The following is a 239879-nucleotide window of genomic DNA, read 5'->3' on the forward strand; positions in this document are numbered from 1 at the left end:
AAATTAACAATTTATAGCTTTTGAGAAAATGGTAATTTTCTCCTCACATACATTCAGATATTAGAATAAAAAAGAATAACACAAATAATAATACTACGAATAACAATAACAAGCTACGATTGCATATACCGGCAACCGAAAGTGATCAACCCAGTTTTCCGGTTTGGTCACGTGACGTTCGACATATACCGTATGCTCATCATTCTTAAAGGCACGGTGTGCTCAGATTGGACAGCTATCCAGTGCGTTGTGATTGGCCGAATACCTCAAGCATATGACACGCTCCTTACCATTTTTGAAGATTTGCTACCAATGCAATACTGACAGAATTTAATATCGTCTTTACTGTGCACCAATCTGATCCAGAAAATGCAGATGACAAGCTGATCGATCAACTTTTCCAGCGCTGCTTGAGTAGAACGTAACAGGTTGGTAAGGTAAGGAATGTAAAATGACAAACAAGCATTACTTTACACGGCTAAAAACGCGTGTTTGAGTCACGGTTTGAATCATCAGTAGCAAATTCTTTAAATATGAAAACATAGGCAACGGGTGGGACTATGATCATTTCGTGTCCACTTCAACTTGCTGCATAAGTAAACTGTTGCCTACAATTCTTGCGTTCATTGTAGCCCAAGAAAATAGATTTTTAGTCGGAGACGATAACTGTGTGCTAACACACATTGAGACACCAAAGGAAATGTAAAATCATGAATCTGATAATAGTGGCTCTTTAAGTTAAAAAAAAATGGTGCCTAGATCTTGATTGCAACACAATTCCCCAAGCAACACATGTTCACACAAACGGCCTCTACCTCAATCAACCCGTGGATGCTTGTTAAACGTGAGCTCTATTCTCAAAGTGGGATGAAATCAATTGAGCGCTTTTGCGCGGTCGCATCCCGAGCTTCTGGTCCAGATGGAGGCATTGTTCTCACGGAGTGCAGGGCCAAGCAAGGTGCCAGCCTGATGCATTCAGCCGCAGACTCCCCTCTGCTCTGACACGCACTCAGCCAAATGAATATCCTCAATAGTGGCCAGGCACAATAGCTCAGTGGTCCGTGCTTTGATCCATTGTGGCAAAGGGCCATTCATAACACGAGGTTCAGAAGAATACTGTAAAGCGAGGCATTACACACTTGACGCATAAAGGATTAATGTTCTCTACATGGCATGTGCTGATTTCAAAGACTATTATTGGTTTATTGTTTTACAGTACCATTGGGGGTATTGTCATCTTTTTTGAGTAACTGCTCAAGGTTACACTTACCAGAATGTCAGTGTTGGTTGTTAATATTGATTCTGACACTTGAATCGTTTGATAAATGGATTTAATCATTTTGAATGTGCACAATGACAATGCTTTTGTCAAAGAGACGTTTTTGCCCTTGTAAATGAGTTTGGTTCTTTTTAGGGTTTTTTCGTCTCACCCAGACTGCAAATATCACTGTGTGAAAGAGAGATTACAGTTAAGGATGGTGAATTACTTGAAATGCCACACCTGTTAAAGGGATAGTTCATCCAAAAATGAAAATTCTGTAATTTATTCACTGTTATGTTGTTACAAACCTATAGAAATGTCTTTGTTCTTATGAACACGAAGATAGATATTTTATGGAATGCTTGTACCGTAACCAAAACCATTTTTTACCTTTTGAAAAGCACCCCCACTCTAGCCTTAACCATAAAAAGAACTACTTTCACAAAAATGGTTGTTTTTACTAAACCATTTAGAGTATACGCTTAACTATGGTATCATTAGAGAGAAGTCACTTTAAGCTTCATTTTCCAGGGTTTTTTTTAGTTAAAAATTAAAAAAGTTAGAGAGGCTGAAGTCCTTTGGAATAAAACTTTTTTTGCATAACATCTTTTTATTACTAAAAAACCTAATGATAAATGTGTGTGAAACCTAGAAATTAAATGATCCTTAAGCCACAAGTGAAACAAAGAAGTTATGTTTCACATTTGAGGTCAATAGGCCCAAAAATGAGGTTCTTTCAAGGGTTTTTGTAAGACTAGTGCCTTTTCTAAGTGCCAGTCAGCCCCAAAATAAAAGTATTTTGTTTACGTGCATACACGTTCGTTCTTTTTATTATTTATCCTTATGTTAGAAATAAAACGTCACCCAAAGATCATTGGATTCATTATCTAATTGGCTACACGTTCTGTATAATCATTATTTTCCATGAAGTCATTGAAGGAACGAGCGAGTCAGATGACGTCACAATATTTGACAGCGCTGTTTGGATATTATGTATTATACTCCCGCCTACTTTTAGAAACAAAGTTTGACCGCAGGTTTATGTGTTTAGTGGAACCTAAAGTGTAATCTCATATACAGTGTCACGACGTAAATAGTCCTCAGATTGTATATTCTATTCATGTGAAATCTGATGTAAACAACAGACTATATATCTATATTTTATGGATTATACGCATTTGTGAGCAAAAATGGTCATTGGATGTATTCTATAAGATGGCTTTCATGGATTATTCACACATCTGAAACAGACTGGATTTGACTTCCAATCTTATCAACACAAAGGTAAAAAGTCTGGTTTATATTTAGCATTTTGTCATCTGATCACAAAATATTACATTTATGATGCTAGAGCATCTGTATCTCAAAATAGAGACCATAGATTGATGATAAACTCGTAGACTTTTTAAACGAGGTATAGTAATGTTAATATTATTAATGTTTGTGGACAGTAGGCTATATAGATATTATTAGCAGCATTAAAAAAAACTGACGTCATCCCGCCCACGGACTAGTGCGTGTCGAGAGGTTAAAGGGATAGTTCACCCAAAAATGAAAATTCTGTCATCATTCACTCACTCTCATGTTGTTACAGACCTGTATAAATTTCTTTGTTCTGATGAACACAAAGGAAGATATTTTGAGAAATGCTTGTAACCAAACCCTTTGTGGACCCCATTCACCTCCATAGTAGGAGAAAAAAATACTGTGGAAGTCAATGGGGTCCACAAACATTGTTGGTTACAAACATTTCTCAAAATATCTTCCTTTGTGTTCATCAGAACAAAGAAATGTAAATAGGTTTGTAACAACATGAGAGCAAGTAAATGATGACAGAATTTTCATTTTTGGGTGAATTATCCCTTTAAGCCCCATTTACTTCCATAGTATTCTATATTCCTATTATGGAAGTGAATGGGGCTCATAATCGGATTGGTTACAAACCTTCCTTAAAATATCTTCCTTCATGTTCATTAGAATAAAGAAATGTATATAGGTTTGTACCAACATGAGAGTGAGCAAATGATGACAGAATTTTCATTTTTGGGTGAACTATCCCTTTAAATTGTATAAAAAACTATTTTAAACAAAATGTCAGTTGTTTTCACATTGATTCAGTGTGTTAAAAATATGAACTTCCTTTTTCAAACACAAGCCAGTATAATGTTCAAGCCGCATTATATAGATTCATCAGTTAAAGCAATATAGAGTTAAATGTTTGTGCACAGCTGCGGTTAGTGTTTCTTGCCATTCATCATGATATTGTTGCAGCCAAAGTCGTTTATTATGGGATACTTAACTACCAAGTGCTCAGATTAGATTAATAGATGATATATCGTGCACAGAAAATTGCACCCACATTTGGTTTGTAGTGTTGTCTATTAAAAAGTGATGCTACAGTTCCCTCTAGTGGTTACACACAAATGAGCATCATAGTCAAAAGCCATCTGAACAGTTACAGCCTTGCCTACCATATATTTTAACAAATTAGCATATAAACACATGCTTTAGATGTCAGTTTTCTAAAAATACTATTGATCAAAGCAAGCAGAACTTCAACATTCACACATTTGGCAAACGCTTATATCCAAGCGCCTTAGTGCATTCATGTTATATAATTTATCAGTATGTGTGGGGATCAAACCCACAACCTTTGTGTTGCTAACAGGTACAGATGCTCCATTTCCCTTTATGTATGAATCCATAGAAATAAACCGTAAACATCCACAGTCTGAAAGGTTTGTCGTTTTTTAAAACACACTATTTGTTATATATAACTTTTATAATGGTTAATAATTTCAAACAGTGTTTTTGTCTGTTATAGTAATAAACAGTGAGGAAATATGTTAAAGGTCAGTCCATGGATAATAATACATATAATACTGTTAAGGCATCTTCCTTCATATAGTGTTTTTACCAATGGATTATTCTGAAAAGATTGCACAACTAAGCTTTTCGAGTGATTATATTCTTTAGTGGCTCTATTTTTGTGCTTGGAGCACATGCTCGGTTTCATAAATATTAATGTAGAAGTAAATTCAGTTCAGTCAGCAATTGTTCAGTCAAGCTTTGTCCCTTGAAAAACGAATTTCAAGTGATGGCCTTCTTATGAAAGCAATTCCAGGTTTTGTAATCCTCAGAGAGTCGGACATGAAATCCAGTAGATACCGTCACAAATCATTTTGGAAAATAATACAAAATCCTGTAGTGTGCTTCTCATATTAAGGTGTTTCAGAACTTTCCCAAAGTAGGAAGTGCGCTTGCTTTAATCAGCACAGCAGACAGGAGGTCACCTGGACCCGGTGAATGTGTGACAGCCCCTGGTGCCGTGTCCCCATGCTGGTGGCTCGAGTTTGCCGGAGTGGATACTTTACTTCTCATTATGGTAGATCTGGCTGCGCCACTAGGTGCCCCGGACATACTAGATTTGCTGTTTTCTGCAGTGTTGATGACTATTCCTGGGAGTGCCGCCCCCGCTGTGGGCATCGAGTCAAGAGGCGTGGGATAGCAACAACAACACAGCACGCGCACAAACGCAGCCCGCATCTCCCGGCTGGAGAGCGTGTATATGAGGGGGTTCAGGGCGGAGTTAAGAACGGCCAGGGCGATGAACCAGTCCGCCTGATACAGCACTGGGCACTGTTTTGGACCGCAGCCCACATCCAACAGCAGTAATAGGAAAAGCGGAGCCCAGCAAAGCACAAAAACCCCAAGTACAATCACCACCGTGCGTAGTAGGGCGAACGAGCGATCTGAAGGCCGGGAACTCACCCTCCGCCCGCTAGACGTCACCAGCAGGTAGATGCGCACGTACAGGACCACAATGGCTGCCAGCAGGGCCGTAAAGACGCTTATGCAAAAAGCTAAGTAGCTTTTGTCGTAGAGGGGGAGAACTGTAGAGCAGGTGTGCATTCGCCCCAAACAGTTCCAGCCTAGGCTGGGCAGGGCGCTCAGCAATATCGAAACGACCCAACAGGCAACCAACAAAGCTAGTAACCTTCCCCTTCCTGCGGCCTCGCACGGCCTTAAGCGAACCATCGTCATATGACGCTCGATCCCTATGGCGAGCAAGCTGAACGTCGAAGCACTGAGTGCCACAAACATGCTTCCCTCTCTCAGCAGCCACTGATACTCAGTCAGGAAAAAAGTGTTGCGGCCAGAGGTGAACATGTTGATCACGTACAGCACTCCAGCCAACAAGTCCGACAACGCCAGGTTGCCAATGAGAAAGTACATGCGGCTGTGGAAACGCTTGTTGCGCCACAGTGCCAGTAACACGGTTACATTCTCCAGCACTATCAGCACACAGACGAAAATTAGCAAGGCTTTTTTGCATATGCCCGTGCCTCTTGGTCTGCCCCACTTACCAGAGTGGTTGTAGTAGTTAACTATAATCTCATTCATTCCTGCCTCAAAGTCGCTATCCATTTTTTTCCCGTGTGCACTTCACCTTTCCAACAGCAGGTGGGGCCTATGAGCGTTTTCTGATGAGAGAGTGGCAAAGAGGATCCGTTGCTTCACGCATTATGGTTTTCTTTGAAGACCTACTGACACAAAAAAAAAACAGAAAGAAAATGTGTTAGCAAAAAGATCATAAAGCGGAAATCTGGTTTAGGTTTGTGAGGTTATGTTCAAATCATCAGTCTTTTTTTACTTTCAAATAAACCAAAGCCACTACTAGTGCATAAAAAAATTTTTATATATTGAAATGGGGGGGGGGGAATGAATACAAATCTAAAACGTATTTAAATAGTAAAATTTTTATCAATCAAAAAATGTATAAATTTGGAATTGCTAAATGAAATACCCAATTATGGTAACTAACTATAGTGTTTTTGGTTTATTTGAACTAAAACCCTACATAACAGTAAGACAATTTAACATTGTCTTACTATGGTAACCCTACTTTAACCATGATTTTTGTACTAGCACTATAAAAATACAAATAGTAATCAATCCACCTTGGTTTCAGCATACACTTGTCAACATTTGAAGTGGATCAAAAAAGTTAAACAAAGTTGTCCTAAGACAAGAACAGGTCTTGGGTATTGGTTTTAAGACAACTTGAAAGGTTTTGATCCATTTCAAATGTTGACTATAGTTGCTACATTTACTTTAATAAAAACATGTTTCATTTTCCCAAAGGTACCGTTTGCTAAATATTTACGTATTTCAACCTTATTTACAAATGATCTATACTTAACATCTGGCACGAGGACACAACAAAAAGTGTATTTTACCCCCGAGCCGACATAACATTGAGAAGTGTTATGACTTTTACTTGACTTATAATGGCATTAAGTTGTACTCTATGTTATCGTTCGGTCTTTTTTATAATCTATTAATCAAACAAACCGACTGCAACACAGCACGCTTAAATTATCATATTCTTATGTATGATAACTAAAGTTTTGAAAATGCCAAAAAGAAACAAAACGATTTGATAGGAAAACTAAAAACACACGATTTTAGTTTGGAGAAGTATTAGTAACGTGTTTTAGTCATTGTAGCCTACATCTCTAACTTACATGTCACTCTTAAAACGTTTGTGTTAAAACAACAAATTATTGGAACATTTTGTTTTGTTTTAACGCATCTTGTATTCTCCCTTTTATTTATTTGAACACAAAATCAACACATAATGTGCTACAATAAGACATGGGCTACTGTATTAAATTCCATAACAGAAAACAATGTGTAAAAAATTAAAACATCCTTTCTTAGAGTGCGTAAATTCCATGTTACACGAAATAGTTTTGCATAAACCATTATAAGCATCACATTTTTACATGTTTATAACTTTTCTGATATGTTACAAAGACTTACCGATTATTTCTCCAGAGAGATGCAGCTAACGTTACATCGTTGGTCACTGGTTTTCGCTCAGGGAAAAGTTGATAAAACTGCCAGCATGCTGATATATGATGAATATCCTTAATTTTGCCTTTCCCACGAACCTTGAAATCTTGCCTTTTTAATATTTCAACGTATAGTTTCAACTTAAAGTGCTGTCAGTGTATTTATAAAAAAACAATTCACCTGTTTGTCGTCTGTCTAATGCTAACTCTAAACGCGCGTGCCCTCATCTCTCCTCCTCACAGTCTGGGCGGGAACAGAACAGCGCTTGCTGTTTTTTTAAGCAACGGATCACCGTTTATAACCGTCTGTGTTTGAATTCACCTGAATTTAAATTCCTGTATTTGAGTTTGTTTAGAGCTCGCGCGCAGTCATGTTTCAGACAAACACGTGTGCAAGCATCCTCTGATGTTTGTGGGGTTTTGTTCCCTCACGGGTGTCATTATATCGACATGTACATGTACTGCGGGAAATTACCGGGACAAGTCACGCAGCAGAATGACATATATCATGTGTGTCATAATAATGGCATGTGACTTGGGACTAAAAGGTATGCTTTATAGCCTAATACATGTTTGTGTATGTGTGTTTGAGAGAGAGAGAGAGAGAGAGAGAGAGAGAGAGAGAGAGAGAGAGAGAGAGAGAGAGAGAGAGAGAGAGAGAGAGAGAGAGAGAGAGAGAGAGAGAGAGAGAGAGAGAGAGAGAGAGAGAGAGAAGCTCACACCACAGCTTAAGAAGCAGATGAAATGCAGATGTTACCGAGGGAAGACAGGCACCCATCAGCTGCTGCTAAATTCGTTTCCCCAGTTGCACACACTCAGAGAAACAAACTACAGACCAATCTGTACATTGCTTTTATTGTACCTTTCACATGCATTTGTTTAAATTATACATTGAAATATGTTTATATTTTAAAGTCAGTTTTATACTGTACAAAGTTATTGTATGTTGTTTTAAAGGGGACATTTCACACTTTTTTTAAATGTAAAATAAATCATTAATGTGTTCCCAGAGTACGTATGTGAAGTTCTAGGTCAAAATACCATATAGATCATTTATTATATAGCATGTTAAAATTACCACTTTGTAGGTGTGAGCAAAAATGCGCCGTTTTTGGGTGTGTCCTTTAAATGCACTAAATGCCAGGGCCGTGGTTGGACAGTGCACATTAAAGGGCGGTATTATCATAAGATGATCCCCTTCTGACATCACAAGGGGAGCCACATTTCAATTACCTGTTTTTTACATGCTTGCAGAGAATAGTTTACCAAAACTAAGTTACTGGGTTGATCTTTTTCACATTTTTAGGTTGATAGAAGCACTGGGGACCCAATTATAGCACTTAAACATGGAAAAAGTCAGATTTTCATGATATGTCCCCTTTAAGGTATCTGAATGCTATTAAAAGTTCATCTCAGGGTTGCCAGGTCTGCATAACAACACCAGCCCAATGGCCAATCAAAACTAGCCCAAAAATAGCCCATTGCCCTTAGGTCAGATGCCAAGACTCAAACTATGCCACATCCATACCTAAAATACACATTTTACAATCACTTTAATGCATTTCACACAATTTCTTCTTAAAAATCAATTATTATACACACAGTCTGATTTCATAAATAAGATCATCATGCATTATAGGGGACTTATCATGAAAATCTGAAAATTGTTTTCCACGTTAAAGTGCTGTAAATGGGTCCCCAGTGCTTCTATCAACCTAGAAAATGTGAAAAAGATTAAGATAGTTTTGGTAAAGCATTCTCTGTAAGCATGTGAAAAAAATAGGTCATCTCAATTTGGCTCCCCTGTGATGTCAGAAGGGGATAATAAAGCCCCTAAATCTGCACTATCCAGCCACGACACTGCCAGTTAGTGCAGAGAGCTCGTTTACATTTAAAAGTACACACCCAAAAACGGCACATTTTGCTCACACCTACAAAGTGGCAACTTTAACATGCTATAATAAATTACCTTTATGGTATTTTGAGCTTAAACTTCACATACCTACTCTGGAGACACCAAAGATTTATTTTACATCCTAAAAAAGTATTGTGAAATGATCCCATTAAGATGGATGGCAGATCATTCCACCTTAAACCTAACGACAGAATAACAACCCAGTAACAACAGTTTAAAAGTAGCCGATTTATTTTCCGGGAAAACTGTTAATATGGAAATGGGATGATTAATATGATTGTGCTAAAGAATTTGGGACATTCATCCCAATTTGACACTTGATAGTGTTTTGACCATTAAAAGGATAAATGAAGACCTAGAACTGGAAATATTGCCTAATGCTGTTTCTAAAAAATGTATCAATGTGCAAATAATTTTTTCATATGTTGATTATGTTGGGCAATATTATTTTAATTTAGGTTTTCACTTACTAAAAGTACTATGGTACAATAAGAAATATTTTAATTTTTCATTAAGACTGCATGCATGTAACACAAAGCCTCTCAATGGGCTATCCAAAAAACGCCCCAAAATATGCGACAGACTTTATTTATTGACTGAACACTGACCTCTTTTGATATTTTTCTTGAACGCAAGCCAAGGCCCACAACATTTGAGCTTACAACATTTCATATCCATTCTATGATCAAACATTGTTTTTCATCGTAAAATGGGAAATGCCATTTTTTTCCTCCTACTGGGCCAGCGGGTCATCACGCTCCCAGAGCCTCGCTTTACTGAAAACACACACACAAAAGCAAAAAACTTCTCTGAAATAACTTTCCATTCCACCCAATGATTAATAATGTAAAAAGTTTCTTGTGTAACTTAAGCGTAGCCTCTTTCTTGCACACCCCTCTTCCAATGCTGTTCTCCCATGCCGCATGCAAACCAGACTTCACATTCTCACAGTATTCCCGAAGGATGTCCAATTTAGCACTCCAGCCTGGGGATGGTGCATTGGCAAAGGAATGTTTGGGAAGGGGGAGGTTGCATGGACCACTATTACAAACTATTAAGAACATCACGGTTCTGATCTTCTTCACTCCACTCTGAAGTCCAATCAGATGGAAGATCTCAAATTGGGTGATGGTGAATGTAATGGCTACGTTTGAATGGAAATTATCATGGCACTTAGTTCCTTTGCACACTACACACTATTCCCATATTTCAACGAGTCCATTCAGCTGTGACTTGCTGTTTGATTGGTTGAGGTCATTAATACCAATAAAAACATCCAGAAGACATTGTTATGGTCTTTGTGATTATTACTTCAATGTTTTGTTTAACTTGGAGTTTGGGAAAATGAGTTTGTGTAGGCGTCCGAATGGCCCTTGTAATTTCCCTTCTAAGTAATCAGGCAGTCATTTCATGGGCATGTTTTAATAGCAACATGTGCCAGATTTATTGTGCATGCTTATGGGCACTGCTGTGAGTCAAGACTTCCTGACACCAAACACAGCGGTGAGTTGGCTGGTTTGGAATGTTAAGTTCAGTGGGAACTGAAGGGGTATGTGTTTATGAATGTAGGAAAAAGTGAAATCTCCTGGGCCTTCACCTTTATCCCCCGCCCATGCCTTCGTCCCTACTGCCCCATAGCCGCCACCCACCCCTTTGCGCTCAGACACCAAACATCTGGCTTTTGCTTATGTAGTAGCATACCGCATTTTAAGAGTTCCCATCAATAATGGCTTTCTTTTCCATCAGAAGCACATCCACATTAAAACATTACAGCCTGTTCTCACATTAACTTTCTCATGATCCTTGATGGCTCCAAGAAAAGGTTCCTACAAGAACATCTTAGCTGTGTTGTTGTTTACGTTTTAAAATACCCCCCAGGTTTTGTGATGATTTCTGAATGGATATGATAAGTTATCTTATCTGCTGTAAAGTTCAGGACATTCTACAACCCTAAATAGCTGTGAACACTACTGACGTTTGTTTTAGCATCTCCTAATTTTGAACTCATTATTTACATATACACTCCTGTGATGTTGGGGTTGGGGTAGTTTTTTTATTGTGGAGTTTGATTATTATTTCTTTTCTAATAATCATAAAAAAATGTATACGTTCAAAATGCTTTTTCAACTTAAATTTTTCACTTTTTTTCAGATTTTTAGGTGTTATTGATTGTAGTAAATTAATCAAATTTTTACGTTTTACAGTGTATAGCTTATTTTTCCTTTAAAGTACATGTCTTTAGTGTTCATTCTTGTCCACTGTTTTATGGATTTTCTGTAAAGCTGCTTTGCAGCAATGCAAAGTTTTTTAAACTAATTTGAAAAAAAAGTTATTGATGATTTATATAATCAGAATTTGCTTGTAATACTTTTAGACACGTGCTAAACTCCGGCCATTGAAAATAACTTCTGGAAAAAATGTGGATTGCTGTCATATAAACAACCATCATCTTTAAATCTCAGGACAGCAACACAGAAGTCTGGGAATGTATTCCTAATCCAAACTAATGCTAGAAGGTTATGACGTACAGTTGGGGAAATATGTATTGAACGTGTCAACAGTTTTAGTACATATATTTCCAATGAGGTTATTTACATTAAATTTTCACTAGGCATTAGAATTAACTCAATAGATTAACAAATATAAAGAATTCAAAACATTAAAGTCCATAAATAAAGTCATATGCAATGAAGTTGAATGACACAGGAAAAAAGTTTTGAACACGTTAGGAAAAACCCAGCTAATAAAAGAAGTGCTTCCTCGAAAGTTTCTAACGTTCCCAAAAATGTAAAGTGTCCAGTTTTTTTAACATTCTAAGAACGTTTCTGGGTTGTCTGAACATTAGAGGAATGTTACATTCTACCATTTTCAAGCGGTATAACACAATGTTTAAAACAAAAATGTTTTCTATATTTTATGCTTGTTATGTAAATAATAGAGAATGCATTGTATTCTTTTAAAACTGTTATAAAACATTATTTCGGAATTTTCTGTAAAAAATATTGCTGAAGAAAACACAATTCACTTATTAGGTTTTGATGGTAATGTTTTGTTTTTATTTTAATTCATTATTATGGTGATCAGTGCTTGTTTTATTTTGACTCTTGCCCCTTGACATTTTGCTTGCAGTTTTTTTCCTAGTTGCATAAACTTTGTGTCTATAAAACACATTTGTAATATTTATGTAAAGTAAGTGCAATTCTATGGTTGTTGGTAGATAATGGTAAATATCATCATCTAATTAATTGATTCTCACATATCAAAAGTTTCATGTCAAAATGAGATCCAGCCCTCTCACAGCAGTTTGTCATTAAGGATTTTTAGAAACTATGGACAAAAATTTACCGCTGTATATTAGGGACGCATAAACATCAAGATTTAGAGTATGAATCTCAACATTGGTGACAATTAAATTAAAAACTTCATAATGCAATGCATGCTAGGTATCAACAAATTACAAATCTCATCCAGGATTCCCAGCATGCACTGCGGCATAAATAATGAACTTTTAACTATTTTCTTTGTCACCACTGTTGAGATTCATACTCTGATTCTTGATATTTGTGTGTCCCAAAAACACAGTGGTTAATTTTTGTCCAAAGTTTAATGACAAACTGCTTGTGAGAGTACTGGATCTTATTAAACTTTTGATGAGTAAATCAATTAATTAGATGATGATCTTTGCAATTATATACAAACCACCACAGAATTGCACTTTACATTATTATAACAAATGTGTTTTATACACACAAAGTTAATGCAACCAGGAAAAAATAGCAAGCAAAATGTCAAGGGTCAAGAGTCCAACTAAAACAAACACTGATCACCATAATCGTGTTTTAAAATGAAACAAAACCTCATCATCTAAACCTTATAAGTGAATTGTGTTTTCTACACCAATATTTTTACTAAACAAAACAAAAAAAGAATAAAATGCAATGTTTCTCTATAATTTACATAACAAGCCAAAAAGTAAATATAGAAAACAGTTGTTTTAAACATTGTGTGAACATTAAAACATGACATTGTCATACGTTTGAAAATGGTAGAATGTTACACGTTTCTAATGTGTTTAAAAAACTGGACACTTATTAAGTTGGTGGAACGTTTTTGGGAATGTTGGGAACTTTCAAAGAAATGTTCTTAGAACTGTTTTCTGTTAGCTGGGAAGCTAGTCACCAAGGCTAGGAACCAGCTGAAATCCATAAGTATTTAGAAAGTAATTATATTTCCTATCTTTGCAAAATATAATCAGCTGGGTTAGTAAATTGATGAGCTATAAAAAGGCTTTTTGTTACCAAGGTGTCACACAAGAAACAACTCATGATGGGTAAAAGCAAATAGCACTCTCAAGATCTTTGCAACCTTGTTGTTGTGAAACATATCGATAGATAGAATCGAATACAGATGTATTTCAAAACTTCTGAATCTTCCTGTAAGCACCATTGGGCCATTATCCGCAAGTGAAAGCAATACTGTATCACTCCATCAGCAACTGGCCACGCACAAGAGCTCCTCGCAAGATTTCTGACCAGGGAGTCATAAGAATAGTCCAAGAGCCAAGGACCACTCGGAAAGTGCTTCAGAACGACTTGGAGGCAGCAGGTACCATTGTCACATAGAGAACAATAGGCAATACTCTTTACCGTCATGGCCTCTATTCACGCTCATCCCACAAGACTCCATTACTGACGAAAACGCATGTCGAACCTCATTTAAAGTTTGCTGCAACTCTTTTGGACAAGCGTATTAAATTATTCGGAGAATGTAGTCTGGTCAGATGAGAGCAAAACTTAACGTTTTGGCTGTCATGCTACACACCATGTTTGAAGAAGAAATGGCACTACACATCACCCTAAAATACCAACTACTATACCAACAGTGAAGTTTGGAGATTCTTATTTCATGTGAATAACCTCAATGGAAAATATGTACTGAAAATGTTGACGGGTTCAATACTTATTTCCCCCACTGTATATCTTACATTTCTTGACAAATTGCTAATTTATGTTTAGTTCAGTCCAAGTTAGAGGTCAAGTTTGGAAATAGGTTTATACTGCGGTCCTATGTTAAATCAGACCGCAAGTGTCCTTAAACATTAGACAGAACCATTTGTCTTTGCTGGCATTCAAGACATATACATTTTTGGCACCATATGTCCAAACAAAAGTAATTCTACTGTATGTATAGCAACAGTATGAGACAAGGTCAAAAATTATTCTCCCTCAAGATTGTTTTGAGTGTGTTTTACAGTATTTTCCATGTCTGCCCAGCTTTCACTGTTTTCCAGTCTTGACCTTCCACATCTTTTCACGTCTTTTTTAAACATCTGGACCAGTACGCCTTCAAACAGACCTCACAGCGAACTTCAGACAGAGCCTGAGAGTGTCTTCAGGAAGCGTAGGTCCGTTCAATCTTCTCAACACATCACCACGTCTTCATCTAATCTCAGTTAACAGTTTGTGCTTCTGTTTTAAGTCATGGTGGTATTTAAAAATATATTATTATTTCACTATTTTATGTTTTATTTTTTTGTCAGATAACTGGACTGAGTGTTGTACAGTGTCCATAAAAAGTATGTGAACAATAGACCAACACAATTTGCATAAGCTGACAACACACACATAATTCTAGTTTCTTTAATTATTTGACATAAGAAACTAGATTTATTTGTGTGTTATCAGCTTATGCACATTGTGTTTGTCTATTGTTGTGACCTAGATGAGGATCAAATCACATTTTATGGGAAATCACTGTAGAAAACCAGTTTATTATTAAGGGTTCACATACTTTTTCTTGCCACTGTATAGGACTCCACTGGGATCTATTTATTTGTAAAAACTGAACATATGGTTCAAACGTACAAAAGTACATACCTATTAAAAGCATGTCCCTGGACAGAATTGGCTTTTTCCATGCCCTCAAAACAGATCAAACCCCTATCTGTTAAACCATAACAACAGTCCTCTTAATCGTCGCTATTAGGATGTCAATGGTACATTGACAAAACCTAAGGCTTAGTGTATGAATAGATATATTTAGGGTTTGTTATATTATAAAACACTTTAGTGTATAAAATGTTTGGTTCTTTGAGCTTGCCGAAAGCCATACCCTTAAAAAAAACAACGTCACAAACTACACCAAAAATGCTGGGTTATTTTTAACCCAACGGTGGGTCAAAAAGGGACAAACTCAGTCAATGGGTTAAATTAACCCAGAAATTGTATATATTTGGGCCCAACAATGGATTAAAACAGTCCAGCATAAGAATTACAACCCAAAGGTTGCCTACAGAAAGAATAAAATTGATGTAAATCAGCCAACAGTCACTCTTTTTCCTAAAGGTTGTCTAACATAATAGGATAAAGATCTGCAGAGGTAGCACGTGCCTCGCTGACCTTTTCACCGTATCCGATTGAGCTATTGAACTGACCTTCCTAAAGCTCCATGACTGTGCCTCGCCATCTACAGTGCTTAAAACAACATTTCAGGCTGTATTACCCTCAATAATGACAAAATCCTGTTGCTACGTATGGCTGCCAAATAGTAAATCCTTATTAGCCAAATAAGGGTTCTTGTTCATTCAGAGTTGATGTAGTTCAGTGATATTTACTTTAAAAAAAAAAAAGGAAATAGCTGAAGGAACAATCTATACTAATAATAATGTAATTATGTCAGATTTTCCACATTTTATTTTTCCTTTAAACCATTTTGTTTCCTTTATGCCACAGATAGCCAAGCTATGTTGTTGATAACGAATTCTTGTTAAGGTTGTGTAACTCGTGTCTCACTGTTTGTGAATGATATGATATATGTTCATTGAGGAGAAATGTGACGCTTTTGAGCAATCATATTTTTAAGCAAACATGCATGGCAGCAACGTTGCCAACTTAATGATTCTGTCTCTAAAGTTAGTGACTTTAGCTCATTTTTTAAAGCGGCTAGCAACAGATCAGTGATTTTTTTGGATAGCTGTGTCGCCAGTACTGCCCGTACAAAAGTACTTGAAAAGAACTTAAATAACTTGAAAAGTTGCCAAGGACCAATTTTTATCCATATAAATAAGTACAAATATGATGTGATGACATCATTATTATGCTAATTGTGCTTGATGTCATCTACACTCTATACAAAATATATAAATATACAAAAGAAGTGGCAGCAAGTGACTTCTTTTTCGAGGATGCACGATGCGAAGCTCGTCACAACATGTATGTAAGCCCGTCATGTGTATGGCTCATCATTTCAAAATATGTGTTTGGCGTGTCATGTAAACTTATGTGCATCACGTGTGATATCAAAATACGAACCTGCAGACGCATCTAAAGGGATAATAATAAAACAGACGCTCGCGTTTGCCAGATACTCACTTAATCTCATGTGTAATCAGCAGTGTTGGGGGTAACGCATTACAAGTAACGCGCCTTACGTAAAAATATTATACTTTTCTGAAGTAATGAGTTAAGGAACGCATTACTTTATAAATGTACACATTAATATTTGAGTTACTTTTTAAAAAAGTAATGCAAGTTACTTTTAAGTTAAATTAATTCAATTTAAAAATTAAATAATGTACTGAATTAAACTGAACATTTTAACGTAGAATTATGCATTCATTGTGCACCTCAGCGGGAACAGTTTGAGTCAGAAACGGAGATGGCAGGCCACAGCTTGACATTTTTGTGATCATAAAAAACACCTGCAAGGCCTGAAAGACAGAAGTCAGTCAGCCAAGTAAGAAAAAGTAACTCAAAAGTACTTAAAAATAACGTAAGCATTACTTTCCATGAAAAGCAAGTAACGCAATTAGTTACTTTTTGAGGTGTAACTTAACATTTGAATTGCATTACCTTTAAAAATAACTTTCCCAAACACTGGTAATCAGAGTTTATGTTAAGTAAGTGTCTTACGAGTATTTTGTGAACACAAGCGTCTCTTTTATCATAAATCCTTTCATCGGTTGTGCACCAGGCTCGTATTTTGACAAGAGGCATGATGCACATGGTTCACATGACGCAACAAACACAAACAATATATTGGCAAAAGTTTTGGGACACATATTTTAAAATAACAAGCAACACACAAGACACTCCGAATATTTTACATATTTTAAATTCACACCCCTTGGAAGAGAAGTCACCGGCCGCCACTGTACAAAAGCTTTCATCGGGGCAGTGGCCTACCCTTTCTATACACTTTTGTACCTAAAGAGTGCATATTGGAGCCTTAAAGGTACATATTGATACCAAATGTATATATCTGTTCCTAAATGGTACATATTAGGACCTTTTAAACTGTCCCAGTGACAGCTTTTGTAACTTCGTTTAATTTCTAAGATTGTAGTGAGATTTAGCGAATCTTCAAACAGTTTTTTAGCTATAGCAATTATAGAAACTAGTTGGAAACCATGCCGGCACTCTTAAAAATTAAGGTGCTTCATGATGCCATAGAAGAACCATTTTCTGTCTAAATAGTTCTTTAAAGCAATAGTTCTAAAACTTTTTCAGCATGTGGCCCCCCTTGTATATGGTGCATCCTTTCGTGCCCCCCCAAAGAAAATTTATGACATAAAACATTGTAAAACTTAAAATGTGAATTCAACATAACATTAAATTATTCAGTGTAGTGCTGTTGGATATTATTATTATTATTATTAATAATTACACAGAATTTATGATAAATTAATTTATTTGATAAAAACCTGGGCCCCATGGCACCATCTCAGGGCTCCATGGGGCCACGGCCCCCAGTTTGATAACCACTGCTTTAAAGAATCTTTGACTAAATGTTTTTTTTTGTGGAACCAAAAAGGGTCTTCTATGGCATCACTGCGTTTATTTTAAAGAGTGTGGCAGACAATTAAAAACGAGTGAAAAACATTACTATGGAGGACAGAAATAAATAAATAAATAAATAAAGGCAGGAATAAATAACTAAATAAATAAATGCACAAATAAATAAATGTAGAAATACATAAATAAATAAATGCACAAATAAATACATTTAAACATATCAAAATAATTAAAAGAATAAATACATCAATGCAGAAATATATAAGTAATTAATTAAATGCAGAAATAAATGCAGACACAAATAAATAAATAAATATATTGTTTTGTATCAACTTTTAATTTTATTATTTTTGCACCACTACATTTATTTCTACATGTATTTATGTATTTGTACATGTGTTTATGTAATTTATATTTATTTATTTTTACAATTATTTATGCATTTCTACATTTATTTTTTCCATGTCCGTATGTTAATAAGGTAGGCGGTCTCAACCTCTCTCAATGCAGTTTTGGTTAAAAAGGATCGTTGTGGCTCCACCACTGCAGCTCGGCCCCTTGACTATATACATACAGTCCTTTTGGAGGACTTTGAAGAACTATTGCTTATTTAATTAATTGCTTATTTATTTCGGCCTTTCTGTATTTATTCATTTATTTATTTTTGTATTTCTACATTTATTTATTTATGCATTTCTGTATTTATTCATTTATTTTTTTGTATTTCTACATTTATTTATTTATTCATGCATTTAATTTATTCATTAATTAATTTATTTCTGTATTTTTACATTTATTTATTCATTTCTATATTTTTTCATTTATTTATTTATATACACTTAAGTCATTTTTTGTCCTCCATACATATAGACATACATTGTTAGAAAAACTAGACCTATTTCTTCAGATCAGATTATCACAGAAATTTTGAACATCTGTTTTAGACATCTCATACTTGGCAAAATATGATTGAGCCGATGCAACTTGTTGTTTTGAATAGATAATGAATGACAAAATAAATAAATTATAGCTTACAAATACGCCTATAATGGGGTGTTTCTACAGTCGCATGGGTTACCAAAATCTTTTTCAGAGTCTGTATAAATAATGTGTGTTCTTAAAATGGGTTGTATCCATTTGGTCGACATATTCCTAAACATCATTCCACATAGTACTTCTTCCATCACAAATATAAATAACACCCTTTTATTTAGCGTAAAATTCCTCCAAGTTTGTGATGTGTGACGAGTTAAAGCTGCATTAATTTTGCACTCATCTGTAACATTTCAAGCACAAGATAACAAAGTCTGGCTCGATGCCTTTCCCTACGGGTCTAGAATCAGCCTACGCATCCCAAGCTCATCTCGGATCAGCTTTGAGCTTTCTGACGAGCATCTGTGTGGCACGTTTTCTACCTACCGCCCATGTCAGCACCTGCACCACCTGTGTTTATACATTATCTCTGTATCGGACACATTGAGCCTGAGGATGTTGTTTAAAACACATGGGTTCTAACAGGACTACCTTTTGTCTTTTGTGGGTGGTCAGCGGGTGGACGGTGCACAATGTGCTTGAATGGGTGATTGGAACAATCTGTGGTGAGGTGAAGGTGTGGAGGTTTATTTGTTAAGATGCAGAAATGTCATGTGGTATTGGGAGGGTTCCTTACGAGAATGTGGTGTGAAAATAAACTTAGGGAAGGAACAAGACTGAGAAAGAAACACATTATCTCTTTAATGAGCTCATCCTTTCCTACGCATCTTCCCAAGAAACAGGCTGGATGAAAAGCAGTGCAAAAATTGCATGATGGGTAAAATAATTTTGAGAAACAGAAGACTAAGTCGAAAATGTATCTGCATTTGATATTGCAAAAATAAGGCATTAAAAATATCTTATTTTATCATTTTTCTCTTTTGGTGCTCTTTGGGAATCAATACCAAACCAAACATTCAAGTTTTTTCATTAGACTGACATTCCTGTGAACCCACTTTGGTCTATTACATCCTGAAATTGGTCTGTGATATTACAGCAAGTATTTTTAGCCGTTGGTCAGCACACCCATAAATGGTTAATGTTAAGGTGCCTCCAGGGAATGAATTTTATCAGCAATAACGTGCCTCATATCAAATCATGCTGTCTCAAGACTCGTTTATTCTCACGACATCCATTGCGTACAAGCTCTGAAGAATTGTTTTCTATGGACTGGAACCAAAAGATTATGAACAGAGCCCTCGAAGGAGGGTGACGGTCACGACGTTCTTTGCAAAGCTCGGCTGTCCTTGCTTCATTCGGAAAGTGTGAGGAAGCATGAATAGTTTTGCCTTAGGATAGTCATTATGTTTTTAGGATTATGTTTTGTTTAGGATACAGTCAATTTGCCAGTCAAATACTTCCACTCAAATATTTGTAGAGCCTTATTTTTTATAAGTAGTAGTGTAGAGTCATCCAACTTTGCAGTAACACAAATGGAATTATGGGAAATATTCAGCAACCAAAAATGTTAAAGGGGACATTTCACAAGACTTCTTTAAGATGTCAAATAACCTTTGGTGTCCCAGGAGTACATATGTGAAGCTCAAAATATCATATAGATAATTTATTATAGCATGTTAAAATTGCCACTTTGTAGGTGTGAGCAAAAATGTGCCGTTTTGGATGTGTCCTTTTAAATGCTAATGAGTTGATATATGCACTAAATCGCAGTGCCGTGGTTGGATAGTGCAGATTAAAGGAATATTCAATTTTCTTAAAAGAAAAATCCAGATAATTTACTCACCACCATGTCATCCAAAATGTTGATGTCTTTCTTTGTTCAGTCGAGAAGAAATTATGTTTTTTGAGGAAAACATTGTAGGATTTTTCTCATTTTAATGGACTTTAATAGAGCCCAACATTTAATACTTAACTCAACACTTAACAGTTTTTTTCAACGAGTTTCAAAGGACTATAAACGATCCCAAACGAGGCATAAGGGTCTTATCTAGCAAAACGATTGTCATTTTTGACAATAAAAATAACAAATATTTCAACTTCTCGTTTAAATCCGGTCGTGATGCGCCAACGTGACCCCACGCAATACGTCATGACGTCAAGAGGTCACAGAGGACGAACGCGAAACTCCACCCCAGTGTTTACAAGTGTGTTGAAAGAGGACCGTTCCTACGTTGTTGTATGTCAACTGATACTAATTAATTTCTTTGTGTCAGTTTATTGTTTACAATGGTCCGCAAATGTGCGTTTTATATATGTAACACGCGACCTCCCTACGTCACTACGCATTTACGTTAGACTACGCGCTGGACCGGATTTAGACGAGAAGTTGTGCTTTAAAAGTGTATATTTGTTATTTTTTGTTGTCAAAAATGACAATCGTTTTGCTAAGACCCTTATGCCTCGTTTGGGATCGTTTAGAGTCCTTTGAATCTCTACTGTTACATGTTGAGTTAAGTATTAAATGTTGGGCTCTATTAAAGTCCATTAAAATGAGAAAAATCCTGCAATGTTTTCCTCAAAAAACATAATTTCTTCTTGAATGAACAAAGAAAGACATCAACATTTTGAATGACATGGTGGTGAGTAAATTATCTGGATTTTCCTTTTAAGAAAATGGAATATTCCTTTAAGGGGCGGTATTATCCCATCCCTTCTGACATCACAAGAGGAGCCAAATTTCAGTGACCTATTTTTTCACATGTTTGCAGAGAATGGTTTACCAAAACTACTGGGTTGATCTTTTTCACACTTTCTAGGTTAATACAAGCACTGGGGACCCAATTATGCACTTAAACATGGAAAAAGTCAGATTTTCATGATATTTCCCCTTTAAATACAAATGTAGAGGTTTCTAAGATCGTGAGAAATGTAAATCCAGTGAAGTGCATTTACACATTTAACTGATGAAACGATCAAACACTGAATATTTTGCAGTTGGATTTTAATATGTTGCTTTTCAGGCAGTGCTCTGTATAAGACCTTCAACGTTGAAAATGACCGTTGAATGATTCCACGACACTTCAAGTAAATCAACAATGTTGTATAATGAGCAAACTCTGAGCAACTGAGTTCAGATCCCACACAAGTGAGAAATTGTGTCAGATATCTATGGCACTTGTGTACACGTTGGTCTTCTAGGAGAGCGTGAAAGCCCCGTGTGTCTGGGTGATTTAATGACACCACTCACCGCCCAAATTACCCTCAACACGCTGTGTACGTTTGGAAAAATAACACTTAAAACCGGCAACACTGAATCTCTTGTGTCACATCAAGAGCTGAATTTAACATTACATGGCTAAACCTATAAACATAGGCCTATTTTGTATGTTTAGCCCCCTCTCAGCACACTTATATTTTTTATTTTATCTCAGGAACATGAGACAATATAAGTGAACTACACTAAAAGAATATGAGAAGGGAAGGGGGATATTTAAAAAAAAAAAAGAGGGGATTGTAAACAGAGAGACTGCTGTAAAATTGTCCATTTTAATTGCTGCTTACTTTACTAAAACAATCTCTGGAAAGTTTACAATGAACTATGAAAAACCTATATAAAAATGGCAAATAAATGCCATCCTGATACATTTAAGTACGGTTATATGTAATTGTCAAATGAGGATGTGTTGTATAGTAGCCTATTACTGGTCACTACCACTACAGTGGGTCACTACCATGATGTTAGGATATTAGGATTCTGGAAAGGTCCGGTCGGTTGCCAGAACTTTGTCTCGCAGTTGTTATGGTGGAATTTCAAGATTTTAAACATAACGTGTGTAAGCCAATGGTGTGGTGGGCAGTGCTCCGCCATATGGTGACTTTTGGCAACCTGAGTTCAATCCCAGCTCAAGGTCCCTTGCTGATCCTGTACCCCTCTCTCCACCATGGACTTTCCTGTCCTCTTCTTACATACTGTCTATCAAAAAAAAAAAAAAAAAAATAATATATATATATATATATATATATATATATATATATATATATATATTAGGGCTGTCAAAAGATTGATCGCGATTAATCGCATCCAACATAAAAGTTTGTGTTTACATAGCATATGTGTGTGTACTGTGTATAAATATTATGTATATATAAATACACACACATTCATGTATATATTTAAGAAATATTTGCATTTAAATACTGTATATACATTTCTATAATTTATATTATATATAAATATAAATATTTTATATATAAATATAACAATTTTTTCTTAAATATATACATGATTGGGTGTGTTTTTATATATAAATAATAATTATACACAGTACACACACATATGTTTTGTAAACACAAACTTTTATTTTGGATGCGATTAATCGCGATTAATCTTTTGACAGCCCTAATATATATATATATGGGTGTGTCCTTTAAAATGCATATGAGCTGATCTGTGCACTGGGGGGGGGTATTATAATAAGATCCCCTTCTGACATCACAAAGGAAGCCAAATTTCAATGACCTAATGGTTTACCAAACTTACTGGGTTGTTCCTTTTCACATTTTCTAGGTTGACAGAAGCACTGGAGACCTACTTAAAAAGTTCAATTTTCATGATGTGACCCCTTTAAAACAGATCAGTTATGTCTGTAGCACAAGCGTTGTGTGGGTTTTATGAACTACATTTACATTTTGCATTTGGCAGACACTTTTATTCAAAGCTACTTATTGTGCATTACAAGTTAAATACAGTGTCAAAAATAGTCCACAAATTGTCCCAAGCTGTCACTTGGGCAATACACTTTGAAAAGGTACTAATATGTACCATTTAGTTTCATATGTGTATACATTGTACCAATACCTTTGCGGTACTAAAATGCACTTTTTGGTGCTAATATCGTAGGTACCACATATAAACTCTTAACAGGGTGAAAATGTGTACTTTTAGAAAGGGTACAGCCTCATTGACAGGTAGGAATCATTTTTTGACCATTTTCTGACTTTGCATTTTATCCGTATGTGTGTTCCTGGGATCAAACCCATGACCTTTGCTATGCTAACACAATGCACTACCAATAGCAATTTTTTTATAAAAAAAAAATATATTTAGCAGACCAGTTTAACTAAATAAATAAATATATTCAATATGTTTATCCTCCTAAGACCACACAAGTGGACATCACATTTTTGTTGTATGCATCATAATACTTAATTCTGTGTAACTGGAACCTGTTGTACACAAATGTGGACACTTACACTGCTTCATGTTCAAAGAAAAATATATTATGGTTATGCTATTTATTACAGTGCATTGAAAATGCGCTGTACTGTTCTTACTGGGCTTTTTATTATTATTATGTTGGCTTGAAAAAGCCAACATATTGTTATTGCTTTTAAACTTATTATGTTGGCTTGACAAAGCCAACATACTGTTCTTCGATCTAAGCTTATTAGTGGTGCTTGCATTTATGCAAAGCATCACTATTATTATTGCTCAAAGATATTATTATGTTGGCTTGACAAAGCCAACATACTGTTCTTCGATCTAAGCTTATTATTATTATTATTATTATTAGTGGTGCTTGCATTTATGCAAAGCATCACTATTACTATCTTGCATACTTATTAGTGGTGCTTGCATTTATGCAAAGCATCACTATTACTATCTTGCATACTTATTATTATTATTATTATTATTCTTCTTTTTCTGGACACTTTTTCGGCGCGTAACTCGTCCCGCACGCTTTGTCGTAGACCCATAAATTAGGGCTCAAATCGACCGGCTTATTGAGGAGAGGTGTGCTATGACTTTTATAAGCGATCGGGTGCAGGATTTCCGAAAGGGGGGCGAAAAACCACCCGAAAAATCCCATTGACTTAACATTGCGCCAAACTTTGACGAGTCATAGCTCCGCTCGAGGATTTTGTAGAAACATGTGGGTTACAACATTTGAAGAGGGTGGTAGGCTCTGTAAAAACATGGATCACAATGGGGTGTAAGTTGTACCCCTGGGGTGTAAGAGGTGCCCAAAAGTGCCCCAATGAAAAGTCAATGGGGCAAAATCCCATAGACTTACCATTGCAAAAATTTTGACGGGTCATAGGTCCGAGCCAGGATTTCATAGAAACATGTGGGTTACTAAATTTGAAGAGGGTGCTAGACTCTGTCAGGACGTCCCCCACAATGGGGTGTAAGGTTACCATAGCAACCATTTTGGGCACCCTAGCAACCTATACCATAGACTGCCATTATAAAATGCCCGGATGGATATCTTTGCACCACAGTGTCATAGAGACATGGGGGTGGGCTCATTTTACTCAGGCATCCAATCAGTCTCTCAGGATCCTTACAGACTTACTAAGCCACGCCCCTAGCAACCACTTTTGAGCACCCTAGCAACATAAAATACAAACAGTTATATCTCGCCATCAGAACATCGTAGAGACACGGGGGTTGGACCGTTTTACTTGTGACTAGGGGTGTAACAATTGGGCACATCATTGGCCACTCCCAAGCCACGCCCCTAGCAACCAAATTTGAGCACCCTAGCAACCGAATAATCAAAGCCTTATATCTCCGCATCAGAACATCGTAGAGACACGGGGTTTGGACCGTTTTACTTGTGACTCGGAGTGTAATCACTGGGCACATCGTTGGCCACTCCCAAGCCACGCCCCTAGCAACCAAATACAGTACCCTAGCAACAGAGTAAACAAAGCCTTATATCTCCGCATCAGAACATCGTAGAGACACGGGGGTTGGACCGTTTTACTTGTGACTCGGAGTGTAACCACTGGGCACATAATTGGCCACTCCCAAGCCACGCCCCTAGCAACCAAATACAGTACCCTAGCAACAGAGTAAACAAAGCCTTATATCTCCGCATCAAAACATCGTAGAGACACGGGGGTTGGACCGTTTTACTTGTGACGCGGAGTGTAATCACTGGGCACATAATTGGCCACTCCCAAGCCACGCCCCTAGCAACCAAATACAGTACCCTAGCAACAGAGTAAACAAAGCCTTATATCTCCGCATCAAAACATCGTAGAGACACGGGGGTTGGACCGTTTTACTTGTGACTCGGAGTGTAATCACTGGGCACATCATTGGCCACTCCCAAGCCACGCCCCTAGCAACCAAATACAGTACCCTAGCAACAGAGTAAACAAAGTCTTATATCTCCACATCAGAACATCGTAGAGACATGGGGGTTGGACCGTTTGACTCATGACTCGGAGGGTAATCACTAGTGGATGCCATTTTTTTCCCTAGCAACCAAATACAGTACCCTAGCAACAGAGTAAACAAAGCCTTATATCTCCGCATCAGAACATCGTAGAGACATGGGGTTTGGACCGTTTGACTCGTGACTCTGAGGGTAATCACTAGTGGATGCCATTTTTTCCCTAGCAACCAAATACAGTACCCTAGCAACAGAGTAAACAAAGCCTTATATCTCCGCATCAGAACATTGTAGAGACATGGGGTTTGGACCGTTTGACTCATGACTCAGAGGGTAATCACTAGTGGATGCCATTTTTTTCCCTAGCAACCAAATACAGTACCCTAGCAACAGAGTAAACAAAGCCTTATATCTCCGCATCAGAACATCGTAGAGACACGGGGTTTGGACCGTTTGACTCGTGACTCGGAGGGTAATCACTAGTGGATGCCATTTTTTTCCCTAGCAACCAAATACAGTACCCTAGCAACAGAGTAAACAAAGCCTTATATCTCCGCATCAGAACATCATAGAGACACGGGGTTTGGACCGTTTGACTCGTGACTCGGAGGGTAATCACTAGTGGATGCCATTTTTTTCCCTAGCAACCAAATACAGTACCCTAGCAACAGAGTAAACAAAGCCTTATATCTCCGCATCAGAACATCGTAGAGACACGGGGGTTGGATCGTTTGACTCGTGACTCGGAGGGTAATCACTAGTGGATGCCATTTTTTTCCTTAGCAACCAAATACAGTACCCTAGCAACAGAGTAAACAAAGCCTTATATCTCCGCATCAGAACATCGCAGAGACACGGGGGTTGGACCGTTTGACTCGTGACTCGGAGGGTAATCACTAGTGGATGCCAATTTTCTCCCTAGCAACCAAATACAGTACCCTAGCAACCGAATAAACAAAGCCTTATATCTTCGCATCAGAATATCGTAGAGACATGTGGGTTGAATTGTTTTACTTTTGGCTTGGAGTATAATCATATATTGTCCCCCGAAATTTGCCACGGCAAGCACCACTTCACATTTTCTTCAGGAAATGTACCTATCTAGTTATTATTATTATTCTTCTTTTTCTGGACACTTTTTCGGCGCGTAACTCGTCCCGCACGCTTTGTCGTAGACCCATAAATTAGGGCTCAAATCGACCGGCTTATTGAGGAGAGGTGTGCTATGACTTTTATAAGCGATCGGGTGCAGGATTTCCGAAAGGGGGGCGAAAAACCACCCGAAAAATCCCATTGACTTAACATTGCGCCAAACTTTGACGAGTCATAGCTCCGCTCGAGGATTTTGTAGAAACATGTGGGTTACAACATTTGAAGAGGGTGGTAGGCTCTGTAAAAACATGGATCACAATGGGGTGTAAGTTGTACCCCTGGGGTGTAAGAGGTGCCCAAAAGTGCCCCAATGAAAAGTCAATGGGGCAAAATCCCATAGACTTACCATTGCAAAAATTTTGACGGGTCATAGGTCCGAGCCAGGATTTCATAGAAACATGTGGGTTACTAAATTTGAAGAGGGTGCTAGACTCTGTCAGGACGTCCCCCACAATGGGGTGTAAGGTTACCATAGCAACCATTTTGGGCACCCTAGCAACCTATACCATAGACTGCCATTATAAAATGCCCGGATGGATATCTTTGCACCACAGTGTCATAGAGACATGGGGGTGGGCTCATTTTACTCAGGCATCCAATCAGTCTCTCAGGATCCTTACAGACTTACTAAGCCACGCCCCTAGCAACCACTTTTGAGCACCCTAGCAACATAAAATACAAACAGTTATATCTCGCCATCAGAACATCGTAGAGACACGGGGGTTGGACCGTTTTACTTGTGACTAGGGGTGTAACAATTGGGCACATCATTGGCCACTCCCAAGCCACGCCCCTAGCAACCAAATTTGAGCACCCTAGCAACCGAATAATCAAAGCCTTATATCTCCGCATCAGAACATCGTAGAGACACGGGGTTTGGACCGTTTTACTTGTGACTCGGAGTGTAATCACTGGGCACATCGTTGGCCACTCCCAAGCCACGCCCCTAGCAACCAAATACAGTACCCTAGCAACAGAGTAAACAAAGCCTTATATCTCCGCATCAGAACATCGTAGAGACACGGGGGTTGGACCGTTTTACTTGTGACTCGGAGTGTAACCACTGGGCACATAATTGGCCACTCCCAAGCCACGCCCCTAGCAACCAAATACAGTACCCTAGCAACAGAGTAAACAAAGCCTTATATCTCCGCATCAAAACATCGTAGAGACACGGGGGTTGGACCGTTTTACTTGTGACGCGGAGTGTAATCACTGGGCACATAATTGGCCACTCCCAAGCCACGCCCCTAGCAACCAAATACAGTACCCTAGCAACAGAGTAAACAAAGCCTTATATCTCCGCATCAAAACATCGTAGAGACACGGGGGTTGGACCGTTTTACTTGTGACTCGGAGTGTAATCACTGGGCACATCATTGGCCACTCCCAAGCCACGCCCCTAGCAACCAAATACAGTACCCTAGCAACAGAGTAAACAAAGTCTTATATCTCCACATCAGAACATCGTAGAGACATGGGGGTTGGACCGTTTGACTCATGACTCGGAGGGTAATCACTAGTGGATGCCATTTTTTTCCCTAGCAACCAAATACAGTACCCTAGCAACAGAGTAAACAAAGCCTTATATCTCCGCATCAGAACATCGTAGAGACATGGGGTTTGGACCGTTTGACTCGTGACTCTGAGGGTAATCACTAGTGGATGCCATTTTTTCCCTAGCAACCAAATACAGTACCCTAGCAACAGAGTAAACAAAGCCTTATATCTCCGCATCAGAACATTGTAGAGACATGGGGTTTGGACCGTTTGACTCATGACTCAGAGGGTAATCACTAGTGGATGCCATTTTTTTCCCTAGCAACCAAATACAGTACCCTAGCAACAGAGTAAACAAAGCCTTATATCTCCGCATCAGAACATCGTAGAGACACGGGGTTTGGACCGTTTGACTCGTGACTCGGAGGGTAATCACTAGTGGATGCCATTTTTTTCCCTAGCAACCAAATACAGTACCCTAGCAACAGAGTAAACAAAGCCTTATATCTCCGCATCAGAACATCATAGAGACACGGGGTTTGGACCGTTTGACTCGTGACTCGGAGGGTAATCACTAGTGGATGCCATTTTTTTCCCTAGCAACCAAATACAGTACCCTAGCAACAGAGTAAACAAAGCCTTATATCTCCGCATCAGAACATCGTAGAGACACGGGGGTTGGATCGTTTGACTCGTGACTCGGAGGGTAATCACTAGTGGATGCCATTTTTTTCCTTAGCAACCAAATACAGTACCCTAGCAACAGAGTAAACAAAGCCTTATATCTCCGCATCAGAACATCGCAGAGACACGGGGGTTGGACCGTTTGACTCGTGACTCGGAGGGTAATCACTAGTGGATGCCAATTTTCTCCCTAGCAACCAAATACAGTACCCTAGCAACCGAATAAACAAAGCCTTATATCTTCGCATCAGAATATCGTAGAGACATGTGGGTTGAATTGTTTTACTTTTGGCTTGGAGTATAATCATATATTGTCCCCCGAAATTTGCCACGGCAAGCACCACTTCACATTTTCTTCAGGAAATGTACCTATCTAGTTATTATTATTATTCTTCTTTTTCTGGACACTTTTTTGGCGCGTAACTCGTCCCGCACGCTTTGTCGTAGACCCATAAATTAGGGCTCAAATCGACCGGCTTATTGAGGAGAAGACTGCTATGACTTTTATAAGCGATCGGGTGCAGGATTTCCGAAAGGGGGGCGAAAAACCACCCGAAAAATCCCATTGACTTAACATTGCGCCCAACTTTGACGAGTCATAGCTCCGCTCGAGGATTTTGTAGAAACATGTGGGTTACAACATTTGAAGAGGGTGGTAGGCTCTGTAAGAACATGGATCACAATGGGGTGTAAGTTGTACCCCTGGGGTGTAAGAGGTGCCCAAAAGTGCCCCAATGAAAAGTCAATGGGGCAAAATCCCATAGACTTACCATTGCAAAAATTTTGACGGGTCATAGGTCCGAGCCAGGATTTCATAGAAACATGTGGGTTACTAAATTTGAAGAGGGTGCTAGACTCTGTCAGGACGTCCCCCACAATGGGGTGTAAGGTTACCATAGCAACCATTTTGGGCACCCTGGCAACCTATACCATAGACTGCCATTATAAAATGCCCGGATGGATATCTTTGCACCACAGTGTCATAGAGACATGGGGGTGGGCTCATTTTACTCAGGCATCCAATCAGTCTCTCAGGATTCTTACAGACTTACTAAGCCACGCCCCTAGCAACCACTTTTGAGCACCCTAGCAACATAAAATACAAACAGTTATATCTCGGCATCAGAACATCGTAGAGACACGGGGGTTGGACCGTTTTACTTGTGACTAGGGGTGTAACAATTGGGCACATCATTGGCCACTCCCAAGCCACGCCCCTAGCAACCAAATTTGAGCACCCTAGCAACCGAATAAACAAAGCCTTATATCTCCGCATCAGAACATCGTAGAGACACGGGGTTTGGACCGTTTTACTTGTGACTCGGAGTGTAATCACTGGGCACATAATTGGCCACTCCCAAGCCACGCCCCTAGCAACCAAATACAGTACCCTAGCAACAGAGTAAACAAAGCCTTATATCTCCGCATCAGAACATCGTAGAGACACGGGGGTTGGACCGTTTTACTTGTGACTCGGAGTGTAATCACTGGGCACATCATTGGCCACTCCCAAGCCACGCCCCTAGCAACCAAATACAGTACCCTAGCAACAGAGTAAACAAAGCCTTATATCTCCACATCAGAACATCGTAGAGACATGGGGGTTGGACCGTTTGACTCATGACTCGGAGGGTAATCACTAGTGGATGCCATTTTTTTCCCTAGCAACCAAATACAGTACCCTAGCAACAGAGTAAACAAAGCCTTATATCTCCGCATCAGAACATCGTAGAGACATGGGGTTTGGACCGTTTGACTCGTGACTCGGAGGGTAATCACTAGTGGATGCCATTTTTTTCCCTAGCAACCAAATACAGTACCCTAGCAACAGAGTAAACAAAGCCTTATATCTCCGCATCAGAACATCGTAGAGACACGGGGGTTGGACCGTTTGACTCATGACTCGGAGGGTAATCACTAGTGGATGCAATTTTTTTCCCTAGCAACCAAATACAGTACCCTAGCAACAGAGTAAACAAAGCCTTATATCTCCGCATCAGAACATCGTAGAGACACGGGGGTTGGACCGTTTGACTCGTGACTCGGAGGGTAATCACTAGTGGATGCCATTTTTTTCCCTAGCAACCAAATACAGTACCCTAGCAACAGAGTAAACAAAGCCTTATATCTCCGCATCAGAACATCGTAGAGACACAGGGTTTGGACCGTTTGACTCGTGACTCGGAGGGTAATCACTAGTGGATGCCATTTTTTCCCCTAGCAACCAAATACAGTACCCTAGCAACAGAGTAAACAAAGCCTTATATCTCCGCATCAGAACATCGTAGAGACACGGGAGTTGGATCGTTTTACTTTTGGCTTGGAGTATAATCATATATGATCTCCAGAATTTTGCCACTGCAAGCACCACTCACATTTTCTTCAGGAAATGTACCTATCTAGTTATTATTATTATGTTGGCTTGACAAAGCCAACATACTGTTGTTGTATCTAAGCTTATTATTATTATTATTATTATTCTTCTGGTACAAACTTTTTCTCACAGTAACTCCTCCTAGAGCTTTCAAGCTACACCCACAAAACTTTACAAAACTTTTAAGACTGGTACGTAGATTGTTGCTATGACTTTTCTAACTGATGGGACCTACCGAATTCCTAAACGGGGCGCTCAAACACCCCAAATTTTCCATTGACTTAACATTGCGACAAACTTTGACGGGTCATAGCTGCAAGCGAGAAATTTGTAGAAACTTGTGGGTTACCACATTTGAAGAGGCTGGCAGGCTCTGTAAGAACATACATCACAATGGGGTGTAAGCTGTACCCCTGGGGTGTAAGAGGCACCCAAATTTCCCCATTGACTTATAATGGGGCAGGAAACATGCCCATATAAGGGAATAAAAGTGTCCCAGATGGAATATCTTCACTTTAGAGTGTCGTAGAGACATGGGGGTTGGACCGTTTTACTTGTGGCTTGAAGGTTGATCATTATGGGATGCCATTTTTCTCCCTAGCAACCAAACTTAGTACCCTAGCAACGGAATAAACAAAGCCTTATATCTCCGCTTCAGAACATCATAGAGACACGGGGGTTGGACCGTTTTACTTGTGGCTTGAAGGTTGATTATTATGGGATGCCAATTTCCTCCCTAGCAACCAAACTTAGTACCCTAGCAACGGAATAAACAAAGCCTTATTTCTCCGCTTCAGAACATCTTAGAGACAAGGGGGTTGGACCGTTTTACTTGTGGCTTGAAAGTTGATCATTATGGGATGCCATTTTTCTCCCTAGCAACCAAACTTAGTACCCTAGCAACGGAATAAACAAAGCCTTATTTCTCCGCTTCAGAACATCTTAGAGACAAGGGGGTTGGACCGTTTTACTTGTGGCTTGAAGGTTGATTATTATGGGATGCCAATTTCCTCCCTAGCAACCAAACTTAGTACCCTAGCAACGGAATAAACAAAGCCTTATATCTCAGCATCAGAACATTGTAGAGACACTGGGGTTGGACCGTTTTACTTGTGGCTTTAAGTGTGATCATTATGGGATGCCAATTTTCTCCCTAGCAACCAAACTTAGTACCCTAGCAACGGAATAAACAAAGCCTTATATCTCCGCTTCAGAACATCATAGAGACACGGGGGTTGGACCGTTTCACTTGTGGCTTGAAGGTTGATCATTATGGGATGCCAATTTTCTCCCTAGCAACCAAACTTAGTACCCTAGCAACGGAATAAACAAAGCCTTATATCTCCGCTTCAGAACATCTTAGAGACACGGGGGTTTGACCGTTCTACTTGTGGCTTGAAGGTTGATCATTATGGGATGCCAATTTTCTCCCTAGCAACCAAACTTAGTACCCTAGCAACGGAATAAACAAAGCCTATTATCTCCGCTTCAGAACATCTTAGAGACACGGGGGTTTGACCGTTCTACTTGTGGCTTGAAGGTTGATCATTATGGGATGCCAATTTTCTCCCTAGCAACCAAACTTAGTACCCTAGCAACGGAATAAACAAAGCCTTATATCTCTGCTTCAGAACATCATAGAGACACGGGGGTTGGACCGTTTTACTTGTGGCTTGAAGGTTGATCATTATGGGATGCCAATTTTCTCCCTAGCAACCAAACTTAGTACCCTAGCAACGGAATAAACAAAGCCTTATATCTCCGCTTCAGAACATCATAGAGACACGGGGGTTGGACCGTTTTACTTGTGGCTTGAAGGTTGATCATTATGGGATGCCAATTTTCTCCCTAGCAACCAAACTTAGTACCCTAGCAACGGAATAAACAAAGCCTTATATCTCCACTTCAGAACATCATAGAGACACGGGGGTTGGACCGTTTTACTTGTGGCTTGAAGGTTGATCATTATGGGATGCCAATTTTCTCCCTAGCAACCAAACTTAGTACCCTAGCAACGGAATAAACAAAGCCTTATATCTCCGCTTCAGAACATCATAGAGACATGGGGGTTGGACCGTTTTACTTGTGGCTTGAAGGTTGATCATTATGGGATGCCAATTTTCTCCCTAGCAACCAAACTTAGTACCCTAGCAACGGAATAAATGTTAGCTTCATTCTAGCTTCATGCTAATCATGTTAGCTTCATGCTAGCTTCATGATAATCATGCTTGCATCATGCTAGCTTCATGATAATCATGTTAGCTTCATGTTAGCTTCATGCTAATCATGTTAGCTTCATGCTAGCTTCATACTGATCATGCTAACATCATGCTAGCTTCATGCTAATCATGCTAACTTCATGCTAATCATGCTAACAGCCAGATAGCCTACTAAAATAAACTTCTGTCAAACCATTTTAAATGTTCAGGCTACGCTTTTTCAAGCCAACATAAAGTTTGTCCTCAAACTTTAATATCTAGTTATTATTATTATTAGTGGTGCTTGCATTTATGCAAAGCATCACTATTACTATCTTGCATACTTATTATTATTATTATTATTATTCTTCTTTTTCTGGACACTTTTTCGGCGCGTAACTCGTCCCGCACGGTTTAACGTAGTCCCATGAAAGAGGGCTCAAATCGACCGGATTATTGAGGAGAGGTGTGCTATGACTTTTATAAGCGATCGGGTGCAGGATTTCTGAAAGGGGGGCGAAAAACCACCCGAAAAATCCCATTGACTTAACATTGCGCCCAACTTTGACGAGTCATAGCTCCTCTCAAGGATTTTGTTGAAACATGTGGGTTACAACTTTTGAAGAGGGTGGTAGGCTCTGTAAAAACATGGATTACAATGGGGTGTAAGTTGTACCCCTGGGGTGTAAGAGGTGCCCAAAAATGCCCAATGAAAAGTCAATGGGGCAAAATCCCATAGACTTACCATTGCAAAAATGTTTACGGGTTATAGGTACGAGTGAGGATTCCTTAGAAACATGTGGGTTACTAAATTTGAAGAGGGTGGTAGACTCTGTAAGAACATGGATCACAATGGGGTGTAAGTTGTACCCCTGGGGTGTAAGAGGCCCCCAAAATTTCCCATTGACTTATAATGGGGCAGGGAACACGCCCATATAAGGGAATAAAACCGTTCCAGATGGGATATCTTTGCTTTACAGTGTCGTAGAGATAAGTGGGTGGGCTCATTTTACTCGGGCATCCAATCAGTCTCTCAGGATCATCCCAGAGTTATTAAGCCACGCCCCTAGCAACAATTTTGGGCACCCTAGCAACATCTCCCATAGAGTGCCATTATAAAATGCCCAGATGGATATCTTTGCACCACAGTGTCATAGAGACATGGGGGTGGGCTCATTTTACTCAAGCATCCAATCAGTCTCTCAGGATCCTTAAAGACTTACTAAGCCACGCCCCTAGCAACCACTTTTGAGCACCCTAGCAACATAAAATTCAAACAGTTATATCTCGGCATCAGAACATCGTAGAGACACGGGGGTTGGACCGTTTTACTTGTGACTAGGCGTGTAACAATTGGGCACATCATTGGCCACTCCCAAGCCACGCCCCTAGCAACCAAATTTGAGCACCCTAGCAACTGAATAAACAAAGCCTTATATCTCCGCATCAGAACATCGTAGAGACACGGGGGTTGGACCGTTTTATTCGTGACTCGAAGGGTAATCACTAGTTAATGCCAAGAGGTGTTAAGCCACGCCCCTAGCAACCAAATATGAACACCCTAGCAACGGAATAAACAAAGCCTTATATCTCTGGATCCGAACATCATAGAGACATGGGGGTTGGGTGTTTGGGTCATGTTAGCTTCATGCTAGCTTCATGCTAGGTCATACTAGCTTCATGCTAGTTTCATGCTAGCTTTATGCTAATTTCATAATATATCTTGCTAACTTCATGCTAAATAATGTTAGCATCATGCTAGCTTCATGCTAATTTATGTTAGCATCATGCTAGCTTCATGCTAATTCATGTTAACATAATGCTAGCTTCATGCTTCTTCATTTTAGCATTGTGCTAGCTTCATGCTAATTCATGTTAGCTTCATGCTAGCTTTATGTTAATTCATGTTAGCATCATGCTAACTTCATGCTAATTCATGTTAGCTTCATGCTAATTCATGTTAGCATAATGGTAGCTTTATGCTAATTCATGCTAGCTTCATGCTAATTCATGTTACCATCATGCTAGCTTCATGCTAATTCATGTTAGCATCATGCTAGCTTCATGCTAATCATGTTAGCTTCATGTTAATCATGCTAGCTTCATGTTAGCATCATGTTAATCATGCTAGTTTCATGTTAATCATGCTAACATCATGTTAGCTTCATGCTAATCATGTTAGCTTCATGCTAATCATTCTAGCTTCATGCTAGCTTCATGCTAATCATGCTAGCATCATGCTAGCTTCATGCTAATCATGCTAGCATCATGCTAATCATGCTAGCATCATGCTAGCTTCATGCTAATCATGCTAGCATCATGCTAGCTTCATGCAAATCATGCTAGCTTCATGCTAGCTTCATGCTAATCATGCTACCATCATGTTAGCTTCATGATAATCATGCTAGCATCATGTTAGCTTCATGCTAATCATGTTAGCTTCATGCTAATCATGCTAGCTTCATGTTAGCATCATGCTAATCATGCTAGCTTCATGCTAATCATGCTAACATCATGCTAGCTTCATGCTAATCATACTAGCATCATGCTAGCTTCATGCTAATCATGTTAGCTTCATGCTAATAATGCTAACTTCATGTTAGCATCATGCTAGCATCATGCTAACTTCATGCTAATCATGCTAGCTTCATGCTAGCTTCATGCTAATCATGCTAGCTTCATGCTAGCATCATGCTAGCTTCATGCTAATCATGTTAGCATCATGCTAGCTTCATGCTAATCATGCTAGCTTCATGCTAGCTTCATGCTAATCATGGTAGCTTCATGCTAGCTTCATGTTAATCGTGGTAGCATCATGCAAATCATGCTAGCATCATGCTAGCTTCATGCTAACTTCATGCTAATCATGTTAGCATCATGCTAGCTTCCTGCTAGCTTCATGCTAATCATGCTAGCTTCATGTTAACTTCATGGTTATCATGCTAGCTTCATGCTAACTTCATGGTAATCATGCTAACTTCATGCTAACTTCATGCTAATCATGCTAGCTTCATGCTAATCATGCTCGCTTCATGCTAATCATGCTAGCTTCATTATCTCCGCATCAGAACATCGTAGAGACACGGGGGTTGGACCGTTTGACTCGTGACTCGGAGTGTAATCATTATGGGATGCCAATTTTTTCCCTAGCAACCAAATACGGTACCCTAGCAACAGAGTAAACAAAGCCTTATATCTCCGCATCAGAACATCGTAGAGACACGGGGGTTGGATCGTTTGACTCGTGACTCGGAGGGTAATCACTAGTGGATGCCATTTTTTTCCTTAGCAACCAAATACAGTACCCTAGCAACAGAGTAAACAAAGCCTTATATCTCCGCATCAGAACATCGTAGAGACACAGGGGTTGGACCGTTTGACTCATGACTCGGAGGGTAATCACTAGTGGATGCCATTTTTTCCCTAGCAACCAAATACAGTACCCTAGCAACAGAGTAAACAAACCCTTATATCTCCGCATCAGAACATCGTAGAGACACGGGGTTTGGACCGTTTGATTTGTGACTCGGAGTGTAATCACTAGTGGATGCCAATTTTGTCCCTAGCAACCAAATACAGTACCCTAGCAACCGAATAAACAAAGCCTTATATCTTCGCATTAGAATATCGTAGAGACATGTGGGTTGAATTGTTTTACTTTTGGCTTGGAGTATAATCATATATTGTCCCCCGAAATTTGCCACGGCAAGCACCACTTCACATTTTCTTCAGGAAATGTACCTATCTAGTTATTATTATTATTATTCTTCTTTTTCTGGACACTTTTTCGGCGCGTAACTCGTCCCGCACGGTTTAACGTAGTCCCATGAAAGAGGGCTCAAATCGACCGGATTATTGAGGAGAGGTGTGCTATGACTTTTATAAGCGATCGGGTGCAGGATTTCTGAAAGGGGGGCGAAAAACCACCCGAAAAATCCCATTGACTTAACATTGCGCCCAACTTTGACGAGTCATAGCTCCTCTCAAGGATTTTGTTGAAACATGTGGGTTACAACTTTTGAAGAGGGTGGTAGGCTCTGTAAAAACATGGATTACAATGGGGTGTAAGTTGTACCCCTGGGGTGTAAGAGGTGCCCAAAAATGCCCAATGAAAAGTCAATGGGGCAAAATCCCATAGACTTACCATTGCAAAAATGTTTACGGGTTATAGGTACGAGTGAGGATTCCTTAGAAACATGTGGGTTACTAAATTTGAAGAGGGTGGTAGACTCTGTAAGAACATGGATCACAATGGGGTGTAAGTTGTACCCCTGGGGTGTAAGAGGCCCCCAAAATTTCCCATTGACTTATAATGGGGCAGGGAACACGCCCATATAAGGGAATAAAACCGTTCCAGATGGGATATCTTTGCTTTACAGTGTCGTAGAGATAAGTGGGTGGGCTCATTTTACTCGGGCATCCAATCAGTCTCTCAGGATCATCCCAGAGTTATTAAGCCACGCCCCTAGCAACAATTTTGGGCACCCTAGCAACATCTCCCATAGAGTGCCATTATAAAATGCCCAGATGGATATCTTTGCACCACAGTGTCATAGAGACATGGGGGTGGGCTCATTTTACTCAAGCATCCAATCAGTCTCTCAGGATCCTTAAAGACTTACTAAGCCACGCCCCTAGCAACCACTTTTGAGCACCCTAGCAACATAAAATTCAAACAGTTATATCTCGGCATCAGAACATCGTAGAGACACGGGGGTTGGACCGTTTTACTTGTGACTAGGCGTGTAACAATTGGGCACATCATTGGCCACTCCCAAGCCACGCCCCTAGCAACCAAATTTGAGCACCCTAGCAACTGAATAAACAAAGCCTTATATCTCCGCATCAGAACATCGTAGAGACACGGGGGTTGGACCGTTTTATTCGTGACTCGAAGGGTAATCACTAGTTAATGCCAAGAGGTGTTAAGCCACGCCCCTAGCAACCAAATATGAACACCCTAGCAACGGAATAAACAAAGCCTTATATCTCTGGATCCGAACATCATAGAGACATGGGGGTTGGGTGTTTGGGTCATGTTAGCTTCATGCTAGCTTCATGCTAGGTCATACTAGCTTCATGCTAGTTTCATGCTAGCTTTATGCTAATTTCATAATATATCTTGCTAACTTCATGCTAAATAATGTTAGCATCATGCTAGCTTCATGCTAATTTATGTTAGCATCATGCTAGCTTCATGCTAATTCATGTTAACATAATGCTAGCTTCATGCTTCTTCATTTTAGCATTGTGCTAGCTTCATGCTAATTCATGTTAGCTTCATGCTAGCTTTATGTTAATTCATGTTAGCATCATGCTAACTTCATGCTAATTCATGTTAGCTTCATGCTAATTCATGTTAGCATAATGGTAGCTTTATGCTAATTCATGCTAGCTTCATGCTAATTCATGTTACCATCATGCTAGCTTCATGCTAATTCATGTTAGCATCATGCTAGCTTCATGCTAATCATGTTAGCTTCATGTTAATCATGCTAGCTTCATGTTAGCATCATGTTAATCATGCTAGTTTCATGTTAATCATGCTAACATCATGTTAGCTTCATGCTAATCATGTTAGCTTCATGCTAATCATTCTAGCTTCATGCTAGCTTCATGCTAATCATGCTAGCATCATGCTAGCTTCATGCTAATCATGCTAGCATCATGCTAATCATGCTAGCATCATGCTAGCTTCATGCTAATCATGCTAGCATCATGCTAGCTTCATGCAAATCATGCTAGCTTCATGCTAGCTTCATGCTAATCATGCTACCATCATGTTAGCTTCATGATAATCATGCTAGCATCATGTTAGCTTCATGCTAATCATGTTAGCTTCATGCTAATCATGCTAGCTTCATGTTAGCATCATGCTAATCATGCTAGCTTCATGCTAATCATGCTAACATCATGCTAGCTTCATGCTAATCATACTAGCATCATGCTAGCTTCATGCTAATCATGTTAGCTTCATGCTAATAATGCTAACTTCATGTTAGCATCATGCTAGCATCATGCTAACTTCATGCTAATCATGCTAGCTTCATGCTAGCTTCATGCTAATCATGCTAGCTTCATGCTAGCATCATGCTAGCTTCATGCTAATCATGTTAGCATCATGCTAGCTTCATGCTAATCATGCTAGCTTCATGCTAGCTTCATGCTAATCATGGTAGCTTCATGCTAGCTTCATGTTAATCGTGGTAGCATCATGCAAATCATGCTAGCATCATGCTAGCTTCATGCTAACTTCATGCTAATCATGTTAGCATCATGCTAGCTTCCTGCTAGCTTCATGCTAATCATGCTAGCTTCATGTTAACTTCATGGTTATCATGCTAGCTTCATGCTAACTTCATGGTAATCATGCTAACTTCATGCTAACTTCATGCTAATCATGCTAGCTTCATGCTAATCATGCTCGCTTCATGCTAATCATGCTAGCTTCATTATCTCCGCATCAGAACATCGTAGAGACACGGGGGTTGGACCGTTTGACTCGTGACTCGGAGTGTAATCATTATGGGATGCCAATTTTTTCCCTAGCAACCAAATACGGTACCCTAGCAACAGAGTAAACAAAGCCTTATATCTCCGCATCAGAACATCGTAGAGACACGGGGGTTGGATCGTTTGACTCGTGACTCGGAGGGTAATCACTAGTGGATGCCATTTTTTTCCTTAGCAACCAAATACAGTACCCTAGCAACAGAGTAAACAAAGCCTTATATCTCCGCATCAGAACATCGTAGAGACACAGGGGTTGGACCGTTTGACTCATGACTCGGAGGGTAATCACTAGTGGATGCCATTTTTTCCCTAGCAACCAAATACAGTACCCTAGCAACAGAGTAAACAAACCCTTATATCTCCGCATCAGAACATCGTAGAGACACGGGGTTTGGACCGTTTGATTTGTGACTCGGAGTGTAATCACTAGTGGATGCCAATTTTGTCCCTAGCAACCAAATACAGTACCCTAGCAACCGAATAAACAAAGCCTTATATCTTCGCATTAGAATATCGTAGAGACATGTGGGTTGAATTGTTTTACTTTTGGCTTGGAGTATAATCATATATTGTCCCCCGAAATTTGCCACGGCAAGCACCACTTCACATTTTCTTCAGGAAATGTACCTATCTAGTTATTATTATTATTATTCTTCTGGTACAAACTTTTTCTCACAGTAACTCCTCCTAGAGCTTTCAAGCTACACCCACAAAACTTTACAAAACTTTTAAGACTGGTACGTAGATTGTTGCTATGACTTTTCTAACTGATGGGACCTACCGAATTCCTAAACGGGGCGCTCAAACACCCCAAATTTTCCATTGACTTAACATTGCGACAAACTTTGACGGGTCATAGCTGCAAGCGAGAAATTTGTAGAAACTTGTGGGTTACCACATTTGAAGAGGCTGGCAGGCTCTGTAAGAACATACATCACATTGGGGTGTAAGTTTCACCCCTGGGGTGTAAGGGGCACCCAAATTTCCCCATTGACTTATAATGGGGCAGGGAACATGCCCATATAAGGGAATAAAAGCGTCCCAGATGGAATATCTTCACTTTAGAGTGTCGTAGAGACATGGGGGTGGGCTCAATTTAGTCAGGCATCCAATCAGTCTCTCAGGATCGCCCCATAGCTATTAAGCCACGCCCCTAGCAACCATTTTTGGGCACCCTAGCAACATATCCCATAGACTGCCATTATAAAATGCCCAGATGGATATCTTTGCAGCACAGTGTCACAGAGACATGGGGGTGGGCTCATTTTACTCAGGCATCCAATCAGTCTCGGAGGATTCTTATTGAGGTATTAAGCCACGCCCCTAGCAACCAAATATGAGCACCCTAGCAACATAATAAACAAAGCCTTATATCTCTGGATCCGAACATCATAGAGACATGGGGGTTGGGTCTTTTGGTCATGTTAGCCTTATGCTAGCTCCATGCTAAGTCATACTAGCTTCATGCTAGTTTCGTGCTAGCGTTATGCTAATTTCATAATAAATCTTGCTAACTTCATGCTAATCATGTTAGCATTATGCTAGCTTCATACTAATTCATGTTAGCATCGTGCTAACTTCATGCTAATTCATGTTAGCATCGTGCTAGCTTCATGGTAATTCATGTTAGCTTCGTGCTAGCTTCATGCTAATTCATGTTAGCATCGTGCTAGCTTCATGCTAATTCATGTTAGCATCGTGTTAGCTTCATGCTAATTCATGTTAGCATCGTGCTAGCTTCATGCTAATTCATGTTAGCATCGTGCTAGCTTCATGCTAATTCATGTTAGCTTTGTGCTAGCTTCATGCTAATTCATGTTAGCTTCGTGCTAGCTTCATGCTAATTCATGTTAGCTTCGTGCTAGCTTCATGCTAATTCATGTTAGCATCGTGCTAGCTTCATGCTAATTCATGTTAGCATCGTGCTAGCTTCATGCTAATTCATGTTAGCATCGTGCTAGCTTCATGCTAATTCATGTTAGCATTGTGCTAGCTTCATGCTAATTCATGTTATCGTCGTGCTAGCTTCATGCTAATTCATGTTATCGTCGTGCTAGCTTCATGCTAATTCATGTTATCGTCGTGCTAGCTTCATGCTAATTCATGTTAGCGTCGTGCTAGCTTCATGCTAATTCATGTTAGCGTCGTGCTAGCTTCATGCTAATTCATGTTAGCGTCGTGCTAGCTTCATGCTAATTCATGTTAGCGTCGTGCTAGCTTCATGCTAATTCATGTTAGCGTCGTGCTAGCTTCATGCTAATTCATGTTAGCGTCGTGCTAGCTTCATGCTAATTCATGTTAGCGTCGTGCTAGCTTCATGCTAATTCATGTTAGCATCATGCTAGCTTCATGCTAATTCATGTTAGCATCATGCTAGCTTCATGCTAATTCATGTTAGCATCATGCTAGCTTCATGCTAATTCATGTTAGCATCATGCTAGCTTCATGCTAATTCATGTTAGCATCATGCTAGCTTCATGCTAATTCATGTTAGCATCATGCTAGCTTCATGCTAATTCAGGTTAACATCATGCTAGCTTCATGCTAATTCAGGTTAACATCATGCTAGCTTCATGCTAATTCAGGTTAACATCATGCTAGCTTCATGCTAATTCATGTTAGCATCATGCTAGCTTCATGCTAATTCATGTTAGCATCATGCTAGCTTCATGCTTATTCATGTTAGCATCATGCTAGCTTCATGCTAATTCATGTTAGCATCATGCTAGCTTCATGCTTATTCATGTTAGCATCATGCTAGCTTCATGCTAATTCATGTTAGCATCATGCTAGCTTCATGCTAATTCATGTTAACATCATGCTAGCTTCATGCTAATTCATGTTAGCATCATGTTAGCTTCATGCTAATTCATGTTAGCATCATGCTAGCTTCATGCTAATTCATGTTAGCATCATGCTAGCTTCATGCTAATTCATGTTAGCATCATGCTAGCTTCATGCTAATTCATGTTAGCATCATGCTAGCTTCATGCTAATTCATGTTAGCATCATGCTAGCTTCATGCTAATTCATGTTAGCATCATGCTAGCTTCATGCTAATTCATGTTAACATCATGCTAGCTTCATGCTAATTCATGTTAGCATCATGCTAGCTTCATGCTAATTCATGTTAGCATCATGCTAGCTTCATGCTAATTCATGTTAGCTTCATGCTAATTCATGTTAGCATCATGCTAGTTTCATGCTAATTCATGTTAGCATCATGCTAACTTAGTGCTAAACATGCTAACATGGTAACTTTTGGTATCATGTTTACGGAAAGTTATAATACTAAACTAAACTTGTTTTAAATTTCTCTCAATCTGTTTTAAACGTTCAGGCTAGGCTTTGTCAAGCCAACATAAAGTTTGTCTTCAAACTTTTCTATCTAGTTATTATTATTCTTCTGGTACAAACTTTTTCTCACAGTAACTCCTCCTAGAGCTTTCAAGCTACACCCACAAAACTTTACAAAACTTTTAAGACTGGTACGTAGATTGTTGCTATGACTTTTCTAACTGATGGGACCTACCGAATTCCTAAACGGGGCGCTCAAACACCCCAAATTTTCCATTGACTTAACATTGCGACAAACTTTGACGGGTCATAGCTGCAAGCGAGAAATTTGTAGAAACTTGTGGGTTACCACATTTGAAGAGGCTGGCAGGCTCTGTAAGAACATACATCACATTGGGGTGTAAGTTTCACCCCTGGGGTGTAAGGGGCACCCAAATTTCCCCATTGACTTATAATGGGGCAGGGAACATGCCCATATAAGGGAATAAAAGCGTCCCAGATGAAATATCTTCACTTTAGAGTGTCGTAGAGACATGGGGGTTGGACCGTTTTACTTGTGGCTTGAAGGTTGATCATTATGGGATGCCAATTTTCTCCCTAGCAACCAAACTTAGTACCCTAGCAACGGAATAAACAAAGCCTTATATCTCCATTTCAGAACATCATAGAGACACGGGGGTTGGACCGTTTTACTTGTGGCTTGAAGGTTGATCATTATGGGATGCCAATTTTCTCCCTAGCAACCAAACTTAGTACCCTAGCAACGGAATAAACAAAGCCTTATATCTCCGCTTCAGAACATCATAGAGACATGGGGGTTGGACCGTTTTACTTGTGGCTTGAAGGTTGATCATTATGGGATGCCATTTTTCTCCCTAGCAACCAAACTTAGTACCCTAGCAACGGAATAAACAAAGCCTTATATCTCCGCTTCAGAACATCATAGAGACATGGGGGTTGGACCGTTTGACTTGTGGCTTGAAGTGTAATCATTATGGGATGCCAATTTTCTCCCTAGCAACCAAACTTAGTACCCTAGCAACGGAATAAACAAAGCCTTATTTCTCCGCTTCAGAACATCTTAGAGACACGGGGGTTGGACCGTTTTACTTGTGGCTTGAAGGTTGATCATTATGGGATGCCAATTTTCTCCCTAGCAACCAAACTTAGTACCCTAGCAACGGAATAAACAAAGCCTTATATCTCCGCTTCAGAACATCATAGAGACATGGGGGTTGGACCGTTTTACTTGTGGCTTGAAGGTTGATCATTATGGGATGCCAATTTTCTCCCTAGCAACCAAACTTAGTACCCTAGCAACGGAATAAACAAAGCCTTATATCTCCGCAGCAGAACATCATAGAGACACGGGGGTTGGACCGTTTTACTTGTGGCTTGAAGGTTGATCATTATGGGATGCCAATTTTCTCCCTAGCAACCAAACTTAGTACCCTAGCAACGGAATAAACAAAGCCTTATATCTCCGCTTCAGAACATCATAGAGACATGGGGGTTGGACCGTTTTACTTGTGGCTTGAAGGTTGATCATTATGGGATGCCATTTTTCTCCCTAGCAACCAAACTTAGTACCCTAGCAACGGAATAAACAAAGCCTTATATCTCCGCTTCAGAACATCATAGAGACATGGGGGTTGGACCGTTTGACTTGTGGCTTGAAGTGTAATCATTATGGGATGCCAATTTTCTCCCTAGCAACCAAACTTAGTACCCTAGCAACGGAATAAACGAAGCCTTATTTCTCCGCTTCAGAACATCTTAGAGACACGGGGTTGGACCGTTTTACTTGTGGCTTGAAGGTTGATCATTATGGGATGCCAATTTTCTCCCTAGCAACCAAACTTAGTACCCTAGCAACGGAATAAACAAAGCCTTATTTCTCTGCTTTAGAACATCTTAGAGACACGGGGGTTGGACCGTTTTACTTGTGGCTTGAAGGTTGATTATTATGGGATGCCAATTTCCTCCCTAGCAACCAAACTTAGTACCCTAGCAACGGAATAAACAAAGCCTTATATCTCTGCTTCAGAACATTTAGAGACACGGGGGTTGGACCGTTTTACTTGCGGCTTGAAGTGTGATCATTATGGGATGCCAATTTTCTCCCTAGCAACCAAACTAAGTACCCTAGCAACGGAATAAACAAAGCCTTATTTCTCCGCTTCAAAACATCTTAGAGACACGGGGGTTGGACCGTTTTACTTGTGGCTTGAAGGTTGATCATTATGGGATGCCAATTTTGTCCCTAGCAACCAAACTTAGTACCCTAGCAACGGAATAAACAAAGCCTTATATCTCCGCTTCAGAACATCATAGAGACACGGGGGTTGGACCGTTTTACTTGTGGCTTGAAGGTTGATCATTATGGGATGCCAATTTTCTCCCTAGCAACCAAACTTAGTACCCTAGCAACGGAATAAACAAAGCTTTATATCTCCGCATCAGAACATCATAGAGACACGGGGGTTGGACCGTTTTACTTGTGGCTTGAAGTGTAATCATTATGGGATGCCGATTTTCTCCCTAGCAACCAAACTTAGTACCCTAGCAACAGAACAAACAAAGCCTTACATCTCCGCATCAGAACATCATAGAGACATGGGGGTTGGACCGTTTTACTTGTGGCTTGAAGTGTAATCATTATGGGATGCCAATTTTCTGCCTAGCAACCAAACTTAGTACCCTAGCAGCGGAACAAACAAAGCCTTATATCTCCGCATCAGAACATCATAGAGACATGGGGGTTGGGTCTTTAAACATATTAGCTTTATGCTGACTTTATGCTAAATCATGTTAGCTTCATGCTAAATCAGGCTAGCTTTATGCTAAATTATGTTAGCTTTATTTTAAAAAGCTTCATACTTAAGCATACTAACAACAAGATAGCCTACTAAACCAAACTTCTGTCAAACTGTCTTAAACGTTCAGACCAGGCTTTGTCAAGCCAACATAAAGTTTGTCCTCAAACTTTAATATCTAGTTATTATTCTTCTTTTTCTGGACACTTTTTCGGCGCGTAACTCGTCCCGCACGCTTTGTCGTAGACCCATAAATTAGGGCTCAAATCGACCGGCTTATTGAGGAGAGGTGTGCTATGACTTTTATAAGCGATCGGGTGCAGGATTTCCGAAAGGGGGGCGAAAAACCACCCAAAAAATCCCATTGACTTAACATTGCGCCCAACTTTGACGAGTCATAGCTCCGCTCGAGGATTTTGTAGAAACATGTGGGTTACAACATTTGAAGAGGGTGGTAGGCTCTGTAAGAACATGGATCACAATGGGGTGTAAGTTGTACCCCTGGGGTGTAAGAGGTGCCCAAAAGTGCCCCAATGAAAAGTCAATGGGGCAAAATCCCATAGACTTACATTGCAAAAATTTTGACGGGTCATAGGTCCGAGCCAGGATTTCATAGAAACATGTGGGTTACTAAATTTGAAGAGGGTGCTAGACTCTGTCAGGACGTCCCCCACAATGGGGTGTAAGGTTACCATAGCAACCATTTTGGGCACCCTAGCAACCTATACCATAGACTGCCATTATAAAATGCCCGGATGGATATCTTTGCACCACAGTGTCATAGAGACATGGGGGTGGGCTCATTTTACTCAGGCATCCAATCAGTCTCTCAGGATCCTTACAGACTTACTAAGCCACGCCCCTAGCAACCACTTTTGAGCACCCTAGCAACATAAAATACAAACAGTTATATCTCGGCATCAGAACATCGTAGAGACACGGGGGTTGGACCGTTTTACTTGTGACTAGGGGTGTAACAATTGGGCACATCATTGGCCACTCCCAAGCCACGCCCCTAGCAACCAAATTTGAGCACCCTAGCAACCGAATAAACAAAGCCTTATATCTCCGCATCAGAACATCGTAGAGACACGGGGTTTGGACCGTTTTACTTGTGACTCGGAGTGTAATCACTGGGCACATAATTGGCCACTCCCAAGCCACGCCCCTAGCAACCAAATACAGTACCCTAGCAACAGAGTAAACAAAGCCTTATATCTCCGCATCAGAACATCGTAGAGACACGGGGGTTGGACCGTTTTACTTGTGACTCGGAGTGTAATCACTGGGCACATCATTGGCCACTCCCAAGCCACGCCCCTAGCAACCAAATACAGTACCTTAGCAACAGAGTAAACAAAGCCTTATATCTCCACATCAGAACATCGTAGAGACACGGGGGTTGGACCGTTTGACTCATGACTCGGAGGGTAATCACTAGTGGATGCAATTTTTTTCCCTAGCAACCAAATACAGTACCCTAGCAACAGAGTAAACAAAGCCTTATATCTCCGCATCAGAACATCGTAGAGACACGGGGGTTGGACCGTTTGACTCGTGACTCGGAGGGTAATCACTAGTGGATGCCATTTTTTTCCCTAGCAACCAAATACAGTACCCTAGCAACAGAGTAAACAAAGCCTTATATCTCCGCATCAGAACATCGTAGAGACACGGGGTTTGGACCGTTTGACTCGTGACTCGGAGGGTAATCACTAGTGGATGCCATTTTTTTCCCTAGCAACCAAATACAGTACCCTAGCAACAGAGTAAACAAAGCCTTATATCTCCGCATCAGAACATCGTAGAGACATGGGGGTTGGACCGTTTGACTCGTGACTCGGAGTGTAATCATTATGGGATGCCAATTTTTCCCTAGCAACCAAATACAGTACCCTAGCAACAGAGTAAACAAAGCCTTATATCTCCGCATCAGAACATCGTAGAGACATGGGGGTTGGACCGTTTGACTCGTGACTCAGAGTGTAATCATTATGGGATGCCAATTTTTTCCCTAGCAACCAAATATAGTACCCTAGCAACAGAGTAAACAAAGCCTTATATCTCAGCATCAGAACATCGTAGAGACACGGGGGTTGGACCGTTTGACTCGTTACTCAGATTGTAATCATTATGGGATGCCAATTTTTTCCCTAGCAACCAAATATAGTACCCTAGCAACAGAGTAAACAAAGCCTTATATCTCAGCATCAGAACATCGTAGAGACATGGGGGTTGGACCGTTTGACTCGTGACTCAGAGTGTAATCATTATGGGATGCCAATTTTTTCCCTAGCAACCAAATACAGTACCCTAGCAACAGGGTAAACAAAGCCTTATATCTCCGCATCAGAACATCGTAGAGACACGGGGGTTGGACCGTTTGACTCGTGACTCAGAGTGTAATCATTATGGGATGTCAAAATTTTCCCTAGCAACCAAATACAGTACCCTAGCAACCGAATAAACAAAGCCTTATATCTCTGCACCAGAACATCGTTGAGACACGGGGGTTGGACCGTATGACTCGTGACTCAGAGTGTAATCATTATGGGATGCCAAATTTTTCCCTAGCAACCAAATACAGTACCCTAGCAACCGGATAAACACAGCCTTATATCTCCACATCAGAACATCGTACAGACACGGGAGTTGGATCGTTTAACTTTTGGCTTGGAGTATAATCATATATGGTCCCCAGAATTTTGCCACGGCAAGCACCACTCACATTTTCTTCAGGAAATGTACCTATCTAGTTATTATTATTCTTCTGGTCCACACTTTTTCGAACTGTAACTCCTCCTAGAGCTTTCAAGCTACACACACAAAACTTTACAAAACTTTTAAGACTGGTACGTAGATTTATGCTATGACTTTTCTAACTGATGGGACCTACCGAATTCCTAAACGGGGCGCTCAAACACCCCAAAATTTCCATTGACTTAACATTACGACCAACTTTGACGGGTCATAGCTGCGAACGAGAAATTTGTAGAAACTTGTGGGTTATCACAGTTGAAGAGGCTGGTAGGCTGTGTAAGAACATACATCACATTGGGGTGTAAGCTGTACCCCTGGGGTGTAAGAGGCACCCAAATTTCCCCATTGACTTATAATGGGGCAGGAAACATGCCCATATAAGGGAATAAAAGTGTCCCAGATGGAATATCTTCATTTTAGAGTGTCGTAGAGACATGGGGGTGGGCTCATTTTACTCAGGCATCCAATCAGTCTCTCAAGATCGTCCCATAGCTATTAAGCCACGCCCCTAGCAACCATTTTTGGGCACCCTAGCAATTTATTCCATAGACTGCCATTATAAATTGCGCAGATGGATATCTTTGCAGCACAGTGTCGCAGAGACATGGGGGTGGGCTCATTTTACTCAGGCATCCAATCAGTCTCTGAGGATTCTTATCGAGGTATTAAGCCACGCCCCTAGCAACCAAATATGAGCACCCTAGCAACATAATAAACAAAGCCTTATATCTCTGGATCCGAACATCATAGAGGCATGGGGGTTGGGTCTTTTGGTCATGTTAGCCTTATGCTAGCTTCATGCTAAGTCATACTAGCTTCATGCTCGTTTCATGCTAGCTTTATGCTAATTTCATAATAAATCTTGCTAACTTCATGCTTATTCATGTTAGCATCATGCTAGCTTCATGCTAATTCATGTTAGCATCATGCTAGCTTCATGCTAATTCATGTTAGTATCATGCTAGCTTCATGCTAATTTATGTTAGCATCATGCTAGCTTTATGCTAATTCATGTTAGCATCATGCTAGATTCATGCTAATTCATGTTAGCATCATGCTAGCTTCATGCTAATTCATGTTAGCATCATGCTAGCTTCATGCTAATTAATGTTAGCATCATGCTAGCTTCATGCTTATTAATGTTAGCATCATGCTAGCTTCATGCAAATTAATGTTAACATTATGCTAGCTTCATGCTAATTAATGTTAACATCATGCTAGCTTCATGCTAATTAATGTTCGCATCATGCTAGCTTCATGTTAGCTTCATGCTAATTCATGTTAGCTTCATGCTAGCTTCATGCTAATTCATGTTAGCTTCATGCTAGCTTCATGCTAATTCATGTTAGCATCATGCTAGCTTCATGCTAATTCATGTTAGCATCATGCTAGCTTCATGCTAATTCATGTTAGCATCATGCTAGCTTCATGCTAATTCATGTTAGCATCATGCTAACTTCATGCTAATTCATGTTAGCATCATGCTAGCTTCATGCTAATTCATGTTAGCATCATGCTAGCTTCATGCTAATTCATGTTAGCATCATGCTAGCTTCATGCTAATTCATGTTAGCATCATGCTAGCTTCATGCTAATTCATGTAAGCTTCGTGCTAGCTTCATGTTAATTCATGTTAGCATCGTGCTAGCTTCATGCTAATTCATGTTAGCATCGTGCTAGCTTCATGCTAATTCATGTTAGCATCGTGCTAGCTTCATGCTAATTCATGTAAGCATCGTGCTAGCTTCATGCTAATTCATGTTACCGTCGTGCTAGCTTCATGCTAATTCATGTAACGTCGTGCTAGCTTCATGCTAATTCATGTTAGCGTCGTGCTAGCTTCATGCTAATTCATGTTAGCTTCGTGTTAATCATGCTAGCATCATGCTAGCTTCCTGCTAATCATGCTAGCATCATGCTAGCTTCATGCTAATTCATGTTAGCATCATGCTAGCTTCATGCTAATTCATGTTAGCATCATGCTAGCTTCATGCTAATTCATGTTAGCATCATGCTAGCTTCATGCTAATTCATGTTAGCATCATGCTAGCTTCATGCTTATTCATGTTAGCATCATGCTAGCTTCATGCTTATTCATGTTAGCATCATGCTAGCTTCATGCTAATTCATGTTAGCATCATGCTAGCTTCATGCTAATTCATGTTAGCATCATGCTAGCTTCATGCTAATTCATGTTAGCATCATGCTAGCTTCATGCTAATTCATGTTAGCATCATGCTAGCTTCATGCTAATTCATGTTAGCATCATGCTAGCTTCATGCTAATTCATGTTAGCATCATGCTAGCTTCATGCTAATTCATGTTAGCATCATGCTTGCTTCATGCTAATTCATGTTAGCATCATGCTAGCTTCATGCTAATTCATGTTAGCATCATGCTAGCTTCATGTTAATTCATGTTAGCATCATGTTAGCTTCATGTTAATTCATGTTAGCTTCATGCTAATTCAAGTTAGCATCATGCTAGCTTCATGCTAATTCATGTTAGCATCATGCTAGCTTCATGCTAATTCATGTTAGCTTCATGCTAATTCATGTTAGCATCATGTTAGCTTCATGCTAATTCATGTTAGCTTCATGCTAATTCATGTTAGCATCATGCTAGCTTCATGCTAATTCATGTTAACATCATGCTAGCTTCATGCAAATTCATGTTAGCATCATGCTAACTTAGTGCTAAACATGCTAACATGGTAACTTTTGGTATCATGTTTACGGAAAGTTATAATACTAAACTAAACTTGTTTTAAATTTCTCTCAATCTGTTTTAAACGTTCAGGCTAGGCTTTGTCAAGCCAACATAAAGTTTGTCTCCAAACTTTTCTATCTAGTTATTATTATTCTTTTTCTGAGACCAAAATTACGAACACTAACTCGTCCTAGAGCTTTCAAGCTACATGCACCAAATTTTCCACGGACCTTCAGACTGGTCTGACGGAGTGTGCTATATCTTTTCTAACTGATGGGACCTTCCGAATTCCTAAACGGGGGGCTCGAACACCCCAAAATTTCCATTGACTTAACATTGAGACAAATTTTGACGGGTCATAGCTGTGAGTGAGAAACTTGTAGAAACTTGTGGCTTACCACATTTAAGGAGGCTGACAGGCTGTGTAAGAACATACATCACAATGGGGTGTAAGCTGTACCCCTGGGGTGTAAGAGGCCCCCAAAATTTCCCATTGACTTATAATGGGGCAGGAAACATGCCCATATAAAGGAATAAAAGCGTCCCAGATGGAATATCTTCACTTTAGAGTGTCGTAGAGACACGGGGGTTGGACCGTTTTACTTGTGGCTTGAAGGTTGATCATTATGGGATGCCATTTTTCTCCCTAGCAACCAAACTTAGTACCCTAGCAACGGAATAAACAAAGCCTTATATCTCAGCATCAGAACATTGTAGAGACACGGGGGTTGGACCGTTTTACTTGTGGCTTGAAGGTTGATTATTATGGGATGCCAATTTTCTCCCTAGCAACCAAACTTAGTACCCTAGCAACGGAATAACAAAGCCTTATATCTCCGCTTCAGAACATCATAGAGACACGGGGGTTGGACCGTTTTACTTGTGGCTTGAAGGTTGATTATTATGGGATGCCAATTTCCTCCCTAGCAACCAAACTTAGTACCCTAGCAACGGAATAAACAAAGCCTTATATCTCCGCTTCAGAACATCATAGAGACATGGGGGTTGGACCGTTTTACTTGTGGCTTGAAGGTTGATCATTATGGGATGCCAATTTTCTCCCTAGCAACCAAACTTAGTACCCTAGCAACGGAATAAACAAAGCCTTATATCTCCGCTTCAGAACATCATAGAGACACGGGGGTTTGACCGTTTTACTTGTGGCTTGAAGGTTGATCATTATGGGATGCCAATTTTCTCCCTAGCAACCAAACTTAGTACCCTAGCAACGGAATAAACAAAGCCTTATATCTCCGCTTCAGAACATCATAGAGACACGGGGGTTGGACCGTTTTACTTGTGGCTTGAAGGTTGATCATTATGGGATGCCAATTTTCTTCCTAGCAACCAAACTTAGTACCCTAGCAACGGAATAAACAAAGCCTTATATCTCCGCTTCAGAACATCATAGAGACACGGGGGTTTGACCGTTTTACTTGTGGCTTGAAGGTTGATCATTATGGGATGCCAATTTTCTCCCTAGCAACCAAACTTAGTACCCTAGCAACGGAATAAACAAAGCCTTATATCTCCGCTTCAGAACATCATAGAGACACGGGGGTTGGACCGTTTTACTTATGGCTTGAAGGTTGATCATTATGGGATGCCAATTTTCTCCCTAGCAACCAAACTTAGTACCCTAGCAACGGAATAAACAAAGCCTTATATCTCCGCTTCAGAACATCATAGAGACATGGGGGTTGGACCGTTTTACTTGTGGCTTGAAGGTTGATCATTATGGGATGCCAATTTTCTCCCTAGCAACCAAACTTAGTACCCTAGCAACGGAATAAACAAAGCCTTATATCTCCGCTTCAGAACATCATAGAGACACGGGGGTTGGACCGTTTTACTTGTGGCTTGAAGGTTGATCATTATGGGATGCCAATTTTCTCCTTAGCAACCAAACTTAGTACCCTAGCAACGGAATAAATGTTAGCTTCATTCTAGCTTCATGCGAATCATGCTAGCATCATGCTAGCTTCATGCTAATCATGTTAGCTTCATGTTAGCTTCATGCTAATCATGTTAGCTTCATGCTAGCTTCATACTGATCATGCTAGCTTCATGCTAATCATGCTAACTTCATGCTAATCATGCTAACAGCCAGATAGCCTACTAAAACAAACTTCTGTCAAACCATTTTAAATGTTCAGGCTACGCTTTTTCAAGCCAACATAAAGTTTGTCCTCAAACTTTAATATCTAGTTATTATTATTATTCTTCCAACCAAATTTCCGCAATTAATACGGCTCGAACCGTTTAACTTAGAAACTTCATTCAAACTCTCAAACGTGCGGACTATTCGGGAATAGTGTGCTATGACTTTTATAAGCAATCGGGGGTACGGTCTACGCCCCAGGGGCGAAAAAGCAGCCGAAAAATCCCATAGACTTAACATTGCGACAAACTTTGACGAGTCGTAGCTCAGACCTAGGATTTCACAGAAACTTGTGACTTGCCACATTTGAAGAGGCTGGCAGGCTCTGTAAGAACATACCTCACAATGGGGTGTAAGTTGTACCCCTGGGGTGTAAGAGGTCCCCAAATTTCCCCATAGACTTATAATGGGGCAGGAATCATGCCCATATAAGGAACTAAAAACGTCCCAAATGGGATATCTTTGCAGCGCAGTGTCATAGAGACATGGGGGTGGGCTCATTTTACTCAGGCATCCAATCAGTCCTTTAGGATCCTTATTGAGCTATCAAGCCACGCCCCTAGCAACCATTTTGGGCACCCTAGCAACATCTCCCATAGACTGCCATTATAAAATGCCCAGATGGATATCTTTGCAGCACAGTGTCACAGAGACATGGGGGTGGGCTCATTTTACTCAGGCATCCAATCAGTCTCTCACCATCCTTATTGAGGTATTAAGCCACGCCCCTAGCAACCAAATATGAGCAGCCTAGCAACATAATAAACAAAGCCTTATATCTCTGGATCCGGACATCATAGAGACATGGGGGTCGGGTCTTTGGGTCATATTAGCTTCATGCTAGCTTCATGCTAAGTCATGCTAGCTTCGTGCTAGTTTCATGCTAGCTTTATGCTAATTTTATAATAAATCTTGCTAACTTAATGTTAAATCATGCTAGCTTCATGTTAAATCTTGTTAGCTTCATGCTAAAGCATGCTAGCTTCATGCTAATCATGCTAGCATCATCTTAATCATGCTAGCATCATGCTAATAATGCTAGGATCATGCTAATTTCATGCTAATTTCATGCTAACTTCATGGTAATCATGTTAGCATCATGCTAGCTTCATGCAAATTATGCTAGCTTCATGCTAATCATACTAGCATCGTGCTAGCTTCATGCTAATCATGCTAGCATCGTGCTAGCTTCATGCTAATCATGCTAACATCGTGCTAGCTTCATGCTAATCATGCCAGCATCGTGCTAGCTTCATGCTAGCATCATGCTAATCATGCTAGCATCATGCTAATCATGTTAGCATCATGCTAGCTTCATGCTAATCATCCTAGCATCATGCTAACTTCATGCTAATCATGTTAGCATCATGTTAGCTTCATGCTAATCATGCTAGCATCATGCTAGCTTCATGCTAATCATGCTAGCATCATGCTAGCTTCATGCTAATCATGCTAGCATCATGCTAGCTTCATGCTAGTCATGCTAGCTTTATGCTAGCTTCATGCTAATCATGCTAGCATCATGCTAACGTCATGCTAATCATGTTAGCTTCATGCTAGCTTCATGGTAATCATGTTAACATCATGCTAGCTTCATGCTAATCATGCTAGCATCATGCTAGCTTCATGCTAGTCATGCTAGCTTCATGCTAGCTTCATGGTAATCATGCTAGCATCATGTTAGCTTCATGCTAATCATGCTAGCATCGTGTTTATCATGATAACATTATGCTAGCTTCATGCTAATCATGCTAGCATCGTGCTAGCTTCATGTTAATCATGCTAGCAACGTGCTAGCTTCATGCTAATCATGCTAGCATTGTGCTAGCTTCATGCTAATCATGCTAACATCGTGCTAGCTTCATGCTAATCATGCTAGCATCGTGCTAGCTTCATGCTAATCATGCTAACATTGTGCTAGCTTCATGCTAATCATGCTAACATCGTGCTAGCTTCATGCTAATCATGCTAGCATCGTGCTAGCTTCATGCTAGCATCGTGCTAGCTTCATGCTAGCATCATGCTAGCTTCATGCTAGCATCATGCTAGCATCATGCTAATCATGCTAGCATCATTTTAGCTTCATGCTAATCATGCTAGCTTTATGCTACCTTCATGCTAATCATGCTAGCATCATGTTAGCTTCATGCTAGTCATGCTAGCATCATGCTAGCTTCATGCTAGTCATGCTAGCTTCATGCTAATCATGCTAGCATCATGCTAACGTCATGCTGAATCATGCTAATCATGCTAGCATCATATTTCATCATGATAACTTTTTTAAATCATGCTAGCTTCACACTAAAACATGTCAACAGCCAGGTAAACTACTAGACTAAATTTCTTTTACATTTCTGTCAATCAGCTTTTTGCATTTTCATGCACTGGTAATTCCTTGGGAATTGCATATCTAGTTGGTTCTTCCTATCTCCAAACAGCTGGAAGAAATCTAAAATGCAAGTCAAACCAAAGCTCGTGTTTTAGGAGATTAAATATTTTGTTTATGCATGTTTTTTCGTGTTTGCAAATGTATGACGGTAACCACGTTTGCATTAGTACACTACTGTACAGTAGCTTTCTGAACATATCTGCCAATAAAACTTCACACATTTACTCTCCGCGATAATCCTATCCTGTTTTTCAAGGGCTTAGACTCGGTGTTGGCGTTGTGAAAAGATACCCATGCTAAGTGAAATGGCATATGGGATCTGATCCTAAACATGGTAACTACCACTACAGGAAGTGCTTCAGCCCATTTGAGCCCCGCGGCGCTCTGAACCTAAACAGAATAGAGGTTTAAATCCATGTTAATCTAGATTGGAGGACGAGGTTTACTCTGGGAACTCACTGAGGCTATCTGGCCATCAGTGCTGGGTTTGTCCATGGCCTGCGCGCTGGCATAAACATCCTGTTTATACTGGGAGAGGGAATAAAGAGAGAGTAATGCATTCATCTTAGGAAAACAAAACCATTTCTTTTGTGTGCATGCTTTCTTAATAGAAGCCATAGATAAAAGAAAAGCAAAATGAGATCTCATTGAGATGGAAAAAAGGTATAACACAGTTTAAGATGTTTTAGATTTAGTCCGAGAGCTTGTTGACCCTTCATTGAAAATCTATGCTCGGTATACTTTCCATGTCCAGAAAGTTAATAAAAACATCATCAAAGTAGTCCATGTGACATCAGTGGGTCAAGTTAGAATGTGTTGAAGCATCGAAAATACATTTTGGTCCAAAAATAACAAAAATTACGACTTTATTCAGCATTGTCTTCTCTTCCGCATCTGTTGTGAAGCACATGCGCGAGACTAAAGTCACGTGACTGCAGTGACGCGGCTGACGCGTTATCCCCAGACATGTTTGCGAAGTTTTTTTTTTTTTTAACTTACACATGCGTTTCCCTCAGACTGTAAATGAAGCCAGGGTGCAGAAAAAACAAACAAAAAATTAAACAGCTGGGGCGCACAAATAACACGTCAGCCACGTCACTGCAGTCACGTGACTTTAATCTCACCCATGCGCTTCACATCAGACACAGAAAAGAAGACAATGCTGAATAAAGTCGTACTTTTGGTTATTTTTTGACCAAAATGTATTTTCGATGCTTTAACACATTCTAACTGACCCACTGATGTCACATGGACTACTTTGATGATGTTTTTATTACATTTCTGGACAGTATACCGTGCATAGATTTTCAATGAAAGGTCAACAAGCTCTCGGGCCTAAATCTAAAACATCTTAAACTGTGTTCTGAAGATAAACCGATGTATACAAGTTAGGAACGACATGAGGGTGGGTCATTAATGACATTATTGTCATTTTTGGGTGAACTATCCCTTTAAGTTTTTTTTTAAAGGACACATATTATGTCCATTTTCACAAGATGAAATCTAAGTCTCAGGTGTGCCTAGTATTTTTCTGTGACTGTTTAGCTCAGAATACCCCACAGATCATTTGTTATAGTATGTCAAAAATGCCCCTATATGGGTGGGAGCAAAAAGGCACTGTTTTCGTGTCTGTACCTTTAAATGCAAATGAGCTACAGCTCATCACTCCCTTACCAACAGTGCTTTCGGTTAAAAATAAATCTGATTTCTGTCAATACAGTCTGAGACAATAGTATCTTTAACCACATTACACTACCATGTGCTAACAAACTAAAGCTTCTGGGTAATATTATCCAGTCAGTTAGTGACCGTGAGCGGGGCTTTGTTTGTGTGATGTCACATTAACAAGATAATCAAAACTGCATATCTAATGAGACTGCTTTGGTTATTTGAGGATTAAAATAGAGGGAGATGGTGGATTTTTTTCATTGTACCTTTGCTGTGTTTCGATTTACCAGGATTTCAAAGTGTTGCATATGAGATTTCCATTATCAAGTTCACCCGAAATGAAAATTCTCTCATCATTTATTCTCTCATCGTTTCTTTATTCTGTTGAACATAAAAGAAGATATTTTGATAATTGATGGTAAGCACTTAGTTAGTTTATTGTGTGTAGATTCCTCCTACAGTATGCCAAATTTTTTGTTTTTATGTTTTATTTATCCTTAACAGAAACATTTCAGAGATTGCCGAATGCGTATACACATTAAAAACAGCGATTTGTCCGGCTTATTCACATGAGAAATACATAACGCACTGGCACAAGGTTTAAATCAGATGCTTACGCTTGAACTTGTGACATTCACATATTAGACCACAAAAACATGGACCACAAAGTTGTGTAGTTACAGTATGTCATATATGTTCCTTATTTATGTCATGGTTTAACAAAAATTTTAGTCATCATTTCCCTAAATGGTCAAGGAAGCAAACGACATGAGTCTGTTTCTGCCTAAATCTGTGATTTATTTGGAAATGCACATGTGCACACATGTGCTTCACAATCTCATAGAAGAACCAATTCTGGCTATATGGTTCCATAAAGAACCTTTAATATCCGAAAAAACTTTCTTTCTCAAATAAGGATCTTTGTAGTGAAAAAAGGTTAAAAAAAATGGTTATTCTAAAAACCTTTGACTGAATAGTCCTTCTTGAATGTGACGAGCCTTTTAAGCACCTTTATTTAGTAGATTGCTTCTTATACACACTGTAAAAATTCCTTGTTCACTTAAATTTCTAAGTTTAATTAGATTGAAATTAATTTCAACTTTCTTGACTAGTGAGGAGTTTCTATAAATGATAAAAAAAAAAGTTGAATAAGCTTAAGTTATTTCAACTTTATTTTTTATAATTTATAGCAACTCCCCACAAGAAAGGTGAAATTAATTGTAATTTCAACAATGTAAAAGTGCAACAATGAATTTTCACGGTGCATGCTTTTAAAGGTATAACTTATAATCTTACTTGTATAAGTCACAAATGGTTCTTGTGATGTCATTGTCTACATGTCTGTGGTCAGCATATTTCAGCACAATGATAGGAAATAGGAGATTGCTTGAGACTGTTGGGACAAGCGGTGCATTAAAACTAGTTGAAATCGGGGAAAAGGGGGCACATTTAACATTGGAAGTGTATACACTGTTTTCTATAATTGTCACTCTTAACTGAAAATATGATAATAAAAGGTATTCACCTGGTCATGTGATCTCAACATGACTGCCATCATGAGGATAGTTGCATAGGTTGTAATCTTTTTAGGTCACTGATATGATCTTTGTGAGTTTTATTAAACATACAGTATTAGGTGTAAAACCTTTTCAGTCACTTGACTTGCTTTTTGGTGATATTGCCCTCTTCTGGCAGTGCGATGGTGTCACAAACCACATGGAGAACCCTACTTGTCGTGTGTGGTAAAAACAAACACAATGCTGGAAAGCAATAAAGTTAAAACTCTGATAAAGTTGAAATAAAAACATTGTGAATACCACACCGATATTTTACCGTCAACTATAAAGATATGAAAAGGAACATTCTGTAATGAAATGCTTACAGTATCTGTAAGCTACAGTATTGCGACTGATTATGATGTCAAATCTGGACAGGAAATATTATTTATGTTTTTAAAGGCCCGACTCGTTTATTTAAACTATCAGCAATGCTATTTTAAACATTCCAGCCGAAATTATTTGCATATGAAGTTCGTCAAAATATGTGATTTCCGACATTTACTGGTAAAATATTTAACGGTTGTGGGAAGACATGCAGCTTTATGTCTTTATGTCTGGAACAAAGAGGATTAAGTAAAGAAATTCAATGGGATTACATACTGAAACCTAGAGATCCATTTATGTAAAACACACTTTTAAGATGGCAAAACTATATGGAAAATAGTAGCAGAAACATCAGTAAATAGTACAAATTACACTTGGGTCTCAGCAACACATTTTAAGCATCTCTGTGCTTGTTCATAGATGTTACACTCTTAAAAATAAAGGTTCTTCAAATGTTCCTCACAGCAATGCCATTGAAGAACCTTATTTGGTTCCTTAACTACTTCGTTCATTATTTTTATAATCTAAAGAACCATTTTTCATTATAAAGAAACATTTCTGGATGTTAAAGATTCTTTAAGGAACCATTCTGCCAAATGGTTTTGCATTACTCTAAGATTAACATTTGAGCATTTTAAGCCATGACATAAATAGTGGAGGACACATTCATATTGTGAGATAACATTGGCGTTGGCAAATCTACCCCATTACAAGACTTTTTAATCAGACATTTCAGTAATGGGAACAATCTGTAGCCTACTAATGCTTTCATAATTCACAACGGTTTCAGATGTTATCACAGTGATCTAATCATGATGAAAAACTAAACTAAAAAGTTTTCTAATTATCCAGGACATGTGAGGTAAATTAAACTAAATTAAAACCCAATGGATGAATATCTGCTTTTATTTGTAAGAAATGATCACTGGACTCAGAGCAGTACATGAATGTGGTTAATCCTCTATGGCCTGGTTCCCATGGCTTAGCTAAAGCCAGCACTAGGCCTTAGTTAAATTAAGGTGTTTATAAACATGCCTTTAAAAAAAGATTACACGTTTGTATCTTGAGACAAATCAATGGCACTGTCATATTTTAAGATCTGCTTTAAGGACTTTAAACCTTGTCTGTGAAACCGGGGGAATATCATTATTAGTTTATCCCTGCTTTAGGATCCAGCAGACAGTAGTGCCCTCTGGTGGCTATCAATACTCTGCACAGGAAATTATGATTTTTACAGTGGTTGTCTGCAGTCTTCATTAAAGAGCACCTATTGTCCAATTCACAATTTTACATTTCCTATGGTGTGTAAGTGTGTATTAGCAGGGGAGAGCGGGGGTGAAGGTAAAATTTTTCAGAAAAACTTAATTTTAAAAGCTAATGTTATAGACAGAGTTATAAAACGGTTAGTTCCAATCCTTGATTCTGATTGGTCAATAGCTCTGCTTTATTCACAATAAAACACGGCTAAGACCCTTCACCCAACGGTTCTATTTATCACTGTGCCCTTAGCAACACCCTTAGCAACCACATGTATCAGTTTGAGAACAGTTTGTTGTTTTTATTTGAGCTTTCATGCATTTTACACATTGGAATGTTGTTGTTTACGGTCAGGGACTATTTTTTCTAGCGGAAGAAATGCTTTTATTGATTTAACTTTATGAAAGTTGCACTAATATTTTTTTTTTACTTTAATATTGTGTGGTAACCGTTTTATAAAAGCAATAAGGTACTCGAGGCAAGTGTTGCATCGTGAATAATGGTGCGTTCCAGGCAGGTTTTTAAACCCGTGAGTTACGACTTCAAAACCACGACTCACGACCCTATGCGTTCCAGGCAGCCTGTAACTCGTGTTTTTACAACCTTCTACCGGTGAAAGTGCACTGGAACGGCAGTCAAACCCGTGACTTCCCACCCGTGAACTCGTACTAGATCGATCTACTCCCAGTTCAAAGTCGTGAGTCGTGGTTTTGAAGTCGTGAGTTACGGGTTACAGGTTGCCTGGAACGCAGCATAAGTAACAACTGAAGGGCGCTGTAAGGCACGACGCAAAGCCTCTCGTACCTTATTGTTTACATATATTTTTGCTGTGGTCAGTAACTCACAATTGTGGTCTATCAATACCAGGTGGAATTTTGAACAAATGTAAAACCACTTCTGTATAATTTCACTTAACATAATTTAAGTAGTGAATTGTTACTTTTGACCTTGACAGCAGGCACGAAAGTAACACACAAGTGGGTCAAAAGTAACACAACAAAACAAGATATATTTTTGTGTTACACTTGTTTGTATTAAATATACATGACTATGACCTCGTTAAAATGTAACTGCAAACATATTTTTTTAAATTTATCTTTGTAAAAAAAGAATGAAATTATATTTTATTTTCAAATGTTTCAGAAGCAGACAACAGTACAAACCTAAATTGTTTAGAATAAAAAAAATTCAACAATTTGAACATGAAAATGAAATTAAATCAAATTTGAATATAAAATTTAATGCAACAGTATTAGCAGCGGGACAAAAATAACAAGTGTCACTTTCGACCCGACAGGATCTCCTCACATTTAAACGTGATTTACTTTTATTTTGAAAAACTCTGAGAAGAGCAATAAATAGCCTGTAGATTGATCAGTATTGTTGCACAACATGTTATAAAAAAATTGAAAATTCACTGATCATGGTTGAAAACACTTTTCTGGATCTACGCGCGGAAAATGGTGAGTAAATAATGCGATATTTGTCAGATCTGTCTAGGGTTTGTGTGCTAAGATGATGTCATAGTTCGGTATGCAAATAATATCAGGGCTCGAAGAAAATCGCTTTGTAACTTTTGTCACACGCTACTTTCACCACATGTTAACGATATGCAAAAGGTACAAACCCCAAAGTAATCGTCTCCATAGGAAATCTCTTTTCTTGGACTACACTAAACACATGGATTGTAGGCAACAGTTTACTTCCTGGGATTGGTAATGTGGACAAGACATCATTATCATAATTCCTCCTGCTTTGACTCACAGCCTGTAAGTTAACTCCTGTCAGCATTGCATTGTGCACAAAATTTTTTAAACATATAAGGAGTGTCACATTTCCGGCTGACGTCAGAGGTATTCAGACCAATCACAACGTACAGATTAGCTGGCCAGTCAGGGACACAGTGCAGAGTTTTGTACAAAATCAGTGCGTTTCAGGAAGAGAGTGAAATCTGGAGCTACATAAATGTACAGTATATGGAAAATAATGTGTTTTTTATCCATAAACCACGCAAATACATTGTACTATCCCAAATACAACTAATAATGTTGTTTTTTAGCAATGAAATAGGTGCTCTTCAAATGTATTATAATGGACATTACTGTAAATACCAGGTAAAAAATAGTTTTTATTAATGATCAACACCAAAATGATTTTGATTTTAATTTCAATTAAAATATACATTTGTATTTTCAATATAGGTGGCTGTAACTGTTCTTCTTTGTTTAAAAGTTAATTCATTTTATTTATTTTATTTCTCAATGTCTTAGTGTCCACCTAAAGAAGGTCTGTAACTGAGTTTTTGCAGTACATGGGTCATTGGGTCCACATATCTAATTTCATTTACGTCTGCAATCGATGTGTTTATTCTCTTCTGGGCATGAATCAACAACTGCACATATACAGCAATCATTATACTGTAACTTCTCAGATTATCTCTTGCATGTGGTTTTGTGGCTTTGTTTTTCTTATATGTCCAGATCCTTTAGTCTAGCCTGAAATAACAAGCCTTTCATGTGTGTTAACAGACGTTACATGCTAAATTGTCTGCACAAGTTGCATAGATAAAAGCCATATAGTTCAAAAAGTCATAATGTTTTTTATTTTATTTTAAGCTGCTTTAGAAAGAGTGTCATAAACATGGTTTAATAATTGGGGAAATAAAATAAAATTGCTCCATATTTTATATATAATTTTAAAAGCATCGAGATAGTAAAGAAACTGTGGTCCCAAAATTTTTTCAGAGCTGAATATATTAGAATGAAAGCACCATGTATTGAAACACAACAAAGATCAGATCATATACATGATTGTCTATTAACTCTGTTATGTAAAAGAAAATGTATGAATCCTTAACCCTTCCACTACACATACTGAAGTCTCACTGAAGATGTGTGACTGTGAATTCCCGTTAACTTATATGTACAATGTACATAGTTCAATGTATGTACAATAAACATAGACATGGTTTAAGTTGTTAAAGCATACACATTTAGGTGTAGTTGTGTCTCATCTAAAATGAGACTGGGGAGATTAAAACATTTAAAATCTCTCTCCATGACCTTAATATTTTCTATTTCTAAGTCAAGTCAAAAAAGGCAGTGACATAAAAGATCTTTAGATCTGCTACATATCACCACCTATATTTTGCATTGAATCTAGGTAAAGATAACTATTTTTAACAGTTTCTTTCACCTTCATGGAAGACCTCTGTGGCTGTCATAGTCAGCACTTCTCACTTAGACCACATCCTCTGACAAACTGATGCACAGGTGCTTGCAAACTGATCTGAAAACTGTTATCTTCTTTCTGTAAGTCACTGTATAGGATTGGATTTAGCGCAGGAAAACCTCAGGGCAAAAAACTGACACATATGTACTGATACACATGATGAGTTTATCTGTGAGCAACACACTCACCACTCCCTCCAATCAATCTCTATATCAGATTAGCGGATCACATGGAGTCTAAATGCCATCTAATGTCGAAACAACACTTTGTCTGTGAGCATTCGTGAGTCATGCAGGAATTCATGCCTTTTATAGATATCTCTTGTCTTTTTCTGATGACAAATGTTACATAAAAAATACAGATTAAAATATTAGGTTAGTTTCTTTGTATGTAACCAAAAGTGGGCTTTGATTTTGGTTGCCAGGTCTTTGGATAACATACAAAGTGTGTTGCTGCCTTAAATGTTTATGTATCTGATTGTACAAAAAGTCATTGACGTATTATTTCAAATCTTGACTAGTGATGCGTTGCTGTACTGTAGAAAAACGTAAATAATGTAAAATTTTATTTTGGCATGATTTATTGATTACATAGTTTTAAGAGTGTACTTGCAAGTGTTTGGAAATAAATCTGCTATTGTTAAACTGTATTAAGCTTTATCATGTTGATGTGATCTTTAAAAACACTTGAGTGTTATTTTCATCTTCCACATGTTTTTTTTTTATTTATTTTAAGTAAAATAAAGAGCTTAAAAATCCAAATAAGCATTATTTGAAGAGTGCCTCGTATTCTTTACAATCTACATTAAAGTGTATTGAAAAGGGTAAAATGCATATATTTAACAAATAACAGACAAAATAAAAAAACAAATTTAAGTAACAAAACTATTCCATACACCTTAGTTTGGATAATTTGAAACATTTGTAATGTAGATTTTATACAAAAACAAAGTTTATACGTAAACACCAACTCCTGTAGAAGTAAACATCACATTAACCCCTCACATTTAACTTGCTAGAGCATCAAGCACTAACAATAATATATGAATGTAACTATCATCCAAGTTAGCTAGTTAGTTAGTTAAAGAATGTAGGTTCAATAGGAGTTCGTCCTACACAACATCCGGGCATTGCGCCGCTTGCGCAGAATCGGAATGGCGGAGGTAAGTAAGCTTCGGGTCTCGCGGGCACAAGAATATAACGATTATAAGATCCACGCGCTCCGGTATGCGATTAAACCGCGCGTCGCGTGCGAACGGACACGTTAGGATCCCGGCCGTCTAATCGACCGAGCCCGACGATGTCAGACAAACGCGGTCAACATTAAATAGGAAGTTAAAGTGTGGTCCACTCCTCAGTGTTTCGCCTGTCTCTCTCGGTCTCGAGCGTTTCATTCGCCCGATCGTGCGCCACGCGAAACAATAGCGTGAACCGTGGTGCTGATCCGCGTCCCAGGTGCGCGCCGGGCGGTTGTCAGTTCTGAAGTTTCACAAGCGAGTTGGAATACATGTCACAGATACTGTCAAGGGCTATTGGACTTCCCCAAAAACTGTTTCCTTCTCGCGCCGGTTCAGGCTGACGATGCAAATGTTCAGCACCGAGTCGCAGGAAAGCGCCCCGTGCACAATTGATGCCGCTTTATTCATTTACATTTAGCTGACGCTTTCGTCCAAAGCTAGTTGAAAATATGAGAGCTATTAACCATTTTGTCAACGGAGACAACAGTAAGCACAGTCTAAAAAACTAAACTTCATCAGTAAAGTAAAGCTCTTGAGTAAAGTCTCAAACTTTAGTAAAACTGCTCAGTAATGTTACATCTTTAGTTAAGTTCTTCAGTACAATAGCCAACTTCAGTAAAGTTGTTTAGTAAAGTCATAAACTTTATTAAAGTGCTTCAGTAAAGCCTCAGACTTTAGTAAAGCTGTTCAGTGAAGCATTAACTTTAGTAAAGTTCTTTAATGAAGTCTCAAACTTTAGTAAAGAGCTTCAGTAAAGCCTCAAACTTTAAAAAAGTGCTTCAGTAAAGTCTCAAACTTTAGTAAAACTCTTTAGTAAAGTCTCAAACTTTAGTAAATTGCTTCTATGAAGTCTCAAACTTTAGTAAAGTGCTTCAGTGAAGTCTCAAACTTTAGTAAAGTTCTTTAGTGAAGTCTCAAACTTTAGTAAAATGGTTCGGTAAAGCCTTAAACTTTTGTAAAGTGCTTCAGTAAAGTCTCAAACTTTAGTAAAATGGTTCGGTAAAGCCTTAAACTGTAGTAAAGTGTTTCAGTGAAGATTTAAACTTTAGTAAAGCTGTTCAGTTAAGCTGCAAACTTCACTAAAGCTCCTTAGTAAATTCTTGAAATTCAGTAATGTCGCAAAGTTCAAGAAAGCTCTTCAGTAAAGTTACAAACTTGTGTAAATTTTCTTTATAAAGTTACAAACTTCTGTAAAGCTCTTTAGTCCTGTTAAAGTGTTTTAGTAGTTGAGAAGAAGTTACAAATATGTTTTTTTGTGCGTTTGTGTTGTTTAAATACCGGTCGCCGTGATTTTACAAAGGAAGATCAACATTTTTTGTTGGTCCTGGATCAACGGTTTAGTAAAAGAAACTTACCCTTAACGCAAACCCTAACTATTTTTATTCTTGAAATTAGTGTGAAATAATAGTTTGAGAAGAATTTTTAAGAGCCCCTGACCCAATCCAAAACCTAAATCTAATCCTTCAATCTAAAGGATGTTGATCCAGGATCACATCCTACTTGGAGAAATCACGTTCGCCTTTAAATACTGTTGGCTTTTAGATCAGGTCCAGAAATGTTTTAATGTAGTGAATAATTGTGGAAATGATGTGTCATATAGCAATTATTTATATGAGGTTTGTTGTATAAGTGAAGTAGAATAAATGTTACTAGACAGGGCATAAAGGACTAACTGATGGCATGTGGCAAGTTTAAAAGATGCTTGGGCCAGTAAACAGTATTGTCGGGCCAGTGCTTCGCCCTCAGTAAGTAAAATTAATTTTCGCCTGTGGCCATTTGTCTGTTTGTATTCCTTATACAATCTCACCATCGAGACATATTTTAAGCATCGCAAATGTTAGCTTCTCAGAAATGTCATGAGGTTTCTCCTACCTTATTGGTTGTTGTGGACACTGTTGCATGTGTTGCTTTTTACGTCAGCTGGTAGAGCAAAGCGATGTTAAGATGGCGGCGGCGCCCTCTAATTATGAGGCCAAACCAAAACGTAATTATTTAACATCTTGGAAGCAGATATTTACTTGGGTAAAACATGACGAAAGAAATAATGCAATGTTTTGCACAGTTTGCCGTCAGTTTACAGGTAAAGCAGACAAGTCAGGAGCCTTTTTTGTTAGAACATGTCTGTTGTATATGTAAACAATTATATTTTTCTTTTAAATTATTATTTTTAAATATGTGACACTGAAATCTTGTTTTTGGTTGTACCAGTACTGCTAGATCACTTTGTATAGTATAGATGTAGTAATTTTTAATCTATCCCTTATAAATACGAACTATTGAATTCATAGTTTCCACCTAAACACTACTAGAGTTGTTTCGGCAAAAAAATTGTATCTTGGTATTAACCAACACTGTCATTAAAAATATATTTGAAACAAGATGACAGATAGTGTACAGTATTTTGATTTTTAAGTTTTATTTGGTGAAAAAAGCAAATTATATTTATTGACATAAAATCTTTTTTTTTAAAGGGGATTGTTATATAAGTGAATTAGACTGTATATAGGTGTAAATGGATCAAAATGTATTGTAATAGTTTTTTATTAATTTAAACTGTGTCCTTTAATCATTTACACAGTTACCATATTTATACCAGTTGTTTTTACTATTAAGTTAAGATAACTTGCTATTAGCTACTACTACTATCATCATTTGAGGGTATGTTTTTATAGGACAAACAAGGCAAATCATATTCAAATTGTGTCAAAAAGTATTTTTGTCTAAAAGAGGCTTGTCGTAAAAGTCAAGTAGAATGAATAGATTGTGTTTTGTAATGATAGTATGGAAAAAGGTAGTAATCTAGTAATCGTAGTATAGTTATTTGTAGTGATTTCTAGTAGTTTATTCTGATTTTACCGTACAGTTTGTAACTATGGTATTCTGGTGAAAACCTTACTTCATATACTGTATAACCTGAGAGGCTGAATAGACGGTTTTAGCAGTAACAACATAAACAAGTGGCTTTAGTGTTTTTCAACACGTAACTTCCGGTAAACTCCGCTATGAATAAATAACATCAAAGTACTGTAAACGTAGTTTATTTATATAAAACACATAGATTACAGAGAAAACTAAAAAAAACTAGAATTTTTTTTATTTTCGACAAGATATTCGTTCAAAAGTTCAGTTTAGCAACTAGTCAGACCATTAAAAAAACTGAAACCGGAAGTAAAGTTAGGACCAGACACGTATCGCATCACCGCACGTGCGTCTGATGAAACGTCTATAGGCGAAATTATGTTCAAAAAGGTCCCGAAGTCATTCCGCATCACTGAATCCATTGAATTACATAAATACAGGAGCAGCATAGAGCAGACTCTCGCGACTGTAGACGTTAATGGTTTTTCTTGGTTCATATAAAATCATTTTGACGTCTCAGTCGCACCTGACTATAAGTTCCAGGACCTTCCCAAACTATAAAAAGTGTGACTTATATCTGGAAAATACGGTATGAGTGCCAGTGCATTAGATATAGGCCTTAACTTTCTTAAAAATGCTTAATTTACTCTGTTTATTATTTAAAAAGTAATGTCATTGTTGATCCTTGATTTCATTCAAAAATATCATCTAATTTATTACAGTATTTTTAAGAATGGCTTGTTATATTTTACCGTAGCTGTGCGAATGGGCTCCAAAGAACAGCACCACAGTCGTGTAGACATTTTCCACCAGGGCTATGTGGTGCCACTGGAGGGTGTTCCCCGGGCATCCACATTCCTAGAGGGACAGGACAGGAGACTGGGGTCCTTTTGGAGGCAGCCGGCAAAGATGGCGACCCAGTCTCATACAGTGAGTGCAAACCCTCCTTACCACTTTGACCTGTTGGGTTGTTAGTGTATTCATAAGTTTAAAAAAAAATTATTTCTGTGATTATTTATTCACACTCATGATTCAAATGTGTACACTACATGTGACCCAGTCTGTGAAATTCCAATTCAATTTTAAGTTTTATTTAAATAAAATGATCCTGCAAAATGTAAAGAACGTTCTGTGAAAAATAACATTAATTTCTTTAATATTGAAAGAGTAAGGTCATGTCAAAGATTGATTTGAAAATTTAAAATAATTTCAAGTCAATGAGAGAAATCAAACTTTGATTCTATTCATATTATAATTATAGTATGAGACTTGAGCCTGGATTTCACAAGTTAAAACACATCCCATTTTGTTCTCAAGAACAAAAATGTTAAGGGTGTGTAAAAAATGAAATGTATTGCTGACCTGTTCACAGGGTGGTGAGATGCCCCTTGAACAATTGCTGGCACTTTATGGGTACAACCTGTCTGGTCCTGTCCTGAAGCAACAACAGGAACCCAACGAGCTGGCAGCCAGTCTGCCTGAAATGACACTGGACAAGGTGACTGTCAGCTTATTTATAAGATCCCTACACATAAGGCAGTAGTATTTAAGAATTTATACTGTGACCTGTTAGTCATAACATACAGTTAAAATATAATACAATAAACTAATATGTAGTACTGTATATACAATACAGTTTATGATCACCTGACTGAAATGTTTTACATGATCTTTAAATCTTTTGATCTGTAGGCAAAATGTTTTACATTAGTTTTGTAGACAAAAATGTAATTTTGCCATTGTGTTATTTCTTCCATTGTAAAACTAACTTTTGATTAAAAAAACGTTTGATTTGAAAAAGCAGCCAATAAGAATTTGAAAAGCACATCAGGGTGAAACCTCAAGAAGCTGCTTGATAAAATGATAAGACTATAATTCTGCAAGGGTGGCTACTTGCTAAATATGAATATTCTAAATAATATAAATCATATATTTTTTAACAAAATTAAAATGTCATAGTTTTGTTAAGTTTAATATTATTCAAAATATTAATAACGAATGAGTAAGTGACCCTAAACTTATGAACAGTAGTGTATTTAAAAATTATACATAATATATACATTATACAAATCTAAAAAATATATATATATACAATTACAGATTTTTTTTAGATTTTAGAATAAAAGTGTTATTCATTTTGACTATTAACTTCTTGTAGGTACAGATAGGTAAAGATCTCTTTTCAAGAGAGAAGGATGGGGATAAAAAACGTCCCTCTGCTGATGACCTCACACCCTCTGTCAAATCCCATGAATCTGACCTCTTACGATGTCACCTAAGAGGTATGACATCACACACAGTTACAATACCTCTTAAGCTGCATTTACATTGTAAGCAACTATGTTGCTGTGTGTCTCCAGTCTTTTTTATGAGTTTGTTAGCAGGCATTCCTAATTCTGGTTGTCCTAGAAATGGTTATGTTGTTGTAGGTTGCCAAGCTTTTACTGAACGATTTGTGACCTGGACCACGAAACCAAAAAAAAGTTAGATTTTCTTTTATGCCAAAAATCATTAGGATATTATGTGGAGATTAGGTTCCATTAAGATATTTTGTACATTTCCTACCGTAAATATCTTAAAAGTTTACTTTTTACCCTTTTGGAATCCATTCAGCTGATCTCCGGGTCTGGCGCTAGCACTTTTAGCATAGCTTAGCACAATCAATTGAATCTGATTAGACCATTAGCATCATGCTAAAAAATAACCAAAGAGTTTTTATATTTTTCCTATTTAAACTTGACTTCTCTGTAGTTACAATGGCCTTCATTTATCAAAAGTGCGTACACCAAATTTCCAGCGTACACCCAAAACCACGGTGACTTGGAGATTTATCAATATGGACATTGGCGTATGGCACGCTCAAATCCTACGCCAACTCAGGAGGTGGTGTAGGCACCTTTTAAATTAGTGCGGAAATGCGCAAATCTGTGTGACTTTACCAAAGCATTTGATTTGTATGCATATGTATTCCTTCAGTTGCGAGCCTGTGCGCTTTACCTGATGTTTCAGGGCAGAGCATGTGAACGAAGCGTAGCGGCAGTGTAGCATTGACTAATATTACCATCAGAGCGCAGAGCACCTTTCCGAAAATTCTGCTCCGTTCGATCAATACGCTCAGCACCGCTCGCTCAACCCAGAACGCCCTTTGATAATTTGTTCGAGAGTCTGTGAAAACATCAAGCAAGTTATGGAATTCAAGCCTTATACATAAATGTAAAGTAAAAATCAAAGTTAAGATTGAGCAGGGAGAAGAAATTGAAAGGGAGTACGGATAGACTCTAAGAGTAAGCAAATATTCATAACGGACACAAATTAACAATTCTTTTTCTTATTTAGTCTTAAGTATGGCAATAGATATAGAATTCGTTTCCCTATATTTAACAGTTTGTTCCTTGGAATGAATTAATATAATATTTTTTAATCACTATTACAATTATTATTACTTCAAATTATGAATTAGCCTAGTAAAGCATGTGGATGTCATGGAAACAAATTGTTCATTTGAATTATATCTGGAGCTCCGTATCTGGACCAAACTGGATCTAAGATATAGCTACAAACAGATGCAGAACAACACACTACAGAAGTTACTACACCATTTTAAAATATTATTTAAAAAAAAACTTAACCGAACCATTAAGCAGACATAGAATTTAGATGTAGGCAACAGTAAATAATAATACTAATAATAATGATAATAATAAATAATTCTTCTTCTAAATAACAATAAGCATCATTAATAATAAAAATAATAAGAAGAATAAGAAGAATACAAATTGTCTTGCAATTATTAATGTGTCTTAATCCCACTCTTTAAACTCCCAAATAAAATTTTTTTTGTTTCTATCCACTTCTCTTCTTTGCCGTCTTCCGCGTGTCCATGGCGTAAAATGAGGCCGTGGGGGAAGCGGAGACTTGAATTTATATGGGCGTGTTATTCTAGTGACGATCATTTTCAGCCGCGGGATTTATGAAGGGCAGGTATTGCGTACACCTGAATTTCAAAGGTACGCACAGATTTATAAATCAGGCGGTGAGAGAAGTGTAAGCATAATCTTAAATGAGGGCCATCGTGTACTAAGCCGACAGAAAATTAAAAGTTGCGATTTCCTAGGCAGATATGCTAGAAACTATATTCTAAAACTGGCGTAATAATCAAGGAATTTGCTGCTGTGACATGGCTACAGCAGGCATAGTGATATTACGCAGGGCCTGAAAATAGTCCCCTGCTATTGAAAGTAACCAAAGGGACATTTACTTTTCTGTCGGTCTTAGTACACGATGTAACTACAGAGAAGTCAAAATAGGAAAAAATATAAAAACTCTTTGGTTATTTTTTAGCGTGATGCTAATGGTCTAATCAGATTCAATGGCTTATGCTAAGCTATGCTAAAAGTGCTAGCGCCAGACCAGGAGATCAGCTGAATGAATTTCAAAACGGTTAGATTCAAATGTTTAACTCTAGGGGAAATGGAAAATGAGCATATTTTCAAAAAAAGTGTCCCTTTAATAGTAAACCCTGATTACACACGAGGATCTGGCAAACGCAAGCGTCTCTTTTATTATAAACCCTGACGCATCGGCATCAGTTACATATTTTGACATGACGTGTGATGCACAAAAGTTTACATGATGCGCCGAACACATATTTTGACATGATGAGGCACACACATGATGGGCTAAAAACATGTTTTCACAAATACATGCTTTGCATTGTGCACCCTCGAAAAAAGAAGTCACAGGCCGCCATTGCTCAGCTCAGAAGTGGATGTTTCTTGTTTTTTGATGTTTTTAAAATCTTACTTGATCTACATTTTTGTTTTAAATTTTAGAAGAATTTTAATGCGATCGTATCTATCTGTTCGAAGAATCACTTTATTTTCTTGTCCAGTCCGCATGGGTTAACTCTGTTCATTCTTTACCAGGTGATGACAAAGACAATTCAGTCAGCTCCTCAGAAGACGACTCAGAAAATTCTATCCACTCCAGTGATGGCCGCAAGGTAAAAAATATGTTTATTGCTGGGGTGCAATAAAACCAAACACTTAGGGCCCTTTTCCATTGCATTGTAACCCCACGGGTTGGATAGGGTCAGCTTACTTTTGGGGGGTTTCCACTGGGTACAGTACGTAGTACCCGATACTTTTTTTAGTAACACTCAGCTTAGCTGATACTAAAATGTGATGTGAAAACACTGAGGGAATCTGCACTACCAGCATTATCCTAAATGCAAGACGACTCAGACTTTACCTTCATACCTGCGCTGGCTCGAGCAAACCTGTTGTCATCTATGCTTTGTTGTAAGTTTCCAAACTCCACTATAGTGGTTAAAAACATCCATAGGCTGAAAATCAGGAACACCATACCAGTGTTTTCCTTGTGTGCATATATGTGGGGCATTTTTGCAACTTTTAGCCGAGCGTGTTGACTGATGCCACAGTGTTTTTACAGAAACTTTCATATGAGACCGAGGTAAACTCACCTAAAGGATAATTAGGAACACCTGTTAAATTTCTCATTAATGCAATTATCTAATAATACACCAATCAAATGGCAGTTGCTTCAATGCATTAAGTGGTGTGGTCCTGGTCAAGACAATCTCCTGAACTCCAAACTGAATGTCAGAATGGGAAAGAAAGGTGATTTAAACAATTTTGAGCGTGGCAATTTTGGTGCCAGGTCTGAGTATTTCACAATCTGCTCAGTTACTGGGATTTTCACGCACAACCATTTCTAGGGTTTACAAAGAATGGCGTGAAAAGGGAAAAAGATACAGTATGTGGCAGTCCTGTGGGGGAAAAGCCTTGTTGGTGCTAGAGGTCAGAGGAGAATGGGCCGACTGATTCAAGCTGATAGAAGAGCAACTTTGACTGAAATAACCACTCATTACAACCGAAGTATGCAGCAAAGCATTTGTGAATCCACAACAAGCACCCCACCGGGTACCACTCATCTCCACTACAAATAGGAAAAGAGGCTACATTTTGCAAAAGCTCACCAAAATTGGACAGTTGAAGACTGGAAAAATGTTGCCTCGTCTGATGAGTCTCGATTTCTGTTGAGACATTCAGATTTGGCGTAAACAGAATGAGAACATGGATCCATCATGCCTTGTTTCCACCGTGCAGGCTGCTGGTGGTGGTGTAATGGTGTGGGGGATGTTTTCTTGGCACACTTTAGGCCCCTTAGTGCCAATTGGGCATTGTTTAAATGCCACGGCCTACCTGAGCATTGTTTCTGACCATGTCCATCCCTTTATGACCACCAAGTATCCATCCTCTGATGGCTACTTCCAGCAGGATAATGCACCATGTCACAAAGCTCGAATAATTTCAAATTGGTTTCTTGAACATGACAATGAGTTCACTGTACTAAAATGGCCCCCACAGTCACCAGATCTCAACCCAATAGAGCATCTTTGGGATGTGGTGGAACGGGAGATTCATGCCCTGGATGTGCATCCCAAAAATCTCAATGATTAAAATCAAACTTTGATGCTCCTTATCTCATACAGACAGGGTCATGTGTGTATAAAATGTAGTGTGATTTGTAAATGACATTGTGCTGAATTGCTTGTAGTAATAATGCTTTTCTATGTTTTGGTTGTCAGGCCATCATGGTGGGCTCCCAGTATCAGGCTGTAATTCCTTCTCGTAATTCAAACACGTGTAATGAAAGAGGTGTGTTAGTGTTTCCTGCATCAATATTTGAATATATAGCGCCACAACACGAAAGATGTGAGCTTATGATTATTTTGATAAACTGGGAAAAATTATATTTGGTCAGTGAATTCACAACATACCTTTACAGTAAACAGATATGATAAGCATATAAATGTGAGCTTTGCTGTAATTAAATAATATATAAACACACACAAAATATACATTGGTCTTATGCCTGGTTTACTTCACTATGGCTGGCATTTTGTGCATCCACTTAGGACTCACACCTGTTCTGTTACTGTTATCAACAGCTTATGGGTACGAGGACCAGTTGTTGTGGACCCCCGATGTGTTGTCCAGTCCAGCTGTAGAGGAGTTCCTGATTGATGTTCAGAGAAGAGGGGGTGACAATGGAGCTACAAACACTTTAACCACAGGGGACACAGTTAAAGATAATGAACAGGTTAGGTTTAACAGCACACATTTCAGGGCTGTATTATTATTTTATACACTTGACTGTTCATGACTGACAGTTTATAGAGTATGATTTGTTCGTTTGAAATTATAGTGGTGTACAGTAAGGATGCATATTAAAGGAAAAAACACAGTTTTTCAATATTTTACTATGTTCTTACCTAAACTTCGACAAATTAATACATACCTATCTTTTTTTAATGCATGCACTTTTAATTTTTGTACAGCACTTCCTGAATGTATTAGCATTTAGCCTAGCCCCATTCATTCCTATGGCTCCAAACAGGGATGAATTTAGAAGCTACCAAACACTTCCATGTTTTCCCTATTTAAAGACTGTTACACGACTAAATATGGTGGCACAAAATAGAACTTTTGTTTGGAGTCATAGGAATGAATTGAGCTAGGCTATGCCAACACATTCAAGAAACACTGTACAAAGATTAAAAGTGCATGCATTGAAAAAAGATAGGTATGTATTTATTCATCTAAGCTGTGGTAAGAACATAGTAAAATATTGAAAAACTGTGGTATTTTCCTTTAAAGATTCTGCACTTGCATGCCATTAATCACAATAGCACATAGTTGACACTGATTATATTAACTAAATATTACATTGCCTTGCTTCCATTAAAACAAAAATGCTCGGTATAATAAAAATGTCTTAAATTTGGAAAATGAAATGCATTGCTGTTATTCAGTTAAAATATATGTATTTATTTGTTGTCCTTTTGAAGGCTCTGTATGAACTAGTGAAATGCCACTTCAATGCAGAAGAGGCACTTAGAAGATTTCGTTTTAATGTCAAGGTTTTCAGTGGTAAGTCATTTTGATAATCATTTTCTCTCTTACATTTCTATTTTGAAACATTGGTAACACTTCAGTTAATGCATTAACTAACATAAACTAACAATGCACTACACTTCTAGAGCATTTATTAATCTTAGTTCATGTGAATTTCAGCATTTACCAATAAATTTTTCAAATCAAAAGCTGCAACTGAATATAAACAATTATGTTGAAACTCTTTCCCCGCCAGCATTTTTTTTTAGTTGCCAGCCAGCGCCAGCATTTTTTATGATTTTTCACAAAAGTTTGATTCCTTCCAGAAAATGTTCTTTTTAAAATATATAACATACAATATATCAATTGAAAGTACAGACCCCCTGCTTTCAAACAAAAAAAGATTCATCCTATCTTCATTTGTTTTCTTTTTATCACTTCTCAAATGAAGAGTTTGGTTCTAAAACGCAATAAATCCATTTTGACAAATTTCGGTAAAAACGTGTTTTTTATACCAACAAAGTGACAAGAGAAAAACCACTTTTTTCTGTTACAAACTTTCACATAGCAACTTTAGGTTATAAAAACATAAAAAATTCAAATCCATAACTTGACTTTCAAAGATTTATTATAAAAACGAATGATTTTTTTCCACAAAATGCAATAAATCCATGACGTTTTTTTTTTTCAAAATTCTACAAATCTATTCAATCAATGTATAGATGTGCATTCATTTTTGCCATTTTATATTCATTTAGTTGAACAGTTGTACACACTGATTAAAAAAATTAATCAAAACACTTACTTTGTCATATTAGGAACACTGTCATTGCTGCGCGGTTATACTAAACGCCATCGCTTAAAGGCGGAGTCCACGATGTTTGAAAAACGGTTTGGAAAAGGAGACGGGCCGACTACCAAAACACACTTATAGCCAGTCAAATCAAATCAAATGCCGGGTTGCGTATGTGTGGGGCGGGTCTATCAACAGAAGGTCCAGATTCTATTGGGGTAGGGGCGTGTTTGTTTAGGCGATTTCAAATATCAACACTGGCTTTCAAACATCATGGACTCCGCCTTTAACATTTTTCACAGCGATAAGCTGTGATTCTCGTTGACTTTGAGTAAAATTATGGAAAGTTTTTCATAAGATCCCCTGGGATCAATGTGTTAGCACGAGAGAAGCTAGATGCCGTCGGAAGAACAAGCGATCGTCTCCCGAGTGCCTCTCGCGTAAATTATTAGATGTTGATGGCTTACGTTTCTTTCCCGTCACAGAAAACCACAGGTTTATCAATGCTATTAAAGTATTATTTCGATTTTGTTTATTTGTTTGTTGATCACGAAGTACATAGTTGATGAGGAAAACTAGGACTCTGTGTACTCAACGCGCCACCATTGTTTGTTTACATTGCGTGGAATGGTGCGCTGTAATTTGTGGAACGGATTTTTTGCAATCGGTTGAAAAGGGGGAGTGGCATTTATTGCGTTTTGGGAAAAAAGAGAGAAAAGATTACAGAATAACACGGCGGATATTGGATTTTGTGTAAAATGAAGAATTTTAACTTTTAAATACTGACCTGATATAATACTGATTTTGGCAGTAACTCAGTTTTTTTTCAAAAATGGCATTTATTGCGTTTTGGAACCAAACTCTTCAAATATAGGTTTAGGTAGGAGCAAAAAAGCTGAGGTAATTGCATTTTTGTATAGGACTTTTGATAGAGATCAGATTCATAACGATGATCAAAACATACACAGAGTTTTTACTGTTTTTAAAACTCTGGCTGCTTCAGTGTTTTGTAAGTTGGGTAGCGGATAATAGTGAAAATGTGAATTGCCGTGAAAACTTAACTGAATTGATGAGATAACTTTTCAATGGTGGAGAAAGAATTAAATATTGACATGTTAACTCTTTCCCCGCAAGCATTTTTTTTAAATTTGCAAGCCAGCGCCAGCATTTTTATGATGTTTACAAAAGTTTAATGCCTTCCAGAAAATGTTCTTTAAATATATAAACATACAATATATTTGCATAATAACTGTATATTAACTAATGTTAACAAATGCAACCTTATTGTAAAGTGTTACTGAAGCTTTTTAAACTTAGGCTACATTTACACAACAATTATGTGGGAAAAAATTGAAAATAAAAATTTCACGAACACACAACAATGTTGCGAAGACGAAAAAACCTGTATTGCACATGTCAGACCAGTAGATGACAATGTAACTTTGTAAAAAACACTTCTGTGCACATTCACTTTCTTCTACAGAGCGATAAATATCAACAATACATTTTACAAAGACTGCACAAGTATTGAGCAGTATTGTTAAGACAGAAGCTAAGGTGGGTTTATGACAAGTGACCCTGGATTATAAAGTGCCAAAAGTGTAACTGTTCGACAGCATAAGCACAGTCCTGTAGGTCAGTATTATTATTTTGGTTATACACATGCATGACTGAATTAACACATGGCGTCACCATTATCGAAGATTCACGTTATCATAGTTTACATGGAGATTACAAGGCGTCGTTTTCAAAAACTTGAATGTTGAAACGTGTCTTCAAAGTTTTTGTTGTGTAAACAAACAGCCAAACCAACAACTTTTCTGTTTATGGTTGAAAATGTTGTCTTGTAAACGGCCCACAAGTAGTCACAAAAAACATAGCGACTACTGCAAGGTATGCACAGTGATTCATTTTTCAACAATTTTCTAGAGGAACTCTGTGGCTGGAGTGAGGATGAGTGTCGTAACTTCGAACTTGGCTACCGTGTCCATGGGAAAAACTTTAACCTCATACAAGCCAACAAGGTGACCTTTTGATTTTGAATGAGGAACAGGTTTTCTCATAGCTATACAGCAATTTTGAATTGGGTGTAATTCTGATACTTTTGGCTCGGACATGTGAGATCTCTCTTATTTGCCCTGTCTTAGGTCCGCACACGCTCAGTAGGTGAGTGTGTAGAGTACTACTACATGTGGAAGAAATCAGAACGGCATGAGTATTTTACACAGCAGGCCACCAGGCTGGGTCGGAGAAAGTGCAATATGCCATCTGGGAACATGTGAGTAAACTACTTTTTCCTCACTGTGAACTCAACAAAGACTGAAGCAGTAGTTATAAAACAATGCAGATGGTAAACAAAGAGCTTTAAATACCTTTGTTGCCCTAATTAAAAAGATTCAGGGTACATTTGAACTTGTTGAAGATTGTATTTTCAGAGGTGGTGGCATCCAAAATTCAAAAATATTTTCTATGCAAAAGAAGACAAAGCTCACCAAAGTCAGGAAATGCATTTTTAGATTCACTTTAATTCAAATTTGCTTTTAAAAATTGAAGTGAATTTGGGTCCAAGGGTTTGATCTGATATATACAGTCCTCTTGTAGTTTTAAAATTCATTAAACTACTGAAATTATAGTGATCCGAGAATAGAGCCTTGTGGGACTCCATGGATTACAGTATCAGAAGGCCATTCCGTGCTAAATAAATCCAAAAGTTTATATTGACATTAGGCCTCCAAGAGACCTTATAGAGGAAATAGATGAACAGATGAGCTAGTTTATGACAGTACATCTCTGTTCATACATATATGAGAACAAGACGACATTGAAAGTGTGCATAATGTGAAACCACCGCTGTGCTTTAACACCTCCTACGAGGGCACGAGCAGTTTCTGCAAACAAAACACTGATTATACCTTGTCATTAATCTGTGCATGTAAGCGACATGTAAATGTACATTGAGGAAGTGGAAAAGAGAGTATTTTCATTCTCTTGGACCACAGTGTGTTTTCAGAACTGTACAGGGTCAAGCCAAGAATTTACAGACTAGCTCAGTGTTTATTCACTACATGTATGGTTTATTAACTTACACAGAGCCAGTTCTTAAATTGCATGCTTCAATATGATTGGCTGGCTTCTACATTATATTACACTACACTGATACAGCAGTTCTAGGCTTCACTTTGATGTTTGATATGTGCGTCTTAGAGAGGATGCAGAACCCGATGGAGATGTTGGTGAGGTGGAAGGTGCCAATCAAGGTTTGCCAAGTAGATCCATTCAGCTCCAACCTGCAGTCATGAATCTGGATAAACAAGGTACTTTACTGGGTTTTAATCACCTTTACTTGTTCATCTGACACCAGTAATTTCTGTAGTATTTGTGCATGTTTTACAAAAAATGCCTTTTCTTTTTTTCTGTTCTGGATGATAACTGCGATGTTATGGTTTGTTTCACTGTTGTTTTCCTCCATCTGCCAGCTATTGCCCATTGTATTTGTGTTCTTTTATGTTCCGTCCTCTTTCATTTGGTTGCTTGATCCAGAAGCGAGCCTGAATTGCACGGCTCAGTTTCAGGGTCGGCCTCGACGGAAACGCACACCGCGCTTCCTCTTAAAGCCCTGAGCTTCCTGAAGCCTAAAACTGACAGATACGCAGGTAAAACCAGAACTATAGATATTTGCTAAAATAATAAACAAAGCATTAGTGTATTGTATTGTATGGTTCCACAGATATTTGATTATATAAGATTTGCTTGACCACATCTTGTTTTTATTTGAAGGTTCTGAGCAGAACTCTTGGGAGATGGAACTATGTGGAGATTCTCTCTGTAGCCTACAGGTGGAGCAGGTGTTCGGCCATTTTATGCCTCCACTGCAAGTTCTTCGGACATCAGACAAAGATCGTCTAGGCATGGCCTCTCTGTCCACCCACCTTGACCTCCCCCTATTCCCTAGTAGCCACAACGTCCCTTTTTCCCAGCCAAACTCAGGGCTCTTCAAAGCAGGTATTTACCAGCTACATCTAGGGTCTTTCCTGAAGATGCCGGACCTACTTGCATGGAGTATGTTGCTTCCAGAAGACCTCAAATTTACTTTTCCCTACCCGTCACATCTCTTCGCACCTATCCAACACCATAACTCCTCCACACAGTGACTCATCTGTTCACCAAACATTCCAGTTAGAAGCAAATAACTTTATTGCAATGATAATGACAAGTGTTATGTACCGACACGTTACTTTGCTGTCTTTTTCTGCACACAAAAGTTGCTAACGAAGTTGTGCCCCGAAGACAAAGAAAATGGGAAAAAGAGGTTTTTGTTTGTCTACCACAACCTACAAGACTGAAGCACACTTTATTAATGTCTTTTATGGAGAAAAGGACAACTAAGATCCATGCCTAAATATCTTTCAATGTTGGCGTTATGGTGGTCTGAATTTAGATCACTGTCTAAACTTTAGAAGCGTGATTTACTACATGCTATGAAAATGTTTTTTATTTAAACTACCTTGTAAAGATGGCAGCCTTCATACCTATCCAAGACATTTTCAACAACTCCTATACATTTTTCTTTTCATGGCATGTAGTTCTTAAAAAAATTACCGACGCTAAAACTTTTTTGATAATATTAATCAACAAATGAACTACTAACACATTCGCTTTGTCTGATCGTTTTCCCAATACCCTCCATGGGACGTTAGCTTTCCCAATGTAGCTCCTCTTTGTGCAATAAAGAACTCAAGTTCCTCAGGGACTCCGATCGTTTCCCTCTCGGTCTGGTCCGTCAGTACTTTAGTACTAAGTGTTGAAGAGGGTTTATGAATGGTTTATCATTATATGCCTTGCCAACAATCCTGATTTGTCTGTGTTGCGACACTTTTAAATAACTCCATGAAGTTTCTCAGGTTTTGCGGACAGTTTGGAAACCTCTCCCTTTGTAAAGGGCCCAGAATCCTTCACCACCCAGAGAAACTGGCACCATCAAATCCATTTACTGTCACCAACAGGACTGTTATTCAGGAAAGAGGGCTTCACGTGTCATCCTCTTTATCACTTTGAATATTCATAAATGATTCATGTGTGTTGCTTTTAATCGGCTTTAAATTTGGTTTTTAGTTTACACGGCTCAGAAGATACAAAAGGGAGACACACACTGCCTTTGCTTACATGACTTGTATTATGTTTTTTAGCAATTTATATATTACTGCTCATGTTGATTTATTGTGCTTATTATATTTTGTAAATAAAAAAAGATCTCAGCAATATTATTTTTGGTTTATGCATTACCACTTTAGGATTTGTAGTGTTTTTCTGAAATGCTACTACACATAAAACGTAAATTTGAATGCTGTTCAAATGTTATTATTATAATACTATTTAAAAGTTAAGTGCCTAAACTTTACCTGCACAAGCAGCTTCACTATGGTAAGTGGCATCAGAATAAATGTTGTTTATAAATGTGGATTACACATCATCTTGCATCATAACATTTTGACAGAAGTCATATTTAGGTGAGACAATCAGCAGTCGTCATTTTTTTAAGGAAAGGAATATTTGAAATACCTGCATTTATTTAAAATCTATTTAAATTGTAATTTATAATAAATGCACTAATATTTTATGGAGGAAATAAATACATAAATGCAGAAATAAATAAATGCAGGAATACAGAAATAAATGTATAACACAAATGGTAAAAAAATAATACAATTAAAAGTTGATACTTTTGACAAAACAATATATTTATTTATTCATTATTTATTTAATTCCGCATTTAATAAATTACTTATTAATTTCTGCACTTATGTATCTATTTATTTATTTACACAAGTCATTTTTCATTCTCCATAATATTTTTCATAGCTGTGTAAAAATAGTTGCATTAATGCTGGTGCACTGCCACATTTTTCCACTGATAGAAATGCAGTTTTAATTTCAATGACTGGTGCTTCTGTTTTTTGAATAATATTTCAGTCTGTGGTTACCTTGAGTCTTATTGTGTTTTAGTCTCAGACATTTATGCATTTTGGTAGATGCTTTTATCCAAAGTTCTTACAGTGCATTACAAGTTATAAGTTTTATCAGTTTAGTGTCCACTGAAGATCAAACCCATGACCTTTGTATTTCTAATTCAATGCTCTATTAACTGAACTATAGGAACAATATGGTAACAGAAGAGCAGGTCTTACAATAAATGCTCTTATTTGTGGGGTTTAACTGTTGTTCACAATAGAATTGGTTTCAGATGCCAGTGTTTGTTCAGATGATGTAGTTGGCCTGTAGGATATTGATCGTTGGCAAGAAAACTTTAATAATAATAATGTATTATTAATAATTTTAACAACAATAATTATTATAATAATACATTATTATTTGTATTATTATCATTATCATTTATTATTGTTTTTTATATACATTTTTATTATTTATTATAATTATTATTATTATAAAAGAACTCTTTCCGAAATATATTTATGCTCTGATGTTTGCAAATATTTATTAAAGTTAACGAATTAGTTAGTTTTTATGCAACAGTGCAATGCAAACCTTCAAAGACAGTTGTGGAAAAAAACTAAAAACTAATGGAAATCCAACATTAGCAAAAGCGGGAGGAGAATTTGAATGTGAGTAAGCCTGCATATATTAACTTGTGTGTGTGTGTTGACTCAGAGGGTGTGAGGAGGACTAAGGTGAACTATTCTCCCACTGTAAGCTAAAAATAAACTTATACTGTCATCCTTAATAAATACAAACAGGTACAGTAAATGCATTGCTTGTGTTTAATCATTTGATCTCATAAAGTGTTACGTCCATTAAGATGACTTATATTTTTTACAAGCCATTAGAGCAAAGGATAAATATTGTCTTGGTTTGTTGACAAATTAAATCATTAGGTGCCACAAATGCATGTAATATTTATAAGGCTGTTTAGTGTTTTTTTTAAATGTTGTCTTTTAATTCAGATCAATCATTTCTTAAGATTTAATTCAGGCGTTGATTTTAAGTGATTTTGTCTATGCATCATTTTGTTCAATAAATCAAACACTGTTTTGTAAATAATCCTATTATTTTATTAATCTGTAACATTGTTTACACACAGCTGCCATTGATTTGTCCGCCAGGGGGCAGATGTATATACATATATTGAATACATCGAGATCTATCTATGAAATCCCTTAATATTTTAATTCCTATGTTTCGTCGGACGGTATATAACTTTATTGCATGCTGTGGGAGTAATGCTGTACAAAGCATTTCACTATATATCATTCATACTGTGTATGGTTATGTAAGTGACAAATAAAACAAAAACCTAAATATAGTTATAGGACAAATATAGTATTAAGCATTCAACAAGAAATGCACAATAATTGTACAAATAAATTATTGTTTTCAGATATTATAAAACATAAATGCGTGCGTCATTCCCAAGTGTAGTTCGCTGCATGCGCACCAGTTCAAAGTGCACACTGATTTTTGCCACGCAACGCGTCTGCGCAGACGCGTCCCACACACACAAACATAGACGAGCACTATCAGCTGAAGGTGCGGAGGCGGCGAGCGGGACACACTGGCGTGTTTTTTTTTAGGAAAGGAACCGACGCGCCTTCAAATACCAACCGGAGGAGTAAAAAACCCAACGTGTTTCACAGTAACAATATGCGCTCTTGCGGGGGATTATCATCAGCACACTTTGAAGTTTTAGAACTATAAAGTCGCGTACTTCACCCCGACACCTATGAAGTAAAGTGCGCATCCATACAGGGCAGGTAGTGAAGCGGAGCCGGAAGAACTCGCAATACTGGTTGCGTTAAGTTTGTTTGTCCTTTTCCCAAGTGGATTATCGTTGACATTCACAAATAAATGAAGTGACGTTCTAGTTGAAAACTTGCATACAGTTTGAAGAAATTATGACGGATTTGGGGAAAAGGAAACTCTTTGTCGTCGTGGACGTGTTGTGTGTTTTCGTAGGTAAGCGAGTTTACGTTTTTATGTATGTTTCAGTTCAGTAATTCACATCCATTCCCTATTTCACTTCTATTCTTTTATTCAATTGCTTTCAACTTTTTTTCTCTAAATTAATTTCTAATGTAAACATGTTCAGTCAAAGTATTAATTGTGAGTTTTTATTTTATATTTTCACGTTTTCTAAATATAATTTTTTATGTAACTTGGTTGCATAACACATATGTTAACTAAAATCAATTTTTAGCAGGTTAACATGTATGTGCCTTTGTAAGGAAGGGTGTTTAAAATGCTGTTACCTGTTATCTTATTGTAGTTCAGAGTCCTGTCGTGCAAGAGACAAATAATGCAAAGTAGCCTAGTTTTATGTGAAGTACAGCAATATCACACAGTACCAACTACGTTTAATGACGTGTTCATATAAATCAATATTATCTGATTTGATTTGAACTAGCTTAGATAGTTTTCCTAATTTCTTCAACGTTGCATAAAAACACGACCATGCAAACAGCTTTGGCAGTTGCTCTAACAACTTGACATTCCTCTCAAGAAATCTCTCTTAAGCATCTGTACTTGACATTTAATTTACATGTAGGCTAATATATGCACAGGATTACATTAAGCGTGCTTTTAATGTTTGTAATCATGTTAATTGTGTTTGTATAGTGCCTTGGAAAGTTTTCATATTCATAGATATATTTGGAGGTGTGTTTACTCATGTTGAAAAGAAGAAATGTTGCTTTTTTCCTAATTTCTTGTCCCCTTATTTTGCTGGATACATTCATGCGTTCAGGAAGTTGAATATTTGGTTATGGAAATGTGATCCAAGGCTGTCAGCATTTCCTGCAGTGTTTGGCAGCTTGTACAGCCTCAGAAATGATCCTCTTTTTGCATTTACGGCTTTATTCTTGGTTCTGCTTGCAGACCCATTGGAATACCAGCTTATAACCCTAAACTTTGTGTCTTGTCGTTGACCCTATGTGGAGACGTTGTGCTGCTGTGCTAATGTGATTGCAAAACATTGCTTCCTTTTGGAAGTGGTGTGTTTTTGCCTGTTTTCCTCAAACGCATGAGGTCACCCGGCTATGACGTGAGCAGGATGAAGTTGTTGACTGCACCTGCACCTTAAAGTCTCTAATGTTGTGTCTGTCCTCAAACGTTTGAGCATCAGGCTAAATCTTTCACCTTCAGGTTAGATGTTTATAATTGTGAAGGTAACTTCATGTTATGGACAGGGACAGACTGTGTCACTTTACAAAAGGCTGAGTTATTTTTTAAACCATATTGGGTAAATATTGGACACCGCTGTGTTAAAATTGACCCAATGCTGGTTGTTTATACCCAACTGCTGGGTTAGTATAACCCATGGTTGCATAACAACAACCCAACATCGAGTCATTTTTAACCCAGCATGTGTTCTGTCCAATATTTACCCAATATGGGTTAAAAATAACCCAGCCATTTTAAACCTGCATAGGTTCTTTAAACTAAACGTTTGGGGTTGTCCATAGATTTTTAAGGGGTTGTTCAGCTCAACATTATGTGTTGCTTACACTCTAAAAATGGCTGGGTTATTTTGGACCCATAATGGGTAAATATTGGACAGAACACATTCTGGGTTAATATTGACCCAAAGCTGTTTTATGCAACCATGTGTTATAATAACCCAGCAGTTGGGTTAAAACAACCCAGCATTGGATCAATTTTGGCGGTGTGTTCTGTACAATAATTACCCTTTATGGGTCAAAAATCCTGCCATTTTTAGAGTGAACCTTTTTAATTGGTACAAATTGTCTATATACATTCAAAAAAAGAAAATTAATTTGCATTTATTTAAAAAAAAAACTTTGTCAAGTTGGTTCCACATAGCTTTGTTAAGTAATCTCAACAAATAAAATGTAAGTTTTATTTACTAAAAAAGTTTGTGTAAAGTTGACAAAGACTCCTTAAATACAACGGTAATAACAACAAGAAAATATAAGTTGCATTTACTAAATCGATTGTGTACAATTGACAATGTTGCATTGACTAAAAAATCCTGGTAAAGTCAGTATAACATATAAATAATGTTATGTTGTATGAACTAAAGAAATCCTATATGTTGTCTTTATTATAGTCTATAGAATATGTGTTCCTGACTGTATAGGTCAATGGTAGAGTATTGCATTTGCAGCGCAAAAGGTCATGGGTTCAAACTAGGGGTGGACGGTATGGCCAAAAAAAATCACGAAAATGTTTTCCATAAGTCAATATAGATAATTATCATGATAAATGACACATTTTTATTCCTGTCAAACTTAAAGGCAGATTTTTTGCTCCTGAATGAAATCTGTAAAAACCAGTTAATTGTGGTTTTAAACTACTTTTTTCAGAACACGACAAATACAAATACTAAAATCTTGTTTTACATTTCAGTCATTTGTATAAAATGTAAATATATTTGTTATGAAATTAACATTTCTGGGACAGAAAGCAGCAGGCTACTGTCACTGTAAAACCCAAGACAGACTGCTTTAAGTTTAGTTTTAATATACTGATAAACATCCAGCTGTTTATGTTCACTTGAACAAGAAAGAAAACTTATTTCAGTGTTATACATATACAAGCTATACACGCTGATAAAAAGATGTCAAGAGCTTTGCATTGCTGTGGGAACCCACACCCGCACACTTAACAGTATATTCACTGCAGTGGTGGATCTGTTTTTCTCAGCTTTCCTTAATTTGTGAATGTCATGTAAATATATTTTTAAGCTGTGAATATGTGTGCGTGCTACGGTGCACAGATATATTGCCCGATGATGCTTGCTATGCTTCTCAATGAATTACGGTGAAATGCCGCTACATCCAAAAGCCAGAGGGCGCTCTCGTGCAGAAACTCAATATGCGCTGTAGACGAAGAACAATACACACGCAGCTATGACACGCAGCTCCAAGAAATGGCTTAAGCATATATTGCTGTTCTTCAAATCTTTTTTCATGATAATAAAAAATATGTATAATGATTATGTTTGACATGTGTTGCTTTTTCAAATGCATGTAATAAATGACTCAAACTAACAATGATTTCAGATCGATAAGGACTTGCTGATCAAAAGCCGTAGTACATGAAATAGCTGTGAATGATGTCGGCTGTGCGATTCAGAATAGTTATCGGCCACGCATTAGTTGTGTATAACGGCATTTATCGGTGCACTCATAGTGCGCGAAACCTGTTTGTGTGTCCAACATTACACAAAAGGAACATTTTTGGATTCAGTAATTCTGTCCGCGTTATCCGCGTTGCGGAAATCATAGGGCCCTATTAATGAATAACTTGCCTCATAACAGCCAGCAGCCATATAAACCTGTAGCTCAAGACAGCTTGCCCACTAAAGCTAAGTAAATTGGAGCCTGGTCATTACTTGGATGGGAGACCACATTGCGTAAATGTTATTGATCACTTATCAAACCGTCATTATCGGTTTAACGGAAAATTCAAAATCAGTCAATTTATCGTTATCGAATTATCGCCCTGCACTAGTTCGTACACAGGGAACACAAATACTGATAAAAATGTATAGCTTGTAATGCAATGTAAGTCGCTTAAGATGAAAGTGTCTGCCAAAAGCATAAATATAAATATTTAGTTTATGCTTTATCAATCATTTAACAAATACTACACCCAATTAAACTTGTTTTCAACTGTTTTCTGCTAAAACAGAAAAAAAATATTCATGTGTTAAAATAAGGGTATTTCTGAGAAGAAATAACTTCAACATGTCTTCTGGTAATAATGATAGACCTATTATATATTCTTTTGCATTACCCATAACCATATTTCATTGTGTGTGGGTTTTTGATTGGTCTACAAAGAAATTCAAACCAAAGTTTATATTCCTGTTAGGTTGCGACGTTAGCATTGCGGTAACGCCAAAGTTCTCCCAAGTGCAGGTGGAATAATTCCGCCATTGTAAAATAAATATCAGCCTCTCCGATTGCTTTAGTAACAACAAAAATTCCCCAAATCCGTTTGAGTTCAGCTACTGGAGAAATTCTGTAAGCGTTTCTGGCCGTGTATATCCTTTTCCCAGCCTTGCGTTTGACATTCAATCCGGTCCCCCACCCTCTGCTCTCTTTTTCCCCTGTCTAAGTAAACTTTCCCTCTGCACAAATCCAGTCTGGCTGTCGCTTTTGCTCAGTTTGTATTTTATTGCTCACTGCATGCTGGTAGAGTGGGCATTCTGTAAGATTTTACATACTTCTGGTTATACACAGACATGTGTCGGTTTTGAAAACTGAAATGCAGCTTGTGTACTGATACAGCCAAAACAAAGTTGCAGGATCAGCATTTATGCTTTTTAGTGAAAGTGGCATTGAGCTCTAAAACGATCCTCTGTGTTTATCACAAAGATGAGCTTTTGGCCCGAAACTAAAGGACTTTCTTTTGGTCTTTTTAATGAGTCAGGCATTCATATGGTTTCACGGTGGGATAATGACAGTGTTTCCATCGTTACAGACATCCTCAGTCATGAGATTTCATGTGATTTGTGCCAGACAAAGAAAGGATTGAGTCAAATGTGAATCTTTGAGTGATTCAGAGTTTTGTTTGTGGTGCTTAGTAGCCAGTAAACTTAAACCAGTAAAAAGCAGAACATACAGTTCTGCTCATGTATGAGGTAAAGTTTTTGAATTTTCTGTTTAACCCCACTTTGACCCCCCAAAATGTCCGTTAAATTGGCATAGAGCCTTCTATGTGAACACAAACACGTCCCGTAAATGTTCTAGGATCACTCCGTAAAGGGGCACTACATTGCCATAACATTTACGGAACATGTCCTGTGTGAACAAAAGGCAGAAACAATGCCGTAAGGGGATAATAAGCAAACATCAGACTCTGCGGAAAAAAAACTATCAAGTGCAGGACTTTAAATACCTCGGGTGTCTTTACAGGGTCTTTACACTATGTGCGTCCATGCACGCATAGATTCCGGAAATTCATTGGCAGTGTGAATGAACCAAAATCATACGATCCCTGGACAAATCCATATTTCTCTAGTAATTGTTTAAAGGAGAAGTTCACCAGAATGGCAGCATGTTGGTAAAGTTTAATTTCTTTGGTTCTCATCTCTTGTGATTATTTGTAATGAGACGCATAAGAAGAACCAATGAGATTCAACAATATTGAAGTGCCGCCATATTTGAACTTACAGTACAGGGTTTCCCGCAGCACTTTTCAGTTCGGGCGGCCCACCTAAGTTGGGATACCCTACCACCTTAACTAGGTCGTCCAAAAAAAATTCCACCAAACGCCACATGGCCGAAATGAGAGAAAGACATGGTCCATCACTGTCTGGAGGATAACTAGCCTGTTGATAAAACATTTAATTCATTACTAATCTAGTATGTGTTCATTTTCTGTCATAGTTTCTTCAAAATTGAGTTTTATTTGAGTGTTTTAAATAAAATATTTTCATCATGACGTGTACGCCCCGATCCTTTGATTGCCACGCCCCCGGGCCGCCCACCTGCACAACCCTACCACCTTAACTAACAAATTTTCTGCAGGAAACCCTGTACAGTAGTTACCATTCTGATCTCTGTTGGTGTACTTTTGTGAAATAAAGATCACTAAATAAGCTGTGATCTTATATGAACAGTTTTCTTTAACAAATGTATTGTTTCGCTTCAGACATTTATTTACCCATTTGGGAATTTTGTTTTACATTTAATGATTGACGAATGTGCTTTTTGGTGCTTTACTATGTTGACCCCCACATAAAATTGTAACATGATGCCATTGTATTGTATTGTTCGAATCCACTGTGACACACAGTGATGCAATCTGACCTCTGACATATACAGCAATTGTAAGTCGCTTTGGATAAAAGCGTCAGCTAAATGAATGTAAATGTGTTCAACTGAAAAAATTGGCATTTATAAAAATATAACATTTTAATATTCCTTAGGCTGGGTACACACCAAAAGATAATTGGGCTGATTTTGGGCCGATTTCCCCCCTTCCGACAATCCTAGCTATGTCCCGAATATCGCGATGGTTCTAGAGATTATTTTATCAGATTGTCCCTTCGTGTGAGGTGTGTTAAGAGTGTCCGAACCTGCTCGGAAGAACGTCGGAGCACGCTATTGAGATTATCATGTGAAACGAAACCATATCCAATCAGAAAGCGAGATGAGGGAAGATGGAAGCAGTCATGGCGCAGCACAAAGGCCGCTTCTCAATCCGTAGGTCGCATTTCCAGGCTGCATATACGTCATCAAGACTGTCTTATTTCAGAATATCAACAGTTATAAAATTGACTATTATTCCTAGTTCATCATATTTTGTTGTAATATACTTATGACTTCTGAATGTAATGCTCAGTTAACTTGAATAAACCAGGTTTCATGACGTATGCAGCCCGCATATGCGACCTCTGCAGGCTACAGCCTTCGGATTGAGAAACGGCCAGAGTGAAGATGATGTGGACAGCAGAGATTGAGGATCAGCTTGTTGATTTGTGGCAATGAATGTTTATGTTTATGTCTTGTAAAAAATCGAAATGTCTTCCTGCATCTTCCACAATGCTTATTCTGAAGTCTCGCGAGATGTTGTGGGATTTCCTGTGTTTAAAAATCTGTTGGTGTGTGGTGGTACCACACACTATAGGAGCAAAACGGTTAAATCTAGGATTTTTTATTCTCATGTTTGTGGTCTATCACAATTTTAAAATCTTCTAAGATGTAAAAAATCTTTTGGTGTGTACCCAGCCTTAAGTGCGTTATAGTTATGTCGTCTGTGGATCTTGTAACTATAATTTTATTAAAGTCGCCATGAAATGAAAGTAATAATTGCCTTATTTTCCACATGATGATGTATATACGAGTGAAACCAGCTTCTGAAATGGAGAATTGAGATATGTGCGATCTTCCTGTTGGTCACCTGACCTCCCAATATTCAACATCACAACATTCATAAAGTGACAAACATACCATTATCTGCATTATTATATACATTATTTTATTTTTTATTATGTCATTTTGTAATGGCAAATATATAAATATTTCAGATACCAAATACAAGAAATAATACAAGATATTTCAGATGATAATAATGTACACTCACCTAAAGGATTATTAGGAACACCTGTCCAATTTCTCATTAATGCAATGGTGTAATGGTGTGGGTGATGTTTTCTTGTCACACTTTAGGCCCCTTAGTGCCAATTGGGCATCGTTTAAATGCCACAGCCTACCTGAGCATTGTTTCTGACCATGTCCATCCCTTTATGACCACCATGTACCCATCCTCTGATGGCTACTTCCAGCAGGATAATGCACCATGTCACAAAGCTCGAATCATTTCAAATTGATTTCTTGAACATGACAATGAGTTCACTGTACAAAATGTTAGAGTAGAGCGAGAACACAAGGACGCAAGATCGCTGAAGAATGCATATTGAGACACAGACATAGTTTTGTCGCTTTTAAAAACATATTGCCACATATTTGGATTCAATCCCAAAAACTGTCTGTGAGACATGCATAAGAGGATTGTGCTAGCAAGGTAAAATTGCAGACTGCATGAACCCCTATTTATTATATTACAAGTCATGGTACAACTTGTTATGAAAGGTTTCGCGAGATGGCAGTTGCAACACCAACAAAATTGTTCACAAATTGGTCACATCACGAGACGATTAAGATAATAATGCTGTTACCCTTTATAGCAAAAAAAATATTTTAGGTAAAATACATTTGCTAAACGTGTCCTATAGCAGACAGACAGTAATCTTGTTTCCTACACAGTGTTATAAATTGTTCAGGAGTCTTAAGTCGCACGCTAGCATTAGCACGGGGAGGTGTGGGGCTGGGATGGATAGAAAAAGAAGTATGTTGAAAGCATAGAGGGAAAAGGAGGGCGTTCTGGTTTGAAGTAGGATTGCAGACTCTCCTGTCAAGGTTGTACGCTCAGCACATAGCTTCCAAATGAGTCAGATGGCCTTGCCAAACTACAGTCGAGGGTGTGCAGTCGAGACAGACCGCCCTGAAAACTCACACTTAAGGGGCGACAGGGTTGTATTTTTAAACCACTTACCACGGACCTCCTAAAAAAGCCACAAAACATCAAGAACTTTTAATTTTCTACCGGAGTGGGAACGTTGCAGTTGACCGTTATGGATTCGGCCCGTACAAGCCGTGTTTTGGTTGTTATTGAAATGAGGCCAGTTTGGATCAAGTCTGGTGTTAAAAGCCAAATGCTTTTGTTGACTTTCCCACAAACTAGCTTGGATTGTGGTAAAACCACAGCTGTCGATAAAAACAGAGGGTGTGTGATAATGAAAGGCAGCGAACCACTTTAGGGTGAAGGTTAAAGCTGGGAATAAGTAAACAGGCCATTCCCTTTACAGGCTGTGGTCTAGTCAAAACCAAAAGTTTGGAATTATCCTGCAAAAACTTTTAGGATCTCAATTATGAGATTAATTCATAAAACATGCTGACAAACAGTGGGGTAACTAAATATTTAATAGCAAGAAGGTGATCCAGAGTGCCACACAAGGTCTTCTGTGTAGAGACTGATTCAGGATTTTTTTTCTAACTGTAGGAGTTTTCAATGCCACATGTGAAAGAGAGTTATTATTGAAAATGTTCAATTTATCGCCTTATTTTGTTTGGCTGTAAAGCCCAGCATGCAATAGAAAGTGACAAAAAAAATAGCATTTTGTTCATTGTTGGAACAAACTTTTTCAAGTTTAATCAACTTTCTTTTTTTTTCTTTTTTTTATATTTTTATTTAATGGTTTTTCTGGTTGGAACATCAAACAACACATAGTAATAGTGATTTTATAAAATAACCGTTCCACATTGTTAATACCCCAGTAAAACCCTCCCTAACATCACCCATCTACGGCCTCCAGCAAAACAAAAGAGAAGACAGGAGAGAAAAAAACACAACACAAAAAAGGGTATAATAATAATATAGATAAATAAATACATTACATAAAATATTGACGTCTTAAAACATTCCCAGAATAAATAAACAAATCTTCTTAATCAACTTTCTTGACTAGTAAGAAGTTGCAAAAAATTATGAAAAATAAAGTTGAAATAACTTAAGCTAATTTAACTTTATTTATAATCCATAGAAACTCCTCACTAGTCAAGAAAGTTTAAGTTAATTGTAATTTCAAATTGATTAAACTTAAAAATTTAAGTCTGAAAAGTCATTTTTAGTGTAGATGCCTCCTGGAAAAAGTATTTAGCGGAAAAGCTACCCTAACAGCTAAGCTACTGTTTTTACTGTTACATTTTTGTTAGTTCCCAACACTAAATCTAACTAGTACATCATTACGTCAAACTTGTGGTGAAGGCTTAATATGTGAATGAAACTGGCGCATTTGTTGAGTAATGCCTCTGGCTTTCCTCTAATGGTTTTGGGAGAGCTTGACTATTTCAAACTCTGAACGTTTACTTAGATTGCCATCCAATTATTCCACATACCGTAACTGCACATCAGTTTAGACTAAATAAAGCAACACTTCATTTCAGCCCTTTGTATTTATAGCGTTCGTGAAGGAGGAGAAAGATGTGCCAAACATAAAGGAAAGCGTAAATAAAGAGGCGGAGACTGCAGGAGTGGTGGGCTTTTCAGCAGCGTTCAATTCCAACATTTGTTTGTTGTTTTGCATGGAATACTTTAACTTACTATGTAGCCTACTATATACTGTGCAGTATGCACTTGACCTAATAAAAAATAGTGAGGTCATCAATGTTGCATATCTCTGTTACTACATGTGCAGTTGCGAAATAAAGTTAAGTAATACATTTTTCACCCTGGAAAAAGAGGATCAGGCTATGTGGATTGCATCATGGGATATGCTGTAGCATAAGGCACGATTTAACATAATGTTATGTCATCTGAGTATACAGACATTGTGCATACAGTGATTATTATACATAGTAGACACCTCAGAAATAGTACAACCTTTAAGTATGCTATTCGAGACAACTGATATGTTGCTGTTATCTTTACATATTAAAATGGCTTTGCATTTAAATATGCTTTAGGACTTCATGATTATGCTTTAAACAGTTACAGTAGATTGCTTGTACTCACATAGCAGGAAGAAAAACAGCGTATAGACTCGTAAAAAATAGAGTCCCTTAATCTTTAACAGGAAATTTCACTTCCTGTACCTTCAAATGGAAGAATTTTCACTCTGGGTTCATAGTTGAAGAATGACTTCTGGCAGCTGTCAAGGTTCAATTTCTCATAAACGTAACCCTAATATTTCAACGTGTTGGGTGTGAATTGTGACTTTCTCGATGTGTCGCTTGCATCTAACGCCTATTTCCCTGCAGTCCTGTGTTGCCACCATGCTCACACCTGCCAAGTGAGGCTTTGAACTGAATCTCTTTGAAGCTCTGCCATGTTCACTATTTTTATGTAGCTCACGCTGCCTAAATTCCCGAAAGTACACAATCACAGTTCACAGGAGTAATATTTATACATTTAACTGATGAGAGTTTTATATTTTGGACTTAGTGTTGCTTGTTATCTTGATTTAGTTTAACAGTTCCTATTTTCTATAGAAATGTTGAGCAGTCTTTTTCTTTTTAGTCTTATCTGTCTTAGTTTTTCAGCAATGTGGTTCAAGAGTTAAACAAAAGTCTGGAGAGGAAAAGAAAAAATAAAGCACAGTTTTATTGGGGATTTATGTTTATATGTTTGGAGTGTATTGATCTTGCAAAAGGACAGTGCATCCAAACTCTGCTTCAGATCTTAATTCCTTGATCCTTGAATGTCAATTGGATGATAAAACTCATTGTTTGGGGTTCTTTGTCAACAATGACCTCTATATAAGTCCTGTTAGGTTTTGCTTGCGTGTTAACGAACAGACGTGCACGGTCGAACACACAGCCTTGCAAAGCATCGTTTATTTGACTCGTACATGTACGCAGACTTTCGACACTTGCGCATTGCGATAAAATGCAATGCATCTCCTGGGCAACATACTACATTCTCCTGTATGCGCATGCACACCTATGCATACAGTGTAAAAATTGCTTCACACGCACTGTTCGTGGATACCTGTTCCATACGGTTTGAAAGAATATCCAACTGGAATTGGATTTAAAGCTAAGTTACAACCCGCATCTCCGACGTGAGGAGAGGAAATTAACGCTAACAGGCCAGCATCTCTACTCTCTTAAAAAACTGAGGCGATGAAAACAGCTATGCAAATAAAAAGTGATCTGAAACATGACAATAACATCCAGTGTTTAGATCTGAGGTGCAGATATTATAAACCTGACTGCGGGTAATGGCGCATAAGTTACTCACAGATGCGGTCGGTGTCACACTGGCTGCGTGGCGTGAGCATGGCTTTCCTGTTGCGTGTCAGTTGTGTGGCGGCTGCATCGCGTTTTCTCTGTCTTTACACACCAGAACCATGCCTGACGCAGAGATGGCGCACTGCTGCTGCTGTAGGTGACATAGAGGGAGGCCGCCGACAGACCAGGCATAAATATAAAGCCTACTGATAAAGGACACCATCAACAGTATTGACGGCAAAATAGACTATGTTTTACAGTTGCAATATTTCAAAATCGATTTATTAGATCAATGTAGTGATTTTTATCAATTTTTTTATTTATAAATTATATTTATATTAGTTATATTATGATTTTTGATGAATTTGAAACCATCGGCATATCGGCAATAGCACGAGAAAGGTTAATTAACTGCATAAAGAAATCCATTATATGTAAAAAAAATAAATAAATGAGTTAATGTTGTTAATAAAATAAATGCTGTAGCAAAAACCACCTTTGAAGGTTGTCATGCTGTCTTATTATATTTGTTTTAGCTTAATTTGTGCCTCTCTTATTAGGTTGGTGAGTTGAATGTTAATTAGATCAAATCCATGTTCAGTAAAAATAATTTGATGCAGAAATAAACTAGCTAATAGACCAACTGTATAGTATTGTATACAAGTGTTTAATATCGGCATCGGTATCGGCCAGAAGTTGTCTGTTTAAATCGGTATCGCCCCCCCCCCAAAAAATCTGTGCATCCCTAATATATATCTGAATTTCTGTCAACCTATAGACTTCAGACATCAAAATGTCATTAATTAATATGTATTTGTGTACAAAATGACATATAAACACATTTTCCTATTCTATTTTGCCTGGAAACGCTTCCAACACGCTTGCATGTGGTGTGAAAAATATTATTATTTAAACAATTTTTTACCATTATTAGTGTAAGTTAAGTTACTTCCCTGTGGTGTTTGGAATTATAATTTTTTATATGTTTTGGATGAAATATAGGCCTAGATAGAAGACTGATCTTTCTTTTACAATGATTCACAATGACATTTAAATCACACTATGTATAATTGTTTAAATGAATGAATGCATGTTTCTACTTCAAAGTTTGTCATCATGCATCAACACCGTCCAGACCACATTGTGTGGAAACACAGTGTCATTTCACACATTCATTGTACTGTTGTTTTGCAACACAAAGACCTCTTCTTCTTAAGATCCTTTTATGACTCTTCTTTATGACTCTATTGTCATGAATACAAACCCAGATAACTACAACAACAAAAAAACTCAAAACAATGTTTTATGAGTTCTGTCCATGATTTTTTACGTGTTTTTTGTACATTTATCTTAAAAGTGAAATTTAGTAAGATAAGAAAATTAAAGAATTTATTTCTATGCTTGTGTGTTTTGTTTGTTGGTTGTTTTATAGCTTTGATTTATAATCTTGTATGGAAGGTGGTTTATAGTGGTGGACTGATTTTTTTTATTGCGATGCCGATATTAAGAAAGCAGTATGGTCAATTGGCCGATATGAGGCAGATATATAGCACACATGTAATTATAGTAAATGAGAGACGAATAAGTGAACCTAAATACACAATTGTTATGCATAATATTTATAAATATATTTTTAAAGTAAGACATAATTTATGTGAATCTGAAATCCAACGGTACTGTTTAAAGAGTTTCAAATTATTAATATTACCTTTTAACTTGCAGTGAGACATTTATCTCATAGAGATTGACTATGGGCTTGTTATGTGTACATTTAAGTAACCCTTATTGACAATACACTTACAGTGTACAATACAAAAACAGGAACAAATGGTCCCAAACTGTCACTGGGGCAGTGCCCTTTTAATGGGTCCTAAATTAGTATACATTCACCAAATGTATACATATCTTGGCGTAAAAGGTACATATTAGGAGGACTTTTAGGTACAGATTTGTATACATTTGGTACTTATATGACCTCTTTAGGTGCAAATGTGTACTACTTGAAAGGATACTGCCACCAGTGTACTGAAGAATAAGCCATTTGTCAAGCTTTTAACACATTATGTGTAATTTCAAGTTCAACACATCATGTGTAATTGTGTGTTACATTTGTGTTAAAATAGAACACAAGTTGTGTTAAAAGTAACACAAAATGTGTTGTTTCATCAATAATAACACAGAGATGGGTGGATTCTGGGACAACGCATTTAGTGTGTTGTCCCAGAATCAACACTAATGTGTTGTTTTAACACATCCGTTCTAAAAGTGTAAAAGCAACCCCTCATATTAAGAACAGAGTTAAATTTGTGATAACTTGCCCAACGAGATATGTCCTCTTGTACAACATTACACTGCAGTAGTATAAATAAATAGAAATTGAGCAATGCTGCAGTTGTGTGGGATGTTGGGCATCCATTTTAAGTTTTCTTTTGGCTTCTTGAGAACCCAAATTTAAAATTTAACCATTTTTGTCATGTATTCAAATTTAACCTGTTGGACTAGATGGGTTTGTACATTTACGCATTTGGCAGATGCTTTACATTTCATCATCATTATGTGTGTGATCCCTGGGATCAAACCCATGACTCTTCCGTAACACATGATCTACCAAGTGAGCTACAGGATCATGTTCTAAAAAATAAATTTTAGCAGGAAAACTATGCGGGATTATTACAACACAAGCTTCTCCCACTTTATCAAAACCAAGTGGAATTATAGGAAATGCAAACGTTCTCAGGTTTACACGGTCGATGAGTGATTTTCTGACGTTTCCGAATATCCCAAGGACATTTCCAGTCATTAAACGAATATGCATCTACAACCACATCAGTCCATCCACTAAGAAGTGACGGCAAGGATGTCTGGGCTGTGGGTGTGTACTGGCATATTTGTGATATGGCTCACAACGTGTTTTGGGTTAAGATTGTGCGGTCAGATTATTTACTCCTGGCTGTGGGACAAATCTATTTCCACGTGACTCACTAATACAGCTTCCACGACTGAATTCAGATTAAAATCTTTGATGGTCTGCCAGGTTTAGCTAAAAATAGCGTCTGGATTTCATGGAAACGCCTTTTTTGTCTAAGTGGAAGTTAATTGCAACATGATACATTTTCATACCTTTTAGACAGTGTTTATTTTTCGTCTAGGGAAGTGTTTGATTTTGGCTGAATTTTACGTTTTCTTTCAAACATAAATCCCAGCAGTGAAGAATGATGTTGCTTAAAATATTAATGAACTTAGTGTATTTTTTTTATTAACATTACTTATGTAAACATTTACAGTAAAAGATACAATCATTATATAATTATTTTATCCAAAAAAATACATTTGTTTCTATTACTTGGAATATGTTATCTTCTTTCTCTTGATATAATTCGTCATTAGACAATACATTTATTTATATTTGTTTTTTATCTCTTTCCTATAGCTTCTCTGCCCTTCACCATCATGAACATTGTGTCTCAGCCATACGAGCGAGGCATCTACTGCCAGGATGAGAGCATCGGTTACCCCAAACGGCAAGACACTATCACGCACGTAACACTGGCTGCGGTTACCATCACCTGTACTGTGATCATTGTAAGTCATCCATCATTGCTCCCATGATGTCACATGAAGGGTCACGCGGTGACCCTCAACAAAGTCTTCCTTCTTGTCTTTGCACAGCAGAGGGTTTTATTATGCGCAGCACCGCTGAACAATGAGGGACTTTGAAAATCTGGGATTTAGGATTCCCAAAGAAGTCCTTTTTGGGAATGCAACATTATGGATGTAAAATTGGTTGTGAATAGCAATTTTTATAGATTTTAAAGCAGTAAACCACTCTGTTAATGTTAATGTACTTAACAACACCTTCTACCATATTGAAATATGCTGAAACGCATGGTCGGTCTTGCTTTTACGTATCCTTGACCAACTCTAATAATGTCAATATGGGGGTTTCCTGGACAGGGCTTATCCTAGTTCCAGACTAAAATGCATGTTTAAACTCTTCTTCATTTTGTACTACTTTAAGATATGTCGGTGCCATTGTTTTGTCTCAAAATGCCCACCAGTATTGTTTTTTGTAAAGTATGTTTGTAAAAACTACTTAAATGTCATAATATAACCAAGGCCTAGTCCTGGATTAATCTAAACCCTGTCCGGGAAACCGTCTCTAAAAAGTCTTGTTTTCTTATTAAATGTTAAATAAAACTCCATCACAAAGACAAACAATACATTTTTCTCTATTTGTTTCCCTATTAGATATCATCAGGTGAGGCGTACCTGGTGTACAGTAAAAAAGTTTCATCCAACTCTACCTTTAATCAGTACGTCGCAGCCATCTATAAGGTGCTGGGCACCTTCCTGTTCGGCGGAGCTGTAAGCCAATCACTGACAGACATGGCCAAGTACACAATTGGGCGACCACGGCCAAACTTTTTGGCAGTGTGTGCTCCCAAAGTCTGCAAAGGGTACGTGGCAACAATCAACTGCACTGGCGACGCTCGGGATGTCACTGAAGCCAGGTATGTTTTTAAAAACATTGTAAAAAACTCTGATGCACTCTTCAATATGGTACCACCTAGCAAAGCTTTATGTATACATTATATATACATTTGTGTGTTTTAGGTTATCCTTTTACTCAGGGCACTCCTCTTTTGGGATGTACTGTATGCTGTTTTTAGCGGTGAGTGGTACAATCAAGTTTTGTTGGGGTCGGGGGCTGTCTGTTTGCTAAACCTGTTTGAAAGACTTTAAGACTTAGCTATAACTAAATTATATAAATTCAGTCAAGACAGGTTTTACATCATTCCTACAGAATGGTTTCCTGATGGGCTAAAAGCAAACTTCTCGGAGTAATGGGGTTTATTATAAACATACAGTAATATACATAGCGTAAGTCATACATAAGAGTCTTCTGAGATAATCTAAACTTTATTTTCCATCATAATTTTTTTCCATACATGTGTCCCACTCTTAAAATGTACAAAATTGTATTTAGATTCCTGTAATGAAATTCTGCTTTTCATTTACAAAGTATTTTTTAGAGTCTTCGTTTTCATTGAATCCAGTTATAAAGTTAAGATAATAAGACCAGCATGGACATCAGTCAGTGTTTGGGTGGGCTTTAATTAGAGCTGCGCCTGCGATTTTCTTGAGTGTCTCATCAGTAAAGCCGGTTCTGTGATAAGTAGTAAATCGCCATCACCTGGTTTCAGATGGAGCGGCATTTACGACACAGAGCTGTATTTCACCAAGAAGCTAGGCAAAATCACGTTTATATTCGAAGACGATCTTCCATGATTAAGAATATGATTTTGCCTAGCTTTCGGTGAAATACGGCTCTGTTTAGTAATTGCCGCTCCATCTGAAAGCATGTGATAGCGGTTTATTACTAATCACTGAACCGGCTTTACTGATAAGACATGCATGTGAATCAGATACGAAACCAGCTCTAGCAATAATATTTGTGCCAGTTTAATATTAACATTACAATTGGTCCTTAGTTCCAGGCTAGGTCATTGAGTTCATAAAAGAGTCCCTAAAATATAATATTTAATAAATATAATAGGGACAATCCACTTTTTTTGAAAATATGCTCATTTTCAGGCTCCTCTAGAGTTAAACATTTAAGTTTTACAGTTTTGGAAAAAAGGTGCCAAACTCACACCTGCACATCTGGATTTGCAATAAGGCTGTGATGACAGCATTTTAGATATCCATTACACACATTTTCAATGCTTAATCTAAAAGGGACACTCCACTTTTTTTGAAAATATGCTCATTTTCCAGCTCCCCTAGAGTTAAACATCTGAGTTTTACCGTTTTGGAATCCATTCAGCCGATGTTTGGCGGTACCACTTTTAGCATAGCTTAGCATAATCCATTGAATCTGATTAGACCATTTAGCATTGCGCTCAAAAATGAGCGAAGAGTTTCGATATTTTTCCAGTTTAATCTGGACTCTTCTGTAGTTACATCATGTACTAAGATCAACAGAAAATTAAAAGTTGCGATTTTCTATGCAGATATGGCAAGGAACTATACTCTCATTCCGGTGTAATAATCAAGAACAGGGACGTGCACAGGAATTTTGAGGGGCAGTTGCTCTGACCTAAAAAAAGGGCACCCTCCCAAAAAAACCTCACGGGCTATATTAAGGACTGAGAATAACAGGGTCTTTATTAAAATATATATACACAAAGAAGTAAAACACTGAAATGCAGCACTCAATCACTTTAGCTACTAATAATAGTAACACAGAAATAGTCCCTACATCAATATCCCTATCAATATCCCTATCAAGTCACTGATAGGTTTCTCCAAATGTAATGACTAAAAATGCGTTTGTCTGAAAAATTATTTACATATGCATCTCGTACAGCTTGGGGGTGAGTAAATCATGGGTTAAATATAATTTTTGGCCAAACGATAGAATCACGCACATCCAAATTAAATATGGGTGCCGGATCAAATAAATATATAACTAACAAAAGAGAAAGATCCGCACACCAAGAAGCTCCCTTTTACATTGGAGTGACGTTTCGGGTCTCTACGACCCTTCGGCTGAGGAAGGGTCGTAGAGACCCTAAACGTCACTCCAATAAATAATGTGAAAGGGAGCTTCTTGGTGTGCGGATCTTTCTCTTATGTTACTTTAATATCATTTTTGGCTGAACTATCCCTTTAACCATTTTGAATAATTTTAGACAAAACTGTATTTTCTTATGTTGTGAATCTCATGTCACGTGTGTGTTGTGAGAAGCATTTACATCATACAGTAGGCTACAGTATACAGCGAATCAGACGTCAATCATCGATAGATTTTCTTCAATCTGTGCTACAGTGTTTCTGTAGGTTGCACGCGTTTAACTGGGTCTGACGACGAAAAGGTGCGCGTATATAATGCGGGAACATGTGTGAAGTGTTGCTTTCAGTTGAAAAATTAGTAAATTAGTATTCACGTCATCCAACATTCTTTATTTTTTGTGAGTTTCTACATTGGCTACAAGTAAAACTGAATCAGACGATTCAGTTTTTGCAGCGATCTGAACAATTCATTCAAACTGATTCGCGAACAAATTTAAAACGTTAGGCCAATTTGCTTTGTTAAGAATTAACTTAAAAGACTCATTTATTTGCAATACTTTGTAAGGAATCAACTCAAACGAGTTATTAATTTGCGAATGTCCTAGAAACACTAGACGGCAATTTAAAAATAAAATACAAATTTCGTAATTAATTAAAATACAGGAACGAAGGAACGCTGCCCAGTGTAACGAAGTAAAAGTACGCAACGCGAGGCAAGAAGGGCATATGGGCAGTTGCCCGGGCAACCTGAGCAACCCCCTGTGCACGTCCCGGATCAAGAACTTTGCTGCCGTAACATGGCTGCAGCAGGTGCGATAATAATATGCACTGCCCGGAAATAGTCCCCTTTGTCACCTCTAATAGCTGGGGACTATTTTCTGGCACTGCGTAATATCATTCTGTCGGTTTTAGCACACAATGTAACTACAGAAGAGTCAAGTTTTAAATGGGAAAAATATTGAAACTCTTTGGTTATTTTTGAGCACAATGCTAAATGGTCTAATCAGATTCAATTAATTATGCTAAGCTATGCTAAAAGTGGTACCGCCAGACCCGAAGATCAGCTGAATGGATTCCAAAACGGTAAAACTCAGATGTTTACCTCTAGGGGAGCTGGAAAATGAGCATATTTTCAAAAAAAGTGGAGTGTCCCTTTAAGATTAAGCATTGAAAAGTTTAATGTTTAATAGTTATCCCAAATGTTGTCATTAAATGTGCTTGTTGTCAATCCAACTGTGCATCATTCCTGCGTCTAAAATTGCATACTGTGACAGTAGGTACTGAATTAGATGAAGTACCTACTCATCAACCGTTAAAACAGTAGGTACTATAGTATGAATATGGATAGTATGAATTTGGACATATTACATCCGCCATGTGACAGATAAGTTAGTCGTTAACTGGAATGACGTTAAACAAGCGCAATTTAATCACAAGGGACAGCTGTTTAATATATTTGCATTTGAATAGAGCCGCGATAGTGCTTACATTTTTTTTTTTAATAAAACAAAGCCTCTCCTTTTTCTTTATTGGATGACTCCTCTCCTAGGGGCTCACGGGATAGTAAAGTGTCCATCAAATGAACACTTGGGAATCTTGCCGGAAGTAGTAGGTCGCCTAATGTTTTTCAAATACTACAATTTGGACATATTACTCGCCTCGCTTACTGCTTTTCACCTACTATATATTATGCAAGTAGGCCGTTTCAAACGCAGCATGTTCCCCCCAAAATGCTAAATCCTACTTTACAACCTATTTGAAATAAAAGCAAAATTCCTTTTTTTATATATACTGTATTATAATTGTAAAGGTTTGAGGCATAATTATAAGGCATTTGTTCGATATTTTGGGTGTGCATATGAAACCCCTCCATGTCGTTTAATGTTTTGGTTTTGTGCACATTTATGCATGGCAACATTACAAACAAAACTTTATAGATATCATCTTCCTCTCTCTCTTGCAGTTTTACGTTCAGGCGAGACTGAACGCAAAATGGGCCCGTCTCCTCAGACCCACCATCCAGTTCTTCCTGGTGGCCTTTGCTGTGTACGTAGGATACACCCGCGTGTCCGATTATAAACACCACTGGAGCGACGTACTAGTTGGACTCCTCCAGGGAGCGCTCATCGCTATTCTTACAGTAAGTTGAACCTTTATCTCCTGTGTACTTGATCTATTTGTGTGTTTTTGGGACTCACACCCAACACTAGCATCATTTTCTACCAGAAACACTGGTATGAATGTTTGAAACATATCATTGGAATGTGATTCACACTCTTAATGGTCTCTATCTCTTGCAGGTGAGATATGTATCAGATTTTTTCAAGGTTCGCCCTTTACCACAATGCTCAAGTACAGAGATAGCCGAAAGAGAGGCTTTAGAGAGGAAACCCAGCCTACATATGGGAGAGGGGGAGCACAATAACCATTACAACTATTCTGGACCCGTGTGAGTGAATGGGGCCGAATACCCGCACTACAGCTCCCATAAACCACTGGACTGACGGAAGGGGGCGGAGCAAGACTGCACATGCTCACAAATACTCCTGCAGCACCAGCCTCCTTGAAAAGAAACCTTTGGCGTCTCTTTCATTCCTTTTTGTGTGAGAGAAAGACTTTATATAAATATATTTAATCAATTTATTTCAATCAAAATGATTTGCAGAGGATTCCAGATGTTGGGGGACCAAATCAAGTTTTTTAGGTTTGTACCGTATGCTGGACCAGGTTTTATATGAACTTATATATGACGCATGAATCTTCTTTCACTGAGCTATACAAAATCTTGCTGAACTAACTTACAAAATGGCTTGCATATTTTTACATCATCCGACGAACCCAAGTGATTTAAATGGTGAATATTACTAAAGCTTTATATTGTTAATTCCCCAAATATTATGCGCTTCAATCCTGATACTTGATTAATCTGGCCCAGCTTCCAAACAGGTTTGGACACCCAATGCTGACTGCAAAATAATAGAAAATAATATAATTGAATTGTTAGGATTTTGTTCCCCTGTTTAAAATTTAAACGTAAGATACCACTACAGCTTTTGCAAGCCTTACATGCTTCTGTCTTTTTAATTTTTTACATTTTAAAAAGCTCTCTTTATTGAACTTTTGTTTTAACTTGTTGGTTGCTTTTGTCTAAATTTGTATTAAATATTTGTAATAATAATTTGCCTGTTTGTCATTGTGAGAACTTGCAGTTTGTATATCTACACTACATTTACATGCAAAATCTACTCTGACTTTTTAAAGGTCACCTATTATACACATTTTTACAAGATGTAATATAAGTCTCAGGTGTGCCCAAAATGTGTCTGTGAAGTTTCAGCCTAAACTTCCAACAGATCATTAACCATTGCCAAAATGCCCCTATTTGGGTGGGAGCAAAAATGTGCTGTTTTCGTGTCTGTACCTTTAAATGCAAATTAGCTAGAGCTCGTCACGCCCTTACAAGAGTCAGTGAGCACATTCAGTTAAAATAGATCTGAATCCTGTGAATACAGTCTGAGACAACAGTATCTCACTATTGCAGGACTGTCAGTCAGTGGTCGTGGGCAGGGCTTTATCAGTGTGACATCACATTAACAAGAGAATCAAAATAGCAAGTTTAAAGAGATTGAGAAGCTGGTGGATTTTTTTCATTGTAAGGTAATTTTGTTCACACATGGCCAATACACATTCATGTCAAAACATCTTGTAAAAGTGGATTTTGCATAATAGGTGCAAAAATGTAATATTTTATTTGCATGCTAGTAAAACAAGTCAACACATCTATAGTTAATTTTTTGCACATCCAGTAAATACATTTTGATCCAGAGGTACTTCACAAATAACGTAATTCACTTCATAAAACGGCTAGTTCCAATCCTTAATTCTGATTGGTCAATAGCTGTGCTTTATTCATGATAAAACACGCTATGATCGCTTCACCCAACGGTTTTATTTATTACTGCACACTTAGCTACACCTAGAACTTTGTTGTTCATGGTCAGCAGAGTTGGGTATAACGCGTTACTGTGTAACACATTACTGTACTCTAATTACTTTTCCTGTAATTTTCGCAGTAACGTAACGCTTTACATGTATCTAATCTGATTACAGTTACCAATGACAACAAATTACGTTACTAGCGTTACAAATTAAGTGTTGAAAAATTAATTAAAATGTATTTTAAAATGACGTTTTGCCATTGCACGGCAACGTCTGTTAACGAGCATGCGCGCAGCGTCATGTACTCGCTCGTCGGAGACGCAAGCAAATGGATGCTCGTGGTTGATCCTTCAAGTGGAATACAGACAATACATGTCCAAAACCTTGGCATTTCAGAGTGGGCTTTGCGCGATGACATCTGGTCTGCCAGAAGCGATAGGTGTGTTTTTAAATCACTTACAATACAATAAGGTTTTATTTGTTAACATGATTTAACTATGTTATTTTATCATGAGCTCAATGCGTGCACTGCATTAAGTAATCATATGTTTATTTAAACAATTACCAAAACAACTTTTAATTGTTATATTTAACAAACTAACATGAATATTAACATTCTTTAACTTGACCAAAAAGCCCTCGCGAATGCGACGACGTGTTAAAACTAGTTTCTGTCTCCGCGACCGATAGATAGATAGATAGATAGATAGATAGATAGATAGATAGATAGATAGATAGATAGATAGATAGATAGATAGATAGATAGATAGATAGATAGATAGATAGATGTTAATGAATGTAGAATGTTTAATGAGAAATGTTAAACATCTGTAACTTCTTATAAAAGCTACAAATATTTCTGGATTACTATATGACCAGTAACTTTAGGAGGGGGCAAAATCACACCAAAAATAGCTTTAAGCATTCAAATATGCACTGTAATCATCACTGTTTTCAAATGTTACAAGAAACATTTTCACATTAACACTGCGTTTGGGTTTATCAGTCCTTGTTTCTGACAGTTTCACTTTGTAGTTTTTTTTTTACATTTGATGTTGTCAAAGTAACTTAAAAGTAAAGTAATTAGTAATTAGATTACTTTTTGCATGTAGTAATCAGTAATGTAATCAAATTACAATTTTAAAGTAGTAATTAGTAATTTGTAGTGGATTACTTTTTTTGAGTAACTTACCCAACACTGATGGTCAGGGACTATTTTTTTCTAGCGGAAGGAATGCTTTTATTGATTTAACTTCTTTTTTACTTTAATATTGTGTGATAACCGTTTTATAAAAGTAACGGCTGAAGGGGTTGCAGGCACAAAGCGAAGCATCGTACCCAACAACTACCTTCAGACGTTACTTTCACAATTAAGCACAGCCTCGCCCTCTCGTACCTTATTGCTTACTTAAAATATGCTGGGTTATTTTCGACCAACCAAGCTGTTGGGTTAATCCAGAAAATGTTTATAAATAACCCAACACACGAAAAAATTTGGGTTGAAACAACCCAACATGGGAAATTACGACTCAACGGGTTGTTTGACACTTTTCATTCAGTTCAGTACTAGCTAAGTCTTCATAATTTATTCAAGTTAGCTCTCTGACTATAAAAGACTTGTTCAGGCACAGTTTTTTTTTTTAAATAAAGGGTTTTGTCCTCCATTAGAAATGATTATTATATAATATTATTCTTGTCTAGCTAAACTTATAACAAATAAAACAAACTGAACTCTCTTTTTGTCAATGGTACCTTTTAAAAAGGTCCTAATATGTACCATTTAGGTACAGATATGGTAACAATATGTACCTTTTAGGTACAAAAGTGTACTGCCAGTGACAACTTTTGTACCTTTTTTTTTCTGAAATGAGATCTGAATCCACTTTAAAGTCTAGGTGTGAATGCAAAAACAATGTTTTCATTTCATTTTGTTCACTTTTTGCTTCACTAAAAGGAAGTCAAGTGTGAAAATGTCAGCAGTTGAAAAGCGACATGTTTTATCTGTTTTCTTTCGAGTTTTTAAGACTCTTTCAAGTTTTGATGTTGCTGTCTTTATTAAACATGATTAAAATCACACTTTTGAAGGTGCTCAATCTGCTTTAAAACCAGTGTTTACTTTTAGGTGACCCTTGATGTAGATTTAGGCACTTTTATAATTGTCTTCTCTTAATATTTACATATTATACAAATGCCATCTTGTATACAAAATAATAAGAATTATGAGATGTGTTTTCGTGGATGTGCTGACTGGGCGGGCCTAAGCCCAACCCTAGCACTATAACTACAAGCCGGGGTAGTAACAATGCTTCCATCCTACCCTTGTGTTCCTAAGCTTAGCACGAAATCTTCCTGCTCCTCTGCATGGTGTTGCTTTCGTTTAACCTCAAATGCAAGTTGTTATTTTGTGGGTTCCAACTGGCCTTATGCCTGTTGGCTTATGCAAGATTGGTTTTTGGTATTTAAATGATGTCAAAAGAATTTCCCAACTTTCTCCCTCTGGGTATAATCTAGGTCAATTTTCACACCGCCCTTTGGCTTTGTATTGTTGGTCATTCTCCCGATAGCTGATTTTGAGTTTGTTGTGTGGATACATATTTAGTCAAAAGTTTTTTTTTAGCATCACATCCCACAACATCTCTCCTTTGGTTGTTTTGCACTCTTACTAATAAACATTCAGAGGCACCACAACCTAAATGCAGTATAATGTTTAAAACCATGATATGAGGTTTTGGTCTGGTGTGGTTTCATCTTTTGTTATATTGTAATAAAGTTTGCACAAATGCCCAGTATAAAAGCACACAGTTTGATTCTTCTTTATAGGTTTTGTCAATGTAGTATAAGTTTACAAACTTTGGATTTAAACCCACCACCTTGGTGTTTCTAGCAGGGCCAGACACATAAATTAGAGACGTATCTTCCACCATGGTCTATTGTTTGGTTTTTAAGCTGTATCTCACATATTCAAAAATGACAGCTAAACCATATAACAGACTGGGAGAACGGCTTTACCCAAATAAAACCAGTAAACCATCTTAAGCTCATTTAAGATGATTTTTGTCAGCAGTAATGTTTTGTATAGAGCTCATTGTGTACCAGAGGAGGTCTTCTCCTGGCCTATGGCAGTGGAAGTACCTCTGACTCATATGTGGTATAAACCGGCAAAAGCAAATAATCCAGGAGAGATCTGCCCCCTGACTCATGTACATTTTTAAATGCACCACGCCAGAAGCGCATAAAGAGACAATGCTGCACTTCTTTCGGCCCGGGGTCAGTGAAGCCTGGCTCCCGGCCATCCTCACCGCTGGCCTGATGGGTTTATATATATTTACACTCCCTCGCTGTCGCTTGCATTCACTGCAGCCCTGTGCAGAGTTATTACACGATGTGCAAAACAAATTGGCCGGTTGTAAATTTTGCAAGCGGTTAGTGGGTCTGTTTATAATGCAGAAATAGTGACTTAAGCTTTTGAAAGGCGATGATGGACAGGTTCAGGGGAGTGAACGTAAACTCTGCACATTATTGCTTGGTGTTATGAACATCATTTCGTAATATATGACATCCAGGTTAAAGTCTCAATCTATTTATGAGATTAGGAGCATCAATGTTTGATTTCATGTTGATTTCAACCTTTGACATGAACTTAATAATTCAATATTAAAGATATCAAGGTAATATTTTCACTAAGAGTTCTTTATTATGTAGGATGATTTTATGTAGAAACCAGTAAATCACACAAAAAATATTAGGCTGACTCTGTCTCATATATGATCTTATTATTCTTGTAAAAATAATCATAAATAGTTATTAAGTTGGCCCCATATACTCCAGTTGACCTGAATTTTAGAGCTTAAACCTACAGGCTCGTGAGAAAAAGTGTCTTTGAACTTAAAATGAAACTCTGCTGATTCTGTGGCAAAGTACATTTGGCTCTGTGAGATGAAAGAAACCACAGTAGCCTACCTTCAAACCTGGAGAAACACCTGGACTGGGCAGCAGTGGTTCGAGTGTGGAAAAATCCCTGTCTGTTCACCTGCCAAACGGACTGCACATAGTAAACAAAGACGGAGGGTATGAAATACAGTGTCATGAAAGATGAAAAATTTTAGTTTTTAGGCCAAAAAATCTGGTCGGAAGGGCATAGAGAGTTCAAGGATTTGGGTTACGTAGATAAACTTCGCAGCGAATTATGTTAGCTAACAATTAGCAAAACTCTTTTTTGTCTAAAATAAACTTTTTTTTAATCGCTGTAAATAATAAAACATTTAATAACATTTGTAAAATACTTAAGCAAAAGCAAACAGTTTACAATAACAATGCATTCTCGTTGTTAAACTTATCTTACCTGAATGCATTTTAATATGTACGCTATACATTTATGTTTGTGTAAAATGTTTCAAAATACATTTAAAAAATGCCGTTCTTACAAACGTAAAATAAAACGCATGCATCCAATGCCATATTTATGTTTAGAAAGTTAGTGAAATACTTAATTAAAAATATACTTTTTGTTAAAGATTTCCGTATGTGATATACTGACTCCTCGTGGACTTTTTAAGAATATCATCTTAATGGTCACGTGACTACGTTCTGAAAACTTGGAATTTGTTTGGCAGTTACGAGTTGTTACTTAAACTTCTTTATCTGTGACCGCTAAAAGAAAACTGTAAACCTCTCAGGACAACCATTTGAAAATATATATATTTTGAAAATAACATTCACCAAACTACTCATAGTTTTATACTTACATTACTGTAATGTGCATAACGTGTAGCCTATTTTTGTGTAGAAGAAATACTAAGATGACCTACTAAATATACAAATTATTATTATTATAAAGATGTTTTATATGCATTAACCTAATTTCTACAATTATATCTAGATGTAGTTTACTGATTAACAATTTTAATTAATTTATTATTAAAGATCCATACTGTTTCAAATACTACACAGTTTTTTTAACTAAATGGCAAGATATAGTAAATACTATTTAGTAGCATTACAAACACAATCAGTTTATGTGCATATTAACATTTGCGATACAACAGTATCGTCAAGAATAAAAATGCAGGTTCTACCGAGATTTGAACTCGGATCGCTGGATTCAAAGTCCAGAGTGCTAACCATTACACCATAGAACCACGTGCACGGTATATGGAATCTTGTCGTAATGTTTCTTTGAAGGGATTTTGACTCTCATCAGAAAGTGATAATTGCTACTTCGTTTGTGTCTAAATGCAGAGAATAAGCAGTTTTTTTAAACAGAAAATACATTTTGTATTAAAAAGTACAGTGCATACGAGATAAAATTGTTCTCTCAACTGAGTTTAAATGGCAGCAATCGAGCAAGTCATATAAAAACGATCTTCAATATCTGCCAATAAATACAAAATATAAATTTAGTTTTTACTAAAAGTTAAACTGAAATTAATATATCGCGAGAACAGCATAAACCCTCGCGATATCTCGTTGAAGTTAGCATTACATTTGTAGCTCCATTCAATTGTATCCAAAATTGAAAATGTAAACATCTTCTTGGAAAAATTAACGTTAAAGGCAAATTTTCAGGTTTGCACGCCCACCTTGAACGTATTTATAACACTGTACGCCTCTTCTATAAATTTTAATATGTAAGTTAGCTGATTTTTGCATTAACCTGTAGGGGGAGCTCGGAACACATATCGTGTATATAACGTTAGTCTACAGTGAATATTAAGATCAAACTATAAGCTTCGCCTTAATTAGGAAGCATATTCGTCACGATTTGTTGTTTAATTATTCAACATGATACAAGAAGGAAATAAAATTGATTATTAAAATTGTAGCTAAATTTACATTAAAATTACTAGAAAAAAATATTAATAAACAATCTGACAAGTAAAATATCATTTAAATCGGTTTATAACATGCAATGATAAAAATAAGAAAATAACAGCCGGTCCTATTAGGATCCATTTTGTACAGAGTCCTAGTAAAGGGCAGATGATACCCCTTGCCAATATGAGTCTTAAAAGAAGAAATGAACTGAAAGCAGCCAACCGCAAGCAAAATATAGATTTTAAGACCTAAATCTCTGTATATGCAAATATACAGACTTGGTTCCAGCTCATTAAAAGTATGCTTTCTAGATTTCCGTTATATGTGATATTCAAGCATCCTTTTTAGTCTATATGAATCATAAGCTTTTGGTTTCACCTAATTACCATTGGAGTAACTGATGCAGTGGAATTTCTGAATCTTGTGTTTTTGAGGTTTGATATTGCATTTGGGTGCTTTAATGATGGTGTGTGTGTATTTGTGTGTAGCTCCTGATGTGGGTCATTACCCTTCTCTCCCCCTGGGGAAACAGGAAAGAGGAGGAGGGATGGATGGATGGGGAGGTGAGGTGGGGGATGGAAAGGGGGGTTCCCAGGGGAGGAGAGTCCAATAAATCAGCCTGCCGTCTCTGCGCTGACATGAGACTTGTCTACAAGGGGTGTGTTTGTGTGTAAAGTGTGTGCGTAGAGAGGCATCACAACAACAGCATAGCCTTGTCTAGCTGTCAGTCAACCTCCTACTGGCCAGGCAACATACTCGCACGCCTCCATTGGGAGGCCAGAGACCTTCATTATACCATACATTCATTATTACTTTTCTGTAAAATTCTGCCAGGCAGTTTCTTTGTTTGGTTTTATTTTGGAGGTTTTTTTGCATGGCTTATGCGTTTAGTCTTTTGGCTTTTATTCACATTAATATTTATTCTATTGGCAGGTAATTGCCTAGCAAGGTCGGCGTCTTGTAAGTGCATTTATTGCAACACTAACTATGCAAATAGTCAAGTACCAAAATGAAACCTCAAGGGCCACACCAAAGCAAAGTATGACCACAAATGCAAACAAATTCTCTCTCTGACACTGAATTAGCAACAATTTCTGCTCTAAATATAGTGTAGGGTGTAAAGATGCTACTGTCGGTGCATGTGTGCAGATGTGTTTGCAATGAAATATGTATTTCGGTTTGTGCACGAAACATACAGCCACCTTCAAAATCACACATTATGAAAAATAGTATAGTAAATGTATGGTTTGCTCCACAGCTGCTGATCACTATAGACCCTTTTGTGTTATTGAAAAGAACAACGTGTATATTCTTCGCAATATATAACTAAATAAATAACTAAATATCACGCACAGTAGCACAGTGCATAAACAAGTGCAATGCATGGTCATATATGATGTATTTATTTAAAAACTCCCATGCTTTTGTTGTTTCTTGATTTTTTTGCATTTTCTTTGGGGTTTTTTATGCACGGTGAAGTTGAATATGCATTGTTAAAATATTGTGTGAGCTGCATTTAGTTGACCATCTGAAAAGGGTTGACAAGTTTGAATGAATAAAATAAAACCATACAGATAAAGAAATGTATGTTGTTCTGGGGTTTTCTAGGCTCAAAAGTATCAAAAGCTTTTTTTTTGCCTGAACCAAAACATTGCTGTTGCTTGTAAACGTTTGTGAAATCTGAGCTTTAGAAAAGCTTTTTCTCTCTCTCTCTCTCTCTCTCACTCTCTCCATACACACACACACACACACACACACACCAAACATCATCAGACATCCTGCAGCATGACTCTATAATATGTCATTTTCTTATGACTTTTTCCTAGACATATGGACCACCGTGGCTGGAAGCAGACCGTCTCGTGCATTAAAATTCATGGGAAAATGGCAATAATGCCCCTCCTCCTTCAATCCCCATACATCCTTTAAATCTGTATCTCTCTTTTAACCAGATCCCTCTATATTCCTCCTTTCCACTATTTTCTCTCCTCCTCCGCATCCTTTCTTTGTGCATTTCAGCCCTGCTGCCAGGTAGTGATTTCTACAGTGGGAAAATTGCTTTTTCAATATCTGCCTCTCTAATTATGAGCCCAGCTAAAGGGGTCATGCCACTGGAATACTAATAAATGTCTCCTGCATTTTCTTCACACTGCAAGGGAGTTTACAGTTTACATTAGATGCGTCACAATGGTGCTCATTGTCTTACCTTGCAATTGTCTTGTCACATAAGTAAATCTGAAGATTTGTGCTGACTCAAATCCAGCAGATTCCTCAGTGATCATCATGCTTTGTGGGCATATTAAGATGTATTCCCTGACACGGTGCACAAGAGATTTGAATTAGGTCACACACTGCTTCTTATTGCCCCGGGTGCCTGTTATCTTTATTGAAGAGTTGTTTCATGTGGATCAAAGATCAAAAATGAATGTCGGTGCATTTCAGGAATCATCAAATCGTGAGATATTTCATAAACAGATTGATGCTCCAAACAAAATGGTGCAATTTGCATAGGAAACAACCCCTCGTTTTAAACCACAAGCCGGCTCATTCATTGTGTGCGTCCTGAAACAATGCGACGTGATTAAAAATAATACAAAACAAACAAAAAGCTGTTTTACATCACAAAGGGACTTGAATTTAAATCTCTCCAGCGCGGCAACCGAAAGAGTTAAACGGTTTTCTTGCTAGTTCTCAACGCTTGATTGACGTTGGGGTTCTATAATCGTGACGCAAACCAATCAGCGAACGGTCAGCGTACCCCACGTGGGGCATTCCAGGCGCTGATTGGCTCCCTCCGCCAATGTTGATTGTAGCTGGGTCAAACCCCACGTGGAGATTTCATTCAATCATTGTACAGTTAGCTGCGCCCTTATTTTTCAATCGAAAATCTCCAAGTCCTGTGCATGAAATTAGGGTGTGAATAGCCTTTAAAAATTTATATATAACCCACAGTGTATTTTATAAACATTAAAGAGGACAATAAAACAAAAGCCCTTATTTTAATTATTATGTATATGTATATATGTGTGTGGATACATTTATTTTTCTTGCACCTTGCACATAATTTGCACAAAACAACCCATGCGTTTAAAGGATCCCTCTTCCCACCACAGCCTAAAAAGAGTGTAACATGAGAATTTAACCCTTTCCTGGTTACCACAAGCCAAACCCCTTCTCTTGGCACGGGGGGGCATGCGTTTCACTTGAAGAAAACAACTCGCATGTCCCATTGAAAAACAGCTGAGGACCCGAAAGGAAGGAGCGGATGAAGAGAGAGCAGCAGACAAAAGAAGCCGCGGCTGCGTTGAGCGTCGCGTCTCAGGAGCAAGATTGCCGGCCAGCCACTTCATTTCTTTTTTATTTTCATCAGTAAAGCACATCAAGGGCGGGGGAGCTGTGAAGGCCGAGCGCGTGCATTCTGATATTTCGAGGTGCGTCGCGTCGAGGGACTCCATACAGCATCTTATATTGCGCGTTAAAGCAGAACAAAGGGAGTCTTGCGCTAGGAATGAGCGAGGCGAGCCTGGCGCCGCTGAAACAGGGCCAAATGTTCTTCTGAGACGCGCAAACTACATTTAAGCAAACCTGGAAGAGACCCGAACCTCAACAAACCCGTTATTTACAATGTTTCCCCAGAATCGAACACCGGTAAGTTGCTAACACACTCCATGTATGAGCTTGGTGCGCAATGCGTTTCAATGTATTTCACGTTTGAAATTAAGCTTGTTTACACTCTTTGTCTAAACATTTCGGGGAAACGTTCACGTGGATTGTATAACTGTAAGTTAGTTGGTCGAGTAGTGCGAGTAAAGCATGACTGGATTAAAACCATCTAACGTTACACTGAATTGAGATGGGTTAAATTAATTTATTATCCATCGTTTACGATTAATCGGTATTATTAATTAATCGGTTACGCGAATAGACACTGAATTAATGGAATGTGTTGCTTTAGGTAAAGTTTGTACTTATTTACAACATAACCTTCAGTGGTAACTCTTCCCTTGCTGCTGCTGCTGCTGTTGTTGTTGTTGTTGACCCCCTTTCTGCATTGGGTATAGCTGTTTTGACCAAATTCAAGGAGTTGCTGTGAATTGTACTATTTTGGGAGTTGTGTCTTATTTGTGTGTCTGTGCACTGCCTTTTCATCCTTTTTATATTTGTGTTATGAATTCTTACAGTTTGATTAAACCTTCAATGTGGCCATCTATGTTAATTTAGATTTTGATTTGCTCTGTCATTCAATTTTGGTACTTAAGCATTCTTTGCGTGTGTAGGTCACCTTTAAATGGACGTGGTTTTGGTCTTCACCTAAACGCATTATAAACTTATTAAACTGTTAAAAAGGTTCAAACTATCCTTCCTGAGATTTCCCTACAGTCATCATCCACCCCTCCCCCATCACCCCCCACCTTCTCTAAGAATGCTTTGACATTCATTTCCTAAGGGATGGAAATTAGATTCCACTGGGGTGTGCAATTTCATGATCTAAAGGAGGTGCGCGATACATCAGTAAAGTATTTAGGGTTTTCGCCCTTTATAGCTGTACTCTACACTGAGCAGGTTGCCTGTCTTATGTCGTCAGTAAACGTGAATGGTCCAACCAGTTTTCCCAGGATAGAGATTTTGGAAGCTCAAAGCGGTTTTCGCCTTGAAGAGCTCAACGGCCCAAAACATGACTTGGTGGTTGGGCAGTGAAAATTTTGTGTTTTGGCCAGGACTATTTCAGAAGCTTTTTAAAGACCAATCCACTACATGCTTTCTTAATGTGGAAAGAAATCTTCCATCACGTTCCAAGTAATAGGTTTAAGTTTGTGGTCATTGTCTTTACATAAACATCTTAATGGTTTTGGCTGAGGAGTCCTATAATACCATGCGTTACTGGGTAGATTCAAACGAGAAGAGATTTAATATGACCTAATCTTTAAAATTAGTAAAATATCCCTTGTTGTAGCAAACGCACACATTCCTCAATGTGTGAGCAAGGTTATTATAGCTAAACTGGGTTAAAATAATCATGTTAGAATAGAAATGTTGTTGTTGTGGTTATTTTGGTGACTTTATTCAACAAGCTCTGTTCACTTTCCCTCTTATCCAGTACAGTAATTTTTCATGCGTATTAGCCAGGACATCGTTTAAAGTGCTTTTAACAATAAATGGAGAAGTGGTTGTTGTACACAGTTTGACTTTTGACTAATAGGATACATCCATGCCAGTATTTGATGTGATTATGTAAGGTTTTTTGAATTTAAGCAAAAAAACAATTTGTTTGCACCTGCTAATTGCTACACAAGTAATGTGAACTACCACTAAATAGCTATTCAACTTTGAGACCTCAATTTTATACATAATCTGTAAATCGACGTTGCATGACGAATGCCAGAAAATTGGGTATGCTGCATATCACTTCATTTTAATTGCCCAGTTGAAGCGCTCAGCAGTTTACCTACTGACACCTGGAAAGATCTTTTACAGTTAGGGTGTCCCCCACAGAAGAGCACCTTTCATCCTTCCTATGTGAGGTATTTGTCAATATTCCCACTCCTGTGACCTTCCCATGCCCCCAGCCTTTTCCTTCCAGGGAAATCCGAGGGAAGTCAGGGCATTGCTTATTCCAGCCGTGGCACATGCCTTGGCACCCTCAGCTGTGAACAGAAGCATTCGGTGCCAGCTCTACAAAAGTCATTGGAAGAAAGTGCGGAATTTCTTAAAACAGAAAGAACAAACAGACCGCGGGTTACCTCATAAAAGGAGCACCTAGAGCAATTACCACAGCTGACAAGCCAGCATCGTGGTGCTGCTAATGTATCCTGACAGCGGGGAAATTTGAATAACGAGCTCGCGGAGAGGGAAGAGAAAAGATGTGTGATGTTAATGAAACAGGTGCCTGGCACCATACCACCTCCCCCCACGAGTAAGGGATTACTGGGGCATTCCATAAAGCTTGCTGCTGCAGGAGAGTACGAAATCAATGAAACAAGGCCGCGCCTAGGTCAGGTTCCCGGGGAGGTTCTTAAAAATGCAAATGGGTGGCGGTTGTTGACACTGTAGTTGAGGGATATTTCATATAGATTGCCTGAACTTCAAATGTTTCTGCAGAAGACATCGCCTGGTTCCTTGGAATCATGTGTGCATATTAAAACAAGTTCTTCTGTAGTTGGTTCAAAAATAAAGTCAGTCCTATTGTCTTTATTTGGAATCCTCTATCTTTCCATGGCTGGATGGTTATGTGATTGTTTCATTTTGATAAATAGTGAACTTAAAGACCTTTTAAAATGTAAACGCTGCTTCACTTTAACAAAATGAACTCGGCAAAGAATAAGAAAGTTTAGAGAATCCCAAACTAGACTTTGCTGCTATTGTCTGGGAATGGGAACACAAGCAAGTGTGTGGTCAGTTCTTTCAAAGTGATTTGTGTGTGAAAAAAGAAACGGCTTTATCAAAGGTTAGGCCACCGTGTTGACAGCTTTTGGGATGTTGGTCATAATGGCCGGCCACAGCATTTCACAGGCTTTGTGGCATTTCTCGGATGTAGGCCATGTGGGAGTCATGTATGTCCCTCAGCCAGACCTCTGACAGAAGGAGAGAAGCTGTGGTTTGGATAGGAAAATGGGCATGGAAGCAACAATTCTGTGTGTATGATTGGCTGTGGTCTTCCTTGTTCGTGTTTTAGTAAGTGGGTGGGCAGGAGGGTTTGGTAGATAATTTTGGTTTGATGCGACACAACATGTAATTAGAGGAAAAGAAATAAAAACATTGCATGCATGCTCACACTTTCCAAGACTTGTGTGAGCGTGAAAAAGAAATAGAATTGAACATGCCTATAACGTAGGCATTCTGGTCTTTTAATAGTAGCCAAACTGTTCAGGCTATAATTTTCAAATGACTCCTACTTATATCCCGGGCTGTTCCCTGCCAAGTGTCACGTCAGGGTTTCTTTGGGATTATTATGTATTTAAAGTCCTAACGGACTTTCTTGTTTAAGCCATGACCTTGGCACAATCAGGAAGGTTTAATTGGTTAATCGACTCTGGTGTTCTGTGATTTGGTGACATACAGATTACTGTGTCCCACAATGCCGTTGATGCTCTGACAAAGCCGTGGGAGGTTAAAATCTTATTGTGAAACTGTCAAGGTCAAGTGATCCATTTGTTCTGACCACTGTCAAGAAACTAGCATGAAGCGATTTAACCCAAGGAATGGGTTATTGGGGCTTTGAATCAAAATGGCTGCCATATTGAGGTTGGACCCAATGCAGAGCCACAAAAATGTCTAATTAATAAACTTTCAGCCTCCAGAGAAGCTCTGTGCGACTAGGTCTTTGCACTTACCCTTTCAGCAAAGGCCCGCTTTCTTTGTCACCCCCTTTTCCCTGTTCCGGAAGTCTTTTTGCACCTGTACACAAAATTCATTAAAAAGAGGTGAATATCAGAGTGAGAGGCTGGGTGGGGTAGAGAGAGGGGAGATAAAGAGGATGAAGGGAATAGAGCCAAGTGTCATTCCCCCTTCCTCCCACCTCCCCATCAAATGGCCTTCCTCCTCCAGAGCCTTTTCTTTGGCTCACGAGGAGTAATTGTGATGTGTGTGCGCTCCCTGCTAGGCTGGAGCTGTGAGAGTCTGGGGATCTGGACAGTAGATTGAAATGCAGGGCTAGAGAGAGGAGCTCGTTAGAGACACTAACAATGCATTGTGTCTCCCGTGAGCGAAGTCCGAGGGGCTCCTTTCCCCTCGTGTAGTTCACTACAACCACACAGAGGTTATTTCTATGAGTGGTATTATTAATTGTGATATTTCTATGAAACGCATGGTTATATAAATTGCATTTAGCCAAAACATGGTTGCTATACTTTTTCTTTAGTAAAACTAGGGTTTCTATAAGGTACACTTATAGAAATATTTCAATATATATACAGATATGACTGTATGTACAGATATCCGCATTGACTACTATAGCTATATTTTTATATTATTCAAATGTTTTTTTTTATTTAGCAAAACAAGTACATTCCTTGAATTCTTTCTTGTAGTTCCCTCTCACATACCTACATGTGAAAGGCTCATTATGCAGCTCATTATGCACATTTTTGTTTCCTCAGGTGTCAATCATAGATTATTCATAAGCTTTCACACCTCCTCGCATTTGGTCTTTCTAAGCAAAAAGTGTCTTAGAAATGTTAAATCAATATATTGTTTTATGTGAACTAGTAGGCAGAATGATTTTTACATCATTTTGAAGTAAAACCTTAAGACTGCTAGATCCAGTTTTGAAAAGTCTTGTGAAAACATGTTTTGTGTAGATTTTATGGCCTTACATCAATGACTCAAAAATGTAGATTTTTCAAAAACCATGCACAAACATTTTTTCTCTTAAAAATACAAACATGAACATGCATGTTGCTCATACATTATTGTAGCCCAGTTTGTGCTGAACACAGTGTTAAGCCTGTTATAAGCAACTGAAAAAAGCACAAATGTCAGTGCATGTCTTTCAAGGGGGGCCAATAAGCTTAAAGACCCCAGAGAGTTAACACAGTGACCCCTTTTACCCACAGACACCCCTACCCTCATTTGATACTTTTAGCTACATATATCCCCTATTCATTTAAGACAAGATTTAAGCTTAAAAGCTTTAATTTTTCACATTAACTCTTGGCTAGGTCAAGGTTTTTCCCATGTCGATGTGGGTCACACACGCTCATACCCTATGACACTTTACCGATGGTTAGTTGCATTTGGCAGTAAATGCAACAACCGTCAAAACCAAATGCTTCGTACTAATTGAAGTAATAGGCAGTTTCACATTTGATTAATCATATCCCTATTAGTGCTCCTCTCCTTTAGCTCATTAAAAGAACTGCAAGAACCTCAACAAGGTACAATCGCAAGTAACCTTCATCGACTGAGATGCTTCAGGATGGATAGATGGACGGACAGGTCCTACTATATGGCACATAGGCTTTTGTCTGCCTGTCTGTCTATGTTACCCTAAGGCCAAGCTCCTCTAATTGCTGGAGCCAGTGGGATTCGGTTGGCTTGGCGGGGTCCCTCGCTGTTGGGGTGGTCCTTCTTGTACCCTCTTCTAATCCATGAGTAATTTTAAACAAATGTCTTAATTTTAGCACCGAGCCTGGTCCTCACCCTAATCCACCCCCATCCTTAGCACACCCACAACCATAGTAATATAGACATGCATCTGTCTGTAATGCTTTATCCCTTTACAATGGAGCCTATGTCATGGAACTACCCCAACCCCCATCCTCTCTGATTCTTTCATAGCTTTCTCTTTCTCATTCTGGGGAGCTTGTCTTTCATCAATGTCCTTCATTTCTGCTATATGCACAGCAATCTCTGTCTTGCACAGTGACACAGCCCTCTATGCAAAGTGCTGCTCAAACCATGTTCGCAGTAAATGATTCTCATCAGTACTAGGATTGTCTGATTTTGCAGAATGCCTTACTTGGCAAATTTCTTGAGATTTATTACTAGTGTCAAAATTGTTCTAAACTGCAAGGTCTTGCATCAGAAGTGGCAGCCCTTTGCTTTTTAACTGATTGCGGTTAATGTTTTAAGGAAGTTGGTAGATGTTAACCCTACCTCATTTTTTTGCAGGCACCTCTGCAGCCACCCCCTGGGTCATCGGCGTCGGCTGCTGCAGCAGCAGCTGCGGCCGCTGCAGCATCGGGGTCAACCCAACCTCTAAAACTCACCTACCCTGAGACCCTGGATCGTATAAAAGAGGAGTTCCAGTTTTTGCAGACCCAGTATCATAGGTACAACCCTTTTAGCGATGCATACACTCATTAAGATCTAGGATGTCCAATGTCAATATTATCCAAAGGTATTTTTAAACTATTAATCAGTTCACCCATGGGAGGACGTCTTTGCAGAATTCCTGATGCAATGTATTAGTAGGAAGAAACCTGGGAAGATGGGTTAAATGTCAAGTGTTTTTAACCCAGGCAGAGCCCTGGTGGAAAATCCAAGTCATAATAATTTAAGCTTGGATTTAGAGATTTTATTTTGGTGAAAACTGGTATATCGGCTCTAACCAGCTCAAAAACGTGTTTAACTGGTTACTGTTAGAAAATCCAGGCAGTTTAAGCTGGGAAGGCTATGAAATGTTCTTAGTATGCGGTGGAATTGCTTTTCTCGGTTTTCGAATGAAGGGGCCACCACTTTCTCAAAATGCACACTTGCACACACATGCACCTTTGATTCAGTAGGTTTGTATTTGATGTGCACTCTGAGGCTCAGGAATGTGGCCAGACCAGGCATGACCTGCATGTGATTTTTTTTTTTTTTGGTAGGTCCTGGCATCTACTTCAGTAGTCCATGCCCCCGCTGCACATCCGTGCACCCCTCCTTATTCTGGCATGCCTTCACACAGCTCTAGCTTTGATTCCGCACTCCAGAATCTGCAAATCCACAGAGTCTTCACATTCCTATTGTTTGGTCTCCTCTGTTCCCGCCTTCAGAGTTTGGTTAAATAAGCTTAGAAATCCTCTGTACAAACAGGGTTCAGTCCTTCTTATGGCAACATCTACTGCCTGTAGCGTCATGGATGCATTTGCTCATAATCTTCCCCTGAAGCCAACAGCTAAGCAGTTCCTTACCAGATAAAGTTTATATAACCAAATAAACGTTAAATATTATTTTAGTTATTAATTTATTCTTGGCTGGTGCGTAAAACAAAAACAAATTGGCTCAAGTCTAATGCAGAGGGCCAAACACCTGTACGCTCCTTGTTATCAAATTAGTATAGGAGCCATTTGTTGGATGCATTACCATTACGTAATTTTAACAAATTCAGACTTCGCTCTAGATACTGTATGTTTAACTGAATTGCATTTCCGGAGATTATGTGTAATTGAATCACAATTCAGTATACAGTAGTAAAGTAATGTAATCTTAGAGAGTTACTTTCTAGTCATCCTGGGAAGTTTCTTCTTGAGGTTAATGCGGAAATCGTATCTGCACTGTGCGTGCCTTCAATTGATTTTTAGTCTGAATAAAATAAATGTGTTAGGCAATTTCATATTCAATTTCCTTACGCGTACAGGAAGCTTTGAGTGCTAAAGCAGCACATGTAGAGCAAAGGATGCACATGAGCTATTGAAGCATGATGGGAAATTTAGTTTGGCGCAAGCCAATTTATGATCAATACAGCTTAGCTTTTGCATGTATCTATAATTGACATGCACCAAACTGGGAATGTCTGCAGGGATCCCACGGGTCCTTGAAATTCTTGAAAGTTTGTGAATCTGGGGGAAAAAATTCTAGGCCCACATAGATACAGGTCATTGAAAGTGCTTGAATCTATTTTATGAAAGAAGTTTTCTGGAAAAAATCCATATTATTTCCTGTAGTGTAGGATAATATCATATAAATTCTAGAATTTTTAAGCACACGTTAAACTGTTCGCTTTAAATGCTTATATCTTCTGTATGCGAATGTTGATTCATACCAAAATGCTTTTTTGCATAGTTGTGTTTGACACATGAAAACGTCTCTGTTACGTATGTAACTGTTGTTCCCTGAGAAGGGAACGCGGTGTCTCCCTTGCCATACTTCCTGCATCCCTGTAACGCCGTCCGTGGCAATATTTCAGATAGAAATATACTTCCTGGCTCCCGCATCACCCTGTCTTTGTCTTTAAGCCTCACCATTGGTTGAATTTGATATACACATTTAGACGCACTTACCCCTGGAGGCGTCCTTAAAGTGCCACCGCAGTGACGCAGTGTGAGTTCCCTCGAATAGGAACTGTAACAATGTATCTTAAAAGGTAACACGATGTAACCTTGCTCTCACTCGAAATGTGTCCCCACATTAAGTCCTTGAATTTGAGTGTATTGGACCTGGAAAGTCCTTGAAAGGTCCTTGAATTTGAAGTTTACTAAGGTGTGGGAACCCTGTGTCTGGGCTTGAAGGAAATCCAGTGTCCCACTGGCAATCATATATGCACACTTGCCTCCTTATCAAACATTTTGATATAGCAATAGGTGGTTAACAGCTTGACTATTAAATTTGTTGCTAAACAAAGCAAGCAAAAAAGTTTGAGATGTCAAAGTTTAGGCCTTCTTGGGGTCGCAGCAATTCTCATAAGCCGGTCACATTCCCCGGTTGAACATGGCAGGCACACAGGGTGTGCTTTCTGCTCCAGCCGGCATTTTATTTTTGACCAATCACATTTCCTGTGCACACACACACGCATATAATTGTGGGACATGATAATGAAGGTATCTAAGGACAGGAGTCAGGAAGTAAAGCAAACATTGGATTTGGACATGCCTTGATGCCTTCCTGCCTTGGAATGATGCTTCCAAAGGCAGCTTTTGGATGCAGCCAGGGTGTACCAGACAGGCACAGACAGCTTTTAGCTATACACGGTGTGGCTTAGATTTTAATTTTAGTTCTCGTAATTTGTGTCTGGAGGCTGATTGATGTTGGATTAAAGGATAGGAAAGAGATTTGGCAAGATGGTTCAGGGTGAGGTGTGTTTGGGTGTGTGTGGCTGCTGTGCTGTGAGAAACACACTTAGACCGAGGTCAAGTTACAGAGTATGGTCCGGCAGGAAATACGAACCGGGCAGGAACTGTATAACAAAGAAAGCAGGCTCATATGGTGTGAGCATGCCGAGTCGCACATGTTCTGCGCATGCCTTGTGTGCGTGTTTGCCAGCGTGTGTTTAGGTTTGGGGTTTTCTGTGTAAAAGGTCTCTAATCAGCAGACAGAAGGGCTTTAGACCGGAGGTTCTCATTACAGCAGTTCTTGTTTTTCCCTGCCCTTTCCAAACCCGTTCCATGAGCACACGTACCTTGCAAATGTCCTCCCTGTTCTTCAGACAACCAACCCACAGGCAGCCACCCGCACACAAACAACAGTACCAATGCCCATTATATCTTCTTTACTCCTCCATAACAGTCTTTTTAGTGGATTTTAGGCATCTTTATGATGAAGTCTGGGGTTTGTGGCTTATGTCTGCTGTGGTGGATCCGTGTCTCTGTGTGTGGCCTGGCATTCCCCTGTTGAGCGTGTGTGTATTCAAGCGCATGTGTTTGTGGTAGGTGGTTTGGGTTGTAATTGCACTTTAATGTTGGTGTGTGTCTGACAGAGTTTTTTTTGGCTGGAATGTTTACTGTATATGTGTGTGTATTGATGATTAGACGGCTTGCACCATGTAGAATGGGCTTGTTTGACACAGATATGTTTTGTATACTTTGTGTGTGGCCATGTTTAGAGTATCATACTACTGCTTTTATTGCTTTTATTTTTTTTTTATAATTATTTTTTTGGGCCATTTTGCCTTTATTGATATACAGTAGATTTTTGAGACGAGAGGAAAGTAGAGGGTGGAGAGAGGGGTATGGGATCGGCAAAGGACCTCGAGCCGGGATTCGAACTCGGGTCGCCGGAAGTGCGTTTGCACCATATGTCGGAGCGCTGCCCACTACACCATCGGCTCCGACGCTTTTATTGCTTTTATTACTTTGAGTACTGCTGTACTATTTCTGAACTATATAGTGTGTACTATACTGTGAATGCTGCTTGAAACACTCTATCCCACAATGCAATGTGCTCAACTTGACCTTACATTTTCAGGTTGGCAAATAATCCAAAAATAGTACGGGTGCACGATTTCGATTTTAATTCAATTTTAAATAGAAATCGATCGAAATTAAGTCACAAACTTCGAATTAAAAAATGGAATCGTTGATGCTGCCACGCCCCCATGTCATGTCCGGTCAGCTTGCAAAGCGAAAAAAAAAAACACATGTTGAGTGCTGCGAGTCAACCTCCTCTTACTTTGCTAGCTACAGCCAGTTAAAAGATAGCATTGCAGATGCAAGAGACACCACGCAAGCTGCTCTTTACATGGGAAACAACAAACAGCACGCGCCTCCCGCCTTTAGCTTAACTCAATCAGAGCAGAACGGCGTCTGTGACAGGACCGGTCATTTCTCTGAACTGAGATCTGTTTAAGATTCACAACAACTTATTTCAGTTGCTTAAAAGTTATTAAAACAGCATTTAAATGTGACATATTGGGGTATAGTCTCACAATCTCATCTGACGGTAATAAAAGCATGTTTAAAAGGTGCAAAGTACTGACAGATGTTCATCTGACAGGAAGTTTCGTTTTATGAGGTATGTTCGTGTACCATATTTTCCACTGGCAGCAGGACTAACATGGCAGGGCATTTCCGGGTTCAAGGTTAGATATTCTATTTCATAAAAGTCTAGTCTAAAATGGCATAGCAACCTGTTCTTTAAAAAAAGTAAAAAATGAGAATTGAATCAAACTAGATGTTTAACTAGACTGTCAAGAGTTGGGATATTTACCCATAATTGAATGCTTACCTATAATTAGAGTACTTGGCCCTTATAAGAGACTTCTCTCTAGGGTTGTGACAATAGACAAAAGTATTGTGTATCGACAATCGTCAGATATATAGCCAATAGCAGGCTTTCATGACGATAGTTGGCGATGGTTATTATTATCATCATAATTTCACATTAACATGCATTGCATGTAATGCACATGATTCAGACTCTTCCTTGCATGTGAGCTTGTAATGCGCACAGCTTTGACATTTCCTTGCACTAGAGAGGTTGTTAGGAGCGTGGGGGTTTAAAACCAGCGAGTGTGGTGTTCCCACTCTCTAGCATGGAGGAAATTTTAGAGCGCCTGGACTTAATGACGCGCTTGGATAGTGTTGCCCTTGCTTCTTTTTGTCCACCAATCAAGTGACTTGTCATAAATGAGTAAAAAATGAACAAATAGCATATTTTCGGACTATAAGATGATCCGGAGTATAAGTCGCATCAATCAAAAATTCGTCATGAAGACGGAAAACGTATAGTCCACTGCGATATACGTTGCTATATAGGTCGCCTTTATTTAGAAAATTATTTCACAAAATCCAAGCCAAAAAACAGAGATTTAATCTGGAAAGGCAAGTTATTCAACTGAACAATAGCACACAGAACAGCAGGCTGAATAGATGTCCTTACATCAACGTAACATTATCAGTTATTTATACGATACACAATAGCATACAGAACATACCTGGAAGGCTGAGTAGGCTAAATGAACAGAACAAGCCAACGATCATTAAGTTCGCAGGCTCGTCATTCCACATCACTGAATCCATTGAATTACATAAATACAGGAGCAGCATATAGGGGACTCTTGTGGCTGAAGACTGTAATGTTGTCTCTTGGTTCATATGTCAAAATTAAAGGGCCGGTGAATTTGGCGATTTTAATGCTTTATAATAAGTAATACGCTATTTTGTAACATGGATTAGTGGCTCTCTGGAGAAAAGCTTCGTTTGAAGGGGCGGGCCGCATTGAAGACCTGGACGTAAACGCCCACTGCTATGATTGGACAGCTTCATTCCCCGTCATTACATGTGGGGAATTTTTTAAAAACATTAATGTGTACAAATAGCAGCCGAACACATATATGTTTGACACACAAAAGATTCTGGGTGCTAAATATGATATACATAAATGACAACACGTATAGTAAAGTATAAACACAACTTTAAACTCAACGTGACTAAATTACCGTAAACAACACAGTAAGCGCGCATCCAAATCTAAACTGCGGCTGATAAATCCTTCCTCATCACTAACTTTATATATTTCTATCGTTATATTACAGATGTATTGTTAGGTGTTGTAGATACACGTAACGTTACATACCACAGTTATATGAGCTAAAAAAAGCTTTGTTGAATGTTGGACCGTTCAAAACGCAACTTGCCTAAAATTACCTTATACAACACAGTAAGCGGGCATCAGAATCTAAATTGCGGCTGGTAAGTCCTTCCTCATCACTAACTTTGTATATTTCTATCGTTATATTACAGATGTATTTTTAAAGGTTCTCTAAGCGAATTCACGCGTTTTAGACAATAAAACATTTTTTGTTACATACAGCACACATCTCCTCACTATCTGCTTGCTACCTGACAGCTGATCAAACTGTAAAAAAACGCGATCTCTGTAAACAGCCCAGGCTCTACAAACTTCAATGTACACACAGTGGCCAAACCTGCACCACGAAACAAAACAAAATTTTACAGCCAATAAATGCCAAGAAGGATTTGGGGGTGGGGGTTGGTCGCGTTCACGAAAGCACGGAAGGGAGGGGGAGGAGTTAGCTACGCTCCATTTGTTTGAAAACAGTTCAAATATCAATAACAAGTGATGATGAACATATTCGCTTAGAGAGCCTTTAAGTGTTGTACCTTTATTAATCGTTTCCATAGTTACTCTATCATAACAGATCACCGTGTCAAAATTAAAGTCTCTCAAAATTATTTAAAAGTAATTTTGGTAACATTTGGCAATCTTTAAAGACATGCTTACTGATTGTTGAGACACGTGTGTCACGCGAAGCTGTGGGCGGGGCTACAAAAGTGGTCGTTGTATTTGGATTCGGGGAGGTGCTTCAGTTCTACTTTGACGTCATATTTCTCCGAATTCCACAGTCGGCTGTAATACTGGCTTGGTGTCAAAAACTGTTATATTTCAGTAGCACGGATGTTTTCAGTTCTTAACTCACCCTCATGCTGTGCCAGATGTATATGACTTCAGATAAATTCAAATATGGCAGCACGTTGATAACTTGTACTGCATTGGTTCTTGCATGTCTCATAACGAAACATGCAAATAACAACTAGCCCCGAGAGCAATGCGATTCAAAGTTATCAATGTACCGCCATATTTGAAGTAGGCCTTAAAAATATTGGTTTAGAAGCTGACATTGCAATGTTTTGTTTTTCTGCATTGTATATTTCAGTGTTTCCCAATCTTTGTCCTCAAGGACCCCGTTCCAGAATGTTTTAGATGCCTCCTTATTTAACACACCTGATATAACTCATCAGCTTGTAAGGCAGATATGTTAACCATTCTGGAAGAAGGCTGATGAGTTCAATCAGGTGTTTTAAATTAGGAGACATCTAAAACTTTCTGGGAGGTGGTACTCGAGGACTAGGATTAGGGAGCACTGGTATATTTGATAGATATAATTGTCTCACACTGTATTCACAGGATTCTGATAAAATTTTACTGAAAGTGCTCTTTTGGTAAGGGAGTGAGGAGCTGTAGCTCATTTGCATTGAAATGTACAGACATGAAAACATGCGTTTGCTCCCCAAATAGGGGCATTTGGACATGCTATAATCAATGATATGTAGTGTATTTTGAGCTGAAACTTCAGACACATTCTGGTCACAACTGAGATTTATCTTGTAAAAATGTGCATAATAGATGCCCTTTAAAATGCAAGATAACTTTGATGTCTCTCACAGAGTATACTTGCAAAGTAACAAGGTCGTGTGACGGCACTATTTATTGCATATTGCTTGCACGGTTTCTTCAAAAATATAGCACGCTTCACTATATACCATGTGTACTTCGCAGTAAGCAGAATACCGTATGCTAGTTATTAATTCCGAACACAGCCGGTGCCACAAATGCAAATTTGTCGTAAAGGCAAAATCTTCATCAATCCTTTCTCAGGCAGTAATGGGGTTTAATTTAGCTCTGAACTGGACTATTTCACTAAGTAATCACTGAGTGTGTGCGCACGCTTTAAGCAGAGAGATGAAAAAGCACTAAGAGAAGACTGAAGACACAAGGGCTTTTACTAATGAGCCGCAGGCATGGCAAATGAAGACGAGATCTGTGAGGAAGTGTCCTCACTTCCTCTAATTGGACTGATGCTACTTGGCGTCAAACTGAATATTTGCTTTTTATTCCGACGCTTCACTTTGAGGCGTCGTTACGAATTCGCTCTGTGTCGCGTGAGATGATTAAAAGTGCAGTTAGCGTGCGTTTACATATTGAAGTGATGCTGCTTGGCTGACAGAACTGTTGGCCTGCTGATTTGTTGCCCGGTTCGATTATTTGTCAGAACGACCTGTCTTCCCTTATTTATAGCTTTACTAATTTTTACTAAAGTAGTAAACTAACAATTTGTTATATGGCTATATAATACAACTCTACTTTACAACTATACAACTCTAGGCTAGTTGCACAGAGATATATTAAAATAAAGTACATTGATGGTGTCTTCTTTATAAAAAAAAAAAACATGATCACTGCAGTTTTCATAGGAATATACAGTACTGTGCAAAAGTCTTAGGTCACCATGCCAGAATTAGATTTGTTGTTTTTGCAATGTTATAGTGCTCATATATAATTGTTTCTCAGTCTCTTTAATAGAATACATACAGAAAATACAGGAAATGTGTATATAGTATTAAAAACTGTAATAAAAACTGATGTGTCAAGTTTTTAGGGTTAACTCCCCTTCCACTTGAGCAATAGCAGGAAACTGCAGGATTTCTTAAACCTAAATAAAATTAAACCCTAATTTTTTTAAAGAAATTCGTCTTTTTACTTCATTCTGCTCAAAAACGCTCAAGATGTGTTTAGTGCCAAGAGAGATCACACTTAACACTGACGATGCCTAAAGTAAACATTTAATCCTGAAATTAATCCTTTTTTTTTTTTTTTACATATTTTCAGTATTTTCTGTTTGTATCTTAATAAAATAAATATGGATGGACATTAAAACTTCTAAAACAACAAGTCTGGTGGTGGTGGCCTAAGACTTTTCCACAGTACTGTAACCGTAATTACATAAATGCCAATTCTTTAATATTTAGTTAATGAAAATGCCATAGTATTGGCATTAAAGGGACAGTTCACAGAAAAATATGACATAATTTTTCACCTTCAAATTGTTTCAAACTTGTATAAATTTGTTTGTTCTGCTTTAACAAATGAATATATAAAAAAGTTAATAAACAAACAGATCCGGGTCGGAGCCAATGGTGTTGTTGGCAGTGCTCCAACATGTGGTGCTTTCACACTTTCGGCGACTCAAATTCGATTCCCGACTCGTGGTCATTTGCCGATCCCATACCCCTGTCTTCTCCTTGTAATTTTATGTCCTCTCCTAAACTCACTGTTAAATAAAAAAGGCAAAAAATATAACTTAAAAATTCTGGGGCACCATTCACCTCCATATTATTATATTTTCCTACTATGGACGTCAATGGTGCCCCAGATTTGCTTGATTACAAACATTGTTCAAAATATCTTCATTTGTATTTAGCAGAACAAATCATTTTAATAAACTAGTTTATAAGTTAGGAACAACTCAAGGGTGAGTAAATGACAGAATTTTAATTTTTCTGTAAACTATTCCTTAAAGAAGCCAATATCATTTGCTGTACTATAGTACAACCACAGTGCTTTTTGTAAGTTTGCAGGTATTTTTACTACTATAAAATCATGATTCTACATTTTTTGCAAACTTTTTCGTCTTTTGCACTACTATGCTTATGGTATTTGGTCATAATATGAGTCTTCTGGATTTTTTCCACTCGATTTATCTTTCTCAAGTGAAATTTATTAGTCCAGTCACTTAGAGTATTAGCGTTCCTCACCGCAATAATCCACCCAATTTGAGTTGTCATTCATACAGCAGGTTTAATACTTCGGATTATGGATTTTCAAACTCCTGACAATATTTACAGTGAATAGAGATGATTGTAAGAAGCTTTTATATTCTTTGTCACTGTTATTGCGTAGTCACAGTCAGAGCAGGGTAACTACTATGGCTAAAATAGTAATGTTTGTAAGAGGTGATAAAAGGAGTCAAGTCACCTTTTGTTTAGTCTGGATTGTGGGTCACGCAGTCCCTTTGGTTATTTTGATATTGAAAAACTTGATTGGGTTGCAAAAATGAAAAGTTTGGTAACCCCTGGTTTAGTGCATATCATGGCAGCGTGTTTGCATTTAACAGATTTGACCTTTTGAGGCTAAATTGCACATTAGCCTTGATTTACCTTTGCAAATTCACTCCGGCGTCGTGGCACACTGAACTCTCTGCACCCTTTCACATGGGAGACTAGAATATAAATGATTGCGTTTATATGTATGCATATGTAAGCCAGGAAACAGATCCAGCATCTTTCTCCAATGAACCTGACAATCGTTGGAGCCGTCATCATGCCATTTTCTTCAAATACCTCCACGATTTTCCACAAGGGAGCGATGTCTTTGCCGCATCGCATAATTGAGGCCAACTCGTTCAGGCGGGAGGGGAAATAAATAAGCAAAGACAGTCTCTGCAAAAAGCGCACCGATAGATTTGTCAGTTCTCGGAAACGATGCGACGGGGGTGACTTTTGCAGCGAGGCAATTCCAGCGTAATAAATTCTACCGGGGGAATGAATTTAATCCTCCCCGGCTCCCTCTTTCACTTCCCGCAACCTCCCAGCACCCCACGCCCATCATCTTTTTTTCCCGCCTTTCCGTGCTCTTCCTCACTCGCTGTGATAAATGAGTCAATTATCGACGGTTGTGCGCAGTCGGTGAAGGAGAGCGGATGTGCCGTTATTACCTGTTGCGGCGCGGTAATGTTGCAGTATTAATCATATTCTAATTTTCCCAGGCCTTCCCGCGTGCTCGCATAAATCTGACGCCTGCAAACAAGTCAGTGTGTGTGAAGTGTTGAAATACAGCCAGAAGATGAAAGTGTGTGTGTGTGCTATGTGCTTGCATGCTGTTTGAACTATAGAGAAATGATCGTAGTGCTAGTCTGACAAATGTAATCTTTTGAAAACCCAGCTAAGGTCATTTTTTTGTTGATTTACTGTTTTCTTAATAAAATCATCCTGCATATTGTAAATAACATTCATATAATATCTTTAATATTGACTTAGACTTGGATACTATTTAAAGGATTAGATAAATCCAGATTATTTACTCACCACAATGTCATCCAAAATGTTGATGTCTTTCTTTGTTCAGTTGTGAAGAAATTGTTTTTTGAGGAAAACATTGCAGGATTTTTCTCATTTTAATGGACTTTAATGGAACCCAATACTTTACACTTAACTCAACACTTAACAGTTTTTTTCAATGGAGTTTTAAAGGACTCTAAACGATTTCAAACGAGGCATAAGGGTCTTATCTTGTCATTTTTGACAAGAAAAATAACAAATATGCACTTTTAAACCACAACTTCTCTTCTTCCTCCGGCTGTGTGACGAGCCAGCGCGACCTCACGTAATTGCGTAGTGACGTCGAAAGGTCACGTGTAGCATATACAAAATGCACATTTGTGGACCATTTTAAACAATAAACTGACACAAAGACATTAATTAGTATCAGTTGACATACAACAACGTCGAAACGGTCCTCTTTCTCCACACTTGTAAAACTGGGGCGTAGTTTCATCATCCGTGACCTCTTGACGTGATGCCGTTTTGCGTGGGGTCGCGCTAGCGCATCACAGAACCGGATATAGACGAGAAGTTGTGGTTTAAAAGTGCATCTTTTTGTGACAATTATTTCGCTAGATAAGACCCTTATGCCTCGTTTGGGATCGTTTAGAGTCCTTTGAAACTCCCTTGAAAAAACTGTTAAGTATTAAATGTTGGGCTCTATTTAAGTCCATTAAAATGAGAAAAATCCTGGAATGCTTTCCTCAAAAAACATAATTTCCTCTCGACTGAACAAAGAAAGACATCAACATTTTGGATGACATGGTGGTGAGTAAATTATCTGGATTTTTTTAAGAAAATTGACTAATCCTTTAATATTGACTTAGTTCAATGTGAACTCAATGAATGAAACTTCAGGCTCACATATGTCCGTCTGTGTCCTACACATTTTACCCATCAGCACAATTTTTGGATGGTGAGAAGATCAGATATGTCTGTCAGCATTATAACATGATGTCTTATTCGATAAAAGAAATCAATAAAACTTGGATGGAAAATATTTTGGTTTTATTTTATGCTGTAGTGATAAAATGATGCACCACTGGTCCTGCCTGCTCCAGTGTGCAACTTAAAGGGATAGTTCACTCAAAAATGAAAATTTGGTCATTTTTTCATCTCCATGTTGTTCTAAATATGTATGAATTTATTTTTTCTGATAAACACAAAATAAATTATTTTGAGAAATGATGGAAAGCACATAGCGTATTGTAACAATTGACTTCCATAGTAGGAAAAACAAATATGATGGAATTCAATGGGTACCATCAACTGTGTGCTTACCATCATTTATCAAAATATCTTCTTTATCATTCATCACAATACTTTCCTACTATGGAAGTCAATGGTTACAGTAAGCGGTGTGCTTACCATCATTTATTAAAATATTTTCTTTTGTGTTCATCAGAAAAAAGACATTAATTCAGGTTTAGAACAACATGAGGATAGGAAAATTATGACAATTTTAATTTTGGGGTGAACTATCCCTTTAATTCACAATATTTGCAGGACAAAAGTAAAGCGCCAAGCTGTCATTCTGAAATCTTTCGTGTTTACATCGAGTTAATCTGGACCTCAAAAATACAAATCTAATCGAAGAGGCTTGCTTTAATAAAACCGTCAGACTATCTTCTGAATCCTTCACCACAAATTATGTAAACCAGTCCTGTGAGAAATAGCTTTAGCATTCATTCAAATTGGCTTGACACAAATAAAACCTGATACAGCATGTCTGAGTTAAATCCAACAAAATCTCTTTCCAGCAATCCAAAAAATTCTCTCTCTCTTTTTCTCTCTCTCACAGTCTGAAGTTGGAGTGTGAAAAGCTGGCCACGGAGAAGACAGAAATACAGAGACATTATGTCATGGTAAGACAAACACACACACAAACTTTGTTTCGCGTCAGGCATCGGATGCTGCACACATCCGAAAATCAAACGTCTTCAGAAGTTGTTCAAACAGTGCTTGCCCATCACTGAAGATGATTTTTGTGCCATGTGCCCTAGTGCCCACAGATATGGCAGCTATGTGTGCCTGGCATGCCATTTGCTCTTGGCAGACGGCTTAACCCTTTTTCTCTGGCCGTTTTCACTCTCGTTTTTTTCTTCTTGGCTCATAATTTTTTTAGTGTCGGAGTCGCCTAGCAACACCGTGGGCTCTTGGCAGAGCTGGTGAATACAACAGGCAGCTGTCAGGATGGCTTCTTTCATTGCCAGGGTCTTTCTATCCCTCCGTCTCTTGTTTTGGCCCTTTTATCTGTTTTTTTTTCTTTTGCTGTCCACTGAAATTTTTAATATTTAGCACACAGCTGACCAAACTAGTTTCAAAGAAAGAGTCCACCTTAAAATTCTGCAATTATTTATTCAACCCCTATGTTCTTCCAAACTTGCACGCTGTTATTTTTTATGTGAAACGCAATCATGTTTGAAGAATCAATATGCAGCTTTTTTCATTTAACAGCAGTTTATAGTAACCAGGAGCTGTCAAGCTTTTAAAAAGCGGTCAGTGTGAGTCTCACGCTATATTTCAGCCATGTGCGGTGAGCCGACTGTTATGCTTGCAGATGTTTGCGTCCTAATTTTCTTAATCTTTCCTTTTTAGATTAAGTTCTTTTTTCTTTTTTGTGAATTCCTAATATGTATTTCTCAAAGTAAAAGTACACAATTTTTATGAAATTAGGTATTAAATAAATTTTAATATGCAATATAAAAAGAATACACCGTATGATGATGCTTTAGATGGTGTATTGAGCATTTTTAAGTAAAGTAAGTTTACTTAAAATACTCAAGTAGTGTCCGCCTCTGCACTACATGTTGTGTGTGTGTGTGTGTGTGTGTGTGTGTGTGTGTGTGTATATATGGTTGTGGGTGTGACCATTAAAAAAACTGCATAACATTTTCTGTTAAGGGGATGGTTTACCCAAAAATGAAATTTACCCCATGATTTACTCACCCTCAAGCCATCCTCGGTGTATATGATTTATCTTTTTTCAGACGAACACAGTCGGAGTTATATTAGAAAATGTCCTGGCTGTTCCAAGCTTTATAATAGTAGTAAATGGTGCTTCTGATTTGAAACCCCAAAAAAGTCGATCCATCCTTCACAGAAGTAATCTACACGGCTCCAGGGGGTTAATAAAGATTAATGATGGGTGGATCAATAGATATCTGTGTATAGATATAAATAGACCTGTATAGATGATGGGTGGCTAGATAGATAGATGGATGGATGGATGGATAGATCGATCCAAGCTTTATTATGATAGTAAATGGTGCTTCTGATTTGTAACCCAAAAAAGTCCATTCATACTTCACAGAAGTAATCCACGCAGCTGGGGGGGGGGGTTAATAAAGGCCTTCTGAGGGCAATCAATGCAATTTTATAAGAAAAATATAAATACTTAAAATTTTGTAAACCGATGCACGTTCACGAGAGAGTGCTATTCCAGTGTAAGAGACGTAGTTTGGAGTTCAAGGTTGGCTTTATTGCTTTGTTCAGCTTTTCAAACTTCAGCCCAATGTTTTAACATGATTCACCTTCACTTTAATCAGTGCTAAAGATTCAATTGGGGCAAGATCTGCTTTTTCTAACATGCTTTGCGACTTCAAAATGAGCTAATAATTTAAAATAATGCGACTATAAAAAAACGTCGTTTTCAATATATGCCTCACTTAATGCACACGTTTAATGATTTCTTTCTTTTTCAGTACTACGAAATGTCCTACGGCCTCAACATCGAAATGCACAAACAGGTAAGACTGCCGTTTTTCAGCAATTATACATAAATAAATTCTACTTTTTGCTTTTTAAACAGCTTTTGTTTTAGCTGACCTCACCAATCTCTCTTGCATTACCAACCACTTCTTATAACGGCTGTTTTATGCCGTCCCACCCTACTTTCGTTTGTATTGCGTCACACAGTAGTTTCAGTGTGGATTGACTAATCCTAATGTTATTTCATCCCTTATCAGGTCACAATATTAAAGATTAATTAAAACATACTTATTTTTTAAACTTGTGCTGATAGTGATGTTATTATTTCTGTCTCGGGTGAAGTTTTGTGGAGCTCATAACTGAAATTCGATTACTTAAAGTCGGAAAGTTGTTTTCTCATGTTTTTATAAAACATGATATTATTATATTATTATATTTGCGTCGAAATTCTCTTAGGTCCGACCCATGGCACTTGTTTTAAAATGAATCTGCAAGCAAACTAATTAGATCTACAAACATCCCATGTGCAGCACACACTTCAGCTTTAAATACACACACCGGTGTCTAAAAGTAGCTAGCTGTGACTTTCTTGCTCTCCTTCCTCATAAATTGTGTCTGCTACTGCATCTGCATTTCGCTCGCTCGCTCTCTCGTGCAGATGTCAGGTCAGTTTAAATTAGGTCACTGCTCTCCAAGGTCTGTTCTCTTTCTCCATTTCAATTGCACTTCTTTTTCGACATGCTCCACGAATTCTCGTCTCCTAATGTAACCCCCCCCATCCTTTCTTGCATCTCCCATCACTCTGTAATTTTCTTAACTGTGCCTTTCTTTTCTCGCTCTCTCTCTCTCTCTTTCCTCTCACCCTCCTATTTTCCCAGCCTCCCCCACTCTCTCCTCTGAAGATGTCATTTTGTAGTTGCCGTTCTCTAACAAGAAATCATTGTGCTTCCCTGGGGAGGGCTGTGATGGATGGATGTTGGGGGAGGTGGGAATGGGAAGGGGGGCAATTTCTCTTCTCTTGAGGGTTGGGGGGTGTTCACACAACCACTAATTCACTTAAGGGATATTTTGTGGCATACGGCCCACATCCGCACATGCCGGCGTTAGTCCGTTATTCTACCTGCCGGCAAAATAAACAACCACAGGGACAGATGTGTGCATACCATTAGCGTGCATGCCATTAGCCAGGGGAGCTTTTGTTTGGGTAGCTGGTAAATGATTACAACGGTACAGAAATAGATGTATTGCAACCCACTGCCTCCTAAGACGGGCAGATAAACTGAATAGGGCGAGAGCACTGACCTCCAGAAAGGGAGCTCACAGGGGGAGACGCTGCTGCTCATCTCAGCAGATGCGGAGCATGAATATTTTAGGCATTCCCTTTCCTCACTGCGCAACAATTAGCATGAGCCAGATGTGAAGGTGTGAAATATTTACTAGCTTTATTTGTATGTGTAGTGGTAGCAAGAAACACAGGTATAATTGTTTAGTTTATTAAAATATAAGTGATCACGTGTATCTTTCAAAAACCATAATATCACTTAAAGCAACACTATGTAGTTTTTTTACCTTTAAATAATTTCTCTAAAATTATTTCAGTGATAGAACAACTTTTAACTGGACAAACTGTACTGTTGCTGCAACCTGATCAGCAGCCTCCTAACTGCTACAAGCACACACTGAAAGTGGCGGTGGAGGGTAGAGCACACAGCCCCGCCCCTCCCCCTGCCTGCAGAAGAGTGTCTGATACCAGGCACTGTTGCGCTTTTCAACCACATGGGGGAGCTGTAAGTCATTTTTACATGGAAACTACATAGTGTTGCTTTAAAGTAACTATTCAGGCCTGTAACTATACAGTAGTGGCCTAAAGTGATGTCCAGAGAGCATATTTGTACAATATTTGGATTAAAGTATTAAATATGAGGAGTGTGGTACAAAATGGAAAACTCTAGATTTAAAAGTGTAAAAAGTTTTTGGCATAAAGTTAAAAGGTTTAGGGCTGCAACAACTAATCGATAAAAATAAAAAAATCTATTATGAACAATTTAGTGCCTTATTCAGCTATAATAATTTAAAATTCTAATTGAGTAAATTTTTAGGTTTTTATCCAATATTAAGGGCTTGTTATAGTTGTGTGTAGGTGCTACAGTGTAGCCGCAACGGCGTAGGTTCCGCATCGCTTTTCATTTATACTTTTGCGTTGGCGTCCGCATCGACGTGCAAACACACGCGCAGAAGACGCTGGTATGCATTATCCACGCGTGTAACCACAGTATCAGCGCGAGCGTCAATGAAGAAGCAGCTTGGGCAAGTTGACCCACAAACGAAGAGGAAACAGCAACTTGTTGTGTATGATCTGAGAAGACCAGCAATGATGGAAGTAAATAAACGGCGACTTTTGTTGCAGTTTCAGTTTAATCACTCCTCAACCTGACCCATCTTTGTTTTCACCGCCGCAAACGGAAATACCCATGATGCTGTTTTTTTTACCTGATGGGAGGGGTTGTGGTGGACCAATCACAGCACTTGCGTAGTCCGCATAAAAATGACACGCTGTTAAAAATTTTGCAAAGTGCACGTTAGGCTATTCACAGGCTATGTATAACCTACGGCGTAGAGCTTATGCAAGACTATAAATCGGGCTTTAGTCGGGGAAAAATAATTGTCCGATTAATCGATTGACACATTAATCGTTTGTTACAGCCCTAGGTTTTGGCAAAAAGTCAAGTGTATAGTACAGTGTATCAGGAAATATGGGTTTTATTCTAAAAAAAAAAATGTAAAAAAAAATTTAATAATTAACATTTTGTTGATCTCCTCTGTTGTTTTTAATTACAGCAGTCATTTCCTGGTCTTGATTCGATAAGCTTTGTACATGTGGTGTTTTTTTATGCTAAGCCTTCTTAAATTTCCAAAGCTGATCAAAGCTTAGCTTCAGTTTACACTCTAAGCATAACAATGCAACATGCATACAAAATGTTTATATTTTATATATCATTAATGTCTAAATAACAAGTTGCATGAAATAAATTCTGATGTGAGGAAAAAAATAATTTCTGGTTTGAGAATTGTTGGAATCAATTCATCTATTTAAGATGCAGAATAGGACATTCTAAAATTACACATGATTTTTTTTACTCTCAGGAGAAAAATCCTCCAAAATGTTCATCTTGTCAGAATTCATTGTCCATTAAACATATCCTTCTAGATTGTATTGCATCTGCCCCTGTGAGAAACCTTTTTTATTCTGTTGATACTTTTGAAAAGGTTTTTAATCAAGTGAATCCAAACAGTTCTAAAATGAAATGAATTTTAAAAATCTTTTCTAGTCTTAGTTCATTTAATTAGACTTTATTTTTCGCCATGAATATAGCCTTAGAAGCTGGTTTGGCGTTTAAAGGAAAAGAAAGAAAGAATATTTTATATATCAATGATATATGTGAATACATTTTTGGCCACTTTTATACACGTAATTATAGTCTTATGCCATGGTCACACTAGACTTTCAGCTTGCAAAATGTTTACCCAGACCCCTGTTTAAAACCATAATTAAGTTTAAACAAAAAGAGAAAGATTTTGCTTAAGAATATTTATTTTATTTGTAAAACAATGTAAAACTTTTTCAAAGATTCAATTGCACGGGCATATCATGTTTGTGAATCCTTTGACTAGTGTTTTTATCTGTGGGTCGTATTGGACTTTTCGTTTCATTTACTTTTAATTATGCACTTTAAACAACTTGCAAGTCTAAACAACTTAATTAACAATATAATTCAACCTAAGTTTTTACGTTTGGACTTGTGATGAGTTGACACAACTTAAAACAAGTTGAAATTGTTTAACTTAATTTGTTTAGTTATAGTAACATAAAAATATATGTTATGATATAATTTTTACAGTGTGTATAAGCAGCAACTAGGGTATTCTCGGTAGATTCTCGGTAAAGAATTGAATCGTCCCGTCATCCTCCCACCGTTCAGGACACATGCGCACCACGGTGCACCGTGTTTGTTTAGACCACACATTTCTAATATAGTTTGGTTAAAAAACAACGCATAAAACTGCTAATGTATGGTTCTGAATAAGCGCTGCGTGAGAGTACATGATTAGCATGAAGTTAACATGAAGCTAGCATGATTAGCATGATGTTAGCATGATTAGCATGAAGCTAGCATGATTTAGCATGAAGTTACCAAGATTTATTATGAAATTGCTTAAATCTAGCATGAAGCTAACATGATTAGCATGAAGCTAACATAATTAACATAAAGCAAGCGTGAAACTAGCATGATTAACCTGTCCAAACAACTCATAGAATTCAAATCTGTTGCCAACCTCACAGTTACTCCTCACGTGTTGGTGTCTGCGTTTGTGTACATGTATGTTTGTGTGGCGCGGACCGTTTAGGGTGGCAAGCGACGGAGAAAAGATGCTAATAGAGGCACCACCAGCTTCATTTATGCATACTGAAGCAGCGATGCTCAAGAAAACATGGACAAAAATGTAAAATTAGCAAATGCCGTATGCTCGAGGCAATACATCTAATATGACGAGTCACTTATTACGCCGTCATCACCAGGTTGATAGCACGCGTTCACAGGTGAGACAGAAACGGCACACATTGCCTTCGTGTTTAAATGTTAACAAACTGATCTTCTTGCGAAAAAACTTGAAGATGGTGGCATAGAATATACAAAGTAACCCAGTGTTCTAAGCTTTTTTTATGTGCATTTTAAAGTTACTGTAAAGTTTGTACATGTAGTATAATAATACAAGTGCTCTTACATGAAAATGTTGATTTTGGCAGAGGTTATAAATGGCTTAGGTTTTTATAAAAACACTAGTCAATGCATTCACAATGAATTGAATCTTTGAAAAGGTTTTACATTATTTACAAGTAAAATAAACATTCTTAAGCAAACTCCTTCTCTGAGTAATCCAAAAGTGTACATTGAACTTGTTGAAAAACAAGCGGTGGGTGGTTGCTTTTTATGATGGTCAGCCTGTTTCTTCCTGTCTAAGTGGGCTGTTTACAGCCGTAAAAAGCTATGTGAACTTTGTTGATAGCTAAAAGTGTGTGAGAGTAGCTTGTAACATTACATACTTCAGCTTTAGTTTTTTCCTTTCAATTTGTTGTAAAGAATGAAATAGTCGTTGCTTTTTTGCATCCCTAATTCTATCTCCATATCTCTGCAGACGGAGATCGCCAAACGGCTGAATGTGATTTGCGCCCAGCTCATTCCATTCCTGTCACAGGAGGTGAGATGAAACCAACACGCATACATGGATAAACATGCTTAGTCCCACAACTACACATCATGAGACTCACACATGCCACATTGCGTTCATACAGTCTGTGATTGATGTAATTCTCTCACTTGTTGCCCACACACACATGGTATCGGTTTATTTCTATCTCACACAGACACTTTTTTTACTTCCTCTTAAATTTCCTCACGTTCTCATTTGTATGCCTCTGGGAAACTTATTGTTAAACTCACTTCCACAAAAAACTCTTACGGATTGTCAGTAGCATTTCCTGACTGACCCTTTCGTTTTAAGTGTGTGTATTCACATAAATGTTAGTGTGTGTGTAAGGGTATCACAAGGTTTACGTACACACACTACAGAAAACTCACACAACACAAAGACGCACTAGGGTGGCCATCTGCCTTTTTTGTTGGTTGTTTATTTATCGTTAACGGACGTTTTTCCTCTTCCACCTCTTCATCCACAGCACCAGCAGCAGGTGGTCCAGGCCATGGAGCGCGCCAAACAGGTGACTATGGGGGAGTTGAATGCATCGATAGGGGTACGTGGACTCCCCCCTCTGCCACCCACAGTGTGTACTTCCATCTTTTCATCCTTTTTGATTTTATTTAACACTTTACTGTTGAGTTTTCATGGCAGTTTTTTGAGCAGGGATATTTGGCTTAAAACGTTTGTGGATGGCAGAGTCAGATTTTTTTGAAATAGTTGTATTTACAAATAGAGAGATTGAAGCACCAGATTGGAGTTTTGGTCCATCACACGTCAAAGCATTGATTAAAGGATTCCTGCTAAGGTAGATCACCTGAGCTTCATTGTCTGTACTCAATGTACCTTTGACAGTCGCATAGATATGTATAGGTACTTATAGATGGATAAGTTGATAGAGATAGATATAAACATAGGCAGATATGGATATACGTAGATAATATATGTAGATAAATATATGTGTAGAGATATAGAGATAACTGTAGACGGATGGATGAATGAATAGATTAATTGTTCGATAGATGATAAGTGGATTGATATATAGCGGTGTATAATTATGGATAGATGGAGATAGCTGTGGACAGATTGAGAGATGGATATATGATAGGTGGATAGATAGATAATGGGTGGATCAATACATGGCTGTGTATGGATAGAAAGATGGATGGGTGGCTAGATAGATAGATAGATGTGTACAGATGTAGATATGCACAGGTGGATAAATGATGGGTGGATCAATAGATATCTGTGGTTAGATATAGATAGATGTGTATAGATGGATAGATGACAGGTGGCTGGGTGGATAGATGACGGGTGGATCAATAGATAGCTGTGTACAGGATATGGATAGGTGGATACATAGATGACGGGTGGATAGATAGATATTTATTTGTATAGATATGGATAGATAGATGATGGGTGGATCAATAGATGGCTGTGTACAGATTTATAGGTTTATATGGATAGGTGGATAGATAGATGAAGGGTGGATAGATGGATGATGGGTGGGTGGATAGATAGATATTTATTTGTATAGATGTAGATGTGTATAGATATGGATAGATAGATGATGGGTGGATCAATAGATGGCTTTTTACAGATATTGATATGGATAGATAGATAGATAGATAGATAGATAGATAGATAGATAGATAGATAGATAGATAGATAGATAGATAGATAGATAGATAGATAGATAGATAGATGTGTATAGATATAGATATGCATAGGTGGATAAATGATGGGTGGATCAATAGATATCTGTGGATAGATATAGATAGATGTGTGTAGATGGATAGATGACGGGTGGATAGATAGATGATGGCTGGATTTATAGATATTTATTTGTATAGATATAGATGTGTATAGATATGGATAGATAGATGATGGGTGGATCAATAGATGGCTTTTTACAGATATTGATATGGATAGGTGTATAGATAAATAGATAGATGATGGGTGGCTAGATAGATAGATGTGTACAGATATAGATATGGATAGGTGGATAAATGATGGGTGGATCAATATATATCTGTGGATAGATACAGATAGATGTGTATAGATATATAGATGATGGGTGGATAGATAGATAGCTGTGTACAGATATAGATATGGATGGATGGGTGGGTGGATATGATGAGTGGATGGATGATGGGTGGATCAATAGATAGCTGTGTACAGGAAATGGATAGGTGGATAGATAGATGACGGGTGGATAGATAGATATTTATTTGTATAGATATAGATAGATAGATGATGGGTGGATCAATAGATGGCTTTTTACAGATATTGATATAGGTAGGTAGGTAGGTAGGTAGGTAGGTAGGTAGGTAGATGGATAGATGGGTGGGTAGATAAATGGGTAGATAGATGGGTATATGGGTGGCTAGATAGATAGATGTGTACAGATATAGATATGGATAGGTGGATAAATGATGGGTGGATCAATAGATATCTGTGGATAGATCTAGATAGATGTGTGTAGATAGATAGATGATGGGTGGGTGGGTGGGTGGATAGATAGCTGTGTACAGATGTAGATATGGATGGATGGGTGGGTGGATATAATGAGTGGATGGATGATGGGTGGATCTATAGATAGCTGTGTACAGGATATGGATAGGTGGATACATAGATGACGGGTGGATAGATAGATATTTATTTGTATAGATATGGATAGATAGATAATGGGTGAATCAATAGATGGCTGTGTACAGATATTGATATGGATAGGTGGATAGATAGATGAAGGGTGGATAGATGGATGATGGGTGGGTGGATAGATGGATATTTATTTGTATAGATGTAGATGTGTATAGATATGAATGTATAGATAGATGATAGAGGGATAAATAAATGATGGGTGGATAGATAGATATCTGTGTATAGATAAATTGATATTTGTGTATAAATAGATAGCTATGTGTAGATATAGAGATAGATAGCTGTGTATAGATATATAGATAGATGTGTATAGATATATAGATAGATAGGTGATGGGTGGATAAATAGATGATGGGTGGATAGATATCTGTGTATAGATACACTGATATCTGTGTATAAATAAATAGATAGCTGTGTATAAATAAAGATACGGGTAGATGTGAAATGGATAGATGGACTGAGGGGGGTATTGGCAGAATGGTTACAATTTTCATATGCCATTTGTTTTTACTTGCTTTCATGTTTTGATTTCTCTCATTGATCACTTGCCAAGTTTCCTTAAGTTTTGGTGAAATTCATTTGATTCATTTAGATTTTTTTTTTAGTTGTGCTCATTAGTGAATACTGCAGCAGTGTTGCTGTAAATCTGGGCTTTAAAGCAAGTCAGCATCAGTGTGAATGCCTCTCTCACTAGCAGAACTCTGGGAACGGGTCATGAATGCATTCCCTTTGTAACAGCTTTTTAGAGCTGTGGTGCAGATCCAAGTCTTAACTCTTGTTGTTTTCTCTCTCTCTCTCTCTCTATCTTTCGTCCCCCATGCTCTTTATTTCCTGTGGGTATCTGTTTCTTCACTGCACTTCAATCTCTCTCTCTCTCTTTAATCTCTTACACGCCCTTCATCTTTTCTCTCTTCTCTGACCCTCCATCCTCCTCTTCCTCTTCTTCCCTCTAGCAACAGCTGCAAGCCCAGCATCTTTCCCAGCATGCAGCTCAAGGCCTGCCTATGGCCCCTCACCCCTCCGGCCTCGCTCACCCGGGTCTGGCTCTGGGAGGAGGCTCTGGGCTACTGGCCCTTTCCGGGGCTCTTGGGGCCCAGCTGGCCTCCAAAGACGAGAGAGCTCATTTGGAGGCCGTGGCAGCGGCCGCCGCAGCTGAACACCACAGAGGTACAACAAATAAAATCATAGTAAAATAACAAGCTGTTTAGAGCAGATTACTAACTGGATTAGATGGTTAACATGAGTGTCCACTACACATTTCTGACTCAAATTATTGTTGTTAATTTTTTGTATGACTGTCATAGTCACATTGTTTGTTTTTTGGTTTGTTTTGACTGGCAACGGGGACGTTTGCCCGCCCTTTCCATGATCCCTTCAGACCGTGAACCTGGACCAGTGAGTATCTGTCTCTCTCTCTCTCTCTCTCTCTCTCTCTCTCTCTCTCTCTCTCTCTCTCTCTCTCTCTCTCTCTCTCTCTCTCTCTCTTTCTCTCTCTCTCTTAGTGCAGACTGGCATGCATTAGGCAACTCTATTGCCTGTGGGTCCAGCAGTTATAGAGCTGATTTGATTTATCCCTCGTCTCCTACATCATTATCTCTTTCTTCTCTTGCTGCTCGCTCACACACATAGACACACACACAGTCTCTCTCTGTCTCTCACTCCTCTGTTATCCTTTCACCCTCTTCCACTCTCATTTTCTCATATCTCTTTTCTTCTTCCTCTCTCAGAGCTCCCTCTCAAATGGAGACAAAGGCAGGCCTTCAGACTACCTCAGCAATGGAAAAAAGAGGAAAGCGGATGAAAAGGAGTTTATGACAGACTATGTATGTGCTTTTTTTGATGCTTAAAAATAAATGCGGGTCAACGTCATCTTATTATCTTTCACATGTTTTATTTTAAATAATTCTTCACCCAAAAATATAAAATTTTGCCCTCTGTTAGTTCATTGCAAACATGTATGATGTTATTTTATCCATGGTGCATATGTGGTACATCTTTGAAGAATATTGTGTGTCATGACTTTTTTCCAAGGAGTCACGAATGCGAAACTCGTCATGTGTGTGGATTGTCATGTCAAAATGTGTGTATTGTATTGTGAACCTAAATGCATTGTGTGTCATGTCAAAATACATGCCTGCTACAGACACCTCATAAGGGTTTATGATAAAAGAGAGCTGGCGTTTGCTAGATACTCATTTAATCTTAAGTGTAATCTAAGTTTAGTGTAAAAGGGACACTCCACTTTTTTTGAAAATATGCTAATTTCCAGCTCCTCTAGAGTTAAACATTTGATTCTTACCTTTTTATAAATCCATTCAGCTGATCTCCGGGTCTGGCGCTAGCAATTTTAGCATAGTTTAGCATAATCCATTGAATCTGATTAGACCATTAGCATCGCGCAAAAAAATAACCAAAGAGTTTCAATATTTTTCCTGTTTAAAACTCGACTCTTCTGTAATTACATCGTGTACTAAGACTGACAGAAAATTAAAAGTTGTGATTTTTTTAAGCAGATATGGCTAGGAACTATACTCTCATTTTGGTGTAATAATCAAGGACTTTGCTGCTGTAACATGGCTGCAGCAGGCGTAGTGATATTAAGCACTGCCTGAAAATAGTCCTCTTGGTCTCTTTTAATGGCAGGGGCTATTTTTTCGGGCACTGCAAAATATCACTACACCTGCTGCCATGTTACATCAGCAGTCCTTGATTATTATGCCAGAATTAAAGTATAGTCCTAGCCATATCTGCCTAGAAAATTGCAACTTTTAATTTCAGTCAGTCTTCGTACACGATGTAACTACAGAAGAGTCAAGTTTTAAATAGGAAAAATATTGAAATTGGTTATATTTAGCGTGATGCTAATGGCTAGAGAAGCTGGAAAATTAGCATATTTTCAAAAAAGTGGAACGTACTTTTAATTGATAGATATGAACATCTCTTTTATCATGAACCATTTCAATGTGTATGCAGCAGACACGTATTTTAATATGACACGTGATGCACATAGGTTCCCATGATGCACCAAACATACATTTTGACATGACGAGCAACACAAGTGACAATCTGAACACACATTTTGTTTTTCGGAAGCACCGGCCGCCACTGATTGTGTGCATTCTTTCCCAAAAAACTACTTAATTTTAAGTTATAGTCCATACAATGGTTTTTAAAGAATATAATTTTTTATTTTTGGCACAAAGCTATGCTATGATAGATGTATATTATAAATCCTTTTTTTTGTTTATCATTAACTCTTGAATACTTTAAAAATGATTGATTACTGACAAGTAATTATTAAGTATAAATATATTCATAGATTAAAGGCCCTTGCGCTGGAATGAGCTCCTCTCCTATGTTGGCACAGATTTATGATTAAACTGAAATTTCATTACGACTGCCACTAGGGGCAAACTCTGACAGTCGTATCCGGTTGTAGTGTACAATGGAAAGGCGGTTTAGCCTATATATCTTTCAAATATTAAAAAAGAAAACAGGAAAGGGAAATTTTAGTCATAAGAAGACTGACTATATGTTGTGAATACTTGAAATATAGCAATTTATGAAGGTTTAAGAGTTATAAACAAAAGAAGTTTAAGAGCTATTATTTACACTTACACTTTTTGTGCAGTGTTCATAGTTGAACTATTAACATTTGGCTCTTGAAATATTAAAGACAATATGAGTTTTCAGTAATTAAAAGGCAAATTTCTGTATACAAGTAGTGTGCATCATTTTTTAAAATGCATGTTTTTTTGTTTTAAATATGATCTATAACAAAAAGTAGCAAAACAACTTAAGTTATAACATAATAGTATATTTTATAGGTAAAAGTAAAAAAAGGTAAAAATAGGGGTAAAATTTTGGCCGGCATCATATTTAAAATGTTTAAATCTGGCCCTCGAAGAAAAGTAGTTGAAGACCCCTGGTTTAGGTGAATCCAGCACTAGGCCTTAGTTATATTCAGACATTTAAGTAGTTTTGACAAACAAACCTTTCAAAATACAATAGAGGTGTGCATCTTGCGTGTTAAGATATGTCAATACAAGGTGTTTTTAGATAACAGAAGCTCAAACATGCTTTTAAGTTTGGGATTAGGATAAGCCCTGTCCAGGAAACCACCCCAATATGTTTTTATTTCTATCATATGACTTTTAAAATCTTTAGTGTTCTGGTCTGCATTATTTTTTTGGTCATTTTGTTCTCATGTCAATTATATGTAAAAACATTTTTGTGTTTTCCAGTAAAAAGCTTGGAATTATTCAAGTAAATGAGGACGATGTACATTTCTGGGTGAACTCTTCCTTTACGTTCCTTAAGTGAAATGCATTTTACCTCTGTTTTGTTTTAGGGCAGTGACGCGGAGAAAAGTGACGATAATTTAGTCGTTGATGAGGTCAGTTCGTTTTACCGACAAACTATAAACAAGGCCGACCATCGGAGCGTCGCGTTTCCCCCTAATTAATCCATCCTGTTTTGTGTGTGTTTTCCACCCTCAGGATCCTTCTTCTCCACGGAGCGTGCAGTCTTATTCCTCCAGAGAGAACGGATTAGATAAACTCCCCCCTTCCCGTAAGGAAGCTCTGCCTCAGGCCAGCCCGACCTCGCTGGCTTCCTCCAGCAGCGCAGCCTCCCCCTCACGCAGCAAAGACCCCCCACCGGTACATTACATACATATACGCATACACATGTACACACAAACAAGCATCTTTACAGTAATACGCAAGCATCTCATTTAACAAACGAACACATGCATGCTTCTCAAGGACACTTTTATATAGTTCCCCCCCACCCCCACACACACTTTGTTCTGCAGTTCTCGCTTTAGTTGCCAGTCACTTAAAAAACGCAAATACAGACAGTTTCAGCTTGCAACCGCTGCATCTTTTTCTAGCTTTTCATTGACTAAAGCGTCCTTGAATAATTAATGTGTGCAAATGCAAATGTGCTTTACGACCTTTCAGAGAGAGAAGTCCAGCACTCCGGGGATGAAGCCTGGCACACCCATGTCGCAAGAGTCGTCCACCCCAGGCCCCAGTGTCCCACCTCAGTTTCGCCCCGGGAAACCAGGCGTTGACCCTCTTGGTATGATCGTGTAATCCCAATAGTCCTGGTCTTTAATTTGACGGTTTAATACAACCAGATTGAATGTCTATATTAAAGGGGTTCTTGTTTACTCAGCCAGCAGAGGGCAGTAGTGGTTTTTCTATGTAGTGAGCACAACTAACTGTGCACTGTGCACTTACTATATACTGCATGCTCTTTGAAAAAACTACTAGAGCACATTATGCAACAATAATAGTATATGGGTCAATATTGACCCCAAATTAAATATGCGCCTTTTAGGTATATATTAAAATGTAAATGCGATTAGGAGAGATTTAATGCACTTCCTGTTTCTGACTTTCTTAGCATTAGGTCTGAGGAATCCGTTAGCTGTGCAGGGCGCCTATCCTCCAGGTGCTTTCGGACTACCTCCACCGGGAGTTAACGGGGATTTGGCGGGGGCCGCTGGATACGGCGCGGGTCTCCATCTCGTTTCTCCTCAGATGAACGGTTCAGCCGCAGCTGCCGCCGCCGCAGCAGCCGCCGCCGCCGGATACGGACGCTCACCTGTGGTAAGGGACACGCTACCTGTGCATCTCTATGGTGTTTAAATAAAACAGTTTATCTAATCATTGTTCTTGCTTTTCAAGGTGGGCTATGAGTCTCCTCACCCCCACATGAGAGTACCGGGGTTACCCGCTGGACTGCAATCTGCAGCTTCCGGAAAACCGTAAGTATCTCTGCTAATGTTTCTCACACTTGGTTGCATTTGATATTTGTTTTCATTCTTTTGTGAATGTGACTGCCAAAACTAACACGCACAGAATAGTGCTTGCATAATAAGTGATACCAAAAAGCACTTACACAAGTCTTTATTTATCATTGACCTTTTTTTTTTTCTTCCCAGTGCTTATTCGTTTCACGTGAGTGCAGATGGTCAGATGCAGCCTGTGCCCTTTCCTCCCGATGCCCTCCTCGGTCCGGGTATCCCTCGACACGCCCGTCAGATTCACACCCTTAGTCATGGTGAAGTGGTGTGTGCGGTCACCATCAGCACCTCCACGCGTCACGTCTACACCGGTGGCAAAGGCTGCGTCAAAGTGTGGGACATCAGCCAACCAGGCAGCAAGAGTCCGATGGCCCAACTGGACTGTTTGGTAAGAGTCGTGTACCTAAACTGGACAAGGATGAACTTGGGTGTATCATATTTTGTTTAATTGATTTTGACCCTTTCCTCCAATCAGAACAGAGACAACTACATTCGCTCCTGTAAGCTTCTCCCTGATGGGCGGACTTTAATAGTCGGGGGCGAAGCCAGCACGCTGTCGATCTGGGACTTGGCCACGCCCACTCCACGCATCAAGGCCGAATTAACGTCCTCGGCTCCGGCCTGCTACGCTCTGGCCATCAGTCCAGACAACAAGGTCTGTTTCTCCTGCTGTAGTGATGGAAACATCGTGGTCTGGGATCTGCACAACCAGACGCTTGTCAGGTATCTAAACGCTTTTGGCTGAATGTTCTTCTTCATGTGTGTTTGAACTTCTAGAGATGATGTAATGTAATGTATCTTCATTTGTAGGCAATTCCAGGGTCACACAGATGGAGCCAGTTGTATCGACATCTCCAACGATGGCACCAAACTGTGGACCGGAGGTTTAGACAACACGGTGCGCTGCTGGGACCTGAGGGAGGGACGACAGCTCCAGCAGCATGACTTCACCTCACAGGTACAGCACAGTGTTTATTTTTGCTAATGTATTACAAGCCAATCATATGGCTGCAGTTACTAAAAGTTTAGTCGTCTAAATTGAGAAATGATTTTGTTGGTGCCAGATGGTCTCCCTAGGAGACTTTTCTCAGGAAAACATTAGAGATCAAAGAAAATGAGACAAAACAAACACTCAATGAGAGGTGTTTTTGTGGATGAAAATGCTTTGGTTCAGAGCTCAGATGGTTCATGCTAAGGGAAAGCAATGAATTACAACAATACAAAAGCATCTCTAAATGCCCACATCTTAGCTATACACTGTAAAAAATTATTTTCTTCATGATTTCTTAGTATTTTTGTCTTGTTTTCAGTAAAAAATATCTAAAAATTTAAATTCTTAAAAACGACCCATGAAAATTAGTCTAGTTTGTAGACCAAAAATATCAAATTTAAGTGATTTTGTGCATAAAACATGCAAAAAATCTCCTAATTTGGTGAGCAAAATCCTGAAATTTTTTCTTAAACACTAAATTGGCAGATTTTTTGCTTGTTTTATGCACAAAATCACTTAAATTTGATATTTTTGGTCTAAAAACTAGACGTATTGTCTTGGGTCGTTTTGCTTATCAAGAAAAAGCATCTTAATTTAAGAATTTTTTGATATTTTTACTGAAAACAAGACAAAAATACTAAGAATTTTTTCTTGAAAATTATTTTTGCCAGTGTAGATGTGAATTTGTTTGTTTTTTAGATTTTTTTTATCAATTTATTACACACAAAAAAATGTTATGGCCTAAAAGTACTTTGCCTCTATTTTCAGTATATTTCCAATATTTCATGTGTTTGTGCGCACACAGATCTTCTCTCTGGGTTATTGTCCTACGGGTGAATGGCTTGCGGTCGGGATGGAGAGCAGTAATGTTGAAGTGCTGCACGTCTCCAAACCTGACAAATACCAGCTGCACCTTCATGAGAGCTGCGTTCTCTCGCTCAAGTTTGCCTATTGCGGTACGTTGACTTTTTTTACTCGACACTGCAAATTATGGAAAATTATGTCTGTTTGGGAATTTAAAATCTCTTTTCTTTTTTACAGGTAAATGGTTTGTAAGCACAGGCAAAGATAATCTACTGAATGCATGGCGAACTCCGTATGGATCAAGCATATTCCAGGTATTGTGTTGTGTTCGGACAAGGTGGTGTCTAGTTAATTGTGTGTGTGTGTGTGTGTGTGTGTTAATAGCACTTTTAACTTAAAAAACATTTATTAGTATTGCCACATAAAATGTATCTGTCCATTTTGCACGGGTTGACAGAATAACACGTCGGATATCGGATTTTGCGTAAAATAAAGAATTAACTTTTCAATACTGACCTGATACAATACTGATTTTTTTTTTTATCGCATTTACTGTGTTTTGGAACCAAACTCTTCATTTTAATATTTTACACATTTTTATTAATTAATTGTAATTGAATTTTTTTCATCAACTAACAAATCCCCTGCAATTCCCAAACCCCTGTTTGGAAAACCCTGATTTAAGTCTCAAAAGCATTACTGATCCCACTTTTCATTTGATCCTGTTTATGTCAGCATTCATGTTGCAAATACTGATCCTGGATCAGCACATACAGCTTAAATCCTAACACTATCTTTTTTGTTTCTAGTCTAAGGAATCATCCTCGGTCCTCAGCTGTGACATCTCTCCTGATGACCAGTTCATAGTCACTGGCTCTGGAGATAAGAAGGCTACTGTGTATGAAGTCATCTACTAAACTGAATGTGTCTGGATCAACATTCGTATTGAAAAAAATCTGACGGAGATCGGATCCCTCTTTATTTTGCCTCTGATGGACACTGACATAAATATGGACTCCAGGACGGCCATACTTTTCGTTGGAATGCCGCTTGGAACAATGAGCCCTGGAATCAGACTGTTTATGTTGTTTGTTTTTTTTAATGCTGTGAGAAAGCTGGTAGTCTAGCTTTGAAAACATGGATATTCTCCAAAGACCTTTTCTTTATCTTCTTGTTCTATCTTTCTTTTTTTAACAAGATGAAACCTCTGTAGTGAATATAATAGTAAAAGAAATCTTATTTTTTTAGCCTTTTCACGGAAATGGACAATTTATGGAGCTGCAGCATATGAGTGAGACCTAAAGGAATACCTTCATTGATCAAGTTTCCAAAAGCTCACCTCATGTACTGACTGTATTATGATTGTATGGATGATGTATAAGATGATGGGCTCTGATGTTGAACAAAGATCTGGATTTTAATGTGTCTTCAGGGAAACGGCTGTAAAGACGTTCAGTTTATGTCCTTTCACATGAATACTGTATGTTGGAGCATGTTGAAATTTATTTCGACTGTTTGGTCGCAAACTTGGTATGTATGAACTGTAAATAAAGCTGTTTAAAAGCCGAAAGACGCTTGCGCTGTTGCATTCTTGGGTTATAAACGCTAACTTTGCTCTGAAACTTTGTGTTTGCTATTTTTGCAGTGTGCAATGTTTGAAAACTGTTGAAAACAATGATTCCCATTATCTTTGATTGGTGCTAGATACAAAGAAATGTTGCTCTACATGCGGCTGATTCCTATATAATAAATAAAGGGTCTCTATAATAAATAAAGGCTATATCTATATTGTTTATAAAGGCAACTCCAAACCCCGAGTTGGTTAAAAAAGAATAATAAATAAACAATTTTGGGTTTACATATTTTCTATGTCTAGACCCCCTTATGCTATTTTTATTTATTGTACAAAAGCTAAATTTGTTTGGATATGTTGATAAAATTGGCATTAGATAAAATGTTGGGTTTGGCTCGGCTCAAAAAAAGCTAAGCAAACTAATATTGGATTTTTGCTTTAAACTTTTTTAATAGATCCACTTTTGGGGTTAAAAGTTGCTTCTACAAATACAAATGCTGATACAGTATAAGAAGAAATAAGGAAGGATAAAAGAATGAAACATTTTGTCGTAACATAAACTGTGTCTGGCAATGACAAGTGCCCGATTTTTCGTTAAGATATATGACCGTGCTACATTAACGGGTATGAAAATTCTCAATAAACAGCCCCTTTCCGCAAGCAACAAAATTTTTACTTTTCTTTGTCATGTGTGTTTCACAAATGTTGACCAAAGACCACAACTTGACAAGATGAACACAAGTTTAATTTTCAATGTATACATATCTTTTACATCACATGGGAAGTGCTACAGGGGATATCACAGCGATGCCTTTGGAAAAAAGTTCCTTGGCTTTTAACAGTCTTTAACAAAAACGTAACAGTGTATGCTGTTCTCGGTATAGAAACAATGTGTAACGTAAGATTATATAGATACAGATATTATTGATAACATGGGGTCAAAGACAGATCGTGCAGTAAGACGGTCCATCTTAAAACGAAAGACAACGCTGTTTGTAAGCAGCCATATATTCAGCAATTTATGAAAAAGAACACATGGGACATTCCGCTTAATAACAGACTGATCAAAACACTATTGCCATAAAAATGAAAGAATCTATTGATTTTATACAATTCCTCCTTTTGTTTGGAAAGCTCACAAGCAAAACATAAGTTGACTCATCTAACAATCTGAGAATTGGGAAAAGGAGTATAGATCAAAAGAATTAAAAACAAAAAATTATTTCCCATGTAGTATATAAATCCTGTTGAATCCATCCTTGAACATTTCCCGGTCAAGTTGGCAACCACAGCTCTTCTTATTCATGGTGTGCACCAGGGACCTGTATTTCAACCTCTCACATTTTAATCAAACTGATGCGAGAACAGGTTGCATTACACTTTTACCTTTACATTTCTATTTTTTATACCCAAATAAGATATTTCTGTATTCAAAGTTAATAATTAAATCACATGAAAACAAGTACATCCGTATGATAATCCACAGGATTTGAAATGAATTGTAAATATATGCAGCATGTTTTAGCCTTGCTCCTCATTAGACACCAGCTTGTGGGAAAAGGAAAATTAAATGCAGGTTGGAGAATAAGTCTGGGATCTGCCACATGAATGTCTAATTGGGTTGAATTGGAGAGCAGAGAATTGTTTGCATGCCCATATATCGTGTTCAACCGGAGACGCCCCGACGTGAGCTTCAGAACAGTTTGTTTTCTTAGGGGAAGTGATGCGCTGTCTTGCCTACACCCTATTATGGAGGGAGTTGAGGGTAATGAAATGATTGTCTGGTGTTGGTGTATCTATAAGTAGGCAATCCCTAAATACCCACTGTCTTCTATGTGGCTTTTTCTTTTAGCTCACCGCCTGTGCTAATTAACTCTCACTTGCTATACGTTTGGAATCAAACACTAGAATACTGCTTACTAGGCAGTATATACTATAAACACCAAACTATTCTTTTTTTTAAAAATAGCACATTCAGAGATTATACAGTATGCAGTTATTGCAGTTTAATAACATAACATGTTTACTTGTTGGTTTCGGTTAAAAAAAAATTGGCCAAAACACGCATTGTATCGTTGCCTCCAACAGTCCGTCTCATACAACGTACACCTTCCATGCTTTAGTCACATAATTAAGTAATCTCAACACAAGTCATTATTTCAGTCCATTTACACATTTATAAGTATCCGTGTAATAATCATTATAATAGCGAGTAATTATCGCAAAATAACCCTGATCGCACTAGGTTAGTTTTTGATTGTATATAAGTGTTTTTCTTACATATGGCTTCTTTATTGTGTATAATTAAGTTAATTGCATCATGGGATACATCATCCCACTCAGTGTCTTCGGGTTAGCTTAGCCGGATAAACAAATTTTTGGCAATTGCATTATGTCATAAGGGTCTTCTTGATGCATACACCTACAGTGCTTACCATAAATAAGTTGCAACAAAGCCATTGCCTTCTTCTGTCTAACTATGAAAAACAAAGGGAATTTGATGGGATGAATGCACCAGAATGAATATAGCACACAGCAAACAAAAGAGCCATGGTTGCCTGCCGCTGCTGCCATGATTGCGTATTGCTCACCCGTTCCAATTTTTCAATCCCTCTTTTCTGCATTCAGTATACCACCTCATATACTGTGGCTTTCTTATCCCCAGAACCCGTTACAATATACTTGTCGTCCGGGGAGACGTCGCAACTTAGAACGGACGAGGACTCTTTAGACTAGAAGAAGAGAGAGAGACAGAGAGAAAATGAGATTCACAAATAATGATAAGATCAAGTTAAATCTCACTGTGTCACTAGAGGCGTGAAACCATTTTCGCATTTAAATCGACAACAGCACGCATCAGTGAAACAAATGGCGAGTCAGTGAGCAACATCATGCGTCTTGTTTTAAAAACAAGTTTTGCTCTTTTTTTTAGGTTGACTTCGATAAACAGACATTTCGTGTCTGCATACAGATGGGCTTTTGTTTCGGTGTGTTAATTGTGTAGCACAATTAAGAGAGGCATTCTCAAGAGTGAGGAAACAAAGAGCAAAGAATCACAGAAAGAGAGCCAATGTGGAATTGCTATACTATTTTTTGGAAGGCAAAATATAGATTTTAAGGTACACTTCAACTAAAAATTTTTAACTATGTGCACAGTTTTTCAACCCTCATGCTTATTATAAAGTATTTATTATAAAAATATTTACTTACCCTCAAGCCATCAGAGTTACATATGTTCATTCTTTTTCATACGAACACATTCAGATATTTTTGCTTTTACAATCTTTATTACAGATTAATATAGGGTCCAGCTCCTTCAAGTCCAAAGAATGTGGATTAATCCTTCGCAAAAGTAATCCACATAGCTCCAGGGGGATAAATAAAGGCCGTTTGAGGGTAATTGATGCGATTTTGTAAAATAAATATCCATATTTAAAACTTTACAAACAAAACTAACGACAGTAGCTTCCGGTAACGTAATGTGAAGGACTTTTCATAGAGATCAGATGCAGAGAGATCCTCAAAACTTACATGGACATACAGCTGTTTGCCCTACGGCGATACTTCCAGGTTTCCAGGATATTTAGGTTGCAAAAGGTGGTGACCTGGTGGATAATATCGGTACTGTAATAAAGTACAGAGAGCCGTGTACTTTATTACACGGCTCTCTGGAATGCTTGATTCTGATTGGTCAGTTGAGACATTTGCAGGTTCGTTCTTTTCAAATAATAACCGCTCCAAAATAATAACGCATAGCCGGTACTACTTGTACGATTAAAATCGCTCCGTGCCAATAAAGATTACAGTTTGGCGCCATCTTGTGACAAACACTGGACAACCATAATTAAGAATGGAACATTTTGACATTAATTTTAACATGTATGGAAAAAAACAAAACATTTAAACAGTGGATAGAAGAACGAACAACGACAAAACACAGAGAGCTTACTGAGACTGAACTTGACAAAATAGAGCATGACAGCTACGAAGCCAACACACAAATAAATACAGAATGGGCATTAAAACTTCTTAATAAGGTATTACGATCATTTTATGCATCTGTGCAAAGTTTCGCGGAAGGATAAAAATTTAATTTAAAACAAATATGCCAATAAAATGTTTCAAATTCATATTCATGTCCAGCTTCGCGTCGGGTCCTGATCACACTGTCGGGGCTTATTTCCCGATAACTACCGGCTTCCTCTACATTATCCCTTACTTAACTCGTGTGTCCTTTTAAATGCAAATAAGCTGATCTCTGCACTAAATGGCAGTGCTGTGGTTGGATGGTGCAGATTAAGGGGCGGTATATCCCCTTCTGACTTCACAATGGGAGCCAAATTTCAATGACCTATTTTTTCACATGCTTGCAGAGAATGGTTTACCAAAACAAAGTTACTGGGTTGTTCTTTTTCACATTTTCTAGGTTGATAGAAGCACTGGGGACCCAATTATAGCATTTAAATATGGAAAAAGTCAGATTTTCATGATATGTCCCCTTTTAAAGTTTCTGCTAATATGACAATTAACAGCCATTAAAGGAGCGCTCACGCTTTAATATTAAATTGACAGGACTGCCTCTGTGGTTTCCTAGGAGAAATAAAATGCTGCCCCGCACTGCTCTTTTTTAAAGTGACCAAAAAAGGCAGTGCGTTTCCAAGCATTTAAAACGCGTTTGGTGTGATTGGCCCCTTAACGTGCATTCAAAAAAGAGTATCAGCGTAGTGTACGTACTTTTCGTAGTGACGTATTACATATGTGGAGGGCGGAGGCACAGAGCAGGGAGCAAAACATCCCTCCGGATACGTTATACATCACTACAAAAAAGTGCGGACACTAGGGATGGATGGATGGATGCACATTCTTTGTACTTGAAGGAGCTGGACTCTATATTCATCCGTTAGAGATAATGGAAAAGTGGTAGGACATTTTCAAAAATATCTGAATATGTGTTCATATGAAAAAGGATGGACATATGTAACTCACAAAGATGATAAAATTTCAGTGCCAATACTGATGTTCGATTACTTAGATTAACGTATCGATACAATAAATATGGATCGTTGTCTTTATCACTACTTGTCTCAAATTATGATGTCATGAAATACAGGATGAGTTCTGATGCATTTTTCCACACATTTTTTGTAAGAAATAATGCTTTTATCTGCCGATACCAATTATAGGTCAATATATCGGTGCATCTCTAAAAAAACAAAAACACGGTAGTGCATTTTGTCCTTTTGGAGTTTACAACAAAAAGAGCATAAGAAACAATAGCTTGAACATTCAAGCAAAATATGGTTCTGTGAAACAAAGAAAACCTTGACAGAAGAAAATCACACATCAGTTTTTTTAGTGCAGTAAACATGGCCACAATCTTACAATAATACCACACTCTAATTGACTAAGAGTATCAAAAGACTTTTTTGCTTTTTGAAGCTAGTTTTGCCTTTATATGATAGATAGTATGTAATGAGAGGACAGGAAAGTACAGGGTGGAGAGAGGGGTATGGGTTCTCGAGCTACAACATCGGCAAAAGAAATATTAACATAATTTAATAAACAATGGGTGGTGTATATAAATGAGGGGTGTATAAAGGTGTATAGGGATGTATATACGGTAATCACAAATAAAACATTTATGTATATTTGCCAATTTAGGAGAACAAAGGAGATCGCATCCCTCTCTGTTCAACCAACCATTCAACTAACAAATCCTCTCCCTCTTAAAAGAAAAAAATCCAGACAACACACCTGGAATATACTTGCTCCATATGGTGTCCTCCATGCATTGAGCAGATTGTCTTTTCCTGTACTCACAAACCATTTTCCTAAAACACATACACAATGAAACATCATCATCATCATCATCAGTCATTACTTTACCTTTACAATCACTTTTAAAAAGTTCAAAACCGTACGAATAGCGTTTATCTTAAAGACCGTATAAATAATAAATGCCTTTATAAATAAACATGATGGGTAGAGTACTTTAAAAACCACAAATTATCCACGAAATCACTGTGTCACAATTTATCTCAATTCAAGCTATGAGACGTACCGCAGTAAGCAAACTTGAGCGAGAGTACGCAGCTCTCATGAAGGTGCAGCTGATATTTGTCCGGTTTGGAGACGTGCAGCACTTCAACATTACTGCTCTCCATCCCAACCGCAAGCCATTCACCCGTAGGACAATAACCCAGAGAGAAGATCTATGCGTATACAAATAAACAGATCGATAGATGCCAAACTAATTGAATGTATCACAAATACACTTCCAAAATTGGCCACAGTACCTGTGAGGTGAAGTCATGCTGCTGGAGCTGTCGTCCCTCTCTCAAGTCCCAGCAGCGCACCGTGTTGTCTAAACCTCCGGTCCACAGTTTGGTGCCATCGTTGGAGATGTCGATACAACTGGCTCCATCTGTGTGACCCTGGAATTGCCTACAGATTAAGATACATTACATTATATCATCTCTATAAGTTCAAACACACATGAAGAAGAACATTCAGCCAAAAGTGTTTAGATACCTGACAAGCGTCTGGTTGTGCAGATCCCAGACCACGATGTTTCCATCACTACAGCAGGAGAAACAGACCTTGTTGTCTGGACTGATGGCCAGAGCGTAGCAGGCCGGAGCCGAGGACGTTAATTCGGCCTTGATGCGTGGAGTGGGCGTGGCCAAGTCCCAGATCGACAGCGTGCTGGCTTCGCCGCCAACTATCAAAGTACGCCCATCAGGAAGAATCTTACATGAACGGATGTAGTTGTCTCTGTTCTGATTGGGGAAAAGGATCGAGATCAAAGATATGACTACAAAGTCTAGCTAAAAAGAGAGTCTCAGATCTTACCAAACAGTCCAGTTGGGCCATCGGACTCTTGCTGCCTGGTTGGCTGATGTCCCACACTTTGACGCAGCCTTTGCCACCGGTGTAGACGTGACGCGTGGAGGTGCTGATGGTGACCGCACACACCACTTCACCATGACTGAGGGTGTGAATCTGACGGGCGTGTCGAGGGATACCTGGACCGAGGAGGGCATCGGGAGGGAAGGGCACAGGCTGCATCTGACCATCTGCACTCACATGAAACGAATAAGCACTGGGAAGAAAAAAAGGTAGGTTTGGTTTAAAATGTTTTGTGTGCACACCCAAAAAAAATACTGAAGGTGACAAAAAGAGGAGAAACTTACGGTTTTCCACCAGTGGAGCCGGGCAGTGAGGAGGACAGCCCTGAAGGCCTAAGATGTGAACGGGGTTCATACGCTACCTGTAAGATAAAACATTAATGAATCAAGTTGTTACCTGGATTAGACAAAAGTGCATAATTGGTAACATTGGTTAATGCATAAGCTAACTTTCCAATACAAAGTGTGTGCTGTTACCATAGGACTGCGTGTGTAGGCACTGGCCGCGGCACTGATTTGAGGCGAGAGCGTGAGCGAGCCACCGAACCCACCCGGACTGGCCAGCTCTCCATTGAGCCCAGCGTGAGACACCACCCCAAAGTGAGTCGGGTAGGAACCGGGTGTCATGGTCAGGGGACTTCGCAGGGCTAAATAAAACAGGCAGTGATATAAATGTTTACATTTATAGGACTTATAGTCAGGTGAAGGCGATATAAAACACACCCAAAGGATCTGCTGAAGAGGCCGGTTTGTTGACCAAGCGTAAACAGGAAGTGCTGGGCCCAGGTGGACCAGGGGTTAGGGAGTCGTGGCGAGAAGGAGAGGAATTGCCCGATTTAGAGGAGGGCGACTGGGACTTCTCTGTCTGCCAAAAAACAGATAGACAAGTTATACAGTAAACCATCACTAATATGTATACATGTGACCTACATTGCATCACAAGGTATTCATTTTATCAAGGTATAACAACATTCGTACTTGTACTGTGTCCTTGTTCTTGCCAGGAGGTGGACTGTGTGGTGGGGTAGCTGGTGGTGGACTGGGGGACAGTGGGAGCTCCTTCCTTAAATTTGGGACTCGGTCTAAACCGTTCCCGTGAGGAGAGAGAGGAACACTGCCCACCGGAGAGGAAGCCTCCTGGAGAAGAAAGAGAGAGAGACAATTTGGTGCTTGCATATATTTGCATACACGAGGTGTTGCTTGGGTGTTCTGAAGGTTACTGGGGCATTGCTATACAGTTGCTATAGTGGTCTGGGTGGTTTCTTATCCCCCAAATCAAGCAAGCCCATCCTCAAATTTCTGTGATATTTAGTGCAGGGCATAGAGTGCATCTGTCTGTTTTTGAATCTTTGCTTTCTTTTAAATTGCTGAAAATCAAGGCTCCCCTTGTGATGTCAGAACCATCCAACCACGGCACTGTCATTTAGTGCATAGATCAACAATTTTTTGCATTTAAAAGGACACACCCAAAAATCATGGCATCCTATTATTATTATTTTTTTTTTAATATTGTGTTTTTTTATAAATGACTTATCTCTGAGAGCTTTATTATTATTTTTTAATTCATGTGCCCTCATAATCTTTAATCAAAAATGCAATTCTCCTCCCCTCCTCATAACGATCTCTCTTTACTTCCATTTACGAGGAATGGCTTGAGGGTGGGGCCCGGGAAAAGATCGCAGTGATTAGCAAACAGCAACATGACCCAACTTCCAACAATTAAATCAATTCTCGATGGACGAATATAAGTCCCGTCCTACCTTTTTTCTCATTTCAGAAGTCGAATATACGACGGAGAAAACTTCCGTTTCATTGTGACTTTAAACTGTAAACAATGCACTGTCACTTTAATTGAGCGCAAGCAGTGCACCAATATTACATTTTTACAGTCATTATTCAGACTGATATCTACCGATAGCGATAGTTTGGTAATTATATTAACTTGCTAGAGCCCAAATTCATAAAATTTCCTGTTGACTTTTGATGGAGAGTTTATATCGGCCATAGAGACAGAGCGCAGTTATGCTCATTTGAAAACCACGCCCACCGGGGGGAAACAATCCAACCGTCTCCATTGACTTTGTATTACGTGAGCCTGCCTCCTTGTCATTTCTGGCTTATAACAAAAACAGAATAATGCCTAAAAACTGCTGTGTGACAAGGTGTACAGCTAACAAGCTAAAAAAAAACAGAATTCCGTTTTTATAAAAGATCCAACTAATTTATGAAAAACTGAAGCCAAAACTTTATTTACTAATCTAAACTCCATGTATGTTTTGATAATCGTTCTGAATCTGTTCTCTAACAAAATTCCTTCACAAAAATACAATAATTTAGCTTTTTGCTTAAAAAAGTTATATAAAAAATACCCATATTCAAGAGTTTATAAGCAGAAAAAATATAGATAGGATGAAACGTTTTTTTTTTCCCCGTTTTGTTTGTTTGTTTATTGTTTGTTTGAAAGCAGAGGGCCTGTTCTTTCATTTGATATATTTGGATTTTTATATATTTTTAGAAGAAAAATTTCCTGGAAGGCATTTAATGAAACTTTTGTAAAAATCACAAAAAATGCCGGTAGGGAATTAGTTAAACTATCACCCGATAGTGTGAATTATTGCTTTTATCGAGCTATACCGGCTGTCGGGCAATACCCATTTAAATTTTTTTTTAAAGTTGTACATGTAATAGAATTTAAATTAAGTCTCAATCACATCTTCATTCACTCATCCATGTTACAGCAAAGGCCAAAGTTAAGTATAAAAAATAATAACAGTTAAGCTTGCCATAGAAAACACTACTAATTAGTTCACACACAGACATTTATTAATCTGGATTTCATCACAACAAGGCCTCATCTATTTGCTCTCTCTAGCTCTCTTTATCTCATTATGTCAGACTTTGTTTACTCGCATTAAATGAAAAAAACGACTGCTGAGATTTTCTTTTTTAATGCTCGGTGTAATGTTGCATGAATTCTGATATTTTTGTTTGTAAAATGCTGTAATTATGCAGTGGGGTCACATATTAAATAAAACTCTGCAGTCCTGAGTGACTTCGGCTGCTCGGCGGTTAATAAACAATACTGATTTGCCTGTGCGATGTTATCAGCAATTACGATATGAGTGACGTTTAATAAAGCAATGGAAATTTTTGTTTATTATTGTTGTTGATATTTTGTGTTTTAGGATCAAATACAAATGTTATTAGGATCAGTGACTAATCAGGTATAATTTGTAAAATCACTATTTACAAGTCCGCTCTTACATATAATTTAGTGCTAGCGAACGGTATGCATATTTTGCGTGCTGTCCAACATATTTGACATATTTGTCAAAGCTTAGCCCAAACCCATATATATTTGTGTTCTTCTGCATAAAGTATTTACATTTTTTTTTTTTTGATAAACTAATCCTTTAAAGGAGCATTTCACCCTTAGAAACATTCATCTTTATTGAAAGTGTGTCAGATTTGTAGTCGAAATGTAACATACATTTCAAATTTGGTGCCTATTTGACCGAGAAAAGGGGTGTTTGTGGTCTCACTTTCTCAACAAAGATATTGGACTTCCTTCTTTCAATGATGCAAAATGATGATTTTTACATCATTGAAAGAAGGAAGTGCAACACTGAAATCTGTATTTCTCCTGTCTCAGCGGCAACTGAGGAAATCATGCACGACCATTCAAAAACATGACTGGGGTTCTAACTATACAAAGCTTAATGCAAATGGGTGAAGTGTCCCTTTAAGTCTTCACAAAATGCATATGCAACCTATTTTACCACGTAATGTGACATATTTTCAATTGAAACGTGTAAAATCATACATCCCCCAATGCAATGTATGTTAATGTAAAATATTACCTAAATAATTCTTTTTTTTTATATCACGGTGATTGGAAATCATATTTTAACATACCAGTACACCTATTAGGCATAACACAAACATGTTATGGAGCGAATGAATGTTAAAGGAGTAGTCCACTTTAAAGATGGGGCCCATTGACTTACCATAGTATTTTTTTGACCTACTATGAAAAGTCAATGGACCCCATCTATAAAGTGGACTACTCCTTTAATTGTTTGTCTTATATTTTAATCATTTAAGTAAATACGGTCTCACCTCATTTGAAACATCTACCACGAGATTGTCTTCACTTTTGTCCCCATCACTGTCCTGTGAAACACACACACACATACAAAACAGGCATAAAAATAAACATCCCTAGGGGACATATCTAACAGATACATACATGTACAATTTTGCAGTGTCCTGTTTTTGCCCCCTTTCCCCCCTCCCTTTGAATCAAATTTCACCAGTCACAGCAGGGGAAGTCTGCCCCCATCCGCAACCCTCTGCTCCATTTCTCTCTGTCTTTCACCTTGGCCATCTCTCTCACATGCCTCACACTCCTCTTTCGTCCATCTCTGTGAATTGGGGGGTGACAACGCACTTAGTTGTCATGGCAACAGGGCTTTGATGTGATCATGGGCTGATGTTCCTATTGACATCACCCAGTAGTGACATCATCTCCCAATTACTCGCCCGGATGATCACATCAGACTCTTCACAACACACGTGGACAGTATAGTTTGTATGTATGGGATGTCAAGTGCAGAGGACCTAAAAAAACTGTCAAGTATACCAACTATAAATACTATATTGTATTAGGTGCAAGAAATATCTCTAGCATGTTGTTGATGTCCATGGAAAATAATATCTCAAATATCTTCAGTAACACACTTTTAACAGTCTACACTGCAAAGCAGTACACAATGAATACATGCTGATGGAGATAAGCGTGATCATTGTATGTAAGTAACCTACATAGTGTGACGGAAGGACGTCTTTCTCATCACAACGCCTTCGTTTGGCATCGCTGCCCGTCTGTGAGGCATACGACCCCGACGGACCTTGCCGATCCTCTGTGACCTGACTGTCCGTCGATGATACTGACTTACTCTACAACCAGAGAGAGACAAATCACAGTATACAAAAAACATTTAGCAACCTATCCAAATAGGGACATATATACAGCTAAATATAAGTACTATATAAACTGATTCGGCGTGTGGCCCCCCCTTGGAAAGGTGCATCCCTTCATGGCCCCCCAAAGAAAATGTATGACATAAAAATTTTAATTAAAGAAAACATCAAATTTAACAACGTATTGCTGTTGGTTAGAAGCCTTTTTTTCTAAAGGTTTAATTACACAGAATTTATTATAATTCATGTATTTTATAAAATGTCATAAAACTGGGGCCTCCCTGGCACAATTTCGGGCCCCCCTTTGGGCCATGGCCCCCAGTTTGAGAACTACTGCTATAGGCGAACCCTATATAATCATTAGAGGACATTTTGCATTTTAGTGTTTTTACAAATAAGGACATACTAAGGGAAATACTCTTAAATACAGGGAAAGTTACTGTTAAAAGTAATGCATTACGATATTAAGTCACTCCCCAAAAAAGTTACTAATTGCGGTACTCTTCATGGAAAGTAATACTTAGGTTACTTTTAAGTTACTTTTGCCTTACTTTTTCTTACTTGGCTGAGACTTGATCTCTTTCAGGCCTTGCAGGTGTTTTTTATGAAGTTCTGCATACAGAAATTGCATATTTCCTTTACAAAAATTTCAAGCTCTGGCCTGCCATCTCCGTTTCTGACTTAAACTGGCGTGCGTGCATAGAGTGTGTAATTCTACATCACTACGCTTGGTTTAAAGCAAGCAACACTAAAGAGTTTTTAATCTTTGCTCCCCCTACAGGTCAGAAGCATAATTGTCCATTACCACTGTTGTAAATAATTTAGCCTACTGCAGCATAGCTGGCTCTGATTGGATTGTAGGTCTGCCGTAAAGCAAGTATTTGTAGTTTTCACTCAAACTACAGGACCGCGACCCAACGGTTGGAAACTTCTTAAGTGCGGTTTTGGCCAATAGAGGGCTGCAAAGCGAATGTGAAAGTGCCATTCAACCTGTTTTTTGAATGAATGAACGACTGAAACTTTTTTGGAAACTTTATTTTAAAGTAAAAAAAAAACTTTAATTAAGTACATTTTTTTAAATCAAATTAATTGCATTTATTGAAAAGTAACTTGCATTATTTTTTTTTAAAGTAACTCAAATATTAATGTGTACATTTAAAAAGTAATGCGTTACTTTACTCGTTACTTCAGAAAAGGAATATCATTACGTAATGCACGTTACATGTAAACCCAACACTGCTTAAATATAGGTATATACACATGCACACACATCCATTACCCAAAAAGCGCTTAGGTTGTACAAAAGTTGCATTTCAAATAGAAATCCTGTTTTCTGTACCATTTGCCAGCACTGAAGTGGTCGAAACAGTCGCTCATCGTCCAGTGTGAATTATACATCTCTGAATGTTCATCATTACGAGCGTTCGGCAAAACTGGTCTCAGATCAGTGACTTCAAACGCTTGGTTTTCTGCAACAGTGCAGTTTTACGACCCAAACAGGATGCGCATTGGACTGAGATGAGAAAGGTTGCACAAAGGAGCCCAGTTTTCTCTATAGACCTGTTTTCTCCAAAACCTTTGTATCTCTTTTTACTCCCCCTCGTTCAGACCTTTCCTTGACTCCTTCATTTTCCTCCTCTGCTGTCAGCAACAAGAAATTTCCTTAAAAGAACCTGAACCTGTTAGGACTTCTCTTCCATTTTTTTTCAGTCTTGTATTCAGTTTAGCTTTGAGAAAAACGCTTTAGTATTTACTGCTAAGCGTTAGGTTCAGCCAAAATATTTAAGGACTTTTTTATCAATAAGCTGGATTGGCTTTCAGTATGACTACGAATTTTTGCTGACCTGATTTCTTGGCATGGTTAAGTAACCATGCTTAACCTTGCTGATGACGTGGCAGCTGATAATTGGTCACTTTTTAGCAGATATAAAGGTAACTCAGTTGTGTTTAAGTTGAAATATTAGCAATATTTGAGTGAAATCAATAAGTGTGGGATAGTATTCATCCACATGGTTGCTGTCACAGAATAAATACTGATAGGGAATTGTCAAATAAAGTATTTTATTAGCTTCTTTCTAAGAAATGCAAATCTTTAATAAGGAAAAATCGTTTCCTGAAGGCTTTAAGCCAAGTTGCAAAGTTCAATTATTCTTAAATAAGTTTTTTTATGTTATTAATTATGCATATTAAATTGTAAACACGCACTCACACTATCGAAACAAACCGCGCCCAGGCGCGTTTGACCCCCAAAGCCGGCTTGCAGAGGTGGGCCAGAGCACGTTTACTTGGGCTCAGGCGCAGAATGTGAAATGTGATCGAAAATCGCGCCAGAACTCGGTCCAACAGGAGAGACGTTAAGTGCGCGACCACCCACTTTATCTGCCTTCTTAAAAACCTTCTGATGCACCCAGCAGGGTTACGTGAATGTCCGAGCTGCATGCGTGACAGACCAACTAAACAATATGATGGCATGTGAGAGGGCTGTGTGTCACCGTGCACCAAATGACTCAAAATAAAAACACAGACTTAACATTACGATGGGTTCCAGTGTTAGGAGTAGGGCTGCAACTAACAATTATTTTCATAATCGATTAATTGGGCGATAATTTTCCGATTAATCGACTAATCGGATAAAATTTAAATATTTACTTAATTTTATGTTTTCACATATTATAACTAAATAAGGCTCTAAATTAGGGTACTCACGTGTAGAAGTGTACTTTTAAAAGTGCATGGAAAAAACCTATATAAACATATATGTATCAATATAGGTTTTGATATAGGTTTTTAATATATGTTACATATACAAAATTGGCCGTTTTCCTATATTATATGTACATATATGCACCTATATGTAAACCTATATATTAGTAAACTTATTAAAATCTGTAGCTGCTAATAAATAAAACATAAATAAAGGTCTAACCAATGACAGTCTGCACCAGCAGGAGCCAGGATTCAAACCTCCAACCTTCCGATCACAAAACAACCCACACTCCCACTGTTGGGATTCAAACACCGAACCTTCCGAACATAAGTCAAACCGCTCTACCATTTTGTTATACATGTCTTTCTTTTCTATTATCTTCATACAAGAAAGAATAGACCTTGTAAATGTTTTGAGAAAACGTGTAGACATCATAACTTTTCACCTCCTGTAATTGTCATAGACTCTTAAAAAGAATGTGTTAAAATAACACATCTAAGGTGTTGTCCTTAACTTAACACAACTCTGTGTTATTTTTGGGACAACACACTTTGTGCTGTTTTAACACATCTTGTCCCTTTTATTTATTTAAACTCAAAATCAACACGAAATGACACATAGGGTGGGTTGCACCAACAAGGATTAAATTAAGCAGAGTTTAGAGCTAATCTAGGGTTTGTTGATCTCAGTTTAATTTTAATTCGAGTTGTGTTGCACCACTTAAATTTAAACACAGATTAACAAATCTTAGATTAAAACTTTAAACTGTATTAAACCCTTCATCTGCGATTTATTTTGTCCGCCATGTTGAATTTTTCGGTGTAATTAAACAGCAACAATGTTGACATTGTCATTCAAAAAGGAAATAAACAGTTAATGCAAGCAAATGTAATGTGATTTTTGTATTATAAATCACCTACATACACCGGTAGGCTAATCTAAAGGTCTGATTAAAATAAAAACATTTGACAATCTTTTAAAACAATTGTATTGATTAACATATCAGGAAATATTGTGACAGGAAATATCACAAAGCTCAGATATTGTGATATAATGAACAAGATGTGTCGACGCATTTGTCATTAAGCGCCACCGTGTGTCCGTTCATTCACTGTCTTTCGTCTGACTGGAGCGCGCGTGACAGAGGAGAAGCACATATGAGCATCGGTAACTATTTGAGCCGCCAAACTCACTTTGTTGAGACGTTATAATAAACGCATCTTTGAATAGCGCCACCACGCTCACGATATGTGTTTCTAATCATTTAGCCAGACATTTAATTATAAAAAAACATATTTAAACCTCCTCATATGCAAGTTTAAAGTTAATCCCTCACTTAGATTTAAAACAAAGTTTAAAGTAATGGAGCAAAAGGATTAAAGATAATCTAGATTTACTGTAAGATTTAAACCTGGATCAAAATGACAGTTTAAATTTAAACCTGTTTATTTTTAAACAGTTTTAAACTTTGGTGCAACGGAATTATTAAATAAGCTTTGATTTAAACCAGATTTTGGCCTAATCCTTGTTGGTGCAACCCACCCATAATGTGTTAAATAGGATTAACACATCCGTTCATAGAGTGTAGTTAAATTCCATAACATGCCAATTACATGTGATACCAATTTCAAGTGTTTGCACATACATGCAGTGTAAGTTCTTGCATATTTTTTGTTAGTTCTTAGTTATTGCCTTGATAATATAGAATATGAGCTAGGCATCATGTATGACATTTGCCAAAGTGAGATATGAGCTACAAAATGACCAGATCCTGCCATGAGCTATATAGGAGACATAAGTTGTATGTATAGGGCTTATATGTGGATATAAAGCACCAATACAGGAGACCTATATGGCTGTATATGCACATATATGCACCTCAATTTTGCATATATGCAGCATATATATTATCACATATGGACATATATGCTGTATATGTGCAGCATGTATGTGCATATTAGCTGCATATAGGTTTCATATATGCACATATATCCACATATAGGTTCTTTCCATGTGGGAAAGCCACACACTATTACAGAGTTTTACTTATATGATATTTTTGATTTAGATATTTTAAGCCTTTAATAAAAAAAGTTTGTGCAGCTTTTAAATAGTAAATAGTGACAACGAATTTATAGATTTATAGATAGATCATAATAGATTTTTATCAATTTTATCGATTAGTTCTAGTTAGGAGAGCGCTTTACTTCCTGCTTTGTTCACAACAATCGCATACTATTGACGAAAGCGCAGCCAGACTTGGATCGATACAGCATGAGGGCGTGCTTCTGGGGAAGTAGGGAGGGGGGAAAATCTCGCTGGGTCTTGGTTTCCTAAAACCAGCATAGGCTTGTAGCTGTTTTTTGATGGTTTAAGCTGGTCCTCCCAGCCTGGCAAAGCTGGTCAAGCTGGTGGGTCAGCTGGTCTTCCAGCCTGACCAGCTAGGTCCAGCTAGACCAGCTTAAAAAGTGACCAAAACAAAGCTAGATCAGCTTGCTACACCAGCAATACCAGCTAAAACCAAGCTGGGAGACCAGCTAAAACCAGCTCACCAGCTTATGCTGGTCTTAGCTGGATTTTTCAGTAGGGTTTGGATAGTGTGAGTGCACCCTAAGTATTCAACTCTACTGGTCAAGAAAACTCACAGTACATGTATGAGGCTGTTATCAGTTTCAGGCAGTTATTATCTGGGAATAACATACTTCAGAATATCGCCACTAGCCAACCAGAATCAAGCACTCCAGAGCGAAGTGTACTAAAATTTTATAAACGCTGCCAATTCTTCCATAACCAAAGTAACAAGCGAAGCTTTTGATTGCATTCATTGTAATCCTATTTTCAAAGCAGCGTAACCGTGCCAGCTCACCGAGATTGAAGTGGAAAGGTACGGTTTCACAACAAGAATTTAACCCGATGGTGGAAAATCTCAACAGTTTGCAATTTTTTTCTTTAGTGGATAACAAAAGGAATTGCTAGGCAGAATATTTTATCCTTTTTTGGCCTGAGAGCCCCAGTCCCCATCCAATTTCGCTGTATTCAAGAGAGCACCTCAGAAGATCTGCAAAACATTTTTGGGGTGAACTAGAAGGATAATAGGAGTACACGAAAAGGAAATGACCGGGAATTAAAGTGTGTTATATACTAAAGTGCAGAGTGAAAGCTTTTCATCAGTGTTGATGGCAAAGGGCAAGAACAGTGTTGTTTAGAAAGTCGGGCAGATTTCATAATCTGTTCCTTTCTTTAAAGGACTCTATTTTTAGAGTAATTTATCAAAGTCAACGGTAAAGGCACACATACACACAAACATACTATCACAAGTTTGATACTCACCCTGCTCGGTGCACCCTCTGGGATCAGGGGAGAGAGAGAGAAAGAAAGGTAGAAAGAGAGAGAGAAAATTAAGGTGGGGTTTGGCATTGACGTCAGTCTAGATAATAATAACAACGATTGCATAACAATTCAAGGTCGTGCTCAAAACTCTAGTCATGGTGCAATAAAAATACCTCCATTGTATTAAAGCTCCCTAAGCCCCCTGGCCCCCAGTTTATCTCATCTACTGTGGGATTCAACCCACCCTCCTTATTTCTATTTATTATATTCTGTTTTTCTTATGCCAGCTGTTTCTCCATTAGTCTCTTATGACTTCATACTGCCTTTTAAGTCATGTCGACATAATAATATTTACCAGATAAGTGTGCAAGAAAGCCATCAGAATGTCAAAATTACCAGCAGGAAACTCTGGGTTTTCTCTGACCCCTGCCTTTTTAAGGACAATGGCAGTAGCTAATTAGTTTTGATGGTAAAAAAAAAGGTTTAATTGTGAAATTAAGTTTGTACTGTATGCGTGTTGCAAAAGAAAAAAAAGATGGCAAAACATTTTTTCCCATAATTTTCACTGGCAGAACAAGAATGATAAAATCAGTTTATACAAAATTAGTTTTTAATTTGTTGCAATAGCTACAATTGCTCAACATTCTAATTTCTTTCTGATATGACATCGTAAAAACACATTACAACTTCCAAGAATTCTGATAAAGCAGCAGTTCTCACCCGTTACTAAAACACCTCTCTCTGAGACTTTAGATTTATACTACAAAAGAATATCAGGTTTTACGACTTCTGTAATAGCTTAAACATGAATTTATGGTCAGAAAGCTCACCTCTAAGGTGTTCAGGGTCTAGGTGGTTGCGTTCATCTTTGTTTGCCAAGTGAGCAGAGACCCCCAAAGCTCCAGTAAGGGCCAGGAGCCCGGAAGTGCTGCCCAGGGACAGGCCCGAAGGATGAGGGGTGAGAGGGATACCTGGAGTGTGGTGAGAAAGGTGCTGGAGCTGCTGCTGCTGAGAAACAGACATTAAGACAGAAAGAAACAAAGGCATCAGACAGGTAACAAAGATATGTTCTGAGAGAATAAAATAGACAGAAAGAGACACGGAAAGATATAGAGCAAAACAAAGGCAGGAAGAGTGAGATACAGAAAGACAGGTGGAATGAGAAAGAGTCAGGCAGTGAGACAGACATCAGACAGGAAATGTGTGTTGGAAGAAAAACAGGCAGTAAGATCAAATACAATATATGCAGAGATACAGAAAGACAGGTAGAGTAAGATACAGGAAGACAGATAGAGTGAGAAACAGAAAGACAGGTAGAGTAAGATACAGGAAGACAGATAGAGTAAGATACAGAAAGACAGGCAGAGTAAAACAGAAAGACAGGCAGAGTGAGAGACAGAAAGACAGGCAGAGTGAGAGACAGAAAGACAGGCAGAGATGAAGACAGACAGGTGGAGTGAGATACAGAAAGCCAGGCAGAGATGAAAAAGACAGGTGGAGTGAGATACATAAAGACAGGTGGAGTAAGAGAGAAAAACAGGCAGAGTAAGACAGAAAGTCAGGTGGAGTGAGATACATAAAGACAGGTGGAGTAAGAGAGAAAAACAGGCAGAGTAAGACAGAAAGTCAGGTGGAGTGAGATACATAAAGACAGGTGGAGTAAGAGAGAAAAACAGGCAGAGTAAGACAGAAAGACAGGTGGAGTGAGATACAGAAAGACAGGTGGAGTAAGAGAGAAAAACAGGCAGAGTAAGACAGAAAGACAGGTGGAGTGAGATACAGAAAGTCAGGCAGAGATGAAAAAAAGAGTAGAGTGAGAGACAAAGACAGGTAGAGTGAGAGACAGACATGTGGAGTGAGATACAGAAAGATAGTCAGAGATGCAGAAAGGCAGGTGGAGTAAAATACAGAAAGACATGCAGAGTGACAGACCAGTAAGAAGGGTAGAGTGAGATGCAGACAGACAGACAGGCAGTGTGAGAGACAGAAAGGCAGGCAGAGATGCAGAAAGGCAGGTGGAGTGAGATACAGAAAGACAGGTAGAGTGAGAAAGAAAGACATACAAAGTGAAAGACAAAGACAGGTCGGGTGAGAGACAAAGACAGGCAGAGTAAAAGACCGAAAGACAGGCAGAGATGCAGAAAGGCAGGTGGAGTGAGATACAGAAAGATATGCAGAGTGAGAGACAAAGACAGGCAGAGTAAAAAACAGAAAGACAGGCAGGGTGACAGACCAGTAAGAAGGGTAGGGTGAGAGGCAGACAGACTGACAGGCAGAGTGAGAGAGAGAAAAACAGGAAGTGAGGGAGAAATACAGGCAGAATGAGAAAGAGATAGAGAAAGAGAGAATGTGAGAGAGAGAGACAGGCAGATGCACACAAAAGCAGGTAGGGTGAGATACATTAAGACAGGTAGTTTATCTGAGGTTATAATAAAATAGATCACACATCCTGATAAAAGGAGGAGTCTCTTTTTCTTGTGTGCTAAATTATAGCTTGTTATGTTTCTGTCTGTTATGGAGACACACACACACTCTCTCCATCCTCTGAACTCTGATCATATTACTGCACGTAAACCCCATGATACAGCCCACACAAGACAATACAAGCACAGAGACTTAATCTAACTATATAGAAATGAAATCTATCAAAAAGGTGTAAGAAGTCGAAGGTCACTCACCCCTATGATGGCGTTGAGCTCAGCCATGGTGACCTGTTTGGCACGTTCGACTGCCTGAACAACCTGTTGCTGATGCTGCTCACACACAAAAAAAAACAGTATGAAAAGGTTTAACCACAAAAACAAAAAAATTAAGTGCGACAGTAGTCACACAACACACATAATATTCACAATCACACACCTGAAGGCGCCAATTACAAACACACATTTGTGCACTTTTGTTAACTTAATTTAAACATTACTCCTCTGTACGTCAAACACGTAGTCAATATTGACAGATGAATCACACTGTCCTTCTTCGTCAGCAGATGCTAATGCTAAAGGTGACCTGATCAATACAGTCCTGTCCGCTCTTTTATTGCTTTTCTGCCCAAATAAATCCCACTAATTGGAACTGTGAACTCACATAGAAAACAGGTGTCTGCACATTAAAGTGTATCAGTATAAATGCTATAATAGAAAAAGAGGTTTCAGAAAAAGAATATTAAATCAATCCTTGGATATTTACAGAAGCTTTTCATAAACTAAAGGAAAAGAAAACATCTGATTGGCTGATGCATAATTTATGTGATGCACACAAGTCATGTCATAAAATTGTGTGCTGACATCACATTTAGTGACAAAAAATTGTCACAATAATTTACAACAAATACTACTAAAGGGTATGTGTATAAATTACAATGTTTGGTTAATTTTATTACAGTCCAGAAATAAGAATTGCAGAGAAAATTTGACAGGCACAATGCAAAAATGTGAAATGATCCTAATAGCTGATTTGAAGTTTTGTGATAAATGACAATATAAAGCCCATGTGCAAAAATAGTTTTCCAGGAAAGGTTTAAAACTCAAAGGTGAGCTGCATTCATTCTTGGTGTGCCGTGCATTCAGTCAATACACTGTGGACTTCCCTCGAAATACTGCGGCTTAAAGCTGTAAAGTTAAAGGGACATAATAAAATCCAGAATAATAATCAAGGACTTTGCTGCTGTACCATGGCTGCAGCAGGCACAATGATATTACGCAGTGCCCGAAAATAGTTCCCTTGTTACTTTAAACAGCAGCGGACTATTTTCGGGCACTGTGTAATATTATTGCGCCTGCTGTAGCCATGGTACGGCAAAAAGATCCTTAGATTACTATGCCAGAATGAGAGTATGGTTCCTAGCCATATCGGCCTAGAAAATCGCAACTTTAAATTTTCCATCGATCGTAGTAAACGATGTTACTACAAAAGAGTCAAGTTTTAAATAGGAAAAAAATCTAAACTCTTTGGTTATTTTTGAGCGCGATGCTTATGGTCTAATCAGATTCAATGGATTATGCTAAACTATGCTATATGTAGTACCGCCAGAACTGGAGATCAGCTGAATGGACTCCAAAATGGTAAAAATCGAATGTTTAACTCTAGGGGAGCTGGAAAATGTGCCAATTTATTTGTTTTGAACAAGTGGAGTGTCCCTTTAAAGCAACACTATGTAGTTTTTTTACCTTTAAATAATGTCTCTAAAATTATTTCAGTGATAGAACAACTTTTAAATGGACAAATTGTACTGTTGCTGCAACCTGAGCAGCCTCCTAGCTGCTATCAGCACACTCTGAAAGTGGCGGTGGAGGGTAGGAAACACAGCCCCGCCCCTCCCCCTGCCTGCAGAAGAGTGTCTGATACCAGGCACTGTTGTGCTTTTCAACCACATGGGGGAGCTGTAAGTCATTTTTACATGGAAACTACATAGTGTTGCTTTAACAATAAATATGTGGCTCTCGGACAAGGGACCTGGAGCTTTGTGTTAATAAAGACATCTAAGGATGGAATGGTTCAGTCTGAGCTCATAAATAACAAAACTTGTAACAAATTTTCAAAGTCTAAATGCTTGACCTCAAAGAAAGTCGTTCTTTGCACGTAATAAAATACATTCCAGTATTTTTTATTTTTTCAATTAAAGGTGCACTGTGTAACTTTTAGGAGGATCTCTTGACAGAAATGCAATATATATGTATAAAACTATATTATCAGTGGAGTATGGCCTCTTTTAGCATTCCTGAAAAATAAAAACACTAAAAAGCATACTAATTGTACCTGCTTTGTTGACTGAATCTTAAAACAGTTTACATCACTCGAATCACAAAAAACTCAGATTTTCAAAAATATGTGACGCGTTTAGCTTTTTGTTTTTGACTTGTTGCAAAAACAAGAATGCAATGTTTTGCCCACAGTACATCGAAACTTTAAGGGGTAAAGACCTTATAAAATTAGGCATTTTTATCTACAGGTACATACACCGTGGGTCCCCTTACATGGATGTCGCTATTTTGTGCCGCCATGTTTCTACAGTACCCCTAAATGGACAAACTGTTCTATAAAGCGCATTTTGTCACTACATATTTACAGACGATGACATGTTTGTCCTGTGGCAGCTACCGTAGCTTCTCTATGCATTTTGAAAGGGAAGGGTGAACTGTGGACTGAGCCGTTGGCTGCAATGCACAATCTCACCGCTAGACGCAGCTTAAAATCTATGCAGTGGACCTTTAATTCATTGTTTGATTTTGTGAAGTAGTGTTGTTTTTGGCAGCCTGTTTTAATTTTAGTTTTAGTCTAGTCTTTGTGTCAAGCTGTCATTTTTGTTTTTATTAGTTTTAGTCACGTTCATACTCTTTTAGTCTAGTCAAGTTTTAGTCGACTAAAAAACTGGGCATTTTAGTCTTATTTTAGTCAGACTTATCCATGATTATTTTTGTCTAGTTTTAGTCGACGAAACCTGATAACATTTTAGTCTAGTTTTAGTGAGTGAAATTGTATTTTAGTCTCTTTTTAGTAATGCAATTCTATTTAACCCATATAGTATAATGACTTAGTAGTAGTATAGACCAGTGGTTTTCAAACTGGGGTCCGGGCCCCAGTTTTAAGACATTTTTATAAAATACATTAATTTATCATGAATTCTGTGAAATTAAACCTAAAAAAAATAAGGCAGCACTACTTTGTATAATTTAATGTTTTGTTTAATTCAAATGTGAAGTTTTGGAACTGTTTTTTGTCATAAATTTTCTTTGGGGGGCCGCGAAGGAATGCACCGTACACAAAGGGGGCCGCACGCTGAAAAAGTTTGAGAACCACTGATGTAAACTATATAAAAAGTGAATTATACTGTTTTGAATGTCCGTGTATGAGCATGAGTGGAACTGAAGAGGCTTACAGCATCTGTTTTTACAAGAATAAAGTTCAACATAAGCATATATTATTTAAATACCAGTGTAGTGGGGTCTACGTTTTTATCCCTTTTATTTTGATGAAGATGACACAATATAACATCGCGACTACATGAAAATAGCTTTAACTGTTTTAAAAATACAGATTTGTGAGCATTTGTGGAACTGAGGGCGTGAAAATACACTCGAAACACACGTGATTGTTGTCATGTGGTGAATCCGACCAATCGTTAAACAGCTGTGTCGTCATTACAGCCCGTGCAGCTCCTCTTCGCGAACTGAGCTGGCTAACTCAGGCGGGTGATCTCGAATCGCTCTCGCGGTACTTAAAAACCATATGACACAGTCACGTACCTGCAGCGCCAGCTTAAGTTAGGCACAAGGTTATTAACCGGATGCACTGCTTCAAGTCAGCCGCCGATCGGTCTGCCCAGCGCCGCATGAAGTCGAACACACCTTGCGTCTCGTCTCGTTTTCGTCATGTGAAAAAAGTTCGTTGACGACTATATTTCGTCATACTTTTCGTTGACGAAAGCAACACTAGTGGCAAGCAAATGTGGATTATTTAAAGTACATCTTTGGTAAAAATAAAATACATTTAGATATAATAAACGTCTCCTTTCATTTTCTTAATATCCAAAAGGCTTTAGTTGATCATTCTAAAATCATCGTTCTTAAAAAATTGATTGGGCAAAAATAAGTGCAGTGCCCAATGGGTCATTAATATTTTAGTCCATTTCCCGGAAGAGCACAACTCAAATGCATATAAATGCAAAAATGTAATAGTGTCAACGTTTAGGAGAACAGTAGCGTGTATAGATGACCTCAAACGGACAAGAACTAAAAGCTTTAAAATCCAATTTCTGTTTAATGGGGTCTTTAAGAGCGGCTAATAAAGAAGACAATAATGCTAAATTCATTCCCAAACAACCTAAGCTCATCAAGTTAGCGCAGATGACTTTCGGTAACAGATTTTTTTGCTTTGTTGAAAAATGCAGGATATCAGCAATCCCTGTCTGAGATTGTGAAACAAGGTCGTTAAAATCTAAAAGCTGCCTGTCGTGCTTAGGAGGAATCAGTCTGATGTGCACAAATGTGTATGTGTGTGAGGAGACCCCAGAATCCTGATGAGCTGTCAATCACTGTCATCGTACCTCCTGAGAGAGGAAAGGGATGATTTGAGCACAGATAGCGCTGAGACGCTTCACGATCTCTGCCTACAAGAGAACACACACACGCACACATGGTTAGAAAAGAGTGACAGTGATAAACTTATACAAACGCAGTGGGCTCTCAATTCACAAGCACAAGAGGTTATTATAACAGTGATATCTAAGCAACAGTGAACTCAAACTCAGAGAGAATAATAAAATGAAGGTTGTTCAGCACAGCCGTGTTGTTAAATGAGATTTTATTGTTTGTATGGACGAGCATTACTATTGAAATGCTATAGGTTTAGAGCACTTATCTAAAACTGTGATATATTGCTTTTAGTTTAGATTGAATAGAAATGATTAGATGTGCACTCGCAAATGCCAAAGTACATTTTGTCGTCTCACACTTGAATAATGAATAATGATCAATCTTCCATCTATTCATTTTCCCATCTGCTTATCCTGTGTAGGATCAAGGGAAACGCTGAAACCTATACAAGAATATCTCAGGCTGGAGGCTATTCTGATCTTAATTTTTTCAAAATGTGAACGTGACAAATGCAACAAAAGTACACAATCTTGGTTTTGGAGTATAAATGAAGAGTTTGGTTCCAAAACGCAATAAATCTATTTTGACTAATTTGGGTAAAAATGTGTTTTCTATACCAAGAAAGTGAGAAGATGAAAACCACTATTTTTTGTTACAAACTTTTACATAGAATCTTTAGGTTATAATAACATAAAAAAATGTAATCCATAATTTGATTTTCAAAGATTTATTATAAAAACTAATTATTTTTTCCTCAAAATGCAATAAATCCATGACAGTTTTTTTTAAATGCTATAAATCTATTAAATTAATATATAAATATGCATTCATCTTTGCCATGTTATATTCATTAAGTTGACTAGTGGTATACAATGATTAAATAAATAAACATTAATGGCGTTAATTAAAACACTTTGTCATATTAAGAACATTGTCATTGCTGCTGTCATCCCTGGGAAATCCTCGCTGAACTTTTTTGACAGCGATCAGCTGTAAAATGTTTTGGTCCTGCTTGATTTTCGTTGACTTTGAGTAAAATAATGGAACGTTTTTCATAAGATCCACTGGGGTAAATGTGTTAGCATGACAGAAGCTTGATGCTGTCGTATGAGAACAGACAACAGCTGGCATTTTTCCTTCTCCCAAGTGCCTCTCACGTAAATTATTTGATTTTGATGGCTTACATTTCTTCCCTGACACAGAAAACCACCACAGATTTATCAATGCCATAAAAGTATTATTTTGTTTTTGTTTGTTTGTTGATCAGGAAGTACATAGTAGATGAGGAAAACTAGGATTTCCTGTGTATTCAAAGCGCCGCCATTATTGTTTACAATGCGTGGAATGGTGCGCTGTGATTGGTTAAGCAGATTTATTGCAGTCTGCAGAGAAGGAGGACTGGCCATTTGTCGCGGTTTGGAAAAAAAGGGAAAAAAGATGACAGAATAAAACGTCAGCGGATATCAGATTTTGCGTAAAATGAATTGAATTTTAAATTCTGACCAAATACAATGACTGATTTTGGAGGTAACTATTTTTTTTAAATGGTGTTTATCCCGTTTTGGAACCAAACTCTTCAAGTATAGTATCTTGAAGTAAAAAATTGCAATACTTTAAAATATTGATTTCTTGTCTGCCGCTATTTCTCATTACATACTACTTACACCAATGGGCTTTTTGAAAGTAAACAACATCCCACAACACCCAAGCAACCATCTAAAACAGCCTAGAAACGGGAAGAACACCTTAGCAACTGCACAGCAAGGCCCTGGCAACCATTTACGCTAATGTGGCGGTAACAACTGCTCGAGCAAGCAACACACATTTTCATAAAAAAGATGCAAAATCTAGTTTACATCTTTAGTTATTATCATCTATGTGTGTGCGCTCAGTGTTATTCATTCAGCCATTGAGGGCTGAAAAGCTTGAATACTCTCAATCTCATTTCAACAGAGCATACACACACACACACACACACACACACACACACACACGCACGTTTAATTATAGTCTCACTAAGAAAAACAACACAGACAGGCAGACAAGTGTTTCACACATGCTGCAACACATGACAAGTTAATTACTTTCTCAACAAAACACACACACGCGCACACACACACACACGTTTCTTTCAACACATTCCCCACTGGGTCCAGTCACTATCCACCTTCATACTCAAGCTATTATCCCTGTTTTACTCTATTTTCACTCTTTTCTTCCTGTCTTGTGATAGGGGTCTGTCATGGACACACACACTCGCACGCACACACTAATGGAAAACCATGATGGCGTCTAAGTGCACTCTAATACGTACATGAGGGATAAAGGAAACCTCAACCTCATTTTGTGTGTGGTGGTGCTTTTTAATATGACCGCAGTCTCATGATAACATAGGGCATAATTCATTTCTTTTATTGCTGAATGCAAAGCATCAGACCTAAATTAAAACTGATATGTTTACTAAAATGTTTACTAGGTTCAAAACCTTTATTTAACAATTGCCGTTTTTTTTAGATACTTGTTTAGATGGATTACATATTTGAGTTTTAAAATGCCATAAAATGTATGATGAGAGCAGTTATATTTCTCAAAACAGGTAGGTGGAATGGAATATATTGAAGGGCTTGTCACCTGCTTTAACTAAACTACTTTATGTAAAAAAAAATTTAATCTATCCATGTATTCATCCATCCATCTATCAATCCATCTATTTACATTCAATCCGCTTATTCATCTATATATTCATCTATTAATACACCAATCCACTTATCCATTTTTTATCATTCTATCAATCCACCTACCCATCTACAGTCTCTACCCACTTCTCTATCTATCAATCCACTTATCCATTTATCTACTGTATCAATTTTTCCATCAATCCACTAACACATCTGTCTATCAAACCATCTATCTACCAATCCACTTCTCCACCTATCTATCCATCCATCCAATCAATCCACTCCTAGGTGGATGGATTGATAGAAAGAGTGATGGATAAGTGGATAGATAGATGGCTATGTGGATTGATAGATAGATCGGTGGATAGATAGATGAATTGAAAGATAGATAAGTAGTTTTATAGATGAGTGGATTGATAGATGAAGAAGTGGATAGATAGATGTATAGACAGATGGGTAGGTGGATTTTTAGATGTAATGATAGATAAATGGATCAGTGGATTGGTTGATAGATGAAAAAGTGGATAGACAGATGGATAGATAGATACTGTAGATGGACAGTGTATATCATCTTATCTAGTTTATCCACTTATCTAGTTATCTATCAATCTATCTATCAATTCCCTGTTAATTGTTACAGTACAGTAAGTTGTTAAATAAAAATAACACAGAATACCACACAAAACTGCAGATAAATGAACAAAACTGTGTTCGCTTGTTTGCCTTTTTTGCCAGGACACAGCGTAGCAGGGTAACTGAACATCTGTCGATTAAAAGTGTGTGTGCGAAACAAGTAAAACAGAGCTCATTTGTGTATAATGAGGTTGAGACGGCGAGTGATGTAACTGGCCTGGAATGAAACAGAGTGTGTTAGTGAGAGAGAAAGTGAGCAGAAGGGAAATTATGGAGCGGAGAAAAAGCAAGACGTGTGTGTGTGTTGGGGGGTATTTGTGTGGAAGTCCCAGGGTGCCAACCTTTTAGCATAATGGTTTTGTCACTCGATCAAAAAGACCTGGGTAGGTGCAGATGTCCTGCTGTGTGTGTATGTTTACCCAGAATTCATGTGTGTGTGAATATGTTACCACATTTACATATTTGACTTGCTTTATGAAACAGTTTGTGTGGCCAGTTAATAATACCTGTCATCTATCCACGCGTAATGTACCAAGTTTTCACTATATTTATATTTTTTCATGACATTTGTGATAGTACTCCAATGGGTTGTATGCTCTAGTTTGATGTGTGAATATAATATTTGAGCTGGACTGTGTATATATTCAGAGGTATACAACTACTCTATAGAAGCCTAGACACAGTCCTTAAAAATAAACCTTGGCAGTTTTGGCAGAAAGATGTTTGCACAGATGCCCAAATAAAGGCTTTTATTTAAAGAAGTGTGTGTGTTTATGTGTGTAAATATTTATGTTTGTGTACACCTGCAGTCATGCATCCACATTCTTCTTTTAAAAACGACATGGTCCTGTGTGAAAAAGTGTTTGCCCCTAAACCTAATAACTGGTTGGGCCATCCTTAGCCGCAACAACTGCAATCAAGGCAATAGCGATAACTTGCAATGTTACAGAACTGTTGAGGAATTTCGGTCTACTCATCTTTGCAAAAATGTTGTAATTCAGCCACATTGGATGGTTTTCATGCATGAACCACCTTTATAAGGTCATTATAAGGACTTTGACTAGGTCACTTCAAAGTCTGTATTTTGTTTTTCTTCAGCCATTCAGATATGGACTTGCTGGTGTGTTTTGGATCTTTGTCCTGCTGCAGAACCCAAGTTCGCTTTAGCTTGAGGTCACAAACAGATGGCCAAAATTGCCCCTCAGAATTTTTTTGGTAGACAGCAGAATTCATGGTTTTATTTATCACAGCAAGTCTTCCAGGTCCTGAAGCAGCAAAACAGCCCCAGACCATCACACTACCACCACCATATTTTACTGTTGGTATGACGTTCTTTTTCTAAAATGCTTTGTTACTTTTGCGCCAGACATAATGGGACACACACCTTCCAAAAAGTTCAACTTTTGTCTTGTCAGTCCACAGAGTAGTTTCCCAAAAGTCTTGGGGATCATCAAGATGTTTTCTGGCAAACCCTTTATGTTCTTTTTGCTCAGTGGTTTTCGTCTTGGAACATTTTTGCCCAGTCTCTTTCTTATGGTGAAATCATGAACATTGTTGTTGTGGGGTCTTTTGTGACCTCTTGGATGAGTCGTCGCTGCGCTCATGGGGTAATTTTGGTCAGCCGGCCACTTCTAGGAAGGTTCTCCACAGTTCCGTTTTTTTGCGATTTGTAAATAATGGCTCTTACTGTGATTGGCTGAAGTCCCAAAGTTCAACGGTATTTCATTAATTCTGACTTATCAACACAGTTTAAGAGTTGGTTTCCTCATGCTAAACATAGGCAATGTGTCAAAACGCAGTTAAGACGTGTTATAAAGTATTTCTAAGCCAGGGTTCATACAAGTTTCTGAAAGTTTTTTTCAAATACGTGTCCAGCTGACGTATCAGGGGTAAGCCATACGAAAACCAAGCCTATACATCAATCAGCATGAGAGCGAGAATGAGGCTGCTAGAAGTCACAGGCATCTCTTCACTCGACAGCTTTTTTTCAAATCAAGACTCAACAACGGCATGAAAGAATGAAGTGTGTTTTTGGATGTAAGGAGAAGTAAGCCAAAAACAGTATGGAAACAAGAGATATAGTTTGTTTATCCTGGGTAGCAGCAGAGTTTTGCGTGTGTGTTTGTTTAACGCTGGATTCCTTTAAGTCGTCTCAACCGGGTCATAAGTTGCATGTGGTAAGTAGGTCTTCTGTATTATGTTGGAAATAGGCACGTAAGTTCATATTATATAAATGACACAAACATGTAGTGAATCATAAGTTATCTAGTGTTGTCAAGTGTTGCGTGACTTTCTCCTCCCGCAGCTCGTAACTCCTCCTCCCGAACTTTTCCATACATTATCGGAAAGAATTGGTAAAGCTGATCTTTTATAAATCTGATAAAACTAAAGACTCTTCGGAAATATAAAGGATGTAGTACTACTCTATAGGTACTCCAGAAATGCAGAAAAAGCTTGTGTTATGGGAGCTTTAAGAAATGGCTTTTCCAGAGATGAAAGATCTAAATTACTTTCTTTCTCATTTGTTTCTGAGTATCTTTGGATCTCAGCATGATGGCTAGCATTTGAGGATCTTTTGGTCTACTTCACTTTGTCAGGCAGGTCCTATTTAAGTGATTTCTTTAATTGCAAACAGGTGTGGCAGTAATCAGGCCTGGGTGTTGGGAGAAATGAAACTCAAATATGATAAACCACAGTTAAGTTATGTGTTTTAACAGGGAGTAAAAACACCTTTTCACAAAGGGATTTTGTTTTCCTTACTAATAAAAACAATATTTAAATTTGTTTGATGATCTGAAACAATAAAATGTGACAAATATGCAGTAACAAAAGAAATCTGGGGGGCAACACTTTTTCACACAGCTTTATATATGTATGTATGTGTGTATGGATGTATGTATGTGTGTGCGCGTGCATGTGCGTTTAATTTTTTGGGCATTATTGCACTCCTTTCCTCACACATTCATTTTTTTCTTTTTCTTTTTTTTTTAATGGAAGGGCCATCAGTCAGAGACAGAGAAAGAGAAAGAGAGAGAGAGAGAGAGAGAGAGAGAGAGAGAGAGAGAGAGAGAGAGAGAGAGAGAGAGAGAGAAAGAAAGAAAGAAAGAGAGAAAGAGAGATTGGCAGAGTGCCGGGGAAGAGAAGCTGCCTCTTACACGTAGCCCACAGAGAAAGAGAGGGTGAAAAAGAGAGAGAGAAAAGAAAAAGGGCGAGAGAGATATTGACAAAGTGCTGTGGAGAAGTTGGCTCTCTGCCCAGAAAGAGACAGGGGAGAGAGAGAGAGAAAGAGAGCGAGAGAGAGAACTAGAGCGAGCCAAAATAAGAGAAGGAGGGAATTTAAAGGAGAACAAGCTCATAGAGAGAAAAAGAGGCAGTGTGACAGATGAGAGCTATGGTAAATGAGGGCTTTATTGAATACCTCTGAGCCTCTGACCACAATCAGTGATTAGAGTGTCATTGCTTAATATTTGCCTTTAAATGTTTAGAAAGAGAGAGAGAGAGAGAGAGAGAGAGAGAGAGAGGGGGGGGGGGTGAGAGAGAGAGACAGTGAGAGTAAACAGCTCTATTAGACGTGATGGGGGCATGTTGATAAGACCAAACCTGCATCGGGGGGCATCAGCCATCTTTAAAGGCTCATATGCGTGTGTGGCTTTCTATTCCCCCATCTCAGTCCTACTGTTGTTTTGTGTGGATTTTTTTGTCTCATATCCCACCTCACACACATATGCACACAGCTGGCGGTTCTCACACAAACCTCACCGGCTGTGATTATAATGCCAGAGTCAATAAAGGGGCTGTTACACACCACTGTTAGGAAATAACTCACACAGTCACACACACCTTTAATACACCTAATTAACTCTTATACAGACAGTTCTGTATGCCAATTGTGTATGCCTAGTTGGAAACTCCCATGAGCACCAGGAATAACTATTCAGATTTTCATAATCCGCAGTATGCGCCTTTAAAAATACTTCCTTGTACAAGTGCACAAAATGATTTCAGATGAAGATTACTGGTATGATCAAATATGGAGTCAATACGACACTAGGGAAAATTTCATCAGAGTGCATCAGTGCAAAGCAATTTTGGCTAAAATAAGGCAAAAAACATATCCAAAAATAAATAAAATAAATAAATGAAACCAATCACATTGTTGTCTGCTTACGTGATGGAATATCATACATCTCAGTTATTTTGACAAAAACAACCAAATTCAAGGTTATTTTGGCTAGAAGTGGGTCACTAATAGCCGGACTAGATTGGGTCTAGCTAGACGGTGAAATGATGGCTTTTGCTTGCTGGGATTGTCTGTGTTCCTTTAATTTTTTCCAAACATAATGTCAAAAAAAAAAGGTAACTACTAACCGCACTACTTACTGGCCACACCACAATTAAATATTTTTGATTCATATGCTGCTTGAAAATTGTCGTTGTACACAGCTAGTTCACGCATCAACATTTGAATAGACGTCAATGGTAAATCTTTCTACCCCGATGATGTAGTTACAGCATTGGCCAGCAGGGGCGAACTATACCGTCCTAATAAACCAAACCCTGAGGTTCCTACATCACTTTATTTAGAGTTATGAACTGATCTGCAATACCCAGACCTTTAGAGATCTGCTTAAAAAAACAGACATCTGATCCTGGATCACCTGTCTGCAGTGAGAAGGCCTGTTTGTGTGCATGACATTAAGCCTGGCCTGGAGTAACCTTGAATAAGCCATCAGCGGGCTGGATAATGTGATCACTTAGACACTCAAACACACACACACACACACACACACATTGGGGCTTTGCTCCTCTAAATGAACCGGAAATGAGAAGGAAATGAAAGAGAATTGCATGTGTGTATGAGCTGAGGTATGATCAAAGATGTGCGTGTACAGTTATGAATTTGAGGGAATATTTCAACTGTGCCCCCCTCTCTAAAAACCCTAAAATATTTGATTCCTTCAAACACTGAAGGAAGTTCAAAGAATGAATTGTGCGCACTGATAATGTTGTTTATTTGCTTGCGCTGTCTGCGTTGTTTTAACAGCCGCTTTGCTAAAGTAAATATGTAAATCAAATAACAATCAATATGAACATGCAACTGAAATGTAATATGCATGATGCAAATCCTGAGCTAGTTCAATTGAGACAAAATGTTGGTTTGTAGGTAACGGATAAAGTTGCTATATTGTTAATATACTCATTGTATATCACAGTATGCCATGACTTTAATTTTTATACAAACAAGTCCATACAGATTTTTACAAAGTGGTAATATAAACAAAAAAAATTAACTGTGTTCATGTTGCTCAGTGGTAGAGCGTTGTGTTTGCAATGCAAACGATTGTGGGTTTGATCCCAGGGAACACACTAACTGATAAATCGTATACCTTGTAATGCACGTTTGGATAAAAGCACCAAATGCATATACACTCACTGGCCACTTTATTAGGTACACCTGTCCAACTGTTAATGCAAATTTCTAATCAGCCAATCACATGGCAGCAACTCAATGCTTTTAGGCATGTAGACATGGTCAAGACGATCTGCTGCAGTTTAAACGGAGCGTCAGAATAGGGAAGAAAGGTGATTTAAGTGACTTTGAAAGTGGCATGGTTGTTGGTGCCAGACGGGCTGGTCTGAGTATTTCAGAAACTGCTGATCTACTGGGATTTTCACACACAACCATCTCAAGGGTTTACACAGAATGGTCCGAAAAAGAGAAAATATGTGGGCGCAAATGCCTTGTTGATGCCAAAGGTCAGAGGAGAATGGCCAGCCTGGTTCGAGCTGATATAAAGGCAACAGTAACTCAAATAACCACTCGTTAAAACTGAGTTATACAAAAGAGCATCTCTGAACGTACAATACGTCGAACCTTGAGGCGGATGGGGTACAGCAGCAGAATACCACACCGGGTGCCACTCCTGACAGCTAAGAACAGGAAACTAAGGCTACAATTCACACAGGCTCACCAAAATTGTACAATAGAAGATTGGAAAAACGTTGCCTGGTCTGATGAGTCTTGATTTCTGCTGCAACATTCAGATGGTAGAGTCAGAATTTGGCGTCAACAACATGAAAGCATGGATCCATCCTGCCTTGTATCAACGGTTCAGGCTGGTGGTGGTGGTGTAATGGTGTGGGGGATATTTTCTTGGCACACTAGTACCAATTGAGCATTGTGTATTGTTTCTGACCACGTTCATCCCTTTATGACCACAGTGTACCCATCCTCTAATGGCTACTTCCAGCAGGATAATGGGCCATGTCATAAAGCGCAAATCATCTCAGACTGGTTTCTTGAACATGACAATGAGTTCACTGTACTCAAATGGCCTTCACAGTCACCAAATCTCAACCCAATGATCTTTGGGATGTGGTGGAACGGGAGCTTTGTGCCCTGGATGTGCAGCCGACAAATCTGCAGCAACTGCGTGATGTTATCATGTCAATATGGACCAAAATCTCTGAGGAATGTTTCCAGTACCTTGTTGAATCTGTGCCACGAAGGATTAAGGCAAAAGTGTGTCCAACCCGGTACTAGTAAGGTGTACCTAATAAAGTGGCCGGTGAGTGATGTAAATGTAAACTTCAATAAAACATTATTTGATTATGCAAAGTGATCATTATTCTTACAAGAGGGTAAATGTTGTAGATTTATTCCCCGGGAACACACATAGCCTACTGATTAAAAAATGTATACCTCTAAAACAATCTAATGGCGCTTTTCCATTGCATAGTACCCCACGGTTTGGTTTAGTTTGGGTCGGGTCAGTTTACTTTTGGGAGCTTTTCCACTGGGTGCAGTACGTAGTACCCGATACTTTTTCGTACCACCTCGGTTGGGGTTCCAAGCGATCCAAGCTGATACCAAACGTGACGCGAAAACACTGTAGATCACGGATTAGTCTTAGAGAATCGTCACTACCAGCGTCATCGCTATAATGTAAAGATTAGCTTTACATTAGTGCTAAGCTTGCGCTGTCTACAGCAAACATGTTGTCATCTGTGCTCTGTTTGACGACGCCACCGCTGTTTGTACAGAAACTGTCATGTGACACAGGGGTAGTGATAAACACAATGTGCAAACATATGAGTGGTGGTCAATTTTGATTTTGTGGCGGGCCTAGGTTGCGTTCACACAACAAAATTTCGGGAGTGACAATCGTATTTACTTACAGGTGTGAGTCTGAAAGTGTCCTGTTTACACAGAAAATTAAAGACACTGCCTGTATGAACGAGCATCCGACCTCAAACCCGTATGCTAGTTACACGCGGCGCCTGTAACCATAGTGACGGACGTATATATTTAAAAAAGTATAATTTATGCAATGGACAAAACTTTATTTATGTAATTAACAAAAACAGCTGGCTTGTGTAACGCTTTCCATTGTGCAGAGAAAAATAAACAAGGGTGGTTCCTTATTAAAGTTTAATTTCCAAAATGAATGAACCTAAAATCAGTGTCAGCAACTGCACGTTCTACCAAAGCAGATATATTCAATACAAAAGTAATCATAATGACTTGTGAAGCAAATCGATCCGTTTTTGCAAGAAATTGAACTTTATTTAAAGCATTAACGCAGCCAAATAGGAAGTGCGCTTACGCTCCCGCTCTGCAGGTGGCGCAGAGAGTATGGTTTGCCAACCGCAGGAAAAACCAGCCTCTTAGCGCCACCTAGAGAACGGTAGCGTAAAAGCGCACTTTATATGTTGCCAAGGTTCTGTATGGACGCTAATAATGTTGTAAATAACGTTCAATATCCTGCAAAAACCGACCAATTTGCTTCACAAGCAGCAAAAAATTGTATGGGATATATCTGCTTTTTGAGCTCTCAAAGGGATGGATCTTTTTCTTATCTTCTTTATTGCTTTACTGAAGATAATAGGTGAGTAAATAAACAGCAAATTTTTATATTCCTTTTATTATACACTTAACATTATATTATTAATCGTCCACGTTTAAGGTTTAAACTTTATATATCTCACTTACTGGGCTGCACGTGATTCTATGCGTTATGTAATATGTTTTGTGGCATCTATGAAGTTAATATAATATCACATTAACCATATGGAGCAATTATGCTGCATAGTTGCAGTCATTTTCATGCACTGTAACGTTATCTTAACACAGAGAGCAATAAATGACGTGACAGACAACTGGTTGTCCAGTGTGATTCCGTTCACACGCCACAGCTTCTCTGTAAATACGGTTGTGAAACCTGAAAAGTTACGGGTGTGAAGTCGGTTATAGAATGCGGTTGTCAAACCCGTAAATAACCGAACTGCGTGTGAACGGAACCATCTTAAGGACTAAAATACAGGTTTGACAACCGTATTATGGTACCGTGTGAACGCAGCCTTAGAAATAAATGAATGTATGGGGATGTTTAACATTCCAACAACGCTCTCATTTGTATGATACAGCAGCAGGCAGCGCCAATATAACGACACGCCTATAATCCCTCCCACTCTGAAGTGTTACTAAACTCGATGAAAAAGCTAACCAAGCCAAAGTAAAGTGAGCTGACCCAACCTGACCCAAACCAAACCGTAGGGTACTATGCAATGGAAAAGCGCCATAAGTAACTTAAAAGCATCTGCCAAATGCACAAATGTAAAAAATCCTGTAAAAAAAATTCTTTGTTCGACAACATCTAACAGGATTGAAAGTTTAAGCTTGACTAATTCTGTCAATGCTACAATGTACGTAAACATAGTTACCTGCTTAAGAAGCAGACAATAAAACGTTAAGTGAAAAAGTGTCACAACCGTTTTTAGAATTGGTTTCTTACCTGTTTGTGCATCTCGATGTTGAGCCCGTAGGACATCTCATAGTACTGTGGAAACAAAAGTGCATACGCATCAGTCAGCAGTGTGATGAATTAAACGGGAGTAAATCATCATCAATCAAATTAAAACCTCGCCGGCCTGACGCGCGCTAACAACTCGCCGAAAACAGAGGAAGACAGAGAGTTTGAAGATGTCGGCATGCGTTACTAAGTCTATTTCAGCAGGCAGATGAGCAGCAGAGCGGCTGATGGAGATGAAACCCGACACAGTCGTCTCTCCTTCAAACTGTCTGTCACGCTCATACACTCAGTATAGCTGCTCTCCGAGGAGCTCAATTCCAACAATCCTTTTAAATTTCTCTTTTCGCTTCTTATCTATTATTTTCGCTTTCTAATCCTGCTCGTCTTTGCCCTTCCTCTTTATTATTTCTTAAACCCCATTACCCATCTGTGATGTGTCTCTCTGACCTCGTCTTTTCTATCAAACCTTAGTCTCGGGATTAAAGCATCATCATATCTAATAGTGGTGGGTGAAAATCCAAAGGTGTTGATATGAGGTTAAAGGGATAGATCACCCAAAAATGGGTCGTGATTCGCATTAATTTATTTTAGGGAATAGATGTGAAAGACTTAAGGTTCACATAGAGGCCCATACACCAAATCAGGTCCTGCTTTTCTTCTGAAACCAAGTGATGGTGATTGTAACAAAAGGAGTGAATCCTCAGGAGCATTGCGGCGATTCATCTTGAATAGCGTCAATGCAAGTCCATAAATTGTAACTTTCAAAATGATTGAATCCATTTTTAAATTTATTGCAACTGGAGTACTGTTTGCTTCACTGAATGATGAATTTCAGGCAATGCACGACATAACAGCAGATCTGCTGAAAATCCCCGTTTCCCCATCTATCTGGGTTGCTTGCATCCACCCAGACAAATATAAATCACGTCTGGAGGTTAGTCATGCCGTGTGGACTGCTGTTTGAAAAACTGTTGACCCATGAGGCTCTTCAGCGGGCTTGTGTTACTATCACTACGGCCAAATGAAAGTATGTACATCATGCAAAGTATGAAATGTTACTTCTCTGAATGTTTTATGTGAAATACATACTGGATGTTAGTAAGAAATTGCTCTACGAAAACTCTATCATATGACCCAATAAATAATCTTGGAAAACTGATTAATTGATTAGAATATCTCCAAACGTCCTGAACAATATCCTTGCTAAACACCAAAACAAGATGGTTGGTTAAAGTAGGTATATGCATTTCACAACAGCTTATTGTGAATGTGTTGTTGATAATGGCTTAAATTTTTTGTGTGTTCCCTTACCACGCCTCATTGTTACATAATCTCATGTCATTGCATTCTTACTCTAAAGCACGGACATGCATGCATGTATATGCGCATAATCCCTGAATAAGTGCTGTCTGGAGCAGATTGCACACGGCATGTGGCGGATGTAGCGTAGCTCAGTACGGCGAAGGTTCAACAAAGCCTCTCCTCTTGCCGCATTCGCTGTGTGTGCATTCGTATATATTAATCCTAGCCGGTCTAGAGAGGGGCAAAATGTACTAAGTGTCCCCTAGTTCAACCCGGCAGCTGTTTGGCATCCGGAGCTTGTACACATATCCTGCTGAGTATCTGGACACTATGCTCTTACTGAAGTCTTAGCAGATATCCTGTGCATGCATGTGTGTGTGTGTGTGTGTGTGTGTGTGTGTGTGTGTGTGTGTGTGTGTGTGTGTGTGTGTGTGTGTGTGTGTGTGTGTGTGTGTGTGTGTGTGTGTCCACTGGATGCAAATGTGATCATGAGAATTCGGATGCGATAACTGGCTTCAGCACTTCCTCTGACCCAGTAGTTCAGACAGGCCGCATTGATAGGATATAATTTTCGCTGGCCTGTCCTCTGTGGCTCATTGCATCTGTTGTGACCCTATTAACACCAAACTGTCCACATTTTCTTTTATTTTATTTATAAATATAACCACCCACTGTACTGACCAAGAAAAGAATATGAATAAAGGACATATTAACCTAATGTTCAACAGTAATGGGTGCACTTTGGGTAAATGATGTAGTACTATAAAGTACTTTTATTATTTTAAGAATAGATAAATTATTGTTATTCTAAATTGTACTGTGCTTTACTTACGTAAAATACATTTTTGGTTGAAAGACAAGGATAAAAGAGGAAGGGAGGAAATGGCAAAATAACAGAATTTTGTTTGAATAATGTGAAGATTTAAAAAGAAATCATTCAATTCAATTCAATTCAATTTTATTTATATAGCGCTTTTCACAAAAGTCAATTGTTTCAAAGCAGCTTTACATAAATAGAAGCAGTGAAAAGCACAGAAAACGACAGATAGCACAACAAAATACATGAAAGCATAATAAAATATATAATGAATGTTTATAAATAAAGATGTGGCATAGTTAATCAGGTTGATAGAAGTTCTGAATGGCTGGTAACTTTAAAAAAATTGAAAAGTTGATTTCAAACCCTGTATGTAGCTATGAGATAATAAATGCTTTTAAATAGAATAGAGCAGAGGTGGCCAAACTAGGGCTCACAGGCACTTTAATCTGGCCCGCAAAGCATTTATAATTATATTAAAAGTAGGGAAGGGAACGAGACGCTGCATCGCCATAGAGAGGCTTTGAGAACGGCTCCAGGCGTGAGTGTGTCTGAATGTGTACATCAAATTCAACCAATGGTGAGGAAGCATAAAAGGCCCTCACTATCTGAAATATTGCCGAAGACGGCTTAACAAGTACGCAAAAGGTATGGCAAGGGAGACCCCGTGTCTTGGGTTCCGTTCCCTTTTGAGGGAACTCATGCTGCATCGCCATAGATATGCTTTAGGAACGCTTTACCCAATCCGTCAGACTACGAGTGCCTGTTTGTGTGTTAAAAAGCACAACTAAGAATGAACTCTTTCCCTGCCATTGACGAGTTATCTCGTCAATCTGCAATACCGCTATTACCGCAACTTATAAAACCCGGAAGTATTGCCCTAGGGCAAACAGCTGTATGTTTGTGTATGTTTTAAAGATTGCTCTGCATCTGATCTCTATCAAAAGTCCTTCACAAAAATGGAATTATCTCAGCTTTTTGCTCAAAATTTGGTGTTTTTGATGAAACCTACACATATTTGAGAGGTGATCAGCCCCGCCGCTCCCATAACGCGCATCACGCGCTGTGCGTAGGGCACCAGGTGCTGAGAGGGCACCAAAATAATAACCTAATGAAAAAAAAATTATAATGCTGATAGAATTTCATTAGCCTATAGAAATATTATTAGGCACTTTTTATCCATGTATATTTTACAAAAAAGGGGGAACGAGATAATTTAATTGCTCTAGTATAGAAAGCATGCCCCCCAGCCTTTGATGGTCCGTGCCGGTTGATCGCGCGGGCACCTGACGAAGTTTGACAGAGGCCGTTTCTCAATCCGATGGCTGCAGCCTCCAGCGGTCGCATTTATAAGCTGCATACATCATCAAAAAGTTCTTATTTCGTAATATTAACGATTATAAAGTTGACTATAATTCTTAGTTAATTGTAAATTGTTTTAATATGCTTATGACTTGCTAATGTAACGTTCAGTTAGCTGAAATAAACCAGGCTTGATGACGTATGCAGCCTGCATATGCGACCTCGCGCAGCCTGCAGCCTTCGGATTGAGAAACGGCCAGACAGTAGGCAACTTTTGGAAATGGCCCTGAAAAGACAGCAGGAGTCAGGATCGGAAAAAAGAAGAAACTGCGGGATGATGCCCGTGCATCACTTGCAGGTAAGTCCATCATGTTTAATCATTCCTAAATAAGGGAAATTGTGCTGGGCTGCAGCTGCTGCTAATCGTAATGCTCCTCGAACTTGCTGTGCTGAGATTAATGTTAGCAAACTATGTTGTTATAATTTATAACTTCAGTGCAAGCTAAATTGAGATTTTACTGTAAAACATTAACATATGCATTTTACAAATAACTGACGCCAGCTGTTACTTTCTTTACTACGTTTCTTTAGATATTGAGCAGTAGTTTATTTTTTGGTTTATTTTGACATGACGGTGGTTAATACTTAGTTAATGTTAGCAGTCAGTGCACATGGTAGGCTAAAAATTCCTGACTGTTAAATATATATAAATATAAAATGTCATCATTTATGACATGAAGCAAACATTACTGTGACACTTATTAGTTCTCTAAACCTTTGTATTATTTAAGAATTTTGAGTATTCTTGTTATTGATGTTTATTTAAAGTAATTTATTTAAAGTGACATTGTACTTGGGAAAAACATGTCTGGATTATTTTTATTTTTTTATTTTGCTATTCTATTTAAGTTTGGTATTTTTTTCTATTTTGCTATTCTAAAAAAGTTAGAACTTTCAAATGTGTAGTGTGTGTTGACTAAAGCTGTGAAGATTTTACTTTCTGCTATTAAGTTATATGTTTGGTAATAAAAAGTTTAACTGGCAAAAACAAAATTCTCAGGGTCGGGGTGGGGGGCATTATAAAGAAATTATGCTTAGGGCACCAAAAAGGCTAGCAGCGGCACTGGAGGTGATAAAAACAGAACACATGAAGGTAGGATGAAGCGGATTTTTTTTTGATAGCAGAGGGTCTGTTCTTTTATTTCATATAGTGTATGTTTATATATTTAAAAAGGAGCATTTTTCTGGAAGGCATTAAACTTTTGTGAAAATCATGAAAAATGCTGGCGGCGAAAGAGTTAAGCACCCAAGATCAAGGTACTTGCCCAAAGAGCTTTAGATGCTTAGATGTTTAGTGCCTTAACTCTTGTTGAATGGGCTTTGACGGTTAAATGAGAGAGCCGTATGTGTTATTTTCAAAAAAGTATTGTCATTTTTAAAGACCAAAAACTGCTTACCTCTGTTTTTAACATCATGGTGATCATTGGGGAATGTCACTTTTAAAAGTAATGCATTACAATATTAAGTTACTCCCCAAAAAGTAACTAATTGCGTTACTTAGTTACTTTTCATGGAAAGTAATGCTTACATTACTTTTAAGTTACTTTTGTATTACTTTTTCTTACTTGGCTGAGGCTTGATCTTTTTCAGGCCTTGCAAGTGTTTTTTATGATTGCAAAAATGTCAAGCTCTGCCATCTCTGTTTCTGACTCAAACTGTTTCCGCTCAGGCGCACAAAGTGCGTAATTCTATGTTAATATGTTCAGTTTAATTCAGTACATTATTTTATTTTTAAATGGAATTAATTAAACTGAAAAGTAACTCGCATGACTTTTTTAAAAAAGTAACTCAAATTTTAATGTGTACATTTATAAAGTAATGTGTTACTGCAGAAAAGTAATAATATTACGTAATGCGCTTTATTTGTAATGCGTTACCCCCAAACACTGATGGTGATATGTAATAATTATCTAGCAAAGCACATGAAATGATTTGCCCTTAACTCTTTCCCCGCCATTGACGAGATATCTCGTCAATCAAGAGAAAACGCTTACCCGCCAATGACGAGTTTTTCCGTCTTAACGCAATACCGCTATTATCCACTTCCGCAACTTTTTAAACCCGGAAGTATTGCCCTATGGCAAGCTGCTGCATGTCCGTGTCTGTTTTAAAGATCGCTCTGAATGGGTAAGTCCGTCACAAAAATGAAATTATCTCTGCTTTTTGCTCAAAATGTGGTGTTTTTGCAGAAACCTACCCATATTCAAAAGCTGATTACAAAAGAACTACTGAAGGTAGGATGAAACTGTTTTTTTGTTTGAAAGTAGAGGGTCTGTTCTTTCATTTGGTATATTGTATGTTTATATATTTGAAGAAGAACATTTTCTGGAAGACATTAAACTTTTGTGAAAATCATGAAAAATGCTGGCGCAGGCTGGCAACTTTTTTTTTAAACGCTGGCGGTGAAAGAGTTAAGAAAATGAAGCATGCTTTAACTACATTAAGCATAGTTTTTATTTGTTGTAACCACAAATTTACTATGGTCTTACCATGGTATTCTATTTGTAGTAAAACTGCGGTACTACAAATTCCTCACAATCTAGCTCACAATCTTACTATGCTAAATATAATACTCAGACTTTAATACTTTCAGATACTTTAATACTTTTTCAAAATAGGAAAGTAGTGAAGTGTTCATAAGAGTATGGTGTAAATTAAAGTATACAGTATAGTAGTAACCGAGTGTTGATTTGGAATAAATAAAGCTACTTTGGTCGTTAATAGTATCCGGCCCTTCACCTCTATTTCAAAACCTGATGTGGCCCTCGAGTAAGAAAAGTTTGCCCACCCCTGGAATATAGTAACATAATTATCCACCCATCTGGCACACGACCGTCCTTCAAAATTGAAATTTGGTTGAAATAATGTTGGCTGTTTGTTCAAGTTAATATTAGGTTGAAACAACGGTTAACAACTACATGCTTTTTCAAAAAATATTAGTGATTACAAGTCATATGCTAGTTTTCATTTTTGGGTGAACTGTTCCTGGGTTTTCACAACCAGCATGTCAAGACATTTGTTTGACACAGAAGGAACCTCTTTATACATAAGTTCCTATATGAATGCATTAAGGATGAATTTTCATTTCACTACTCTGAAAACTGCCGACATCTAATGAAGCTGCTTATTGAGACATTCATATTTTCATATTAAAGCAAAGACATACGGTTGAACCACAAAAGAGCTGAATCATCAATCTTTACACTATATTTCCTCTTCCTCGAGACATTAAAGTATCATTACACATCAGCCACGAACCTTGTTAGCGACAGCTCAGTTTTTGGCTCATCTTAAATCCGAGACCGAATTACCAGATACCTGGCAAATTTCCTGACAGATGGGGAGAAATTGCGGGTGCAGAATCTGCCACACTTTAAACCAGAGACATGATTCACAGTCTGCCAATTCATATCAACCCAATTATAGATGAAGAAAATTACAGAAGCCATTTCATCAAACAGTATTTCAAACTGAATACAAAGTAATTAGATAACAATGATGAGGATGGGAAAGAAATACTATTAACTGAAATACAACAAACAAATAATGTGATAAACATTGCTATAATATCTCTTGCTATTATGATTTTCTGTAATTTCTCAGTTGATTCTCAATGTGATTTAAAGAAGAAAAGTAATTTGTCATACCCTGAGTGCAGCAGTATGTCTGGCCTTTTTTCCACTATTGTTTATTTTAGGTTCAGAAATATTTTTATGATTTTTTATGAGAGGTTTAAAAACTCAGAAAGGAAAGGAAAACTCCACTGTTTTACTATGTTCGTACCTCAACTTAGACAAATTAATACATACCCATCTTTTTTAATGCATGTACTTAATCTTTTTAAATTGCATTGTGAATGTGTTAGCATTTAGCCTTCATTCATTCCTTAGGATTCAAACAGTGATGAATGTAGAAGCCACCAAACACTTCCATGTTTTCCCTATTTAAAGATTTTTACATGAGTAGTTACACAAGTAAGTATTGTGGCACAAAATGAAACAGTGTTTGGTGGCTTCTAAATTCATCCCTGTTTGGATCCTAAGGAATGAATGGGGCTAGGCTAAATGCTAACACATGCACAACGTGAGAAAGTGCACGCATTGAAAAAAAAGGTATGTATTAATTTGTCCAAGTTGAGGTAGGAACATAGTAAAATATTGAAAAACGGTGGTGTTTTCCCTTAAAACAGGAGTAGTCCATTAGTAAATGTACATCTGCCTTTGTCTTTTTTCTCTTAAACTCTCTACTCTCCACCTTCTCCCTCTCTCAGCCACACACACACATGCACCCCTATCTCTGACCTTAAATTTATCAGCGTACTGTCTCTTTAAACGCACTCACTCTGTCAGTTCAGCTCCTCTTCATCTTCCCTATCAGCCTTTATCTGCCCCTCCTTTTTTCTTTACTGCTGTGTTTCAATCAACTATCCCTTTCTCTTCTCTTTGCTGCAGATCTCTCCGTATGCGCTCTCTCTCTCTCTCTCTCTCTCTCTCTCTCTCTCTCTCTCTCTCTCTCTCTCTCTCTCTCTCTCTCTCTCGGCGAGAGGGCAATCTGTGGCAGTAATGCTCTTTAGAAGAGCAGAGAGCATCAGTTTAAACCAGAGAGATCATTTTTATGTTAAGTCAAGCCATCTTTACATTCTTGGCCGATCTGAGGTGTCAACTGTCCACAAGAGAACAAAAAAAGATTTTCAGTGGTCAGATGCTTGTTAAAGGTGAGATCAGGACCCTGCAGTGCAGATAACAGACAGACACAGCTCAATATCCCAAAAGCACCTCTTATGATCTTAAAATCAACCAATCAGCATCTTGCAAAACATAACAAAAATAATGATTCACATTTAGGTCTGACTTTGATCAAAATGAAATGCTCAGCGTTTGCTATCCAAACCTGACGTATACACTAAAAAGTGCATTGTGTAACTTTTAGAAGGATCTCTTGACAGAAATGCTATATAATATATGTAACTATATTAAAAGTGGTGTATAAAGACCTTACATAATGAACTGTATTTTTTAGTACCTTAAGTACTATTCGGACGGGATTAGTTTTAGATACGAAGGTGGGGTAAAGCAATTTTTATCAGAGCTTCTCAGTGATTTTAGTACTGTCTGGATGCTCCATGTCAGTAATCATGCCGGAACAATGTCAGTAAAGATTATGGGGACTTTTACCTCCTGTAAAAAGGTCAGGAGAAATTACCTCAGGTAATACTAATCCAGTGCGAATAGACCAGCTGTAAATATACACGTAAATTGCGTCATTTCCTTTTAAGGGTGCAGTGTGTACCTTTTAGAAGGATCTCTTGACAGTAATGCAATATACTACAGTGTTTCCCACAGATCTGAAATTTACTTGTGGTGGTAGCTGGTGAAAAGGGCGATCATTATTATCCACCGACAAAAAATGGTCTACTATACATGTAACAAAGAACTAATAATGTGTGACACAACACAATACTTTGATTTATAAAACATTCATATTAATTTCACATTATAGTTCATTAATCTAACCACCCCAAACTTTTTTTGCCATAAACAAAGCTGACACTGTTTGTCAAAGCACCACGAAAACACTTTATGTTTTTGCACTGATATATGAAGCAATTTGATGACCCCTTTTATCAAACTCTATTATATACAATACTATGTACAGTATATTAATAGACAGTGCAGGTCTATAGATTATAAATGTGACTGATGTTATAATGTTAATAACTTCTATATAGGCACTTTTACTGCTTCTGCTTTCTATTTCTCTTTTGCCAATTAAAAAAAGCTTAATCCACTAATTATTTCAGATTTAAAAGTCTACTTGCTGTCCCGATGACAGACTTTACATTACAGCTTTGCGTTTTTTATATCCTGAGTCAGCTAGAGCTTTGCTCATTCAGTATTAGCACTGCTTTTTGCTACAATCTCTGTGCTAACTGTTTAGATTTTAGTAAAGATATTGTCTATTAATAGTAAGATTAAAAAATGGGATAAAGAAAATGAAGCGGCGCGTGGTCGTGACAAGAGCCAGTTGCTATCGCCATAGAAACCGGAGGCACGCTCAAACAGCACTCGAGCTTTAGCGCGGTAGCGCTCACGGCCGTTCTCCGATCGACTCGGGTTTTACACACAATATTAATCAGACTTGGGACCCGAAGTAATGAACTAGGACCGACCCGGACCCATCTGACCATTTAAAATATAAACCCGGAACCGTACGGGTCCCGCGTCCTCAGTGAAGAAAGACCTCTAATGGTAAAACTCTGCTCAAGTTCAGAAACATGAAAGGATACAATGTGACACTGAGGTTGCTTCGCGTCGCGCCCAATTCATTGCGAAACAGAGAGCACGTGAACGGACACTCAACCGGAGAGACACAACGTGCTTGCACGCAAAATGAAGCCAACTTAGATGCTATAAACACATATGCACATAAGCATATGCGACCATTTTGGTCGCAGTGTGTTCCCTGGCTGCTCCGTATGTGCTGCTGCAGTTGATCCAGTTTGCCGCGCTGGATGATGAGTTTATGACGCGTGCATCATCTTCACGGTCACCCGACCCCCACCTCTCTCTCGCGCTCTCTCTCTCGCGCTCTATCTTTCGCGCTCTCTCTCTCTCTCTCTCTCTCTCTCTCCAAAACACGGGTCATCCAGTCGAGTTCAGAAAATACGGAAATTCGTAAAGTGATTTTTTTTACCTGGGCGGGTCGCTATTTACCTGGGCGCAGCGCCCAAGTAGAGCCTATGTATGGGAAACACTGTACTATACATAACTATACTATCAGTGGTGTATAAAGACTTTCATAATGAATCGTTATGTTTTTATTACCTTAGAATGAGACATTTTTATCCACATACACTGAGGGTCCCCTTACATGGAAGTCACCATTTTGTGCCGCCATGTTTCTACAGATGCCATTACCAGACAAACTTTTCTTACAAAAAAAAGTGGTGGCTACTGTAGCTTCTCTATGCATTTCAAAAGCGAAGAGTGAGCCGTGGATTGAGACGTTGGTTGCAATTCACAACCTCACCACTAGATGCCGCTAGAATTTACACACTGCACCTTTAATTTGCAGGTTTCTTTTAAATATAAAATCGCTTAAAGAAGCATTTACTTGCGTTCTAGGAGGAAAAACAAGTCAGTGGCAAGTCAGTTCCTGAATAACACGACACAAACTTCAAAAAGTCAAATTTACTTCTCAGAGGCACGGAACTGTTTCTGAAACTGACGTTCTCCCCAAACTGAAATAAAACACAGTGTTTCGCATTTTCCTCGTCTGTGTCATGTTGTTTGCACATCTAATATCAGGAAGCAAGGTAATGTGCACGTGACGGCGAGAGGTGACGCGCTGCGCAATCGAGTTACCCCTCCCACTTTTGAATGTTTTACTAAGATTTCTAATCCCGTCCGAATTGACCATTAATATTACAGACTTCCTGTGGTAAAATTACATTACACCATCTACCCCTGTAAAACAAATACGTAGAGCTTCTATTTTTTGCCAGATGCCGGACAGCTCCGCAGGGCAGAGCCATGACTATATCGCGTGATCATACCTCGTGCTGTGATCTGGGCTGGTTTGTAAAAACATCATAATTCAATGTCATAATGAACGGAGACAGAACTAGATATTGCGTGATCATCATGTGAATTTGCGAGACCTCATAGATCCTTGTCACTTCAGCACGCAGCCGCTCTGCAACAAATATGGAACTGGTCGACTGAGTGCGGAGCCATAACGCAGCGGGGGCCGATCTGCAGCTGCTCAGCAGTTGGTGGAAATCCAGTGTAAGTTGTCCTGTGGCGGCCACCGTAGCTTCACTATGCGTTTCGAAAGGGAGGAAAGAGCTGTGGACTGAGCCATTGGTTGCAATTCACAATCTCACCGCTAGATGCTGCTAAAAATCTACACACTGGTCCTATAGGCAAAATTAATCAGTGTTTATAAGGGCTGCTCAAAATCATAATTCCAATTATTTAACCCGATTACTTAATAACTCCTAAAACATGCATCATATATAACGCGAGGGATATTTTTGCTTCAGCTCGATTGAATTGCATATTAACTTTACAAACATAAACAGGATTACTACCTGGTGATCTGACTTCAGACAAATTCGAGAGCAGAGCTCTCTGCAGGTGCATGAGAGAGGCGCCACAATGCAGCTGATTACATTTTAAACAAGAGGGATCATTTGCCTAAGCTCGCTTGAATGCATAAAACTTAACAAATACATAAGGCTTACGACTTTATGTTCGGACTTTAAACAGATGCGAGAGCGTGTGCATGTGCAAGAGAGAGAACGGCGCAGCAGCGTACAGGTAGCTGCTTACGGTGCGCTGGATTTATAACACAAAACAATATGAAAGAAACGGAATGCAGCACACTAATTGAATGACCTTGATTACCTTTTTTTTGCAATTAAAATTGAAAAATTATCATGCAATAGCACAAAGGCTAAAAGTTGTACAGTGGTAAGCACTGAAAAAATCTGCACTATTGGAAAAGCAAGACAACCCATTTGCCACACAAGCACCACAGTATAATACTATACTGTATATGAGGAGCATGTGCGCTCATCCCTATACCACTGCTTTAACCGCAACAAGGATTTTTGCTTAGAAGATAGTGGAGAGTGACAAGTCATTTCGGGGCAGAAGGCACCTGCATCACTTTGTGCTGGTTTGTAACGTTACCCCATCAGGCTGTGGTTAGATGACATTCATAACTTTTTACAAATGCTTTGTGCTTTACCGACAGTGAAGAGTGAAGGGAACATGCGGGGGGAATGGAATTGTTGCAGGGAAGGATTTTAACCTGTATACTATCTCCAGCATGAGCACTATGACTTTTAAATATATTTTCTTAAATGAAAATCATCTAATTAATAAAATTTGCTTTTGTTACCCAAGAGACTAACACGCCATCTCAAATGAGCTGAAAACTATTTAGTACCCATCAACAAAAAAATTCTTCACTAAAGAGAGACAAAAAAGCATAAAAAGTAGAGAGAAAATGTGGTAAACTATAAATACATTAAATAATGCTAAAGAAACAAGTCTTATTGTGCATGGCACTCCTAGTGGGCTAAATATAACCTTCTGAGTTATCTGCTCTCCGCGAGCACCGAATCACTGTTCCCCCTCATTATTTACAAGTCTGTGCTTGTGTCCTCTCTCGATCTTTGTTTCTCCCTATAGCCGCTTCCATCCACATCTATCTTTCCGGCTCACACATACCTTTCCTCTCACTTTGTCATCTCCATCAACCTCCACCCTGATCCTGCTGGCGTGTCCTCAGGTTAACCAAACACCCCGTAACGTGGAGCACAAGACCCGCTGTGTTCTTCGACACGAAAGTTTTTTTATGCCGGTGTTGGTGTTTATTAGAGCCAGGGCAGATATGAAAATTAGTAGGACTGAACTTACCATGATGTAGTGCCTCTGCATTTCGGTCTTCTCACTGGCCAGTTTCTCGCATTCCAGTTTGAGACTGCAAAAACATGGTAGGAAAAATTCAGTTGCAAATTCCAGTTGCATAGATGTCAGTTATGATTTATTACACCAAGATTTGTAGGTATATGGGCAACTATATTAGCCAAATCGGTACATTTTGAATGTTGTAAATCATCAAAATGTACGTTTATTTTATACACTGTAAAAAGTAAAAAAGTTTAATAAACTTAAATTTTCTCACTTAAAAAATGACTTCAAATTTGTACCACCTAAAATATTTAAACATTATAAAGTTTTCACTTCAAATTTTAGGCGTTACCAATTGAATTAATTTTTTAAGTTGATCCAACTTTTACTTTTTACAGTTCATTAGATGGTTGTTGGTGCCAGACGGGCAGAGTATTTCACAATCTGCGCAGTTACTGGAATTTTCACACGTAACCATTTCTAGGGTTTACAAAGAATGGTGTGAAAAGGGAAAAACATCCAGTATACGGCAGTCCTGTGGGCGAAAATGCCTTGTTGATGCTAGAGGTCAGAGGAAAATGGGCCGAATGATTCAAGCTGATAGAAGAGGAACTTTGACTGAAATAACCACTCGTTACAACCGAAGTATGCAGCAAAGCATTTGTGAAGCCACAACACGCAGAACCTTGAGGAATTCAACAACAACATTTCATTATTCAAAGTAGGTATTGGTCAATCTCAGGAAACTCATTTGTTTAATATGGTTTCAAAATGGAAGAGTTTTTAGCATAAATTTAGCAAAAAGATGAAATATAACTGCATATAAAACGTTCTAATAGCATAAGGACACTGAGCAAATTTTAGAAATGTCCCAAAAATCTGTACTTTTAAAATAAACAAATAACATTGAAGAAATAATAAAGGTAATAGGACAGTATGTTTAGATCGACACTCACAGTATTGTGTATTTTTTTATCTAAAATATTATGTTTTTTTATTATAAAAAAACGATTTAAAGCAAAGATGTGATAATGAGTCACACAAAAATGCAAAAATATATCTAAAAGATTTTATGCTTTATATCGAAAGGTAATATAGAGATAAAAAGTGAGGTCAGATATCAAATACTATCTTTTCAATGTTTTTTTGTTTTTATTCAATTTGCAGGCAGATTAATGTGTGGGACATTTTTCTCAACGACAAAATGTATTTGTAAATGTATGGACTATGCCTTAGTTATATTAGGACATTAAGCAGTTTTTACAAACAAACCTCTAAAAAAACAATACAAAAAAAAAACAATACTGGTGTGCATCTTAAGACAAAACAATGGCACTGATATTAAGATATGTCAGTACAAGGTGTTTTTAAATTAAGGCAGCTCAAACATGCATTTTAGTCTGGGACTAGACTTAAAGGGGACATTTCACAAGACCTTTTTAAGATGTCAAATTAATCTTTGTTGTCACCAGAGTACGGTTTAAGCTTAAAATACCATATAGATAATTTATTATAACATGTTAAAATTGCCACTTTGAAGGTGTGAGCAAAAATTGGCTGTTTTGGGTGTTTCCTTTTAAATGCAAATGAGCTGATCTCTGCACTAAATGGCAGTGTCGTGGTTGGATAGTGCAGATTAAGGGGTGGTATTATCCCCTTCTGACATCACAAGGGGAGCCAAATTTCAATGACCTGTTTTTCACATGCTTGCAGGGAATGGTTTACCAAAACGTTACTGGGTTTAACTTTTTCACATTTGCTAGGTTGATAGAAGCACTGGAGACCCAATTATAGCACTTAAACATGGAAAAAGTCAGATTTCTAAAATCACATGTCCCCTTTAAGCACTGTCCGGTAAGCCGCCGAATAATGGTCTGGGGACAAAACTGGCACAGATTTGGTGGAATGGCCCATAATTGTTTCATCCTTTTTAGAAAAGCATCTTTAATACATTTTTACTACTTCCTGACACTTTTCCCTTGGGTGGTTTGTAAGGCACTCTTCTTTGTAGGGTAATTTGGAAAACATTTATTGTGAATATCTATAAAAGTAAAACTGAATATCTTACTTGACCAAAGTGTTTAATACAAACAGGTTGTCAGTGCGAGTGCCACTTTAGTGGATGGCACATCACCATGTTTATATCACACTGCTGTATTACCTGACAGTAACAATAATTCAACACACATCCATCAGGTTATTACCCTGTGGGCAGAGATTCATAAATAATCAAAAGCTTTTCACATGCTGAGATGAGTAAATCAGCACATTAGAGCTCACCTGTGGTACTGTGCCTGAAGGAACTGGAATTCTTCTTTAATGCGGTCCAAAGTCTCCAGAACAGTGAACTTAAATGACTGACCAGGCTGCAGAGGTACCTTACAAGAGAAAAAAACGTTTGTTCTGGTTAAAGGGTTAAAACGATGTATAAAAATAAATATATTGTAATATACTACACTAAAGAAAGTGCTAAACTTTCTAATCTTGTTTGATAAAGGAAGGCAAAATGCTTTCTAGAACTCATCTCAGAGTATTTGGATTGAGAAAATGATTTAGGAACATGATAATGTCTTTTCTTTAATTATAACCAAGACAAAACAATGTGAACCTTGGCCAACATCTCCATTTGTGGGTTTCACAATAAAAAGTAAATAAGAACGGCCTAAGTCTGAATTATTGATGCCAGAATTACAATTTTTGGGTGCACCGTCTCTACATAGGTTACATAATTATAGGTATTTGACAGCTTGTACACTGCCAAAAAAAAGGTTTGATAATGGTCCCAAGGCAGTATCCTTTAAAATGGTGCTAATATGTAACATTTAAGTACAGCCATGTTGGGTACCAGTACATACATTTGAAGTACTAAATGCACTTTTTGGTACCAATATAATGTATTTTTGAAAGAGTGCCACCCCAGTGACAACTGGGCACCATTTTTGAACCATTTTTTTCTGACAGTGAAAGAATATGAATATGCTTCCTGTTAAAGAAGATTTTTTGGGTCATGCAATTGCTGTATTCTAGGCATACTTTCGCTTTTAAAAATCAACAGACATTTGAGGTCATACTACACTCTTGGTTAATGGCTAGATTAGAAGTCTCACAAGACCTTAACCCTGACCTCACCCCTAACCTTAACCTTTGATAGCTTCCACAGAATTAGTGTTCCCATAGACATCATACACTTGCTCCACCAGAGGAACTAATCCCTACAATAGTTGGGACTGCGCCAAATCCTTATCTCATAAACATATCATTAATCTCAGATCAGCAGTTATGAGTACTACCTCAAGGAATCTGCACTGGCAGAAATCCACAGGAAGATTTCCGCAGAATTAAATTTATTACATTCATAAAATGTCATACATCCCGAGCTCACTGGTGTTGGTTTCTTTAGTTTAACGTAAACGCCTTCAAGCGATCCTTACTGAATCAATGCAACATTCCCAGTTTTTCTACTCCATGTGTGCTAGTCTGTGAAAACCCAGCTAAAGCCATTTTTTGTGATTTGGTGTTTTTTTTTGCATAAAATCATCAAAGAACATTCTGTGAAAATAATATTGATATATTTAATATTGACCAAGTAAGGTCATGCCAAAGATTGAAATCAAACTATGATGCTCCAAATTTTATAATTAGATTATGAGACTTCATAGACCGGCTCACATATTTATAACTATTTAACAGATCTTCCTCTATGATCACACAAGTAACATGTCAGGCAAGCCCTACGTGCTCTAACCCAACCATACTGTACCCTTATCTATTCCTCCTCCTCCTCATTAAAACCCAAAGTCCTTTCCATAGCTATTTTTAAACACATTTCCCATTCTGTCAGCCGTTTCCTAAAATGGCCACCTTTGTCCTGCCCACCTCCGGGCTTTCCATTCTCCCGAGTGCTTTCTTTGAACCGCGGCATGCGTCCATCGGCTGAAGATTGGCGGTTTCAGTAGGAGCTTAATTAGTCTAGACAAGCGAAATTCAATTAAATTTCAATTAGGCTAACGGTAGAGGTCAGACTCTGTGAGCTTTCCAGTAATTAAGCTGCATGCGCACCGCTGACTGGATGAGTTCGGTACACACACCACACTGTGCGTGTGTGTGTGTTTGGGGGGCTATCATCATATCCCTGACCCTCATTCATTTACAACAAGCGAGTGTCTGTGTACAGTAGCTATCCTGAATGCCATGCAAACCACATGGGTCTGAGCTTATTGGAGCGCAGAATCGCTGTGGATTTCCACAGAGTTTCAGCAGAATATTTAACTGAAATCAACCATTACAAAAGCCTATAAAGTAACCATTTTGAATTGCCATGGAGGAGCTTAATGAATAACACATCTTTTTTTATCAAAATTGGCTGCCACAATGAATTCAAGTACATTTAATGTATACATTTAATGTTTCTTGGGGATTGAACCTACAGTATTACCTTTGTGGTGCTTATATGCAATTATCTACCATTTAGGCTACAAGAATTTGCAGATTGCAATTATTCAGGTCCATCATTCAATGTAAATTAGGGATGCACCGAATCCAGATTTTTTAAGATTCGGCCGAATCCGCATCCGAATACCGAATCCTACTCGCATCCTTATTCCATTACAAAATTTCTAAATCAAATTTTGCCAATACAAAGCCAATAGGGCCTCTAACCACAATGTTTAATCTGCTATTCTTGTTGTTGTTTTGATGCAGTTGTTTTTTTAACAAACAAAAAAACTGGATTTCCATGTAAACCAACTGTTCCTGCTCATCCCCACACCAGATATACTCACCATTTAAAAGTGGTTCAGTGGGTCACAAAACTCACAGTTTGGATCATCCGGTTAGAGATTGGATAATTTTTTCGATCAGAAAAACAGGGGCTACTGTCGCTTTAAGAGTGATTCTGCACAGAGTCACTCTCTTCACTGCCTGTACAATCTATATCACTTTAAAGCTTTCTGCGAGAGATTTAATTTTCTTACGTGAGGATAGTAATGACTGACAGGACGAAGTTGGAGGATTTGCACAACAAATCCATGACAAATCAGTACGGACTGCTTCTTGTACTGCGGCTTCGCCTGATCGCGAAAGTGAAAGTAAAACTCGAGCGCGTGCTCAAACGCAATTTAAATACCCAATGCCTGAATTTCATACACCACAATGACCCATCCTAATCTGTGAGAGAATACATAAGCATGTAAATATATTTTTTCCTCCCTATAAGTCAAGATAGCCCGACAGGCAGGGCGGGGATGCATTTTGATAGCCCGACTGCAAAGCACAATGAAACCGATGCTGTGCGATGCGCTAGTTTATCCAGATGCATCCACGAAATGTGAAACGCCCCTAAGGCTCACCGGAAAAAAAAACGCTTATCTCCACGTCAGCACCTGATGTGTGTAATCAACGGCCGCGTGACGTCGACCAGCGTTGCGCAAGCTTAGGGTTCGGTTAGGTGGGAAAAAAATCTAAGATTCGGCCGAATCCGAACCCCGTCAAAAAGCCCAGTATTCGGCCGAATCCGAATCCTGGATTCGGTGCATCCCTAATGTAAATAGATGGATATGGTTTCGGGAAGACGAGCCACTCAGTTAATAATGCCAGAATTTTCATTTTCGAGAGTGTCCCTTTAAAGAATACAATTTTAAGAAACCAGTTGGTGGGGGATAAAAAAAAAGACTTATTGATGGATTTTTTCTATTTTATTGCAAAATTCGTAGTAATAGCAGACCTTTCCTCCACATGTCCGGTGAACAAACTATTCAAGACAAGTTTCACACCATAATTGAGGGCTGGGTTACACTGTCCCAAAAAGCTGCCCCGATATTTTAAACTTTCCAAAACTGGCTGTTGGGTTTAGAATGCTGGTAAACAAGTCATTTTCACACTGTCCCAACAAACACAAAAAGTGTGAACATTCTGATTCAACAATAACGAACATTTGGGGGCGGTTTCCCAGACAGGGACTAGACTGTCCAAACTAAAACCACTTGCACTGACATACTGTATCTGGACAACAAGTTGCTTCGGAGTATAAGTCGCATCAGTCAAAAATGCATTTTGAAGAGAAAAAAACATATAAGTCGCAGTGGACTATACTTCGTGTTTATTTAGAAAATGACTTCACAACATCCAAGCCGAAAAACATTTAATCTGGAAAGGCAAGTTATTCGACTAAACAATAGCACCGAAACAGCAGGCTGAATAGGTGTCCTTGCATGTTAAAGTAACATAAACAGTTATTTACACAATAGCATACAGAGCATACCTGGTAGGCTGAATAGGCTAAATTAACACAATAAGCCAAATCAAGTTCAAAAAGGTCCCGAAGTCATTCCGCATCACTGAATCCATTGAATTACATAAATACAGGAGCAGCATAGAGCAGACTCTCGCGGCTGTAGACGGGTAATGTTTTTTTTTTTGGTTCATATGAAATAATTTTGACGTATAAATCGCACCTGAGTCCTGAGTATAAGTCCAGGACCCGCCAAACTATGAAAAAAAGTGTGATTTATAGTCGGGAAAATACGGTATCTTAAAATCAGTGTCTTTTGTTTTGCCGCAAAATGCACACAAGGACCTTTTTAGTAAGGAATTTGTTAAAGCTAGTTATATTTCCTAATTAAACTAAGGCCTAGTCCTGTCTTAAGCTAATCACTGTCCAGGAAACCACCTCTTTGTGTTCAGTTGTTTTTCGGGGAGTGTGAAGGTTGGTGGTTTGTTCAAATCTTTACCGCAAAGTATAAGCAATAATACCAGTGATAATAATCTTAGAATGCACATATAAACTCGTTATTTTAATTTTTTTGCTTTACTTACAATTTGTAAATCTTTATAAGATCCCGCCCTGAAGGACAACATATTGCGGAGTGTAATTGAAGGGGTGGACTACTTATGAACACACATGCATGTATAATATACACAAACATGTATACACGACACGTGCCAGAAACCTAGGTTACAACTTTTGTTTAAACATTGTGTGTCAGACAGGAGGAGCGAGAATCCTGAAATCCAAAACTGATCCATTTAATCTGGCTGAAGCGGACTGAGGCTCGATGGAGACCTAGACAACCATGTGGTGCAGCGCTATAGTCAATCACAATTCAGACGAGTCGCAGCAGGCTAGCCTAGAATTACTGGAGATTATCTTCTGACGGAGGTCAAGGGGGAGAGAGAGAGCCAACCAGATCCCATAACAATGGTGAGAAATGAAATCCCTCCCAATCGCCTACTGATCATCTTGTCTATCACGCCAGGAGTTGCTATTTTGGACACAGTGTTTAAAATAGGTTTCAAGGAAGAGAGAGAGAGAGAGACATGCATGCTGGCTGAAATAAAAGCAAAAGAAAGCAAGAAAGAATAAAATAAATCAAACGAAGAAAATGCATAAGTAATTAGAAAAAAATACAAGCAAAAAACTGCTAAAGCTAGAAAAAGAATAAGGTGCAGAAGAATAGTAAGTAATAGTTTGGTGAAAGAAAGAGAAAAAGAACAAAGTCACCAACTCTGATCGTCTCATCTATCATGGCTGAAGTTGCTATTTTGGACACCGCGTTTTAAATTGTCTTGAGGGGAGAAAGAGACATCGAGAGAGAAGCGCTGACAGCTTTGGAGATGTCTAGGAAACTGTTTCCACTTGCATACTCGCAGACAGACTGCGGATAGAAACATCCATGAAATAATCATCCGCCGATGAAATATTTAGTGCAAAAGGCACATGAATAGATGAGGTACACAAGGGAGTGGGTGGAAAGGAGGTGTCAGTATGATCTCAAGGGGACCTGAGTGAATGTATGAGTGTATGTGTTCCTGCTTCCAAAAAAACATCTTTCTTTTCTGGCCGGTTCTGCAAGAATGATCAGAGTCTTATCTCCAAATAACTACTGGAATTCCCAGGACAGAACCATTTCTAGTTGCTCGAGTTTGGCAGATACACCCCTCCAAAGGTTTGGTTACCGAGGCGTGAGTTTCAGACTGTCACTTTCGTCACAACCTCATTAAACCACCTGAGAGAACATCCTTCGCTTTTGCCCTTCATATCGGAGGCTTTCAAAGATCTTAAACCCCACTGAATGCTGGGAAGTCGGGTGACTGCACAGGCTATCTTGGCGAGTTACTGACAATGCAGCTCTGGAGTGGCTCATTTTAGCATGGTGGCTCCCATTGTGAGGCTGAGCAAAGCCATCGCCGTCCAATACTGGATTAGGGATTGTGAATTGGCAGGCAGAGAAAACAGCTTTTATACAGAAAAGAGCTAAAGGAGGACAGTAAATGAAGATGGGGGAAGGAAGGAAGAAAATGTACCATGGCACAGTGATGGTGTCACATAACAATATATATCATGACACATAGTAAATGCTTTTTCATTTACCTATCATGCAATTCCACATTACTAAGTTATAAGAACTCAATAGTGGTCAAAATAAAAAAGCACAGCTAATTTGACAAACTTAAAAAATTAAAGGTGCAGTGTGTAGATTTTAGCAGAATATAGTGGTGAGGTTACGAATTGCACCCCTCCATTTGCGAAGCACATAGAGAAGCTACAGTAGCCGTCACAGGACAAACATGTCATCGTCTGAGACAACTTATTGACAAACCCGCTCTGTAGAGCAGTTTGTCTGTTAAGGGCTACTGTAGAAACATGATGGCACAAAATGGTGGCTTCAATGTAAGGGGACCCGCGGTTTATGTAGATAAAACGTCTCATTCTAAGGTAATAAAAACAATACAGTTCATTTTGTAAGGTCTTTATACACCACAGAAAACATAGTTATCTATATTATATTGCATTGTTCTTAAAAGATCCTTCTAAAATGTACACACTGCACCTTCAAGGCATCAACATTTTTACAGTTTATTTCAATAGTACCAAAAAGAATGCTATAATATTGCCATAAAGTCCAAATTCAAAACAAATAAGAAAAATGCAGGCAAAGTTCCAAAAAGAAACTATAAATAAAACCATAAAAATATAATTTATGACATTAACATGAATACTTGCGAAAGAAAGAGGGAAACTGCATGAAGATGTGAAACTAGAAACTGACAGAATTAATAGTGGCTAAATGTATTAAAATAATAAGGGTGCAAGTAAAAAAAAAACTGTAAAACGATAGAGAGAAAAAAATCATTAAAAGAAATTTACGGCTAGACATTTGGCTACAATTCTTTTTTGGCTCCCACATCAATGCAGCAAAAAGTGGCTCTCTCAAACACACAATAACATACTCAAAAAGAAAGTTTATGTGTGAATAGAGTACAAGCAAAAACCAGAAGTTTTAATCAGATAAGTGGTCTTATAAATTAGGACCAAATGTAAATCATATAAATGGCAATCTGAACTGACATTCCTCAAAAGTGACATAACCACTAGAGTTTTTGACATTAAGTAATTTTTGTAAGCCCACACAAACAAGAAATTCAATGTGATATGACTCAGCCATAACGAAACAGATGTTTAACTGTTTAAAATATAGCAACGGCTATTTAGATACTATTTATACTAAATGAAAATAGATATATATTCTATTTACAATAAGCAACAATATCATAATTTTCTTAGTGACATCCTATTTACATTAGGTTAAAATAGGTATATATTCTATCTATTCTACACCATGTAAAAGTAGCAGTTCTTTGCAAATAGTATAAGTAAATATTAAATAGATGCTATCTATATTGGCAGACACTATTTGCAGCTCTGTATTTTGTACATTAACAGGATGCAATAATAACAAAGTGTTAATGATTATATTTATTAAAGTATTAAAGTCGCAATGAAATTGAAATGAAAAACTATATATATTTTTTTAATATTGTGGTATTATTAACAAATGACTTATCTGTGAGCTTCATTATTTTTTAAAAATTCGTGTGTGTTCATAATCTTTAATCAAAAATGCAAATCTCCTCCCCTCCTCAAAACGATCTCTCTTCACTTCCGGTCAAAAGTATGGCAGGTGGGCGGGGTCCGAGAGAAGATCGCAGCGATTAGCAATTAGCAACACGACCCAACTTAAAACGATCCAATCAGATCTCGATGGACAAATTTAAATCCAGCCCTGCCTTATTTCATCTCAAAAGCCGTTTCATTCGGATATACGTCACCACAGGGAAAACAAGGCAATCGTTACTTCCGTTTCATGGCGACTTTAAATGGGTGCTTGCATTATTGGGATAAAAAAGCCCTCCGTTACACCAAACCCTAACCCTTACCTAATAAATACTTTCATTCTTAATAAACATTCGTTAGGCACTTTATTTCCATTTTTTTATTTTTATTAAAAATAAATGCCTTTTCGATATGTAATGTAAGAAGAGCAAGAACGGCAAAAGGCGGTTTTGAACCAGGAACATCGCGTCAAAACCCAAGTCAGACGCTCCATCGCATCTTTTCAAAACTTAAGTGCCCAAGCAAACAGTGCTGGACAGAGCTACTGTAGTGCAATTAGCGTTTGCCAACAAGGACTTTCCATTAAAATGCTATGGGATATCTGAACCAATGAGATTTCACTGTGACCTTGCTCACTACTTAAATACAAGACAAGTGACCAAACAAAATGTGCTGTCACTTGTCACACTCTTGGCTGGTTAGGAAACATTGCTAAATGTCACACATTGATGCTGTTTTTGGCCACCCCTATCGTACTGACAGCACTGGTCAGCCAATAAGATGATTGCTTTTCCTAAATCCATCAAATCGTCAGTCCGAGATCGAAATATACTCCTGTTTGATTCATTTTGATTCAACGTACACAAACATCTACCTCTAAAAAAACTCTTAAATCTATGCAGTGCAAAGACACATTAGTGAGAACAAGCATGCAAATGCTTCACGCAGAAGTGCTACGAACATAATAACACACTCACATTATAACAACATGTTATTTATATCGTGTCTCATGTCAAACCATCCTATGACTTCCTGCAGTGAAAAGGGATCCCATTTCTAACACCTTGCGCATGACATTTGTAGACTTCTCACCTTTTCCCACTGATTGAAGCTTAGCCTTTTCCACTAGAACCAAATTACTAAAACAGATCTGGGATCAGACTTAATAACTTCAAATTTACATTTAAGCATTCGGCAGACGCTTTTATACAAAGTGACTTCATTTGCAGTGCACTCATGCAATGCATTTTATCAGTCCTAAATTCCCTGGAGATCAAGCCCATGACCATGCTAACGCAATGCTCTAACACATGAGGTACAGGAACTGTAGCTCCCCTATGCAACATGTATTGTTTCTCACCAAGCAGTCTTGAAAGTTTCTGTTCTGTAACTATCGGAAACTAAAGGTGTGGCTTTCGCGGATTATGAGCTTTCCCAGCTCGGAGTCTTTTTATTGTTATTGTTTTTGGCTCGAAAGCACAGAGCGCAGTTATCCCTCTCTTATTCCAAACCCCCTCCCTCCCACAACCCTCAATCCCCCTGCTTCAGATAACGCTAACCACAAAAATCCAGTGGAACCAATTACTAGTCTTTCCTATGCAGTTTGCCTTGCAGGTCTTAACCCTTTTACTGTGCAGGTACACATACGCACACTTGCATACATGGTCAAAAAAGTAAATTTATTCTGGAGAGCTCATCACATCAAAGTTAGCATTTTATACCCATACCCTATATTTGACATGCACTTTAACTACACAAAAAACCTTGGCTGTTGAATGGTTTTCATACAGTAGGATTGATATGGGGTTTTATAAAGTTACAAAACAAGCATTGGCGTGATCACAAAAAGCAATGTTGATGCATGGTTATGCTCACAGACCTTTTTTCACACCTTTCACTGTTGAAGATCATATGTCACAGTGCACAGGGTATAAATAAAATCTGGCCGCAGGATTAACTGGTGCTTTGGAGTTTGTTAAGTGTATTATTATGAACATTCAGACTGGAAATCCTAGAACATTAGTGGATGGTTTAAGGAAAATTCTCAGTTAAGTTCATCTTAACAGCATTTGTGACAAGTTGTTGATAACCACCAAAAAACACTTCAACTCACCAGTATCTAAAAATAGCTTACACACCTATAAATCCCACAAATGAATGTCTACTTTACCTCCAAAAGTGTTAACTGATTTTAATTAGCATCATGATCATGTATTTTGGACGGCAAGATAACCTGTACAACTCTTGACGGTTTTCGGTAAATGGGGTAACAGTTGCGGCGTTTACTTAAATGCACTTACACGTACATGTTTTAACAGACTAAAATAAATATCATAATAATTTTCTGTGGTAGTACTGATAGTATGCCAAAGACACTTAACTTGTATTTAACCCAGAATATATATAAAAAAGAAACTATAACCAAATTAATAAGAAAAACAGAAATGTACGCAGTTCATAAGGCGGTTTGTCTCATGTCATCATCACATATTACAAGTGTTGGCTGTAATGCTGAACCACATTTAAAACAGGCTGCAATGTGGATACTTGTGATTGTAAACCCACTTCAATCAGTTAACTAACCTATTTACTTATAACGGGTTACAGATAATAAACTTACCACTGTCAGCACCATACAACCCCACCCACTGCATACACACATACACATAAACCACTCGAAATCTGTCCAAATGCGGTGCACTGACTGTATCTATTAGAGGGGGTGTTAAAAAGGTTTATTACACAATCTAATACACTGCATATTGTTTAATTCCTCCTCCACAACTTTCTATCAACTGGCTCCAAAGTGCACCTAAAGGTGTGTGAACATTTATAAGCAACTGAAAACAGCGAGAACATGGGAAAACAACAGTTAGTGTAAAACACTTACCGGATGTCTACCCTGTGGGTACATGGTCACCGGAGAGATGCCCGGTTTGGGTTTGATTGCCAACACCCTATCCTGACCCTCCGAACCTCTGAGTCCCCAAACCACCGGGGAACGAGCCCCGGATCGAGCTCTGGCACTGGCAGCCCGGCTCTTTCCTTTTCCCAAGCCCGGATCCCACGCCGAACAAGACTGTCAGTCCATCCAACAAGGGGTACACATAAAACAGATCCCCTTCCTCACACTTGGACTGGATTTCCCCTCAGAAATCCTTGGGGTGACGTTCCAGTCTTCCAGTCTCTGTTTGGTTGTCTGACAGCTCAGGAGCAGCAGGGAACCCCGAAGAATGATGTCCAACTGTCTCTGATCCTGTCCTTCTGCGAATGTCCCCAACAAGCTACAGAACAAACACGTACCTCCATTCGAATGTGCCAGAGTCTTCCAACCTTGTTCCTCTTTTAACTCTACCTTCAAACTAGAAGACCTTCTGTGCTTTGCTCTACAAGGATGAGGGAGGAAGAAGAACAAGCTTTGTTTTTAATCGAAATCCAGGGAGGAAGAAAAAACACACAGGAAGGCAAGAAAGAACAGCAGGTCACTGGAAGATCCAGCAGGCTTTTCAGCAGCGAGCCCTAGACTGTAATATATTGTGCCTGTTGGCTTCAACACAAACACGACAGCCTGCTCAAGCTGCTCTTAAGGTGGACTGGGTGAGATAGGGGATAGATAGAGCTTTTCAGAAGGCTAGAAATAGATACCGAAATAGATACAATGAATGACACCGTACATACTTTAACTGCTTGTAGCTTTGAGATTATGACTCTTGACATTAACATTACATACACCCACAGGAAAAAATTACAACAATAGTTTTTTTTTTATCTGAAATGCTTTAAATCTGAAAAGTGAAGAAAGCTCAACAATTTTTCGAAACTGTACCAAATAAAGTTCTCATCAAAAATCAAAACATCCGAGCTATGCAATCCACAACACCACATTACTCCATGCCAGTGGAGAAGCCAGAGGGGTGTCCAGTGTGGCACCGGCCCCCCAGACATCTGACTGGCCACCCCCAGTGGCACTCCAAATTCAATGCTCTACTTTTACTCCCTCCAATAATTCACTTTCTGTTAATCGACATGCTTATTTTGACGTGTGCAGCGCAGCACATTTTTAAAAACAAATATTAAGAGAATATTAATGTACGTTGCAAATTTTATATGAGGATTTAATCGTAGGTACTAATGTAGATATAATATAGATGTAACTTTCTTTTCTTGTTTTAACAACAAAACTCAAATCCCTTGTTTTTATTCTTAAAGTGACTTTTTTTACTGTATGATGATTCACTGTGTTGGACTGGATTGCCGCCTTGAACTTAGAAAAAGCGGTGTGTGAGTCCCACCTACCAATTGCATGTGTGAAAAGAGCATACATTAGTTAATGTTCACGGCTTTTTGGCTTAAACGCCCAAATACACATAAACATGTCAAAATAGCGGTCTTAGTGAGTTTCATAGTAAACAATTGGTTATGTCTTAACTAAATGTACCGGTAAACATTTTATTGCATTTGGTACAAGCCGAACAAACAGTCAATAAACAATAAAGTTAGTTAAATAACAAAAGAAGTGAAAATCACTCACTGCTCCTGACTGACTGACTAAGACTAATCCATATTTACTTTTAAATAGTGGTGGGCCGTCAATGCCAGCAAAGCCTTCTCTGCTGGCCTAAACGCTATCTGAATCACTGATTTATGTTTTAATATATATTTTTTATATGAATGTGTATTAAATAAATCACATAATTGTCTATTATCTTTATTTCATAGCTTTTTTTCTTGACTGCGCTGCTTCCAGTAGTGTATATTTATGAGCATTTATCCAATCATATTTTAGCCAGCGGCTGACATCATGTGTTGCCAGGGTCAAAGAAATCTACCTAGGCCTTCTGAACGAACAGTTCAGGCGCCTTCAGCTTAATATAAACGGCAATGAAATCATTGCATTAACCAATCAGATTTCGAAGTGTACCCAGGACCATCTAGCAGGCTTACAATGACGTCTGCTTTTAATATTTGTAAAATTTACATTTTGTTAATTTTTTACTTTTTTAATAGAAAAACTCTTTGCATTATCTTTGAATATTAGACTGTCAACAAAGTAATTTGTTATAATTTTTATTCTTCAAAACACTTGGTAAGCTTTTTAAGAACTTAAGAACATTTATGCCATTTTTTAGCAAAAAAAAAAGAGAGTTTGACTTCACTTCAATTACCTTTCAAATGGGTTTCGGTATAATATTAGCTGCGTCTCATTTTGTAGTGTCTTTTTAGAATAAAGTAAAGTTTGACTCTTATTCTTTGATGTGTAAAATACAGTATAATTTCTATTTTACTCTGCAATTTAATAGTTGATGTGTTTCTATTGGCATCATAATGATGGAATTATGGAAATGATGAAAAAAAACAAGTAACTCCCAGACACTATCAATACTTGCAAATGAATATCAATTTTATAAGCAACGTTTAGGTCTCACCAAAAGACCAAGAAATTGAAATTGAAGTTACGACCAAAACAGTCGATGCTGAGCGGACAACTGACAACTTAGCGTACTAGTACTACAAAGAAAAAAAGCAAGCCGGAATTTGTTTTGTTTTTAGCACTTTATACTTTATTGAGGTGTTCATTCTTTTTTTATATTTTGAAGTAGGCTAAAATAATATTTGGATATTAAACAGGTAGTTCACCCAAAATAAAAAATCTGTAATTTATTACTCTCCATCATGTCGTTCTAAACCCGTAAGACTTTCACTCATCTTTGGAACACAAATGAAGATCGTTTTGATGAAATTGAGAGATTTCTTTGCCTCCATTGACAGCCTACACAACTACCACTTAGACGCTTCGAAAAAAGTTCATAAAAAGATTATAAAACTAATCCATATGAATTGAGCAGTTTAATCCACTTTTTCACTGTGCTACAATATTTCTTTGTGTGCTCCTACATTTTTTTAATTTAAGAACACATGTAGTCCTTGGGAAAAGGTTAGCATAGAGCCCTGATTTTTGAGAATATTTTTGTGTACACTCTTGTTTAAAGGTCAACAATAGCCTCACCTGTAATTCCTTTATATTTTTATGAACATATTGAATATATTTGGATATTGTAATGAACCATGACAAAAATCTCTTATAAGTCTTTGGAGCTTATTCTCCGAGCAATAAACTTCTTCCGAAAACCTAAAAACATAGGAAAACAAAGACAAGACAAACAAAATAGGTAATGATTCAATTCGCCACCAATTTTAAGAAATCAGTGTGTGTATCCAGCCTATTTTTACCTGCGCCTCTGACAGATACGCACTTATCTGCCAGTGAAGTAATAAATTGACAAAATTTCTTACGACAACAATGTTTATGACCTTGATTTATCCGTTTATCCAGCAAGTTGAATTTGCGTGTTTGTGTCTGCAAATCGACATTAACACATTCTATTTTGGTAGCCCAGCCCTTCCTCAACCTAGTTTTGACTCTCATCTCTCCATTATTCTTTTGTTTTCCTACATGCTATTGACTTGATCTCAGAGGCATTACCTGTTTGTCATCCATCAGTCTCAACACCTCTCAGGTCAGGGATCGCCCTAATCGCTGTTATCTAATTGTGAGGATTAGGCAGGTAATTATTCACACGACTTCTTCCCTTCCACCTCGTACCGCTGCGTGATAATGATGCTGGCTGATAACAAACAGACATCAGAGATGACAGATGCTTCACTTTGGAAAAAATCTCTTCTGTAGTGGTCAGACATCTGTGCTAGTGTGCAGCAGAAGAGTCAGCAGGTGAAAATGTGAAGAGTAAAACCATTAAGTACGTCTCGTAGCTGTTCGGTAAAATATCAGAGAAACCTTTGCTTTATGTAAACAGGATCAACTAAGTGTATGAATGTTCATAGGAGATATTTTTGTATAATTTTGCTATAATAGTCCTAAAAAGCATACATTGACTAGAATGTGCTTGTGTACCTGTACAAACACATTCGGTAACGAACAATTCAGATCATTGAGCATTTTGACTGGATTTACATTCACATCTGGAAAGACTCGACATCAATGGAGAGAAGTTCCCAATAAGGTTTCAATAAAACGATTTAACAATAAGACAAGGGGACAAATAGCATTGCAGAAAATGCAGTATGAACAAAGCTAATAGGTCGGCAATACCGCTATTCTATGACAACAATCAATTTGTATTAATCATTAAAATACTAACCAAACAACATGGAGTAACTTTGTACGCCATAAAACAGTTTATGTCATTTGCTAAAAGGCTATAACTAAGCTGACTAAAATTACGAAACAGCACTTGTCCTACTGAAAAAATCCAGCTAAGACCACCATAAGCTGGTAGCTGGTTTTAGCTGGTTTAAGGTGGCAATAGCTAGTCAGCTGGTCTTCCAGCCTGGCCAGCTATAACAGGTTAAAAAAAGTGACCAAAACACAGCAAACCCAGATTAAACCAAGCTGGGAGACCAGGGGGGTATTGCACAAAAGTAGAATTAAGTAAGCCAGTATAACAGAAAAGGCCCAGCTTGACCTAGTTTAATCAGCCCATCCTGGCTAAGTCTGTTGCACGATTGCTAAGCCAGTATGAGAACGGCAGCTATGTCAAGCCAGGTTTAGCTAGCTAGGATAAGTGCACGTTCACGGAATTCTTAAACAGACCACAGGATCGATCACAGAATCACTGATGCAAAAATGGATAAAACTCATAAAAATTCATCATGAAACTGCAAACACTTAACTACTAATATGTGTATCTACAGTATTTGATGCAAAAAAAGTGTGCATTATCTTAAGAAAGCTATTTATTTCCTATAACGATTTATATTTGGTGGAACTAAACCAAAATCATTGAATTATTATAAGATTTATGTACAGGATTTGACCAAATGAAGAATTTTTTTAAAGCAAAATATTAGGAAAAGGCAACAATAAAAATGCCACCTCCTAAGAAGCAAACATGCTGGTTCCTCTGTAATACCAAGAAGCCCTCAATATGGGATCATTCAGTGCATAAAAATGGATTTCAACCCCACCCCCAAACTAAAGCTTCCAAAATTACTAAATTTACTGTGACCTTCATGAAGTTTTCAAACAGTTTTATCATCGACATGCCATAATACACTAAATAGTATATTCTGGATTGTTGGTGAATAGCCATCATGTTCAAACAAGGCTGGTTTGGACTGGAATATTGGGAAGTAAGATGGTAAGTCCCTTGAGGGGGCCAAAATGACATCTGGAAGATATGTACTGTACGGTACCTAAAAGATGGGAAAAAGGAATCATGTCTTCTGAAATTTATTTACTTTCATGCAGGACAATACACTATAGCATGCTGCAAAAAAGTAACACTGACTATTTAAATATGGGCATGAAATAAGAAAAAAATTAAGGTACAGTATGAATACTATCCTCTGACCTTAGTCTCAGGAGTCTATGAAGCATCATTATATGAATGATCTGTGAGGTGGACAGAACTATAATTTATATTCAAACATCAACTCTGGGATGCAATACTAGCATCTTCAAGCGAAATAAAGACAGAAACTATAGACTTACAAGTTTAATAAATGGGAGAGTTAAAGTCTTGTCAAAAATATGCTCATATTATTATGTAACTTGTGTTAAATAAATTATTTAATGTTTTTTTGTCATTATGTGTCCATGCAGCACATTTGACATATATCTGTTTTGTGGATTATTTTAACACACTAAATTTTGATAAAGTGCATTTTGCATAATAATTTGGAAAAGCATAATTTGCATATTTTTTAAGTATTAAAGTATCTTTTGACATTTTAAATATGTCAAATTATGTATTTAAATAGAATAACATGCACACTGTCATATAACTATTGAGATTAAAATACAATTTGTAAATTTACGGACTTTATTTAAAAAAAACAAACAAAAATAGCATGTGCATAATAATTTGGACCATCCATCACTTTCAGAAAATTAAGATTAAGAACATTTTGCATGCTGGAGACTTGATTGCAGAAATAAATCTACACATAAGGTAGTGTCTGCTGACATATTGTATCGTCTTTACTAATTTTAACATTAAAAAAGTCATATATCTGGCACAGGGGTGCAATCCACTGCATCCATTGACAATAGGGAAAGCTGTAACACAAAATAATGCCTGTTTTACGGTTACTGCCCTAATGTAACACTATCTGTTCCTGTTACTTGCAGTCTTGTAGAAGTGATTTCAGTGCTAGACTGACATTTCTTACATCACCTGAGAATCTGTACCTCTCAGTCAGATATTTCTCATGCCTTAATACTAGTCTACATATGTCTTTAATTGAAACTGCCTTTCAACTTCATCCGCCATTTCTTATATCAACAATTGCATTACTAAATGTATTCATCAAACCCCTGACAGCAGTCTTCATAATAACTAAAATAACAGTACGCATACTTAGATAAATTACAGTATATCTAGTATTTTAATGCAGGACCATGAAGTGACTAAAACACATTAATATCTAGTAGGTTTGAAAGAGGAACTAGCCGATTAATCTGAAATGATATAGTCTGCTATACCATGCTGTGGATGTTTTATGAGTCTGTGGTGTTTAGCATCATTTTTTATGCAGTGGTCTGTAGGGGAATTAGTATGAAGGTGGCAGACAGAAATGAACTGGACAAATTAATTAGAGGGGCTGGCTATGTACTTGGTATGGAGCTGGACTCTGTAATACTGTCAAAACTTAATTCAATTCTAAACAATCCCTTTCACGCACTACACAGGGTGCTGGCCAACCAGTGAAGTACATTTAGTCAGAGACTGATCACTGCTTACTGAGCATTTTAGAAGATCCTTTATACCTGTGGCCATTAGGCTGTATAATTCCTCTTTGTAAGTGCTGGGACAATTCACTATTGAAGTATTAACCCTTTTTTATATGGTTATAGTTTATTATTATTTTTTATTTCTTATCTATTAATTTTTTAATCATTGATGGGCATATAATTATGTTTTTATTTCTTTTCTTTTTTTCATTTCTATAATTGTAACATGAAAGCAATGTCCCCCTGGGATTAATAAAGTTCTTTGAATTGAATTAATCACTAGGATTAATTTTAGCCTGGTTGTTAGCCTGCTCTGGAGCAGGCTAGCTGCAAAGAGTAAATCTCCATAGTAACTTCATCTAGATTAATTTAGCCTTCCTTCATGCAACCGAGTCAGGTCTAAATTCAGCCAGGATAACTGGAAAATCCCAGCTTAATCCCTTATCTTGCTTTTGTGCAATACCCCTCAGCTAAAACCAACTCAGCAGCTTATTCTGGTCTTGATTGTCCATTAGGGGTATCCAGCTAAAACGTCAAATCTACACTTTACACTTTAGTCCGAACTTTATACACATATTACTTAAAACATTAATTCTTAATTTTAATTTTAAAGTTGATTTCAGTGTTAAAAAGAACAGTCCATACTTCAGTAATAATATTTAAATGTTCATGTGTCATTGTTAATGTTAAACAGTGACTGTGAGATACAAGAACTTTCTCTAACTAATCTGTTACAGTCAATAAAATGACATTAAAACGTGCGATACAATAGACAAACCTCCTGTATTTTGTATCTTCTACAAATGCATTCGTGTTTTAGATATGAAACACGTTATCTAAATATTCGCACTGTCGATTTTCAATGATAATTTTCACTCACCTCAGTTTACATTTCACCAAACCACCTTAAATGCTCGCGGCTGTCGAGAACTCTCCAGCCGTCCTCTCATTGGATACAGCGCTCCTTTGTTGGAGCCAATAAAATCGACGAGGACCCACGTTGGATCTTGACATCAGCACATCAGACCAATCGCGTGATTGTCGAGTTATGATTGGCTGCGGACTGTATGGAGGGAGATGTGCGGTCTACAGGGATTGTGGGCATTGAAGTTTCCAATTATTCTCCTCTCCCGCCTCCGACAGTCAATCACGCGGCATAAATGATCAGTAAATCCCACTGTTCATTTTAGCATCACCTGCTAATGACAAATGAGCAACGTGTAGCACACAGTGTTAACTGCGTTGAACAATTACGACAAAGAAATAAACATCATTTGGAGAAGTGTCTCTATGATACGCTTGTCGTTTTACGAGCAAAAATGCCAAATTAAAGAAATAGTTCACCCCAAAATGAATATTAATAAAGTGACCAGATGTCCCGTTTTTGGTATTTTGTCCTCCACAAACCCACAACAATAAAAAAAAGATGAAAACATTAAAAAAGGTTTTGTCCTAGTATTTTAATTCTTAGATGATGACAAATAACATTTCTATGATATTTTGACCACTGAACTAGGAAATCTCCCCGCTTTCCATTAAAAAAATGGTCACATTTGTCAGACTATCCCGAAATACCACAATGGAGTCTAAATGTATTGCATATCTTAAAAGGTGAATATAAATAATTAGGCTATATAGTTACTTAACCTTGATGAAATAAAACCCTGATTTTGAGGCTTAAACTGACAAAAAATAAGCAGGCTGGTTTTCTTGTAACTATTTAGTATTCCAGCTCAATAGTAGAGCACTATGCAGGCAACACAAAGCTCATGGATTCGATCCTTAGGGAACATACTTATAAAACATAAAAAGCAGGTTAATGTATTGCCACAGTTTCTTCACCATGTTATTTTTTGTACATGGAATCACAGAATATAAAGTACTTTGAAAAGCCATGTTATGATACGTCCATATAGTCTATATGGCTTAACTGACCTCTGAAACAAATACCTTGTCGGAAATAAAATGTTTTGGTTTCCTTAAAGACTGCGAGCATGGATCACCGCTGTGTGAACAGAGGCTCAGCAGTCAGGTAAGCTTTCAAAGATCTGTTACATTGTATACATTAATATTACACAGCGTTAGCTCAGTGTAGCCTAGTAGTTGAAACTATTTAGCTATGATTTGAAATAATTTACTTGTTATTAGAAATAATCTACTCTAGGACTCTGTTATTGATTTTTTGCGCAAGTCTACAGGAAGTCAAGTTTGGGCCACAAAGCCATTTGTTTATGTTTTTGCCGCTAAAAGTGTCTATATGACAATTCATATACTAAAGCCCCATTCAGACCGCCGGTGACCTTCTCGCTGTGTGTTGCCCGTCTCTTTCAATGAGGTCATTAGGAGTACTTTAAAAGAAGTACCGTCCACTGCAGTAACAGACAAGAGATGGATAACGTGAGTGCCACTGCTTCCCTGGTAGTCACTCCTGAAAGTCGCTCATGATTTGCATAAAGTTAAACTTTTCTCAACTTTGTCGCGTCACTGGACATTCCCACTTCCTGTCACTTTCGCTCGTGTCACCAGAAGTCGCCAAGCTTCAATTGAAATGAATGTTATCATGTTGCTCTGCCACTGCTAGTTGCTGGCCTTCTGAATGGGGCTTAAAGGGATAGTTCACCCAAAAATAAAAAGTCTGTAATAATTTACTCACTCTCATGTTTTTACAAACCTGTATAAATTTCTTTATTCTGATGAAAGAAAGATATTTTGATCACATAAAATGATCACATAATTTTCATTTTTGGGTAAATCCCTTTAAGACGCAACACATTGTCATCAAATACCATCTTTACCATGGTGCCGCAATATTGTAGACAATTTTGCCTAACCTGTTCTGGATTGTGTGTGTGCGCTTGACTGCCAACCACACACATGCACCACACAGTGAACCAGAGAGACTTCTTTTGTGCGTATCGATTGCTGTGATAGATGGGGTTTATTCTTTAACTGAACTAAGCTCCAGTTGCCAGCAAGCACATCAATGTGGCAAGGCCGCCCATTTCTCCAGTAATTAACTTCAGGCTTCACCTGTTGTGGCAGTCTGAATCTGAGTAGCGTCTTGCACCATCAAACACGACAGTCTTTTCCCAGTCATCTGCCCGTAGGCGTGTCATAAACTACACATCTTCATACAAAGATGCTACTTTATGGTGCACGTTTTGTGTAGTATTTATGCCATCTTTTATGTCACCATTGCTTGAAAGTTATACATACAAATTAGGCCAGGACACAGGCACATAGAGCTTTGGAAAAACAAATGGGCGTGCTAATGAATGTCACTGAAAAGGTTTCGGTCGACGTTTATTGATGCGGCTGCTCTTATATTTCCTGTTAGAATGAAAGTCACTGGGGCAAGGTTATGGAAAATCATCATGCCGCACAAACTCGCCACAGCAAGATCAAATACAAACTGAGCAAAGAGTTTTGTGTGTTGGTTTGTGCATCTTGATAAACCCATTTAACAGAATTCATGGGGCGTTGTGTGTGTGTGTCTGTGTGTGTGATAGGAGAACATATCCACAGCAGTAAAGCTCAGATGGGAAGCAGGCGTAGGGTTTGTTTTTGTCCCTACACATCTTAATTCATTTATTTTGGCAATTTATTTTATCGTTGCAGTGAAATGTGATCTAAGTATGAATATTACAGCACACATAAAGACCAAGCTAAGTGCTTCTTAATTGCTGATCCAAGATCAGCTCAAGGATTTATGAAGGTAATTCGAATGTATCTGTGTGACACTTTGAAACTGCTTCCAGATCAGAAGGATGAGCATGACGTACAGCATGTAAATTACTGCGAGATCCGTTGGTTATAACCTTGCTTTTACAGGATGTGGAGGACGGTCAGAATGAAATATTACTGAGACTCTTTGCCGTCTCATAGTGTGGGGGCTCTGAATTTTAACATTGTTGGACACATTTGCATAACACATTAAGCTGGAGACTACAAACGTTTCGGATGAACGGTGCAATTCAAAATGTGACCTGTTTTAAAGTTCACATGAAAGGACATTCGCAACCTATTTTGCTTTTGAAATGTAATATATGATATATTGTACATATATATGTGTGTGTGTGTGTTTATTCAAAAATGTTCACCCTTACTAAATCTTGCATAATTTTGTTTTAAAGCAACACTATGTAGTTTTTTAACCTTTAAATAATGTCTCTAAAATTATTTCAGTGATAGAACAACTTTTAACTGGACAAATTGTACTGTTGCTGCAACCTGAGCAGCCTCCTAGCTGCTACAAGCACACTCTGAAAGTGGCGGTGGAGGGTAGGAAACACAGCCCCGCCCCTCCCCCTGCCTGCAGAAGAGTGTCTGATACCAGGCACTGTTGCGCTTTTCAACCACATGGGGGAGCTGTAAGTCATTTTTACATGGAAACTACATAGTGTTGCTTTAACACTGTAAAAAATATTCGATTAAAGTCGCCATGAAACGGAAGTAGCGATTGCCTTATTTTCCCCGTGGTGACGTATATCCGAATGAAACGGCTTTTGAGATGAAATAAGGCAGGGCTGGATTTGAATTTGTTCCATCGAGATCTGATTGGATCGTTTGAAGTTGGGTCGTGTTGCTAATTGCTAATCACTGCGATCTTCTCCCGGACCCCGCCCACCTGCCATACTTTTGACCGGAAGTGAAGAGAGATCGTTTTGAGGAGGGGAGGAGATTTGCATTTTTGATTAAAGATTATGAGCACACACGAATTTTTAAAAAATAATGAAGCTCACAGATAAGTCATTTGTTAATAATACCACACTATTAAAAATACATATATAGTTTTTCATTTCAATTTCATTGCGACTTTAAGTCTTGACAACATGTAAGGAGTTCTGATGCAAAACTTTCTAAGTGCATTCACGTTTTCTTGTAAAATGTTTTTATCAGACTCTTATGTTTAGGTACAGTAATTTTACAGTAATGGCAATGAAAAGGTAATTACTCACTCAGTAACTGAAATGCTTTATTTTCACAAATATCCCCTATAGTAATTTCATTGGTATTTAAAGGGCACCTATTTCATTGCTAAAAACAACGTTATTTAGTGTATTTTGTAGCGCCAGATATACTGCTTTCCTCAAACGCTCTGATTTTGTACAAAGCTCATCGATCTGAAAAGCACTGTGTCCCTAATTCGCCAGCTATTCTGTGCGTTATGATTGGCCTGAATACATCTGACGGCAGCTGGAAATTTGACGCTCCTTACCATGTTTAAAAGATTCGCGCACAATGCAATAATAACAGGAGTTAACTTATAGCCTGTGAGTCTGAAGCGGGAGGAATTATGATAATGTCGGTCTTGTCTACACCACCAATCCCAGGAAGTAAACTTTTGCCTACAATCCGTGTGTTTGTTGTTGTCCAAGAAAAGAGATTTACGTTGGAACGATAACTCGTGTCATCATTTACTTTGGGGTTTGTACCTTTTGCATATCGTTAACATGTACTAATACACATTTATACACCAAAGGAAATGAAAAATCGTAAATCGGACAATAGGTGCTCTCTCAGATTTGTCTGTCTTTTGCTGCAAAACCCCCTAAGTGCACGCAAACTTTTTATAAATACTCACAAGAGGCACAAGTTTGATTGTGATCATTTTGCACGCCATCATTCATCCAACTCTGACTTTGCTGAAAAATTGTTTGTTCTGCCAACAAAGTGGTATTTCTGAATGCCCTGAGGCCAGGATTAAGTGGATTTGAAGAGAAGCTATTTGATGAACATGTATATATAATACATGCCAAGAGCATTTGGTCAATACCATTATCTCTTTTTTGTAAATAAGTAAACAGGGTCTATAATGAATCCTCCTAGTCATTTGCATTGAACATTGATGCTAAATGTCAAAAGGCATCTCTGTGTCTTTCTCTGGTCTGATCCATTATATACAGTGGCGGTTTTAGCCTGTGTGTCGCCCTGGGCAAACCCCCCAATTCAGTGCCCCCCCAACCCCACCACCATTTTTTTTTAATATATCCTATCATATCCTAACAAAAAAAGTTCAAAACAACCAGCACTATAAAGAAAAATACACAAAATAGATTGTGTTTCAAATTATATAAGTATACAATACATTGACCAGCCAGCTGCAGACCGTGTGTGTGTGTTTGAATAAAAAACAGCTTAAGTACAAAATCATAACATTTGAGCAAAATGAGAGGCAGAAAGATTGTGTATGTGCACTAAGATGGTACCTTTCAAAAAGGTAATTTTAGTGTACTTTTAAAAAAGGTACCACCCCAGTAACAACTTTTGTAGCTTCGCGTATTTTTTCTTCTAAGAGTGTGAGTTTGTGCCCTGCCTAAATGTGTAAACATTGAAGAATTCCAGATACCGTGTTATAACAATCCAGAGGGAATTCTGTGGTTAAAATTGCCTAAAAACAGCTTGGATTGAACTCATTGCGGAAGAGAATTAACAAAAAGAGAGGAGGAAGTAAAAGACGATTTATGTGTTTTATTACAGACACATGTTTCAGACTTAAAGACATGACACAGCACGCAAATAACAAAGACCTCCGCAACATGCTCTTGTTTTGGCCCAAACCATAAAGAATCGAAATCAGGAATATAGTAATGTTTCCAATAAATGTGTAATTGATCACAGGAGTAATATTTCCTATTTTCGTTTGTTGTCGTTTTACAACAAACAATTTATCACTGTATGCGCCTACATTTTCCCTCCAGGATCTAAACATAATCAGTTAGGCTACATCTTAAGTGTAACAGATGGATCAGGAAAATCCCATGGCTTCAGAAATCTGAACCGTAATGTCCTTCATTAGTGGGTCAATGTGGCGAGAAGCGGCCTAGACTTTTATTTATAACACATTTTACCTTCCATGATCCTTTCTCTGAGACACATTCACCTACATGGTAAAAATTATATACAAGCAAATTATAAAAGATAGAGAGAGAACTATACCTTTATAATGGTTTTACAGTAATGTCTTGTTTTGTTGTTGTCTTTGTTCAAAGCTATAATTAGACAAGGAAAAAAATCTTCGAAATAAATTAGATGAAAGTTCTTCTCTCCGTACACAGCTGCAGAGGGCTCTGGCCAGTTGGCACGGTGCCCGGCCCATGTCATGCCAATTAAGTTCATCAGCTAAAAGTCTTCCATCTGGGAATGCCAACATTAACGCTTTCCTGATTTCTCCTACCCGTTCCTTGCTCTTTTTTACATTTCTCTTTTTATTTATCAACTGGTGTCATTTTCTTTCAGTCTGAATCCAGCAATAACCTTCATTGCTTGTAACGGTGTCGGATAACAGGCTTTAACTAAAAATGGCTCAGGGTAGCAGCAATGGGGTATTACCGATCACAATCTAGCTAAATAACTCCATCTGGTGGGAGGCTTACATTAAAGAGGGAAATGAAAATTACAAGAGCGTTCGACATCAAGCACATTGTTATAAAACTGACGCTTGAATGTACCGTACCACAGCGCAGCTGTAAAATGGATTTTCGGTTCATAACGTTCACAGTCGGGCTTTCACATGAAGCACACTTAAAATAAAGACACAGTGAGCAGTGGCCGCGTTTGAGATTTGGGGCAAAGTAGCTCTAATTACAGAAGGGCCACCCTAAGGAACAGAGAGGCGCTTGGTGAATGCATTCACAATGGTAGACATTTTCAATGACAAAGCGACAGGAAGTCATTCGTTTTCAGGAGTTGGCAACAGCAGACATTACTGATGTGATGTGGATTTGTGGGCATTATGGATGAGAAATGATGTCAGATGATATTCAGGTCCAAGTACTCACAAAGGACACAAGTTTGAATGTGTTTCACGGTCATTTTGCGTCCCGTCATTCATCCAATTCATCTTCCGTGCACTTAGAGGACTTTGATAAAAAATGTATGGTGTTTAGCGAATCTATGAACAAAGTGGTATTTCTGAATGGCTTGAGGCAGCAATTAACCCTAAAACTCTGCAGACCCACCAATGGGTCCAAAACTACATCATATTAAATAATAATAATAATTTAAGTTGTGAAGTATAAAATTTTCTGTAAAATAAGATTTTTTTATCAATTTACTCAAAAAGTATGGTAGATGACTCTTTCAGACACTTCCAATTGTGCAAAATTTAAAATTATACTAAGCAGATTTAAAGTGAAGGTATTTAATGAATATATAATACGTTGTGTGAGCATTCGGTCAATATCTTATTTTCAAAGGAGGTGGTGTTTATTGGCTTTTGCATCTGAACTCCTCATACTGGTATGTTTATTGTGTTTTCATCGAAATACGGCTTATCATGTCACTCTCCTTCTCTCTCAGATTTATCATCCTTCCAGTGATCTGCAACTCACTTTTTATCTTTCTTCTTCTCGTCACCTCATTCTTTTACCTCAAACATCCTTTGATGCCAGTGACCTGTTCTTCTTTGACCCCCTTGAAAACCTTCTTTTCCTTGTCGTTCGTACACACAGCCACAGTCCCTTGTCAATCCAGACTGATGCCTCCACTAAATATTGCATGTAGAGAAACTTTGAGTGCAGGATTATAAATCGCATTTGATATTCTGACAGTTCGAGACGCAACACTCACAAGCTGCACTGTTGCATTGCGCTTGTCTTTTAGAGTGTCAGGTAAGGAAATATCATATGTGATGAAATAACCTTTTGACTGACTAGTGCTCTATAAATGAAGAACTGGAAAGTCAAGATACAAAAATATTAGATCTTCAAAAACGCTGTGAGAGGAAATATAAGTGTAAAGGAATACTTGTAAATTACGGTGACATTATTACTGTACGTTCCCACCAGACGTGAATGAAGCGAATAAATCACGCTATTTGCACGTAGTTGGACACTTAAACATTCTGAGTTAACTCGTTTCATTTGTGCATGAAATTCGAGTCATTCGTGCATGAAATTCAGACGCGAATACGCTTAATTTGCTGGCTTTAGCTAGCCTGTGAAAACCCGGACATCTTCCGGCAAATTTAGATTTGTTCTGCAAGTAGTCTGGCAAAGAGGCCATTCAAGCCCATTTCTAATGCCAAGAAATCGTGGCACCAATCAGAAATGTTGGGGTGGGCTTTACACGATGACGACAGCGCAGCAGCAACGGTAAAGCAGTTTTAAGCGATTTAAACTTTTCCTTTTCGTTAAAACCCGAGCAAAGAACAACAATAGAAGCCTTTATATCTTGAAAAGATGTTATCGCTGTCTTACCGACTGGATTCGACAAAAGTCTGATATACCAGCTTTCAACTTTGGTGGCTAAACGAATGGGTCTTAGCAATTCAATTCAATTCAATTTTATTTATATAGCGCTTTTCACAATTGTTAATTGTTGCAAAGCAGCTTTACATGAGTACATGTAGAGGAGAACACAGAAAATCAATAGATAGTATAAGAAGTAGAATATAGCGGCTAAGGTTAAACCGTACAAGCGAGCGTAGTAATAATGTAACATATACAGTAAAGTGCTAAGTTAAGCCAAAGTTGGCTGACTCTCCCTGGGACGAAAAAAACCCCTAGGAGAAAAGCTGGTGGGAAAAACTCCTAGAAGGACAAAAACCCTTGGGAGAAATTAATATATATTTATATATATAAACACGGTAGGGATTGGAAGCGGGTAAGCGGATTAAACTGGTTCAGCCGGTGGTCGTTGGTCACGCATCGGCTGGGTATTACGTAGAAGGACAGCCAGTAGATCAGTGGTGCGATGACCTTCACAGCAACAGGAACCGGGTCTGTTTGTCTCATTGTCCTCGGGGTCGAGGACGAGACAGGGAGACAAAAACAGAGTTCTATTAGCGTAGGGGCCATTCGCATGTAATGCAAGTGTCATACATTATAGTGGTTTAAGTCAGCTCGGTTCCAGACAGGCTAACTATTGCGGCAATAGTATAGTATTGCAAGAGCAATAGCGGCGAGACCTCTGGTTTTGGTGCATAGTCTGCATACATCATCCCCTTCATCGCTCTGATTGGTTTTAGGTCTATCCAATTGCATCAAAAGACATTTGAGCGAGGGTCATTGGTGACGCCGCTTTGGAAATGATTTGTCTATGAAGCTTTGCCAGACCATAACTCAGTTACTACTTAGAATGGTCTGGTTTTAACCAGGCTAGGGTTTAGCTAGCTTGTAGTCTCAATATGTGTATATACAGTGGGGCAAAAAAGTATTTAGTCAACCACCAATTGTGCAAGTTCTCCCACTTAAAAAGATGAGAGGGGCCTGTAATTTTCATCATAGGTACACTTCAACTATGAGAGACAAAATGAGGAAAAAAATCCAGAAAATCACATTGTCTGATTTTTTAAGAATTTATTTGCAATTTATGGTGGAAAATAAGTATTTGGTCAATAACAAAAAAAGCAAGATTTCTGGCTCTCACAGACCTGAAACTTCTTTAAGAGGATCCTCTGTCCTCCACTTGATACCTGTATTAATGGCACCTGTTTGAACTTGTTAGCAGTATAAAAGACACCTGTCCACAACCTAAAACAGTCAGACTGCAAACTCAACTATGGCCAAGACCAAAGAGCTGTCAAAGGACACCAGAAACAAAATTGTAGACCTGCACCAGGCTGGGAAGACTGAATCTGCAATAGGTAAGCAGCTTGGTGTGAAGAAATCAACTGTGAGAGCAATTATTAGAAAATGTAAGACATACAAGAACACTGATAATCTCCCTCGATCTGGGGCTCCACGCAAGATCTCATCCCGTAGGGTAAAAATGATCACCAGAATGGTGAGCAGAAATCCCAGAACCACATGGGGGGACCTAGTGAATGACCTGCAGAGAGCTGGGACCAAAGTAACAAAGGCTACCATCAGTAACACACTACGCAGCCAGGGACTCAAATCCTGCAGTGCCAGATGTGTCCACCTGCTTAAGCCAGTACATGTCCGGACCCGTCTGAAGTTTGGAGGAGAAAGATGCTGAGTTGCATCCAAAGAACACCATACCTACTGTGAAGCATGTGGGTGGAAACATCATGTTTCGGGGCTGTTTTTCTGCAAAGGGACCAGGACGACTGATCCGCTTTAAGGAAAGAATTAATGGGGCGATGTATCGTGAGATTTTGACTCAAAACCTCCTTTCGTGAGCAAGGGCATTGAAGATGAAACGTGGCTGGGTCTTTCAGTATGGCAGTGATCCCAAACATACCGCCCGGGCAAAGAAGGAGTGGTTTCGTAAGAATAATTTCAAGGTCCTGGAGTGGCCTAGCCAGTCTCCAGATCTCAACCCCATAGAAAATCTTTGGAGGGAGTTAAAAATCTGAGTTGCCCAGCAGCAGCCCTAAAACATCACTGCTCTAGAGGAGATCTGCATGGAGGAATGGGTTAAACTACCAGCAACAGTAGTGTAAAAACCTTGTGGAGACTTACAGAAAACGTTTGATCTCTGTCATTGCCAACAAAGGGTATATATCAAAGTATTGACATAAACTTTTGTTATTGACCAAATACTTATTTTTCACCATAATTTACAAATAAATTCTTAAAAAATCAGACAATGTGATTTTCTGGATTTTTTTTCTCATTTTGTCTCTCATAGTTGACGTGTACCTTTGACAAAAATTACAGGCCTCTCTCATCTTTTTAAAGGGACACTTCACCCATTTGCATTAAGCTTTGTATAGTTAGAACCCCAGTCATGTTTTTGAATGGTCATGCATCATTTCCTCAGTTCCTTTCAGTGTTGCACTTCCTTCTTTCAATGATGTAAAAATCATCATTTTGCATCATTGAAAGAAGGAAGTGCATGTCTTTGTTGAGGGAGTGAGACTACAAACACCCCTTTTATCTGTCAAATAGGCACCAAATTCTAAATGTATGTTACATTTCGACTACAAATATGACACACTTTCAATAAAGATTAATGTTTCTATGGGTGAAATGCTCCTTTAAGTATGAGAACTTGAACAATTGGTGGCTGACTAAATACTTTTTTGCCCCACTGTATATATAGCTCAAATTGAGTAAAGAGCTTTTTTACATCTTACCAGATTGTCTGACCTCCTCACTCACTTTCTTTCAAGCAAGATCCTTTTTATTCCCGTTTCTTTAAAAGTACGAAGATGTGTTGTACAGCTCTGGGTGTCCACATTTAGCGACAATGATTTTGTCCTTCATTGTTGTTTTGTATTTCTGCCTCCATTTGACATAATTACACTTCACTATTACAGGCAGCTCCTAATTGGTTAACGCTGCGCCAATATCTGCACAAAAATGCTCAACTCAGGCTGCGTCATTCGCGTGAATCGCGCCGCTATATGTCTATTGCATCTTTGCATTGACTTAACATGTAAATCACTCGCCCTTAAAGGTGCTCTAAGTTAATTCACGCGTTTTAGGCCATAACAATTTTTGTTTCATACAGTGAACATCATCTCACTTTCTGCTAGCTGCCTGTCCTCTGAACACACTGTAAAAAAACACGGTCTCTGTTGACAGCCCAGGCTTCTCTAACTGCATCAAAAACAAAGTGGTCAAACCTAACACCACGAAATATAACAAAGTGTTCCATCCAATAAACGACAAGAAGGATTTGGGAGTGGGGGTTGGGCGTGTTCATGACTCGTTCAGAAAGCACGGAAGGGAGGAGTTAGCTACGCTCCGTTTTGCTTTAAAACACTTCGAACGTCAACAAATAGTGACATCACATGCTTAGAGCGCCTTTAACGCTTCATTCGTGTCTGGCGTGAATGCACCATTACAGTATATATAACCATGAATTGAAATAATTAAGGAGTTTAGATGCAAAACACTGACATGTTTGTGCGTCTGACATGTTTTCTTGTAAATGAGCATTTTTATCAACATTTTTACCAGATTCTGCCAACAAAGCGGGATTTCTAAATGACCCGAGGCAGAGATTAAGTGGATTTAAAGTGAAAGTATTTGATGAACGTATGATACATGCCGAGAGCATTCGATTAATATCATTATCTCATTTTTGATGGGAGATAGAATTTAGAAGCTTTTGCATCTGAGCTCATTTAGTTTTAAACTACAATAATATACAGCTTTGTATTAAAGTGACCATCAAAAGTGTGTCATTTTCGGATACAATGCTTACTTATATTTCACATACACATAAGACATTTGAAAGATAATTTGCCAGGACAGCCTGATCTCACAAGAATTTGTACATGTTTTACGAGTTGGCTAATTCGTATAAATTCATACGAAGTTAATCGTGCAAAGATGTACAATTCCCATGAAAAAACAATGAAACCCAAACCCCACACCTAACCCCAACGTCACAGGGGATAAAGGCAAATCGTACAAAAACGTACGAATGTGGTCGTATGAATTCATACGAATTAGCCAACTTGTATAATATGTACGAATTCTCATGAGATAGCATTGGCCAGGAAAAACCATAGATATACATATACATAGATTCCTTATTAGCGGCTGTTTCTATAGGCTGTGATCGTCTGCCATATTGGAACATGCAATAATACTAAAGACATGCTCATAACGGGGGGAGCACCCTTTTTGAGAAACCAAACAAGCCTAACACAACAATACTAACTCAACCATGTCGTGTGAGTTTGGGTGGGACTATCCGTTAAACCAATAAATGAAAAACAGGAGGAGTGTAATTATTATTATTTTACATTTAATGTGTTTTTCCAGTCCTGCCTTACACTTATTTCTTGTAAAATATTTTATCTAGCTATTCTTTGTGGCTCTGGGCTTTGTCTATATACAGTAGACATGCAGAATGAAAGGTTTATGTAAAAGGGATGAGTCCTTTAACTTGGCAAAGCTCTTTTTCTTAAAACACGCATTATATACAGTATAGCCTGTTACAATTGCAGCCGGTGTGACTGAAACACAACCACCCTGGGAGCATAAAACTGACCTCATAATGACCACATGCCATTTCCCTCAGCCACCAATGTCTGGCAGCAGCCAAATGCACAGCCTCATGGGAAAGGTTCAGATGCAGAGGCGTGGTAGAGTCATCATCGGCCAGGGACTCATTTAATCCCATAAGCCACTCCCACCATCATTAGCCACGCCTGCATGACTTCACCATAAGTTAATAGAGCAGACCGCAGCCACAGATGTGTAATCGAGGTAACAAATAGGATAAAGAACTGCAAATTCGGAAGGAAGTATTAAATTTGTACTGTCTCTTTAAATCTTACTATTTCTCAAGAGGGAACAAGAGAGAAAGATGAGAGGATGTTGGGAAAGATGATACGGGAAGAGTGATGGAAATGTCTAAAAACAGGAAGACAGAGGTGTGGAAAAGTTGAAAGGTTCAAAAGACAGACAGAGGAAGTTGGAAAGAACAATATGAGAAAGAGTGACGGATTAGGAAGAGAAGAGGATGGAGAGACTGTCAGCAAAAGGGTGGAAGATAAGGGCAGGAGGGCAGTACTGCACTGGTAGCCCGAGTTGTTTTCCTACTTCAGATGGCTGATGGATGGAAGAGGCGGTAAATGAATGAATAAAGAATGAGAATACAGATAAAAGAGCTCTCTAGGAACGACAGATTCTTCTGTAACCAGGAATGAAAGAGAGAAAGAATGAGTCCAAAGCTGACCGAAGTTTCTTTTAGTTACTGATCTACGTCAAAAGTCACGGTTCAACAAAAAATGAAAAGTCGGTCTTTCATGTGCTTATATATAGCCAGAGTATAAAGATAGCTTTGTGCGAGGAACAAATTGAACTTCACAGAAAATCTTCACCTCCTCAATAGGTCTTAATGCTATCACACATTTCTAGCTACTCTGCTGGTGCAATGGCATCTTCATTACACCGGAAATTGCACGCTGCATTGGAAGATACATAGCTACTATGCTTTTTTGCATACTGCATACTTTCATGTTTTTTCATCTCACACATAGCACAAAAGAAATACCTTATAAGCGGCCGATTACACCAAACGCGTTTTTAACCATTGACCAACTGTGACCCTTTATTTAATTGACTTCAGAAAAAGAAATTCACTTCTTTTTCCTGCTAGGCGACCACCGAATCAGCTTGAGATTCACAGATTTCATTTTCCAACAGGACTTGGCACCTGCACACAGTGCCAAAGCTACCAGTACCTGGTTTAAGGACTGCGGTATCCCTGTTCTTAATTGGCCAGCAAACTCGCCTGAACTTAACCCCATTGAAAATCTATGAGGTTTTGTGAAGAGGAAGATGCGATATGCCAGACCCAACAATGAAGAAGAGCTAAAGGCCAACTGTAGTTTATTGGCCATGCACTTGCATTTGTAGTTGCATCAACCTTAAACTAACCTTAAAACTAAAACTACAATGTATAAGCATATTAATCTTAATAATAGCATGCTATTTTGGGGTTGTCTTTCTTTATTAAGTGAATTGTGAGAAAAATACACTCTAAAATTATTAATAATCTCAACCCATTGTTTGGGTAAAAAAGGGTTTAACCCAGCTGTTGAGTTAATATGAAAATGTTTATATTTGTTTATATTTAACAGTGGGTTAAAATAACCCAGAATTGTTGGGATTTAAAAGGACACACCCAAAAATGTCACATTTTTGCACACACCTACAAAGTGGCCATCACAGAAATGAATGAAGAAATAAAAATGAAATAGAGTGGAAAAAGAGAACAGTAGGATGAGTCAGGTATAA

The 239879-nt window shown here is 38.1% G+C and overlaps 5 protein-coding genes and 1 non-coding gene across 11 annotated transcripts; 3 read left to right on the top strand and 3 right to left on the bottom strand.

Moving 5' to 3' along the window:
* Positions 1-3217: 3217 nt before the first annotated feature.
* s1pr3a (sphingosine-1-phosphate receptor 3a) lies at positions 3218-7496 on the bottom strand. The gene is made up of 2 exons (XM_065246719.2): positions 7088-7496; positions 3218-5805 (listed from the first exon to the last, which is right to left on the bottom strand). Exon 2 carries the CDS (start codon positions 5687-5689, stop codon positions 4493-4495), a length of 1197 nt encoding a protein of 398 aa, XP_065102791.1. The 5' UTR covers positions 5690-5805; positions 7088-7496; the 3' UTR covers positions 3218-4492.
* Positions 7497-65634: 58138 nt separating this feature from the next.
* mier2 (mesoderm induction early response 1, family member 2) lies at positions 65635-82602 on the top strand. The gene is made up of 13 exons (XM_065246731.1): positions 65635-65697; positions 69389-69561; positions 70004-70129; positions 70790-70913; positions 73557-73633; positions 75242-75311; positions 75605-75756; positions 76505-76586; positions 79273-79367; positions 79491-79621; positions 80548-80657; positions 80884-80996; positions 81121-82602. The coding sequence occupies exons 2-12, from the start codon at positions 69397-69399 to the stop codon at positions 80961-80963; spliced, it is 1212 nt and encodes a 403-aa protein (XP_065102803.1). The 5' UTR covers positions 65635-65697; positions 69389-69396; the 3' UTR covers positions 80964-80996; positions 81121-82602.
* A 2246-nt stretch (positions 82603-84848) lies between these two features.
* On the top strand, positions 84849-107519 carry plpp2b (phospholipid phosphatase 2b). Its single transcript, XM_065246744.2, has 6 exons — positions 84849-85311; positions 100048-100199; positions 100866-101128; positions 101232-101289; positions 105157-105333; positions 105494-107519. Exons 1-6 carry the CDS (start codon positions 85251-85253, stop codon positions 105644-105646), a joined length of 864 nt encoding a protein of 287 aa, XP_065102816.1. The 5' UTR covers positions 84849-85250; the 3' UTR covers positions 105647-107519.
* A 4679-nt stretch (positions 107520-112198) lies between these two features.
* trnaq-uug (transfer RNA glutamine (anticodon UUG)) lies at positions 112199-112270 on the bottom strand. The gene has a single exon. It is a non-coding gene; the product is annotated as a tRNA-Gln (tRNA).
* Positions 112271-116136: 3866 nt separating this feature from the next.
* On the top strand, positions 116137-154684 carry tle2a (TLE family member 2, transcriptional corepressor a). Of its 5 annotated transcripts, none has more exons than XM_065246773.2 (20): positions 116137-116594; positions 122556-122716; positions 135564-135627; positions 137467-137511; positions 142670-142732; positions 143211-143315; positions 146347-146560; positions 146772-146788; positions 147121-147216; positions 149745-149789; positions 149893-150054; positions 150358-150478; positions 150806-151011; positions 151090-151169; positions 151347-151596; positions 151684-151931; positions 152019-152166; positions 153005-153155; positions 153241-153317; positions 153813-154684. In XM_065246773.2, the coding sequence occupies exons 1-20, from the start codon at positions 116571-116573 to the stop codon at positions 153918-153920; spliced, it is 2385 nt and encodes a 794-aa protein (XP_065102845.1). In that variant the 5' UTR covers positions 116137-116570; the 3' UTR covers positions 153921-154684. The 5 variants fall into 5 exon arrangements, with proteins under 5 accessions (XP_065102845.1, XP_065102829.1, XP_065102837.1 ...); XM_065246757.2 differs by having other exon boundaries at positions 146347-146559; positions 146726-146788; positions 153813-154683; XM_065246765.2 differs by having other exon boundaries at positions 143211-143285; positions 146347-146559; positions 146726-146788; positions 153813-154683.
* A 615-nt stretch (positions 154685-155299) lies between these two features.
* On the bottom strand, positions 155300-218061 carry tle2b (TLE family member 2, transcriptional corepressor b). Of its 2 annotated transcripts, none has more exons than XM_065246820.2 (20): positions 217405-218061; positions 206903-207000; positions 204629-204692; positions 191702-191746; positions 179547-179609; positions 175183-175257; positions 173335-173509; positions 172505-172521; positions 166309-166443; positions 165604-165657; positions 162463-162621; positions 162208-162349; positions 161962-162131; positions 161770-161846; positions 161429-161678; positions 161108-161355; positions 160873-161020; positions 160638-160788; positions 160331-160407; positions 155300-157308 (listed from the first exon to the last, which is right to left on the bottom strand). In XM_065246820.2, exons 1-20 carry the CDS (start codon positions 217426-217428, stop codon positions 157201-157203), a joined length of 2280 nt encoding a protein of 759 aa, XP_065102892.1. In that variant the 5' UTR covers positions 217429-218061; the 3' UTR covers positions 155300-157200. The 2 variants fall into 2 exon arrangements, with proteins under 2 accessions (XP_065102892.1, XP_065102874.1); XM_065246802.2 differs by having other exon boundaries at positions 173335-173512.
* Positions 218062-239879: the final 21818 nt, after the last annotated feature.

This window comes from Paramisgurnus dabryanus, chromosome 24 (assembly GCF_030506205.2).
Source record: "Paramisgurnus dabryanus chromosome 24, PD_genome_1.1, whole genome shotgun sequence".
NCBI classification, from domain to species: Eukaryota; Metazoa; Chordata; class Actinopteri; order Cypriniformes; family Cobitidae; genus Paramisgurnus; species Paramisgurnus dabryanus.

What these genes read in the sequence shown, in the direction of transcription:
- s1pr3a (XM_065246719.2), bottom strand. Translation starts at nt 5,689, where the DNA reads ATGGATAGCGACTTTGAGGCAGGAATGAATGAGATTATAGTTAACTAC.
- mier2 (XM_065246731.1), top strand. Translation starts at nt 69,397, where the DNA reads ATGGGCTCCAAAGAACAGCACCACAGTCGTGTAGACATTTTCCACCAG. An exon ending in CAGTTAAAGATAATGAACAG is followed by an intron (nt 75,757 to 76,504) that starts GTTAGGTTTAAC and finishes GTCCTTTTGAAG; the next exon opens with GCTCTGTATGAACTAGTGAA. An exon ending in TAATGTCAAGGTTTTCAGTG is followed by an intron (nt 76,587 to 79,272) that starts GTAAGTCATTTT and finishes ACAATTTTCTAG; the next exon opens with AGGAACTCTGTGGCTGGAGT.
- plpp2b (XM_065246744.2), top strand. Translation starts at nt 85,251, where the DNA reads ATGACGGATTTGGGGAAAAGGAAACTCTTTGTCGTCGTGGACGTGTTG. An exon ending in CGGGATGTCACTGAAGCCAG is followed by an intron (nt 101,129 to 101,231) that starts GTATGTTTTTAA and finishes TGTGTGTTTTAG; the next exon opens with GTTATCCTTTTACTCAGGGC. An exon ending in ACTGTATGCTGTTTTTAGCG is followed by an intron (nt 101,290 to 105,156) that starts GTGAGTGGTACA and finishes TCTCTCTTGCAG; the next exon opens with TTTTACGTTCAGGCGAGACT.
- tle2a (XM_065246757.2), top strand. Translation starts at nt 116,571, where the DNA reads ATGTTTCCCCAGAATCGAACACCG. An exon ending in CCGCAGCTGAACACCACAGA is followed by an intron (nt 146,560 to 146,725) that starts GGTACAACAAAT and finishes TTGGTTTGTTTT; the next exon opens with GACTGGCAACGGGGACGTTT. An exon ending in AGGAGTTTATGACAGACTAT is followed by an intron (nt 147,217 to 149,744) that starts GTATGTGCTTTT and finishes GTTTTGTTTTAG; the next exon opens with GGCAGTGACGCGGAGAAAAG.
- tle2b (XM_065246802.2), bottom strand. Translation starts at nt 217,428, where the DNA reads ATGTACCCACAGGGTAGACATCCG. An exon ending in ACGTCCTTCCGTCACACTAT is followed by an intron (nt 165,658 to 166,308) that starts GTAGGTTACTTA and finishes TGTGTTTCACAG; the next exon opens with GACAGTGATGGGGACAAAAG. An exon ending in AGAACAAGGACACAGTACAA is followed by an intron (nt 162,350 to 162,462) that starts GTACGAATGTTG and finishes GTTTTTTGGCAG; the next exon opens with ACAGAGAAGTCCCAGTCGCC.